Genomic DNA, 277,787 nt, shown 5'->3' with positions numbered 1-277,787 from the left:
AAATGGGTAAAAAATTTAAAAACCAATTGCAAAACTGTCAAAATTTCATATACTATGAAATTTTTTAAAACTGTTTTATAAACTGAGTCTCTAGAATTGATAACTCAATAAAATATATTATAAAAATCTATTCCAAATTAAAATTAAAGGCTTTTTTGTCTTAGTTTTAATCAATTTTTCATATAATTAAATGATATAGGTTATTTTTCCTTCCTTTAAAATTAAAACTAATACAGCAAACAACAAATTAATGTATTTAAGTACAACCCTAAGCCAAAAATGGAAACCAAAAGGAAGATGTTTCCTTTTTTGGGGTATATCCTGGCATAGTCCTGCACGTTTGCCGCATAATTTATGCAAACTAAAATTTCCACTTAAGCAATTCATTCCATCTTGGAGGAATCTTTTCGTGACCCAGACCACATCGCCTCTTCCTCATCCATCCATCCAATTCAGGCAATCCCCTTTTCCGCCAGCAATTAAATGGAACACAAATTTCATGTCCGTCCTGGAGGCCAAGAAGGACATGCGGAGAGAGAAAGAGAGCAGACACAGTACTTGGCATTATTTATGGCTTTCCCTTTTCTTTTTTCTTTTGGCTCTTTGTTGCCTCGTTGTTCTCAAGGAGTTTTCCCGAATTACGATTTGGATTTTGGTCGGGTAAAGAAAAAGGGGTTTTGGGACCTGAAACAAGAATTAGAGGATTGCGGTTGGGATGCACAATTCAAATTGCAATTAATAAGGACCCTCAACCTACACAGAAGAAAATGTATGTCGCTTAATCAGAGATTAAATAAGTACATTGTTTCACATCTTGGAGTTAAAGAATTTAATTAATATTTTTCTTTGAGTGCTTTAGATCTGTGCACAAACAAAAACCAAAATCCATTGAGGCAAAGAAACCGCTTCGGTCAACAGGATTTCTTTTTTTTTTTTTTTGCTCCTTTAGTCTCGGTTCGATGGCTCTATTCGCTTTCTTTTTTTTTCCAATTCACCCTGCTTTCTCTAGCTTTCCCCCTTTACCCATTTTCCCCCACTTTCCCATTTTGCGTTTGGCAAACAAATTAAGCAAAGTTAATAACGAAATCTTGTTTTCAACATAAACAACAAATATGCAAATGACTTCATAACATTCAATGAGTGCACGGAGACCATCTCCGAAACATGCTGATGGAGCGAAACTTGCCTCTGTGTGTGTGTGTGTGTGTCGGGTGGTTGGATTTTCCCGGGGCTTTTCCTACCGCCTGCCTTCCACATGTACTGCCAGCAACAGGCAACGGTTGGTGGACACAAAAAAGGGGCTCTCCTGCCTTTAGATCAGTGCATAATTATCGAAATAAGAGCGAAAGGAAGCGCAATTTGCATAGATGCCAGACGATGGTGGGGTCATTCTCTCGAGAACTCTGGAAAATCCACTCAAAGGGTCCAAAACAAAGTCGGAAAGTTGTCTGGTAAATAGTGGGAAATGAAAATGAAATCGCATAATTTAGACGATTGTCCGGGGATTAAATCAACAAGAGCAAACAGAGCAAAAACAGATATCTGACATCGACATTATGGTGATTTTTACATGGCCACCATGAACCCTCTTATAAAGCTATTTTTGTATATAATTAAATTATATAGGAAAGGAAATATAATAAAGTTTTTGATTGACTATATAGAATTGGAAATTGTAAAGTTCCTGAACAATTTATATGATTTCTGACATCAACACTTCTCATAAATTTATTCTGTATATCTTAAAACTACTAAGGAAAGGGGAAATATAATTAGGTTTCTAATAAACTATATAGAAAAGAATATATAATAAAGTTGCTAAACGATTTGTATGATTTCTGACTTCAGTACCTTTTATAATCTCATTTTATATATCTTTAAACTACTTAGAAAAATAAGGAATAGGGAAAATATAATTAAGTTTCTGATAAACTATAAAGAACAGAAAAAATAATAAAGAAACTAAAAAATTTCTATGATTTTGAACATAGATATTTTATGGTGATTATTACAAGGCAACTTGCTATTATATATATCTTTAAAATACTAATAGATATTATACATTTTGTTAAACAATTTCTATGATTTTCTTAAAGCATAATTTATATTTACAATTTTCCATTCAAATTGCTTTCCTTTAGACCAACTTCACTTTCAATTTCAAAGCGTTGATTAAAGCAACTATTTTTTATAGAGCTGCCATTTGCGATAACTCCTTGATTCCATAGCCAATATTCGATTGATGGAAATGGTTTTATGCATTTCCCAATGTATGTTTTTTTTCTTATTTTTTTCCTTTTTTTTTGTTGCTAGTCATACCAAATATATGAAAAATATTTATATTTGAGCTGTTATTTATATGTATGCCACACCGCCCCGCCCCCTCGCTGGGGTGCATAATCTGATTTAATCCAGGGGCGTAGTGGTGGTGGTTGTGGGGCAGAAAACCCCTCCTTTGCCGGCGTCAGTCAGTCAAGTGTAAAATTAAAAAATGTCAGCAGGAAATTCCTTTGGCGGATGCTTCAATGTTGCGCATTTCGTGTCACACACAATTCCCCCGATATATATATATATATATATATATATCTATCTGTTGGAATCCTGAACGCTCCCCATTTTCCAAGTGTTTTTCTCTCTTTTTTTTGGGGGGGGGGGGCAAAAGTTGTGGCAATTAGCGGGCGGCTTTGGCAGGTGGCCAACACACAAAAGGAAACTCAGCAAATGTCCACTTCAATTTACGCATGAAGTGAGTCATTCTTTCGGTTCGTCTCCCGCCCTTAAATTCCCCCTCAAAACACAGCCAAAATCTCGGCCGGCCTGCCATGGCTGGCTGGTCAGGTAAAACCAGTAAAAATCTGTAAAAATAAAGAAGGCATAAACCCCTCACATAAAATCCTGGTAGCTAAAGCCAGGGCAAATCTTAGCTATTTGTCAGATTTCGTTGCGCCAGATATATGATATACATAGATTTCTATTCTCTCATATTTTCCTTTAGACCAGCGTGACGAATTTTCCAAGAGTTGAGGAGGGCTAGCTTGGAACTAATGTCAAAATTCAATTGAAATTGGCAACACAAATTTCTGTTCTGAGCAGGAAATGAAAACAAATAAAATTATGCAAATCGAGTTGAAAGTGAAAGCAGTCACTGAAAGAAATTGTTATAATTAGAATTTTGACTAAGGAATACCAAGGCTTAAGGTTGAATTAAAAATATTGCCTACTTTTTAGGGATGTTTATGCTAAAGGAAATTGAGAAAATCATTTCTTTGGCATTGGATTTCATTTTATATTTATTTATATGTGATGTTAAAAAAGAAGGATAAATACAAACAAATTTATATAAAATACTATTTAATAAGTTAAAATCTTTAAAATTTGTGTCAACAAGTAAAATTAAAATTTTTAAAGGTTACAAAATACATCAATATACATTTATTTCCACTCATATCATTCCACTCATTTTTTAAACTAAATAGTGATTGTAAAGTAAAATTTAAATAAATACCTTGAAATAAGTTACAATTAAATATAATATTGATTTTTCTGAGGTATATAAGTTAAAAAAAAAACCATTAATTCGACTTTTAAAAGTGATTTTTTAAAAATTTCGGGACTATGAAGAGTGCAAAGTATATATATATAAATATATAGAGAAACCCACATCCAGTCATGCATCCTTATAGACAGTATCCCGGCCAGAACATGACCCAAAAGGGGACCCTTTTGGGTATGGGGTTCGCATTCTTATCACATTACGTAACAGGCCGCAGACTTGGGTTCAAATAACAGGACAATACTAGGATGGGGTAAGAAATATTGGGATGAGTACACTGCATTTGGGGGTGGCACTGACATTTGGGGGATGGAATATCCCATACATGTACCATATACATCCCATATATATCCCATTTACATATATATGCGGTCTATTTGTCCACACAAACTCGGCTTACTAGAGATTCCGGCAAGCGATAGCTGCGGTCTGCGGCCTTCCCCTTTGTTTTGCCTTTTTTTTGTTTTTTAATTTCCGCAAGATTTTCCAAATGCAAATCATGTCAATCGATGGCTGCTACTGATGAGGGGGCAGCCACGCATTTTCCCTTATCCAAACGACCAAAAGAAAACACTTTAGATGCCAGCAAAAAAAAGCTTTTAAACAAATTATGTTTTATTGCCAAGAGATCACAGATCTGGGGCGTTTATTTAGATATATAAAATAGTATGTCCTGATGGGTAATCAATGATTGAGAGCTGTGAATATATATCCTATAATAACGATTAAGGTTGTTAAATATATAAGGTACTACTAGTTCACGTTTTTAAATTACAAATAAATTGTTTTCAAAATGAAGTATGAAAACCTTTTGAAAGTAAAGAAATGTTGGGCTTTATATAATTTATTGATTATTATAGGGTCGGGTTGTATATAATTCTTGTAAACTTAACATAGAAATTTCTTTATAAAATAAAGTCTATGTGTTGTTTTATATATCTCTTAAAGTCCCTTTAAACCTAAGCCTCTGTAAACCCAACCATTTTGTTTTATTAGGCTTGATAGCAATGCTCGGCCGGAAGTATGATTTATCGGGGCAAACTGGGAGAGTTATTTTGGGTAAATACAAGTAGCTGTTAGTATACATGCAACAAATCCACTCAGCACCGTCATAATTTTCAATTTCTATGCCCCCCTTAAACAAAAAAAAAAAATATATTAATATCGATTGCGGGCACAACAGCAGCATACAGCAAACCGACATAAACATAACGCTTAAAATGTAACAACAGCCGGCGCGAAAAAAAAAGTATAAAAGACATAACAATAAAAATTTTACGCCTCCTGGGGATGTTCTCCGAGGGGTTTTCTCTGGACTCTCTGTTATACCCCTATGTTACCCCTTTTTTTGTTTAGCATTTTTTTTTTTGGGTAGCAACCCCTTGTCATTTTAGACACAATTTAAGTAAGCGTAAAACTGCAAATTGCTCTTGGAGAGTTCCCAGCATCCAGAATGAGGGCGGGGCAGAGACTCTTCCGCAATAAATTCAACTAGCACGCGCTTAAGTCGCCTCCCGGTTAATGCACTTGCGGATGCGGATGTGGGTAAGGATGTGGAATGGACGACATCGCTGACGACATTGTCTCATTGTCACGCTTTGCCAGACTCTGCATAATAAGATGACAAGAAGGCACAAGAGCAGGCCCGGCAAGATGCCGACATACAAGAAGGCCAAGGCACCCAAAACCAAGCCAAGCAACCCCCAAATAAAAGTCACCTCCCAGCAGAGAAAAAAAAAATATATTATATGAACTTTGTTGAGTACAAAAAATATATATACTGAAAATAATACCAGTAATTAATTGTACTTCCATTAATATAATATCTGAGTATTTCTTAAAGGAAACTTTGATAATTATATCTCTGTCATTAGATTGTATTTCAATGTATATTTTGTGCTGGAAAGTATTCAAAAATAATAATAGATATATACCAAAAGGGTTAGCCATTTAATAATTTATTTATTTAAGATTTAAAGACTATTCTCTTTATAAAACTTGTAATTAAATTACACATTTTGTATACCCTTCCAGGGTATTATAATTTCATTCAAAAGCTTAAAAAGTAGTGAAGGAGTCATTTCCGACCCTATAAATCATATATATTCTTGATCAGCATCAACCGCCGAATCGATCTAGACACCTCCGGAAGAAAAAATATTTTTGAAATTTTTTCAAAGTTTACAAGGGGTTAAACTTTGCAAAAAAAAAATCACAAAAAATTTTTTTTTTTTTAATTTAAGTTGAGTATGCAGATTTGTTAATCTCATAAAAACTAACACAGTGCAGCTTTCCGAATTGAAATGTATGAATTTTTGACTTAGTTATGATCAATTTTCACTACAAGGTCCCCGAAATTAGCTTCTTTTCTTGTATAAGTTAAAACTATGGTACAAATTTATATAAAACCATATTTGAGTTATTTTTCTCGTTAAAAAGTAGAAGGAATTTTTAAAAGATATATTTAAAAACTAATTCCCATTTATCTATTTAATTATTATTATTTAAAAATAACACTACAAGCATAAAACTTATATTTTTATACATGTAATGAGTTACAATCTATTTAATAGACTTCTTAAAGTATTTAAAAAGTTTTTAAATCTTAAAAAACATACAAATTTCCATATTTTTGTCCCCTATTTGCCTTTCATACTTTCTCCCAGTGATTGTCTTGAACTTTGAGCCAAAAGTTGCGCCAGCATTGATGTTGCCAAGTCAACTTCCTTTAGCCGAAAGTCAATTTATCATAATTTAAAATATATTTGACTAAGCTTAGCACCACCACCCCCCAGGACTCTTCCCCCTCCTGGGGCTTTCACCCCCCAATTGGGGACACCCTCGATTTTTAGCTGCCTGCCTGGCTGCCACATTAAAGCTGCAACTCACGGACTCCACACAGACTCCACTCGTCTCGTCTCGTCTCGCCTGGTAATCGTATTAGTTGCACATTTTATAGCCCTGACAGGGCGCCAGTCTGCGGGGAATCCCCCTCCAGTTGCTGGAATTCCCTCCGTTTGTGCTGACATGGCCCAAAACTCGAATATCGAATGGGAGGCAGGACCAAAACCAATTGAAATCCATGCTTAACATGTTGTAATTGCAGTCGTCAAGTGTCGCCTGACGTTCTGGGATTATGTATAAAACTGGTTGGGAATTTTAAGCAGCAATCAAGAAATATATATGAAAGAGAAAGGGTATAGCAAAGCTAGCTATAATTTGTCTTAAGAAAAGAAATTGAAAAAGAAGAAACTGAAGGCCACGTAAACTTTCAAGTTTTTGTCGATGGGCGCGGATAGTGACCTTACGAATAAACTTTCGAAGAAACGAAGGGAAAGCATCATTAATCTTCCACAAAAAAGGCAGTGAAAGGAGTAAACAAACTGAGCGAAAGATACCGAAATGCGAAAGCATGAAATAAGAACAAATAAATAAATAAGAAACAACAAGTTGGTGGAGATGTGCAGGGAGCAAAGCACAACTGTTTTTTCCGGGCGGGTCCAACAAAAACGAAATAAATTTAAATCTTCTTTACAAGCAAAATCTAATAAAAATCCATTTCATTTGAGGGGAAACAGCAGCAGATCCCGGGAGAGAGATGGGGGAGACGGCTCTGCTCTGCACTCCAGCAGCAGCTGATGCGCCCGGAAAATGGATTACAGCAATTTGCTTTGTTGCACAAACAGCCGCCTTTAGCAGTAGCAGTAGCCTTCGTCCTTGCTCCATCCTAGCGATCCTTGTCCCGCAGGGATAAATATAAATGCTGACACCAAAAGTCCCCGCTTAGCTGCATTTTTATACAACTGTCACAGCTCACAGTATGCTCTTTTCAAAGGGTATTTCAAACATGCTACAGATACCCTAGAAAAAATTTAAAATATCTACAAATATGTGAACTTATTAATTTAGAAATAAGCACTTATTCTGGGTTATTATGTATACTTAAACTTTAAGTATATCAAATGTAATTAGTTGTAGAAGTTCTAAAAGAAGTTCTAGGCCATATTTTAAGAGTTCAATTTTTTTACTTTAAAATCTCAAAGAGCAACCCCAAAAGGATGTGTTTAAATTTCCTTAAAATATTTCTAATTAATATCTCTTAAAAACTACAACTCCCCTATAGTCTTTTGTTAAGTTTTCTGCTTACTTAAACCCACTGAATTTTGTCAGACTCTTGAGAATCCTGAAGTGCCCGGCTCACACGCCTTCTGTCCTTCAGTGGAGAGCGAATTCTTGGGGATAAGCAACTATCAATAGAGTCCTGAATTTACATAATCAACAAATAATTATGGCACAGCTGCAGCGGGAGCAGGAGCTGAGAGGCAATGGCAAGGAGTCTGCCCCAAGTGGCGTGTCAAAAGTTGTGCATGCCACACATGCTGCCCAAGATGCTACCTCCTACTCCCACTACCCAAACTCGCCCAAGGACATAAACACACACACACTAATGGACAATTGACCCTCATCAGGAGCAGCAGCAGCGGCAGCAGCAGCATGTGGTTACATCTCCTGGTGGTGCTCTTCAACCCACAAACGATGCCATTGTACATGACAATATGTGGCTGACCTCGTCCTGGGGGGGGATCCCCAACTTGTCCAGACCCCAAAACGCAACCCCACTCAAAGGTTTGGCTTTTAAAGTGATTGCTGTGTTGTGGGGAATGGAGATGGAGTCCTCCTGCCTCCTCTCATCACACGCACACACACACAAAAATTGCAGGCGATGCTCAAGTGAAAAGGCAGCCATAAACATGCAAACTCAATTAAAACGATTTCTCATTAAGGGCATTCAACGTCGCTGTCTCACTCATCGATACACTTGACTGGAGGGCTAGAGAGGAGGGGAGGAGACCCTTTTTAACCCAAACTCCACACAGAAACACGCAGAAAATATTTCAAGGACTTGGCTACAAGTAGTTTAAAATTTGCATATTCAAGAAATTAACTAAAAAGTGCGTTGTTTTTCTTTGGCTAGGTTACACTGGACAGAATCCTTCTTATGAAAAGTACAGGGTCACACTATTTATTTAAAAATATGTAAATATTTTGTATGTATCCTATTTAATCAAATTTTTGCCAGTGCACTTACCCTTGTCCATCGTATATGGCCCCCCATTGAAACCCATCTAGTAAGGGAGCAACCATTACCTCAGCCGATGTCAGATTTCATTAATTATCGTTTGTAGAAGTCACCACCGAAATGGCTAGAAGAGCAAGGGATAGGGATTGAAGGACTTGACCAGGAGCCGAAAACATTAAGAATGAGTGTTGGTGGGCAAATAAAATGGATAATTTACCTGACAGATTGCTTGACTCAATTGCTAGCTATCTTTTTGTGACACGCGCTCTCCATGTTGTTGGGATTTAAGTGAGCCCTAAAGTTCATAGAACACGTAAATCGTATTTAAAATTAACATGCGTTTTTAAGACATTTGTTTTAAATTTTAAAGTACTAAAATCCCTAACAAATATCAATGATAATTTGTCCTACGCGAAACACTCTGGACATCTTTTGGGATCAACTTGCAGCTAATCTATTTGATATCGTATTTACTTATTCATTCTGTCTGTATCGCATTTGTTTTATATAGATATACTATATTTTATTTACAGCTAACAATAGTTGCTGCTGTTGCAGATATCCATCTCGAAAAGATAATCGCCAACATTTTCGCGTTTCCTCTGCGAGTTTTTTTTTTTTTTTGAGTTTCAATGCTTTGGTGTTGCAGCAAACTTGGCAATTTTATGCTTCAATTTCCGTTTCCGGTTTCGAGGGCGGGATGGGGCCCAAGGAACTGACTTGGCTGACTGGCAATTGAGTTGCCAGACAGACGTAGAAAGTGGCGTTGTTGTTTTACTTTTTCTTTTACTTTATTTTTTCGGTATGAGGGGGAAATGGAATAAAATGGAATTGAAGGAAGGTTCGTGGGGGGGCTGGGGGCTTTTGCTAACAAAGCGATATCCGCCACATAAGCTGCATGCTCTAGCATTCTCCTCATTTCCTTTTATTTTCCGCTTGTTTTTCTTTTATTGCCCAATGGCAAATGGGAGATACTCATACCTCGTACCTCGTACCTGAACCGCACCATAAAGCCATCCGCAATGGGTTTTGTTTAGTTTTTACAACAGACATTGCCGTCGACTTTAGTGACATTTGACATTTGATATGCCTTAATCAACTATAAAAGCCTGTCGTCTCAGACGAAAGCCACAAAGGGGGTGGCTACGGTGTTCGGTGTTTGGAGTTCGGAGTTTGGGGTTTATTGGCGGGGGGCGCTAAAAGTTACTAAAGTCTCCCTCATAAAACTGATGCAACATGCAGCAACACGTGGCCATAAAACGTCTGGCGGTAACAGGGAAATTATATCAACTATTCACGGGGACAAGTTTCTATCCAAAGTCAAGCGTCAAACGTATATTCCTGGAATGACAGAGAAGAGTAACTCTCATCAAAGGGCAATTAATTAATGCAAATTTATACATGCATACATACATCAAAAATCAACAATAAAGTTTACACATGTTCAAATGCAAATGCTTAGTTGGCTCTGAGAATAACTTTCCACCAGGCAGGCAGGAAGGAAGGGTAAAGCACCCATCCCAGTCCAGTCTGATTTCTCCATTAGCTCAGATTAGTTTGTAAAATCAAATTCAATTCGATAAGTAACAAAATTTTACAAACAGAAAACAACCTAATTTAGGGGATCGTTAAAAGTCACCTGCAAGATGTCCCTCGAAGGTGATGCAGCAGCAGCGGTAAACACTACACAATCTGTACCTTCAGACAATCCTTCACGCAATGTAAAACTCCTTGGATACTGCCTGCTGACCGACAGGCAGCTGGAGCATTACTACAAGCTCCATCTCATCTCGGACGAGGAGCTGGCCACCGCTGGCGTGGATCGTTCCTCCCTGATCGATGACTATCGTCGCATGCACGAGATATCGCAAAAGCGTCCTGCTTCCGAGGACATTGCCAAGCAGGTCAAGGAGCTGCAGCTCCAACTGGGAATACGTCCACACAAGCCGTACAAGTTCCAGTTGCTCAATCAGCTGGTGAGGCTGATGGATAGCCAGCCTGACCCGAAGGTTATATTCCCGGAAACTCCATTTGATTTTAATGCCACCTACTGGGAGAGCGAGGCAATTTGTCGTCTGACGCCTGAGGAACGCGATCGCCGCCGATTCGATGCCTTGTATGATTATTTGGACAACGAATTTGTTCGTGGCGATCGCAACAAGGCCTTCGAGGTGGTTGTGAACGGCCTTATCCGTTTGACAAAGCTACGCCTGAAGGCCAAAAAGGGATCAGTGTTCGGTGGCAATATATCGCCACGCAGCTTCGATCTGATTCCTCCACAGCGACGAAGTTGGCTCAACTTACTCATTCCAACTAGGCACAAGGATCAATGAAGATCTCGGACTCGGACATAAACGCAAAAATCGTATTCGATCGTTATTTTGTCACTTTTTAAATCGAATTTTGATGTACCAATCACTAAACTTTCTAAATTATTATAATGAATAAATGTAATCATTTATAGTAATATATATTTCATTACGATTATTCAATTAGAAACAAAAAACCAAAAAGGAGCAGCCTCTAACTTTTTGCAATTTATCTATTTTATTCTCACCATTTCATTCATCTTCTATATTTTCTTTGTACTTTCGTTTCATTTTAAGCAACTTCTTTTTTTATAGGTAATTAAATATGTCTCAAATATGGGACACAATATTTCTTAAATTAAATGTGAATTTTCGTATATTTAGAAAGATTTTCCATCAACTAAATGCCTTTAATCATTAAAAACAAAGATAATTTGTTTCTAAATGTAAGGGTAGTTTTACTTGAATTATAACCAACATTTAGTTAACTTTAAGATAAGTACATACTTATGTACAATAGTGACTTTTTACTTTTGGAATTGCACACACACACACACACATCACATATCAAAGAGTTGGCCGGCAGCTACCAGCCGTCGCTTCATTCCGGGGATGTTAGAACCAGTTGGGAATCATATGTGCACAAGTGCGATATTTAGATTCAGAAGCTTATAACTCTGTCGAAAGTAATTTCCGACCCTATAACCCATATATATTCTTGATCAGCATCAAAAGCAGAATCGATCTGGCTACCCCAGACAGAACATTTTTTTTTTTAATTTTTTTCAACATTTTTTTAAGGGGTTACATCATAAAAATTAAAAAAAAAAAAATTGATAAAAATTTTATATTTTTTAATTTTAAACTGAGTATACAGATTTATTAACCTGACAAAAACTAACATAGGACAGCTTTCCGAATTAAAATTAATGCTTTTTTGACTTAGATATGAGTTTTTTAAGGTTGGATTTTTTGAAAAACATGTTATATAAACATATCTATAAATATCGATTCTGTAATTCAAACTGCAGTATCTAAACTACGGCTTTCCGAAGTTAGTTTCTTCCTTGTTTCAATTAAAAATGCACTTGTATGGTGCAAATGACACAATTAAAACATTCCCCAAACCTCTAGACAAGTTTTAAATAAATGAAAACCATTTACTCCACATCCACTTCCGTTTCATTTACTCAACTTCACTTCCGTTCCATTTGCACACTCATTCCATCCATTCCGCTGGCCCTCTGACAATTCCAATTAAATTGTTAAGTCGCCGGCTAAGCTTCAATTAGCTAAACCGAAAGATGACAGGCGCTAAAAATAATTTTCCAAAAAGGCAAACACAAGTTACGCGAGTGAGTTGGAAATTTTAATTATATTTGCAATTGCAATGCCATAAATTTTCCCCGAGCCCAAAACCACCGCCTCCACCGCCCACTGAGGCGGAGAAAACGGGAAAGCCCGGAAAGCCTGAAAACCTTAAAAACCGGAGAACGTGGCGACACCGAAATATGTGGCAAGTTATTTTAATATGCCACGAAAAAGTGTCGCAACTCCACCGACTCTGCTGACTCCTTCGCTTTCCCCGCCTCCTCCTTTTGTGGGTGTGGGATTGAGGCTAAGGAAAACCTTAAATTAAATTGCAATTTGTGGCTTAATTTATTTTTATCGCCAGCCAGACTTAGAGGCTCCTTTCTGGCACAGAGCGATATATATGTGGGTTGGTCTGGGGATTGTAGCCTGTATCTATAGCTAAGCACCTGGGCTCGTGCCGTTAGGAGCGATGCTATTATTGGAATTTTAATTTCCCCATTTTAAAGCGCGTCAGTGGAGCTCTTCAGGCCCCCACCATGGAATGCCCAGCCAAGCGTAGCCGTCCTACACAAATAAAGTGCCTAGCACACACACACACACACACAGGAGAGATACAGTCAGAGACATATAGAATGTGTGTGTATTTGCGGCATAAGGTGTGTGTTTGTGTGCTTATGATACACTGGAAAATATTCTTTATAATTTATTTAAAAGTTAAATTGCATCTAGCATGCATAGTGGGTTTTTATATTTAATAAATTAAACAGTTTTACGCATTTTTGATCATTTTAATGATGGTAATCCTTAAAAATTCAATTAAATATTTTTTCGAATTTGTTTGTCAAATGTTTTCTTTTTTATTGTTTAGGATTTTAACTGCAAATCGTAATTATATGACTTTTGGGTGGCATTGGCTTTTTGGCCTTGATATACCTTCAAGAAAACCTTAAATTTATGTATTAGGTATATAAAATCTAAATTTTTTATGTGCTAATTTTTTGGGTAAATCAACGTTTTTCTAAATATCATAACTAAGCCAAAAATGCATTAATTTTAATTCGGTAAGTTGTCCTATGTTAGTTTTTATAAGGTTAATAAATCTGTATACTCAATTTAAATTTTGAAGACATTTAAATTTTTGCCAATTTTTTTGACAAATTTTAACGATGAAACCCCTTAAAAAAAATTTGGAAAAAATTAAAAATAATTTTTTTTCTACCAAAGATACCTAGATCGTTTCAGCTTTTAATGCTGATCAAGAATATATATGATTTATAGGGTCGGAAATGACTCCTTCACTGTTTTAAAAGCTTCTAACTGAAATTAGAATACCCTGCAATAGATTTAGTATAATTTACATTATTGCTTCCACCTAAGAGATATTTGTAGTATTGTTTTCAGTGCATGTTGCGTACAGTGAGTGCTTCCTTCCGCTTTGTTTTTGCCGCAGTGCTTTCCGTTTTCCTGCTGGTTTTTTTCTTTTTTTACCACCACTGCCGTTTCTGGTTTTTGGTGTTTTCGGTGTGCAATTTCACGCGAAGTTTCCAGCGCATCAATCAAAGCTGACAGCGCCGCTTCTCTTTCACATATCTGGCGTAGCCCCTCCACCCCAAAACACACACATACCACTCACACTACACCACAACACACCCACACCCAACCCACCTTGTCTAGTCTCAAAAACTGGAGGATGCCCCCCGGAAAAGCCGAAAAACGAAACTGACGCTCAGTTAAGCGCCGTGAAAGGCCTTGACTTTGCTTTGTATCGGATGTATCTCATTTCCCATTTTCACATTTTCCCTTTCGCCAGGATTCAGGAAGCCAGAAATATACCTATAATCGATATATATTTTATGCCACTTTGGTGTTATGAGTTAATGGTTGAGCAGGCTCAAAAGAAAATTATGCAGGCAACCAGTTGGGCAAAAGGGTGAAAAACTCTTCACGAAATATGAGATTTTTTGGATAACCAATTTAAACAGATTTAAGCCAATTTCCAAAGGGTTAATAACTTTATGGGTTGTTTTGTTTAAAATTTGGAGAAAACTTTGATTTGAACCAATACAAACTTAGAAGAACTTGAAGTAAATACATACTTGATAAAATAATAAATATATTTTTGGAGCATAAAATATGCTACCTTTGTAATAATAAAATTTAGATTCAGGTTATAGAATATAAAATACGAAAATTCTCTTTATACATTCCCTTAAAAATATGATTCAAGTTGGGGAAATTTCCTTTATATTCCCTTTTTAGATATTATCCTTTTCGTTGGCAATATCTCCCACACATTCTCTAATCCTAATCCTGGCATATGGGACCAACGTAATCGGCGGCTTCCGCTTACATGCAACATCGCCCAATGGAAGGACATCCTCTGGCGTTGCCCCAAAGGACGTCCTCGCCCGGGATTCCGCCGGGATCTCCTGCTCTTGCTCCTGCTCCTTCTGCTCCTCCTCCATGGGTGACACCTTTGTGGCGTATCAAACGGAACTATGCGGAACGAACACGTGAAAATGCGTGGCACAAAGGACTCCAAAAGGGGGGAACAGAAAGGAAGTGAAGAAGAAAAAAAGAAATAAGTAACAACACAATGTCAGAGACAATAACTTCATCCAGGATGAAAAAGGTGAAAGGAGCTGCCAGACAGCAGCAAGAGGCAGACGTTGGAGGTTGTATTTTGTAATTTGATGCCGGGGGTTGTATCTCTGTGTGTGTTTCTCTGTAGGTGTGTGTGTGTGTGTAAAGGCGGGTGGCGTAATAGGCGTAAACCGGAAGTTAAGTGTAAAAATAATAATAAAGGTGTGCTGGTGAGCCGCTTCCTTCCGTCTTCCACCTTTTTTTTCAGCCATTGTATCGAGCCGGTTGCCAGACTTCTCCCCCACAAAAAAATAAAGGACTCTCCCTCTTCCTGCCTGGCTTTTCCATTTCTGACTTTTCGCTTTCGTGGGGAGCAGAACTTAAATATATAAAAAAAAACTGAAATAATGCTTGCTACCACGATTGGATTCTATTTTATTACGTTTTCGAGCATAAATTTGTTCCAACGGCGATTGATAAAAAAAAAGAATTGGTATAAGGATGCAATTTTGGGGAGTTTAATGAGACAAAGAAACTGTAAACTCCAGCACCTATATAAGGGAAACTTTGTTTAATAAATAAATATCATTATGTTAGGTATAATTTATATAAATACATATATCATTCATTTTGATATTATTTATATACAAAGAAAAATATTTAAAGTTTATATTATCTAATCTTCTATACACTTCCTTAAATTTATTTGTTATAAATAATTCAAAGCTCCTAATTAGTATTTTTTGTTCAGATTTTAATTACAAGAGTCAAACAAGTCACAAAAAAAAACTCTAATTTTCCACCAGCTGTAAATTGTTTCCAAAATATGTATCTTTCATTCACATGAAAAGGCAATAATTTCACATTGCTTTTCACCTGCTGACGACACTGGTGGGGAAGTCAAACTGGAAACTCTTCCGCCTCTCAAGGAGGGGTGGGGGAAAGAAGAAAAACCCGTAAGGAAACCCCAAGAAAAAAAAAAGAAGGAAAGCAATTTCTGTTTACGCTTTTTAATTTTTGCTTTATCGTGCGCAATTTATGCTCCTTTCCCAAGTGGGAGTGTGCGAAAAGCAGGGAAAAAGGCAAGGGGCGCCAGTTTATGAAACATACGTCAGCCTTCACCTTTCACCTCTCACCTTAGACCTCTCACCGTTCACCCCACACAACCCTTGAAAAGTATTTTACAATTGTGGCATATTTTCATTTCACTCGCAACAGTTTTTGCTGTTTCCTCCAGATATTTACACATTGGGGATAAGTCAAAAGACTTAATTATGTTTCTGTTGTTGATTTTTATACACTTTAGCAGGATATTCTAATTTTAGGCAAAAGTAAAGAAGTCCTTTTCGACATGGTGTATGAAATACAGAAATTCATGAAATTGTAGTGAAAATGTTAATAAGCCTGCCTTTTTTCTTCAACAACAACAAAATTTTTACAACAACAATCGTAGTCCCCTAAAGCAATTTATTTAATATTTACGGGGCATTTTAGCGGAATACTTTTGTTGTTGTGAATATTATTGTTGTACAAATTTTGTTATGTTAAAATGTTTTGTTATTGTAGAAAATGTTTTTTCGGGAAATCAAAAAGACAAAACGTTGTTCTAAAAAATGGTGTTGTAATAATGTTGTTGTTGTAAAAACAAAGCTTTCAAGAGCATTTTCATATCAAAAACGTATTTATTGTTTCAACAAAAATTATGATTATTTGTATTATCTTTTCTGAATTCCCAATATTGTATATGATCCCCTTGGCTTATCAACCCCCCAAAAAAGTGGGGGCAATAACCGCGCCCATGCCCCAACTCCTCTGCCTGTGTGACTCATCAAAGACACATGTGGTCCAGAAAAAAAGGAAGAACATAGAAGAGATATAGAAAGAGAGGGATAGAACATAGAAACACAAATTACGACCTATTTTTCGTCTTTCTCCACCCCCCAGTCAGCACACAAAGGGGGGAAAGTCTATAAAAATCCACAAATAAAATGTCATTTGCCTGGAACGTGCCTGGCATCTACTTATAAACTAAATTAAGGATAACATTTGAAAAATTTGCACAAAATAAAATCCAGCCGAAGGATCGGCGGCAGAAGAATGGGAACAGGACACGATGCGAGTCGCGGCCACGATGTCCTTTGAATGCTTAAGTTGAAAATGTTTCTTACCCCCCAAAAAAAAGTGCCCTTACACACACTCAGAGTGAGGGAAGGGAATAGAAATAGTAGCTGAGCGAAATAGAAATATATACACACAATAATTTAAATTGCTTTACAATGAAACCCTAAAATGTCAATAGAGCGTCGCTCTATTTGCTTTTCCTATTTATTCCTTTATTTCCCATCCCCCTCAAAAGAAACACACTTCTTAGTATGCAAAGTGCCGTCTCCGAATGCCACTTTGTTGGCTTTTTCATTTCATTTGAACGCATCGAACAGAAGTGGATAATACTTGTCGTGGCAGTAGCATAACCCCCCTCATGGAAATATATATATGTATATATTCATTCATGGTGGACATGAATTTAACTCGAAAAAAAAATTATCCCATTTGGGATACTCGAAATATTGTGGCTTTCGAAAGATGTCAGTCATTTCTTTTTACATTTTTTGATTAATTTATTTAATTACGTTTAAAATAATATAGAAAACTAAGTAATTCTTAAAAGAATTGAAAAACTTATTTATTAATCTGCATTGTATTTATTATTTTCTCCAACAGGAAGATCTCCCGAAATATACAACCTAAAAATGGATGTTTCTGGCTGTCTAAAGCATATATCATCAGGCCTTGGGTAAGTAAATGAAACGAAAAATGTAAATTTAATACATTTAAGTGCAAAGTATTTTCTTTTATTTGCTGGACATTTGGCAATTCAACTATTATTATGAATCTGTATCTGTAAATGGCGAATTTGCACTTACTTTCCACTAGCTTGAATGCAAGCGTTTATTTTCTTTTTTGTGGTGGAAAATGGGTTGTGGAAATTGGGTCTTGACACACTTTTATTTTGGAATTTTTCGACGCTGTTTGTACAAATATATATAAAATCCAATCCGGAGCAAAGAGAGAGAGACCGGCAACAATGTCGGCACGTACGCGCCGTGCTAAATATTTCAACACGATCCAACAAACTACTCACTTAGTCGCTCTCAACTTCAAAAGAAGCTAAAAAAAATAACACACATACAGTCTATATAGTATATATAGCAAAAGCATCGAGCATGACCCGCAAGCATTTGCACTGCATTTAAAAAACATTTGCGGTTTTTACGCTTAATCATCGTCAGAGGTCCTGGGGCTTCAGGGGGAACCCGGTGGTCCATATCCTGGCCCCGACATCATTTCCCAGCTTGAAATTCCCAGCACGCTTGTATATATTAATAAAAATGCATTAGTTCACATTTATTTTTCGACATAAAACGTGTAAAAGTAAGCAAGCCAGTCAGACAGAAAGACAGACAGACAGATACACGGAGGCGGTGGCGGAGACAGACAGTCGAAAGGGGCCCCGGGGGGCAGGTTGTGGAAGATTTCACTCACCTAGAGACAACAAAATAGAAAGGGGGCAGGGAGGCAGTACCCAATGGACTGTGGTTGCACTTGGAAAAAAATCAGCTCTGATAATTACGAGTACATTTTGTGATTTTTGTGATAGCAGTGTGGCCAGGTACTGCTCAGAGCATCAATGGCAGCTCAATGTGACCATTATCTGTAAAAAAGGATAACAAATAGGCTATTTTTGAAAGGAATATAAAGAAGATGTGTTTTGCCTAGTAATTAGGGTTATTTTTTGAACTGATTCGGATTAGTCATTATATTATTTAATTATTTTTATTATGAGTTATAATGATTGATGAGAAGTAATGGTAAATAATCCATAAATCACTAACATATCATATATATAATCACTTTTTCTAAGGCTGTGACATCCTGAAATCTTTTTTAAATAGAGATCCAGGTTGAATAAAGATGGATTTCCGATTTCGATACGTATAATTTATGCTTTGTAACATTATCCATTTTAAGTGATATTATTTTACAAAAGTACATAATTTCATCATGAAATAGATACTCTCCCTTTAGAGATTTGTATTTTCTCCATGTGTCGTTCTTACTCATTTAAAGCTTGGCGACTTTTCCTTTTATTTCAACGCTTGAAAGCAAAATAATGTACACGAGGACAACATCCACCTACCCCTGAAAACCCTGGAAAACCCAACCCCCCGCAGACAGGACAGGACAGCCAACCGGTGCACTTTCGCTCTCGGTTTTTGTGTCTATGCTGGTCGTAAATTTTAGATATTCGCAGCACGTGCAAATTATGTACAATAATAAAAGCGGCAGCGGCAAAGAAGAATAATCCAGAGGAGTAGCGAAAGTAAAGTCGACGACAGTGTGGGAGATGTACAACACTGCGGAACTTGTAGTCATGTTCCGGACTGTAGTCTCGGGGCTCTGTCTGCTGACGACTGACAAGTACATAAAACATGTCTGCGCCTAAAAGTCTGTTGCATTTTCAATGCCCAATGCCCAAAATATCGATTGGCAAATAAGGTTAAGTAAAAGGGGGAAGGAGAGTTTTTGGCCAACATCACGAAACCAAAACTGGCAACAAGTGATGGAAAGTCTCACCAAGTTTCAGTAAATTCAGTTAAAGTAAGGGTAGGGTAGAAAGCTTATTGCATTGCGGAAGATGTTGAAATATTGTCAAGATATAAGATATATATATATGTACATACATAAGAATTTATACAAAAATATTTTAAACATAGGCAGCTTAGTAAGTATTTAATAAATATAGTAGAATATATACTAGAATATGTGTTTTAATTAATTTTATAGACAGCTTAAAAAGTAAATACTTAATAAATAAAGTAAACCATATATTTATTATGTATTATATATTAATAGAATATATATTCAAATTTATCCTTAACCAAGTCTTTCATAAACAGCTCAACAAGTAAATATTTTAAAAGTATAGCAGTATATATAATAATTTATCTAAAAATAAATTGATCATAGACAGTTAAGTTCAAAAAATTAAAAGAATACATATTTAAATATATCCTTAAATAAAATGTTTATAAAAAGCTCAGCAACTAAATATTTATTTAAAATTGAGACTAAAACCTTTAATTTAAATAAAATATTTAAAATATTGAGTCAGCAGTCCTGAATATAATTGTAATCATTATATGATTATTATATTCCTTTTATCCTATATTTATATTATATATTAAAAATAATCCTCTTAATCTCTTTTAACTTTTTCTAAACCTTAAGCTTCTCCCCTTAAATAAAGGCTTAAAAGCAAAATACTCTTTCAAAAATGTAAACAAATTACTTTAGGTAATTTTCAACTTACAATTACCCCTAATCAGACAACTAAAGTAAGTTAAAAATAATCAAAAAACTGCTCTCTGTTGAATTTTAATGGAATTTTATGAAAGTTCTCTTGGATTTATGACCGCATTCCTCTCTCGCTTCTCTACCTTTTTTTCGAGGTGTTAAAAGTTTGTGGCATTTAATGGAAACACTTTACCGTGAACTAGATTATCCACCGGAACGACCTTTGGGGTACCAAATAATCATTGAGAGGTCCCTCTGGGTGCCAACACCTCCCTAAAAAGGTGTTGCATAATATATATATTTATTTAACACCCCGGCGGACTGATGGCCATCATTAGCAGGCCCACAAAAAAGTTTGTGTCACTTTTTGTTTGCTGTTCTTGTTGTTGTCGCATTTGTCATTCCCGGTAGGCATCTTGGTGGGGTTTTTGCGTTTTCATATTTTTTTTAATGAAAATTTTATAATTGCTTCCATATTTTGGTCTTCCGCAGTTGTTGTCGTGCTGTTTGTGTTTGCCACACGTTCCAGAGAGCCATAACAAATTACTTAGGTCATCAATTATGAGGTGAGACTCGGTTCAGGTCAAGTCGAGTCTCTTGGATGGCTCTGTTTTTCTGGAGCTCTTTCTGGGAGGTGTTTCTTCTTCTGTTTTTTTTTCGTTGATGCTTTTATTGCTTTCATTATGATTTCATGCCGAGCACCGGGGGCACGTTCCGGAGCGCTTTTCTCTGTGCCACCCCCTGGGGGGTAGCATTTCCCGATTTCCGTCCGTTGACGACCATTTGTCTAACTTCAGGTATTTGATGTTAATAATGTTATCTTTTATTTATAAAGCGTAACTTTTTTTTTTGGTTTTTCTCGTTTTAAACTTTGTTGTTTGCGGGCGTGAGTTCTTTCCGGGGAATGTAATTGCATTTGCTGTATCTGGCATAAATTAAATGGTTTATAAAAAAAACTTTCCAGGACGGGAGGTTTCTATTTGCATAATTTCTGGGTGAGCTAAGAGTTTATAATTATATGAGGGTAAGATATTTACAAAAAATTGGTATTATAATAGACGGAAGACATTACTTTGAAAGTTAAAGCTAATAAATCATTTATAATTCAGCAAATAATATTTATAAGCTTAACAAAAATTTTAAATTTTATTTTAGATGAACAGTTTTACTTAATATCTATAAAAATCTATATTTAATAATAATAAAATACATAATAATTAATCAAGTTGCATTTTGTAATTGAATTATAGGATCGAATCCGGAAATCAATCATAACTAAAATTAAAATATTCGCATTTTGAATCGATATTTAAATATATTTTAATATAACAATTTTTGTCCACAAATTAAAGTTTAAAAATGTCATAACTAAGCCAAAAAAACATTAATTTTAATTCGGAAAGCTGCTCTATGTTAGTTTTTGACAGGATAATAAATCTGCATACTTTACTTACAATTTAAAAAAAATTTAATTTTTAAACATTTTTTTCTGATAATTTTAACGAGTAACCCTTAAAAAATCTTGAAAAATTAAAAAAAAAATGTTTACTCTCTAAGATGCCTAGATCGATTCGGCTTTTGATGCTGATCAAGAATATATATGATTTATAGGGTCGGAAATGATTCCTTCACTGATTAAAACTATAAAAGCCTCTGCTAGATTCTAAAAATCGATTTTCTTATATAAAACATTTATTTTGACAAATAAAAATTTAAAAAGTTCATAACTCAATCGAAAACGCATTAATTTTAATTCGGAAAGTATTTCCATGTTAGTTTTGATGAGCTTAATAAATCTGCATACTCAATTTAATATTTTTAAAAATTCAAATTTTTATTAATTTTTTTTTAATTTTTAAAAACTGTTGGAAAAATTAAAAAGAAAATTTCTGCCTGGGGTAGCAAGATCGATTCTGCTTTTGATGCTGATCATGAATATATATGGATTATAGGATCGGAAATGACTCCCGACAGAGTTACAAGCTTCTGAATCTGTATCTCGCTGGTGTGCACATATGATTCCCAACTTGTTCTAACATCCCCGGAACGAAGCGACGGCCGCTAGCTGCCGACCAACTCTTTGATATGTGTTGTGTGTGTGTGTGTGCAATTCCAGAAGTAGCAAGTCACTACTGTACATAGTTACTAACCCTAAACTGAACTTAATTCAAGAAAACTAATTCAAGAAAAATTACAATTATATTTAGAAAAACATTTTCTTTGTTTTAAATGATCAAAAAGCCTTAAAGGTATTCAGTAAAAAAAAATCTTTCCAAATATTTAATCCAAAATTTAAGAAATCTTGTGTCCCATATTCAAGTCATATTTAATTATGGGTTCGAATCGGAAATTGTTATCATTTATAGGGTCGGAAATGACTCCCTCACTGCTTTAAAAGTTTTGGACTAAAAAGGGTACACAAACAAAGTCATAATAAATATAAAAATAAAGTAAAAATACCTCCAATTAATGCTTCAATTACTATTTTATATTTTTTGGTAAATAAATTAAACAATTTTCACTTAGCAAGTAAACAAAATAAATAAATGCCCAATGGCAGAGTGGCCGACAGGGCCACGCTTAACAAGATGAAGTGACTGACGAGAAGTTGCTTTTTCCTCTGCTGATTCCTTCGTCGGTGATGATCCTTAACCTGATCGTGATCCTTGCTCAGCCTAGGGCTTGTAGGTGAAGTTACCGCCGCAATTCTTGTAGCAAAGATAGCTGGGTCGAGTCCTCCATTTGCGGCAGTAACGCCGATAGCAATTGTTGGGATTCGGCGATGGCGGACGGACGGTGGGTGGCCGAATGGTGGGAGGCCCCACGGTGGGTGGCTGTACGGTGGGAGGCTGATTGGTTGGTGGATAAGGAGTCGGTGGCGAAGGTGTAGGTGGCGATGGAGTTGGTGGTGAAGGTGTTGGCGGAGACGGAGTTGGTGGGGATGGAGTTGGTGGCTGTGGTGTCGGAGGCTGAGTTGTTGTGGTGGTGGTGGTGGCACTGCAATCATTAGCCACCGAGCCAATCAATTGACTCAGCACAGCCACATCTAGGAGCAGGTTCAAATCTATGTCGACCAGCTCAAAGACGGTATTACAATCGCCTACAATTTCATTTTCGGGTTCCACTAAAAACCAGAGAAATGAAAAGGAAGTTAGTACAAAGAATAACCAAAAGGATCACCATTTTACACTCACCATTAATCTGGTTGCAGACACCGCCGCTGCCTCGAATAATGCTGCCCACACTGAGGAAAAGCAGGGCCACAATATCCAAATTTACCAGCTTTACAATCTTATTATTATTGCCCACAATGATGTGCTTGGGACCCACTGCCAATAGAAAACCAAAATGATTAAATAATGAATTTCTCAATTAATGAAGTCCAAACTTACCGTTGGCCGAATTACCAATGAAACCCGTTCCCAGGATGCTGTCTAGAAGGAAAAGCGAGCACAAAACGGTACCATCTACGCTCACCAGCTTAACGACAGTGTTTTCATTGCCAAGGATGGTGACATCGGCACTCTTGTTCAGCGAATTGCCAATGCCAGTGGAGCTAGAGGTGCCACCAGCACCAGATAAGTTGCTCGCAGCGGTTGAATTGGTTGAATTACTACTGGGGATACAGGTGCCACCAGAGGTGATTCCAGTGCCGCCAGCCAAAAGACTTATCAGATGAACCAGCAGCTGTTCCACAGTGCTGATAACAGGGGGCAAAACACCGCCCAGAACAGCGGAGAGGAGACTGCCAAGGCCAGTGCCAAGGACACCGCCAAGGAGAGTGCTTAGAAGACCCTCAACTGTGGTAACCACACCACCCAGGAGACCTCCAAGGCCTGATCCTCCCAGCAGACCTCCTAGACCATTTCCAAGCAAGCCACCAGAACTGGATCCTCCACCTAGACCTCCCAGCAAGCCACCGGAACTGGAACTGGATCCTCCACTTAGCAAACCTCCTCCTAGTAAGCCACCAGAACCTCCCAGCAGACCGCCTAGCAAACCTGTTTAACAAAGAAGTTAATAAGTTATATAGTAATACTCCAATATAGGGTCTATATAATCTATATATAGAAATATATCTTACCTGCATTGGTGTGATTAACACCGCCAGGATTCACAGTGGACAGTACAGAGACAATAAGGCTAATTGTAGGAGTAACTGACACTCCTTTAATAACGCTATTGCCAGTTCCATTCATGATAGCACCCTCACGAACTAAACGGGGAAATATAATAAGTAAATATCAAATCGAATATATATATTAGAAGTTCAATAGAGACTCACTGTTCATATTGTTACCAAAACCACCTCCTAGGATAGTGCTCAACAGAGATATCACAATAGCAATGGGTGCATTGAGGCTAATCAACTCGGTCAAGGTGTTTTTGTTGCCACCAAGCAAATCTCCAGATCCTACAGTTAGGGTAAAATGAAAGTAATTAGATTATAAAGGTTAAAGGTTATAAAGAAATATTAATGAGATTATACAGTTTTGTAATAGTAAGGAAAATAACATCCAAAACAGTTGAGAGTTGTAAGGGAAAGTGTATCTTACCAGTAGAGCCAGAGCCAGTGGAACCACTAGAACCTGAGGAAGATGGTGTACCCGATGAAGTGCCAGATGAACCAGAAGATCCTGTAGATCCTGAAGATCCCGAAGATCCTGTCGAACCCGTAGAAGTAGTTCTATCCACATTTGACAAGGCATCAGCTGTGGCTTGGACAGGTAGCAAAACACCCACTAACTCTGATCTGGTATTCTTATTTCCCTTGATAAATGTTCCAGATTGTACTGTCAAATAAGAAGCATAATAATACCCATTAAATAAAAAGTTTATATAATAGTTAATAGTATACTTACCATTCTGAGTGTTAATGCCAACATCTTTAAGTCCAGTTAATACGTTAGCATCAGCATTGGCCGGAATGAGAGCTCTGACCAAGTCAGAGGATTGATTGCCATCGCCAATTATGGTTGTGGGATCTTGAACTAATGGGTAATACATTAAGAGTTATAATTTAAATATTCATTAAAGTAAATTTAGTTAAATTACCATTCTGATTGGTGCCAGTGCCATCACCATTAACTGTGTCAAGAGCATCCACATCAGCATTGACGGGTACCAAAGCCCTAACTAGTCCATTGGCAGTATTGCCACTACCAACCAGATTTGAGCCAGCTTGTACTAAAAGTATACAATTATAGTTAATATTTAGATTCAATTAAATATAATTAAGATATATTATATACGAACCATTCTGAGTGCTGCCACTGCCTCCTGTACCAACAGTCAAGGCATCAACATCAGCATTAACCGGCACCAAAGCCTGCACCGCATTCGTTGCAGTATTTTCCACACCTTTCACATTTGTTCCAGCAACAACTATTAAGAAAAGTCATAATTAATATTTAAAAATAGGGTATAATATTCAAAATACTAACTGTTCTGAGTGTTGGTACCACTGGTAGCATCACTTAAAGCATCCACATCAGCATTGACGGGTACCACAGCCTTAGCCAGACCAAAAGATTTGTTCAGAGTTCCCTCTATATTAGTGCCAGTTGCCACTGTAAAGATTAATCTAAATTAAATCTTTTCTTTTCATGAAAATGCATCAATAACTCACCATTTTGAACATTTCCCAAAGAATTGGAACTTACTGTAAAATATATATAAAGAAAATGCTTAGTAAATAGTTAGAAAAGTAACTCTTTCGTAGAACTTACATAGATCCACGGGACTGCTACTGGCACGCTTTGCCGTAATGGATGCCTTTGAGCCGAGGGGAGTTTTAAAATCGGTAATATCACCGCCATTAACACTATTCAAGGCCATCGCATTGGCCGTTTCTGTGGGCGTGGGACTAACCAGAGTATTATCGAGGGCAGTCATTAGGCCAAGAAGCACCACCTTGCCCACTTTCATGGCCAAAAGGCGAACAATCCAGGTAGCAGGACTGGCAGAGCACAAGCCACTCGTATTGCCATCAGCGATCGAGGAAAGACTATCCAGCATGGAGACAGAAAGCATGCTGAAGGCATTCACTTGCAGGGTTGTAGTACTCTCGGGACCCACTGAAAATAAGGGATAATAAAATATTAAATAAATAAATAAATTAGTGAATTATGTGAGAAATATAAACTCTACTAAATAAACTAGTTTTGCAACTTATGACTCTGACTAAGCAATTGTTACTTTAGTATTATTTGTAATATTTTAACTTTAACACTTCAACTTAACACTTCCTACAAAAGATATCCTTAAAATAGCTTTAAGTTACTCACTCTCTCTCAGATTCCTGATGATTTTGTGGGCCTCTCCGGCAGAAGCTCCACACACCTGCAGCAGGGTGTTAAGGATGGTACTATGTTCGTCCAGGCTGCGCGCCTGCAAGAATTGCAAAACCGAATCGCGATCGTCCTTGACAGTTGAATCTACTTTCCTGGCAGATCGTATACCCGATCCTTCGGTCTCCTGTTGCTCACTATCAATAGCCTTAATGGTCGGTTGCTGTCGCTGCCTTAGCAGAGAACTCTTAATAGCCTGGCTCACCTCATCCTGGGAGCACTCGATGCCATTGAAGGACAACAAGGCCAGGAAGGATCTAAGCGTTAGGGTGAGGCTATTCCGATCCTGTGACTGCTCAATATCACGAATAATGTGACTGCAGGTGGCCTCATTACGAGCACCAATCAGTATATCAATGATCACATCCATGCCCAGCTGTAGGAACATATTGTTCCCCTTGACCTCCTTGGACACCTCTGTGCGTAGCATCTTCATGGTGGACTCCTGGAAGGACGAGAGCTTAGCCCCACGAGCCTGCATGCTGGCCAAAAGCAAATCGGCCAAATCCTTTGCAGCCAAACGTCCAATATGGGTGAAACGCGATGATGTCCTGGGCGAAGTGCTTGGCCCCTCCGTGGTGGATTCCGTTTCCAAGAGCAGCGAAGCCAAAGTCGTCGTCGGTGGTAATCCATTGGTTGTTGTCTTCGTCCTGGTCATAGGCTTGGCATCGTGCGGTATAAGGAAGCACGTGGAGAGCAGTAGAAACAAATGCAGACGCCACATCTTGATCTCGTTGTCGCTGCTAGTCACTTGCTGTGATTGATAGATCTCACCGGTGTCTCACCTCTTTTATACGATCTCTGGTGGTGCTTATCGAGCCCCCTCAGCGATAGTCATAACCCGCTCTGGCATGCTGTAAAACGTGCCTCCCCCAGCTTATGTATCGCAGTGCATCATCATTATTATGGAATTCTTTTTGCATGTTCCGGCCGTAATCTTTGCTTATCTCGCGTGGGCTTTGTGGTCTCTTGAGAGATGTTGAGGAAATCGCGTTTAAAACCACTGAGAAGTTGAGATCATTATTGATTTTCATCTAGAGCTTTGAGGGTGTTAAAGTGTTAAAGTCTTATTGATATTTTGATTTATTGTTAGGCGACATGTGAATGGCAAAAGCAGCTGATCCAGTTTATGTTTACTTTGTGTTTTCCCACATGGCGGCATCGAAGGCGTCCATTTTGGAATTTCTTTTGCAACACTTGAACTTCATCCACCCCTTCTCCTTAATAATAAATTTACCTTTTTTATAAAATATTAATATACAAGTTTAAAATGATGAAAACCCTGAATTTGAAAGAAAAATAGACTGTGTTTCTACCTCAACTTTAAAGCAGAAACCAAGAATCAAGATCAAGGAGCCTTGCTTTATTTATTGGCAGCCTCGAAATGCTCGTTTTCATACATTTTTAAAGAAAAATAATTTATATTGTCAAAAATAATAAGAAATTAGAGAAGAGTTAGATCAGAGACTTGCTGAATTGCATTATTAATCGATATTTTGTGGTATTTTTTGTCCAAAAAATATACAAAAACTTCGCGGCGAATGGCAAATGTTTACTTTGTAGAACAAAGTTACACAAAACCATATCACTACCAATAATTATTTCTTAAATCTAAAGTTTTCTGTGACATATCTTCACCTTCAAAAAAGGTCAGTCCTCCTCTCTAAGTCTTTAATATAATTATATTTAAACTCTTCCCTTTAATAGCTTAAATAATCCCAGACATGGCTTTCATTCACCAAAATGAAAGCTGATGATTAAGCCATAAAATCATCTGTTGTGGAATTTTGCAGCCCAACTGAGTTTGTTAGATTGACCAACTTGACTCACCATCTGGCCAAAACTCTGAAGCGTTGACTATCTTGGCTCTGCTTTGTGGCTCATTTTTTTGGTGGTAAAGCACGTGGGTCAACAGCTGGGCCCAAAAGATTTCCGCATAGAGATACAACATTTTACACCGAGAGGTATAAGTACAATATATAAATGCTAAACTGTGTGCAGTTAACCAAGAAGTTAGAACAAGATGACAGCCTTTAATCAGGATCAGCATTTCGCTTTGCTTTTCATCTTTTCCCTGATGGGAGGAACCTGCCTTTTTGATATTACCCAAGCTCAGACCTTGACGGCAGAGGATCGTCTCTCTGTGCTTAAGTTTGTGGGTGCTTTTATGAATTTTTTGGATTTGGAATTGGAGAACTCTACGATGGCAACCCCTGGAAGTACAAGTACCACTTCTTCAGTTGAAACCACCTCCATACCATCAAGTTCTGACTCTACTGAAGTGACCACAGAGGCTACGGAGAGTAGTAACTCCACCACAACAATTGTGGAGAGCAGCAGCAGCAGTTCGTCCTCGGAATCCTCCACAGATCCTGGCACAACCACAGAAGCAACCACAACTACAGTGAGGCGTCGCATGTGCTTCAAGCGTTTTTGTTACAAATTTAGCAGCGATAAAGGTTATATAGTTTAAAGAGAATAAATTCTAGGAAATATATTCAGCAATTATTTATTTTCTAAAAAAAATACCTTAAAAGGATAAACTTACAGCTGCAACTAAGCAAAAACCAATGAATAATATCTACTTCAACTTTAAAATCCACTTTAAACTTGAGGCCATTGATGAGAATCAATATTTACCCAATCAATTAGTAATGAAGTATTCCGAAAAATCCCCTCAAACCTTGAAATGTGTGTAATTGAAAATCATTTGTTGAGCCGCAAAAGAGACCATTATTGTTGCAGCTGTAAGTCAATTGAGGGAATATATACATAAACATTTATATATGTATATAAGACAGGGATATTTCAATAAAGTTGTAAAGACACGAGTCTCGTCTCGTCTCTCGTCTCTCTATCTATCCCGGAGGCCTTAACAAATTATTTCAATTAAAAGTTTTCGGGGCAAAGCACTTAATGCCAAAACACACACACACAAGTTGGGCGTTTATATGCGCAAATCCTAATTGTGCCAAAAATACAAGCTATAAATTTATGTATTTGTATATTCAGCGAGGGTGGTGCTATGTGCCATGTTTGTGGGAAATCACAGGGAAATGGGGTGGAGTTCAGACTTTTGGGAAAAGACCAACTCAAAACTGACAGCGAAAGCCCATTGGCAGTAGTAGGCTTTGTGGCTTTTCATTGAGTCGTAAACAAATGAAATTTAATTCGTGCCAAAGATTTATTTGAATTTATTTTGCAAAATTGTTAAATGTCAACGTCCCGACTCAACTGGGATTTCCTTCCTGATTCACTGATTTTAACCATTTGTAGAACAATTTGTATATGCCTGTGTATCTGCTCTTAATTGCCAAATGAAACGAAGTTGCACATATGCCTGAGTCTTGGAGTTCTTTACGTGTTTGAGTACTCTATAAATATAGTCCGACTCTTTTAAAGATGTGAAGGAGTCATTTCCGGAATCAGTCTAGCCAACTCTGGCAGGAAAAAAAATTTTGATTTTTTTTTTTTAATTTAAGAAAAAAAATTGAAAAAAATTTTAGTTTTCTTACATGTTAAATTGAGTACGCAGACTTATTACCGTGACAAAAAATAATATGGTACAGCTTTCCGATTTATAATTAATGCTTCTTTGGCTTAGTTATGCAATTTTTTAATTTTGAATTGTCAACATAAATGTTTTATAACCAAAAAAATCAATTTTAAGAACCTAGCAAAGGGTTTTATAATTTTAGTCAGTGAAGGAATCATTTCCGACCCTATAAAATTCTTGATCAGCATCAACAGCAGAATCGATCTAGCTAATTCCGGCAAGAAAAATTTTTTTTCCAAATTTGTTCAACATTTTGTATCGTTAAAACAAAAAAAAAATTGGTAAAAATTTAATTTAATAATTTTTGTAAATTTGAGTATGCAGATTTGTTAAAGTAATAAAAACTAATATAGAACAGCTTTCCGATTAATAATTAATGCTTTTTTGGCTTAGTTATGCGTTTTCTAATGTATACCGTAAAAATTGCAATAAATATTGATTCAAAAAGTTCAAAATATTTGAAGCTTAGTTATGATCAATTTCCGATTGGATCCTATTCTTCATTTAAAAATACAACACTCAACAAATGAAATATTATTATTATTGTTATAACTATAATATTTAATTAAAAAAACCTTTTGAATAGAACTCAAATATTTTCAAAATATCAACTTTCAATTGTCTGGAATTCCTGGGGCTTCCATGCCATAAGTTATATAACTTTGTGGCCTCAAAATAGTGCGATGACAAAATAATTGATTTGTCCATAGCCTGGGGTGTGCGTGTTTCAAAATGTGTGTGTGTGTATGTTCAGCGTGTGTTTGTTGTGCTTGTGTGTGTGTGTGGTGTGTCCTTTGGCCATCCTGTGAACTTTTTGGGCTTCGTTGCGACACGTGCCAGTGTCATTTAATTACTGACTATATTGTTATTATTATTTACCCCATATGCGCGATATGCGTGTCAACAACTTAACAAAGTTATCACACACACACACATACAGAGAGAGAAAAAAGGGGGTGTAGGACATGAACACACACACACACACACACACACCATGGCAGCGGATTAAGGCAACCGCCGCGTGAAGCACTTTAAATTAGTTTTGTTGCATAAACAAGGAGCTGGCACAGCAAACAGTCTCTACTTAGTGATAGTCAGAGGTGTTTATTTAGCCTCTTTATGGCTAAAAATAGTTAGTTTTTAGAGCAATATATTCATCTGGTTTTTAATAATTTGTACAAATTGTTGGAGAGATAAGAAACATGATTTATAAGGCCTTTCAGCCTGAAAGTTTAGAAATTTTTTATAGGTATTTTGATAGTCTTTTTGTATTTATATTTAATTTAGTAAAAGCTTATAAATTAACATTTTATTTAAGCATACAATATATACTTTTTAACAGTACTTAAAATAAATAAATTGCCACAAATACTTTTTCCCAAGCAAACATATAAACAAAGGGCTTTCTTAATAAGTCTAAGTCTTTTAAATATTTAGAGTACTTTTAAATTGGAGAGACATATAAATCATATAATATAGATTTGCTTTAATGTGTTTGTTTATTAATTTTAAATAATTTTAATACACTTTATAAATTTCATAGTATTTTTCTTTTATATTTTTAACAGCACTGTCAAAGATTGGGTTAAGGGGCTGTTAAGAAGGGGCCTGATGATGGGTTGATGGTCTGATGGCTTGAACGGATAAAGACGCCTGTCCGCAGCTTTAAAGAGAATCCAAGCCGATGGGCTTATCAACCGTCAGCCATCAAACCACCACAACCCTCATTACACCCCCCTTCCATCGGATTTGTTTGTTTAAAAAAAAACATATTCAATTACAATTTAATTAAGCTGATTTGAATGCGGCAAAGACAAACAAAAGGAGGCCTCGATAGGGAAACTGAAAGGAAACCAGCAGGAACTGCAAACTATAACTACAAATAAAGTCTTGTTAATGTTCTTTAACCTTTTCAATTATTTCATATATATGTACATACATATGTATTTATATTAAATCAACTTTTCTTACTGAATTTGGCTTTTAGAGAATTAAAAATTTTTTTTAAGAACTTATGAATATAACATCCAAAATAGTTTTTATCAAGCTGAGATATACAAAAATGTACAATCTGTTGCCTGCTTTTGTGCTTCGATGGCCACACGTGCAATAATAATGCCTAGACCATATACACACATATGTACATACATATGTATTTACATATATTCTATATTATATATAAAACCAAAAAATATCCCCTTTAAAACCCATTTATGACGTCACAAGATGATGGTGGTCATTTTGGTGACAATTTATTGGAAAATGGCTTGGTAAACAAACAGTAGAACATCGCCATATGCAGAAGGATGTAAATCCTCCTCATTCTCATCCTCATCCTCAATTAAGTCATTCCCGTCGCCATCTACATCGTCATTATCACCATCGACATTCGCTTCATCGTCATTATTATCGTCAAAGCCTTCGAACACGTGAGCCTCCTCAATGGGACCCATAATATTAATGGACTCCGGTACCTCATCGGCCTCCAACATTTCGGGGCTTGTCTCGGGAATCATTTTCACTTATTTCTTTATACTTCTAACCAATTATGACAGAACTAAAGAAACCCCTATAGTGTTCAGGCTTTTTTTGTGTTTTGATTTTCTTACTTACTTTTCAAGTTGGATTTCCCTTTCTTTTTTGGGTTGTGCTTAGAAAATTAGGAGAGTTTTCCAGTTGAACCTGCTTCGCCTCAATTAAAAATTGCATTGACCGATTAAAGAAAGAAGAACATTTCTATAAAAAGTTCAAGGCCTTCTTGAGAAATCAACTTCCAGAGTTTACACAGGTTGCAAAGTTGTGCAATTTTATAGAGTTGTCATCCTTTTAAAATTTACTAAATGTAGTCATTATAAGAAATGATTAGCATTAAAAGTATAAACATGAATTTATTAATTTGTCTTTAAATAATGTATTTAGTTATTTATCTATATCCATATTTATATTTTATTTATAACATTGAAAATACTTGGTACCAGGCAAAGACAAAATACATATGTACATACAGTTTGTCAAGTAATTCTTTGCAAAACGAAAAATCCCTCACAATTTTGGGTTTAAGCTGAAAATTTATTGACAAATACAAGAATTTTTAAAATTTGCTTTTATAATATTATTAGGATAACTTTAATCTATAAATATAAAAAACAAAACTTAAATATTTTAACTTAAAACATAGTAAAAAATAACAAAAAACAAAAACATTGCAATTCGTATGCTGTCAATTATTTCTTTGCAAAATGCAAACAGGAGTTGAAGAGGTTCCTAGAATTAAGCAACGTAAAGCAAATTCTGAGGAAAATTAACGCTTGCCACTTCTTAGTGGTCTTTACTTTTATATTCTTGAAAAATTTCGTTGGAAAAAGTTCGTGTTTGATCGAGTCCAGAATTTTAATCATGTCCGGCAAACGAATTGACGATAATAACATAGAATTGGTTTACTTTAACCATTATAAAGGGTAATCGGCGTCGGAACATTCATTTTTGATATTTAGTTAGGAACAATGTATAAAATAATTAAACGGTCTAAAAACAAAAATAGACTTGACCTGTACAATTCTACAGGCAGATTACCAAAAGCTCTCCAAACGCGACCATTATAAAATTTCGAAACAAATTGATAAAAACCCGCCAACAACCCTCAGAAAGTTGGCTTTGGACTTATAAAATTATTGCAGAAAAACAGGTTGCCATGAGACTGTGAGGAAAGTCCTGAATCTCCACAAATACTCCTCACACATTGCCAGGAAGAAACCAATGCTTTCAGCTATAAATATTGAAAGGCGGTTTAATTTCTCTATCGGCCACGTTAACCAGCCTCCTGAGTATGGGGATGAAGATTTTTTTTTTGTGACGAGACTAAAATAATGCTATACACTCATGGCTGACCCAATAAAGTTTGGAGGAAACCAAACACAGGTGTCCAGCCGAAGAATATCATACCAACATTGAAATTTGGCAAGTTTTCTGTGATGATAAGGGGGGGCATATCATCAAAAGGAGTTGGTGAGCTGCGGATTTTTAATGATATAATGACGAAGGAGTTTTAATTGTTCTTTAAAAAGGAATTGACCAGAAGCGCGGAGAAATTTGGTCTGCATGACGTAACTTGTCCAAAAAGAAATAAATATTAACTGCACCAGGAAAACGAACTCCAGCTCAAATCGCAGCTGTGCAGGACCTGGCTCCTGTTAATTGCAAAAAAAGTCATTGACACTTCTACGGAAAGCCCAGATATAAATATATATAGAACATGTTTGGGATTTTTTGGAAAAGAAAGTGACTAAACGGACTCCAAAAAATAAACAGGGTTTAATTAAAGTAATACAGGAGAAATGGGAGAAAATTCCAGAATATTACGACTTGAACGGGCTAATAATGCCAATGTCGCGACGCCTCCATGCTGTAATAGATGCAAATGTACTCCACATAAAATATTAACGCCGCAGCTATTATAGTTTTTAAGTTATCCTTGGTAAACTATAACGTCTTTGCAAATTGCAAAGAATTAATTGACAGCATACGAATTGCAATGTTTTTGTTTTTGTTATTTTTTACTATGTTTTAAGTTAAAATATTTAAGTTTTGTTTTTTACATTTATAGATTAAAGTTATCCTAATAATATTATAAAAGAACATTTTTAAAAATTCTTGTATTTGTCAATAAATTTTCAGTTTAAACCCAAAATTGTGAGGGATTTTTCGTTTTGCAAAGAATTACTTGACAAACTGTATGTATACATATAGCTTACTCGTGGTAGACATTGGAAGCTATACATTGGAAACTATACATCTATGTATACATATGTATATATGTATATACTATAAACAAGACCAAAAAAATCCCATTTAAAACCCATTTATGAAGTCACAGGATGATGGTAGTCATTTTGGTCACAATTTATTGGAAAAATGCTTGATAAACAAACAGCAGAAGATCGCTATATGCAAAAGGATAAAAATCCTCATCATCCTCATCCTCATCCTCATCATCAACGACAAATCGAACTATGAAGTCATTCCCGTCGTCAACTCCATCGTCATTATCATCATCTTCATTAGCTTCATCGTCATTAATATGGTCAAAGCCTTCGAACACGTGAGCCTCCTCAATGGGACCCATAATATTGATAGACTCTGGTACCTCATCGGCCTCCAACACTTCGGGGTTTGTCTCGGGAATCATTTTCGCTTATTTCTTGATATTTCTAACCAAATATGAAAGAACTAAAAGAAGAGCCTATAGTTTTCCGGTTTTTTTTTGCGCTTTGATTTTCTTACTTACTTTTCAAGTTTGATTTGCTTTTCTTTTTTGGGTTGTGCGTAGAAAATTAGGAGAGTTTTCCAGTTGAACCTGCTTCGTCTCAATTAAAAATTGCATTGACCGGCCGGATTAAAGGAAGATAATTTCTATAAAAAGTTCAAGGCCTTCTTGAGAAATCAACATCTAGAGTTTACACCGATTGCAAAGTTGTGCAATATTATAGAGTTGTCATCCTTTTAAAATATACTAAATTGAATCTTTATAAGACATTTTTAGTATTATTACCAGTATTAAAATAAATTTATTAATTTGTTTTTTAAATTATTTAATTTGTTATTTATATACATAGCATATGTATAAATATTATATATATATAACATTAAAAATACTTGTTACCAAGCTAAGACAAAATATACAATCTGTTGTCTGTTTTTGTGCTCCGCTGGCTGCTCTTTAAATAATACTATTTCTTAGCATACTCACAGGTGTAAAAGATATATGTATATAGATATATTTATATATGAACACACAGAACACCAATATAAAACCAATAAAATACATCTTTTCTAATATTTTTATACCCGTGAGGTATATTTATATGAGAATACAAGTTTGTATCAGATTTTTTAAATAATTGTAAAGAGTCACATCATTAATATTGTCACAAAGTAACCTCAAAAGGCAGATTTGTTAAACTAAAAAAAACTATAACAGATAAGCTTATCAAATTTTAATTAATGCATTTTTGGCTTTCAAATTTAATCCTCTGATTTAATAGCAAACTGTAAGATATATATACATATATTAAATATGTACGCGAGTATATATGTATATATATTTTTTTGACACGCGCTATAGTGACACTTGACCCACCGATTTAACCCCTCGTTGTGATTATCGATGAAAGTGTTATTTCCCTTCTTGCAATTTCACAGGCAGAGCACGCTCCACTTTGGCCATGTCCTTTGTAATTGCAGCAGGGGGGAGGGTGGAGTGGGATGAGCATCAGGGGTCAGGGGTTGGACAGCAGCAGGAGCAGCTGTGTCGTCCATCCATCCATCCGGTGGTGACTGTACTTTTTGCCTGGCCTCAAGTCGCTCTCGAGACGGTTTGCTTTTCTGGTCTGCGGCACTGACAATGGGCCACTTGAGCGGAATGCGAAGACTCCCCCAAAAAAAAAATTGGGCATAATGAGCAATCAAAAATTATACATACATACATATGTATAGGGAAATATTCATCATTTGCTACATTTTATTTCAAAATATATTAGTACATAAAGAAAAGATTTCTAGTACGATTGCATAGGACAATAACATAATCATATGTAATCACATTATCTAATGGGTTATACATATATTTTTTTGTATATAAAACAAGAAAATGTAAACAAAAGACACTCAAGATTGCCATTCGCCCTGAAGAAATATATTTTATTTGAACAAAAATACCATAAAATATCGAATTATAATGCAATTAAGCAAGTGTCTGCTCTAACTCTTTTTTAATTTTTTATTGTTTTTAAAGATACTAATTATTTTTGCTTAAAAATGTATGAAAACAATCTGAAACACAGCATTCGGGGGCTGCCAATGCATAAATCAAGGCTCCTTGATCTTGATTCTTGATTTCTACTTTAAAGTGGAATTTGATATAATTATCCTCATTATTTTAAACTTGTATATTAATGCCTATTATTATTAAGCATTCCAAATGAACGCTTTCAATGTCGCCATTTTGGAACTATTCTCAAAGTAAACAAAGCTGCATCAGCTGTTTGTGCCATTCACGTTCACGCCTAAGAAGTGAAATCAATTGCATTAAATATGTGTATAATCTGTAGCAATAAAATTAGGAATGATGCCTCCAATGAGGCACAATTAAGACTGCAGTGCTAATCGCTTTGGGACAATAAGGCGATGATGCAATAACCGTGTAGCAAGTGCGTTTTTTTCTGGAACGGATTACAAGCTGGCAATCCACTTGCCACATGATGCGGCACTATTGTTCATGCTTCCTCCCCTTTTTTGTACTTCTTTCTTTTTTTTTTTTTTGTTGTGTTCTGTGAAGTCCTTTGTCCCGGACACGATTCTGGTGTAACCTAATCCGCTTAGCGAGGACACTAAGGGAGGGCACTCCAACCAGGACTCCAGGACTTCAGTAAGCGAGATCCCAAAAAGAAAATGATCGGAAGAAGTTTGCAAGTTTAGAGTTTTTGAGTTTTGGCAAAAGTTTTATTAATTCTGGGATTTTGTCGTGATAATCCCAAAGAAAGTGATCAGATGAGTTTGGAATTTGGAGTTTCCTGTTACAGGCGACTGCACACTGGACACATATCGGAGCCACAGCCGAATGGGGACACTGGGTCTTGGGATTCCGTATCGATAAAACCCTGCGGCTGGGGGACGGGACAATATTCATCTTCTTCGGCATTTTCATCGGAGGACATTTCATTTTCGTCACCACCATCAGCGTTCGCCTCAACATCGTGTGCATAATTTAATGCATTCAAAAAATCTAATTGCCCATTAACTTCCTCAAACTCTTCAGGATCCTCCTCGTCATTCACAACACCATTCTCTTCGATGGCCCGATGAGCCTCCTTGAACAGGTCATTCTCTTCGGCTGGGATTTTGCATGGCTCCTTTAGCTTCATTTTTGTTTTCAGTTTGTTTTGTTTTTGATATTTGTTTTGCTTTCAATTTCGTTGTGCCTCTTACCAGAAAATTCTAGAAACTGACCAACATTTTCACAGGCTACATGATACGTATGTAGTTTGTAACTTACTTTTCTTGGTTTCTGGTTAATTTGAATCGTTTTATTTTAATATTGAAACTCGGCCAATTAGGGTTTATCACACAAAAGGAAATTTTTTAGTGAAAATTGCTGCTTGATGGAGAAAATTTTCCAAAACAAAAAGAAGAAATTTTCGCGAACCAGGGCAGCCAAAGTTTTCTGATATATATATATATTTTTTTTTTTTCAGTATTAAAGCTAGTTTTTTGGTATATTTAGTGTGACCCAATTTTGTTATCTGTTTGTTGAAAAGGATGAAGTTAAGTTTAAAACAAAAGCCGAGCTTCCCGGTTTTGCTTCTGATTCTGGTTTCCTTGGTTTCTCCTGGATATCCCCAATTTCCGTTCGGGAAATGCAACCAGACTGTTTGTTGTTGGCAAATACGATCCGTTGATGTGCAACTGCGTCTTACATAATCACACACACGGCGGAACAGGCCTTTGTTTTTGCCTTTTGTTTGGTTTTATGGCCCCGTGGACATAATTCCTTTTTGTGCTGCCGACCAAGTCGCAAATGCCACGAAACCTAAACCCTCGGAAATCCTAAAAACCGATAACTGAAAACTGAAAAGAACCCGTAGACAAAAGCGGTGAAGAAATTCGCTAGAAAATGCCACGCGGTAACAAACAAATATTGACATTAACAGAGTTGTCATTATGTTAAAAATACAGAGAGAATTTGTAAATGATGTATGAGAAATATGTATGAGAAATATATATGGCATTCTTATTAAAATTATAACTTTAATATATTTTTTACATTATATAAATATACATATGTGTTCAATATATGAACCGTATATTTTATTTATTTAAGAATTTAAGTGGGCTGCTAGTAGGAACGTTTAAAAAATCATATCTCCCTTAGTTTTGCTTGGAATTATCTAGAATTTTTAGACAATACTCCTTAAATGTTTTAATAAATAAAAAAAAATATATATTTATTTTACATACATTATTATTATTTATAAAATGGTGAACATTTTTGACTGGTAATTAAAACTAGATACACACACATTTTGTATTAATAAATAAAACTCAACTAATAATAAACTAAACTAAACAATATATATAAATCTATAATTGAATTTAATAAAAAATACATTTTCATAAAGTAAAAATTATACTTAGACACAGTTCCTTAATTTTTTGCAAAAGAAAATCGTATAAAACCGAATATTTTGGTATATAAAAAATCGCCAAAATGGATTTTTCTTGATATTTTTTTCATGTGTACCCGGATCTATAAAGGTTGCAAGGTAACCCAAAACCCAAACGAAATAATGCCACGCTCTCTCGTCTCAATAAATAGTGTGCGGCGAGTGTAGATTAGCGACAGGCGAGGGAGTGAGGGACTGACATCCAGTTTTCGGGGGGAAGGGGGCAGGTTCCTAAGGCATCAAAAACTATCGGATTACCTTCTCACGGTTCTGCTTTCCAAGCTCTAATTTCGTATCTTGAATTTTCTCAATTTCCCAATTCCCAAATTTCTCAATTTTTCCCTTGCATTTGGTCATTTTGGTCAGTTTGATAATGCCACAAAAATATATGCTGGTACTTTTCAAATAAAAACCAAGCAATTAGTGTTTATCTAATCAAAATGATTGAATTTATTGGGAAATTAAATTGTTATAAAAGAAATTATAGGGAAGAGTGAGAGAATCCTGGGAATTAAAAATATTGGAAATATAAGATTTTCTTGAGCTGCTCCTTTTACCTATTTAAGCTTTAACTAAAAAATTCATTGAAAATAAAGCTATAAATTTTGATGAAGTAAATTCCACACTCCTCCGCTTTATTCAACTTCGTCCTGCTGAAGATGTTGTGCCATTGTCCTGCCACTAAAGTGGCCAAGGAGCTGGGTGAGTAGCGGTAGAATAATGACCACAACAAAGCATCCTTTCGAGGCAACAGCCAGACGACCAGGCGACGCCTTATCTAACCAAAAAGCTAATAATTATGGTTTACACAAAATACAAAAAAATTATAAAAAAGGGCAAGACGCAGACTCTTGTTTTTATACCCTGTAGGTAGGGTATATTAGAAGGGGGATTTTGAAAAATGCAGATAATTAAAACCCTTTTATATATTTGCTTGAATGCTGAGCTCACAGAAAGTTTCTAAAAAGGAGAAAAGTTTCGTAAATATTAATAAACTTTTGCTGTTTTTATTGGTTTAATGTAAAATTTTATACATATAAATGCCTAAATATTATAAATAAATATTTGAAAATATTATACTAATATTCTTTGGGAATTATATTATATATTTTTGTTTAAAATATTTAAATAAATAACATAAAACAAGTACTTGCACAAAATCTATTATTCTGACTTTAATGCCCCTTCAAATATGATTTTAAAGGGTATTCTGTGGTTCTTACTTGGCTTGTAATTGGTATGGAATTTTTTCCTGCCACCAGCAGGACTCACAGGACGCACAGGATGCGCACAGGAGTCGGTGGACCCAGTAATGCGTTAAATGGCAACGCATTATCCACACATTCCTCTCTGGCAGGCACGGGTGAGAAGCCCTAAAATTTGCACAGCTCCAGGATATGTTCGGCATGGGAATTTTGTAACCATTTTTTTTTACTTCCTCTTTTCTATATATAGGAATATATATATATATATAAAATATATATATCTTCAAAGAAACATTGTTGGTTCGCACCACATGCAGACATACTTTGTGTTTGACCACATGGCATAATGAGTGTGCGGCACAAAGGAGTCCAAGGACTCCATGCCAACACACTCAGGTGAGTGTCCTGGTGTGTGTGCTCGCCAGCAGGATGTCTGTGGTCAGACAGCAGGCAGCGATTGCCTACCCAAAGTTCGCTTGAGTAGGTGTAAAATTCGATAGGACCAGGGACAAGGACAAGGACAAGGACTCTTTTCACCCAACATACTGAAAGAAAATAATTGTGCAATTGGGAATTAATACCGAGAAGATAATTATAATTATATATATTTTTTTATTTTTTCTAATGATTGATAACCTTTTTTGGGATTTTAAAATATCTTCTGTGGGTTTTATAATCTTCAGAACTGTAAGATAAAATAAAAGAAATTTGTATACAGTTCCTAGTAAGAATCCAAAATAACTATATAAAAAGAAAAATTAAGAAATATATATTATAATAATACAAATAATAATATAGTAAAATTGTACATTTATTTCTGTTCTTTAAATATATTTTTTTTTAGAAATCAAACCATTCTCTATGAAGAAAACTCTTCAAAATATTATATAATTATGTATAATGTTAGTTAAATACTGTTAAAACCTTAAAACTGCTTAACTATCTAATGATATATTCTTAAAATATATTTAGAAACCCCCTCTAACTTACTGGACCTCCATATCCTGGTGGATTTTCGGTTTGTAAAAAGAAACCTATATTTAATTTTCTTTTGAGCACGCGACATGGCAACGAATATGAGCCCGTTTGTCCTGGTCTTTGTTTTGGTTTTTAGTTTTGTTTTGGTCCTTTTGGCTCTTGCGTCTCGGATATCCTGATCGCATTGCAACAAAACCAAACAAAACAAAACAAAAAAAGGAAAACAAAAGCCGTGTGCCTTGACAATGGCCAGATGATTTTGGCCAACAAAGTTAATTAAGGGTTTCGCCGGCGAAAACTGAAATACGGTCTCTGTGCCATTGAACCGCAAATGTGAGCCGATGTCCTGCCAGCCTCCTGGACACAAACACACACATATACCACCCGCGGCGACAGGATCATAATTAGCTGCGACCGTCGCTAATTGTCCTTTTGCCACCCTTAATCCTTGCTCTACTCCGGTCGCCTCTCGAAATGGACCAAAATTTGTAAAGGGGGCGTCACTTTGGGATCAGATTGACTGACACTGTCGTCGCCAGGTGATTTACAGAAGCTATTTATGCATTTCCACTCAAATGATACAATGTCCTGGCGTCCTGGGGAATAAATTCTCGAATTGCAGAAAAAGTGAGAGAATAGTTTAAAAAATTATAGTATTAATTACATCAAAAGCATGGAACTCTCAATAAATGAGTTATAGATATTATCAGAATCAAAGATTATAGTAGAGGTTTGCATTTTTAAAGGTGCTTTTTAGCATCTCTACCTAGATTTTGAGGTATAATTAAAGTCCAGTTAATTTCTCTATAAAATATGAGTAAACTAACGTTTAAGAGCCATTATATTATTATTTTTTGTCTCACCTTTGATATTATAAAAACCGATGCCCAAGTCTAAAAGAAAATTACATAATTCTCATTTACAAATTCTTTTACTTATTTTAAACAATTATTTTATATACTTTTATTTACACAACAAATAAATGTATTTCTATATTCACCTACTTATGTATTTTCCAGGGTTCATTTATATTGAATTCTTCAATTCAATTGTCTAATTTTATTGACAATTTTGTTTAGAATTTTATGCACTGGCCACACCCTCCCTCCCCCGTTTTAAACACCAAATGTCAAAGCAGTGACTATTTTCAGTGCCATTCCCTTTTAATTTTGCAACCAGGAAACATTAAACACGCAACCCAGGATTCGTTCAATTAAATCAAATCGTTAAGGACGCAACAGGAAATGGAACTGGTTGGAAACATTTGCCGTTACCTAATAGGGATGACCCCTGGTCTAGGAAAATTTTATTATCTACCCACAACACCCCCTGAATATGTTGCTCAAAACAGTGATAACTTGTTAGGGTGAACTAAGAAAATACAGTAAGATATTTAATTATATAAATTATTAAGGACAAATTTATTTAAGTATTATAGAAGGTGGTCAGCCAAAGAAACATTTCAACTTTTAGTATTAGTATTATGATAACATTATTTAAAGACATTAGCCACTTTAAGAATGTTGAAAATATAGACTGTATGATATAGGGTATGTGCTACAATCATGATAAATATGTACACAGAGTTCTAATAAATGTTTAAATACCTATTCATTCATTTTTCTTTGAACCAAAATAATAAATATTCAAATTTTAAAATTAATAATTTTTATATATTTTTCAAGATAAATACTAAAAATGTTTATACTTAAGCTTTTTAAAGAATGTAACAACATTTTGCACTACAATTCCATACAGTTTGGGAAGTTAAATACAGTTTAATTTTCATCAAAACTTAAACATTTATTAATCAATTTTATGCAACCAAAAATATTCCATTCCTTGAGACCTTACTGTAGTGAAACACACACCAGAGGCAATAGTTATTGGCAATTTAATTGAAAACCGAAAATGTCCAAAGTTACCCTGTGTTTTTAAAACAAAACGAGCAGTTCCAAGGGATATTGACGTTAAAATCTAGGCACGCGTGCGCAACAAAAGCGGACAAATGGTCACAGTCACGCGTCACAGTCACTAAGAGCTAAAAGGTCAACAAACAAATAATAAACAATCCCATAGTCCGAGCTAAATAGAAAATGAAACTGGGTAGTTATAAGGGTCGTCTGTGAAATCCAAATGAATCGATTGCTTGGCATAGTTTTTGCGAATTTTGCGGTTCCCACAGCGGAAGTGGAAAATAGTGAAATCGTGGGGCGGGGTTGAGCTCATTAAGGGTCAACTTTGAAAATATTTCATGTCCATTTACTGTCCTGATGGTTGAAATGGTATCATTTTCCCCCCAAAGAGGAGAGGGGGAAGGGAAAGGGTCATCAACTTGTTTTTCGGTCAAAGGTTACAACGGGAGAAAGGGGATAATGGAACCTTTTGAATAACAACAGAAGGGTTCCCGGCAAAATGAGGGTTTTCCATGACTAGACCACTCATTAGCTTAGTTACAGGAAACTCTGGAATAAATCTTGATGAAAGGATATTAAAATATAATACATCTAGTCAGGGATATAAGTATAAAAAATTTTTGATTAATAATCATATCTATCCAGGAACTAAGTACATAAAAATGCTTGAGAAATAATGATCAGAATCCACATTATATATAATTTGTTTAACCTATAAGAGCAATTTCAAGACAAATTAATTAAAATATCATTTAAACAGTGTTTAACTTGCTTTAAACACTCCAAAAGGCAAGAAATCTGTGAATGCATCTCTTAAATAAATGAATGTTCAATGAAAATTGAACAATAAACCAAAAGGAAGTGCCTCCTGCATGCCACATTTAACATTTCCTTTCATATCTGCCGTCATTGTCCTGGCCAAAAGGCAATCCGTGGAATGCTTAAATATCAATTAATTATGGAGCATCCGACGTTGGCACCTACGGCTTTTGTGTGTGTTATTGTATCTGCCAGTGCATCAGTATCTGTATCTGCATCTGCATCGCTTTGTGTTAGTTTGCTCGATTTGAAAACAATAATTCATCATATGTGGTAGCATCATTAGTCTCAGTTCAAAGTCCAGAAATTGTGATTGGGTTTTGAGAGAAATGCCTGTCAGAAAAGAGAAGATGCTCTGCTCTTGGCTCTAATTGCTTATATAGTATATAGAGTTATTAACCATTTCTTTAATGATTCCCTCGGTTACCGTCATTTGAGAACATACATATCTTCTTTTTATTCCTTCGACTTGATGCAGGTGCTTAGAACTCGATCCGGGCTACACATTTTTTTGGTACAAAATTGCCCGAGATTGCTGGAAAAGATTGATTCGTAGACCACCCATTTGAAATCTGAATAGATGTCTTCATTTGTTCAACTATCCAATGGAATCAGGTAGCAGATCAGATTGGGATTGGGATTAGGATCGAAAATGTGGTTAAAAGGTCAGGTTAAACCACTCAAGTTGTAGCCATTGTTCGTTCTTTCCCATAATTGTTAAATAATTGTCGGACTCAGAGAGGAAGTAGTGGCTTCAAATTGCATTGAGAGTTTAAGTTTAATGTTTTTTAAGTTGATATAAATGTTGATAAGTTTATGAGTTATTTAAGAAGTTGCTTAGATTGTGAAAAGGCTTTTTAAATAATTATTAAAAGGTTACCTTACTCACAGCTATTTTTATACTTCTGCAGCTTGAAAATCAGTGAAGGAGTCATTTCCGACCCTATAAATCATATATATTCTTGATCAGCATCTTCAGGCAAATCGATCTAAACATCTTCTAAAGAAAAAAAAATTTCAAAATTTTTCAAACATTTTTAAGGGATTACGTCGTTAAAATTTTGGAAAAATGTTGAAAAAAATTATAAATTTTTAGATTTCTAAATTGAGTATGCAGATTTATAAATATAATAAAAACTAATATAGGACAGCTTTCCGAAGTGAAATTAAACAATTTTTGACGTAGTTATGAGATTTTTACATTTGGATTTGTGGGCAAAAATTGTCATATTAAAATATCTTTCAATATCGATTAAAATAATGCGAATAATTTAAACGTAGTTAGGATACAGTTACCGATTCGGACCTATAAATAATTTAAAAACTGAAAGAGTATATCAACTTTAGTTTTCTTTCATGTTTAAGCCTTATTTACATCTTAAATAAATCTTAAGGATTGAAATATTCCAAGTTTAAGTATATATTTCCTGAAAGAAATCTAATATCTTGTTTCCCTTCAACTTATTATTTTCACACGGCTGTTTTTCATGGGGTAAATAGTTCACAGGCATTAGGGAAATTAGGCTTGCAGCAGGATTGTGAGATAAACAAGGACATTTGCCACACACATAACACCAATAAATTCAATATCCATCTGTGGAAAATTCGGGGAAATAAAATTAACACACTTGAAGCCAGGCGGCAATAAATGCAATAAATAAAGCGCAGCGAAAGTGCGACATCAACGACAAAATAACAATCCCATAAATCACTTATCTGCAGCAATAAGGGGGGAGTGAGGGTGGTATATTTATATATATATATATCTATATATCCTCCTGTATAGGGTGATAAATTGCTTCGTCACACAGGCAGCGGCGAGACAAAACAACAATGATAACTGCAGATACATTGCCATCGGCATCTATGCATCTGTCAGATACGCAATTTCATTTAGTAAATTGCATGGAACGCATTCAAACGTAACTGCGATTTTTCCGTCGTTGTTGCTTTTGTTTTGAGAGGGGGTGATTTTGGTGGCAAAAAGTGGGTGGTGGGTGGGTTAATTGACAGCGGCAATTAAACACGGAAAATCCAAAAGGAAAAACGTAGCTGCATTCCAAATGAGAGCGAGAATGTTGCGAGGGCAACAAGTGGTCGAAGCAGTTTGCTTTTACCGAAATGTTGCAAAGCGCTTTTCCCTCTTCCATTTTCCCTCGAATTTTGATCGTAAAATTCCGAAAAAATAAGACATAAAAGTAACTGTCAACAGCATGAGGAAGGAGATGTTGCAGGAGGCTCTGGCCATATGTTGCGGAGTAAGAAGGATGTTGCTGTGGGGTCAGAGTGTGGCGAAAGCCATATTAGAAGTTATTTTGTATTTAATTGATTTATTAAATAACAAATATACATCAATTACTGCATATTATTAAATTTAGAAGTTACCAGAATATACAATTTATTGCACAGGTTTATTTAATTAAATTAAATAACAAAGTTAGAAGTATTACATTTACACAATTTGTTTTAAAAATTTATAAAATTAATTCTTTTGCATATTTTTATAAATTTTTTTAAATAAATTAATAACCCAATTTGTAAGTCTAAGTATCAGCTCATTGATGGTTATAATTGCGTAATTTATGTATAACACTTAAATACCATAATGTGTAGTGTAGTTACCTTTTTTAATGAGCAGTTCTAAAAGTCTGCGAACAAAACGGAAAATATTAAGCAATGAGAAAAGAGAGAAAAAAAATAAACATGTCAAAAACTCGACACCAATGAAAAAACTCATAAAAGTGACGAAATGCGGCTTAAGTGCCGGCCGCCCAGTTTCTCCGCCCATCGTCAGTTGACCTTGCTGACATGCCACAAAAAAAAAGAAAATAAAATATAAAATGAAAAACAAGAAGAGCAAGTTAAGTTCTTGGCCGATGCCTAACGGTTAACTAGCTTTTCAGTGGAACCAAATTAAAAGAGCGTAATTTTAATTTGAATACTTCATTTTATTTAAATAAATTCATAATATATAATTCCTTAAATATTAATATTTATGTTTTGTTAATAAAACAATTAAAAACTCCAAAGTAACAGGAGAAACACAAATTTAAGTTTCCCCACACACCTTTTTCGAACTATGCAACATTCTTAGCAACAGAGCAACACAGCAACAGCAACACGCTCTACCTGCAACATTCGAACTCGAACAACGTCGCCGTCGACGTCACTGGCTTCGGCCTGCGAACGCTTCGCCTTCCCACCAGTGCTGACATGTTTATAAGCTAAAAGCTAAAATAACGCTAGATTTACTTCGAAACCAACACAATTTGGTAACTGAGAGACGCTAAAGAGAGTGGGGGGCAAGAGCTAATTTGGGGCCGCGGCGTCGTTGCTGTTGGTGCTCGCTCTCTTGCTCGATCTCTCTCAAGAGATCTCTCCTACGAACCAAAGAGAGTGCATAGATATGCTATCTAAACACTCTCCTCTCTGGGTGTGAGCATTTGTATAAACTCCGTTTACTTGACAATTGGGAGTTCTGGCCCACTAATTGGGATTATATTAAACTATTAAAATAAACTAAAAAAATGTTTTAAAAAAATAAGGATTTATAAAATATTAAAAGGTTGACTTAAAAATTAATAATTTTATTATTCGTATTAATTATTTTGTTATGTGTATATACATATTTACAGACATATAGAAAATAATATTTATTATATTAATAATAATAATAATATTAATTATTTAAATAAATATAATATAATTATAAAATAAATATAAATGTAAAATAATATATATTATATGCAGTTATTCCCTTTGCAACATGTTTGCCCCGCTCTCTTGCCCGAAATAAGTTAAGCTGGCAACACTGCCGCAGGGGTTGCTTGGGCATTGTCGTCCGCTGAAACTGGAACTGATAATTCAGTTGAAAAATAAAACTCGTGGTGTGCGGTTGTGACCGGACGGTAACGGTTTGCTCTTCTAACACACAATTTTACGTCTTAAACAACGCTCAAGTTAGGAAAGTGTTAACCAACAAATAGCTGATTCAAATCGTAAGTAAACGAAAAGGAACCTACAAAAAAAAAAACACACAGTTAAAGAGGAGTTGGAGATATTAACTCTGAACAAAAAGATCTATAAGTAATGCTAGATCTTGACTGGAAATAAGCCAAAGAACAGAACCTACTACCACACGCTCACTCTCTTCACTTCAGTTAACGGTTTGTCGGAGCGCGTTACGTGTGAGTGTGCGTGCGTGCGTTCGCGTGTGTTTGTGTGCCAGTTAAACAATGAGAAATTGTTGATAAAAATATTAATAAATAATAATAACACGATTTTTTAGTCAACACCAAAAACCCGGAGACAAAATTACCAAAAATAAACTGGCGGCATTCTTGCCTTTTTTTTAGCGTGTGACAAAAAAAAACAACAAATATAAAATATAGTGTCTGCCTCGCTCTCGCTCCCTCTCACTCCCGCTACCGCCAATTCTTTTTGTTCATGTGTTTCTTGCTGTTGTTGGCCCTTTCCAATGGAAAATGAGTCACGTGCAGACAAAAGTTAAACAATTTTTTGGCCACTAATAAACTTTGGGAGGAAAAGCACCCAGAAAACTGCAAGAAAACAACTCTCCAGCCAGACGCCAAGTGCATACGTATGAAAATAATAATAGAAATACTACAAAAAAAAAACGTTAACAGAGAGCAAGAAAAATATATAAAAAAATGGAAACAGGTTTCTGGGCTTGCTCTGCTCGTTGATATTGTTTTTGCTCTTAGCCACAGTGAGCGCTGGAAATTGACTCACAACTGCAGCTGCATTTGGGAAAAGTTGAGAAATAAAAAGTTATAAATATATAATTATATAAATATAAACAAAACTTGCACCGCAAAACTAAGCCAAAATGTTAACAGAAAAAAGAGCCAAGTTAATAATGGAAAATAACAGGGGGGAAAACTCCCAAACATCCCGGAAAAGCTACCAGGGGATCTTTAAAATTCAACCGTTACCAATTTTTAAATTCCATTTCGCAATTATTACTTCAACCAACTGGCGACTTTGTGTCCCTCTTCAAACAAAAGTTATTTCCATTTGCTGTGGTTTCGGTCCACAAAAAATAAAAAACTTTATTTTTAATATCATCAAAGGCTCTGACTCAAACTTTTGGCTTAAAGTCAACTTTTGTAGTTCCGAAAATTAATATTTCCAGAGAATATTTTGGGGATTTTAAAGCTGTAACAGTTTAAAGAGTTGATTCAAGGGAATTTTTATATAAATACTTCCTGCAAAATTTATTTGTTGTACCTAGAATAATTTTTAAAATATAAATATGGTTTATTTTTAAAGGGAAACTCTTTAAGGTATCTTTAAATATATTTTACAGATGTTAAAGATTTTTTTTAAATATATGTATATTTAAACAATTAGTTGAGTTTAAAACACAAAAATGAAGGAAATATATTTTTTTTTTCAATTAAGTATTATAAAGAATTATTTATATTTATATTTATTTTAAATTTTAATTTGAACTTAATACGATGTTCCGTAAAAATGTTATAGCCATATTTTCTACCTAAAATAAATTACTCTCATTTATTTCCTTCATGTTTTTTACAAGCAAAACTCCTAAAAAGTGAATTTGAATAGTATGTTTTAGTAGTTCAACATTTCACAAACATTAAGTTGTTGAAAAACTTTTAAAAAGTAATTGAAAACTCTCAGTAAATGCCTCATATTTAAGCGCCTTATTAACCAATCAAATGAAAAACGGGGAAAGCCCACCCCCTCGCGCAAAAAAAATGTAATTAAAATTTGTTCCTACGTCAGTCCGTCCAAAGTCCGGGAAGTCAAGTCAAAATCAAATCATTTGACATCAGCATTAATAATTCAGTGAATATCAAGTGGAAAACTTCTAAACTTTTATGCAACTTGAACAGATTTCCAAATTTCCTGCACCTCTGCCACCGCTGCCGCCGCCGCTTCTGCCTGTTTGAAAGTTTGCCATTATAATTAGCGTTTTTGAAACTTTATGAATATTTTGGGTACTTGGTCTTTTGCTTCTCGCTTTCAAAGTATTTTGTCTTGAGGAATATATAGTGGGCCCCATATGCATGTGCTAAAACAAGTTCCCACACCCATTAGCTGGTTCTAGGAAAAGTCAAGGCCTGCCCCAAATATCGATTATACGGTAACTGTAACTGTAATAGCCGTAAGCCAAGGGAAATCCCCGCTAAGGGGGCCCAGGGATTAGTGGCAAAAAGACAGGCTCGCCTCTAGAGGCAAGCGCCTACAACAGTACGGTACAGTGGGGATACGCGAAAGAGGTCTTTATTTATCCGTTTGAAATTTAATTTCAAATTTAATTTTAAAGATTACTTCTCAGAAATATGGTTAGGTTTCTTTGAACTGATTTATAATTTATTTTAATTATTAAAGTACATAAATATTGAGTCACTTTGATTGTTGTCGTGTTGTTTTTTACTGTATGAACGGCACGTTTTGTGGGTGATTAATAAATTTGTCATTTAAAAAAACACTTGGAAAGGTACACCCTTGCGTATACTTAATATACGTGCAAGTTTTTTGACAAAGAAATTTGTTGTTTTTAACATATTTTAAATGGATAAATATTAAACAAATTTGATGTTCTCTAAATTTTGTTATATAAATATTATACGAATTTTTGGTTTATTATGCAGATCTTTTTAAAAGATAAACACTAAACAAATGGGCTGTTTTTTACACTTTTCAAATGGATAAATATTAAACATATTTTTTAAATGTCTCCTCACTTGTCTAGTGCTTACTGTACCTGGCTTGAGCTTGCTGCATTCCAAGGACATTCGGCCTAGGTGCAACTCCCAAGCGCGACAGAGACAGATAGATAGATAGTCGGTGCTTCTTGAGTCACGACTTATCGTTGGAATGACAAAAACAAATTGCTAATCCAAGGTGGCTCTCGCTCGCTATCTCACTCTCTGTCTCTCCATGGTAGATGTGTAAGATAGTAAGGCCTCTCTCTGTAGCTGGTTCTCTTTTCCTTGCTAAGATTACGATCAACGAGAGCGAGAGAGAGCAGGTCCTACCGCTCTGCTCTCTTTCATCTTTCCTTATTGCACCCTACGTGTGTCTCAATTGCGCACGAGAGAGAGAGAGAGCGGGCCCAATTTCCGTTACAAAACTGGCCGACACATGTGTGCAAAGCTGGCAGCGCAGTCGGCAGAACTAGCAGGTAACCATTTTTCTTTTTTTCCTCTTATGGCCGCCGCCGTCAACTTTAGAATGGAAGCTACGAAGAGACACCAGAGTCGCACACATACGCACGCACACATTTAGCACTCTGTTTGGCCATCACTCCTTCTCCCTCTCGCTGCCATTACTCTCGCCGCCAAAATCGTTCGTGTGTGACGCGACTTTTGTGCTTTTTTGCTTGCTCTTTTGCTACGTTTGTTTCTACTTCTGCTTATTCTTCTCCTGCTGCTACTACTGCTTCTTCTTCACCTGGTTCTTGCTAATAAATGCCAACATTTGCCATTTGAATTCGAAGGAAAATGTTAAAGTTATGAGAAATAATCAAAATATCAAATGCAAATGAACTTCCTGCCAACTCAGTAAGACATTAAAGTGCAAAGGAGCATGAAAAGGAGTCTTTAAAACCGAATTCTTTCAAAGAATTAACCATTTTGAGTCAGAAAATACCAAATAACACTCACTTAAAACCCAAAACTAATTAATTTTGTCTTTAATTTCTTATTCTTTTGCAGATTCTCAACAAGATTCGAAGAAAAGGAGGAAGCTAAAGCAACTCCAATTTTTTCAAAAATTTTTTTCAAGTGCAAACATAAACAAACCAAAGAAGTTTAACAAATACAAAAAAAAAAAAACTAAAAAGACAGCTTAAAAAGAAACACAAAGAAAAGCTATAAAAAATGGGAGAACTGCGAAAAGCGCTGCTGCCGCAGCATCTCATTCTGGCGCTCCTGCTCTGCTGCAGTTCATTAATCGGTGAGTGATAAATTTAACAAAAAAAACATTAATTTTTTTAGGGTGTTTTATAATTAGAAACATAGAGAAATAGAAGCAGGGTACAAATGAGGCAGCAAATTGAAAATTAAAGGGTGATAATGGGAAGAAAGCTTAAGATAAATCTTTATAGGAATATATTAGACTTAAAAAGTATGTTAAATCAAATTTAAAGATCTATGTATATCGATATTATTATACGACAATTTTTACGAAAAATCAAAATTTAAAAATCTCATAACTAGGCCAAAAAAACATTAATTTTAATTCGGAAAGCTGTCCCGTGTTAGTTCTTATTAGGTTAATAAATCTGCATACTCAGTTTAAAATATAAAAAATTAAAATTTTTATCAATTTTTCTAGCTTAATTTTATCGATGAAACCCCTTAAAAAATTTCGAAAAAATTTAAAAAAATGTTTTTGTGCTTGGGGTAGCCAGATCGATTCTGCTTTTGATGCTGATCAAGAATATATAAGGTTTATAGGGTCGGAAATGACTCTTGACAGAGTTACAAGCTTCTTAACGAAAATCACACACGTGTGCACATATAATTCCCAACTGGTTCTAACATCCCTGAAACGAAGTGTCGGCTGCTAGCTGCCGGCCAACTCTTTGATATGTTATGTGTGTGTGGAATTTTAAAAGTAGCAAGTAACTATTTTTCATAGTTACTTATCCTAAACTTAACTAATTGTATTTTATAATTTAAAAAAAATTACTCTTAAACTTAGTTACAAATTGTCTTTATTTTTAATTATTAAATGGTCATGATTAGAGGCATTTAGTTGATGAAAAATTGTTCTAAGTATACGAAAAATTCACATTTAATTTAAGAAATATTGTGTCCCATATTTAAGACATATTTTATTATAGGTTTATAGTATACATATATAATATATATATGCTATATAAACTAAATGTATAAGATATGTACTATGATATAAACAGATAATTTTATATATTCTTCTCAGACCAATTTTTAGGCAAATTACTTACTTTTATCACCTGTCTTAAGGCCTAAAACCATCTTAATTTCCTAATTTCAAAGAAATACTTCCTAAATCCACTCATTTTTTATGATTCAAACTCAAGTAAAGTCTTAAAAAATTGACAAATCATTAGCTAACACCCTTTGTATAGCATTATAACTGAACCACTCTTATGGCTGCTATTTAGCACCTTAACTAAGGGCTGACTTAGCTAAAAAATCAGCTTATCTTTCGCCTACAGATAGAGATATAAGAGATCTACCTGAGCACTTGGTAATAGTACTTACCTGCAGTCTCGACCCTGAAACGCACGCTAAGCAAATAAAAGACCAAAAAAATAAGGAAAACAACAGAATACAGAAATAATTATCAACATTCCCGACGAGTGGAAAACTCAAAATCTTCATGTTTCTTATCGCAACTACCCGAAATTCTAGAACTAATATTTGTTTTACCTCATAACACTCGCTATATACGAATCGTTGCTGGTCAAATATCATAAATTTGTTGTGTGAACATGACATTGGGAGAGTCTGGAGAATTAAATACACCAAATACAGATTTAGTTTTTTTATTTTGTGCTTGAGCCAAGAGTCTGTACAGCACCTGACTTTGGTGCCGTAAAAGTTGGACAAATAACGCAAAAGATAGATATATTATGCAAGGCGATATGGGTTGCCAGGAGAAGGTTCTCTATATGAGGTTCACTTTGTTTGGTGAACTTTTTCCCTATGAAATTGAATTCTAAATCTTTAAAATCTTCAGATATACTAACAATAAATACCAAATCTTTTATAAGATCATTAAGCTAAATCATTTTTGTAGGTTCTTTGAAGATTTAATCAGCTCATTAAGGCTTTAATGGAAACTGAAAACAAAACAAAAAAAAAGAAGTTAGAAAAATATATAAAACAGAAAGATATATACATGCTTATAAAACAGAAACAACAAATTAGCAAAAACATATAGTTAATGAATAAATAATAGGCCTACAAAATTACTAAAACAACAAAGTAGCAGTGCCACAAGCAGTTAAATTATTTAATAGCTTAAAAGCTAAACCGGACTTTAACCAATCGTACAAGCAAATGTTATATCTTCATCTTTAAACCATAATTCAATCAGTTTTATAAAAGGTCGCAAACTTCTGGAAAGAACTGTATTCCTAAAGTCGAGATGAAGAGAGATTCTCAAGAAAATGAAGATGACTCTCTGGTCTGACTTCCCAGCAATTACCGCATCCGGTTTGGACCACAAAAGCTGGAAGACCTTTAAAAAAACATTCTAATACAGCACAAAGTCAAATTTAATTAACGCTCAAAGTCTCCCCATATATATACTCCCTATATATATTTCTACTTCTCCAATTTCCCAGAGAAGGCATAAAAATTTGTAGCTTCAATGCAAAAGCTGAGTCATCTCAAGATGATCACTGCATTTTTTACAGGGCCCTGAAAATCATGAAAATCTTTGGAAAAACAACAGTTTTGTGTGTGGAAAGTGAGAAAACACTCAGCTAGCTTTTGTGGTGGTCAGTTTGTTGCTCTAATTTTATTTTTTTTTGTGCTGTAAACTTAAAAGTTTTTCGTGTTTTTTATGTTTTTCGCTCTAAACGGGAGCCCCGTGTTCCATATTCTTGTGAGAAAATAGAAAAAGAATGAAGAAAAATACTAAAGAAAAGCCGGTAGAGTGAAGAGTGATGATGGTGGTGGACAGTCCTAATTAGCTAAGCCCGAAACTGGCTTAATTGGGTGCCGCTTTCACTCTGGCCATCGTGGCCTGGGAAAACTGTCAGTTAGGACAGTTAGTCATACTACCATTAATGGACGAGAGATGAGGGCCAACGCGAGATGAATGAAGGAAAAAGTCGTCCAAGGAAGTTAGAGAAGCTGCGGGAAAAATTCAGCACAATCTTGAGTGGGTTTTTCTTATTTTACATAGTTGATTTTTTATAAGACCAGCACTTCAATGCTTTTCATAGAGAGAAATGCAAACAAAAAGGTAAAGTTGCAACAGGATTTATTGCAAAATTTATTACCAACTTATTTAAAGAACATGAGTATGTGGCCATCTTTGGCTTTCAAGTTAAACCTGCTTTTTAAAACAAATGGAACAAGTTACTCATGGGTTTGGTATGCCCAAAATACAACATGTTTTATTAGCAAGATTATAAAATAGATAGTAAAAAGTATAATTAACATAATTATACTCTAGCAAGGGTATAATAATTTTAGTCAGAAGGAGTCATTTCCGACCCTATAAATCATATATATTCACAAACCGAATCGATCAACACATTTATGGGAGTAAAATTTTTTTTTTTTTCAAAATTTTGTAAGGGGTTACATCGTTAAATTTTTTTTTTAAATTTATAAAAATTGTATTTTTTGTACAAACTGAGTATGCAGATTTATTAACCTAATAAAAAATAACAAATGTCAGTTTTCCGAATTCAAATTAAAGCTCTTTTTACTTAGTTATGAGATTTTTCAATTTTGATTTGTGGACAAAAATTTGCATATGCTAAAATCGATAAATATCGATTCAAAAAAAGTGAATAACTTTAACTTTGTTATGATCGCAAACTGCAAGATTATATCATCTTTGGCTTTTCTTTCTTGTTTTTAGACGAATTTTTAACAAGGTAATAATATAACTTTAAGAAAATGCTTACCAGAGACAAGTACCTAGTGTAACTGGCAAGAATTTCTGCTGTTCATTTACTGTCTTAAAGCACTGTGGCTTTTGCAGAGGAAGCTGGAAATTGTGAGTTGTGTTGGGTCTTGGAGGTCTGAAGTTTATAGCCCAAGCTGGGACTGGGACCAAGTCTCAGGCCCATGAACTCAACTCTTCGAGGACATTCTCAGAATACTCCTCTGACTCATGCCATATCTTCTTGACTTCTTCTGAGGAAGGTTTGAGGAACGGAGGAACGAACATCAGGTTGCTGCCGCTCAAGTTGTTGCCTGAATGGGACAGCTTATGGTCAAGCGGGCAGCTCTCTGAAGCTTCTCCTTTCTTTTATTTTCCTTTCTTTTCTTGTCTTTTGTGCCACTTGACAAGAAGAGGAGAAGGAGGAGGAGGCTGAGAGCTGAGAGCGGCAGCAGGAAAAAGGAAATTCCAATTATGTTGCAAAGAGTAGAGTCTGGCCGTGCGTAGAAAAGAATTGTTGCCAGTCTGCCTCGGCTGCCTATCCATCTCTCACTCTCCCTTAATGCGCGATTTTCCCTTGTTTTTAATTTTAATCCGGTCCCAGGCCCCGTCGCATTTCGCTTTAATTAATAAAACAAAACATTTTCGGATGGGACAGCAAAACAAAAGGCGGATTCAAGTGGATTGCAGAAATGATAATGAGCCGTGTCGGTAGATAGAGATACTGTTCTGCATACTACAATATATACTATATACTATATATATGTAAGTGCTCATCTTTAATCCCAGCTTTTTGTTTTCGATGCCGAAAAACTTTTGCATAATTAGGGCACAATGTAGTAAGCAGCAACAATTTAAATTAACTGCAAATAAACCTGGAATAAAATTAAGGGAAAGAAAAATCAGCTTTCCTTGTTTAAAGATTTAATTTATAACCCAAAGGGTGCTGAATTTTATTAAGATTATATTTTAAAGTATTTTATTTGGTTTGTGGGGAAAGTTTCTGATCATACTTACGATATATATTCGATATTAACTCTATTAATCGCATAAGAAAGGCTTCTTTTGATTTTAGAGTTATTTTATTTATTTTAAAATGTGTCTTTCTTTACAATAGGAATCTGAATATAATATCTCTATTTAGTTTATTCGCTTTGTAGGGAATGTTATCGAATTTATTTCGATATGTAATCATTATTTTCCTAATAAATCGCATAAGGCTTCTTATGCAAAGTACTTAAAACAAGTGAAAATGTGACTAAAGAAAGCGTTAATTTCATTACCCACAATAATGCTTATAAATACACCAAAAATAGTTGTTATTACAAACCTAATTATCTAGGAAAAATAATGGGAAAAAATCCAGAAAAAAAGAAAGAAAAAGTTTGTAAAGAAAAAAGAAAGATTTGAATTGAATTAGTGTGAAAGATATGGCAAGACCTCAAGTTGCTTTCTGTTTATTTTGCTGTATATATTTTTTGTATATATATTTTTCCCTGTTGTGGAATGCAGCGAGAGTTATGCAGCAGAGGGGTTAAACCCGCATAATCCCAATGAAGCTTAAACAATGAGTCGCGGGGCAAGACAAGATACATAAATGAGACAAAACAAAATACAACAAAAAATGCCTAAAGAATGCACAGAAAATACAAATGAAGGATTGTTAAGACCCTCGCTTTTCCCGCCTTGGGTTTAACGTTTTTCCTTCCTTCAAGTATGATGAATGAATTTTAAATTAAAATTCAGATGAAATTCAGGCAACTGATTAAACCCAAGCAGGCAGACAGACACATGTGTGTGTCTCCCAAAATGAAGCCAGGTCTGGACAGCCCGCATGGGGCACAATTTTTGGGCTGTACTAACCCAAGTACTAAGCATTATTTTAGTATATATTTTAAGCTTAAAACGCAAACTTAAACCTTAATTTTTAAAGAACTTATAATCTCTTTAAATATTTCATATTTATTCTTAGTAAACCGCCCCTGTATTTCCTTTCATCAGATCTCAAAAGATCTTCAGACACAGGAAACTCTCCCACCTGTGGTCCCTGAACGTGCCAGGCCTAACAATCAGCCAAAAATTGAGTTATAACCAATTGGTAGGCATTCGATTTGGGACTCATTCTTGGCACATACCTCGGACTGTCTCTATCTACCTGCCTGCCTGCCTAAAACCATTCGATACCATCTGTGAAGTTGGGCTATAGTGGCTCAGGTAACCCGATGACGCCCGATGGCATACACAACTAATTGCTAATTGGATTATGTCTTTGGTCGAGTGGGAGATAGACAAGGCTCGAGGCTATATGGAGAGTAGAAAAGAAAAAGAATTCTAGGTGGTTAGGTCATTGATATCCGCCTTTCGGCCGTAATCCAAACGGTCATTGCAAACACAGACCGTTGCTATTGAGGGTTGCAACGAACCATGTTGGTGTAATTCGTTGGTGTTGTTGTTGTGATTGTAATTGTTGTTGTTGTTATTGTTGTTTGGAATGTTTTTAATTGACTTGCCCCATTGCAATTGCATAACAATGAGAGGCAACACCCATATCCCATACCTTTCCTGTCTGTCTCCATATATATATGTATATATGTACATATGTGTGTTATTTGCCTGCCTGGCTGCCGGCTGCCTGATTGCGGCGTCAATTGTCAATTTTTGTTACCTTCTGTCGGTGCTCTTCTTGGTTCTTTCTAATTGGTAATGCAAAGTGCATGGTCCCAGGTTGAGTCTCAGTCCCGCAATCCCAAACCCAAACCCAACTTTGGTCTCCTGTCCGCCAGCTGTCCGTCGGCTGTCCGTCAGTCAGGTTTGGGTTGTCCTTTCCCTTATTTCCTTTGCCTTCGAAAAGCCGCAAATTTCTTTGTCCCCTTTTTGACTTTTGTTCTGTTTTGCCTTACAGTTTAATCAATTCGTTTCTATTTTGCGTTCTGTTATTCAAGTACATTTATATAATATATATAGTAAAACCCTGATTACTGTCTGTTAAAGAGAGAGAGAGGTTTAAATAGTTTTAAACCAGAGAAATGTGGTAAATCACATTTACTAGATGTTATTAAAAGACTTCTTTTCTGAAATCATATTTTTATATATTTATTTTAAATTTTGTATAATACATTTAAATATCTTGACTTTAATCACTATATTTCTTAGTTTAATAAATAACTTCCTTGATATTCTTGATGATTTCTAAAACTCTTTTCCCAACCTTAATTTATTTTCTTAATTTGCAAAGTGATCACTGTACTTGAATTAGTTCTGGTTGGAAAGGAGTGGAAAGGGATTGTTAGGTGAGACCTGATCCTGGTTCAAATTGTTATTTGGAGGAGTCGTGCTCCATTTTGCATACCTCCGCCCCCCACCTGTAATTCTGAGCCAGAGTCCCCCTTCTGGCCCCCGCTCATTAAATTTCCCACACACTGCAAATTGAGTGACTCTTCCTCTCCCTTTGGCACTCCACCTGCCCGAGCCCTTGGTTAGCAGCCTCTTACCTTGGCTCCCACATTGTTTTTTGTAGTATTTTTTATATTTTTGTTGTATTTTTTTGTGTTTTTCCCACCATTAAGCCTCAACTATCAGCGGCAGCTCATCAAGATGTGTGCAACAAAAAAAAACGAGAGGCGGTAAAAAGTGCAAGCATAAGGCAGTTTTCCTCCCCTCTCCCTGGCAATTCACCCACCGCTTTCCGCTGCTTTTGGCAATTTTCAACATTTAACCAAATAAACCTTAGCCCTAACTTGCACTGAACAAAAATACATACACATATGAGAACATGATTAAGTTTTATTGCTCCTCGGAAGTTTTTAAAATAATTATATTGGAAATCTTGGTAGGATATATTTTTAAATACTTTTAAATACTTAAAAACAAAATATTTTTAATTGGTAGAAAATAAATATTATTCTGTATTTCAACTTCGAAATACAATATTTTCACAGGAGAACCTTTAAACATATTAATAAATATTATTTTAGTAGGAGAAAGTAAGGTCAAAATTCAATTATTCTTTAATTTTTTTCTGTCATAGAAATGTAGTTAAAAATATGATTATTTTTTCCTGTGCACTTTTGAAAGCTCCTCTTCTCCATTTGCCCCTCTCTCCCGCCGAATCATTATCACCGTTTACCCCTTCCGCATTTTCCCATGTTCCGCTGTCTGTTTCGCCGGTTTCCTTTTCGGCTGCCATCGAGAAGGAGATGAGTGGAAATGGACGGCAATGAAACAGAAATGGGATTGGGATTGCCAATGGTACTCTCAGGCACTCACCTGGACACCAAATTGTTTTATTTTTTCTCCTCTTTTTTTTTTGGCCACACTGCATATTTGTGCTCTTCCTCATATTGCACTTTGCCAGGTATTAACCAAATTTCGGTGAACTTGTTCACTGAGAAAAAGTAGGTGTTAGCAAAAAAAATAAATAAACCAAAAAAGTGTTGCTTAAAAAATATTTGAAAATAAAATATTTTTCTGCAAGGAAACAGTAAAGAAAACCTGTTGTTCTGGAAAACTATCAGACTTTACATTATGAAACGTGAGAAAACCTTGACGCTTTTCATCGAAATATATAGAAATTTCGCCGCTTTTGGTTCTAGATCAACTTTTTTTTTATTTTTCTAAATTTCCAAAATTTTACTGAAACAAAAAACAGTGAATATTTGTATCTATATTCCAATGTGGGGGTAAAAGTTCTCAAAGAGTTTTGTTGATGAACTAGTTCCGCGACTTGAAAATAACTAGTTCGGGTAACTTAATGGAGGGAATCCCCCCTCTCTATATCCAGGCAGCCAGCAAAAAACCCTTGACTGAGACTGGGCTTTTCATGGCTTCATTCTCATCATTATCCCATTCCCAAAGTTGAGGGAAACTTTTTAGCCGACGCCACGTTGGCTGGCCGAGAAGAGGAGCAAAGAGGCCTGAGAATTCCTCTCCTCTGTAAACCTCCCGCGCCCCCTTTTCTGGGCATAGTTTAGCGTAAAATTTTCATAATTTTATGGCAATTTTTCACATGCGCATTCGCAATGCAACAAGACGTAAAGAAAATACAAAAAAAATAAAAGAAAATAATAACAACAAAAGTCAAGCTCTTGAAAATATTCCCCCCCTTTTTGTGTTCTTTGTGTTGGCATTTTAGTCATGAACTTTTAAGCATTTGTCATGCATAATTTGAGCAGCAAATGTATTGGAAAGAATTTGAAATTGATTGTTATGTCCGTAAGGATAATGCACTGCTCTCTTCTCTTTCTCGTTGGACATTAGTCAGAAAAGGAATCCAAAATCGGAGGTAGAGCAATCCCGCCTGGAGGGGCAAAACCGCTTTGTCAATAATTAGCTTAACCCATTAATAACCCACAGAATGTGGCAGCATTACGGGGGGAAAAACTGAGTCAGCATACCACCGAGATGCGATATGGCTAACGGATTATGTCTGGAAAAGTTAAGGGAGATCCATGAAACCAGTGGACAGACAAGATTAATGATGGCCTTTACCTTTATCCCAACAGAGAGTGAGAAAGAGAATGGGAGACAGAGGGGGAAAATTGTAGGGAGTGTGGAGAAAGCTTGCGCTGGGCGAGAGATTTTTGATGTCTGCGAAAAGTAAAAGTTCATTCACACTGCTTTGTTGCATTCACCAGAAGGTGGAGGTGGTAGCCTCGATATACCCTTTAACTTGGGGTATTATCACCATAAAAAATGGGGGAAAAAGTAGTGGTTATTGCTAGTGATTCACCTTAGTTCTTTGTCTTCATTGAAAATGTACATATCGTTGGTTCATTCTTGCTTTTATTAAGATTTTAAAAGGTTTATTTGGTACATAAATGTCTTATATTTATCTAGATTTTTAGATAAACAAAAAAACATAAGTTGTAAGAAAATTAAATAAATTAATTAATATTATTATAAGAACTTTATTGGTTATTGTGGTTAAAATATTTCAAAACAAATTATTTGTGAATATTGTAGAAATTATTTCTTAAAATCCACAAATTATTTCCCAAATTCTACAACATTTCTTCTAAAAATTCTACAAATTATTTCTAAAAGTCTACAAATAATTTCTAAAATTCTACAAGGTATCTGGTGTTAATATTTTTCCAAGAAATTCTTCTTAAAAAAAATAAAGACCAAGGGTCATCCGCTGCCACCTTCTCCGAAGTATCTTAACCTCGGCAATGGACACTTACTCACTCATTCACATAACTTAGGGAGACTTTATCTTTGGGTCTGCACGAGGCGCAGCAGCGACGGATTTGCCAGTTTTTTGGGACTTTATGTTTTTAAGCTCTGTCGCTTTGCAGCAAAATTCCGAGTAAAGCGCATAAAGCACTCTTACACTTCTTACACAAGCACACACACATTTGGGCCAAAAACTGACTGATGATTAAATTCCAGTGATTCAGTTGAGGCCCAGGGCACAGACCAGGCCCAGACCCAGGCCAAAGTCAGGCTTTTATGTATTTGGTGCCCTGTTACCAAGCTATTAAAACCTATGGAATATAGGAGTATGAGTTAGGAGTATGACTAAGAGCATGAGTATAGGTATGAGTATGTGTATGTGCAGGAGCAGGAGCAGTAGAAAAGCCTCCTTTTTCAATTGGGAAACCTGAATCTGAACCAAATCGAGTTGAGTTTGTTTCCGATTGGTTTGATTAATCCCCAAAAACAAAAAAAGGCAACATCCCTCGTTTGTTATGGAGTTTTTCCTTGATTTTTCTTTGCCTTTTCTTTTTGGCTTTTCTCTAATTCGAAATTCAATGCCTGGCTAGTGAAGCGATCTAACTTAAGCTCTGTGCCAAAGGCATGAAAACATGTCTGATTAAAAAGAAATGGCAATAGATACACCAGTTGTCCAGTCTGTCCCCACATTTAATAGTGTTTTGTGACTTCTGCTGTCTTGTCTTTGTTTGGGGTTTCACTTATGCTTCGATCACTTTTGTAACTTGAAACCTTACTTTTAGATGGGTTTATTAATGTTTGTCTATAGTTTCTATATCTTTATAGCTGTGCATCTGTTGAATTTCACACTGTATCTGTAGTATTCTTTTAATTAAGCGGAATGTAAGCAGATACAGCCTGCTGGTTAAAGATAGAAACAGCTGAAGGAGACAGTTGTATCTATGTTTTACTAGTAAATGTCTATATAATAGTAATTTAATATTTAATTTTCAAAAATTTAGAGGTTCTTTACTAACAAGTTTAAAAGTATCCTTAAAAGTATTTTTTAAATATTTTTCAAAGTATCTTTAAAGGAAATTCCCTGTATTTCCAGGGTATTATATTTTAAGTCAGAAGCTATAAACTCTGTGAAGGAATTATTTTCGCCCCTATAAATCATATATTTTCTTGATCAGCATTAAAAGCTGAATCGATCTAGCCATCTCCGACAGAAAAATAAATTTTTGAAATTTTTTCGAAATTTTTTAGGGGGTTACATCGTTAAAAAAATTGATAAAAATTTTCAAATTTTTCAATTATAAATTGAGTATGCAGATTTATTAACTTAATAAAAACTTACATGGGAAAGTTTTCCGAATTGAAATTAATCCATTTTTGGCTTAGTTATGATATTTTAAAAACTTTAAATTTACCCAAAAATTAACACATAAAATATTTAAAGGAAGTCTCCCTGTATTGATTACTTCATTTTAACATTTTAATTTCTATGTCGAACCCGTATAGTTCTTATTCATATTTAACCCACATATTCCCTATAACGAAAGTATCTTTTTACCTTTGAAAGGTGCCTCTGCCTAAAGGTTCTCCTTTGGCTTATTAGTAAGTTTTCCCTTGCATTCGCGTGACATTCTTGACAGTTGTTGGTTGCCAGTTGTGTCTCCTCAATTGCTAATAAATGTAATTGCCGCTGCACAATGCCAAAGCAATGGAAATATAACGTTGACTTCGATTCCAAACCAATCCAATTGAATCGAAACGAATCGAATAAATTTTCTTCAAGCTCATAGGCGCTGGTTAAAAGGTGCCTTAGGGGGAATGTATTGTATTGTATTGTCCTCTGTGTCTCTGTGAAAGGTCCTGGCGTCCCCTTATTTTGTGTCCTCTCTAGCTTGACATTTGATTTCTGACACGTGCCGTTTTAACGACAGCAAAATATAGGAGGGTTAATGCAATAGAGGGGAAGAGGAGTGTGCCGCTGGTATATTTTTGTTTTTACGATTGTTTTAATTTCTGTTTGTTGCAAACAAATAGGCGGAAAATTTTAACGCAATGCATGCAACATTTGGCATGCGCCCGGGCCATTTACCACACACCGCCCACCCTCTGAAGACCCCTGAAAAAAATAATATTAGATGCGTTGCGCGTGTTGCGGCCTCATTAATTTGTTGCTAGATTTATTAATTATTCAGTTTTTCCGCCATCGAGAAAAACTAGGGAACAAGACGAACGAACCATTCCGGGATTCCGGTATGCGAGTCACGCGTGCCGAGTGTTTACTGTTCAGTGCCGCTCTCCCCGATGGATCGTTTTTCTGGGAAAAAGTGTGTGTGTGTATGGGTCCAATTAGGACCGTCTAGAGGGTCCTTAGATCCAGGTCCCAGAGCGGGTACATTATGACCAACTGTTGGCCAGCGAAAACTATATAGAAACCAGAAAGAAAGCTAACTTCGGCACACCAAAGTTTGTATACCCTTGCAGATTGAAATTCAATCACTAGGAATTTATACAATACAAATTATATGTATTTATGTTAAAAAATAAAAAGGTAATGCCTGCTATTATTTCATTAACTGTTTTTTCCTTATTTTTAACGATCTTTCCTATGGCAGCTATATATATGTATATGTATATATATATACATATACATACATATATATATAGTCCACCGATTCGCCATGCTCCGACTTATATACTAGTAAAATTATATAGAAGAATAACTCCATAGTTTCAATCAAATAGTTTGCTCTTAAATTTGTTCCATCTCATGATCATATGATTCCCAACTAGTTCTAACATCCCCGGAACGAAGTGACTTCTGCCGGCCAAGTTTCAGAAATGTGTTGTGTTACAAAAAGTGCAAGTCATTGTTTATTAGTGTTCAAAGTTAATTACTTTTTAGAGTTACTTACTGATCATAGTTATCCACTGATCATAGTTACTTTATGTTCATTGATACTTACTGATCATAGTTACTTAATGTTCATTGATACTTACTGAACATAGTTACTTACTGGTCATAGATACTTACTGCTGTAAGTTACGTATATTGTAATTTATATATTAAATATACAAGTATTAGTGGCATTTTCTAAAAACTAAACAAAGTTGCATATCTTATCCAAAGTTATGATCTTTTTGCCTTTATTCCAACCCAAAGTTACCCCAAGTTGTTTATTTTTTTAGATCATCCCTTTTAGCATTCCTTACTTAATGGCTTCTAGTAAATATATAGTTATATAGTTCCATCCCTTTTTGTACTTTTCCACCCCATTGGGTTTTGTTCATTTGCTAAAAATATTTCAAATAGAAAAGCATAAAACATAGACCAAAAATAAATGTATGCTGACATTTCTATGGGTTTATGCCTCATATGACACCATGTAATATGATGTTGAACCATTAGTTGGACATTAAATTTTATATATATTTGCTACTATATCAGACCTTTCACTGGAAATAAACTCTCACTTAGTGCTGAGGCACTCCACACTCGTTTCCTTTCAGTTGCAGAGTAAATTCGAGGGGTTTTGCTCTCTAATGATGACTTGAAATGACTTCCTTTGCCTGTTTTTGTCAATTTGTCAACACAATACAAGGAGGAAGACAAGCCCCTTGATGGTCATTTTCTATATATATATTTAGCATACATATATATTTATTTTATCTAGTTGTATTTTTTATTTGAAGTTCCAACGGAAGTCGTACAACTGCGCACGACATTTTGCACTCAATGAATCATAAATGCTTGTTGTTTTTTCATGTTTGTTTGGCTTTTCCTCTCTCTCACCATCTCTCTTTTTTTAAAGCAAACTTGAATGTTTTTTAATTCCAGTTTCTTTTTTTAATATTGTGTTTAATTCAATTCTGTCGCTCTTAGTGCAGCCAGCGATGCATGCAATGTTTAAAGTCGGAACCCAACAGGTGTTTGACTTTATTTTTTTTTCGGTGTCAATCGAAGCGTAAAAACATTCGATAGGTAGACGATATTGGTATGGATATAGTTAGGGTACAGACTCTGTAAACAGTTGATCCAGGTATAAGGTTACAACAGGAAGTTCAAACTGTCAAAGGGAAGCGCAGGTGAGGGTATCAAAAACTATATATATATACTTGAGCATAAATTCTTGTAAAAAATTCTATGGGAAATATAAGACAAGTTAGGTAGTTCAAATGTACTCAAATTACTTGTGAAAAGTATAAACAAGTAGTTAAAATATGTATAAGTAAAGTGTTATAAAGTTTTGTCTCTAAAAAATATATATAAAATATTTCCCAGATTATATATCACTTTTTAGCTTGATCTTGATTTCTATTTGTTTACAAGTTTGCTTAAAACATTAATCAAAACACATAGCAAGTCATAAATCAATAAATATAACCATAAGGATCTTATTAAGGCCTCTGTTCCCTCCGATCCTCTACTCCTCCAATATCTAATTGATTATAACAACGCCCCATGGAGCATTTAAGAGAATTCAAAGCAAACATAGAATCGTCCAAGGATCACATCATTAAAACTGCTTTAAAAAGTGCCAAACAAAAACAAATAGATTTAAGATATTATGTGGGGATTTCCATCTGGAGTCTATGGAGTTTCCCACACACTCCTCACTCCTCCCTGCTCCTCCTCAAGAGCCTTGAGTTTTGAGTTTCCTCGGGAGCCAAGCCATGATATATGGACCGCAAGTGGCTTTTGTTTCTGGGGTTGCCAATTATGCTATGCCGGCATAAGGCTTTTCCAAGGGAAAACAAGCTGACGGCTGCTCGCTCCCCAGACGGCATTTAAAGCGACTGTCGCTAGATACAAATGTATCTCATGGTTATGCGCCACGACAATTAGTGTTTAAAAATAAACCAAAACAGTGGCAGACATGGACCCCCCTTCTATATGCACATATTCCCTATATCATCACCCCTCTCTACATATTCCTATATCTTTTAGGGAGTTTTGTGTTTGCCTATTTAAGATTTTTATAGTGTAAGTTTCGAGTTTGTTTTGTTTGGTTTAATTATTCAAGCAGATAGCAACGAGCATCTAAATGAATTTCAACTTCAGATACAGCTGGAGATATAGCTCTAGATACAGCTCCAGGATGGATCCAACTTTAACTCCAACTCCATTTCCATCTTCAAACTGCAGCTGCAGTTTATCAAACGCTTCAATCGGTTCCGTAGACGACAGCCAACTGACAAAACATTCTCCAAAAACTTAATTACACACGAGTGAAAAGAAAAAAGAAGAGAAAAGCTAGAGGAAAAGCCAGCAGTTTCCTTCTTTGCGTTTTTCTTTGACTCTTTTTCCAAGCATTTAGTACCAGCAAGACAACAAAAAATAAAACAGAAGGAAAGAGACCTCCAACCTCAATCAACAAAATTGAATTGCCTCAGCCAGAGCTCACAGAAAACATATTTATCCAATTAGAACAGACTCTGACGGCACAGGAGAGATGTCATCACTCCAAAAGATCCAAAATAACAAACAAAAAGAACTTTTAATGTCACCAATTTGAACAGGAATATCTCGGAAAATTTAAATAAAATATACATCTTTAAATATCTTTATTATAAAATTTAAAAGAAATCAAAACTAAAGTACTATCTTTTTCTTAAACAGAGCTTTAACACAAACCCAGAAATCATACTTTTTATGAAACTTAAAAAAAATCTATTTTAATATACAAGGCATTATTATGAGCTTCATTACAATCCTAAAAATCATATTTATTATAAAATCTAAAGAAATCCCAACATGTTTAAAAATTTCAAGTACTATTTTGTGTATTTCCGTAAGAACAGCTTCCTCTCAAGCCCCAAAATCAAGTGAATTAAGGCGTCTAAAGTACTTATTTCGATGATGGAATATCCTCCCCTCAATTTTTCCGTGTCACAGCTGCTGAAATGAGCAGCGTTGTTAACTATCCTGTTTACATAATATGTCAATTAAAGGCGCTGTACATTTTTCAGAGATTTTCCTGCCATTCTTTAAGGGAGGGAAAGAAAAAAGCTTTTATCCAAAGCATTGAAATTTATTTATGTCCCGCTGCGAATTTTGGCATTAGTTTCTGGCAAATAATGTCTTTATCTACAAAGAGAGGAGTTAGCCAACATATTAATTTGATTTTCCCCCGTTGCCTTTTGCTTTTATTATTATTGTCTTGAACATAAATCAGAGTGCGAGGGTTGGTCGCCAAAAATCAAAATTCAAGTTTTTGTCTTTCTTATATATATATATTTTTTTTGTTTTGAGAAACGACGGAAATTGCACTTTGCCAAATTGCGTATGTGATTTATGTTAAGGCCAAGGCATTTCTTGGCAGCCTGTTAACACTTCATTTAAGCTGAAAAATATCTTTTGGATACAAAGGGAGCAATCCATGCTCCAAGCTTAAGTATTTCAATTAGATGTTGTTTTTTTGTTTTTCAGGGGTTGAATATAAACAACAAAAGACAGAAATTCCCATAATTGTTGTTTACAATTCCATTTTCCAGTTTTCCCCCCTTTAAGAGTGCGGAAGTGAAGTGAGGATTAGGTAAAGGAGATTACAAATGGCATCAAGTGGTCGTTGTCACGTGTCTAAAGATTATTCTGAGGGATTTTCAAATTGGTTTCCCTCAAAATCCCCCTTTTCCAAAAAACATGATCTGTAAATAATAAACAATTCAATTAAGAGGTATTTAAACTGAAGGATTTTACCACAAAAATTAAATGCCAAGAATGGGAATTAAAAACTGAGTAAGGTATTAAGAACTTGTAGAAAATCAAAAATTTAATTGGATTTAAGAGGATTAAATATATATTTTATTAACAATGAGAGAATTTTAGTAATTGAATATTAGAATTTTATTGAAATAATATAGTATTTAAATACATATCAATCATTTTATTACCTTACTTATATATGTAGATACATTCCTTTTGTAATTTACCCATAAAAACATCTTACTAATTATGTTCTTTCCCACCATTTTCTCTTTCCAGGTAAGTGTCAATGTCAATGGCCATCAAACAACAAAATGTGAAAGAAAACAACACGCACAACAAAAGAACACACAACACACATGAAAAGCGCGCTTGTAAGTCATGATTGATGATTTCACACCTCCAAGTTGGGCTTGCCTTTGCTTTTTCCCCCTGTATTTATTTGGGGAAAATGTAGGAAAAATGTCGCGTTTTTATTGCCTGTTTATGCTTGCGGCAACTCATTAAAGGTGACAATGCAATGTGGCGACATCTCAGCAGCTGCCACGCCCCCTAATTGCTTGTCATACATGAATGGAAATATATATGTGAATATATATATATGGAAATCATGTAAGGGAAATCTGTAGAGGAGGCTCACAGGAATAAATACGAATAATAATACATTCTGAGGTGTGAACAACTAAGAGAGGCAATTAATTTGACACGTTATATTGTATGTATATATCTGTAGATATATCTTTATATATATTCCTTTTGCTGTTCCCTGGCTTGTTTTTGAGTCAATGGCAAACAGCTGCATTGACATTGAATGTGATTTTTCGGGGTAGGGGAAAACGAGTGAAAATAAGGGAAACTCCAGCGAAAGATATGGGCATGTGTAAAGTATCTGTCGGATACATTTGGCTGTCGGTCTTCGCTGTCGCTGTTATTGATGTGAAAGGTCATTTCTGGCTAAACACAAATAGATACAATACAAACATTAAAAAGGAAATGGTTGCATGGGATAAATAACTCAATGTCTATGAATTCATGTTTTTGAAGGTTTTAATATATGTGTTAATATGCTTAATATATTTCAGAATATATTAAAATATACTTAATATATTTATTATTAATATTGTTTCATGAGACCCTTAAAAACTAAAATTTTATAGGGGTTAGCTATTTGTTAGCTATTTCTTGTAGCTATTTTGATGGATTGTAATATTTACAAAAACAGGTCCATATTAAATATGCAATTTCTCTGCCTAATTTAGGACTTGTAATAATCACAAAAATAAATACTGACAGCTTATATATTCCATATAAAATATATAGTTTAATAACCTATTTTCAAGGCTTGCAATAATTATAAAAAATAAATTAAAGACTATGAAGCAAACGCAACAATATTACATAAAATGAAGTAAATGCTTACTGGCCCCGTGGCTTTCGGTTTCTAATTGATTTTATTTGATAGCTTTCTTTAATTGAAACCAGACCTCCCCCCTAGGGTTTATAGATATTTTCTATATATTTCATTTTGCTGCTCAGTGACACGCAACAAATGCAATTAGGCGCCGACAGCATTTAAGGCAATCTGGGCATGAGCTAGGCCCCCAAGCTATAGCTCCCTTTGCATTCTTTTATAAATAAATCGGGTCAGTTGCCTGCCTGCTGCCTCCCCTAAGTAAAAAAGGGGGTCATTTTTGTGGCGCCTTGGCAAAACCAAAACAGAACTTTTATAGTTTTGTTTATGCCCCAAAAACAGGCAGGTTTGGCAGAGAGAAAAAGAGAGAGGGGAGGCAGCATTTAAATCGGCTTCAGAGTCCGATTTTGGATATGAATTAAGGCGACACGGAGCGATACTCCTCTCACAATCCGTTAGACTTCAAAGTGCCAGGGAAAAAGCATCTCTTTTTTTTGGAATTGATTTTTCTTTTTGGGAGGTCTAAAAATATTTCCACTTTTCCCCCACATACTATGTGCGTGGTGCTGCTGCTGTGTCGCCAAATATAAATATTGCGTATCTATAGCCACTTGAGTTCGATTCTGGCCAAAGTATCTACGCATAGCTGGCCATATTTATACAGTTTATATATATTTATATATGTATATAAATTATATAGATATTTAGCTACGGGTTAGGGGGATTTTGTGGGTCAAGCCCCAGCGAAAAGTTGTTGACTTTTCTTCTCTCTCTCTTAACTTGGCTTGGTGCGACTCAACTCGTCTCGGTTTCCTTGTGTTTGTCTTATTGATTGGTATTTTTTTGGGGGAAAGGTTAGGCGCCAATCTTTCTCCTACTCCCTCTTTCTTTTCCCTTTCTTCTCTTTTTCTTCTCTCCTTTTTGTTCTTTTCTTTTCCTTTAATTCTTTCTCTGATGGAATCCATCTCTAATCAAGGTTGGGCAGCTGCTTCATTAACTGTTTAACTGCCAAACTGAGAAAGATGTATGCCCCGTTTGCTACTTAAGATACATTTGTATCTTTCAGATAAGTCTAGTCAAAACGTTTGCTACTTAAGATACATTTGTATCTTTCAGATAAGTCTAGTCAAAACGATTGATCTTAATCGTAATCAAGAAAAACAAAGAGGGAAAGAACGATAGAGGGAGAGAAAGGGGGAGGGGAGATTGAGAGAAATTATCAGAGAAATGGTGAGAGAAAGAGTAAGAGAAAGGGAAAGAGAAAGGGGGTGAGTAAGGGGTTGAGTAAGGAAGAGAGAAAGGGAGAGAGACAGAGGGTGAGAGAAAGAGTAAGCGAGATTGAGAGTTGCTTAGTTAATTAATGTCAATAAAAAAGGTAATTAGGTTGGTTCAATGTTATCTATAAGCACCTAAAACCCTTAAAAGCTTACATAATATTGTAATTTCCTGATTTTTATTTCAAAAAATATACCCAAATAATTAAATCTTCTTAAATTATAATACGTAGTAGTTTTTAGTGTTCCTAGACTTCCTATTCAAATAAGTTAACCCTTCTGCACGTTGGCTTAACTTCACAACTTGCCAAGTATCCAAGTTTCTGTGTAAAAACAATAAATGGATCGACAATTCAAGCGTAAAGTGCTACCGGGGGGCTAGGTTTTGCGATTTTTACTGACCAAAAAATAGAAAAAAAGTACAAAAATACAACAAAAAACTTTGCAAAATATCTAAATGCTATCGACGCAATGTCGGCGGCGCATCCAATGGATTGCCAAACTATGCGAAAAGCAGCGAGGGGATTTTGAAGTTCTTTTTTTTTTGTTTTGTTTTTTGCTCTGGTTTTTTGTTTTTTTTGACTGGAAAAAGTGAACGCTTGAAAAGTTTGACCAGAATTCGAAGTATACACGTGTGTGTGTCTCCATGTGTATGGGGGTGTATCTGTGTATCTGCAGTTGGTGGGGTTTTTTTATAATTGCCAGGAGGAAAGAAAAAAACAAAACCAGAAAACACAAAAAATTGCAAGTAAAACAGGAGAAATAGAATTAGTCGACTGCACCGACTTTTGCGATTTTTGATATGCTTTTACAAAAAAAAAAAAAGGAGTTTGAAACTGAAACGAGTTCTTTAACAATGTTTCAATGTTTCCCTTAAAAATAATCAAACGACAACTAAGGGAAATATAACAAAAATTTAGCAAAATTTATAGAAGCTTATACATACTTGCTAAACTTATTTTAATGTCAAAAACAGATTTCTTTAACAATATTTCCCTTGAAAATGTTTAATAGAAAACTAGAAAGAATGTACCCTTGCAGTTGTTAATTGAATTAACATTAAATTTAAATATTCTATTATATTATTAAAATATTCCTATTCTCTGAATCAATATTTATTCATATTTTGATATGAATTTTTTTTCGATAGATCAAAGTTTAAAAATCTCATAACTCAGCCAAAACAGCCTTAATTTTAATTCAGAAAGTTTTCCCATGTTAGTTTTTATTATGTTAATAAATCTGCATACTCAATTTAAAATTTACAAAAAATAAAATTTTTGACATTTTTTTAAACAAAAATTTAACGATGTTAAAAATGTTGAAAAAATTAAATATTTTTTTTTTGTTGCCGGAGATGGCTAGATCGATTAAGCTTTTAATGCTGATCAAGAATATATACGATTTATTGGGTCGGAAATCACTCCTTCACTAAGTTTTATGTTTCTGACTGTAATTATAATACCTTGCAAAGAACATAACTAGGAAAGAATTTTTGAAAATTAAGCAAAATTTAGGACAGATTTAATACCTATTAAATTAAAATTATAAAGCATTATCTCGTCTAAAAATTTGCTAATTTACGCCTTTAGTAATGTATCAAGCCTTAGCTTTCAAGCAAAACTTTGATGGAAAAAAATATAAAACACAAGACGCTGATTCCAAATCAATCAGACCACATTAGTCAAAACTCATCAAATATTTTGGTTCATCATCATCATCGTCATCGTCATCATCAGGGAACGATCCAATTGAAACGCTCTGTCCAAACAAAACAACTCAAAACATTGGCAAAAGCAAAGAACAAGAACAACAAGCAAATGGAAAAGCAAAAAAGGTTATTAAAACTGTCGATGGATGGACTGAATGGATCTCCTCCAGAAATCCCGACGCCAAGTTTTTGGGGCAGGAGATGATGTGTGGATGAGGATGTGATGTGGATGAGGATGGCAAATTGCGAATTGAGATGCCCAATTGGGGGCAGCCAAATAAACGGAAGGATTGGATAGATGAATGGATATGGAGGATATGTCTTGCTTGGCAATATTATTATTGTTTTTTTTTGCTTTTTTGTTTTCTGTTCTGCAGTTCTTCTCTTGGGGCTGAAAAGTTTTCCCGCTTACCGTCTCTCTCGTCTACAATTGACACATCAACTGCATTGTTTAGAGACGATGAAATTTATTTGCGCCAAGAGTAGAAACTCGGTTTGTTTGTTTATTTGTTTGCTTTTTTTTTGTTTTGTTTTTGTCCCTATTGTTTTTTTGGCAACCACTTTTCGCCTTTGTTTATGATGGCGATTTGGTACTGCCAATGGGATTTGAGTTTTTCGCTGGATTATGGGGATTTTGGGACAGGATTTTCATCGAGGAAGGAGTTGTAGAGATTCTTATAAACAAAATTATGGTCAAGTTGCAACAATTCACAAAAAATTGATATTGAAATTTGTTTCTCACAGTTGAATTTTGATTTTGTTTGCACTTCTTAATTGAATTTCTTGGTAAAGGAAAAGGAGAGAGAGTCCTTTGTTCAATTTTATTTACGCTTTGTTTTGCCTTTTTGGTGAGCTAAAATTAATTTAGAGAAACTAAGTCAAGAGAGAAAATTATTTAAAAATTTGCTTAACAAGTTAAGCTCTTATTAATATGAGATTCTATCCTCTTCTTTAATCTTTAAACGTATCTCAATCTTAATTATGGGGTCATGTTTAATGGTTTTTTGTTTTAATAAATGCTATAATTCATCTTTCTTTATACAAAAGATACATTTTGTGGCACATCTGCTGTGTGACAAAAGCTTTTCTTTTGGTAAGCTGATCTTGACTTAAGTTCTGGTTTTCGTTGCATCTTTTTCTCAGCTGCTCTTTTACGCTTCAATGGAAAACAAGTGAAGCTGCACATTTGCCACATCGATCAGTTAGTTGTCTTGGTTGTTCCCCCAATAATAATAATCCTCCTCTATCCCCTCAATGGCTCCATTAAATTCGATTCTCACAACAGACATGGTTGGACATGGACATGGACATGGAGATGGCCATGACTTGGATATAACTCATAATGACTTCCCCCTCACCCGACATTTCTGCGTGTATGCTTTGTTTTCATTTCGGTTTGGCGTTTTGTTTATATGCATATTAAATGGTATAAAAGATGCAAACGCCAGCAGCTATATCAGCATTATAATTGTTCTGGTTTGGAAGCTGATGCTGATGCTCTCTTTTTTTCTTGCTGATGAAGCTGAAAGTTTTTGGAGTGAAAGGCAGAGAGTGGTACAAATGGTACAAATGGTACAAATGGTACATGCTGTACTGGTTTTTGGAGAGTCTGTGCTGGAATTGTGTGTGAAATCAATTTGTCGAAATATGAGCTGCAAGAGTGCCAAGTGCCAACAGATATATGCTTCTGTGTATATATATATGAGCCATCCCATCGTTTAATGCCACCCAACAAACGACACAGACATAACTCATTTCATTCAAGATTTCTACGCATCATCGTTTCGAATATATATTCTCTGGGCATAGCAAATCATTCACATCAATCCTACAGAAATGCGTTGCCTTTTTGATAAATCAATTGGGATTCATATGTTATTATACGAAATTCTCACATTAACACAATGAAATTACAGGAAAAGTCGGGGTTAAATATACAGAATATAATTAATAGTAACTTTTATATACTTTAAAGCAATTGACTTTATCTCTAAATAGTTTTAATTTGTTATATTTAAGCTGTATGGTCTGAAAACATTTTTTAAATAGTTCAAATAAAGATATAAAGAGATTTTTCTCTTAATGTCTTCATTTTCAATACTCATTAATTCTTGTACATAAAATACCTTGAAATTATACTCGAAAAACTTAACTAAGTACTAAATATTCTAATCACTCAAATGGTTAATGAAGCAATTTGCCAATTTGCATCTCTCAAATTAGTCCCTTTCAGTCCTGTTAATTAAAAGATCATCAAGTGGTTCGCCTCATCTCAATACAATTTGATTTGATTCTCTCAGGTTGATTTTTCTGTGAGCTTAGAGTGCAGAGTAAAGAGTACAGAGTGCAAATGTTTTTTACCAAAAGAGAAGCTCATGCATTTTGCATCTGACAGATAGCAATTCCCGACTAATTGCCTTTTAATTGCAAGGAAGAGACGGCCATCATCATCATCATCTCCTCGACGTTTTAGTTATTTTCCTATGGATTTCCATCGATTTTGTCATTAGGTACATTTCGGTACTATCCACATCTTCATTGCATTTGAAACGATCAAAGGTCAGAGGCTATCGCCTGTCGGACTATCTTGGCTTGCCAAAATGCCAAATTGTATGCAGATGGCATTCAAAGGCAAAGCCAAGTGGAATTTCAGTTGACATCTCTCTCTCCTTCTCATTGGTTATTGGTGACACATTTCGGTTTTGGCTTTTAACCGCTGGCAAAATGTCACATTATGCCACAAATTGATGCAGTTTCTCTCAACCCAACGATCTCTGATGATTCAGTTTCGGTTTTTTTTTTTTTTGGGGGTGAGGGCCTTTTCCCTCCGGTTACAGTTTTCTCCTCTTATCCGGCACGAGTTCAATTTGTGATAATAATTCTTGGTCTCTGCGGACGGACGGACGGGGGAAAAATAATGAAAACGGTTACAAATTCGAACAAAAGAAATGGGCACAGCTCACAGCAATTGCCAGTCATTGTTGCATGTTCCTGCTTGCAACCTGCAACATACAACATCGATTGCTCACCGTCGGTGTAGTTGTCGTTGTCGTCGGCGAGTCACGCAACTGACATCAGCAAAATGCCACACACAAGCTCACAAAAAACAGCACGCGAGTGCATTCTACACTGAAAGGAATTTGGAGCTTATAGTAATTTTAATACAATAAAAATATGCTAGAGAAATCTATAAAGAAAACTTAAATGAAACTTGTAAAGTCTTCTTTATTTACTTGTTAAACAACACTTAACATTTAAATAATTTCGCTTATGTAGCTCGACAACCCTGTCTTAAAAGTTGTTTATAGGTACCCCAGTGGCAACTCTTGTAAAACTTCCCTATAAATCTGTTTTTTTAATATCCTTTAATGAAATCCTGAACCATAATTTCACGTAATAAAAAGGGCGCACAACTGTACTTGACAACAATGGCGGCAAACGGGGGCCTTGAAAAAATCAAAATCAAAAGCAGCTAAAGTGAAAGGGCCGCGAAAAAGCGGCAACATTGTGTCTAGGGCGGTGGGGCATGGTTGCAACAGTGTTGCCCAACCGCATTGTGAAATCCTGTTCTCTGTTTTTGCTCACTTTTTTTTTTTTTTTTTTTTGTTGATGTCCCATTTGGAGCTCATTTTGTTAATTTCCTTTGCCAGCGCCGAAATGTTTATTGCTCTCTGGTGCTGATGATATTGTTGCCCAGAGTTGCCACCGAATGCGGTCAGCGGGTAGTGTTTTTATGGACGCACTGCAAGTGGTGAAGCCACAATTTTAAAAGGCTGTCATAAATAGTTTAATCGTTGACTTTGTATGCGAGCAAAGATGAAAACTAGCTCGCCACTGTGCATCATAGTAAGATGTGGCAACTCTGTCAGTTGCAGCTTCCGGCTTCCGCCATCAGACAGCGCTAGCGCTGACAGTTTTCGAACTGTCTGGGCCATTATTAAAATAATATGATTCCCCATTCGAGAATTGGACAAAACTTTGCCTTGGAATGGTTGAGACTGTGAGGCGTGATAGATGCCTGGAGGATGAGGGGGTAAGCACGTAGGAAAATGGGGAAAATATGTACGTCCAATGGCGATTAGGCGGCACAAAAGCGTTCGCTTTCCACAAAAGTTGCAAACTGAATGGCAACCGAAATCCCCTTTCGGGTAATTCTAAACTCAATTAGATCTGCTCATGTTGTCGCTGTGGACATGACTAATTTGCGACCCAACTTTTTGCATAATTAATTCACAAAATATTTCGTTTCTCTCTGCGTTTTAGCAATTTTTTGTTTTTGGTCACGAATCTAGCAAACTGAACCCGATCCTCGGTCCATTTTCCGCAAATCCAGTAATCACTCGTAGTTTTTTGTTTTTGTTTTTGGGGATTCTAATTAGCTGAATTTAATATACATTTTGGTTGAAGCCATTTAATTGGTTTAGCTTGAAAGCTTAGATGTTGTTAAAATATATATTCATTTATAACTTTTGATTTTGAGACTTGTCTAAATGTAAATTTTAGGCTTTTAATACATTATTTATTTTGTTTATCCAAGGGTTTTTTAGTTTCTAAAATGCTAATTTGTGTTTTGACATATTTATGCTTATTGTGAAGGAATTTAAAAATATTTCTATAAATTCTGAACAAAGAGAAATTTTATATTTATCTAATAGGGAGAACTCTAGCAAAGTTATCTTCCGTTCCTAAAATAATAAAATATTGTAATGGCAGAGAATAGCTCGCTCAATCTCAGACTCTCCTTCTCTCGCTCCCGCTTTCTCTCGGTATGCCTATCCCTGCCTCAGTACCTCTAGAGCGATCTCTTGCTCTCTATCACTCTCTGGCCATCTCAAGCGGGATCTCTTTCTCTCCCGCTCTCACTTTCTCTATTCTCTTCGCTCGTGGACTATAAATACAGGCACAGCCATTGCGCCTGCCTCATTCTGTTCGCTGCCTCCGCCCTGTTTACATCTATGGTGAAAGTGATAGTGATTGCCCTTCGACCCGAAAAATATGACGTGGCCAATGAAATGCAACTCCATACCAACTTGGGCTTCTCGAAGATAGCTTGCTTACTTGTTATGTTTATATTTCTATTGAACATTCCAAATTAGTTTTTATTTATTTGTATATATTTGGCTTTCTGTTTTTAGTTTTAAATAAAAGCAATTTGATTTTTAGTTTCAGCATTTGCTGGTTACATGAACTTTCCCCTTCTCGATTCAGTTTTTCCTCCTAATTAAACTTCTTTCACCCACTTGAGGCAGTTGGGAAATGTGAGGGGAAAAAATGCAAGCTTCAAAGTCGCCGACAAAATGACATCTGAGGAGTATTTCTTCTGCTTTTTTGTATTATTTGTTCAGCCTCTGTGTCCCCCAGCTTTGCAACCTCATCAATTGACTTCAATTCTGTGATGATGACAAGCAGCTGCCTCAAGAAGAACTTCCTGCTCATACATATAGTTTATATATCTATTTTCTATATAACCATACGGCTTTCAATTCAATTTCCATCGACTTACCTGAGTACAGTTGTGCCCAGAGTTTTCCTCATTAGTTAAACCCTCTCCTTTTGATGGATTTCTTTTGTGGTCTCTGTCTTATTAAATTTTAATCTCTCTCCAGCTCTAGTTTGAGTTCGAGTTCCAATTGCATTTCTTTTCTTTTTTTTTGCATAGTCAAAGTTGATTAGCACATCGAAGGCTTCTTCCGCTAATTAAAAGCTCATTTGGCTTCTTTTCTGCAAAAAAGGAAAAACAGAAGAATAAAAAGACAAACAGGAGCAATGGCAGAGTGAAAAATGGAAAATACAACTTGGAAAACTTTTTCCGCTGATTATTTAAGTTTAATTTGGAATGGAATTGGTATACATGGGAATCCCCGAAAAATAATTGAGTCTCTCTCTTTCTGAATGTCAAGGCCTTCTGTTGTCCCTATCACTGACTCCTTGTCCCCAGTTCTTGTCCCCCATCTTTGTCCCTGTCTACTTTTCCGTATCCTTTATCCATTTCCCAGGCTACAACTTGATTGCTCCGCTTAAAAACGCGCTGCGGAATTTTCCCCCAACTGGTGATAAAAAGGAGGGGAAAATCAAGTGAAAATCAAGCCTCAGCTGCTGCTGCTTCTGCTGCAGTCAGTTGACATGCAAAGTCAGCAGAAAGAAAGGAACTATCTAAACGAGCTTTCTATATATGTATTTGTACAGAAACACTTTAGTACTAGAGAAAAAAAGAACAATACAATTAAAAATAGTAATATTTTAGTAGTTGAAAAACCATTATTTTAAAACTAAAACAAAGTGCAACTAGTTAAAGCAACTTATAGTATATTTTTCTTACAAAAATTGATTTTTCGAAGCTGTCACTATAAGTTTTCCCCAGTGCATTTGCCTGAGGAAAGAACAGAGTAAAGAAAGCCTTGCAAAGTGGACTTCCAAGTAGCTTCTGGTCTCTGTGTGCCTCCTCCCTGTGACTCCAAGCCAAGCATCTGAGAAGCATCTCGTATCGAAAAGTGTATCCTTCGATGTGCTTCCAGAAATGCAGTGACAATTGGCCGTTTTGTAGACAAGTTGACCCATTTAGTGTGTAAAATAGAAGAAGCAAAACGTTGAGGCGTGGCAAGTGGCAAGTTCCGCAACGGAATCTCAAATCATTGAGACTATCAGCAATACTTTGAACTGTCTGGAATTCATAAGTACATTCCAGGGGATCACAAATTTTTCTTATTCTGAGAATGAAATTTAAACATTAAAGTTTAAGTTTCCATAACTAAATTAAACTATTGCTAAGTGAATAATAAACCCATCATTAAGCTTACAAAAGAGAGAGTAGAAACTTTGCCTTTATACAATTTAATTTCATTTACATTATGGCGAAAATGACATCAGTTAGCTTCCACTTTTCTTGCTTGTTTTTTTGGCTATAAATTTTCAATTTTCATAAGGAACATTGTTTGGGGAAAACTAGGGAAAAGTGACAAACACACACACACACACAGGGTGCTTTTTGGGGGATGGTTGTTCTTGACTGTCCTTTTTGGGTGACTTTATGTCTTGATTGTTTTCCTTGGGATGCGCGCAAAAGTTTTTATCTCGCGGATGCATCTGAATCACGACTGTCAATTACTGTATGTGTGTGTGTGTGTGTTGGGGGGAAAAGGGAGGAAAATGCTCAAACCAAAAACGAAAGGGAGAGTGGGCTGAAATCATAGCATACATTAGGGGGTCCCCCAGTGGGGAGCCATGAAAATGGAAAATGAAAAGCGAAAGTTTGTCCTTGCCACTGGCGATGACATCAGCTTTTGCGTTTTCTGTGTGTGTGTGTGTGTGTGTGTGTGTGCAAGTATTTTTTCCTGAATTTTCCCTTAGATTAATCATAACTAACCAATAATTTTCTTTTTTTTTCTTGCAGGTAAGTGCTGGAAAATGCCTTGAGAAAATCCAACAAAAAACCAGAGGAAAATGTTTTTGTAGAGTTGGTATAATTAATTGATTTTAAAGTTTATGTTTCGTAAACACACACACTCACTCACTTGGCGCTCACTTGAGTGCAAAATTGTTGCCAGCTGCAGAAGTTTCCATGAAAGGCACCTACTTAGGACCACCACCACCCCCCCTTTAGATTTTCCAATCACATGATCTTCCCAACGAGTTTCCACTTCAGACTCCCGCCAGGGTCTAAATGGACTGCGAAAATGTTTTGCTGGAAGGGAGAATTGGTTAATGTCTTTGTCTGATAGAGAGAGAGAAGCCCCAAGCACCAAACCCCATTATTCATGTGCAATCCTGTTCGATAACCGATAAATTCCGGCATGCAACCATGCAGCCATGCAACATGAGGCAAATCGCTTCAAACTATGTATATATTTTTGCTTATGAAATATAAATTTCGCACCCCCCCCCATTTAACCGCAAAATGAAATGATTTTTACGCTCAGAAACCGCAAAAACAATATTTTCCCATCAAATTTAATTTTCTTTTGCCATTTTTTTTGTTATATCCCTATATATATAAAAATATGTTTGATTTGTATTATTTTTTGGGTGGCGCTACAACAAAATCCTAAAAATATACAAAATCATCAACAGAAATCGGGGAAAAGCACTGCAGAAGAAGAAGAAAAAATACTAATAAAAAAAGAAGTGGGTGAATCTGTGGTGCAAAGTGTTGCTGGGGGCGGTTGGTGCCTGCCACTGACAGTGGCACTGCCACAGTTGCAATTGCAACGTAAATAGACTTTTTCAATGCACTTGACACATGCTATTAAATGGCAGCCGGTGGCGATGGGGGGGAAAACTCCACCCCCACTACCTCCTCTACCCCTAACTCAAGCAGACAGATATACGAGGCATATGTTTTTCATACACACATTGTTTTCCTTCTATTTTTTCTCCCCCCTTTCTGGCTCTATCAGACTCTCCCTCGCTTTTCCTTTTTCAATATATCCAATATTTATATGCTGTTAGATTCAACTGGGAAGAAGTGTTGGGAAAAAACTCGGGTCCCTTTCACAGACACCTTTGATATATTTATTTTACTCTTTTTTGTATTTCGCACTCTTGTATTAATGCATAAGGTTGGGAGATTTACGCGAAAAGTGCGAAATTCCCTTGGTAAAATATTCTGTAAAAGAATACACAAATGAGTTCGATATTTGAGCGATAAATAGGAAAAATCTTCAGTATGTAATCGATGTACTACAAAATAGTGTTCTAAAATGAATCGAAAGAAAATTTCTAAGGTGATGGGATTATCTCATAACGATAACTTTTTAATCTATATGAAAACAATCATCAATAACTAATCAACAGAAAGTACAACATTCCTAAAAAGAACACTCAAAAGTGTTAAATTATTAAACAAAACCTTAGAAATAAATCTATAGGTGGTAGATTTATTAAAACAAATCGAAAAAGTATTATATAATATCGATAATGTATAGAATTTTCCGCTTATAAATATAAACTATATAATTCCGCATTAACTACTTAAATGCAAAATAATTCCCCAAAAAACATCAAATTTTCCTCATTAAAAACTTGCAGGAAAAATTACTTTCCTACAAAAAACTAATTTTAGGGAACAAACACCAAAGCGATAGGTCGAAAGTTATGCTGCAGACATATAGAAAAAAAATGGGAGGAAAGAAAAAATAAATCTGTAAAATAGGGTAAATTGTTATCCAGAAAGAGACGAGCCAGGCACTCTGGCATTTTGGCATTGGCGAGGAAAAGCGGCAGCACGGAAACCTTTTTAGTGACATGAAAAATGTGCAATACCGGGAAATAAAAGGAGCAGGAGTCCGGCAGGAGAGCCAGAGATATGAGGAAAAATGCAGGAGAGGAGCGTCAGTCTAAATAATAAAATCAAAAATGAAATGAATCGTTTTGGGTGAAAGAGAACCTATTGAAAATATTGTTGGCATCATCAGACAACTCTTCCTCCATTCTGAATCGAAATCAAAATAAAAATCATTTGACCGCAAAAAATAAAAAGAAAATGGCGGTGATGCATATAATAATAAAATTCCAAATAGCTTCAGGCTTTACACTGCAAATAATAAATCTCCTCTTGATTTTGTTGTGATAAATATATATTTTTGATACTGTTTCTCTCTGTGCACATACATATATATATAAAAAATATTCCCCAATTGGAAACGTGGTTATGAATTGAAAACGACAAACGCAAACCATTAAATAACTGCGGAATGTTGAGGTGGTTTTTCCATTTTTTTTTTTGTTCTTACTTTTTGTCCTCGACTCAAAGTGAAATCTGATTTGATTGCATCGAATTGTTGGGGGCCTGTGATTTTTCATGGCTCTCTGACTGTGGGTTTACTTTTAATTGCCACTGTCGTTTTGAATTTTCATGCAATTGATAAGCCGAAAATGGATGTGCGCGGTAAAAAAAGAGAGAAAAAACAAAAAAATAATTGAGCAAATCCTTTGTGCAAACAGACTTGCAGCGTTATGCAAAATTGTGGATACAAAAACGGTTTTAAATTGGGGTCAGTAGCGGAAAATAGAGAGCTAGAACGACTATATAGCAATTTTCTGCAAAAAAGGAAATCACTGAACGACTATTTGGGAATTAATTTGGAGAGGTTATAATAAAAGAAAAATTATTATTATCAATAGCTTGAGAAAATATATATATATATATATATATATATTTATTTATATTTATATATATTATATAAGTAAAAAAAATTATTAACTAACTGCCGGCCAACTCTTCGATATGTGATGTGTGTAGGTGTGTGTGCAACTCCAAAAGTAGGAAGTCACTACTGTACATCGTTACTTACCCAAAACTTAACTAAATGTTGTTTATAATTCAAGTAAAATTACCCTAACATAAAGGAAAAATGTGTCTCTGGTTTTAATGATCGAATAATTAATTAATTAATTTTGAAAAAATTGAAAAATTTCTATTCTCCGGAGATAGCTAGAAAGATTCGCCTGTTGATGCTGATCAAGAATATATGTAGCTTATAGGGTCGGAAATGAGTTCTTACATAATTACAAGCTTCTGACTAAATTATATATGTTATATATAATTCTTGAGAATTAAAGCACTTCTCATAAAGTTAACCTTTTCTTGAGTTAACTTTTCTGTCTCCCTTTTCTCTCTGTGCATCTTTGACACTTTACACTTTAAGCTGCCGCAAAACCACTTACACAGGACAAGCGAGATCAAGGATCGTTGGGCTTTCAATCAAAGAATTACTCCTTGCCGCAGTCATACCCGTTATAATCCATTTGCCATTTCGGTGGTAATGCAATAAGGAATTATCGAAAGCGAATGAACGTAGGGGGATGTACTGCCACTGCCTTCGGGACTCAATCAGGATGCAGAGCTGTCCTCGCCTGCCTGTCCTCGCCCATATTACCCCGAATGTAACACAGTTAAATGCCAAAAAAAGAGGAAAATACTACAAAAAGTAAAAAATTGGTGCAGAAAAACCTGAGGGGGGAAAAAAAAACGAAATCCAAGAAAAAGTTTGTCATAAATGGCCAGTCAGAGGAGGAGTCGGCAGCGACCTCCCTTTGGCTGGCAATGGAAATTGAAGTTTATCGACATCGTTAAAATTATCTTTACGGGCATCAATGGCAAGGATACCCCCATGGCAGGCTCCTGTCGATTGCCTCCTCGCTTTTCCATTGCCTACAAAAAAAAAAAAAAAGAAAACTCCCCCTGCTGCTTTTATTACTTATGCCGCCGTTCCTGCTGTTCACATATAAATTCACATTTTCCACATCATTGGGCCTCGGCGACAATCTCCTGCCCACTTTGCATGCCAGTGTGTATGCCAGTGGGTGTGCCAGTGTGTGTGTGTGTGCCAGTGTGTGTGTGTGTGCCAGTGTGTGTGCCAGTGTGTGTTCTGGACTCAAAGGAGAGGAGCCTTGGTGGTCCATGCGGAATCGATGGAGTAAATTGACACACAATTTCGCTGCATAAATCTTAAGCGCAGATAATTCTGCACGTAAAAAAGTCAAAAATGAATTACAATATGGTGGCATTGTCGGCTGGGGGATTCCCAAAGAAGCACTGAGCGAAAAATAACTACTATATATACATATATACGTTTATATAAATTTTTAGCACCAGTCTGAAATATATTATAAAGTATATTCCTGCTTGAGGAAGGTAACCCCTTACTTTCTTCCCACTGTTTCTTTCAGTGGAGAAGAATCATAGGTAAAACCAGAGTGAGACCCCATAGGAGCGAAGAGCCCAGAGAGGGAGACAGATATATATAGAGAGAAAGAGACGCCATGCATATGAATTATCGATTGTGCGTGAACGGTTCCCTTTCTGCTCTTTGGGGGTCTTAAGTCCGATGGCCGTGCCCAGAATCCGATTACATATGAAATTAAGTGGGCAGCACCATCAGTTTGGGGAGCTCCTCCGGTTTGCCGGAAGAATGCTGCCACAATCGATAAATAATTCATTTGGCTCACTCTCACTCATTTTCTCGGCTCTGCATATTGCGGAAGCGGTCATTTGTATGTATATATCGGATATATCGATACGCATTTGCATATTGCATATATCGAAAACAGCAGCAGCAAGCGTTGCACATGCAAATTTTGAATGCATTTTCTCTTGGTTTCCTTGAGGCAATGATTTGCATATGTTATCGATAACAAATTGAATTTTATATTCTGTGTAGATTTAATTGTTCTTTAAACATGTTTAAGAAATGTATTTATAATATATTTTATAAGTAATATTGAACTAATAAAACCAATAAACTATGTTGGTATTTCTGTTTCAGTAAACATATATTTTAAATATGAGATATGATATTTATATTCTTTTATGCTAAACTGTTTAGAAATTTAATTTAGCTTGCTCGATATATTCAATAACTTAATGGAATTCCCCTTTAGGAGCCACAAGGAAGGCTACCCTTACAACCGGAAATGATCGAATCCTCAAAATCCCTGTCAGCTTCAGCATTTTACCTCCTCGAATCCTGCAAAGTAACCCAAATTCTTCATTGGACACAACCCGTATCTATGTTACCCTTCCTCTCCCTGTCCCCATAAGCTCCCTTAGTCCCTTTGAAAAGTATCTCTATGCGCTACTTCCGTTGGGATGGCAGCACTTGTACACGTCATGTCACATTCCATGGCCATTGTGAGGCAGTGCAGCAACCCTAATCAGCGGACAGGAGTACAGGAGGGCAGGAGGACCTCCCAGGAACTCTTCCCCCTCCTTTACCGGAGCAGTGTGCTCCAAATTCCGAGTGACACTTCAACTCGCTTACACTTGAATACGCATGCCACGTCCAGAGAGAAGCACATGAATGCCAAAATGGGTTGAGGATGGACCCCAAAATGGGGTGGGTGTGGGTTCTCTGGGCACCGCCAGCATTTATATCGAATGGCTTCATCATCAACCGGGAGGACCGTCGACGACAAACGGAAGTTGAGACTTCCGTTTTCCGTAAGGGAGCTCATGCTCCTGTTCCTGCTGCTGCTCCTGCTGCTGCTCCTGCTCCTGGTCCTGCTGCTGCTGCTCCTCCTCCTCTCACCTGCGTAATACTAACCAGCGTAAACGTAAAGTTAAATGAGGAATGAACTCCCTTCAGAGTGCAGCAGATGCTGAAGCTCCTGGAACTGAAGCTGAAGCTGAAGCTACAGCTGCAGCCCATTGCCCGATAATGACAAAAGTGTTAATAGCGCCACACGCTGCATGGGGCACACTCTTGCACTCCCGCACACATCCTTATCCGATGGGGGGAAAATCTGGAAGTGTGTGGAAAGCGGAGTGTCGGGTAAAAGCGGAATGAATGCAGTGCGAAATTATGCAGGCACTGTTGATGAAATACAAGCAGAGGGAGCTGAAAGAAAAGATTGGAAAGAAGCGAGTGTGTGAGAAAAAAAAATGAAAGGAAAAAGAGTGCAGAAAAGAAAAAGGGAGAAACGTAAGAGTAGCGATGCATGAGCTGGATAAGCACTGGCCATGCACTTGGCGAAAATTCTAGTAAAAAAGCAAACAAATTTCTGACAAGCTTTAAAAATCTGAACTAGTTTTTTGGTCCCCTTCTTGATCAAGTTTAAAAGCTTAAATATGGGATATATATTTTCTAAAAAGAATATTAAATGTTCGAATGAACTAAACAACAATTAAAAGCTAGCAATTTCTTAAATAACTAATTACTAAATTTAAAATAAATGAAAGAACTCATTTATAATTCAAATAGGTTCCATTTTAGAATTATAAATAAGTTCTTTCATTTAATTTAAACTTTGTATTCATTATTATTGAAATTCTTCTTCAAAAATGCCTTCAAGGTAGATTCTTCTTGCAGTACCTTGGCCAGGATGCCAGGAACACACACGTGGCAGCAGGTTCGTTCGGGTTAAGAAAGGCAACTTCCTCGGGTCTACCTCTCTATCACTTTGTTTCCCCAATTGACGCCGGTACATGTCGAAGTCAGAGGAGTCACAGGAGTTGTTGTCGCCTCACGATGCCAAATCCTTTTCACTCAATGCCCGGATTGCCCAGAAAAGCTGGAACAGAAGCTAAAGCTAAAGCAGGAGCGTTATCTATGCATCTAGAGGGGATTGCAGGATTCGAGGATTGGAGGATTGAAGGATTGAGAATAGGGGATTGGGTATCGGGGAACCGGGATCCGGGGCGTCTTAAGTAGCACTTTGGTGGCTGCGCTTATGCCATTAAGGCATGCATCTTCTGCATTCAGATGGAAGCTTTTGTGTGAGACATTTTCCCCCTCAGAATTACCACCGCGCGTATGCTCCTCTGTGCGCCTCTGTGTGTGTGTGGCCCAATTAATGGACTCTCCGAGTGCGGAGATTTTCCTGCAACGATAAGAGGTGAGGCAAGTAGCTGCTATAATGACAGGAGTAGCGGGTGCCAGTGTCTGTCCCTGTGTGTTCCTTCCATGGCTTCGCTTCTATCTCTGCCATTCAATCGGCCATTTGAAAGGGATTCATTCACTCGAAAGCTGGAGGAGAACATTGAAGAACCAAGTCCGGAATCAATGGAAAGACAATCGATGATGATGATGAAGATGATGGTGATGTGATGATGGTGATGATATGGAGGTAAGCCTGTGAAAGGCAACTCCTAATTATTTCAGGCATCAGTCATAATCCGATTAGCAAAATTAACCAACATTTAATCAGTTTTAGTTATGTCTCAATGAACTCAATTAAAGCACCACGCAACACTGAATACGTTTATATTAAGTCTGGGATTTGTGCATTTGTTTAAAAATTTTCAAAAAATAAAAAAAAATCCCCTACCAATGTTTAGCCTGCGCACATATTGTCCCCAATTGAGAGCAATTAAATGCATTGTATAGACGAAATATATTTGGTTACTCTTTCCCATAATCCATTTCCCATGAAAAACTCATCGCTCATCGCTGGCTTCAATTATGAGTGGCTTGCCATCAAGTTGGAAGCCTCAATTGCTCATCATTTCAAACCCGCGCACTCGACAAATGCATTCCGACAGCCAAAATGTGCCATAAAACTGTCTTGTCTTGTCTGCTTTCAGTTTTTTAGTTCTTCAGCTTTATACGCTGGGTTCTGGTTTTGGGGAACCCTTCTCCTTCAAAAAAAGGGGGCGGCAACAAGTGTCTGTTGTCTGTTTAGCATTTCATTACTTTTTCGAGGAGGTGAAATAACAAAAACACAACAGAGGACACAACAAACTCCCTACCGACGCAAGTATGTGGCAAATTTATTACAATTAAAGTATTGCCGGAGGAGGAGCAGGAGTAGTGTGGTGTCAGGAGTTGCCGCATTTAAATGAGCCATGACCGTTTGGTAGGAGGAGATGGTGGAGCTCGCTCCTCCTTGTTTGCACCATCGCCACGCTCCAGCGGAATTAGCTGCCAGGATCCAGGGAATGGAGCTGCTTGGCAGATGGAACTGCGCCCGAGACCGAGACTGAATCCGTGTGTAGCCGGGAGACCAGACACAGCACATTTTCTGCCCCCAAAGTGATTTATGAGCCTTGGAGCGGGGCAACGTTTAAAAGTGGGCAAAATATATACATTTAACATTGCACTGTAATTAAAAATTAATTCATTTGGAATAGAAAAAGGTCTTTAAATGAAAGTTTAGTACTGAAATTATTTTTTCTTTAACATAACCTTGCACCTTCTTTGGGCTTTAGCTTTTTGCCTTCTGTAGGCCTTCTTCCTTCTACTTTGGGTACCTTTTACTTTAGGTTTAGTTGTGTCTCAGCACCCCTTTTTGTTCTCAGTGTCATTATGCTTCTTGGACAGCAGGCAGTGCCCCAAACTTTGACACATGTCTGTTGGGGGCTCCTGTCAGAGTAAGAGAGCGAATGAGATATTTGCAATAAAAGCATAAACAGCATGAAAATATTTTGCGTAGACGCTCCCCCCTTTTTTTTTTTTGTCCGGCGGCTGTCGTTCCCACACAACCCGCAGCAACATCAGACGCTACATTAGTGCCCAGCAGCAGCAGCAGCAACAGCAGCAACAGCAACAGCAGCAACAGCAACAGCAACAGCAACAGCAACAGCAGTAGCAGCAGCAGCAACAATGTGTACATAAATTTTTGCTATAAATTTCCTTTGGTTGTCAGTGGCACTTTCAAGTGCTCTGCCAGAGGTCGGGGTCGAATGTCGGGGGTCTCCATCTGCAGCTTCATCTCCATTTCCATATCCATTGCCATTTAGCATCTGCATCCTTTTGGGGTCTCCCGGCAACTGCAGCAAAGTTGCCAAGTCGTCTCGCCTCTTGGCGAATGAGAACCGTTCATTTCATTTCAATGGCAGCCGCAAAAGGCATTTCATTTGGTTACTTTCTTAGACTGTTGCTGCGGCTTTTTGGCCGAATTTAATTAAATATTTAATGCGCCCACACAGAAAAAGCAGAGCAAGCCACAAAACACAACAGTTACACACACACAGTCTCAGTTCAAGCCTAAAGAATCCTTCTTCAATTTATTTATTTTAAATTCTCAGCTTGAAAAATGTCTGGAATTTCCCTAAAATTTAATGAAATCAAATGCATAATTAAAGCAAATATGCATGAATACAATTTACTAAACCTCTGACTTCATTTCACTGGTGTTGCCTTGAGTATTTTTCCTACCAATCTAATAATTCTTGACAATTTTACTTTACTTACTACAATATTCTTGCCATTACTCAATCAATTTCAATTTGCCTTTTCAATTAAGTGAACTATTTTCCCTTACAAATAGAATTCATTTGTTGCTCGTTTTGAATAAATCCAAATCGATATAGAAATTGAAATCGAAATAGAAATAGAAATCGAAACTGAAATTTAATAAATAAAATTAGCAACTTCAACAAATTCTCCGATTTCCCCTGTCATTTCCATTTCCAATGTTCAATTTTCATTAACTTTCCAATTTCCGTTTCCTAACCAATGGCCAAGTTGAGAAAGAAAACCACATGAAATTGTTAATTATAATGGACAATTGAAATCGAGTTGATTTCCCACAACCTCGGGCATTTATCTCCCTTAGATCCAGATGGTTAGCACATATTGTTCACATTTTACATGATTTGTGTATTGGGTTGCATTTTGCATTTTACATTTTACATTTTGCATTTTGCATTTGCATATCTGTATGTATGTATGTTTTGTATATATTAATTTACGCCACCAAAATTAAATGAATTCCAAATGAATGAATGAATGGAGCCCAGCAATTGTTTCCCCATCTCGCTTTGCACACTTTCCATATCTCCAACGATCTATATTTCTGCGTTCTATTGTTCAATAAACGATTAAAGGGGAGCAAATGGCAGGAAAAGTTTTTGTTTACATGTTTGAATTTTTATGAGCTCGAAACAAAAAGCTAAAAGAGTTGAATAGGTTTGGTAAGGATAGACTATGAAGGTACCATGTGATTTTTGTAAATGTTCTGTGTAAATACGGCAGAATTAAATTAGTTATAAAATTGGGGAATTGTTAATGTGTTATATTTATTTCTCTTTGTAGAAATTCACATGATATTTTTATTTATAAAGTTAAAAGATTGCCCGAATTGAAGGCATTGTCAGATGCTTTAAAATAAAGGCATAGCCATAAATGAATTTGCAAGTATCTAACAGTATTGGCTATAATTTATAATAATTAGTTTATTTTGAGAAGTTTTTCAATTCAAACAATTGTTTTTTTTTTTGTACATTTTCAAATGCAATTTACTTAGATATACCCTTTACATAATCGTTTCCAGGGTATGCATAAATAGAACAGAAATATTTACTTGGTTCGGCTCGGATTCCATTGAACATCTAGCATTGAACGTTGAGCATTCAACTATTGCAGTCTGCACTGGCATTATTTGTTTTAATTGAAGTCAATTAGTTTGTGTGATGGTGTTAATTTAGCTCCATGGAACCCGAGACCAAATGTATATCTATCTATGGAATATGTACACAATATATTTCAAGCAATTGAAATAGAGAGAGAGAGTGAGGAAAAGACAAGCGGCAGGCAGTAAGAAATTCGTTTTTATTGCACTTCTTTAATTTTGTTTTTTTCTCCAGTTTTTCACTGGGACACTTAACCCCATTCATTCACTTCATTTTTCCAACTGCAAACGCAACTTTGTGTCAATGCAAATGAAAAGACATTAATGTTAATGCTCACAATGTCTCGTCGTCGTCGTTCCATTCAACTCTTGCTCATTGTTTTGGCCATTTGGCCCGCCAGATAGTCGTTGTCGTTGATTTCATTTTTATTGGCCATCATCCAGAGCGAGTTGATAAGCAAATAAAATGGATGCCAGGGGAATACCACCTCGGTTGAATCAATCAAACGAATCGGCAACATTAATCTGAATTTAACCCAGGCAATTGCCTGTTTTTTTTTATGAACTTTACGTTCTATTCAATAGAGAAATGGCTTTATTGTGAATCGTTATTCATTACTTTTAAATATTCATGATGGCCAGAAATTTGTTTGGAGTAAAGTAGAAAATAGTAAATTTAAATAATAAATAAGATAACTATGATTTGGAAGTTATGGAAATGTGTTTAAATTGTGTACAAACTTTACTTGTAATTAATACTAAGGTAAGATTTGCATTATTCAACCTTAACTTCCCTCGCAAGTTTTTTTTTTATTTGTAGCTGAGATTTTTATCACCGTATTATCCCTTCATAATCCTTCAGTTTATCTGCTCTTTATTCTGGTGTCCTGAATATTACATTTTCCCCTGACCGCTCTTCTTTAAGTCAATTTGAATTTCCAATTGAATGCAAATTGACACCGAAATCAGTTGGCCCACCAGGCACATCCCACCTCATCTGTTATATTTAGCCGACTTATGGCCTCTACCTCTACCTCTCTTTTATATATATATATACCCAAGATATATATATATATACAGTGGCTCACAGCTTATTTCGTGCAAAGGTTAACCTAAAATTCAAACTCGTATATTTAACGAACGGTAAGAGGTATCAACAAAATTTAAATGCAGTTTTGTTAAGTAGGATTTAGGCATTTATGAGGACACTTCATTATTTTTAAATACCATTAGATAAGGCTTAAAACTAAAATACAAAAAAATACTGACTTTTTTTATGTCACAGCTTATTTCGTGCAAACAACTTGATCTTAAATTATAATTATAATAATAAACTTAATGTTTTGTGTGGCCTCCATATTGCTTAATTACATCCATAAAACGAGTTTCCATTGAAAAAACAAATTTTTCCGTTGGTTTCTTTGGAATCTTGGGCCATTCTTCGAAGAGGCCTGTTTTGAGCTCTTATTGGTTGGGTATCGACCTCTTGCGGATACCAGGATACAAAATTTGCTACAAATTCTTAATGACGTTAAGGTCAGGAGACTAGGCAGGTGTATCCATTAAGTGAGGGCAGTTCCATTGCATCCAGGTCTGCAGAAAATCTGATTTTTGCTTTGGGTCATTATCCTGGTAAAATTGGTAGCTCCTCTATGTTCAATTTCTTGGCGTCCTGGTCAAAATTATCCTTCAACTGTTGAAGGTACTAATGTTTGTCCATAGTTCCATCGATTAACGCCAAAATTCCAACTCCGGATACCGCCATGCATCCCCAAGCCATGATTCTATCGCCACCATGCTTGACCGTAGGTATTAGATTTTTAGTGTGCAGCTCTGTATTTAGTTGATGTCAAGAATACTGCATTCCACCCTTCCTAATTTTGGCCCAAAATGTTGATCTTGGATTTGTCTATGAAAATAACATCATTCCAGATCGATAACGGATGAGTTACATGGTCGTTGGAAAATTTAAGCCTGCGCTTCTGATTATTCGGCCTAATAAAAGGCCTTTTGCGGGCTACTCGGTCATTAAAGTTGTGTTTCCGCAAGTCGCGGCGGACGAAACCTTTTCCCATTTCATGTTCAATATCTACTTCATGTTTTGGTGCCCAATTTTAGCGATTAATTAATTTATTTAATTAATTTTTTAGTATAATTCGCCTTTTCTCCATACCTGAAAAAGTTTCATTCTGAGCATTTTGGCCTTTATCTGCTAATAGATTTTCTCGGTTGAAGCATTGGATGATATATTGGACAAGAATATAGCTCACGTTTACTATTTCAGCAAAATTAAGTTTAGTTTTTTCATTTTTAATGTGATTTAGGACCAGTTTGCTTTGCTCCATGGGTGTACGCGTGCTCATTTTGGTAAATCAAAGAAAACTTTTTTTTTCAGTGTAACCAAACGTTAAAAAGTTATAAATATATAAGTTGATATCTTCTCTAATGGATTGCAACAAGAAAAAGTTATTTAAGATTAACGAATTACAAATTTAGTGTACTTAAAGTTCTTGCACGAAATAAGCTGTGACATGAAAAAATTCGTTATTTTTTGTTTGTTTTAGATTTTAGAGTTAACTAATAGTATTTAAAAATAATAAAGTGTCTTAATAAATGCCTAACTCCTACTTAACAAAACTGCATTTAAATTTTGTTGATATCTCTTACCGTTTGTTAGCTATAAGAATTTGAATTTCAAGCTTACCTCTGCACGAAATAAGCTGTGAGCCACTGTATATATATATGTATATTATCCATCTGGCCATCGAAATCCGCCCCCTTTTTTGCCACCGCCCATCCATCAAATGGACTCAATTGAGCCACTGCTGCCGAGGCCTAAATCCCAAATGCAAACGTTGCAGCCAAGAATTAAAACCAACCAAAATAATACAGAAAAAAAGAAAAGGAAGAGAGTTATAGTGAAAAAAGGGAAAATAGAAAAAATCAAGAGGGGAAAAAGGAAACAAAATGCAAGCGAAAAGCGAGGCAAATCAAAGACCAAATTGATGACTGCAAAAAATATGAGCCACAGATAGGAATCCTGGCCAGCTGCTGCTGCTCCTGCTCGTCCTGCATAAGGATTTTTGATCGATGGCCCCGTCGGGCTGCATAATTTGCAGCCAGAAGTCGGAGAGACGGCCAGCCGCCATTTCCCCTTCCTTTGGGAAAACTTTGGGGGTGTGATTGTGTGTGTGTGTGTGTGTGGAAAAGGTAGCCTAGAAATCGTCTAACACAAATCGATCATTGACATCGGAGCGGGCGGGAGGCGTGGCGGTTGAGGGAAAAATTTGATTGATAACCTGATTGATGGCTCGCTTCATCTCTCGGACGCGCTCGCCAGTGCAAAGTGTTGACTGCCTTTTGGCCGGCTTACTGCCTTACAAAATAAACACTGAGAGTGATAATTTATGAAGTTATAATATAATAAATTAAATACTATGTAGAGGAAAATAAGAAAAAATACAATATATTTATCTATATTTATATCCTAAGACCTAAAGAACTTTGTGAGCAATTTAAAATAGGTTGTTGCTCTTAAGGATGAAGTTGAAACTTAATATTCATTCCATTTTTATATGACAATTTTTCGATAATCAAAATTTAAAAAAAAATACAAAATTTTGAAAAAATTATTGTTTTTGTTTGAGGTGGCTAAATCGATTCAGCTTATAATGCAGATCAAGAATATATACGATTTATATGGTCGGAAATGACTCCTTCACTAAGTTTTATGCTTCTAATTGAAATTATAATATGTTACTAAGGTTGTTTTTTTTTTTTTTTGTAACCGCCTTCAGAACGTTAATTGATTAAATAAATCTTAAACGAAATATGAATTTATGGCATATTTAGAGCAACGTTAAACTAGCGATTTATATATTGATCTCTGCTTTAAATATGGATACAACCCCTTTGGAATTTATATATCTTTTTAAAGTACTTCAGATTTTTCTTTCTATAAATTTGTTAAGCTAAAACTAAAACACATTTTTGTGGCAGTGCACTTTGACAAGACTCAATTGAGCGGAAAGTTGCTCGGCTAATTGGAATTGTTCATGTCGGCGCCCCTTATGTCCGGGGAAATACATAAATATATATAGAAGGCAACGGGATTGGGGCTTAACTCAAGATAAGTGTTAAGGGTACCATAGAGGAACCATAACAGGGTTAACAGTAATATATATATATATATGTATATACTGATTCAGCTAAATCACGATCCAAAAAAAGAGCAACTACACAGGGGGCAGAAAAGATGAACTTGATTGAATAACCACACCGCCTATTTGATGATGAATATATAGGGTGATGATAGCCTCCACCGATGATGTGAGGGGATTGGGAATGATATCCAGCGTTGATGAAAACTATAATGATGATAAAGATGCTAATGATGATGGTGATGATGCTAATGAAGATAATAATAACGCTGCAGTTGCAGTTACAGTTACAGTTCCAGTTCCAGTTGTTTGCATTGTTTAATGAGTGGACAACTTGGGAGCCAGGGAATGAATCAATCGACCACTGGCCACCCCTTAAAATCCCCTAGATACCCAGTTCGCGCCCCCTTCTTTCGGCCCTCCTCCTACACCCATGGCACCCCCAATAACAATTAGAGGAGAGCGTTGAATTATAGCATTTGGTTGGCTTCGCTGCCGTCGTCGTCGTCGTCGTCGTTGCTGCGATGATTAATTAAATGGCATTTTAATGAGTTCACTGGCGAGCTCTGCACTGGCTATGCTATTCCCCCCAATACCAGATACATATATCCCCCGTTTGATACCCCTTTTTGAGGCCCCTCTCCGCAAATTGTCATTGAATGCATCAATAATGGAGAAGAAGCAAATGCTGCGGCCATGGCAGAATGTGGAATGTGGAAGTATATACTTACATATATCTCTATCTATATACATATATAGTATAGGATAGTATTGTGTATGTCTGCTTTTGGTTAATTTATGCAATTGAACTTTTGTTCGATGCCAAAGAGGAAGAGTAATAGCGCAAAAATCAAGGGGGTTTGGGGTTGGAAAAAAAGGCAGGGAGAGGATGCAAAAACCTAGAAGAGTACTTCTTGGTCAAGGGTCATCGGTAATGAATGTCCGATTCTCTTCATATTGGACTTTAATTATTCACTTAACGTGGGTATTGATTTCATTTACAAAACAAGAAAGGAAGCTAACTTCAGAACCCCGAAGTTTGTATATTCTTGCAGATTGAAATTGGATCAATAGGAATTAAGCAATATAAATTATTTATACTTACATTAAAAAACGATAAAGTAATGACTGCTTTCATTTCATTCCCCTATACATTTTATATTTACAATTTTGCATTGCTCTCCATTTGTTTATATGGTAGCTATATAATACATAAGTCCGATTTTCAGAAAATATAACAAAATTCTAGATTAATATGACATTAATTAATTAGTTTAATATATAAACAGTTTGCACTTTTTCTTAAAATTTTACGATCGTTCCTATGGCAGCTATATATATGTATATATAGTCCACCGACTCGCCATGCTCCGAATTATATACTAGTAAAATTATATAGAAAAATAACTCCATAGTTTCACTCAAATACCTTGCTTTTAATTTGGTTTTAAAACAAATCTCGCACATGCATATGATTCCCAACTGGTTCTCACATCCCCGGAACGAAGTGACTTCTGCCGACCAAGTCTCAGAAATGTGTTGTGTTACAAAAAGTGCAAGTCATTGTTTATTAGTGTTCAAAGATAAATACTTATCATAGTGCAAGTCATTGTTTATTAGTTTTCAAAGGTAATTACTTATCGTAGATACTTACTGGTCAACGTTACTTACTGGTCATAGATACTTGCTGTTCAGACTTACTTACTGCTCCTAATTAATTACTGATCATATGATTCCCAACTGGTTCTCACATCCCCGGAACGAAGTAACTTCTGCCGACCAAGTCTCAGAAATGTGTTGTGTTACAAAAGTTGCAAGTCATTGTTTATTAGTGTTCAAAGTTAAATACTTATCATAGTGCAAGTCATTGTTTATTAGTTTTCAAAGGTAATTACTTATCGTAGATACTTACTGGTCAACGTTACTTTCTGGTCATAGATACTTGCTGTTTAGAGTTACTGATCATAGTTATCCACTGATCATAGTTACTTAATTTTCATTGATACTTACTGGTCATAGATACTTGCTGATCATAGTTACTTACTCGTCATAGACACTTACTGTTCAGACTTACTTACTGCTCCTAATTAATTACTGATCATATGATTCCCAACTGGTTCTCACATCCCCGGAACGAAGTGACTTCTGCCGGCCAAGTCTCAGAAATGTGTTGTGTTACAAAAAGTGCAAGTCATTGTTTATTAGTGTTCAAAGATAAATACTTATCATAGTGCAAGTCATTGTTTATTAGTTTTCAAAGGTAATTACTTATCGTAGATACTTACTGGTCAACGTTACTTACTGGTCATAGATACTTGCTGTTTAGAGTTACTGATCATAGTTATCCACTGATCATAGTTACCTAATTTTCATTGATACTGATCATAGTTACTTACTGGTCATAGATACTTGCTGTTTAGAGTTACTTACTGATCATAGTTACTTAATGTTCGTTGACTTCGTTAACTTATTTTGTTTTATTAGTCTGATGATTTTCAAATACCCCATTTAATCTTTAATTTTTAACAATATACCATAAAAAACGTTTCGATTTTTAGTCGCTTATGTCCTTATTTTAATCTTTGAGCCTTGACTGCACATATTCCTTTACCTGTCTGGGATTACTTTTTGATTTAAAGCCTTTTTCTAAATCCCTGCCAATATGGAACCAGTTAACCACTTGCTCTTACCATTTCGAACTTATCGAAAGTCAGCCTTGCCGGTTTTTCTTTTTCCAGTTCTTTTTTCCCCTTCCCTTCCCCCCTTTCAACTAATCCCGTAGATTCTGGGGAAAACTCTTAGGCTTACTTATGTCAGGGAATGCGGCCTCATCTCTCTCGTTACGTTGCTGGATCCGCTTTCCTTTCTTAACTACATACACATAACTTCCCCTCCGCCACCCGCAGGTTTTCCTTAACCAAGCTGACTTTTTGGGTTTGTTTAAAGTTTCTAGCGCCGCAAATGAAAAAAAAAAAAAAAAAATGAAAGAACAGCACAACCAGAAAGGGGCCAACCAAGAAAATAAAAATAAATAAAAGGCAACAAAACTTTTGACTTCAAATAGTAAAAAACAAAAAAGAGATGCCAAAGAAAGCGAGGAGCGAAAAAATGGAGAGTGAACGTTGTAACTTTTGGCTTGCAGGCGGTGCTGAAGCTCAAACTTGCTGGCCAGGAAAATTCGTAGGCCTTCGGGGGAGCTAGTGGTAAAGTCTAGGGAAAGCAGGGCATGGAAACACTTTGCGAAACATTTTGTGGACTTGAGGGGGCTTACGGAAAGGGGCCGATGGCACAAGGGCAGGGACAACATGAGCGCCCAAAAAACTAACTGCTTACTTAACAAGACATATTCAAGCACTTAAAAGCAAAATAAAACGCCAGAGGAGCAAAGAAAAAGCGCAACAACAAAAAATTGTGAAATACAAACGGGGGAAAAAGACAAGGAGCAGAGTTTTTCCATAGCACAAAATGTTGACGCCTTTGCACAGAAGCATAATTCCATTTTAATATGACTAAGAAGTGGCATTAGTACCACAAATTGGGCTTTTTTGTAATTAAATTATATATAATCTACAGCATTTTACAAATACTGGTAGAAAAACAAGGCAGGAATTACAGCAGGACCACACTATGCCTTCGCTCAAGTAAGTTTGCTTTTAAAGCAAGCTTGGTCACACTGTTTTAGATTCAGAAACGTTAATAAAAGGTTAGAATTAAAGAAAATTTGATTAGGAGTGGGTGTAATATTTTATTTATTTATTTTATGTGAGGTAAAGAATTTCCAATAATGAATTTTTCCCTCTGCACTGTCACTACTGAGGTGACTTGAAGTAAGCCAGCAGTTCCTTAGAGGTTACACACATTGCGCGATTCTCTGCTCGGTTCTTTTTTATCTTGGGATTTTTCGTTCTTATTTTTTCTCATTTTTTGAGTCCCCATCCTGGTCGGAACTTTATCAGCCAAGTTTACTTAATACGCAAAGTAAGTTAAAAGCAAGCGGCGATGACGGAGACGGCCAAAAGTTTTACGCGCATAATAAGCTCAACTTCTATATGCAATTTTTGATGTTTTTCTTCGTGTATTTTTTTCTTCTCTTTCTCTGCATCTCTTTTTCTCTTTCTTTTTGGTGGAAAAACTTTCAGTTTCGAGCGCTTAATATCCCGAGCATTTTGCGGCAATGCATTTTATTGTTGACGTTTTTCAGTTTTCGGTGGAAAGTTCCTATATATAATTTTTTTTTTATTTTAATATGAAACGTTTGTCCACCGCAGAGAATTCGCCGTCACTTATTTTTAGTTTTCTCGTCCTTTTCCGCTTGATACCTGATTCATTCTTTGCTGTGATTGAAAAACTTTCGCGGTGGCAGCGTTGTGCAGTCATGAGTTTTTGATCCTGCCACTTATAGGGGATTTTCTTGGGGAGAAGTCACCGGGAAGTAAGGAATATTTTAAGTGTAAACGAGAGAATTTGCTATTATGAAAATCTCGTACTTAATTTATAAGATATATTGTAAATAAACAACTTTATTATGTATATGTATTACCATTACCATTTAACTACTGATTACATTCAAAAAGAAAAACAAAAACTGGGATAAACCTTTTGTTATTGCTTCATGCTCATTGTCCTTTATCCTGTACAGCCCTTTATCCTTTTGGCAAGCGTGTGCATCCAAGTGCCAAGTACTCACTTTGCAGTTTGCCACTCGAGTTGCTCAACAGTTTGCGGCAGTTGCAATGCTTGTTGCAGTTGCACTTGCACTTGCACTCAAAGTTCTCTCCATCGCCGCCTTGTTCAATGCTCATCAACTTTTCATTTGCCATTTTATATATATATATATAGTAGATATACATATATAGTTTTTCTTCTTTTTTTATTTGGTTCTTTATTGCAAAGGAAAAGAGATAAAAACTTTAACTACTTTGTCGCCACTTGGCTGATGCTGCTGCTGCTTCTGCCATTATTCGCTGGCTCTCACTCTGTCGCTCTCATAATGACCTCATTTGTTTAAGCATTGCCAATTGAAAAGGGGGAAGAGTGAGGGGTAGGGGGCTGGAAAATGGTGTGAGGGGGAAATCTGGCCGAGACGAGACTTTACTTTTTTTTTTTGTGGGTTTCTGGGTCGCTGACTTTTTCAAGTGCAAACCGAACGAAAATAAAATTGAACACAAACATTTTGTGCCAATTAGAAGGCAATAAATAGCGCTCCTCCCTCATTCGCATTCTCATTCCCATTCTTCAATTTAAAATGAAATGATGCTGCTGGGGATCATGATCTTTACAGCTCATTCAGTTCAAATCCACTTGAAGGTCAGTTTTCTTAATGAATTATGTTCATTTGTCTGGCATTTACATTTGGAAATTCCTCTTAGGAAAGTACAATCAGTCTTTATATTTGTATATATTTATATAACTTTAATTAATCACTCAAAACAGGATAGTATTCACAGAAAAAACAAGACTGCCTCGGTTAATAGATGTCTGCATTCAAGATCGAGTTCCCTATGGCATATATGTTTTATATATCTGAAGCGTGCAAATGGCAGCAATTACCGCTCAGACACAGACGGCGACAATCATAAAAAAATATAGAAAAAAAGGAAATTTCGCCTCGTTCCTCCTCGTCAAAGCCCCACTTGAGAGCTTTGAAGAGCATTGCCTTGAAGTGCTCGCAAAAAAGATTTCAAGTCAAATCACAAAAAACCGAGCAACAAGGCGACAAGGCAGCAAACTAACTAAAATTAAGGGCAGTCCTAAATATACCCTAGGAAATATAAGGGTTTGAACTTTGAAATATTTTAGTCAAAAAAGGGTATTCTAACTTCAATCAAAAGCCTAAAACGCTATGAAGGAGTCATTTCCGACCCTACAAATCATATATATTCTTGATCAGCATCAGCAGGAGAATCGATCTGGCTATCTCAGGCAGAAAAATTTTTTTTTTCAATTTTTCCAAAATTTTATAAGGGGTCACATCGATAAAACTTCAAAAAATTGGCCAAAATTTTAATTTTTATATTGAGTGTGCAGAATTATTAACCTATCAAAAACTAAAAGGTGACAGCTTTCCGAATTGAAATTAATTCTTTTTTGCCTGAGTTATGAGTTTTTAAACTTTGATAAGTCAAAAAAATTGTCATATAAAATTATAGAAATGCATATTCTTATTATATATAGGTCATTGCTAACAAACCCTTTTAAAATATATATATATATTTATATATATTAAAATTCTTACGAGTTAAGTACAATTTCCTAACACCACCGCCTGTCTGGCATACCCCTTGTCAAACCGTTGTCCTTGAAGGGGTATCAAAAACGAAGCTCAACTGTCAATGCCGCTGTCTCGCGTTCCATCTATCTCTGTCGCGCTCTGTCTCCCCCGTGGCCTATTTAAAAATTCAAAAGGCATACACGCCGAAAAAAAAAGCAGGAAGGGGGGATGGGGATGGGTATGGGCATGAGGTCCTTGTTTAAGGGGTAGCCATAGCCATAGCCTCATCGACATCCACTTGAGGCGGCTGCTCCAGTTTCCTGTCGCCAGCGCGCACAAAAGTATGCAACATGTCTGAACGCAACAAAAAAATTGCAAAAAATAAAAAATAAAATAAAAATACAGACAAAAAAAATGAGTGAGAGCGAGAAGAAAAGAAAATAGCAAGAACGGAACGCAAACATAACGTGGAAATATTATAACGAGTGCAAATAAAACACACTGGTGGCGGCAGGAAAATGCGGGCGGGCAGGCAGGTGGTTTGGGTGGTGCTTTTCCCCCATACCCCTGGCTTTTCCAGGATGTCTGCAATCGTTTGGTGGCACGCATGCATGCCTAAAGGAAATGCCATCAAATATGCCAAACATGTTTGCAGCCAAAAAGAGGGAGTGTGTGTAGTGTGTGTTTCGGCTACGCTTTTCTTTTACTTTTTCGAGGGCTCCCTTTAATGTTTATTGTGCAAATAAATTTGGCCTTGAATTGCCCAAAACGGCGCCAGCACATGTACAGTACTCTCACGCTAATTAGTATTTACAATCAAAGGGAAAACCCCGCAATAAAAACAAACAACAATAAAAGGAAATATACAAAAATAAACATTTAAGATCACTTTGCAAAATGCAAAAATATACATTTCTTTAATTTAAATTAAATGTGTGTCATAAAAGCAAAAAAAAATTGCATTTTGTTTGGTGATTGTAAAACGTTGCAAAAGCCCTTTATGTTTATTATTCTTTTTACTTGGGGAAAATATTCAGTTCGAGTAATGATAATGATTAATTTAAACTGTATTTATTATTTAAATCAATAAGTGTTTCATAAAAGAAAACAAAGTAATCATAAAATTTTCTTTGATGATTTAAAAACATTGCAAAAGCCACCAATTATTTCTTGTATGTTTGAAACTTGAGGTAAATATTCTATTTGAGTAAAAAATAGAGAGAAAGCAAGAAAGTCTGACCTCTCACCTTTTATATTTAATACTTTCCAAATGGATTCTTTTGTTTTATGTAAATTAAATTGCATTTGAGGTTTTCTTTCGTTTCTTCTCACCATTTTAATTTAAAATAAATACAACCTATTGTCTTCTATATATATTTTGCGCAAAAATACAAATGAAGGAAAACTTTTGCTTTCACTGATTTCCCGCAATGCCATTAACAGACATTCTTCGATGCCATCTCGTCCAAATAAATCCCCCCCCCCCAAAGATTTCCCAGCGACATTTCCTTTGATCTCACTCGTTGGTTTCCTTCTTTTTTTTCGAGTGGTTTTTATGTAAATTTAGGCTGCTCTCTCGATAAGCGATAGATGCTATTTTTGGACACAGGTGCTTGAGCACGCCTCAGCCTCAGGCAAGGTGAAGAGGAGGATGAGGAGGAGGTGGAGGTGGAAAATGGGGGCGTGGCTGGACAATATTTGCGCCACTATTTTGCAGCTATAATTCACAAAACTAACTTTCCTGGTAAGGGAGGATTACATAAATCAACATTTTGCTGCTGGCCGAAAAAAGCGGCGAAAAACTTTCGAGCAAACAAATATTAATTTTAACTTTTGCGCGGCCAAAAAGCAATAACAAAAACAACTACAACAACAATAAAAACAACAACAAAACGAAGCCAAGCGAAACGAAGGAATAAAAACACAAAAAAATTAAATAAAATACAAAGAGAGCCAAGAGAAAGAGCAATAAAATAGCATTCAAGACTTAAAGCTTTAAAGGACGATGCAAATATATGTACGTACATATATATTTAAATGTTACACTAAAAAAAAGAATTAACTTTCTAGCAGTATAGATTAAATAAATTTAATAACTTAACCACTGGCTTAATAGATTTCTTTCAGTAATTTTAAGCTCTGAGAAGCTGAAAAGTTAGAAAGTTAACATTTTAACGACTTTAAAGGGACCCCATTTTTCTGTGCCTGTTGCCTTTGTTAATTTGCCCCGTTTGCCCATTTGAATGTGCAGTTTTTAATTGTTTTTCAACAATATTTTCTGGCCAGGCGCAATGTGAATTAATTGCGCGCGACTCTGCAAGGAAAATGCGAATGTCCAGTGGTTCTAGCCCCCTGCCACACCCACACCCACGCCCATGAGTTTTCCCAGGCCCATCATCATATCTGGCCGTCTCTTTCCTGCCACTTTCCCCGAGAGCCTCGCGATAATTCTTAACCGCTTGTTTATTTATGCGGCGCCGGAAAAGCTGGGTACGCCTGGGAAAATGGGGGAAAAGTGGGAGCAGAGTGGGGGAGGTTCAAAGAGGTAGAAAGATAATGTGCTCACATGTGTGTGTGTGTGTCTCTGTGCGAGTTGGCGCCTTTATTTATGCAGCATGCATTTAAAATAAAATAAATATAAATTAAGCATAGCCAGAGTCCCCAAAGGGAAGGAGAAGGGATTCCCTTTTGAATGCAATGGATCACCTCTGGCAGTTTTCCTCCTTCTCTGGTTGAAAAAACCCTACAATTAAGGACTCTCTCTCGCTTGGGTCAATTGGAAAATAAATATTTAATATCGCTTAATTTAACATGTTTTCTATTCATCAAAAATAATTAATCTAGAATTTTTTATAAAAACAAATCAAATATATGTTATACATGGTCATTGAGTGAGTAATCCACTATTGGTGGCTAAATAAACGTTAGCAATTTAAGCCATTAAGCAATGACAAAACAATTAACAAAATGGGCAAGAAAAAAATAGTTACATACACAGCGGAAAACGTATATTAACTGAATATTATTTATTATAAAATCTGGTCTTGAAAATATATATTAACAAGTATATTCTCTACAACTTTCTCTATTCTTGGACTTGATGGAAATTTTTATATATTTTAAAGCTAATCTTTGCTCTGATTTTTCTCTGTAAAACATTAGCATTATCAAAATTAAAATTACACATTTCCGTAATTAACTGTGGCATTATATTTTTTTTACTCTTCGGATCAATAATATTTATTTGCTTAATGAAAAACTAATGTGTTTGTTTTTTGTTCTAACAAGTTAGGGCATTTAACCATAACTATCTCTTTGGGCTTTGAGTTTTTCCACCTCCCACCGCAGAACTTTTCATTATTATTCAGTTTTTATTTTTTTTGTGCAGCGCTTTTCTTTATTGCCGGGATAGTTGTGCGGCGCCATTTTGTTGGCTTGCATTAATTGCAATGCAAAAAGGCAACGTCGCATAAATTTCTCATATTTAATTTCGCCTGAGCTGCAGATGGAACCGCGGGCCGCGGCCTTCTGGAATACCCCTTTACCAAGGTGGGGGCGGGGCTGAGGCCGGGGGCCAGTTTAATGCACTCTGTTGCATGTGGCACCCCCACACACACTCAGCTGTGAGAGGATTCGTTTACATTAAATTATTTATGCACTCGACTGTGTGGGTGTGTGCTGCGGCTTGACAAAAAGATAAAGTCCAACCAAGAATGGAATTATAAGATTAAAGGATATCCTGGAAATTACAAAATATATATTTTATTAGAAGAAATAATAAGGAAGAGGGTACCATATGGTTAAAGGATACCCTAAAACTCTGTATATTTCACAGAAAATAGATTTTGTTAAAATAAATAATAATACTGAAGTGAGAAAAGCTACAATAACTTAATAATATATTTAAGAAATCAAATTTTAGGTAAAGTTGGTCTTATTTTCTAAAAATTTATATAATTATTATTATTATTAATTTATTTTTACACTGTATGCTTAAATATATTCTAAGCTACAGGATAAATATTAGCCATAGCTCAATGATTTATTTATCTTATACCTTTATAGACAGGAAAAAAACAGCTACTGACATTTTATAGCATACATTTGAGCAACATTTGTAAAGGATTACAAAGCCACAGTAATTTCTGTAGTAACCCTGGATAAATGCTTAATTCAGACATATTCATATTTTAAAATATATAATCTTTAGCTTTTCTAGAACAAATATTTACAAAATCCTTGCTTTCCAAACCAAAAATACCCCTCAAAAAATCCCAAAGGGTACACATTAAAAAAGGAGAGGCAGATCCCAGCTGCCGGTGTAAGGATCTCCCTGAAGCGCTCCCGAAAATGCCGTCCTTGGGCGTCACTTTAATCTGCAGCCAAATGTTGACCACATAAAATTGGTGAACAAATGTGCAGACATTGGCCATTAAGCAGTGTGCTCAACTTGAACTTGGCCAAAAGGAGCAAGGACTAAGCAGGCAAGATCCTTGACTTTAGCCCCAGTCCCTTCAACTTGGCAACTGACTGTCCAATAAAATGTCAAAGAAAATGGCCAGAAAGGCTTTTAATTGTAATGGGAATGGGAATGGGATGGAGGGAAAATGTTGAAACTTCTTGCGAGTCCTGCTCCTAGGCTGGTCTTTTGTAGGACCTCGTAACAAAGGGTTTCATGAGCGTTTAATTGTCGGTAATTAGCTAGATGAACAATGGCCAACTTTTAGTCGCCATGGAGCAAGTTTCAAAGGCACAGAATAGAGAGAGTAAAAGGATAGCAGATGGCCCGGTTTATACATCTATATATATATAGTAAGTAAGAAATGTCTGGTCTATAGAGTGGGTGCAAATTGCAATTTAGTTTCCATTTCTTTTTTTCAACCAATTTAAAACACCTCCATAAACCGCAATCAGCCAAAAGAGAATTGTCATTAAAAATAACCAAGTAACAATAAACCCAACTTGTTAAGAGCGAGTGCCATTATAATTTACATAAGCTTTAATGGCAATAAAACTGTGGACCACTCGCCATAAAATTTTCAATTAATGTCAGTAGAAATATTTAATTGGTCACTCATTTGGTGCATTTACATCAGTTTTTGCGACAAGTTTAACAGCACTTAGCACTTTTGATATATATATGTATATATTTTTCAATTCCCCTTCATTGACTGCTATGTGTCTATATAAAATTTTCCAATTTTCAATAATAAACTCACCCGCTGTTTCTCTAATGAGCGTTGCCATGAAATATTTATATTAAATTCCTAATGAAAGAACTCAACTAATTTTCAATTAAATGCATTGCGATGGCTACATAAATTATCTGTGATATTCGATTGAATTTTCACTTGGAATTTTCGTTGGAATAATTTCATTTAATTGAGACACACACACACACACTCGCGGATTTCTGTGCATAATGAGCGGAGGCGAAAATTACAAAGGTCGTCCCTCCATCATCAGTCCGTCCTTTGCTCACAAAGCCTTACTGGCAAAGGCAATTAAAATTAATTTAAATTTACTCGCCTGTGCAAATGAGTCACTCGGAAAATGGCGAGGCTGCGAATAAAGCGAAAGAAAACAAAGGCCGATGGATGACAAGAGTTCAATTGAGGATGGATCGTGTAGAGTCTGTATTTAGTTTTATATTTCAATTTATTTTACGTAATAATCCATTGGGTTTGAGGATAATTTCTCTCTGTGTATCCTTTGCTAATTGCCACTCCTTTCGCTTTATATTTTATTTGCAGAACTGAGCCAAGCGGAGCTGAAACCCATCCTGGAGATATACCCCAAACAGGAGGTCCAACGCAAGCCCGTGGGCAAGTCCTTGATCCTTACCTGCCGCCCCACAGTACCCGACACGGCTCTGGTCGCCGATCTGCAATGGAAGGATAATCTGAACAATACCATCCTGCCGAAACCGTAAGTTTTTAACTCAAACATTCATTCGGTGATTGGTGAATTTATTTTCTATTATTTATCAATGTAAAAAATATACACAACACAAAAAACACCACAAAACACACCACAAAATGAAACACATCACCAACAACACGAAAACACTCACAAACACACAAATTATATCGAATATCGTATTGTAGGAATTACGATCCAATGTTTGATGCCAATGGCAATAGAAAGAAAGAGTAAGTGTGCCAATGATCAGCTACCTACGAATTCCAGTAAATCAGTAAACCATCAGTAACAGCAACCAGTATCTTTAACTGCAACTGCAACAGTAATCAGTAAATTGCAACTGTAACTGCAACTGCAACCGCAAATAGCTTCAAATAAAAACAAACAAAAAAAAACATCAATAAATAGCAAAAACAATAGTACTAGTGACTGACGGATACTTTACAAGGAACTGCTAACTTTTACTTTAATTAGAACCTTACAAAAATACTTAACTTAACAGCAACTTGGATTTTCAAACATTAAATTGACTTTTTCCAACAAAAAATGTCAGTTTAATTTTATGACAACTTAATGCCTTCTTGCAAGAAATACAACATGACTTTGACAGTTACTGAAATATTTATAAATCAATATTCAAGACGTTGCTAAAGTTTAACAGCAACACTAAAAAATAAACCTGACTTTGACGGTTATTAAAAAATATATATATGCATATTTTCTTATTGAGAAAATTTAATGCTAGACTCGTAGCTTTTGTTCGCCCCGCTCCTCGTCCTTTTTATGTCGTTGTTTTTTGGCATGATTAATTGTTTGACTTTTTGTTCTTGTTTTGTTGTTAACTCATCTTGATGTATTGAGAAAATTGCATTTTGACAGGCCCAAAAAACTTACCACCAGTAGTAGCATTTTAATAGGCATTTGACATTCTCCATATACCATTTTGACATCCAAAACAAATGCACACACACGCACACAAAACACACACATCTCCCTCATGCAACATACACATACATACATATCCCTCTCTATTAGTTGTTTTACTAACAATGAAATAGTTTTTTGAGTGCTCAAGAAATTGTTATTTATATTTATTTATAAATGATAAGAATAAAAAGGGGGCTCTGATTTTGGTAATAGAACTTGCAGCAAGAGGCGGAGTTGCAGTAGGTTTTTATTCCTCTTTTAGAAATTAATAAACTATTCACAACTACATATATATTTAAAAATTTAATTTCATAAGAAAAACCTCAATAAAAACCACAACAACAAAAAATAGCAAAGAAAATGCTGTAGAGAAACGTGCACAAGGGGAATGCAAATGGAAAAAAAAGGAAAAATGTGAATGCGAATTCCTAGGTTAAATATTCAGATCGAAATCTTTACCTACACCACCACCTGACTTTTCAGTATGTGCGTGTGTGTGTGTGTGTACAGGTGTGTGCGTTTGCGTGTGAAAAGCGAAATCGTGTTAATTAATTTGCCTCTGCAGACTGACCGGGTCTGGGGAAAATTCAAGAAATTTGCGGGCAGCCTTAACCCCCTGGAGAGTGCTTCACACCTGAGCGAGGGAGATGGGGGTTCCCTGGCCGTTTACCACCCCGCACCCCCCTGGAATGGAATGGAATGGAAAAGGGTTCCTCCTCCTGGAAGGGGCGACACTTTCCGCCCAACCATTGCGTGCCAATTAACCTTGTTTCCTCTTCAAACTTAAGCGAGTGGAAATTTGTGTGTTTTTAGGGAATTTCTTTTATTTTCTTTTTAAAAATAAATATATATATATATATATATATATAAATATATTTATATAAATACATTTATTTATATAAATATATTTATATAAATAATATTTAATAATTGTTTCTGTAGTTGAAGTCACCTTCAAAAAACCGCTACCAGACTTTCTTAAGTTTCATTTAATGTTTTCCTATTTTTCTATCTTCTATTGCAAAGTTAGCAATCCTGTAAATAAAATATGACCGTATTTCATTTATCATTTTCAGTCCGTTTTAATTATGATTGCGGTGGCGTTGGCAACCCTGTCCAGGGAAATGCAAAAGCAAACTGCAATTTCTCATTTTCTAAAACGCTGGCAACTCTTGGTTAGTTTCTCTCTCTAGCCGGAAATTTCCCTGCTTTCTGCCTACTCTTGATTGTTTTGTGTTGGTTCGGTTTTTGGTTTTTCCGTTGGGGGAAAACCCTACTCCTACTGCTTTTCCCTCCCGTTGCTCTGGGGCATTGTTCCCGCCGCCCCTTTTGTCCTGCGTCCAGTAACGCACTGCATTGCATACTTGCAGGCGCGAAATGTAATTAAGCTGCCAAAAACCAACCGACAGCAGCAGCACCATCAGCATCCCCTCCATTTTCCCCACCATTTTCCAAAGAGAGGGGGAGGGTGAGAATAGGGGGTGGAGAGAGAGAGGGAACTGGAGCTGCAGCATCCATGGTTCCGTTTATTCCTGGCCCCCAAGTTAATTAAAACGATTAAGTTCGGCATAGTTCTGCGGCCGGGCATTGCTCGCATTTTTGGCCACGGCTTTTGGCCTCTCCGGATTTTGGTTTCATTTTTTTGTTTTCGTTCAGTTTTTCACTTGACTCTTTTCCATATTTTTTTTCTCGTTCCTTTTTTTTCCTCTCTTGAGCAACATATTTTCAGGGCTATTAGCCTGAGGGATAACTTCAATGCCAGTCGTCGATCCTTTGATGCTCAATGGGGTAGCTTTTTGAAGGGGTCAAGAGTTTGAGGAAAATGTAAAGAAAAGAGGGAAATAGAGAGCAGGGAATTACAAAGGAGTTGAATTAAACCAATTTTTAAGATTTATAAAACATTTTAATTAGAGGAGAAATTATAAAAAGTGATGAAGAACTTGAAATTATCTACGAATTATATTAAATTGCATTTGAATTAATAGTTTAAAAAACTCATAACTCCGCCAAAACAGCCTCAATTTCAATTCGGAAAGTTTTTCCGCGTTAGTTTTTGACAGGTTAATAAATCTGCATACTCAATTTAAAATGTAAAAAAAATTCAAATTATTAAAAATTTAAACGATGTAACCCCCTAAAATTTTTTTTTTTTAATTTTTGAAAAATTTATTTTCCCGCCTGTGATATCTAGAAAGATTCGCCTGTTGATGCTGATCAAGAATATATATGATTTATAGGGTCGGAAATGATCGCATCACATGGTTACAACTTCCAACTGAAATTAGAATACCCTTTCAAGGGTATAAAAATACCCCATTGCATATTAATTTATATAAAAATAATTGCAAAAAACCTTTATTAATAACTGAAATTCTCATCTTTTGTGGATAACAAATAAAATTGAGTTATAATAAAGGCAAGTGATCAATATAGCGTGAACACAAACAGAAAGAACTCTGCTTGCAGTTTTCCCTCGACTTTTCATTCCGTATTCAATAACAGCGAAAATGGCAACGAGGACATCTTTGTTCGCAACTAAAAGCCCAGAAGAAATGCAATAAAAACGTAGAAATTGCTATGAACCCGATGAAAACCCAAGGCGGCTCCAAGCCATGATGGTCCCTCTTATTTCTTTTCCTCCAAAAGAGACAATCAACAAAAACAGGGAAAAGAAAAAAAGAAAAGCCACCCAAAAAGAGCTGCGAAAAATGGCAGGGAAATAGGGAAAATTTTGATTTTTTACGTATGCGTAACAGTTTGCCACCCGCCTCGCTTTTCTTTTATTTTCCCAAACCAATGCTGGCTTTTCCTTTCTATTCTTTTTTTTCTTCCTGTATTTGTGTGTGTGTTTGTGCAGTTCTTTGGCGTAATATTAAAAATCCAACGCAAATATGCAGCGAAATTTTTGCACAATGTCTTCAGCCCGTCAAGCTCTCGGGGCTCCCTACGAATTTCCCATTTCCATCCTTGTATTTTCTTCGTTTTTTTTTTAATTTTTCTGCGTCGACAACTTTTGTTAGCATAATTTTGGGCGCGCAGAAATTACGATATTCTATGCACAATTGAGGTGAAAACTATATAATCAATAGGAGTATTTCAAATAGAAATAATTTGAGGAAAATTAATATATATGGAGGAATATACAAAGGTAGTTAAGGCTTTTAAAATCTTCAAACTGGATTACCAAATTATGATTAAAAATGTTACACTTAATTGAGTGCTAAAAAAATTAAATTAAATTAAATATATCTTTGCAATTTTTATACACATTTTTAAGGTTTTAAGAAAATTGTAGGGATTGATAGAGCATTCTCTCATTTGTTTAAGTTTGTTTAAAAATCGACTCTCATTATATTATATATTTAATAATTCATTTTATTCATTCACTTTAATTCAAACTGTTTTCTTGTATCAAATAAAGTCTTTTAATTAATACTACATTTAAAAAATTACTCGTTAGTGCTCTATTATTGTGGACGCTGTTAAACCGCACCGGCATTCTTCGCTTTCCAGGATATGGTTATTTTTTCAGTTTTTGCATTTTTGCGAACAATTGCGAATTGCGAATTGCAAATCGAACGCAGGTTGTGCCTGTCCTCTCACAAAAACAAGGAAAAACGAAAACAAACACCCCACACAGACACACACCTACGTGTGCAATATATAAAACCAATTACAGTCGTAAAAACAAAAGTAGAAAAATAAAAATAAAAACAAAAAAGAGACGAGGAGCCAGTGACGACTGTCAAAAATTGAAATCCACAGCCGCAAAAAAACCAAGGAGAGGCTTTTCATTGACTTTGCCGCTTTTCCAAATATTGCAATTTCCTGTACTGAAAATCAAATCAAAGGAAAAAACAAAAAGTTCATCTTGTTCTTTGTAAAGCTTCTGTTTTTCTGTCGAGTATCCTTCTTGTTTTTGCTGTGTATATATATTGGTCTTTGTATTTGTTTTTCCTTCACTTTTTGCCTGGCAAAAGTCGTAATAATAATAATAACCAACCCGCCTCTATGCATATTTAGTTTGTGGACCAAGGAAACTTTTTTAATTAATTAGCACGTGGTGGTGGTTGGTGGGTGGTTGGGTGGGTGTCCTAGCAGTTCGAAAACTGTGAAATAGCCACCGGCAGGATTTGAAAAGGAGTTTTGTATTAACAACTACCACTTTATTTTTTTTTTTTTGTGTTGAAAGTACATTAATTTGGCCGTCTTAGGCAGTGTAATGCTTTTAATTCGCAAAATACACAAAACAGTGCGACTTAAGACGTATTTATTTATGGTAACATAAACATATAGTAGCTGGAAATAGTTGAGAAAATGCAAAAGGGAAAATGAGCAAGGAAATGGGAACGTGTGTTTAGTTGGCATAAAGGATAAACACGCACAAGTAGATCCTTTTTGCCGAATTAATTTGTAATTATTCGTGAAACTTTAGAAAGAGCTTGAATTTGTTTTTTCTGCGGGCAAGAAATTTGATAAGGAAATTTTTAAATAAAAGGAAGAATTAACATTCTTTGAATCAACATTTATGGATATTTTGGCATTTATATTTATATGTATATATATATATATATATATATGGCGATTTCAGTCCACAAATCAAAGTTTAAAAAATATCATAACTTAGCCAAAACAGCCCTTAATTTCAATTCGGACAGTTCTCCGATGTTAGTTTTTATTAGGTTAATAAATCTTCATACTCACTTTCAAATGTAAAAAATTACGATTTTTATCAATTTTTAAAAATTTTTACGACGTAACCTAACCCTTTATAAAAATTAAAAAAAAAAAAAAATTTTAATTTGTTCCTGCCGGAGATGGCAAGAAAGATTCGCCTGTTGATATATATGGGTTATGGGGTCGGAAATGACTCCCGAGAGAATTACATGCTTCTGAATCTAAATCTCGTACGTCTGCGCATATGATTCCCAACTGGTTCTAACATCCCCAGAATGAAGCTACGGCTGCTAACTGCCGGCCAACTCTTTGATATGTGATGTGTGTAAGTGTGTGTGCAATTCCAAAAGTAGCAAGTCACTACTGTACATAGTTACCAAACTTAAACTGGACTAAATGATGTTTATAATTCAAGAAGAATTACCCTTATATTTAGAAACTAATTGACTTTGTTTTAAATGATCGAATAGCCTTAAAGACATTTAGTAAATGAAAAATCTTCCTAAACATACGAAAAACGTACCTTTAATTTATGAAATCATGTGCCCCATTTTTAAACATACTTAATTATAGGTTCGAATCGTAATCGAATCATAGATAAGCTTAAACTATGATATATGAATCGATATATCATTATTTTTATGTTACAATTTTTTCGAGTTTAAAAAACTCAAAACTCAGCCAAAAATGCATTAATTTTAATTCGGAAAGTTTTCCCGGTGTAGTTTTTGATAGGTTAATTAATCTGCATACTCAGTTACAAAATGTAAAAAAGTTAAAATTTTTGAACATTTTAACGATGTAATCCCTTATCTTTTTCTTGAAAAACTCAAAAAAAAAAAATTTTTAATTTTTTTTACATTAAAATTTAAAAAAATTAAAAAAAAAATTTTTACATTAAAATTAAAAAAAAAAAATTCTGCCGGAGCTAGCTAGAAAGATTCAGATTTAGTGCTGATCAGGAATATATATAATTTATTGGGTCGGAAATGATTCCTTCACTAAGTTTTATGCTTCTGACTGAAATTAATGTAGTAAATAATTTAAAGTAAGAAATTCACGGTAGATTTTCTTGATTTTCCATTAAAAATGTTGTTAAATAATTATCAACACTGTTATAAGCAGTTTTAAGAACCCCTCTGACTTTTGTGACACCTTGGATTAAATACCTATATTTTTACATTAAAGATTACAATTAATATTTGTGTTTCTTGGCATTTTTTAATCCCTTCAAAGTCTCTTTAAGGTTCTAAAATATTTTTCTGTTTTCTCTTTCAACACAAAATACAAAAACTAAATCACCAGAAATCCACAAATTGTTGTTAGATTTACCTGGTTTAATTGAATTCAAAGGCCGTCGTACAATAAATGGAAATCAATTACGCATAAAATGTGAAATATTTTCAAAGAGAATTTAAGTTTCGATTTAGTTTTTTTGTTTGGATTGCGAAAAGCCACTCGGGGTTAACAAAAAAAAGGAAGCTAGAACGAGACCCAAGGAATTTCCTCATTCAAAGTTGCCGTGCCAAATTTGCTGGAAATGCGAAAAATATTTGTAAACGAGCTGAGGGAAAAGCGGAAAAATGCGTAGCAGCAAACACACAGCGAGATTTGAGGGGGAAAATGGCATGCAAATGAGAAGAGCTAAGTGCAGGGAAACTTTACTAACAGCAACAGCAATTGTTATAATCATCAACATAAACATAAACATAAACATAATAATAATAATAATAATTATAAGGAGAATACACACTCCTTTATATACATCTCTCTCTATATACATATATATATACTGACACCCGTACAATTGAAATGCATATTATTTCGTTACTAATACACATTCAACCATCATTGCCTTCCCTCCATTTCTCTCTACGCTTTTCCCGGAATTTTCCACACCGCATCCACACCCACACACACACAGGACGGGACGGAACCAGCCGCCAATGTACACGGAAACGCTGCCCGGCGAGAGTTTGGCTTTGATGATTCCCTCGCTGTCGGTGGAGATGGGCGGCAGATACTATTGCACCGCGTCCTATGCCAACACCGAGATCCTCGAAAAGGGAGTTACAATTAAAACTTACGGTGAGTAGCGGTTTTTGGTAACCATCCTTTCATCCTTTACCCCCCAAAAATATATGTATAACTTACATAATTTCCCCAACTGAAAATGCAAATGCAAAAGTCCCGCAGAAAATGATTATTATCATTATTATAGTCAGCGTCCATTACTTTGTTTTTGTGTTGGTCTTAATGAAATACAGAGCACTTGAGCTTTGGAATCTGGATAAAGTAGATAACTATAGAACTTGGAAAAAATAAATAATATCTAACGAGTGTATAATAAAATATAATAGGCTTACAGAAGAAAGCAATTTAGGCATAGGAAGGATTTCATTTAGATGTCAAAAAATTAATTTTTTTTCTAATTTCTATAAAAATTATTTAAAGTGTGTTGTGCTGTAGGAAAGCAATATATTCCCAATTACTTGATAGTTATCATTAATTTTCAATGTTTTCTTAAGCCATCCATAACCTCAATTTCTCTTCGGATTGGCCACATTAATTTCCCAAAAGTACAGTTGCGATGTGCATTGGTTGGCCCAAAATTTGTCATTACATGTCCGTGCATGCTTGACTTGTCGTTGTCGCCATCGATTAGGGACCGCTCAACTCCCCCAGCGTCCGTGATCGGGACATATGGGGGGAGGCGAGGATCCTGTGAGTAATCGCAATTTGAAAGCGGAAAAGCGGAGCGCAACTCAACGTGATTCCTCTGCTGCTGCTGCTGCTGCATGATTCATTTATCTTGTTAGCAATTTGTGTCCCCTGCACATTGCTCTCCGCTCAAGTGGGAAAAACTGGTGGCGGCGAGGCAGTGCGGAATTACAGTTTGCCGGGATTTCATTACATGCGCAGCATTGTGAGCGAATCTAAAACAAAATGGATGCGTCCAGTGCCAAAGGACACGACCCTAGCGGACAAAGCTGAAAAAAAACTACATACAATACAAAGCAGAACACGTTCCTCAATAAGCAGAAGGCACACACTCCCTCGAACACACCCACCTCACCAGAACCTGCACACATTTTCGTTGGCTCGTTGACTCTCTACCGACCGACCGACCAGGACTCTCTGCCTCCTCGAGTGCACATAAGTGACGCTGGAGCTCAAAACTTTTACGAGATTGATTTTTCTAAGCAATTTAAAGTTCGTACTCATTGCACACATTGCACAGAGCAAAAACCACTGGTAGCTGCGAGCTACCCAACCCACCATCAACTACTGTCCCTATCTACTCACCTACACCTGTCTCTACCTGGTGCCCTTTCAGGTGCAAGAAGAGAGCGGATGACTGTCCGACTGTAAAGAAATAGTGAGCCAGTGCTCGTTTTCGTGAAATGTGAGAAATCCTGGACTGTTTCAGACAATTGCAGAGAAAGAAAATACTTTAAACTGCAATCTCAGTTTACTATCTTTAATAATTTAATTAAATTCAAAGGCTAAACTGTTTATGATTGCTTTTCACAAGCTCTTCTTAATTAATTCCATTTATATCTCTTGTAAATCCTGCTGTCTGAGTAGGTTTATAAAATGAAATCCAAGTTTTCTTCGGTGCAACATGCATTGCCTTCGCTTTCATGGTACTACTAGATACATAGAGGGCGTGAGCAAACCTGTATTGAGAGGCCCAGGACCTCGGGTTGGTGCGTTTGAAATGAAATCAAATATTTTGCCGGGCAACAACTTGTGCCCGTTGATATGGGCACCTGGAATCGGAGGAGCTTACTACAACAACTACTAGACTGTGGCAGGAATAGTGGCAACACTCCACTTTGGATCGATGTCAGGCAAACTGTTTGACTTGGAGTTGACTGCCTAGTTCTCTATGGTCTTCTCCATCGCGTTCCATCTGAAACGAAGGAGGGAGAGAAGGGATCAAGTGCGCGTATGGCAGGACTATAAAATGTATACAATCAGTATTGACAAATGCCAGGAAAATTCCACTTGTCATCAGTGTTGGTCAGCGCGAGCAAATGTCCTTTCTGCAATGAGTACAACTTAAAGGCTTCCACAAGCGCACTCTTTTTTTCTGCCTGAAACTTTTAAAAATCTTTAATCCTTGATGAGATTCTTCGTTTTTTTTTTACCTAGTTATTGCTAAGCAAGTTGCAGATCCTAATTGGCAGTTAGTGTTGTTTAGCGTCAGTGTTGTTAAATGACAGGCCAGGCACTGCTTAGTTTTAAGATCCTTCACAACTTTGCGGCCTGGTCTGCTTGTAGCTCAAGCCGCTTTTCCTCGAGGAAAACCAAGCTGACCAACATTCAAATACAAAGGCCTAACAACAAGTTAGTTATCAACACCGACAAGGAGCTAAACTCAAGGAACGCGCACAAGGATGTGGCACCAGGCAACAGGATCCCCAGGATCTGGGGGAAGCCAATGGTGAAGTAACTGGCATTGTGTTGACAACTCACAAGTTGCATTTAGTTAAGCAAATAAGCAGCAGACACACTGCGACAGAGATAGACAGAGATATGAAGGCAAATTGCAGGATTTACTTTGGATGCACTGAGAGAAATGTAATTCAAATGCAAGCTAGCTAATTGTAAAATGTATAATATAGTTTTGTAAATAATACCTTGCATTAGAGGTAGATTTATTATGGGGGAGTGAGTCTTTGGTGAATCTTTATAACTTTTATGAATACTAATCTCTCAGTGTACTAAGGCACACACATGAGCAGTGGGTGGTTAGGTGCCTGGCGGTTGGTACATATTTACATACCGTTGTTTGTGCCAGTCACAGCTTAATATTTCAATATTTATGCTTTTAATAAATGCATATGCTCGAAACAAACTTCCGCCAGAAAAGCAAGAGCAACAGAAACCGAATCACAGGAGTCACTGCAGAACCTATATGTATATATCCTTATTTATATATATACATATATAGTAGAAGCAACTTCCGCTTTAAGTTACTAAGTCGCAAGTGCTGAAAGTTCATGCAGTAGCAAGTGTGGTGTCTTTAAAGCCTTTTGTGCATTAATTCAATATTTATTCGCCACTCTTCAGTACATTTACAGTATGTATCATACTACATACATACATATATGTATATATGTATATTAGTGGCACTCAATCCTGGTGGCTGATAATTGCCAACATCCTTTTGCTTTTGGTGGTGTTCGCCATGTAATTGCCACTAATAATGTTGATTGGTGTCATTAGAGAGTTCGAGTTTGCTGCCTTGCACTTTCCTCGATTTAACTAACTTGGCCAACACAACTACTCAACTGAGCAATTAGCCATACTTCCGGCTTGGATTTCGGACTTTGAATTAGCCAAAACTCTGGCCGCAGTATTGGGTTTTGTGTTAGTTTTGTTTGTTATTTATACAAGTACATATGCGTGTGTGTTTCGGTCAAAAGCAAACTGTGATTTATTATAGCATACTTTTCAGCTCCAGTGCTGGCCTAATTGCAAAATGATTAATTGCCAATATTTATTGATTAAGATAATATGCAGGTAAACATTGCCAAATGCATTAGGTTAAGTAGTTAAAGATTTGAGTACGAAGCTCTGTGCTGAAATATTGTTAAAGCATTTCCCTTAGAATATACTGCAAATCTATTTTAAAATGTATCTAATGTACCAGAAATTGCAACAATCTGTTCGATTTTATCAGCACTTTCGAAATTCCAAAATCCGGAATCCGGTTTCAACCTGGGCAGCGGTAATTTGAAGCCATTGCCGGCGCTCATCCTTCCCAAAATCAAACTGCAGTCTCTGCTCCTGTTGCTTCTATTCTCGCCTAGTCCTTTTCCTAGTCCTTGTTGAGCTATTTTTTTTTGTTTGTATATATTTCTATTTTTATTTTTAATAAGTTGCTGCAGCAACTTTTTCAATAAGTTGTGTGAGTCATGTTATTGGTGGTATGGCGTCTTCGCCGCTTACCAGTTCCGGGAGTCCTGGTCTTCTGGTCTCCTGGGTGCCTGGACTCGCTGCCTTCTTGTCCCTGCTCAAACTAATAATGAAATCGTAAACTAGTTCATCTTTTTTCCCCGGAGACTCTATGTGTGTGTGTTTGCTGCCCATCAGACGTCAGAAACGAACGCAGCCAGCGAAAAGTGTTTGAACAACAAAATCTCACACGCTACGACAATGCAGTAGCGCAACTGGAAACTGAAAAGCGCAAGACGACAAGGGGGGAAAACTGAGGGGGAGGGGGAAAAGACGAGGGCACCCAGGCGAAAGTAAGGGGGAAAATCCAGGGTACAAGGAAGGGAAATGACAGGAGCAGCAGCAGCTCTGGCACAGGCAAGTTTTTATTTATTTTATATGTTGTGCTGCTGCTGCTGCTTCACCCACAGTAAGAGAGAAATCTATACAAAAAAATGAAAGAAAACAGGAGAGAGGGGAGAAGAGGAGCTAGCCAGGATGCAGGAGCAACTAGAGCCCAGACACTGCCAATAAAAAACTGCAAATAGAAAATGTTTTGAACACAACTTTCCGTTATTTTGGCATTGGCTTTGGATTCTTCTTTTTTTTTTTTTTGCTCTTGCCAGAAACCGAATATATCCCCGGACATGGCAGCTTTCGGTTACGAGTATATGTAATATATATATATATATAGAAAGATATGTACAGATAGATGGCTTGTTATTACACTGATTTATAAATAAAGTGTAAATATTTGAGCCACACAAACATATTTTGGAATTGAAAGTCTGCCAATGATGGATAACAGCCGAGAAGGATTTGTTGAGATTGCCTTTTCGAATGCAAAAATATAATGCCATATGATTTTTAAATCCATTCACGCAGTCAGTCAGACAATCAATCAGTCAGTCATCCACTCTATCAGTCAGTTAGTCATTCAGTCATTTTTACACCTGCCAGCAGAGGGATCCTCTTGGTCCATTGGAGAATTCCAAGCCAGATTTACTTTCTGGACTCTGGAAATAAAATATTACACAAGTTTAAATAATGTTTTATATGCTATTCAAACATATACTAAGCTCTGCATTATTACAGAAGTATCTGTATATTTTTAGAAATAAATATTAAAGATGGAAAAAGGGGAAAAATATACAGAACCAGAAACAGAATTAACTTTGAGAAGCAGCTTTATACCTTAGCAGTTTTTCATTTAATTATAGGATCAAATCGGAAATCATAACTAAGCTTAAAATATTCACATTCTAGTAATAAATATTTATAATTTTATATGGTAATTTTTGCCCACTAATCAAAGTCTAAAAATGTCATAACTAAGTCAAAAATTATTCAATTTTAATTCGGAAAGCGTTCCTTTGTTAGTTTTTACCAGGTTAATAAGTCTACAGAATTAAAAAAAAAAAAAAAATTTATAAATTTTTTTTGAAAATTTTAACGATTTAACCGCTTAATTTTTTATTGAAAAAATTGAACTATTTATGTTTCTTTAAAATATAGATATATTGAATCGACTTTTAATGCTGATCAAGAATATATATGATTTATGGGATCGGAAATGACTGCTTCACTGCATTATAATCTTCTGACTGAAATTATAATATTATTCTTTAAGCCGACATTTATCAATATTTTTTTCGACAAATCAAAGTTTAAAAATCTCATAACTCAGCCAAAACTGCCGTAATTTTAATTCGGAAAGTTTTCCCTTGATAGTTTTTGATAGGTTAATAAATCTGCATACTCAGTTTAAAATTAAAAAAAAAATCAAATTTAACAATTTTAACAATGCAACCCCTTATTATTTTTTTTTTTTTGTAAAATTCGAAAAGAAAATTAAAAATTTTTTTTCGACTGGAGATAGCTAGAAAGGTCCAGCTTTTAATGCTGATCAAGAATGACTCCTTCACTCAGTTTCTGACTGAAATTAAAATACCCTGTAAGAGAAATGTAGGAAACACTATTTAAACCTCGTGTCCCCTATAAAAATGACAATGATAATAACTACATCTCATTTATTTTACATGAATAACATTCCTAAAATGTATCCTTGACTAAGCTTCAATAAATTAAAGACTTGTTGAATGGCTTTTCTCTGAGTGAGCACACAACTGTACCTGCCATATTTCCCTGACTTTATATTTTAGTTTCGCTTTGAGGCCTCCTTTTGATTATTTTTCCTTCATTTAAAGTAGACAAGTCCGACGTACAAGACGACCTTCCGCTTCACGCCTTGACTTTCAGCCTTTCAGCTTTGTATAGATTTATATATATCTATATATATATATATCTTTTTTTTGTATTTCTTACAGTCCCTAAGGGACGACGCCCCCTGTTTATCTGTGTGCAAGTATTTGATTTAGGAATTTCACTTTCGCAATGCACTATTCTTGGTCTCTGCTCCCTGGACTCACTTGGCTCTTACCCATTTTCAATTTCCAAGTCATCTCTGCAGTGGAGATTTATTGGCAGGCAGTCCTGGCTCCTGCGTCCTTCGTCCTGCGCTCGTTAGTGTGACCCTTAAGAGGGGAGAGTTGGAGTATTGTCGCGCACATGTCTTGGACTTTGCGCCTGATGCTTGAATTGCTTTTATGTGCCCGACAGTTTGTTTAAAATTATATTACGTATACGCCACGTAGCACCAGCTCAGCTTGGATTGTCAACAAAGAGATAGAGAGAGAGAGAGAGAGAGAGAGAGAGGGAGATGGAGAAAAAGGAAAAATGGTTTCAGGAAAAGCACTGTCCTCACGGCGCTTGCCTTGCATTTTTTTTCCTAGTTTTTCCCCGCCCGCTTCTGCTGTGCAAATGAATGCGAAAAAGCAAAATCAAACAATTTGCGGACACCTTTAGTCCAGCAATTGTGCTGTCCAAACAAGCACTTGAAAAATATATATATTTTTCAGTTTTTAAATTGTCATAAATGTGAATATACGTATTTTTATTAAATGGAACTATGGAAAATCAAGGCATATTCTTTTAATTTAATCACTTAAAATGCCCAAAAGTGTGATAAAGGTTTCTTTAGGTTTTCTAAAATAAAAATAATAGAGAAAATAAAAATCTTCTTGTTTTCCAATAATTTAAGAATTCCACAACCATTTTCATTCAAAATTAATGTTATTTGTTTCTTATTGCTCCCTACAGTGGCCATTACCTGGACAAATGCCCCCGAGAACCAATATCCTACCCTGGGTCAAGACTATGTGGTTATGTGTGAGGTCAAAGCCGATCCTAATCCCACAATCGACTGGCTGCGCAATGGAGATCCGGTGAGTAGGAAAATCTTGTCCTTCAAAATGCCACAAGCTAACACATTCCCTTCTAGATCCGCACTGGCGACAAATATGTTGTTCAGACCCATGGCCTGCTCATCCGTGATGTTCAGGAGGACGATGAGGGCATCTACACCTGCCGGGCGGCTGTGATTGAGACAGGTGAACTCCTGGAACGTACCATTCGCGTGGAGGTCTTCATTCAGCCGGTGATTGTGTCGCTGCCCAGTGAGCTGGAGGCCACCGAGGGACAACCCTACGCTGCTAATTGCACGGCAACTGGTAAACCAGTGCCAGAGATAAGCTGGATCCGTGATGCCACCCAATTGAACGTGGCCACTGCCGATCGCTTCCAGGTTAATCCCCAAACTGGTCTGGTCACCATCAGTTCGGTAATGCAGGAGGATCATGGCACCTACACGTGTTTGGCCAAGAACAAGGCCGGTGTGGTGGATCAAAAGACCAAGCTGAATGTCCTGGTGCGTCCGCAGATTTATGAGTTGTACAATGTGACTGGAGCAAGGACCAAGGAGATTGCCATCACCTGTCGGGCCAAGGGTCGTCCAGCACCGGCCATTACTTTCCGACGATGGGGCACCCAGGAGGAGTACTCGAATGGCAACCAGGTGGATGATAACAGGATCACATTGGAGCGTTATTTCGATGAGGAGCGCGGCGAGAGTACCGGCACCCTGCGCATCAACAATGCTCAGCGCAGTGACGATGGACTGTACCAGTGCATTGCCAGGAATAAGGGATCCGATGCCTATAAGACTGGACATATCACCGTTGAATTTGCTCCAGACTTTAGCCACATGAAGGATCTGCCGCCGGTATTCTCGTGGGAACAGCGCAAGGCGAACCTCAGCTGCCTGGCCATGGGTATTCCCAATGCCACCATCGAATGGCAATGGAATGGTCGCAAGATCAAGGAATTGTATGATACCAACCTGAAGATTGTCGGCACCGGACCCCGCAGTGATCTCATCGTTCATCCCATAACGAGGCAATATTACTCCGCTTACAAATGCATTGCCACCAATATCCACGGCACCGCTGAGCACGATATGCAGCTGAAGGAGGCCCGCGTTCCAGACTTTGTATCCGAGGCCAAGCCTAGCCAGTTGACAGCCACCACAATGACCTTCGATATCCGCGGCCCGCCCACCGAACTGGGCCTGCCCATTCTGGCCTTTAGTGTACAGTACAAGGAGGCCATCAATCCGGACTGGTCGTCGGCATATAATCGCAGCTGGTCACCGGACTCACCGTACATTGTGGAGGGACTGCGGCCGCAGACAGAGTATAGCTTCCGGTTTGCCGCTCGCAACCAGGTGGGACTTGGCAATTGGGGTGTCAATCAGCAACAGTCAACGCCACGCCGCTCGGCCCCGGAGGAGCCCAAGCCCCTGCATCATCCCGAACAGCATGACCAAGAGGAGCCAGTTGTCGTCTCCCCGTACTCAGATCACTTTGAGCTGCGCTGGGGTGTGCCCGCTGACAACGGGGAGCCGATCGACAAGTATCAAATCAAGTACTGCCCGGTAAGTGTGCAGATCAAACTTCCACATTCATCAAATAAAAATAATTAAATAAATTATGTATCTATCTATTCAAGGGTCTAAAGATGACCGGCACTTGGACGGAGCTGGAGAACTCTTGCAACACCGTTGAGGTCGTAGAGACCACATCCTTTGAGATGACACAACTGAATGGGAATACGTATTATCGCATCGAGCTGAAGGCACATAATGCCATCGGTTATTCATCACCAGCATCCATTATCATGAAGACGACACGAGGTGAGTCCGATTCTGCTAATAATAATCTCGGCACGTTGCTCTATTCGGCCGGGTTCAACTCCGGCGTCGGTGCGCTACACAAACGACTGTTCACACCTACCACATTTACATCGACAACAACAACCACAGCCACATCGATAACAACAGCAACAACAGCAATCATTACGCTGGCCACCACAATAAGCATAACATTACTTAGTGTTCTAGCCTCAATGTTAGTCTAAAAATCAAAAGAAAAAAAGCACATTATTAAGGAGGCAAATCGAGGGATCGATGGGTCGGAAATAGTGTGTACACTTTGTAATGTCTGCATCCGGTGTGTGACAATTTCTGTCGATAGCAACGGATGCAGAACATTGCCTGGACATCACTGTTTATCGGTCAATCGACCCTTCGACTTGAAGAAATTCCAAAAATGATCAAAACGAATCTTATCCCAGCAAGAACATGAAACATATATATATTTAACTAAAAGAAATCTCTATATACACTCACTCTCACACACTCTGAGACCCATCTACATTGAATATATATATATATATATATATAGATAAAGACATAATTTTTACTGCTCTATACTTATATATATGAATATATAGTATGAATATGATATATATCCCAGATATAATCAATCAATATTGCATACATTTTTGTAGTGTTCATTTCAATTGCGTTTCAATCCTTTTGTTTTTTGTTGTTCACACTCAGTGTATCGTCCCCCGCTCCCCCATCCCGTAATGCGTATCCTGTCCCCATGTGTATCGTAATTGATACATTTGTGTTACTTTAAATTGCTCAACGTTTATACTTTATTTAATTTGTCCTATGTTCTGAAGCATTCTGTTTGGTTTTGCATGTTTTTGTGCGTTCTGATCTGTCTAGAGCATCTATTCCCTAATGCCAATTAATCAGTAAGCGTCCGTAAACCCTAAAATTTTTATCAATAACTTATGATAATGCGTACATTCCAACCGACATGACCGACACACACCCACACTGAGCCCAAAATACAGCAAAAGGAGAAAAGAAAAGCAGCAAAATGCTTTAGTGTTTGCAACGCATTTGATTTCGAGCATTATATATTTGATTTGAGCCCCAAAACTTCATATTCACACTTCGCAGTCAAATGCAAAGTTCACACCAGAGGGCGCGCACGCACTAGCAGTGGCCAAGCAGTGCGCATGCGTGCGTGCCTCAGTCAGCCGTTGTATAGAAGAAATGTGAGAGATGCGCATCACGAATTCAACCTTAGCTTACCTTAATTACGCTCCATTTTTTTTATTACCATTCTTAAGCATTTACTTAATTATAATTACCAACACTATACATAACATTACAAGAAATCTTTGTGACGCGAAATTTACATATATAATTTTATATTTTTGTGTGTGTGCATATTCATCACAGTTTTTTTTATTGTAATATTATTAATGAAACAACAAGAACTCTGTTAAATGTAAAACCTAGTACATAAACGAAAAGCGATGACAAAATTATCAAACAAAAATTACAATTATTTTCTTTTCTGGTTTAAAAATTTGGCTATTACCACTAGAGTTTTTCATTATTATAATTATTATGACTATAATTATTTTTAACACATCGCGTATGATTTTGAATTAATTTGATTTTGTGTGTATACTGCGTCTACTACTACTTCTTTAGTTAAATTCTTCAATTATAAGCAAAATGAAAAGTTTCTCAAATAAAACATTTATATATATAAAAAAAAAGAAAACCAAACGAAACAGACTGTAATTTACTCATCTCTTTTTTATTATCAGTTATCTGCCTGCGTCGTCTCTCTCTCTCTCTCTCTCTCTCTCTCTTTCTATCTCTGTCCTTGTCTATCTGTTGCTGTCTCTGCCTTTCACTCACACTGTTTTCTGTTCGCTCTCGCCGTCGATTTATTGTCTTCTTTTGTTGCTAACTTTAAGTAAATGTTGTGCGTAGTTTGTGATTGTTTTGTGTGTGCCATATATTTCTCTGTCTCGTTCCAATCTCAAGTTTCCACTCACCATTCTCCACTTTTCCCCCGTTATCCTGACAGATCCTGTCGCCATTCCCATTACCATTTACTCCCGCTTTTACCTAGACATAACCTCAACTTTAATAAGTAAACTCTTGATCTTTGGCTAACCAGTGGACTTAGTGTGTGCATCTAATTAGGCATTTAGTCATAGTTTATTATACGTATTACCTACCAACAAGAACAAGCAAAAACTCAACTAACACATTTTGGTCGAGCAACAAGTTCCCCCTTTGTTAGAATAACAAAACACACACCCACCACACTTGAGACAAACAAAAGAAACAAATAAATAAACAAAAACTAACAAACAAACTAACCATAACACACACTCTCGTACACACACACACTACATGCACATTGTGTTTCGATTCGTCGCCGTCGTCGTCTCAGTAACCAAAATAATAAAAAAATTTAAACTAAAACCCACAAAAAAAAAACCACCAACAATTTAATGTGCAATGAAGACCAACCAAAAACAACAACAAAAAATTGTTCTTTTGTGTGTTTCCTTTTCTTCCTTTTTCTTCTACCACTTTTTCTTCCTTGTTTTTTTTTCTCTCTTTTATGATGTGTGTGTGTGTGTCTAAACCACAACAACAACAAAATCTCCCACTAAAAAATTAATGAAAAATAATTGTAAAAAATACCGCAAACCAAAATGCGCCAAACAAAACAAAAAAATCAATTCGGATTATCTCCAAAAAATACGAAAACAAAAATCAAAATCGGAACAGATAATCCGCATCCCCAAAAATCGAGTGGCGCCCCATCCTTGGCCCGACTGCTTGCTCTCTGCGCTGCCTTGCCGATAATGCTGATCCTGCTGCCGCCAAGGACGCCGCACACTGCTTAAAGGACTCCTTGCCCCCAACGCCCCCCCCCCACCCTTAGAGATTCTGCCACACACACACACGCGAGCGAAAGCAGTGCACTTGGAGGATCCATCCGCTGGCCGTGTCTATCAAGGTTTTCCTTTCTCTCGTTTTCCCCCTGTGTTTTTTTTTTTGGGTGTGTTAATGTGTAAATAATAAGGACAACCAAAAAGAGATACAAAGAAAAAAGTAAACAAAAAATACGACAAAAAAAGAAAAGCAAAACAAAATAAATAATTAAATAAGAAAGAGCGAAACTAAATGATACATTTAAATGGCATGAAATGAAGCGGAAATTTAGAGTTATGTTAACTGTACTCAAATAGAGAATATGATCAATAGGAATATCACTTGGGGCGGGTAATGATTCCATTAACTGTACAAAATAAAAGAAAACCCAATAATAATAATAATAATAATAATAATAATAATAATAATAATAATAATAATAATAATAATAATAATAATACAAAAGAAAACATTGATGAATTGATGGGAAATGAAACGGATTGCCAAAGCCGAGTCACAATGCTTACACAATGATGATAATGATTGTACTTACGTATTCCCCATAATCCTATGTCTAACCGCTAGAGACCATGTTTAACTACCACTAAGCCGATGTTAAGTTGTTATTTAGTTGTATACCTATATGTATATGTATGTGTATAGCGAGAGCATTTATTATAATTATTATTATTATTATTCAACTCCGAAGCAGTCCGGTTCCGCTTAGTTCAATGTGAATTTTACAACACTGCCAAGCGAATAACTTAAACCAAATTTATACATACAATATATAAATATATATATATATTTATATATATATATATGAGAAATTTTAGCAAAATTCTACACCCAAACGTAAAAGAAAAAGAAGAACAAATTAATATCAAGTGCATACGAGTACAACAATTAAATTTACACACGTTTACTGACATCTACGATTAGCCAAAAAGCTTCTTCCCAAACTGTTTTTTACGAAAGAAGGTTTGTTCTGTTTTATTTTTCTTTCGAAAGCGCGCAAGTGTATGAACACGTTAAGAGAGGGGACAATAAGTAACTCAAACTAAGTTTAAAGTGCGACTATGGCTAATTACGAATTTTTGCTCACGAACACAAAACACTACACTACGATTTGAACTTTCGTTGATAGCGTTTAGTGAATGCCAACTAGAGAATGCAAACTCGACTTAGACGAACCGATGATATTCCTGTATACACGCGATTTTTTTATAGCAAGCGAAATCGATTTTTCTAGCCAAATATATATATATTATAAATATTATCGTAAATCCAACAAAAAGAAAAAAAAAGCAATTTATACCTTTACAATATCTAGTTATACATACGTATACACCATATAGTTAGTGAATAATTCAGCCCGCCTAACGTTGCTGATATGGGGATAGTGTTTGTCTTTTTTTTTTTCTATATATATATATATTCTTAGTTCCTCGATCCTGTCGAGGACAAGCACACACTGGAATACATACATATAAAAGCAAATGAAAATTGAGGTGTCATGATAAATGTTGTAAGCAAAACGAAGAGAAAATCGATCACGAAAGCCTACCACTTAAGCAGTTCATTTTTTGGGTAATAAAGAACAAAATTTGAACAGAAAGCAGTTCGTGCGTGTGTGTGCCTTTGGGGTTTGCCAGGGTTGCCACCATCAACTTGGATGCAATTTCCGCTGCCGCCGCCAGGTAACATCAGGATGCGTAACGTAACACCCCCGTTTAACCATGTTATTCTATAGTTACTCGTTTATATTTTTTTCTTGCTGCACTGCACACAAGACACTAACAGCCCAAAATTGTATTTTCTCCACGAAAAAAAGTAATATATATAAACAAAACCAAACAAAGAGAGAAAACTGTTAATAAAACATTCCTTATTGTTGATTGTTCATTGTTGATTATGTTTATAGTTTAAACCAAAAGAAAAAGAAAAGAAAACAAACCAAACCAAACCAATTACCTTGCAGCACTCTAGCCAAACGATCCCCCATATGTCCCATATATTCCTATATCCCTTATCTATATATCTCACAATATACATAATCTTTACACCTAATGTACAAAAAAATTGAATAATAAAAGAAAAACAGTTGCTGCTAAGTTGAACTGCCTAACACTGCTTGTATACTTTGCATATTGGCCTAATTCTGTATTTTTCTGTATTTTGAATATTTCCAATTGTAAAAAACCTAAAAAAAAAAATAACACAAAAGCGTTTGATAAATCCTTTTTATTTCTGCTTTTTACACTCTTAAACTCTATCTCTCTCTCTCCCTCTCTCTCTCTCTAAAGGACACATTCTCCTTGCCTTTTCCACGCCATTTTCCCCCAAAAACTTTCCACATTCTTCCCCCCTTTGGCTGCATGCTTTATTTGTATCCTGTTAACCTGTTATCCTGAAAGCAACCTGTATATCAGTTCCGTTTGCTTTGTTTGAAACAGCTTTTCGTGTTATGTGAAATTGGTGCCATTTATTATTTGTTATTTATTATTATTTATTTATGATTTATTTATTATGATTGCCACTTAATACTATGTATTGCTCTTATCACTTTGATTTCGTTTGATCTTGGCTATTGTTACTGTTACCGGTTAAGTTTCTAATAATTTCGAAACCACCAAATAATACACACACAAAAATGTAAAATATTAACCAGCATTTAAGATCAAACAAAAAATGAAAAGACAAACTTAAGCGAGTGTTTTTTTAAGTGTGTAAGATTAGCATTTAAATGGAGTTAAGGAGAGAAGAGGAGAGGAGTCTCCTAGGCTAGTGGCTTGTACCACCTAGAGATAAACGCCCCTTGTCCCGAATATCTTTCTTTCTGAGTATGATAATCTTATTAATCAAGTACCCTTTGTTCCCTCCCCCAATTCCAACCATAACCTTGACGAATCCTCCTGTAATTTGTAAAACAAAAAAAAACAAAAAACAGGAATCGATGTCATCCAGGTGGCAGAGCGACAGGTCTTCTCCTCGGCAGCCATCGTTGGCATCGCACTCGGCGGCGTCCTGCTGCTCCTCTTCGTGGTGGATCTCCTTTGTTGCGTCACCGTTCACATGGGCGTCATGGCCACCATGTGCCGCAAGGCCAAGAGATCGCCATCGGAAATCGACGACGAGGCCAAGTTGGGCAGGTAAGCTAAAAGCAAATTTTTAATTATTACTATTATTGTTATTGAAATATTTACACAAAAAGGAAAAAATTAGAGCTTAGAACAAGTGGGGGGTTAATTCGGTTGCAATATTTGTGGATTTTTAATAGGATTTGATCCGAAGGTATCATCTTTACCAAAAAACTTTTTTAAACGAAGTGGAAGTTCTAAATTGTCTTCTAAAAACATAATCGAATCATACGAATTAAACTTAATTAAATATCTCAAAACATCAATTTAAAAATTCACTAATAAAAGAAACTGTGAAGTTTAAATTTAAGTAATAGAAAATCATAGTTAACAATACAAAATAACATCGAATTTGGTTCCATTTTTAACTAATAATAATCGATATAGCCCCCTCAAAAACATCTCGTTTATTAACTAGACTTATCCTATTTTTTTCTGTGTATTGATGTAATTGAAAAGTGTTACAAATATTGCACTAAAAATCCGAATCGGAAATCGAATTTAACAAATTTGCTTATTGCCTTCCGTTGTGTTTTTTTCCCGCTCCCTCACACGCTCCGTATTGCGATCGAAAATCGATAATCGACAGGCGCCAGGACTTCGAGTACAATTGGGTCTATGCGCGGCCCAAGTCCTTGTTGTTCAATCGCAATTCCCTGATATCCGTCTGAGAGATTTGGACAAAAATCAGTGCATTGTTCAAAATTTTAAAATTAACTAAGCTTAACTTAAAATCTTTCGTTTGCCCTCCAATTTTTAGTGCAATATTAAATGTTATTCATAAAAATTAAATAAGAACAACACACAATAACAAATCACAAGTTAAATTTTTCAATTTGTAGAGACAATACACAGACTTTGGCTTAGTAAATGATTTCCTTAGTTTGTTGCCTAATTGTACAAGATTGTTGCATTGTTATTAAATTAGTGTGTGTAAAATTAAGAAATTAAAAAAAAAAAAAACAAATCTATAGAGTTAAGAGTTCCAATTGAGTATACATAGAGAAGATAGGCTCTTTCTATGTTTTTAAACAAAAGAAATTAATAAAATGTATTTTATGAACTTAAAGTATTATATTTACTCAACTGAAGCTCTTTTAAACATATCTAAAATGTTAAAAAATTACATTTTAAACACATTTGACACACACACGCATTGTTTCATCATACACATTCAACACCAAGCTATATCTATGTGTTCTTCTCTCTCTGCTAAATACTAAATCAAACCTCATCATGTATTATTCCCACCACACACATCCATCATATATCAAAATCAAAACCAAAAAAATCAAAAACCGATCAAACCAATACCAAAACCAACCAAAAAACCTCAACCATCTAACCTAGCAGTCTTTATGGTTGGCGTTTTCCGCTACCTTATTGCAGTGGCCAGCTGGTAAAGGAGCCGCCACCGTCGCCGTTGCCACTGCCGCCGCCGGTCAAGTTGGGCGGTTCGCCCATGACATCGCCATTGTACGTACCCCCCTTACAGCCATTTCCTTATCCGTTTTTCGTTTGCCATTTCCATTTCCGTTTCCGTTTTCGTTACTCTCTGATTTTGACTGCCCGCCCTGGGGTCTCTCGCTTTCTGCCGCTTCCTGCATCCTTTGCCTCTCTGTTGTGCTCCTTATCATACGCTATCGCCTCGATCATCGTCATATATATATATATAGTATAAACCTCATAGGTCATATCCTCATTTGCAAGCACTGCATGCCGCCATTTTAAGCTAATATGAGTCCTTAGACGACACTTCCAGGGAGCCTGGTTTTAGTTATTTATTTAATTGAAAAGTTCTTTCTAACGCAACAAGTATAACAACTTTTAGTTATTAGAAATTGATATAAAATGTATAATTTCTTCACTATGTTGATTAATTGTTTAATTTGTATCTTAAGTAAATATTTTTCGTTATTATGATCTTGTAAAGTAATTGAAAGCCAAACAGTTGCATTTATTAATATGTTTAAAAGTGAAAATAGGAGAAAAATGCTTAATTTTAACTTTTAAAAGAAGAATAAAGAAATAAATTCTACCTATTTGGCAGTGCCTTATTAGTAGTTTCTTTAATTAAATTTTAATTAATTAATTTAACAATTTCTTAGCTTTTTAATATGTTGCTAGCATATATGTTATATGCTATATGCCGTACTACTTTTACATGCAAAATATAAATAGTTAAAAAAGAATTAAAGGAAACTAATTTCGGGCAACCGAAGTTTATATGCCCTTGCAGTTTTTAATTTATTTGTAGGATAAAATCGGAAATCGATTATAACTAAGCTTAAAATATTCGCTTTTTGAATCAATATTTGTAAATATTTTTATATGTAATTTTTTATGGAAAAATAAAAGTTTAAAAATCGCATATCTTAGCCAAAACAGCCTTAATTTTAATTCCAATGTTAGTTTTTAGTAGGTTTATAAATCTGCATACTCAGTTTAAATTATAAAATAAATTCAAATTTTGGCAAATTTTTGGAAATTTTAACGATGTAACCCCTTATAAAATTTTGAAAAATTAAAAAAAAAATACATTTCTGACGGAAATGGCTAGATCGATTCAGCTTTTAGTGCTGATCAAGAATATATATGATTTATAGGAAATGACTCATTCACTAAGTTACTTACTTTAGTTACTGTTTATAACTAAATGATATTGTCCTTGCAAGGGTATAAAAAAAACAGCAACAGGTAAGTGTCCTGCCGCAAAGCAGTGTGCACTGCTTGGCATGTGTAGAGCAGGCAGCTTTGCATGGCTGCAAGCAGTTCTTAGCTTGGAATGACCGTTGAGCTTCAAAATTCAAAAAGGAAATAAATCAATTTACTAATTTATTTCATATATTTATTCACAGAGATGAAAAGGAGCCGCTGCGCACACCCACCGGCAGCATCAAGCAAAACTCAACCATTGAGTTCGATGGACGCTTTGTGCACTCGCGCAGTGGCGAGATCATTGGCAAGAATTCAGCGGTGTAAATCCAAGGATTCGGAGTTGGAGCTGAAATCCCAGGATCCCAGGATGGATGTTAACGTGCACAAAGACGGACCGAAAAGTGAATGCTGGAATGAAAGATACAAAGATACAGATACAGATACGATCAAAAGCCAAAGAACACTTGAATATCGCATCGATTGGCACTCTGAGTTGGTTTTTCATTTACTTTCGTACACGGCATAAATCTAAACTAAATGTCTCTACTATAAATGCATACGATATCTAAAGCATCTAACATCAAACACACACGTAGCACACTAAGACCGAACAAACACAAGGATGGCAGATTAAGTAATAACTCCATGTCGCTTCGTTTATCTAGTTTAAAAACGTTTGAGAGCCTATTCTTTGCATTTGCTTTGCCTTTCTTATCAAAACCCTCACACACATACACACACTCACACGGACACAATAAATTAACAAAATAAAGATTAAATATATAGAGGAGTAGGATGAGACGAGAACCTAGCCTAAGTAATACATATATATATATATGCAAAAAGGAAATCTTAAATTAATGCCTTACAAAAGAAACAAACAAATTATTACATTTATTTAGCAGTTAAACGTGACAAAAAAAGAGGAGGAGGAACGGGTGGGATTTATGCATGTAAGCCGCAAGGAATGATAAAGATTTCTTTAGTATAACTAACTTAAACATGCCATAAATAAGTTTAAACATTAAGTTTGCATTGATTGTCATCATCTCCCCCACCACCCACCAATTCGTAGTATGTACTTAAAAAAAACACGCTGAACAAAAGACTTGCGAGCATTTCATTCTCACTCTATTGAAGAGAAATGAAAATAAATAATATACAAACAAAACACAAAAAGGACTTGAATATTTTAGTTTTTTTTTATATAAAAATATAAAGAAATCCTTCGTTCCCTATTCGTTAACTCGTATACTTAATCGCCAGAAAATACGGCACTTAATGAAGAATGCTCAATGTATATTAAATTGATGTTTTAAATTGTCCAAATCGAAAATGTTGACAAGCTGCTTAACGATTCCGTTGCCGCTTCCGTTTCCTGTTCATCCCTCGCAAACCCACTACACAAAAATTACAGTTAAAAATGCTTAAAAACTAAACTAAAATTAATTAATTAATTAAAATCTAAGTTAGTAGAGAGCAAAACGAGAAGGATAACTAGAAAGTAACGAGTAGAAAAAGGAGAACGGAACGATAACGAGAGATTGCCAAACATCCACTTATCATTTATAATTCATCCTTTCATCGATGCTCAGTTTTGTGTTACAAGTATTTTCTTATATGTATGTAAAAATTAAACAAATTATATGTTAAGCGATCTAATGAATATATAAATCTATAAATATATGTATGTACATGTATTTAAAAGTTACTTGTAAGCCTTTTTTTTTACACACAAAACGGAATAATTCAAGAATAAAAATCAAAAAAAAAGGGAAAAGAAAGTAAAATACCTATTATATATATCTGTATGTGTACAAGCCGATCTGAATGTATGTATATGTATGTATAATCCCATAAAGAAAGCGCAGTTTATTTGAAAATCTCAACACCCATCCATCCCATCGTAGAGATCAGATCCCTGTTTTTCTGGTTTTCCCGCCCACGAGCTTTTGTAGCTTCTGTTGCCTTGCCAGAGCTTTTTACCTTAAATATATTATAATATATTATATATACAATCCAGTCGGATTATACGGATCGAGGATAATGGAAATGGAGGCTACACACCCCACACACAGATCTGTAATTAATGTGTAAATTCTCTGCTCCTTGCCAATCGAGCGAGCGTGTGTGTGTTTGCTGCATATGAAATATGCATTGCTTGCAGGAACAGGAACAGGAATCTATATGCTATATCATATATAGTTCCGTTCCAGCGGGCAGCAGCAGAGTGTAGCTTTTTATAATGAAAACTAAACTATAAATTGAAAGAAAAATTATACATACAAAAGGGGGAAAAATAAATCGTATTTACTGTACCATAATAATTCCAAAAACAATGTTTTATTCCTTCTTAAAAACAAACTGAAAGTAAGTACTTTTCTATTCATTTTATTTGATATATTAAGCATTTCTTATTGACATTGAACAGGAGGCACAGATGGAGGCTAGCTTTCAGGATGCATTTTGGGAGGCACTTTCATGGGACGACTTACAACTTTGATTTGATTTTGAGCATTATACTAGAGTAATCTCTTTCGCTAATACGTCTAGCACAGCAATATATTCTCTTATTCTATAAACTATTGTGCTTTGGGCTGATCAATCGATCACACTTGATAATAAAATCATTTTTAGCAGTAATATTTACAAACAAAATGCTCTTTGTGCCTCATTTTGCTTAAAGTTGAAGAATCAAACAAGAAAACAGACAAAAACCTCTGTACTTAAGTCAAGGTATTGCTTTTGATTTGAATTTTACAAAAAGTAAGCAAAAATTAAATAAAATTAAACGTTTGACTTACAAATCTGATCAATTATTTCTTTAATACTAAGGTGATGCTTTAAGTAGGTAATTGCACTTAGACTAGGCGGAAGTATACATCTGTTTCAATTGAGTCTGCGAGAAAATCAAAGATTTCTGGCGGATATTAAATAAATTCACTAAGAGAAGAGGATGGGGACACTGCCTAAGTATGTACACCCGGCTGGCTGTAACAGCGGTCTTTTTCGATCTGCTTACACCTCCATGCCGCCGTCGGAACGCTTGCCCTGCTTCAGCAGCGCCTCCTCGGCGGTGAGCTTGGTCTTCTCGGTGCGCGTGTGCCACACGAGCACCTCACGGCAGCCATTGGCCAGCGGCTGCAGCTTTTCCCGGGTGGTCAGGTGTCGCAATATCTCGCTCTCTTGATAGCCGCGCTGCACTTCGTATGAGAAGAGGGCTTGTGGATTGCGTATAAACAGATCCATGCTAATGGCAAAGGCGGCCATATCAATGGGAAAGGGTCGTTCCGGCCGCCAGGCGGCATTGAAGCCAATAACCTGCTTCTGATCTTCACTGAGATACGGTCGCTCCACCATCAGACCGCCAACGAGGCCCACTGGCCAGACGCCGACGCGTCCCCGTTGTATTTTCGACATTTCGGTAAACAGCTCCGTGGAATATGAGTTGTCGTCATCCATAAAGAACACTATCGAGTGCTGGTCCGTGTTGACGTTGTTGCGCAGCCAGGTGAGCGCCAAGTTGCGCTGCTCGACGCCGCGTGGCTTGATCCAGTTGGGATCTTTGCCCTGCAGCTTGAACTCGGGCGGTGTCTTGATGTTCAGCTGCGTGGAGCGCTTCCCCAGGCCGGCGCGCTGTAGCAGCCCAGTGACCAGGGGACTAGTGGCATTTGCGTCTTCCACAATGATCCAGTGCAGATGCGGCAGCAGCATGAATAGGTGCGACAACCTAAGGGAGAAAATGCGGATCTTAAAAGGAACTTTGGGAGCACGTACTGGCCAACCTGGTCAGTTCCGCCTTCTGAGCGGGTCGCGTATACGTCGGCGTCACAGCGTAGATGGTCGGCAACGTATCCGCCTGTGCGTACATTGTCTGCAGGTAGTCCGGACCCTGGCAGGTGCGCTTCCCATTCCGGTGCACCATCATTAGAATCACCAAGAAGACTATGATTAGCACCAGCACCTGGCGCGGCCGAATGCGGACTTCCGACATCTCTCTGCTGCTTTGCCTCTGCACTTTTCTAAGTCCCTAAAGCCCTAAAATGGTTAAAATTGTTTGTTTACTTTATAAGCTAAGAAAAGGTTAGGTGCAGTGTGCCCGCCCGATTTCCCGGCTAAAATCCTTAATTACGTCAGGCAATGAGCGTTTTTTTTCCTCAACGGCATTGCTGGTTAGACTTAAATGTACCGCACGAATTTGAATTATTTATGTTTCTCGGATGGCTACTGAGATAACAACATCTCTTTTACAGCAACTACAATTTACAATTTACTACAACAAGAGACAACAGTTCCATGTGAGCTGATCAAAGCTCTCTAAAGCTGCATGTCAGAAGCCGATAGTCAAAGCTGCACATGGTTGCAAGCTACCAGCGGAAAGTCAAAGCGGTCAAACTTTGGTAAAAAGTAGTGAAAAAGGAGTTGGTTACACTGCAAAACGCTTGTGGTAATGCTTATGTGTGCATTTCCGGTTGTGTTTGTATATGTTTACACCTGCCATTAATAACGCGCATTAAATCCGAATCGGAATAATTTCAGGTGCTATTAATTTGAAAAAACACCCTTAATTATTGACATATATAATGTCAGCACTGAACAAGGAGCCAGCGACGGCGGCCAACTGAAAATCGGTGAATATGCATATATGTAGCTTTATTCATTATTAGCAAAACATGGTGTTCAGTGATGAGATCACCATGGCTTCAGATAGCTGCTGACCGTCACAGTTGCACATAGCTGCACGCCATCACCTGTTCGTCACAGTGGCATATAGCTGCACGTCATTAGCTACACGTCATTAGCTGAATGTCGCTGCTGCGCATGGCTCAATAATGTTGGTTGATCGTCGCTGCTGCACATGGCTGCAGGCAACCAGCTGAAAGTCAAGGCGGTCACACTCCGAAAAGGTAGTGAAGAATGAGTTGGTCACATTTCAAAAAGCTTGTGATAATGGATATGTGTACATTTCCGCTGATGTCACGCACATTGCGCCGGAGTCGGAATAATTGTAGTTGCTATTAATTTAAAAAAACACCCTTAATTATTGGCATAAATAATGTAAGCACTGAACAGGGATCCGGCGACGGCGGCCAACTGATAATCGGTGAATATGCATACAGCTTTATTCATTATTTGCCAAACATGATGTTCAGTGATTAGATCACCATGGTTTCAGATAGCTGCCGACCGTCACAGTGGTACATAGCTGCACGGCATCACCTGAACGTCACAGTGGCATGTAGCTGCACGCCATTAGCTGCACGTCATTAGCTGAATGTCGCTGCTGCACATGGCTCCATGTTGGTTGATCGTCGCTGCTGCACATGGCTGCAGGCAACCAGCTGAAAGTCAAGGCGGTCACACTCCGAAAAAGGTAGTGAAGAATGAGTTTGTCACATTTCAAAAAGCTTGGTATAATGGATATGTGTACATTTCCGCTTATGTTTGTCACGCATATTGCACCGGAGTCGGAATAATTGTAGTTGCTATTAATTTAAAAAAAAAATCCTTAATAATTGACATAAATAATGTAAGCACTGAACACGGAGCCGGCGACGGCGGCCACTAAAAATCTGTGGAAATGCATTCAGCTTTACTATTTGCTAAACATGATGTTCGGTGATGAGATCACCATGGTTTCAGATAGCTGCATGTCATCAGCCGATCGTCACAGTGGCATATAGCTGCACTTCATTAGCTGAACGTCGCTGCTGCACATGGCTCCATGTCAGTTGATCGTCGCTGTTGTACATGGCTGCAAGCAATCAGCGGAAAGTCAAAGCGGCCACACTTCGATCTAAAAGTAGCGAAAAATGAGTTGGTTACACTACAAAAAGTTCATTTCATAGGGTTGACAAAGTAGCTATTTTCTAGCTGAAAGCTTTAAGCTCTGAGCTTTAAGCTCTGCTACAATATAGCTAAACTGACATCTCTAATTTGCACCTCTTGCACTAAAATTAATCAGCTTTCTGCTGATTCTGTTCGCCTGGTATTTCAGGTCGAAAATTAAATGGACTCGGACCGATTTTTGACGAGATCGAAGACTTGGTTTTTGCCTACAACAACAACAGTGCTTAAACAGACCAAATTGAATGCTGGGTTTTTTCTGCAACAACAATAAACAACGCTTTTACGACAATTTTAAATTAAAACAACATCAAAAATAGACTATATTAAATATGTTTATTTCACGTTTTTGAGTGGTTTACATTTATTCGTTGATAAGCAGCTTCTGCTACCCTTTGCCGTTCGCCCTCTTTGTTGACCGCCTCACGTTTTCGGCATTCTTGTTGATCAGGCTTTCCCACTGGGCAATGAGGCCTCGCAATGTGCCTCCATGTGCGTCAGATCACAGAGCTGGCCCATCGCTGGCTCCATTGGCTGTGTAGGCGGCTGCATTCCGGCTGCGATTGCCATCGGGCTTGTGTACGATCTCCGGTTCGTTGCATTGCGCAGTTTTTCAGGTCCATAGCAGTGCTCCACCTCAGAGTCCTCATCGTCAACCGAGTCCTCATCGTCAACCTCGTCCGCATCGGCCTCGTCTGTGCTGAGCTGGCTGGAAACGAAAAAACGTATGATAAGAGGGATTCTTGAAAGCCTAGACGTGTACTCACAGCTTGCCCAGCGAAGCCTTCAGTGTGTTCTGCCTGTTAATCTTGCGCAGGCGCTTCAGGGCTTGAGGTCCTGCAGCTCCTGCTGGATCTTCTGCTCAACGCAACGGGCCGCCCTCTGGGTCCCGCTCGATGGCTGCCGGTAATAGGGTGACCGTGGTAATGTCCGTTGGCGAGTTTCCGTGCTCCAGATTGCTCCCAGAGCTGGTAATGTTGCCCAATGGCAAGACGTGCGGCAGCGGACTATTGATTGTCACCAGCTTGCCATGGGAGGCATAAACCGCTGCATCACGCCCTTGGTAGGGCAGGCCGGTCAGCTGCGGCACGGAAATGGTCCTGGTGATGGGCTTCTGCTGCGGCGGCTCCGTTGTCAAGTAGCAGTCCAATGACCAATGTAACGCTGCTCCTGGCGGGTGATCACGGTCAGCTTGAGCGGCTGCTGCTGTTGCTTGGCCTGAAGGTTGTTCTTGCTCTGTGGGGAGGCCGAGATGCCCGAGTCATCCGAATGCTGGTCATCGAGGCTCTTCTCCTTGGCGCTGTTCACCATAGAGGTCACTGCCGCCGGCTGGGCTGTGACCAGCACGCCCTGGTCTTGGTCCAGCTCATCCTGGTCCTAATGCTGCTCTTTGGTGCATTCACCATAACCCAAGCCGTAGGATGTCAAAGCTGCACGTGGTTGTCTGGCAGCAGTTGATCGACGCTGCTCCACATGGTTGCATGCCGACAGTCAAAGTTGAACTTGGTTGCGTGCCAGAAGCTGATAGTGAAAAATGAGCTTGTTACACTACAAAAATGTAAAAAAGATGATATACATACAGGACGTATATGAGGCAGGTCACTCAGCTGCAGCATGGAAATGGTCCTGGTGTTGAGTTTCTGCTGCGGCGGCTCCGGTGTCACGTTGTAGCAGTTGGTCCAATGTAACGCTGCTCCTGGCGGGTGACCACGGTCAGCTTGTGCGGCTGCCGCTTGTCCTGGAGGTTGTTGTTGCTCTGCGAGGAGGCCGAGATGCCAGAGTCAGCAGAATGCGATTCTTGTTGGCGCTGTTTGCGCTAGTGGCCAGCGAGGGGGTGTTGGTTAGCTCATCAATGGGCAGCAGAAGTAAAGTGGTCTGCACTGCCGCCGGTCGGGCTGTGGCCAGCACGCCCTGGACATGATCCAGCTCATCCTGATCCTGTGGCTGCTCCTGAGTGCATTCACCATAACCAAAAAACGTAGGATGTCAAAGCTGCACATGGTTCCATGCCAGCAATCGATAGTCAAAGCTGCGTTTGGATGGATTCCAGCAATCGATAGTCAATGCTGCATATCGTCACTGATCGACGCTGTTGCACATGGCTGCAGGCAACCAGCTGAAAGTAAAAGCGGTCACACTTCGATGTAAAAGTAGCGAAACATTACTTGGTCACACTGCAAAATGCTTGTGATAGTGGATATGATCTCACCTTTTTTAAAAGAAGTGATGGCCGCCTCAATAACCGTCCCGTTCCCGGCATTCTTGATCAGGCTTTCCCACTGGCAAAGAGGCCTCGCGATAAGGGCTCCTCCTTGGGCGTATATAGCAGTGCTCCACCTCAGAGTCCTCATCGGCCTCGTCTGTTCTGAGCTGGCTGGAAACAAAAAAACGTAAGATTATAAAAGGATTCTTAAAAGGCTTGGCGTGTACTCACAGCTTGTCCAGCGAAGCCTTCAGTGTATTCTGCCTGATATTCTAGCGCAGGCGCTTCAGCTCCGTCTCGCGCTACTTGAGGTCCTGCAGCTCCTGCTGGTTCTTCTGCTCGACGCAAAGGCCTGCCCTCTGAGTCCCGCTCGATGGCTGCCGGTGGTAGTTGCCGTTCTCCAGGAAGGCCAACGCAGCGCACGGTTTAGCTTGAGGGTGTTGCTGTTGGTGTTGTTGCTGCTGACTTCCATTCTGATTGCTCCCTAGGCTGCTTATGTTGCCCAATGGCGAGACGGGTGGTAGCGGACTATTGGGTGTTACCAGTTTGCCACGGGAGGCATAAACCGCTGCATCACGCCCCTGGTAGAGGCAACACCGAAGGCCAGAAGGCACCACTGACGCTTCTGGGGCAGGCCGCTTAGCTGCGGAGTGGAAATGGTCCTGGTAATGAGCTCCTACTGCGGCGGCTTCGGTGTCATGTTGAGGCAGTTGGGTCCAATGTAACCCTGCTCCTGGCGGGTGACCATAGTCAGCTAGAGCAGCTGTTCCTACTGTTGCTTGGACTGAAGGTGCTTGTTGCTCTGCGAGAAGGCCGCGATGCCAGAGTCATCAGAATCTGTGCTGAGCTGGCTGGAAACACAAAACGTAAGATGATAAGAGGGATTCTTGAAAGCCTTGACGCGTACTCACAGCTTTTCCAGCGAAACCTTCAGTGTTTTCTGCCTGTTAATCTTGCGCAAGCGCTCCAGGGCTTGAGGTCCTGCAGCTCCTGCTGGATCTTCTGCTCGACGCAACGGGCCGCCCTCTGGGTCCCGCTCGATGGCTGCCGGTAATAGGGTGACCGTGGTAATGTCCGTTGGCGAGTTTCCGTGCTCCAGATTGCTCCCAGAGCTGGTAATGTTGCCCAATGGCAAGACGTGCGGCAGCGGACTATTGGTTGTCACCAGCTTGCCATGGGAGGCATAAACCGCTGCATCACGCCCTTGGTAGGGCAGGCCGGTCAGCTGCGGCACGGAAATGGTCCTGGTGATGAGCCTCTGCTGCGGCGGCTCCGGTGTCACGTTGTAGCAGTTGGTCCAATGTAATGCTGCTCCTGGCGGGTGACCACGGTCAGCTTGAGCGAGAGCTGCTGCAGCTGCTTGTCCTGGATGTTGTTGTTGCTCTGCGAGGAGGTCGAGATGCCCGAGTCAGCAGAATGCGGGTCTTGTTGGCGCTGTTCGCGCTAGTGGCCAGCGAGAGGGTGTTGGTTAGCTCATCAATGGGCAGCAGAAGTAAAGTGGTCTGCACTGCCGCCGGTCGGGCTGTGGCCAGCACGCCCTGGACATGATCCAGCTCATCCTGATCCTATGGCTGCTCCTGAGTGCATTCACCATAACCAAAAAACGTAGGATGTCAAAGCTGCACATGGTTCCATGCCAGCAATCGATAGTCAAAGCTGCGTTTGGATGGATTCCAGCAATCGATAGTCAATGCTACATATCGTCACTGATCGACGCTGTTGCACATTTTCGATGTAAAAATAGCGAAACATTACTTGGTCACACTGCAAAAAGCTTGTGATAGTGGATATGGTCCTACCTTTTTTTAAAGTAATGATGGCCGCCTAAATAACCGTCCCGTTTTCGCCATTCTTCTTGATCAGGCTTTGCCACTGGGCAAAGAGGCCTCACGATGAGGGGCCTCCTTGGGCGTCGGATCACAGATCTGGGCCAGCGATATGGCCGGACGCATCCCATTAATGCTGCCATTGCTGGCTCCATTGGATATGTAGGCGGATGCATTCGGGCTGCGATTGCCAGCGGGCTTGTGCACGATCTCCGGTTCGTTGCTGTCGATATAAGAATGAAAATTCAATGACAAACGAACTCCTTTAAGTAGGTTATCTAACACTTGCCCATTTCTATCCAACTCCTGGGTGGACTGGGCATTGCGCAGTTTTCCGGGGCCATAGCAGTGCTCCACCTCAGAGTCCCAATCGTCAACCTAGTCCGCATCGGCCTCGTCTGTGCTGAGCTGGCTGGAAACGAAAAAACGTAAGATGATAAGAGGGATTCTTGAAAGCCTTGACGTGTACTCACAGCTTGCCCAGCGAAGCCTTCAGTGTATTCTGCCTGTTAATCTAGCGCAGGCACTTCAGCTCCGTCCCGCTCGACTTGAGGTCCTGCAGCTCCTGCTGGATCTTCTGCTCGACGGGCACATAGCCTCGACGCAACGGCCTGCCCTCCGAGTCTGACTCAATGGCTGCCGGTGATAGGGTGACCGTGGTAATGCCCGTTGGCGAATTGCCGTTCTCCAGGAAGGCCAACGCCGCGCGCGTGTTCAGCTTGAGGGTGTTGTTGTTGCTGCTGACTTCCATTCTGATTGCTGCCTGGGCTGCTTCTGTTGCCCCATGGCGAGACGGGTGGTAGCGGACTATTGGGTGTTACCAGTTTGCCACGGGAGGCATAAACCGCTGCATCACGCCCCTGGTAGAGGCAACACCGAAGGCCAGAAGGCACCACTGACGCTTCTGGGGCAGGCCGCTTAGCTGCGGAGTGGAAATGGTCCTGGTAATGAGCTCCTACTGCGGCGGCTTCGGTGTCATGTTGAGGCAGTTGGGTCCAATGTAACCCTGCTCCTGGCGGGTGACCATAGTCAGCTAGAGCAGCTGTTCCTACTGTTGCTTGGACTGAAGGTGCTTGTTGCTCTGCGAGAAGGCCGCGATGCCAGAGTCATCAGAATCTGTGCTGAGCTAGCTGGAAACACAAAACGTAAGATGATAAGAGGGATTCTTGAAAGCCTTGACGTGTACTCACAGCTTGCCCAGCGAAGCCTTCAGTGTATTCTGCCTGTTAATCTAGCGCAGGCACTTCAGCTCCGTCCCGCTCGACTTGAGGTCCTGCAGCTCCTGCTGGATCTTCTGCTCGACGGGCACATAGCCTCGACGCAACGGCCTGCCCTCCGAGTCTGACTCAATGGCTGCCGGTGATAGGGTGACCGTGGTAATGCCCGTTGGCGAATTGCCGTTCTCCAGGAAGGCCAACGCCGCGCGCGTGTTCAGCTTGAGGGTGTTGTTGTTGCTGCTGACTTCCATTCTGATTGCTGCCTGGGCTGCTTCTGTTGCCCCATGGCGAGACGGGTGGTAGCGGACTATTGGGTGTTACCAGTTTGCCACGGGAGGCATAAACCGCTGCATCACGCCCCTGGTAGAGGCAACACCGAAGGCCAGAAGGCACCACTGACGCTTCTGGGGCAGGCCGCTTAGCTGCGGAGTGGAAATGGTCCTGGTAATGAGCTCCTACTGCGGCGGCTTCGGTGTCATGTTGAGGCAGTTGGGTCCAATGTAACCCTGCTCCTGGCGGGTGACCATAGTCAGCTAGAGCAGCTGTTCCTACTGTTGCTTGGACTGAAGGTGCTTGTTGCTCTGCGAGAAGGCCGCGATGCCAGAGTCATCAGAATCTGTGCTGAGCTGGCTGGAAACACAAAACGTAAGATGATAAGAGGGATTCTTGAAAGCCTTGACGCGTACTCACAGCTTTTCCAGCGAAACCTTCAGTGTTTTCTGCCTGTTAATCTTGCGCAAGCGCTCCAGGGCTTGAGGTCCTGCAGCTCCTGCTGGATCTTCTGCTCGACGCAACGGGCCGCCCTCTGGGTCCCGCTCGATGGCTGCCGGTAATAGGGTGACCGTGGTAATGTCCGTTGGCGAGTTTCCGTGCTCCAGATTGCTCCCAGAGCTGGTAATGTTGCCCAATGGCAAGACGTGCGGCAGCGGACTATTGGTTGTCACCAGCTTGCCATGGGAGGCATAAACCGCTGCATCACGCCCTTGGTAGGGCAGGCCGGTCAGCTGCGGCACGGAAATGGTCCTGGTGATGAGCCTCTGCTGCGGCGGCTCCGGTGTCACGTTGTAGCAGTTGGTCCAATGTAATGCTGCTCCTGGCGGGTGACCACGGTCAGCTTGAGCGAGAGCTGCTGCAGCTGCTTGTCCTGGATGTTGTTGTTGCTCTGCGAGGAGGTCGAGATGCCCGAGTCAGCAGAATGCGGGTCTTGTTGGCGCTGTTCGCGCTAGTGGCCAGCGAGAGGGTGTTGGTTAGCTCATCAATGGGCAGCAGAAGTAAAGTGGTCTGCACTGCCGCCGGTCGGGCTGTGGCCAGCACGCCCTGGACATGATCCAGCTCATCCTGATCCTATGGCTGCTCCTGAGTGCATTCACCATAACCAAAAAACGTAGGATGTCAAAGCTGCACATGGTTCCATGCCAGCAATCGATAGTCAAAGCTGCGTTTGGATGGATTCCAGCAATCGATAGTCAATGCTACATATCGTCACTGATCGACGCTGTTGCACATTTTCGATGTAAAAATAGCGAAACATTACTTGGTCACACTGCAAAAAGCTTGTGATAGTGGATATGGTCCTACCTTTTTTTAAAGTAATGATGGCCGCCTAAATAACCGTCCCGTTTTCGCCATTCTTCTTGATCAGGCTTTGCCACTGGGCAAAGAGGCCTCACGATGAGGGGCCTCCTTGGGCGTCGGATCACAGATCTGGGCCAGCGATATGGCCGGACGCATCCCATTAATGCTGCCATTGCTGGCTCCATTGGATATGTAGGCGGATGCATTCGGGCTGCGATTGCCAGCGGGCTTGTGCACGATCTCCGGTTCGTTGCTGTCGATATAAGAATGAAAATTCAATGACAAACGAACTCCTTTAAGTAGGTTATCTAACACTTGCCCATTTCTATCCAACTCCTGGGTGGACTGGGCATTGCGCAGTTTTCCGGGGCCATAGCAGTGCTCCACCTCAGAGTCCCAATCGTCAACCTAGTCCGCATCGGCCTCGTCTGTGCTGAGCTGGCTGGAAACGAAAAAACGTAAGATGATAAGAGGGATTCTTGAAAGCCTTGACGTGTACTCACAGCTTGCCCAGCGAAGCCTTCAGTGTATTCTGCCTGTTAATCTAGCGCAGGCACTTCAGCTCCGTCCCGCTCGACTTGAGGTCCTGCAGCTCCTGCTGGATCTTCTGCTCGACGGGCACATAGCCTCGACGCAACGGCCTGCCCTCCGAGTCTGACTCAATGGCTGCCGGTGATAGGGTGACCGTGGTAATGCCCGTTGGCGAATTGCCGTTCTCCAGGAAGGCCAACGCCGCGCGCGTGTTCAGCTTGAGGGTGTTGTTGTTGCTGCTGACTTCCATTCTGATTGCTGCCTGGGCTGCTTCTGTTGCCCCATGGCGAGACGGGTGGTAGCGGACTATTGGGTGTTACCAGTTTGCCACGGGAGGCATAAACCGCTGCATCACGCCCCTGGTAGAGGCAACACCGAAGGCCAGAAGGCACCACTGACGCTTCTGGGGCAGGCCGCTTAGCTGCGGAGTGGAAATGGTCCTGGTAATGAGCTCCTACTGCGGCGGCTTCGGTGTCATGTTGAGGCAGTTGGGTCCAATGTAACCCTGCTCCTGGCGGGTGACCATAGTCAGCTAGAGCAGCTGTTCCTACTGTTGCTTGGACTGAAGGTGCTTGTTGCTCTGCGAGAAGGCCGCGATGCCAGAGTCATCAGAATCTGTGCTGAGCTAGCTGGAAACACAAAACGTAAGATGATAAGAGGGATTCTTGAAAGCCTTGACGTGTACTCACAGCTTGCCCAGCGAAGCCTTCAGTGTATTCTGCCTGTTAATCTAGCGCAGGCACTTCAGCTCCGTCCCGCTCGACTTGAGGTCCTGCAGCTCCTGCTGGATCTTCTGCTCGACGGGCACATAGCCTCGACGCAACGGCCTGCCCTCCGAGTCTGACTCAATGGCTGCCGGTGATAGGGTGACCGTGGTAATGCCCGTTGGCGAATTGCCGTTCTCCAGGAAGGCCAACGCCGCGCGCGTGTTCAGCTTGAGGGTGTTGTTGTTGCTGCTGACTTCCATTCTGATTGCTGCCTGGGCTGCTTCTGTTGCCCCATGGCGAGACGGGTGGTAGCGGACTATTGGGTGTTACCAGTTTGCCACGGGAGGCATAAACCGCTGCATCACGCCCCTGGTAGAGGCAACACCGAAGGCCAGAAGGCACCACTGACGCTTCTGGGGCAGGCCGCTTAGCTGCGGAGTGGAAATGGTCCTGGTAATGAGCTCCTACTGCGGCGGCTTCGGTGTCATGTTGAGGCAGTTGGGTCCAATGTAACCCTGCTCCTGGCGGGTGACCATAGTCAGCTAGAGCAGCTGTTCCTACTGTTGCTTGGACTGAAGGTGCTTGTTGCTCTGCGAGAAGGCCGCGATGCCAGAGTCATCAGAATCTGTGCTGAGCTGGCTGGAAACACAAAACGTAAGATGATAAGAGGGATTCTTGAAAGCCTTGACGCGTACTCACAGCTTTTCCAGCGAAACCTTCAGTGTTTTCTGCCTGTTAATCTTGCGCAAGCGCTCCAGGGCTTGAGGTCCTGCAGCTCCTGCTGGATCTTCTGCTCGACGCAACGGGCCGCCCTCTGGGTCCCGCTCGATGGCTGCCGGTAATAGGGTGACCGTGGTAATGTCCGTTGGCGAGTTTCCGTGCTCCAGATTGCTCCCAGAGCTGGTGATGTTGCCCAATGGCAAGACGTGCGGCAGCGGACTATTGGTTGTCACCAGCTTGCCATGGGAGGCATAAACCGCTGCATCACGCCCTTGGTAGGGCAGGCCGGTCAGCTGCGGCACGGAAATGGTCCTGGTGATGAGCCTCTGCTGCGGCGGCTCCGGTGTCACGTTGTAGCAGTTGGTCCAATGTAATGCTGCTCCTGGCGGGTGACCACGGTCAGCTTGAGCGAGAGCTGCTGCAGCTGCTTGTCCTGGATGTTGTTGTTGCTCTGCGAGGAGGTCGAGATGCCCGAGTCAGCAGAATGCGGGTCTTGTTGGCGCTGTTCGCGCTAGTGGCCAGCGAGAGGGTGTTGGTTAGCTCATCAATGGGCAGCAGAAGTAAAGTGGTCTGCACTGCCGCCGGTCGGGCTGTGGCCAGCACGCCCTGGACATGATCCAGCTCATCCTGATCCTATGGCTGCTCCTGAGTGCATTCACCATAACCAAAAAACGTAGGATGTCAAAGCTGCACATGGTTCCATGCCAGCAATCGATAGTCAAAGCTGCGTTTGGATGGATTCCAGCAATCGATAGTCAATGCTACATATCGTCACTGATCGACGCTGTTGCACATTTTCGATGTAAAAATAGCGAAACATTACTTGGTCACACTGCAAAAAGCTTGTGATAGTGGATATGGTCCTACCTTTTTTAAAAGTAATGATGGCCGCCTAAATAACCGTCCCGTTTTCGCCATTCTTCTTGATCAGGCTTTGCCACTGGGCAAAGAGGCCTCACGATGAGGGGCCTCCTTGGGCGTCGGATCACAGATCTGGGCCAGCGATATGGCCGGACGCATCCCATTAATGCTGCCATTGCTGGCTCCATTGGATATGTAGGCGGATGCATTCGGGCTGCGATTGCCAGCGGGCTTGTGCACGATCTCCGGTTCGTTGCTGTCGATATAAGAATGAAAATTCAATGACAAACGAACTCCTTTAAGTAGGTTATCTAACACTTGCCCATTTCTATCCAACTCCTGGGTGGACTGGGCATTGCGCAGTTTTCCGGGGCCATAGCAGTGCTCCACCTCAGAGTCCCAATCATCAACCTAGTCCGCATCGGCCTCGTCTGTGCTGAGCTGGCTGGAAACGAAAAAACGTAAGATGATAAGAGGGATTCTTGAAAGCCTTGACGTGTACTCACAGCTTGCCCAGCGAAGCCTTCAGTGTATTCTGCCTGTTAATCTAGCGCAGGCACTTCAGCTACGTCCCGCTCGACTTGAGGTCCTGCAGCTCCTGCTGGATCTTCTGCTCGACGGGCACATAGCCTCGACGCAACGGCCTGCCCTCCGAGTCTGACTCAATGGCTGCCGGTGATAGGGTGACCGTGGTAATGCCCGTTGGCGAATTGCCGTTCTCCAGGAAGGCCAACGCCGCGCGCGTGTTCAGCTTGAGGGTGTTGTTGTTGCTGCTGACTTCCATTCTGATTGCTGCCTGGGCTGCTTCTGTTGCCCCATGGCGAGACGGGTGGTAGCGGACTATTGGGTGTTACCAGTTTGCCACGGGAGGCATAAACCGCTGCATCACGCCCCTGGTAGAGGCAACACCGAAGGCCAGAAGGCACCACTGACGCTTCTGGGGCAGGCCGCTTAGCTGCGGAGTGGAAATGGTCCTGGTAATGAGCTCCTACTGCGGCGGCTTCGGTGTCATGTTGAGGCAGTTGGGTCCAATGTAACCCTGCTCCTGGCGGGTGACCATAGTCAGCTAGAGCAGCTGTTCCTACTGTTGCTTGGACTGAAGGTGCTTGTTGCTCTGCGAGAAGGCCGCGATGCCAGAGTCATCAGAATCTGTGCTGAGCTAGCTGGAAACACAAAACGTAAGATGATAAGAGGGATTCTTGAAAGCCTTGACGTGTACTCACAGCTTGCCCAGCGAAGCCTTCAGTGTATTCTGCCTGTTAATCTAGCGCAGGGACTTCAGCTCCGTCCCGCTCGACTTGAGGTCCTGCAGCTCCTGCTGGATCTTCTGCTCGACGGGCACATAGCCTCGACGCAACGACCTGCCCTCCGAGTCTGACTCAATGGCTGCCGGTGATAGGGTGACCGTGGTAATGCCCGTTGGCGAATTGCCGTTCTCCAGGAAGGCCAACGCCGCGCGCGTCTTCAGCTTGAGGGTGTTGTTGTTGCTGCTGACTTCCATTCTGGTTGCTGCCTGGGCTGCTTCTGTTGCCCCATGGCGAGACGGGTGGTAGCGGACTATTGGGTGTTACCAGTTTGCCACGGGAGGCATAAACCGCTGCATCACGCCCCTGGTAGAGGCAACACCGAAGGCCAGAAGGCACCACTGACGCTTCTGGGGCAGGCCGCTTAGCTGCGGAGTGGAAATGGTCCTGGTAATGAGCTCCTACTGCGGCGGCTTCGGTGTCATGTTGAGGCAGTTGGGTCCAATGTAACCCTGCTCCTGGCGGGTGACCATAGTCAGCTAGAGCAGCTGTTCCTACTGTTGCTTGGACTGAAGGTGCTTGTTGCTCTGCGAGAAGGCCGCGATGCCAGAGTCATCAGAATCTGTGCTGAGCTGGCTGGAAACACAAAACGTAAGATGATAAAAGGGATTCTTGAAAGCCTTGACGCGTACTCACAGCTTTTCCAGCGAAACCTTCAGTGTTTTCTGCCTGTTAATCTTGCGCAAGCGCTCCAGGGCTTGAGGTCCTGCAGCTCCTGCTGGATCTTCTGCTCGACGCAACGGGCCGCCCTCTGGGTCCCGCTCGATGGCTGCCGGTAATAGGGTGACCGTGGTAATGTCCGTTGGCGAGTTTCCGTGCTCCAGATTGCTCCCAGAGCTGGTAATGTTGCCCAATGGCAAGACGTGCGGCAGCGGACTATTGGTTGTCACCAGCTTGCCATGGGAGGCATAAACCGCTGCATCACGCCCTTGGTAGGGCAGGCCGGTCAGCTGCGGCACGGAAATGGTCCTGGTGATGAGCCTCTGCTGCGGCGGCTCCGGTGTCACGTTGTAGCAGTTGGTCCAATGTAATGCTGCTCCTGGCGGGTGACCACGGTCAGCTTGAGCGAGAGCTGCTGCAGCTGCTTGTCCTGGATGTTGTTGTTGCTCTGCGAGGAGGTCGAGATGCCCGAGTCAGCAGAATGCGGGTCTTGTTGGCGCTGTTCGCGCTAGTGGCCAGCGAGAGGGTGTTGGTTAGCTCATCAATGGGCAGCAGAAGTAAAGTGGTCTGCACTGCCGCCGGTCGGGCTGTGGCCAGCACGCCCTGGACATGATCCAGCTCATCCTGATCCTATGGCTGCTCCTGAGTGCATTCACCATAACCAAAAAACGTAGGATGTCAAAGCTGCACATGGTTCCATGCCAGCAATCGATAGTCAAAGCTGCGTTTGGATGGATTCCAGCAATCGATAGTCAATGCTACATATCGTCACTGATCGACGCTGTTGCACATTTTCGATGTAAAAATAGCGAAACATTACTTGGTCACACTGCAAAAAGCTTGTGATAGTGGATATGGTCCTACCTTTTTTAAAAGTAATGATGGCCGCCTAAATAACCGTCCCGTTTTCGCCATTCTTCTTGATCAGGCTTTGCCACTGGGCAAAGAGGCCTCACGATGAGGGGCCTCCTTGGGCGTCGGATCACAGATCTGGGCCAGCGATATGGCCGGACGCATCCCATTAATGCTGCCATTGCTGGCTCCATTGGATATGTAGGCGGATGCATTCGGGCTGCGATTGCCAGCGGGCTTGTGCACGATCTCCGGTTCGTTGCTGTCGATATAAGAATGAAAATTCAATGACAAACGAACTCCTTTAAGTAGGTTATCTAACACTTGCCCATTTCTATCCAACTCCTGGGTGGACTGGGCATTGCGCAGTTTTCCGGGGCCATAGCAGTGCTCCACCTCAGAGTCCCAATCGTCAACCTAGTCCGCATCGGCCTCGTCTGTGCTGAGCTGGCTGGAAACGAAAAAACGTAAGATGATAAGAGGGATTCTTGAAAGCCTTGACGTGTACTCACAGCTTGCCCAGCGAAGCCTTCAGTGTATTCTGCCTGTTAATCTAGCGCAGGCACTTCAGCTCCGTCCCGCTCGACTTGAGGTCCTGCAGCTCCTGCTGGATCTTCTGCTCTACGGGCACATAGCCTCGACGCAACGGCCTGCCCTCCGAGTCTGACTCAATGGCTGCCGGTGATAGGGTGACCGTGGTAATGCCCGTTGGCGAATTGCCGTTCTCCAGGAAGGCCAACGCCGCGCGCGTGTTCAGCTTGAGGGTGTTGTTGTTGCTGCTGACTTCCATTCTGATTGCTGCCTGGGCTGCTTCTGTTGCCCCATGGCGAGACGGGTGGTAGCGGACTATTGGGTGTTACCAGTTTGCCACGGGAGGCATAAACCGCTGCATCACGCCCCTGGTAGAGGCAACACCGAAGGCCAGAAGGCACCACTGACGCTTCTGGGGCAGGCCGCTTAGCTGCGGAGTGGAAATGGTCCTGGTAATGAGCTCCTACTGCGGCGGCTTCGGTGTCATGTTGAGGCAGTTGGGTCCAATGTAACCCTGCTCCTGGCGGGTGACCATAGTCAGCTAGAGCAGCTGTTCCTACTGTTGCTTGGACTGAAGGTGCTTGTTGCTCTGCGAGAAGGCCGCGATGCCAGAGTCATCAGAATCTGTGCTGAGCTGGCTGGAAACACAAAACGTAAGATGATAAGAGGGATTCTTGAAAGCCTTGACGCGTACTCACAGCTTTTCCAGCGAAACCTTCAGTGTTTTCTGCCTGTTAATCTTGCGCAAGCGCTCCAGGGCTTGAGGTCCTGCAGCTCCTGCTGGATCTTCTGCTCGACGCAACGGGCCGCCCTCTGGGTCCCGCTCGATGGCTGCCGGTAATAGGGTGACCGTGGTAATGTCCGTTGGCGAGTTTCCGTGCTCCAGATTGCTCCCAGAGCTGGTAATGTTGCCCAATGGCAAGACGTGCGGCAGCGGACTATTGGTTGTCACCAGCTTGCCATGGGAGGCATAAACCGCTGCATCACGCCCTTGGTAGGGCAGGCCGGTCAGCTGCGGCACGGAAATGGTCCTGGTGATGAGCCTCTGCTGCGGCGGCTCCGGTGTCACGTTGTAGCAGTTGGTCCAATGTAATGCTGCTCCTGGCGGGTGACCACGGTCAGCTTGAGCGAGAGCTGCTGCAGCTGCTTGTCCTGGATGTTGTTGTTGCTCTGCGAGGAGGTCGAGATGCCCGAGTCAGCAGAATGCGGGTCTTGTTGGCGCTGTTCGCGCTAGTGGCCAGCGAGAGGGTGTTGGTTAGCTCATCAATGGGCAGCAGAAGTAAAGTGGTCTGCACTGCCGCCGGTCGGGCTGTGGCCAGCACGCCCTGGACATGATCCAGCTCATCCTGATCCTATGGCTGCTCCTGAGTGCATTCACCATAACCAAAAAACGTAGGATGTAAAAGCTGCACATGGTTCCATGCCAGCAATCGATAGTCAAAGCTGCGTTTGGATGGATTCCAGCAATCGATAGTCAACGCTACATATCGTCACTGATCGACGCTGTTGCACATTTTCGATGTAAAAATAGCGAAACATTACTTGGTCACACTGCAAAAAGCTTGTGATAGTGGATATGGTCCCACCTTTTTTAAAAGTAATGATGGCCGCCTAAATAACCGTCCCGTTTTCGCCATTCTTCTTGATCAGGCTTTGCCACTGGGCAAAGAGGCCTCACGATGAGGGGCCTCCTTGGGCGTCGGATCACAGATCTGGGCCAGCGATATGGACGGACGCATCCCATTAATGCTGCCATTGCTGGCTCTATTGGATATGTAGGCGGATGCATTCGGGCTGCGATTGCCAGCGGGCTTGTGCACGATCTCCGGTTCGTTGCTATCGATATAAGAATGAAAATTCAATGACAAACGAACTCCTTTAAGTAGGTTATCTAACACTTGCCCATTTCTATCCAACTCCTGGGTGGACTGGGCATTGCGCAGTTTTCCGGGGCCATAGCGGTGCTCCACCTCAGAGTCCCAATCGTCAACCTAGTCCGCATCGGCCTCGTCTGTGCTGAGCTGGCTGGAAACGAAAAAACGTAAGATGATAAGAGGGATTCTTGAAAGCCTTGACGTGTACTCACAGCTTGCCCAGCGAAGCCTTCAGTGTATTCTGCCTGTTAATCTAGCGCAGGCACTTCAGCTCCGTCCCGCTCGACTTGAGGTCCTGCAGCTCCTGCTGGATCTTCTGCTCGACGGGCACATAGCCTCGACGCAACGGCCTGCCCTCCGAGTCTGACTCAATGGCTGCCGGTGATAGGGTGACCGTGGTAATGCCCGTTGGCGAATTGCCGTTCTCCAGGAAGGCCAACGCCGCGCGCGTGTTCAGCTTGAGGGTGTTGTTGTTGCTGCTGACTTCCATTCTGATTGCTGCCTGGGCTGCTTCTGTTGCCCCATGGCGAGACGGGTGGTAGCGGACTATTGGGTGTTACCAGTTTGCCACGGGAGGCATAAACCGCTGCATCACGCCCCTGGTAGAGGCAACACCGAAGGCCAGAAGGCACCACTGACGCTTCTGGGGCAGGCCGCTTAGCTGCGGAGTGGAAATGGTCCTGGTAATGAGCTCCTACTGCGGCGGCTTCGGTGTCATGTTAAGGCAGTTGGGTCCAATGTAACCCTGCTCCTGGCGGGTGACCATAGTCAGCTAGAGCAGCTGTTCCTACTGTTGCTTGGACTGAAGGTGCTTGTTGCTCTGCGAGAAGGCCGCGATGCCAGAGTCATCAGAATCTGTGCTGAGCTGGCTGGAAACACAAAACGTAAGATGATAAAAGGGATTCTTGAAAGCCTTGACGCGTACTCACAGCTTTTCCAGCGAAACCTTCAGTGTTTTCTGCCTGTTAATCTTGCGCAAGCGCTCCAGGGCTTGAGGTCCTGCAGCTCCTGCTGGATCTTCTGCTCGACGCAACGGGCCGCCCTCTGGGTCCCGCTCGATGGCTGCCGGTAATAGGGTGACCGTGGTAATGTCCGTTGGCGAGTTTCCGTGCTCCAGATTGCTCCCAGAGCTGGTAATGTTGCCCAATGGCAAGACGTGCGGCAGCGGACTATTGGTTGTCACCAGCTTGCCATGGGAGGCATAAACCGCTGCATCACGCCCTTGGTAGGGCAGGCCGGTCAGCTGCGGCACGGAAATGGTCCTGGTGATGAGCCTCTGCTGCGGCGGCTCCGGTGTCACGTTGTAGCAGTTGGTCCAATGTAATGCTGCTCCTGGCGGGTGACCACGGTCAGCTTGAGCGAGAGCTGCTGCAGCTGCTTGTCCTGGATGTTGTTGTTGCTCTGCGAGGAGGTCGAGATGCCCGAGTCAGCAGAATGCGGGTCTTGTTGGCGCTGTTCGCGCTAGTGGCCAGCGAGAGGGTGTTGGTTAGCTCATCAATGGGCAGCAGAAGTAAAGTGGTCTGCACTGCCGCCGGTCGGGCTGTGGCCAGCACGCCCTGGACATGATCCAGCTCATCCTGATCCTATGGCTGCTCCTGAGTGCATTCACCATAACCAAAAAACGTAGGATGTCAAAGCTGCACATGGTTCCATGCCAGCAATCGATAGTCAAAGCTGCGTTTGGATGGATTCCAGCAATCGATAGTCAATGCTGCATATCGTCACTGATCGACGCTGTTGCACATGGCTGCAGGCAACCAGCTGAAAGTAAAAGCGGTCACACTTCGATGTAAAAGTAGCGAAACATTACTTGGTCACACTGCAAAATGGTTGTGATAGTGGATATGATCTCACCTTTTTTAAAAGAAGTGATGGCCGCCTCAATAACCGTCCCGTTCCCGGCATTCTTGATCAGGCTTTCCCACTGGCAAAGAGGCCTCGCGATAAGGGCTCCTCCTTGGGCGTATATAGAAGTGCTCCACCTCAGAGTCCTCATCGGCCTCGTCTGTTCTGAGCTGGCTGGAAACAAAAAAACGTAAGATTATAAAAGGATTCTTAAAAGGCTTGGCGTGTACTCACAGCTTGCCCAGCGAAGCCTTCAGAGTGTTCTGCCTGTTAATCTTGCGCAGGCGCTTCAGGGCTTGAGGTCCTGCAGCTCCTGCTGGATCTTCTGCTCAACGCAACGCTCGATGGCTGCCGGTAATAGGGTGACCGTGGTAATGTCCGTTGGCGAGTTTCCGTGCTCCAGATTGCTCCCAGAGCTGGTAATGTTGTCCAATGGCGAGACGGGTGGCAGGGAAATATTGGGTGTCACCAGCTAGCAATGGGAGGCCATAAGCCGCTGCATCACGCCCCTGGTAGAGGCACCACCGAAGGCCAGAAGGCACCACTGACGCTTCTGGGGCAGGCCGCTTAGCTGCGGAGTGGTAATGGTCCTGGTAATGAGCTCCTGCTGCGGCGGCTTGGGTGTCATGTTTAGGCAGTTGGGTCCAATGTAACCCTGCTCCTGGCGGGTGACCATAGTCAGCTAGAGCAGCTGTTCCTACTGTTGCTTGGACTGAAGGTGCTTGTTGCTCTGCGAGAAGGCCGCGATGCCAGAGTCATCAGAATCTGTGCTGAGCTGGCTGGAAACACAAAACGTAAGATGATAAGAGGGATTCTTGAAAGCCTTGACGCGTACTCACAGCTTTTCCAGCGAAACCTTCAGTGTTTTCTGCCTGTTAATCTTGCGCAAGCGCTCCAGGGCTTGAGGTCCTGCAGCTCCTGCTGGATCTTCTGCTCGACGCAACGGGCCGCCCTCTGGGTCCCGCTCGATGGCTGCCGGTAATAGGGTGACCGTGGTAATGTCCGTTGGCGAGTTTCCGTGCTCCAGATTGCTCCCAGAGCTGGTGATGTTGCCCAATGGCAAGACGTGCGGCAGCGGACTATTGGTTGTCACCAGCTTGCCATGGGAGGCATAAACCGCTGCATCACGCCCTTGGTAGGGCAGGCCGGTCAGCTGCGGCACGGAAATGGTCCTGGTGATGAGCCTCTGCTGCGGCGGCTCCGGTGTCACGTTGTAGCAGTTGGTCCAATGTAATGCTGCTCCTGGCGGGTGACCACGGTCAGCTTGAGCGAGAGCTGCTGCAGCTGCTTGTCCTGGATGTTGTTGTTGCTCTGCGAGGAGGTCGAGATGCCCGAGTCAGCAGAATGCGGGTCTTGTTGGCGCTGTTCGCGCTAGTGGCCAGCGAGAGGGTGTTGGTTAGCTCATCAATGGGCAGCAGAAGTAAAGTGGTCTGCACTGCCGCCGGTCGGGCTGTGGCCAGCACGCCCTGGACATGATCCAGCTCATCCTGATCCTATGGCTGCTCCTGAGTGCATTCACCATAACCAAAAAACGTAGGATGTCAAAGCTGCACATGGTTCCATGCCAGCAATCGATAGTCAAAGCTGCGTTTGGATGGATTCCAGCAATCGATAGTCAATGCTACATATCGTCACTGATCGACGCTGTTGCACATTTTCGATGTAAAAATAGCGAAACATTACTTGGTCACACTGCAAAAAGCTTGTGATAGTGGATATGGTCCCACCTTTTTTAAAAGTAATGATGGCCGCCTAAATAACCGTCCCGTTTTCGCCATTCTTCTTGATCAGGCTTTGCCACTGGGCAAAGAGGCCTCACGATGAGGGGCCTCCTTGGGCGTCGGATCACAGATCTGGGCCAGCGATATGGCCGGACGCATCCCATTAATGCTGCCATTGCTGGCTCCATTGGATATGTAGGCGGATGCATTCGGGCTGCGATTGCCAGCGGGCTTGTGCACGATCTCCGGTTCGTTGCTGTCGATATAAGAATGAAAATTCAATGACAAACGAACTCCTTTAAGTAGGTTATCTAACACTTGCCCATTTCTATCCAACTCCTGGGTGGACTGGGCATTGCGCAGTTTTCCGGGGCCATAGCAGTGCTCCACCTCAGAGTCCCAATCGTCAACCTAGTCCGCATCGGCCTCGTCTGTGCTGAGCTGGCTGGAAACGAAAAAACGTAAGATGATAAGAGGGATTCTTGAAAGCCTTGACGTGTACTCACAGCTTGCCCAGCGAAGCCTTCAGTGTATTCTGCCTGTTAATCTAGCGCAGGCACTTCAGCTCCGTCACGCTCGACTTGAGGTCCTGCAGCTCCTGCTGGATCTTCTGCTCTACGGGCACATAGCCTCGACGCAACGGCCTGCCCTCCGAGTCTGACTCAATGGCTGCCGGTGATAGGGTGACCGTGGTAATGCCCGTTGGCGAATTGCCGTTCTCCAGGAAGGCCAACGCCGCGCGCGTGTTCAGCTTGAGGGTGTTGTTGTTGCTGCTGACTTCCATTCTGATTGCTGCCTGGGCTGCTTCTGTTGCCCCATGGCGAGACGGGTGGTAGCGGACTATTGGGTGTTACCAGTTTGCCACGGGAGGCATAAACCGCTGCATCACGCCCCTGGTAGAGGCAACACCGAAGGCCAGAAGGCACCACTGACGCTTCTGGGGCAGGCCGCTCAGCTGCGGAGTGGAAATGGTCCTGGTAATGAGCTCCTACTGCGGCGGCTTCGGTGTCATGTTGAGGCAGTTGGGTCCAATGTAACCCTGCTCCTGGCGGGTGACCATAGTCAGCTAGAGCAGCTGTTCCTACTGTTGCTTGGACTGAAGGTGCTTGTTGCTCTGCGAGAAGGCCGCGATGCCAGAGTCATCAGAATCTGTGCTGAGCTGGCTGGAAACACAAAACGTAAGATGATAAGAGGGATTCTTGAAAGCCTTGACGCGTACTCACAGCTTTTCCAGCGAAACCTTCAGTGTTTTCTGCCTGTTAATCTTGCGCAAGCGCTCCAGGGCTTGAGGTCCTGCAGCTCCTGCTGGATCTTCTGCTCGACGCAACGGGCCGCCCTCTGGGTCCCGCTCGATGGCTGCCGGTAATAGGGTGACCGTGGTAATGTCCGTTGGCGAGTTTCCGTGCTCCAGATTGCTCCCAGAGCTGGTGATGTTGCCCAATGGCAAGACGTGCGGCAGCGGACTATTGGTTGTCACCAGCTTGCCATGGGAGGCATAAACCGCTGCATCACGCCCTTGGTAGGGCAGGCCGGTCAGCTGCGGCACGGAAATGGTCCTGGTGATGAGCCTCTGCTGCGGCGGCTCCGGTGTCACGTTGTAGCAGTTGGTCCAATGTAATGCTGCTCCTGGCGGGTGACCACGGTCAGCTTGAGCGAGAGCTGCTGCAGCTGCTTGTCCTGGATGTTGTTGTTGCTCTGCGAGGAGGTCGAGATGCCCGAGTCAGCAGAATGCGGGTCTTGTTGGCGCTGTTCGCGCTAGTGGCCAGCGAGAGGGTGTTGGTTAGCTCATCAATGGGCAGCAGAAGTAAAGTGGTCTGCACTGCCGCCGGTCGGGCTGTGGCCAGCACGCCCTGGACATGATCCAGCTCATCCTGATCCTATGGCTGCTCCTGAGTGCATTCACCATAACCAAAAAACGTAGGATGTCAAAGCTGCACATGGTTCCATGCCAGCAATCGATAGTCAAAGCTGCGTTTGGATGGATTCCAGCAATCGATAGTCAATGCTACATATCGTCACTGATCGACGCTGTTGCACATTTTCGATGTAAAAATAGCGAAACATTACTTGGTCACACTGCAAAAAGCTTGTGATAGTGGATATGGTCCCACCTTTTTTAAAAGTAATGATGGCCGCCTAAATAACCGTCCCGTTTTCGCCATTCTTCTTGATCAGGCTTTGCCACTGGGCAAAGAGGCCTCACGATGAGGGGCCTCCTTGGGCGTCGGATCACAGATCTGGGCCAGCGATATGGACGGACGCATCCCATTAATGCTGCCATTGCTGGCTCTATTGGATATGTAGGCGGATGCATTCGGGCTGCGATTGCCAGCGGGCTTGTGCACGATCTCCGGTTCGTTGCTGTCGATATAAGAATGAAAATTCAATGAGAAACGAACTCCTTTAAGTAGGTTATCTAACACTTGCCCATTTCTATCCAACTCCTGGGTGGACTGGGCATTGCGCAGTTTTCCGGGGCCATAGCAGTGCTCCACCTCAGAGTCCCAATCGTCAACCTAGTCCGCATCGGCCTCGTCTGTGCTGAGCTGGCTGGAAACGAAAAAACGTAAGATGATAAGAGGGATTCTTGAAAGCCTTGACGTGTACTCACAGCTTGTCCAGCGAAGCCTTCAGTGTATTCTACCTGTTAATCTAGCGCAGGCGCTTCAGCTCCCTCCCGCTCGACTTGAGGTCCTGCAGCTCCTGCTGGATCTTCTGCTCGACGCAACAGGCCGCCCTCTGGGTTCCGCTCGATGGCTGCCGGTAATAGGGTGACCGTGGTAATGTCCGTTGGTGAGTTTCCGTGCTCCAGATTGCTCCCAGAGTTGCTTATGTTGCCCAATGGCGAGACGGGTGGCAGGGAAATATTGGGTGTCACCAGCTAGCAATGGGAGGCCATAAGCCGCTGCATCACGCCCCTGGTAGAGGCACCACCGAAGGCCAGAAGGCACCACTGACGCTTTTGGGGCAGGTCGCTTAGCTGCGGAGTGGTAATGGTCCTGGTAATGAGCTCCTGCTGCGGCGGCTTGGGTGTCATGTTTAGGCAGTTGGGTCCAATGTAACCCTGCTCCTGGCGGGTGACCACAGTCAGCTAGAGCAGCTGTTGCTGGTGCTATTTGGACTGGAGGTTGTTGTTCTTCTGCGAGGAGGCCGCGATGCCAGAGTCATCAGAATGCGGGCCATCGAGGTTCTTCTCCTTGGCGCTGTTCACGCCAGGGGCCAGCGAGGGTGTGTTGAATAGCTCATCAATGGGCAGCAGGAGTTAAGTGGTCTGCACTGCCGCCTGCCGGGATGTGACCAGCATGTGGTCTTGATCCAGCTCATCCTGATCCTGTGGCTGCTGCTGAGTGCATTCACTGTAACCCAAAGCTGCATATGGTTGCATCGGTAGTCAATGCTTCACATGACTCCGTGGCAGTTGATCGTCGACCTTAATTATGAACTTAATGAATTCGGAGGCATTGCCACGTGCTCCGCGGTTGATTTAGTTGCCTGTGGTATTTAAGAATGCACTTAAATAGTGAAAATAAATGAAAGAGTGAATGAATAGATTACCCAAAGCCAGAACCAGCTCAAGGAACTTGCGCAGACGTCGGGAACTGGCCACTTCGCGATACGCCTGCATCACACTGGTGTTGCTTGTCTGGCTTGGCGACAGTTGCTCGCATCGGTGGCCTATGAAAATAGATCTTTTATTGGAAGATCTTTTATTGGAATCTCTTCTAGACCCTCACCAATACCCCATTCTTTTGGTAAGGATAAAAGAGCTTGTCTATCGACTCTAACTCCATGTTGTTATACAGCTTGCTCTCGTCAAGCTCACTCCAGACAGCGCCCTGGAGCTTGGCATCCGGCAGTTTGGACCAGTTGAAGCACATCAGGAATTCGTGGGCTGCAGCACGTTCTACTTTTGCAGCTCCACCTTGGGTGGCACAGAAGCTGCAGGCAATGGATCGGAATTAATATAAGTGAGTCGCCTTGGCTTGGCTTAACTCTGAACTCACCCATTGCTGGCGCCATGCACGGTGGCGGAGGCGGTGCACCCGGCCAGGGCGCCGTCGACGGCGGCGGTATGGCCGAGGGCGGCGGCGGTGGAAACAGCATCATTGCAGCCGGTCAGACAAGCCACCTTCTGGTCATCGGGTATGCTGCCCCCTGTAATAAGACACTGGAGACGGGCCAGACCCCTGCTGCTTACTTAGCGAGCGATGCTACAGATCTGCAAAAGTATTGTGAAAAATAACTGTCACTTTCGATAATAGTATTGAAAAATTGGAGCTGGTCACACTTCAAAAATTAGGGAAAAATTACAATCACTGTTCGATATTAAAGTAATGAACATTAGCTGGTCCCACTACAAAAAAGTTGTGGTAAATAATATGGTCACACCTCCATGCTCCAAATGACTCCATGTCAGCTGATCGTCGCTGCTACACATGGCTCCATGTCAGCTGATCAAAGCTCTGTACAGCTGCATGTCAGAAGCCAATAGTCAAAGCTGCACATGGTTGCATTTCAGCAGTTAATCGAAAGCTCTTGCACTAAGAGCTTGCTGCAGTTTCTGTTCTTCTGGTACTCCAGATCCAGAAATGGACAATTTTGTAGTGGAAACGACCAAAGTGAATGCTCGTTTTCGCCGACAACTACAACAACAACAATAAACAACTCTTTTACAACAACTTTGAACTTACAACAACAAAAGAAATAAAATATATATTAATTTAACTGCCAAATTTGAATAAACTATTAGTAACCGCCATATAGGAATGACTAACTAATTACATTTATTCATTGCCTAATTAACAAACCAAGCCAGTTTTTTTATCATTCACAATATCGTTTATTATAATTTTTTAATTAGTTAGTTAATAGAAGCCTTATTTTCGTCATGCGACCTATGATGCGCGATTGAAGCGGGTCTTCATGTCCTAAAACTTGTCCTCCAGCTCCGCAAAGTGGAACAAGCCCGAAGCGTAGAACTCCCGCATGACGGGCAGAAAGCAATCGCCCAGCTGGGCCCGGGCCAGAGATTCGTTGGAACTCAATTTCCCGTGCCACATCCGCCAGGCTGGTGCGCAGCATCTGGATATCCTTGTCCATCTCGCCCAGCTACACCTTGGAAGCCTCACGGATATGCCGTATGTCATCCTCTAGCTTCAGTGGATCCTTGAATTAACACCCGATTGCCTGGACGAGATATTGCAAGGTCACCACCCTACATTGGCGGCACTAGACTTGGTGTCGGCCAGGCGATTAAGTGAGGGCAGTCGGTATTCGGAGCCGTTGCCACGTGCTCCGCGGTTGATTTAGTTGCCTGTGGTATTTAAGAATGCACTTAAATAGTGTAAATAAATGAAAGAGTGAATGAATAGATTACCCAAAGCCAGAACCAGCTCAAGGAACTTGCGCAGACGTCGGGAACTGGCCACTTCGCGGTACGCCTGCTTCACACTGGTGATGCTTGGCTGGCTTGCCGCCAGTTGCTCGCAAATCCTCATAGGAGCCATAGATGGTCTGTGAAAAGAGAGAAGAGCATTAAATAAGGGAAGATTTATCAGTGGAATCTCTTCTAGACACTCATCGATACCCCATTTTGGTAAGGCGAAAAGAGCTTGTCTATCGACTCTACTTCCATGTTGTTATACAGCTTGCTCTCGTCAAGCTCACTCCAGACGGCGCCCTGTAGCTTGGCATCCTGTAGTTTGGACCAGTTGAAGCTCATCAAGGGATTTGTGGGCTGCAACCCGTTCTTCTTTGACACGTTCTCCTTGACTTGACTTAACTTTGTACTCACCCATTGCTGGCGCCATGCACGGTGGCATAGCAGGTGCACCCGCACCGGTGGTGGTGGCGGTGGCGACGGTATAGCTTTGAGCCTGGCCGAGGGCGGCGGTGTCGACACAGCTCTATTGCAGCCACTCAGACCGGCCACCTTCTGGTCATCGGGTAAGCTGCCCTCGGTGAAGCTCGAGACGGGCCTGCTCCTGCCGCTTACTAAGCAAGCGATGCTAGTAGCACCATGCTACAGATCTACAAAAAATTACTGCCGCTTTTCGATTATATTAGTGAATAATAAGCTGGTCACACTACAAAAGAGTTGTAAATCGATCAATTTAGATGACAATAAATTCCCTCCATTAAGATTGCATACTTGGTATAATATTAAATTTGCTTGCTGCTGCCTCTGTTCGTCTGGCACTTCAGGTCGACCAAATCTTGGACTTGTTTTTGCCTACAACAACAATTTACAGATTACAAGAAGTAAAGATAATAATTATATTAACTACTAAATTTGAATTTAAAGTTAAATAGGCTTTCAGTACTCACCATATGAGTAAACCGCCCAATTTGAATTTGAATTTAAATAGACTATCAAAATAAATAAGTTTTATTTAGAAGAAAGTACGAATTTCAAACATATTCAAATGTTGATTTTTAGCAGGCGCTGAGAATCACTTTTCTTCAGGCAGACAGGAGAAGTAACTGCCCGGTCCAGTCGAGCTACTCAATCAGCCCAGAGCAGGTTCAGTTAGTTTAACAGTCACAAAATTTGAGCATAGGAGACGTCCCAGTTTGGAGACAGTTTAACAGTTAGCATAGGAAAATGGCCAATAGCATCGATAAGGCGATGTCCATCTTCGATGCAGCAGCAGAAGCAGAAGGAGAACTCACTCCAAGGCCGTCACAGCCACAGCCGGCAGCTTTAGGCCCACAGTCTCGCAAGCTGAAACTAATCGGATGCTGCCCTATGACCGACAAGCAGATGGAAGAGCACTACAAGCTCCATCACATCTCGGACGATGAGCTGGCCACCGTGGGCATCCAGCGCAGTTCGCTGATCGACGATTATCGTCTCATGCACGAGATTTCGCAGAAGCGCCAGCTGAAACTGAAGCAGGAGAAGAAACCGAATATCAATGATCCGGCAGAGGACCGTGAGCAGCGAATCAAGGAGCTGCAGCTCCGTCTGGGAATACGCCCGCACAAGGCGTACAAGTTTCAGCTGCTTAACCAATTGGTAAGGGTGATGGACACCGAGCCAGACCCGAAGATCATATTTCCGGAGACACAGTTTAATTTCTTTTCCATCTACTGCGAAAACGATGAGGTTCGCTTACTTTCGCCCAAGGAGCGCGAGCGCCGCCGGTTCGATGCCTTCTACGATCATCTGGACAACATGTTCGTCAATGGCGATCGCAACAAGGCCATCGATCTGGTGGTGGACGCCTTCGTCCGTTTGAAGAAGCGACGCATGCAGGTTAGCCAGGTGCCAATACCCCGTGGCTATATGTCGCCGCGCAGCTTTGATCTCATTCCTCGGTACTAAAATGGGATTTAATGGAGCGCATACCTGGGATGAAGACGCCTCCAACTCCTCCTCGTCAAAATTTTGACTGATGGTTGTTTGTTTTTTTTTTGTTAATTTTATTTCGATTCTCCACAGAAATACACTTCGATCCTCTTCAGTATATTATATTTTAAACAAATTTTAAATTAAATTTCGATCTCCCATAGAAATAAGTTTTCTTTGCTGCTGCCTGCTGTATAGTCGTAATTGGTAATCGGTAATCGGACCTTCTTCGTTCTAACTCGTCCTTCGCTTCTTTTCCATTTCGCATATACAAATATTGGTATGTATAAGTTATGTATAGGGGGAAGGATGTGGAGGATGACAGGTTGGAGGTAATTCAAGGAGGATTCTAGGATTTAGTAGTAGGCTCCATCGTTCAGTAGTAGTAGTAGTAGTCGAGTACATATATTTATGTATGTGTATATAGATGTATGTATACATTTATATAAATTAAGGCTGGCATTCACACGCTTATAAAGACCTCGATCCATTCACACAAACAAACACGCTTAAACAGGTGTCCCATAGAATTCCAATTCTCAGCTTTAGCTATTCCATAGACTTATGATGTATATATATCTATGATTATAGTTTCCTTTTTGCGCTCTCTTAAACCACTTTCCACTCCACGATTATTATTGTATTCCAAACTCAACAAGTGCACTCAAGACTCCGGGAAGTAAGTTTATGAACTGTACGAAAGTCGATAATCGTTTGATAATCCGATTGTTTCTATAACCCATTAACGCAACATCCGATAAATTGAACAATACGCTAGCTACGCAAAATAAAAGGCGGAACTAAAACAATTCAGTTTTGGTCTGTTAGCCAAACTCCAAGCTCGAGGCGAATATTATCCAACTATACTCTATATATTTATGTATGTATTAGCGCGGTCAATAAATGAAATAATCACTTAATGCCAACTGATTCCTGATACTTTTCTCTCTGGATTCTCCTTTTGTAATTTTATAAATTTTTTTTTTTTTTGCTTTTTTTGTTTTTAAGTCACATATTTTACTATTTATATACACATACACGCACACACAACTACAATACATATATTTTACATAAATACATACACATAAGAAACGTATTTTTTTGTGTTTTGTTGTTGTTTTTTAAGTAATTTATAATATTTTAGAGTTACGATTACGAATTACTGGCCTAACTTTAATTTATATTTTATATCATTTAATTTTTTAATTTCAATTCAACTTTTTCGCTTCCAAGTTTTGGACTTGGTACATATTGTTGCTTGTTTCATGCTAGTTCTTAACTTGTCTCTAAAAATTGTTGCAGTGTACATTGGCTTAGTTTGACTTAGTGACTTGTATGTATATATATATATATATCCCCTCGTGCCTCCTTCATATCAATCATATTTCTTGAATTTCTCTGGCTTTATTTTGATTTTGTTCCGCTTCCTTTCTCGAGGGACCGTTCCTTTGACATGGTTTAGAGGAGCGGGACAACACAACAGCAAAAGGAGGAAGAAGGAGGGACATGGCTGTGGGCTTACTTAATGATTTATTTACTATTCTGTTGTTTGTTGTCCCTATTCATAACTTTATATGCGTTTATTCTCAAAATGTACAGCACATTGTGTTTTTTTGTTTGTTTGTTTTATTATCATTAGCTCTGTATTTATAGGACGCTATCCCTATCTCGCTCTTTTCTAAATAATTTCCTTTTTCTTTTTCGATTTTGTATTATTCTTTCAACTTTCATCTGGTCCTCGTCCTTCTTTAAACGATTAACGTCTCTTGCATTATCAAAAAAAAGTTACGTTTAGAAATACGCGTATGTATATATGCATATATATGTAGTATATATATTCTAGATATAGCAATTTACTTGCGCTTTCTATATGCTACGAGTTCACTTAACAATTATTTTGTTTTGCATCTCTCTGACTTGTAATTCATTTGATTTCCCTTCCTCTATTTGTCTGTTCTTAAGCCTTGAAGGAGAGAGGCCCTGCTAAACGGCGGCATTTTCGTAAGTGCATTGAAATAGTTATTTCTCTTTTGTTTTTTTTTTTTTTTCAGTTTCCTTGTCTTGTCTGCTGTCTGCTTTGCTTACATTCCTCGTGAGGCTTGATTATGGCTAGCCGTAGGCTACATAGTTGACTTTACTTTTCTATTCTTAATTACTTATCATGCACACGCTCACACCACACAAACACACTCTCATGCACGCGCACAACAAATATATTAATATATATTTATGTTGGGCTCTGCTTCTCCAATATTTTCCCTGGTCGTATCTACAGTCATTGTCAGCTAATTGGAAAAATCTACATAATGATTACATTTGTATGGAGAAAAGGATAAATATAAGATTTTATAGATCAGTAATATACCTAATATAAAAATTCAATCATAAAAATTATAGGGATTTACAAAATATCCTCCCATTTAATTGTATTTTGTACAGAGGGGGAAATTTAAAGAAAATAAAAAACTTGCTTTCAGAGGGAAGATGTGGAATTAATAGAAGCCTTAGTTACAAGACCCATTTAATGTTATTAAGGACACAACAAAAGGAGATTTTAATTATACACATAATCTGATGACTTTCAAAACTTTATATTGCAGCCATTTAAATTAAATATCCGCCAACATGCGTTTGACTTCTTGTTTATCTTTACAAAGTTTGTTTACAAACAATGCAAGCAATACAAGTGTAGGTGATTATTTTTATTTAATGGCAAGTTATTTATCAAATCCTATGAGGCATATTACTGGTACACCAAATTTATCTTTTTATATTTTTAATCGATACAAATGCATCCATCATAAACATCTCTGTAAGTAACTGGCAAAAACTGCATGTACACTAGATGCGACGCGAACCCTGGACACTGATTCTTCTTAAGAACTAGCATTAGTTGTAGTTACTATTTTTTTTTTTGTTAAAAAACAAATACTAATTAAATAAAAATAAAAAAAAAACACTTCGCTTTATAGCTGAATAATTAATGATTAAAGTAGAGCGTAATCGTAATAGTAAGGTTGCCCGAAGAAGGTAAAGGTTATAAATAAACAACAAAAGCGGATACAAATGCATCTCATCACACTCACGCGCGCACTCATCCGACTTGATCGCGAAAAAGAACGGTTTGCTGATGCTATTACTTGCTTAAAATAAATATTCTTATGCTCTGTGTTCATACCTGCCTCGTCGTTACTCCATTGTTTCTCCTGCTTTTTTTATACACAGCTCTATGACCTGATCTGACCTCTTATGCTCCTTCACACCTCCTCCTGGACATGAGCTTCTCTAGCGCGGATCCCTCAATTAAACGATAGTTCGTTAGATTACATTAATTAGCATAAAAGCGTATTGTTATAGCAGTTATTTATAATGTAGGCATGGTATCGGTATCTGTATCTGATGTATAAAAGTATATCAACTCGGACATTTGTGTATGCAATTTCTCTGTGCCGCCCTCCTGTGATCCTGTCGGAACTTGCCTGGATGCGGTGCTGTTGCTCTTGATGTGGTTGCTGATGTTGCTATTTCTGATTACATTTTTTGCTGGCTTCCCTTTTGGCTTCCTCCAAGGGCCTAGGTTTCCTGCTCCTGCTCGTTATAGTAGGTAACATACTTGCTATTGACAATGGCATTCCATGCTGCGGGGTGGTGGATAACGAAATGGGTTAAAAATACACACAAAAAATCCATAAATATAGATACGATAATAGATTCAAATCATATATATATATGTATATATATATATATTTAATCGATTTCCCCAAAGTACTCACTGTTGGCTATATAGTCGACAATCAATTCCGTGTTGGACATAACCCCTGGACGCGAGGACGGCTGCGATGGCAGCACAGTCACCTCCGGGGCGGCGCCATCCGCCTTGAGGTCTGCCATAAAGCTCAACTCCTGCAGGCTCTCGTCATCGGCATCGTCATCGTCGGCGTTATTGTAGGCCATAAACACGGGCAGCGGCACCTTGGCACCTACATTGGTGGTATGATGATGGTGCGCCGCCTTGGTCCTGGTCTCGTGGCCAGCATCAAGGGAGTTGCTGCGGCTGCAGCTGGTGCTCCGGGCGGCGGCTGCAGCCCGGGCAGCGGCTATAATGGCCGCCTCAATATCGTTGCATGTCTCCAGCTGCGTCATGGCAATGGTGTTATTCGGCAGTGCCTCCTCGCCACTGCTGCTGCTGGCCTTGCTCAGGAAATTGTTGACGTGCTCCTTCACGGACGTATTAGCAGCGGCATAGATTCCGCTATCGCCCGACTGATTCGCCACGCCTCCGAGGATTCCCGAAATGGATGCCAAGCAGGCGGCACCATTTCCATTGCCGCCATTGCCGCCGGACGAGGATGATATTGAGACGGAGGACGATGAGTTGGAGGTGCTGGCCGAGGCTGATGATGAGGCCGAGGGTGTGGACGAATTAATGAGACTGGCGGCGCTCGATGAGGTGGCGGTGGCTGCCGCACTGGGCGACGACTGTGCCGCCTCTGCGGAGATAGAAAGCATATCGAGGCTGGCGGAGCTGTTGACCGCATCTGAAGCGGTTCCCGAATCGTTTAGCTGCTGATCGCTGCTGGCGCTGACATCCTGCTCCTGCTGACTCAGCTTCTCCTCCGACTCTTGCTGATCCAGATCGTGGTCCATGTGCTCCGTATCTCCCTCCAGTTCCGTTTCCGTTTGCTGCTCCTTGGTCTTTGCGGCCGATCTTCCTCGCTTTGGCTGGGCAACACCCACCTCCTGCTGCTCCTCCTCCTCCTCGTTGTCATCGAAGAGCTTTAACTCGTCTTCGTTAAAGTCGCCAAAGATAAACTCGTTGTTGCTCCTGCTGGCATTTCCATCATCGTTAAGTATGATCACCGCACGTCTGCCAGCAGTGGTTTCCAGCACAGCTCCCGCTCCCTTGGCAATGCAACTGCTGCTGACCTTGTGCTGGCCGCCGATCAGCTTCTTAGCTCCCTCGGTCTGTGTGGCAGCCGTAATCTTCTGGGTGGTAGTAGTGGTGACTGCCTTGGGCGTCGGTTCCTCCTGACTAGGCTTTGCTGGTTTCTTGCTGATGGTGATGGTGTTGCTGCTGCTGTTGGGAGATGGCTCCTTTGGCTTGGTCTTGGACTTGGCTAAAGCTAAGGCTGGAGCGGTTACTGCGGACAAAGGTGTGCCACTGGCTGTTCCGACAGGAGGTGAAGCTTGAGCCGAGGACGGTGCAGGAGATACAGCCGATGAGGAGGATGAGCCCGAAAATGCCGTTGCGACGGTAGCTGCAGCCACATTGGCCGCGACAATGGCTGAGGTAGTTGTTCCAGCTACTGCTGCTCCAACTGCTGTCGGCGGGGAGGTGGAGACGGAAGTGGCCGCCTTGTCCGCCAGCTGTTGTTTGGCCGCTGCAGCAAAGTTGTACAGCTGCGTGGCCGAATTCGAAGAGGAGGTGGCGTACAGAGACACGTTGTTGGTACTATGCCGCTTGACCGTCTTCTCCAGCGCCGGATACTGCTGGTCCAGGTTGCTGCTATTGCAGCTGTAACTGGCATCATGCTCCACGCTCTTCGACTTCATCAGAGCCGGCGGCGAGGAGGAGGAGGATGTTGTGGACGTTGTGGAAGATGAGCTGATGACGGAAGCGGTTGTCGAGCTGCTTGCACTGTTCGTGCTGCTCGTGGTTGTGGCTATGCCTTGGCCCGGGCCTGCACCTGTGCCGCCGGCCGGAAGTGTAGGCGTGGCGGTCAGGTTGCTGCTGCTGCTGCTAGGCAGCACCTGCAGCAACTCCGGCGAGTTTGTGGTCTCCGCATCGCTGATGCTGTTGCTGGGTGGCGTGGCATTCAGGCTTTGCGAGTAGGACGGCGCCGTGTTCTGGTGGTTGTTGCCTGTGGTTACCACCACTGCTTGTTGTTGGGCGGAGGCACCGCCACCTGGCAGCTCAGGGAAATCGGGTCGCGACTTGGACTTACCACCCTTGAAATGGTGCTGCATCTGCTTGTCGCCCAATGCCGATCCGAAGCCCAGGTCCAGCTCCGTGTCGCTGGCATTTGCATTGTTCATTGCCTCCTGTTTGTTCCTGGCTATATCCGCATAGGAAATGGGTGCTGGGGAGCTGTAGTTGTTGTTGCTGCTGCTGTTCTGCTTGGACTGACGCTGACTGGCGGCCTGCGCCGCGCGCTGCTTGTTGTTGCCACCTCCGCCGCCGAGGCTCTTCTTCTTGCCCGTCTGAATGGGCAGCGAGTGAACGGAGTCGAGATCACTAGAGTCTGACTTTTCCGATGGCGGCATCGACGACGTGGACTTGCGCCGCGAGCTATCCACCTGATTGGCCACCGCCGATCCGCTCCCATGATGATGATGGTGGTGGTGATGATGGTGGTGGTGATGGTGGTGCTGCTGCTGGGGCTGGTAGTGCTGCTCCTGGTACTGTGACTGTGCCTGTGACGCCTGCTGTTGCGGCTTGTAGGTGCCGCTAGTGCCTCCATTTCCATTGTTATTGTTGTTGTACGGTGTGTAATAGTGCATCCGCTGTGACATCATGTTGGACGAGGCCGACTTTGTGATTTGCTGCATGCGCTGCAAATTGCCGCCTGCATTTGCGGCCGCCGCCACCGCTGCATCATCCATGGTGACGGCGCGCTGCTTCTTTGGTTTCTTCTTCTTGGTCACCACATGGAACTCGGCGGTCTCGGACAGCACCGTATTGAGCGCGTCCAGCTCGGACATGCGCGCCAAGGCGGGCAGGGTCAGTGCCATCTTTTGACCAAGATTCTCCGGCTCTGACCAGGCGGCGGCCATCTCCTCCTGATGATCTCCCAGATACTGCAGCTCCTCGGTGCCCCACGAACGGCGTTCGCCTTTGCGTTGCTGCTGCTGCTGCGATCCTCCAGAACTGTTACTAATTCGCACTTGCACAGCCGCTGTCGCTGCGGCTGTCGACTGTTGCTGATCCTTGTTGCAGTTCTTATTAATGTCCGCCACTGAGGCCGACTTGTGCTTGCCACTGCCGGAAGAAGAGGAAGCCGAAGCAGAGGCAGAGGTAGAGGACGACGAGGAGGCCGAGGCCACGTGGTTTGAGCCATTTTTCTTCTGGCGCATCATCTCTGTGGTGGCCGACTGACGTTTCAGATCGTCCACCTCCATTTTGGAACAGCTGCGCAACTCCTCCAGCGAGTTACTCTTCTTCAGCTTGTTCTGCTTCTTGCGCTCCTTTTTGCGCTGACCGGCCGCATTGCTACCGCCGCCAGCATTGTTGCCGCCATCGTTTTCAATATACTTGACCAGCTGCTCGACCGGATCCTTGCCGCGATACCCGGCCACTGCCACATCCACGGTCCATGTGGTGGTGTTGCGCTCTTGCTGTGACTTTTTCTTTGCCTTCAGCTTGGTGGGCTGCTGTTGTTGCTGCTGCTGGGGCACTCCAATTCCGGATCCTATGCCCATTCCAGCTCCCGCCGATATTCCGACAGGTGCCTGCTGCAGCTGGCTGTTGATGGACGCCGACACAGCGGCCACTGCCATGGCCGTGGTAGTCGTGCCAGTGGAATGCAGCGTAGACACACTAGTCTGGCGATGGGCTGCCGTAGAAGAAGTGGTTGCGCTGCCGCCCATTGTGGTGGTAATCAAGGCTGTGAACTGGTTGCCATTGTTCCCATTACTGCTGCTGCTGCTGCTGCTGCTGGTGGCTCCGTTGCCCCCATAGCTATCGCCCAGGGCGTTACCGTTCTCGTCCAGCTGGCGCTGCAATGTAACAAGCTAAATTTTATTCGTAAACTAATGATCAAGGCAGGGAACTCACCGTCGTGGCCTTGCCACCTACAGTAGACGCCGTTGCCGCTGTGGCCGTGGCGGTAACCATACGACCGATCTTAGCCGGACGCAAATCTCCAGAAAGCGCCTCCGATCCGGCCGAGTTGCTGCCCCCGGAAAGGGCCGAGGTTGAGCCCGAAGTAGAGGCCTTACCGGCCTCCATGGCAGCTGGCGAGCCAGCACCGCCGCCGTAAACTGATGAGCAGGCCGTATAATTGTCATTTAGCGAAACATAACCGGCCTCCACCTTGCGCATCTGCTCCTCGAGACCGATATCAAATGGTCCGATAATGGCGGCAAGGTATTGGGCCTGCAGCTGCAGCTTCCTCCTGGCCTCTTCCAGGACGGAGAAGTGCAGCGGGTCGTCGATTAGGAACTCTCTGGTACCGCCACCGGTTACTTTGGCCACAGCTTGTTGCTGTTGCTGCTGTAGCTGTTGGTGTTGCTGTTGCTGCTGCTGCTGCTGCTGCTGATGCTGCTGTTGCTGCTGCTGTTGCTGCTGTTGCTGCTGCTGTTGCTGCTGCTGCTGTTGCTGCTGTTGCTGCTGCTGCTGTTGCTGCTGCTGCATTTGAGGGCCACAAAGGCTGTCAAGCAAACTCTTCATCGAGGGATTGGCAGGCTGTGCATTCTGTGACGTCTTCATTTGCTAATCATGTTCAGATGGGGAAAAAGCAGGGGAATTAGTTGTGATTTTATGACATTTCTCGAGAAACCATTAAACACTTCTCCCCATACAAATGTGTACACACATAATAGACAAAACACAACTGGGAAATAAATAAAGTAAACAATTGTGAAATTCTTGGGGTTCCTATAACTTGGCAAAAGCACTGCAATATGACATTAATTCCTCCTATTTGAATTACAATTCGATTGAAACTTAAGTCTTCAGGTACATGTTTTCATATAATTATAACGTTAAATAGCTAATTTGTTGAAAAGTTAATTAAATTTAATCTTCCAAAAGTAAGTAATATATTAATTTGATGGGAAAAGGCTTCTCCATTGCCAACTGACTCTATTAAGTATACATTTAATGGAATGTTGGCAAAGGTTGATTTTAAGGCGAATGAACAAGGTTGGAAATAAATAAATACCAAATATTTTAAATTCTAGTTTTCTTTTTCATGCATATTGAATTGCTTTAGCTAGCTTAGTTTATTTCTTTAAAAAAGTGCTTTTTATCCATCGATGCTGTCCAATAATCTGTAAAAATTAACACTCGGCTTGGACTTATTATGAACGCTACAATTTAGTAATACATAATTGAATTAGTCACTAGAGTGGGAAATTATTGATTATAAATTAGCTGGGATTAGGGACTAGGCATTAGAGAATAGGAACAACTGACTACCGTCCAGAACAGTGAGCCAACTGCCTCAATTTGATCTGTCTCCTCTTACCACCTGATCCGACTGCACTGATCCGTCCGTTACTTGGAGGGACCTGGCTATCTCCCACAGTGTGCCATCCATATGTACGTCCCACTCTCCTAACGTATCATTGCTTACCTCCAAGAGGTAGTCGTTTGGGACGCCTCTACAACGGACGCTCGTGGCAGTGCCAGTGCCGGTGCCCGTCTCATCCTCGTCCATGTCAAACTGAATGCCCGCCTCCGGATCGCGCTCGCCCAAATGGCTGGGCAGGCTGCTGCAGCTGCCAGTGCTACTGCGATGATGGTGCTTGGTGCTAGCTACCGATGAACCGGATGATCCGGACGCACCTACCGCCTCCAACAGCTGAGCCTGCTGCTTATGCTGCTTGGCATCCATTGCAGTCGGCTCAAAGTTAACGCTACTGGGCAGGCTGCCTCCTTCCCGCTGACGCCCCGAGACAGTTGGGTTCTTGATCTTCTTGGAGACGGTGGAGAAGGAGGAGGTGGCGTTTTGGTTGTGCTGCTGCTGCTGTTGGCGGCGATTGGAGCGGCCACTTAGCTGGTAATCACAGTTGAAACGTTGTGTTGCTGCCGTTGCCGCCGCCGCTGCTGCTGCTGCCGCCGCCGAGGTGGTGGCTAGCTCGCTGCGGTGGGCTGCCTCGACGAGATCCTGCAGGGAGCCCCCCTGCTTGTGCCGCTGGGCGGTATCGGAAGAGCGGTGATTGCCGTGGTGGTGCCCCGCACTACTGCTGCTGCTACCTCCGCCGCCGCCGCAGAGACCGGCTGGATTGAGTGTGATGCAGGTTTTGATGGCACGATAAGAGATCTCCTCGTCGTACTCAGCCTTTTTTAGCATTTGCTGTGAGTGTGACACAGAGGTGGAGATGAACATACATATGTAAATGTTAGAAATGGCCAGACAATTCCCGAAAATATGTTTGGGGGGAAATGAAATCGGGATAATATGGGATTATCCAACCTTCACAGTATCGAGGGGGTGTTCTGCGCAAGTGTGTGTGTATGTGAACTGACACCGCTGCAAGCCTGAAAAGTGGATGGAAAAGAGGGACTGCGAAACTCACCAGAAAACGCTCGCTCTTGTTTTTCCTGTCGCCAGGATTCCGATACCAATAGGCCTCCTCGAGAAGTTTCTTCAATGATGCGTCGTCGAGATCATTAAAATCGCTATCTTCCCAAGTATCGTACTTTGTCTGCAAAACGACACAAAATACATAAATTAGTTTTATTGCAAATTTTCTGCATTGACACACACACACTCATGTACACATTTGCGCATCCACAAAACACGGAATAGAATCGAACTTAACCTCAACAATGCCGCCAATAACTGCGCAAACAGCTTACTTATAAAAAAAAAAACCAACAGAAAAAAGAACACTTGCACTGCCCAAAGGCTCTTTTCCAACTGGTCGAACAATCCACGTTCGGTTAGAGGCGGAGAGTTAAATAAATAAACTATGTTGTATCACACAGAAAAAAAAGGGGGGAAAAAGAATAACAAGGAGGAAAGAAGAAAAAACGGGAATAAGTGCGGTTTAAGCGGCGGCTTGTTCTGCTACTGTGTTTTGTTTAGATAAAACTGATTTGCGGTTTAATGTGCGTTTCTTGTGACACCAGATACGAAATCGGAAAAGTTGTTCGGTTGTCAAATCCAGAACTTTCAACAAAACTCATATTGTGCTCTTCTTCTTCCTTATTACTGTTTGGCGACTGAGCACATTCCAATACCTAACGGTAAAATTCCGAAAATGAGCATTTCCGTTGAAACTGCCCAAGTGCGACCGAGATAGTTAGTGTGCTAACATCATTGCAGCACAAGCTCTATTATTGTAAGCGTATTGGTGTCTTGGATTTCAGAAAACATTAGGGTGATTCAATAAATTAGAGTAAAGGAGTTTTATAAATAAAAAAGAAAAAGTGCTACAAATGCATTTTTTTTAATAAAATTAGAAGTAGTACAAATTTATATATGTATACTTCATAAATTCAGTTAAACTTTAAATTTGTAAGCTATTTAATTTTGATTTATATATCGATAGAAAAATTATTAATCGGACAAGACTGAAATTTAAACCCAATGATAATATACCAAAAAATTCATAGTTATTAGTAAATTTGTTTAATTTAATAAGTAATAGGACAAGAGTAGTAGTGATTATATTTTTAAACTAGAAAAACATCAATGTAAAATTGATTTTTACGTGTAAAGAAAAGTATTAAGAGACTGCATTTAAACTAAGAAAAAACGGACAGACCGGATATGGCTACATTGACTCGACTATTGATAAATCTACATAATACCAAAGAAACTCTCTCTCTCTTAATTGTGCTGAAAAATTAAAAAAAATACCCTTTTGCGAGGATACTTTGCTCCACAATGGTAATAATAGAAAATATGGGTTTTATTTGTTTTATACACTTACCTTTTTCTTCTTCTGTCGTTTGCCCACATTCTGATCGTCCTGGGTTTTGCCCTTGGCAGTGTCCCCGTACTTTGGCCGCGACAGTTCCGACCTTAAGACCTGAGAGAAGGCTGATTCTTCGGCTCCGGCCTCAACTTCCGATGCCGCATCATTGGCGGCGTGGTTAGTACTATGGCTATTACTAGGAGAGGAGGACTTCTTGGGATCCCGGCCGACAATATGATTTGTAGCTGAAGGGGCAGCTGCTGTTAAGGCTCCCTGACCCTCGTCTGCTGTCGACTTGGCTAGTTTGGTCGCCTCCTGCCTGTCGTTAGACACTGTCTCCTTCTTCTTTAGGTTCTCAATTTCCTTGTCCCTGTCCTGTTCCACGTCCGCCTCGTTCTCAGGCTTGGCCCCATGATGAGACGACATCATGGTCTTGAGCTGATCCTGTGAGAACGGTGTTGGCGTTGTCTTCGTGGCGGTGGTGGTAGTAGTACTCTCGCTCATCGTTCCAGCGGCAATCGAGACGATGGGGGTGTCCGGTATGATCGTGGGCAGCTTATTAGCTGCTCCAGATCCCAAACGCTCCGCCGATATGTCCGTTGATGACGGCGTTTGTTCATTGTTCATCTTTTTTCTGGTTTTTGTGGTATGCAACGAAGCAACAAGCTAGCAAAACAACCAAATGCCATTCGAAGTCCTCGAATCTAAGATAAAATTATATTTTGTTAATTAAGCTGATGGATAGGCTTATCTGAATTAGTTAATACTCACAAACAGTTGCCGTAGCTGTATCCGGTACTGCTGATGCTCTGAATCCTTCGCTGTTGACTAGATTTCCTAGGAAACGCAGCTGTAAAGCCGCCGTGCGGTCGCCACCGCGGCTGCAAGTGCTCTGGCGCTGTTGCTTCTGCTGTCGTCGCTAGTGGTTCTCACGCGGATGCAAAGATGCCGAAAGGCCAGGAGGCCAGCAGGCCAAGACGCCGCGAGGCCGCGGCGCAGCGAAAGGGGGGGAAAGGACAAGCAGCGGAACGGCAGCGGCAACGAGACCTCCTATTGCGTATCAGTGTCTGCTCCTGCTGCACTTGACAGGCCACTTGTCGTCAGTCGTCGCTCCTTCCCTTCTCCTTCCACTTTTTTCACTCTGTCCGTGGCATTTACGTACGTCCACGTTCGATCCGAACACGAGGATTGGACTGCTTGCCTGCCGGAGCACGGAGCACGGTATTCAAATCCGAAGCGGTGTACAGGAGTCGTTGCAGGTGCGGAATACGGAAATGTGTGCGCACGGAGTAGCTGCCTACAAACAAAGCGGAGGAGGGCAAGGGTGAGACACAGTGGCACACAAACGAAACGAAACGAAACATATATTCTGCACGGCTGCCTTGCCTTGCCTTGTTGCTGTTGTTGTGGTTATGCGGATGGCGGATGGCGTATGACGAATGGCGGATGGGGGGTGGTGTCGGTAGCGTTGGTGGTATTCATAGGGATGATGGTTGTGGCGGTGACTGGAGGGACGGAAGGATGTGTGGATGCCTGTTCACTATCTGAAGCAGTCCTACTTATGCGCTGCGACTGCTTATTTCGCCAAAGAGCTTTTTCTCTCCATTTCTAATCCTTTTTCTGTTTTCTTATTTTTTGTTCGCTTCTTTTCCCAAGCCGCGCAGTGTTGCCAACGGTGGTGCTTGATGTGCCCCGTTTGAAGCACAGAGTTGTCTATTGCCCGCAAAGTGCTGCAGCGGCGGTCGGAGGTACCTGGCCCTTTAGCCCCAGAAATACCTGGTAATCTTCGATCGCCACGTTAGAGCAATGGGACACAGTTTACAGGTTTATTATCTTGCCTAGGGCGCACAAGCACTCAAAGCCGACGCGGACACTCTCTTGTAGATGCACACTCAAGTTGGCAACTCTGCCGTGTTGTCAGTGGCAACACTAGTGCAAAACACGTCATTTCACTCAGTTTTTTTCTGATTCTAAACCTCTGGAACCCCCTCCCTATAAAGAGAACACTTTTTGGGACGGGTCTATGTATGCAAATGCTTAATTGATTTGTAATCGCGAGCCTGCACTTTACCGTTTGACTCAATTGTTATTTACCGATACATACGCCAGGAGGTGACAGCTGTATAACTTTCTGCGCACTCACACACACTCACGCACTCGCCTCGACACACGCACACACTCTCACTCACACACGGGCACAGGTATGCGGACTGTGTACATTTTTCTGACCTCGGTTCGACTTAAATTAACTCAGACGCACATCGATAAGCTGCATTCATTTGTGGCTGCGAAAACGCGCAATTGTGCGTTCTGCAAACATTTGTCTATTGGCGGACGCAATAAATTGTTTAATTGCACAGGCAGATGAAAAACTCCGACAGAACACTTTGGAATTGTTGTTGTGTTTCACATAGAGATGTGAAAAATATACGATATATCGATAGTTTATATCGTTACATTTTTATTGCCGAAATATATAAATATCTATCTGATTTTATGCATTTTCATATATATTTAACTATTTCTTTCTTTTGCCAGTTTCTCTCCTTCATTTTGGGGAGACGGTAGCTTTGTTTACGGTTATAGCTAAATATCGATATGCTTGCCAAAAATATCATTGTGTAACCAGCTCTAATTCAGCATAAAAAAGAGGAATGCTGAGAGGCGATAGGCAAGCGTGCGCCTGTTCACTATATCTGGTCACACTGTGCGTCATTGCTCATCGAAATTTTCAAACCGCTGATGTCAGCGGACTTTTTTTTAGTATGACAGCACTGAAATTCGAAAATCAGCTGGAACTTATTGGAAAGGTTACTCGATAACACTGCTTACGGATAAATAACCCAAATCAAAACAAATTAGGGCAAACAAATGTAAATCAACCACAAATCGTAGTTCGATGGAGACGTCTTCATTAGGTGTTTAATTGGAGAAAAATGTTAAGCCTGCAAAGTTATTTATTGTGCGCTGGCACCAGTTCGCCCACCATTTGGTCCAACGCCCGCATTGTGTTAAGCTCGAATCCGTTTTCCAGTCCGTCCACCGCCTTTCCCAGGTCCTGCAGCGCCTTCTGGATCTCGGCAAACTCCTGCTTCTGTCTGCTAAGATGTGCGCGCGGGTTGTGGACGGTGTCCAACTGCTGCTGGCACTTATCCACAACGCTGGCGTTCAGTCTAGCTGGATGCACATCGCTGCCAACCCCTGTTCGCAACTTGTTCAAAACCTTGATGGTCTGGACGGATTTTTCCTTATCTACGTTATCGAAGGTTTTGTCTATAGCCACACACATGCCGACGCACTTAACTAAGCGAATCAGACGCGTATACTCCTGCTGGTACTGGTACTTGGTGCCGATCCATTCAAGCGCCTTGTCCTGGACCTTATTGTGCACACTTTCGGTCTCTGCCTGAAACCGGCACATGGCCTCCAGGTTTAGCAGATGCTGAATGTCATCCATGTCGGTGACTATGTAGGACGCCTTTGTCGGCAGATCCATTTTGGAAATTTCGCCCCAGGATTCGGGACCCGAATCCGAATTTCGGGTTTGATTTGCTTGGCGGTGGCTGCTATCGATTACTAGGAGTTATGGCGTGGATAACTTTTTTTATCCGGATTGTCCGTACCTGTGATTGGCAAAATAAAATATCGATGTTGTCGATGGTTATTAATAATCGGTAGTTGGATTTTGCAGCTCTACTCCTCGGGCCACACTAAGCAACACGTGTTGCCGGCTGTTTCGATTTCGTTGCGCTTGGAAAATAAATAAACGTATCGTTTTCCGAAACTTATCCCCACAGGAATTTGCCAAATGCCTCGCGTCAAGAAACAGAATCCCTTTGCTGCTCGCAAGCGCCAAAAGCGCGAGAATGTGAGTAGATTCAAACTTGAAAAAGGAAAACGCACATTCATTCTGTCGGATATTTTTTACAGGGTCCGCCGCAACCAGACCGCCGCGCTTTGCCGTACGAGGAGATCAAGCGCGACAACGCCTTCTTCATTAAGTACTATGATCTGCAGAAGATCTGCTCCACTGAGGATGAGTGGGTGCAGTTTCTCACATCCATACGCGATAACTTGCCAACCACGTTCCGGGTGACGGGCTTCAAGGACGAGGCCAAGGCGTTGCTGGCAATCATCGAGTCGCAGCTATTCACCGAGTATGTGCGCGCGGTAGCCGAGCTGCACCAGAAGCCGCCAGAGGAGGTGGAGCGACCGCTCTGCCTGCCCTGGTATCCCAACGGCCTGGCCTACCAGCTGCATCTCACACGAAAGGATATCCGCCGTTCGGAACCGCTCTATCGGCTGCACAACTTCCTTATAGTCGAGACGACGGCGGGTGGCATTAGCCGTCAGGAGGCGGTCTCCATGATTCCTCCTATCGTACTGGACGTGAAGCCAACGGACAAGGTGCTAGACATGTGCGCAGCTCCCGGATCCAAGACGGCGCAGCTGATTGAGGCGCTGCACGCGTCACCCGAGGAGCACAAGATACCGCCGGGCTTCGTTCTGGCCAACGATGTGGATAACAATCGCTGCTATATGCTGGTCCATCAAGCCAAGCGCCTCAACTCGCCGTGCCTGCTGGTGACTAACCACGACAGCAGCGCCTTTCCCAATCTGCTGACCACTCAGCCGGATGGGTCCCAGGCGATCCTTAAATTCGACAAGATCCTGTGCGACGTACCCTGCTCGGGCGACGGAACGCTGCGCAAGAATCCGGACATCTGGCTGAAGTGGAACCTGGCGCAGGCCTATAATCTGCATGGAATTCAGTACCGGATCGTGCGGCGCGGCGCCGAGATGCTGGAGGTTGGCGGACGTCTGGTTTACTCCACCTGTTCGCTTAATCCTATCGAGAACGAGGCGGTACTGCAGCGCATACTCAAGGATGCTGATGGTGCCCTGGAGCTGGTCGATGCTGGCCATCTGGTGCCGGGCCTGAAGTACAAGCCGGGCATGACTGACTGGAAGCTGGCCACAAAAGAGGTGGATCAGGTGTTCGCCAATTTCGATGAGGTGCCAGAGAGCCTGCACACCATTATACGGCCGGGCATGTTCCCACTGCCCGCTGAGGAGATGGACAAGATTGGCCTGGAGAAGTGTATACGTGTTCTGCCGCATCTGCAGGACAGCGGTGGCTTCTTTGTAGCCGTTCTGGAGAAGCGGCGTCAGCTTGCCTTTGAGAAGAATGACGTTAAGGAGCTGGTGGCCCAGACTCAAAAGGCCAATGAAGCCGACACGACTGCCAAGGAGCCGCAGTTGGACGAAGAAGGCAAGCCCATTGAGGAGAAGTCCGTGCCCTGGGGACCGCAACGCAAGCGCCGGCGCCTGCACGGCTACAAGGAGGATCCTTATGTGTTCTTTGGTGAAAACGATGCCGATTATTTGGCGATTAAGGAGTTCTACCAGCTGGACGGCTCCCTTAACCAGCGCTGCCTGCTCACCCGTTGCCTGACCGATAAGAAGAAAAATATCTACTATTGCTCCGATGTTATCCGGGATTTGGTGTTAAACAACGAACACAACATTAAGATCATTAATACGGGCGTCAAGACATTTGTGCGCTGCGAAAACCGGCACACTGTACATCCGTATCGCCTGGCCCAGGAGGGCCTTCAGACATCTAACGCCTTCATGGGCGCCAACAGGCGCATCGAGGTGGAGCGCGACGATCTGGTTCTGCTGCTGAACTGCACCGATCCCACAAAGCCGCCATCAACGCACGAGCTCAAGCAGGAAACCCAACAGCGCTGCAAAGAACTGGGTGAGTGAATGAACACACCGTCATGTGATATAATACTTAATCCCTTCTACTATTTCAGGTGTGGGCAGCTGCATCCTCAAGTATGTGGACGAGCGTTTCACACTGTTCGTGGTGGGATGGCGCGGAACCTCCAGCCTGCGCGCCTATGTCCACAAGGACGAGACAATCCACATTCTCCGCCTGCTGGGCGCGGACCTCACCAAGTTCGAGACCAACAAGTACGAGGAGGCTAGAGCTGCCGCGGCTGCTGCAGTTTTGGCTGCCACAGACGCCGCCAAGGAAGCCGACGAATCTTCCGAGTCTGGTGAGGGTGCTGCGGCCGCTGCATTCGCCGGTGGATTAGAAACCGAAACCGAGGTGACTGCCGAGAGCTAGTGCTTCGTGGGAAAGGGCGGAGAAAGTAGCATTTAAGAGGACCAATATTCACGTGTATAATAAGTAAGGAAACATATGCATATGTGTCTAAAAAATTAAATATTGCTTTGTAATATTACAATGGTTATCAATTATTTTTATACCCTTGCAGGGTATTATAATTTCAGTCAGAAGTTTGCAACGCAGTGAAGGAGGCACCTCCGACTATATAAAGTATATATATTCTTGATCAGGATCAACAGCCGATTCGATCTAGCCATGTCCGTCTGTCCGTTTCTACGCAAACTAGTCTCTCAGTTTTGAAGCTATCTGAATGAAACTTTGTAGTTACTCTCACTCGTATATACATATGTCGGAACGGGACGGATCGGACGACTATATCATATAGCTCCCATAGGAATGATAGGAAAATGTTTACAAAAACAAATTTTACTTTTTCAGTTTTCAATAGAATTGGATCAAATTTGAGATATAGCCATTTCACTCTACAATTTTATGAAAATCGGACTACTATATCATATAGATCCCATAGGAACGAACGAGAAATTAATACAATTAAAAATTATAACTTTTTCGGTTTTCAACAGATTTTCACCAAATTTGAGGTATAGCCATTTTATATTAGTCTTACATTTTGTTTAAAATTTCATGAAAATCGGACGCCTATATAATATAGGTGTAGAGGAAAAATGCAAATCTGTGAATGTAAAACTGCAAATATAATATGTATAGGTGAATGAAATGAATGCAGGTATTACTTCATTGTTTTTTTTAACACAAATATATATAATTTATATTGTATGGATTCCTATTCATAGAAGTTCTATCTGCAAGGGTATATAAACTTCGGCGTGTCGAAGTTAGCTTCCTTTCTCGTTCAATTATGTTATAAAAACAAGTTGAGGTTTAAAATGAAAGAAATGGGCACATTGACATCAAGATCGAGTTATCGATAAGATCCGGCTGAGGCAAACAACGGCTAAATATTTAAATATTACTTATAGATATCAGATTTTCTAAACATTCAAAATTTTACGCATCCATTAAAAGTCATTGAATTTATTCTTTACTAGTTTTTTTGTTATAAAATGTTACATTTATGTTTTTATTTTAAATTTTTCCCAGTATAAATATATCGTATGTAAAGTATATAAAAAAAAGTTTATTAAAAAATTACACATGCTCTTTATATAGATGTTTTTTTTGTTTTCTTCTCCTTTCTAGTCGTATTTTTTCTTTTTCAGTTTTATACGCTTTATACGTTGTTTTTGTGTCTTTTTAAAAAGTTTTTGTTTGTGTTTGCCCATACATTATATCTTTATTTGCTTTTTATCCAGTTGCGGACGACGTAGAATCCAAATATTCAGAGTGAAGCGACTTTTTGGCTGTCGCATTGCTTTTGTCGTTGCTGATGTGTGTTTTCCATGCAAAAAAATCAAATACAAATATATATATATATATATATATATGCATGTATGTGATAGACGAATGTTTATTTTATGTTAATTACGTAGGAATGAGACTGGCTCTCTCGCAGTTGTTAATAATACAGAAATAAAAATATCAAATAAAATAAAAAAAAAAAAACAAATCGAATGTGATAATAATAATAAAATACTTAAGCAACGTCGAGCAGTTGCTGTTGCAGCGCAATCACGATTCTCTGGCTAATTATAACGCATGCGCAGCTCAGTTGCAGTTTTTCTTCTCCTCGAATCGAATCGCATTACACATTTCACATTGGAGGGAAGGCGGTGAAACGAAGGTTTATATAGGCATACAGATATACGTATTAAAAAAAAGGAGAGATGTCGGGAAGTGTCGGCGCTGAACGCTGGAGAGGGGATGTGATCGGTGTTGTTTGTGTGTTTACGTGTTGTTTGGAACGCTTAAGCCTTCTTCTCGGCCTCGATCACCTCCTTGGTGGGCAGCACGTTCTTCTCGTTGGTCTCGGTGTGCTTCAACTTTTTCGCATCAAAGTTCTCAATGCCGGAAATAAACTGATTCTTTTCCTTCTCCTGCTCGATGGCTGCAATTGAGAGGAATAGTTCAAATGATAGAAATGTATTACGAGTTGCAGTTGCAATAGGCCTAGTTGCTCGGCTAGTCGGCTGGTTGACTATCTGACTGGCATTGGTCATTGTTGCCATCTAAGGCAGCCTGCTCCGACTGCGCCAAAAACGGTCAACGAGGCCGGTTGCCCCGCTTTTATGGCCAGATGTTTGGCCTATACAATACGCACCCTCCTTATCGGGCAACGGGTTCTTCTCGTTGGTCTCGGTATGCTTCAAATTGTTCTGATTGAAAGCAGTGATGCCCTCGAAGATCGACTGTTGGGTCTTCTCAGCAGCCACATCTGTTGTTGGTTCAAGGATATTAGAATTTATGCTTTTCTTTTGGAGCAACTACTTACCCTCGGCGGTGGGCAAGACGATCTTCTCCTGGGTGCTGGCATTCTTCAGCTTATCCTGATTGAAGCCCTCCAACTGGCTCTTCAGATTCTCGGCCACCTTGGGCAGATCCTTGAGTGCTGGTGCTGGGGCGGCCATCTGAAAGATATATACATATATTTTTACAATCTCTTGTGCCATGAATTTTGCACATTAAAAGAACAAATAACACTTTAGGTCACCTAAATATATAAGCATGTTTGCGCACATGTGTCTCAAGAACAAATAAAAACTTTACAAAAAGAGATAAATAAAGTTTTCCAAGAATTTGTTGTGTATTTAAAAAGAAACTAAGTCACTGTTTCTTTTAACTGATTGAAAGAATTAAATAGAAAATTGATAGCATATATCGGCAGTGTACCGAATGTTTATTTATCGTTTACTGATATAATTGAAGGCTTCCAACTATTACAAAGAAAATTAAATGAAAAACACAAATTAGTTAGTTTTCTCTGCTAATTATTTGCATGATTATTATTACCATTATAAAGATTTTACCCTTAAGCGCTAATTATCAGCAATACTATTTCCCTCTACCAAATTCCCAAAGTTCCTAACACTTGTTTGTATATTTTCTTTTCAAAGCGGAAGGGGATATCGGATGTTATCGGTGAGTAAGAGGAGGAAGCTAGTCTAGATAGCCGATCTGTTACTGTTGTGTTGTTACTACGTTTCATATTGATAGCTATTTCGTCTTAATAAATAATTCATTTTCGCTGGAAAACAAAAACGCCTCTTTGTTGACCGTTGTGTTCGATTTCTCAAGCGATTGCTAAATCAACAAGAAGTTAATCACACCAATGTCGGGGCCGATAACGATGACTCAATAAGCAAGGACGATGACGTGTGTCTCCTATCTGCAGCCAGCATAAAGGAAGAAATGAAAAAAATAGCGTGAGGGACAAAGAGAAAGACAGAGCGAGCGCTGCAAAGAAAGAGTTCAGCGAACCTTTCCAACTGGAAAGAGATTACGAGTGGAATTGGACGGTTCTCTCCGCTGTTCTTTTTCTTTTTCTCCTTCTGTTTTAGTTATTTTTTTCTCCTCTTTCCTTGTGCGCTTGTTTGTGGCCTTTGTTTTATTCTTTTAAACGCTTATCAGCTGGAATGTACTTGGGGAGCGGTTAAGCTGCATTTTATCACGTTTATTTTTAGTTGCAAAATTCGTGTGTGCGTGACCCATTCCTCTTTTGAGAGCTCCAATCGAAGTCACAAAGAATTGGCTTTGTTTCAATATCGGGGGAATCAAGTCATCAAGTGATCAATTCTCAAGCTTGGATTGAACAGCTGCAAGCATTACAAGGGCAGCGACCGCGCCAAAAACAACAAAAAGCGCATATGTACATACAAACAGCACACAGAAAGAAACGGAGAATAAATACAACTCGACGAATCTATATTTATTTGCACATTTATGGCCATAAATGGTCGTAAAGCTGCGCCTCGAGCGGCTGGCCAATCACGTTAATTGTTGATTGACTAACGGCAGCCGGCAGCCGGACACCTCCCTCTACCATCCATCCTTCTCTTCAGTCTCTGCACACTCCACTGCACTGCCGAAGCTGCACTCTTCTCGCAAAATCAAGTTTATGCGGAGCCCTGACCTCGAAGAATCAATAGAGCCAGGCTTTAAAAATTGAATATTAACATCAACTAAGTGCAAAGCCTTGATTAAGAAATTCAAAATAACGATAGTAATTTTAAGAAAGATATAAATCAACTATTTCGAACTCAAAATCAAACTCTCCTGTTAGCAATCAAGTTATTTTTAAGAATTACGAATCAATTGATCATCAGTTAAGCCTGTTCACTGCTCATGCATCCCAATTATTTATCGCAACTAGCAAAACAGTGCTAGCTAATCTTTACTTTTCGATAATGCTGATGAATTGCTCATTATTTATTATCGCTACAATTAAGAAACAAAAACAAAAACACATGTGGACTAAAATAACTAACTACGAAGAAATGATTCAAATTCGGTGTCTTTTAATTTGTTAAAATTTATATTATATGATCCCTTCCTTTTAAAGTTCGGCTAATAATTTTACTTACTAATGGCGCATTCAAAGTTTGAATTAATTTTTGAGTTTCATAAACAATGCTCGCAAATTGTAAGTGATATTTAACCCCACGTACAAACAAACGGGTTTATGCATGTCAACAATCACGAACAAACAGTAAGCTGAGCTTAACCGATTAAAATAAGCCACCTCTCGGTGGCTAGTACCATTTGCATTCCGATTAATTGGGAATCGTGTAAGTCGAGTGTCGCATTAGTCAGCTCCTTGCAGCAAACAAAGGAGAAACCAACACATGCACACTGCAACTTTGCAAGCACACATACATAAATTGTACGAACTGAGCAGAGGCAGGGGGGACACATGGAGTTTGCCGTGAATCAACTTCCAACTTCGAAATATGGTCGCCCCGGTTAAAAGCAACCATTGGATGAATCATACCGGGTATGTCGCTATATAATTCTCCTGTTACCCTGCCCACACAGCTGTGCTTCTTCTTCTTGCTCTTGACTTTCGTAAGCTTTCCACAGCTCAACGCTCTTTTCTTTTCTTTTTGCCCTTTCTTTCTCCTCGGACTTTTTCCTGTTTTTGGTTAATTTTATATCGTGTAGCTTATGAGAGGGATGAGAGCGGTGCCGGGTGTGAGTGAGACGGCGCCAAACGGCCGTTAGCAAAAGAAACAACAAAATAAATATAAAAAAGACGCCGAATTTGTTTTGCCCACTCTTCAAGTTATAATAATAAAATGAAATGAGTCAAAGCTGCTGATGCGTGGCAACCGACAGACGAATGGAGTTGAAAAAGAAAAGTTAAGGGGTGGGGAGATGGAAGGAGAAATGAGAAATGACAGACACGTCCGCTTTACACCCTCAACTCCTGCATAAATCTGCATACCAGCATGTGTGTGTGGGTGTGCGTAAGCTAAACTGATGGGGGCGAGCGAGATGGCAACCCGCAATGAATTTTAAGCATTCACATATACACACTCATATGCATACAGACAGAATATGCAGGCTGCTGAATTAAGCCATATTTTGTGCATATATTTAATTTCAAAATCCCTGGATATCGGATACTGAACAGTGGATACTGGATACATGAACATGTGTATGCTGGTGACAATGAAGCGAGGTCGCCACGCCCAGCAAAATTCGCAACATGCTGGCACACATACGTATGCACATACAGTGGTGGTTAAAATAGTGGCACTGAATTAAAAACTGCCTTAAAATGTTAATTACTTTGATTCTTAGAAAACACAAATGAGCAAGTAATTTAATTTAATTTTTTAATGCGAATACCGTTTTTTCATCTTACTTCTTGTTGATTTAAGAACCTTTCAGCAGTTTTGTATAATAGTTGCATTATCAAAATTAAAGTTAATTGCAAATCGATTAAATTCTTAAATGAAAACAACAGACACTTCTAATGCTCTGAATTTGAAGTCTGTTTTTTGGTTATCATTTTGTGGCCGGCACTGTGTGCAAGTGCATGACTTGCGCGCAGTTTCGTGGGGAGGATATTAAGCAGCAGCAACCAAATGCGCCCCGCCCAAGTATCACTCACACATACACCCATATACAAGCAGCAGCAGACGGTGAAAAAAGAAGTGAAAAATGCCGGCCGGCACTGTCACACACACACACACAGCAGCTTAAGCCACACACACAACAATAAAAAATAGTCAACAAAAGCAGACAATGGCTTTTTAACAGCTGCCAAAAAAAAAAAAAAAAACCAATTACAAAGAAGTGGAGAGGGACGCCTAACGGACCTTCAGCCACAATAAATATTTATTACAAATCCGCTGATGGCCTGGCCCGCTGCCATTTTTGCAATCAATGAAGAAGCGCAGTCAACAAAAACCAGTTAACTGCTTTCAGTTCTTCATCTCTTTTTCTCTCCATCCATCCTCCCCTTCCCCCTTGCTGAACGGTCGGAGAAGAGTGAAATTGCCGGCAGTCCCCTTCCCATAGTTAAAAAAAAAAATTAACAATGAAGCTTACCTTAAGTTTGGTTTTTGGCGTTGGTTGCTTTTAGACTTGGCGACAAGGATTTAAGATTGGGATGCGGCGGGGTAGACTCCGAGCTCTAAGTTAAGGACCGTGCACTAAATAGGCTTGCAAAACACCGATTTCTTATTTCTAGCCGAAGCTGTGATTTAATACTGCCGAAGCTCTGGACGTTTGAAAACTTAATGTACGGCGGTGTTCGGAAGTACTCGGCGGAGTCGCAGAGCAGTGTGGCTGCACCAGCTTAACACTAAAAGGAACAGAAAAATGGCCGTTTTCCCCCTCCAATGCAGCTGGTCATACTTGCTTAGCAGAGAACGCAATCAAACTACGTAACGCGATCCAAAACGGTATATTTTGGCTGAAAATCAACAAAAATTTATCTTTTGTTGCTCCGGTATGACCTTTGAATTTATGCTAATGCTGTCGCTAGACGATTGGTTTTGGCGCAGGCGGTAATCAAACTACGTAAAGTTTTAAAACGTAACTTAATGTAAAACACTGACTGTGATAAACTGTTATAAGTTGGTATAAAATGTTTGAAAAAACTGGCAGGGGAAGAAATAAACTGTTAGACGGTGGGATAAAGTTGGTAGCAGCACTGCGGTCACACCGCTCGCCTTCAGTTGTCAAAAAGTAACGGAGCTTTCCCGCCCAGTCCAATTTCGTCAAGTGTTTTTTTCGTTTTTTACAATAACTATTATTGTTTTGTCTTACAATGAGCTTGCAGGACGAGAGTTTTCCGTCCGACGAATTGTTTGAGCAGCTTAACAGCCGAGTCCCGCGGACCAAGTTCTCTGAGCTCCATCAGCCAGCCGCCTTCGAAAGGCATCCGGCGCCATTTTGCGACTCCTACACAGATGTGGCCGACAAGAGCGGCAACACGTGCGTCAGCGATCCCGTGGGTCGCCACGAGGCAGAGGATGAGGACGAGGAGAAGATCGAAAATGATGGTAGGTAAAACTCGATATCATGTGCGCCCCACGATCATCCTGTCTCCATGCGTTCCGCAGTGTACGAGTTACGCGGTGGCCGCGGCGGGCGTGGCAGCATGGCGGCGTCTTGCCAGGATGTCCACTCAGCGTACACCAAGCGAAAGTACCAGCATGTGACCAGCAAGGTGGCCAAGTACATCAGTGACCTCAACGACCAGAAGAAGCGACGCAGCACAGCGGGCTCCATTCAGCGTCACAGCTCCATGCCGGAGTACCTCACACCCAAGTCGCGGGCTCGCCACGGTGGTGGTCACTTCAGCGTCGATGAGTTGCATCAAATGGAAGAGGAAGAGTCACCTAAGGCCTCCAAGGACAGCAGCTGCGTCGATTACGAGATGCTGCAGAACGAGCATGAGATGCTGCGGAACGAGAACGAAGCCATAAGAGAAGAGAAGGAACGACTCCAGTCCTATAGCGACTACCTTCAGGAACGGCTAGACGCCAAGCAAAGCCAGTTCGTGCAATTGAAGCGCAACTTCGAGACGCTGCGCACCGAGTTGAGCGATAAGGATGAGAAGCTGAAGCGCCATCAGAGAAACTCACTGCGCGCCCTTAATAACTGGCCACCGCCGGTCATAGCCAAGGCCACGCAGACGGATATGATCGAGTTAAAGTCTATTCTCAAGAGCAATAACCTTGTGAGGCCGCCTCCAAGCTTCGATCTGTCGTACAACACCAGCGAGGGCTCCATCGAGATGGCCCTGCCCACCGGGGAGTCTCTAGTTAGCCCGCTGAATCCTGGCAACGAATCGGAGGTCAGGACAACAGCAGCGCCCAACAGCTCGGAATCAAGCCAACCCAGTAGCAACGACTCGGCCATCGATGTGGAGAACCACGGCCTCCGTATGGGCCTATACTATGTCGACGAGCGCCGCAACCGGTTCATGCAGATACAGGGCGTAAGCATGGACAACCAAGGATATGCTTGGTTACGTCCCAAGCGGATATCGCTTGGCAGCCGCATGCTGCGCATTTTTGGGCCCTGCGTTTCGTGCAGTGACAACGGTCAGGGCCAGGCGCTGAATGTCACCTACGCTTCAGAACAACCGCTGCTGGAGGAGGGGATGGTCAGCCAAAGGATCCAACGCTGATCGCTGGTTCAATGCATCTTTGCATTAAGTTATTTGTATTTTTTATTATTTTTATGTTCATATGTACTCAGTATTCCTCATTTCGTTCAGTTAGAAGGTATTTGGTTAACCAATATGTATATTCATGTAGAAGCTATTTATTAAACGCTTGTCGCATTTTATATTGTTCTTTCCATCATGAAGGGTTCGAAAATGTACCTGAAAAGTTTATTTATAAGAAAATGCCACCTGGTAGTGGAAACCGTTTTTTTTCCTTGTTTTTGTAACTTCGCTGGTGCTTCGTTGGGCTTTCTCCTTGCCGGCAAATGTTCCATTTCTTTTGTGATAATTAAAATTTAGTTAATTTCCAAAATAATTATTAAGAAGTTTTTTTAATATACTTTTTATTAATTGGGAGTTTTTAATGGGAAACCTAAACGTAGTTATATTATTTTGGGAAATCAAATTAAGCTATTTGCATTTACTAAGACCTGTAATATTCCCGTTCTTTAATTCGATATTTTTAGATGGTATTTAAAATTTTTTTTTTTAATTAAATTATAAGAAAAAAAGGCCTAATTTCAATTTACATTTTCTGTGATACTTTTTATATGTTTAATCAATATGTATACTAAATTTAAAATATATTTGAATTAAATATTTACCAATTTCAATAATTTTAATCATATAGCCACTTTTAAATTTTAATCAAATTGTTAAATATGTAAACTAAACATAAAAATAAACATCGGAAAGCCCAATTATAGGATCGAATCGAAATTAGATGTTAACTAAGCCTTAAATATTCAAATATATACTTAACAATATTTTTATATGAGCGTTTTTCCCCAAATCAAAGATTAATAAAAAAAATCATTATTTTAAATTTGTTAATTTTTATCAGAATAATAAATCTGCATACTTAATTTAAAATTTAAAAATATAAAATTGTTTTCGATATTATATATATATATATCTTGTATAAATGATCTTAGTATTTTATTAGTAATCATTATTAATGATAATTTTACTGACGAATCGAAATATATATATGTTATTTTTGCGAATTACTGGCTTTTTGGCATATTATGCTTTCAAGAAGAACTGAAATATTCCCACTCATTAAATAGATATTAAAAAACAATTTTTAATACAATATATTTATATTATTATTACAATTTTATGTTTTTAATTTTAGCGATAAGGGAAGGCTTTAAATTAAAAAATTATAATTTGTCCCGTCCCATGTCGGAATATTTATATATCTCGTCAACAGAAAATCTTACGCTATCTACTTAATTATAACTTAATAATATATATTTTATTAATAATCCTTATTAATAATAATTTTAATGACGAATCGAAATATATATATGTTATTTTTAGGAATCACTGGCTTTTTGGCACATTATGCTTTCATAAAGAACTGAATTGTTCCCACTCATTTAATAGATATTAAAACAAATTTTTAATGCAATATATTTAAGTTATTACTTAAATTTTTTGTTTTTAATTTTAACGATTAGGGAAGGCTTTAAATTAAAAAATTATAATTTGTCCCGTCCCATGCCGGAATATTTATATATCTCGCCAACAGAAAATCTTAAGCTGGCTAGTTAATTATACTTTATAATATATATTTAATTTATAATCATTATTAATAATAATTTTAATGACGAATCGAAATATATATATGTTATTTTTGCGAATCACTGGCTTTTTGGCATATTATGCTTTCAAAAAGAACTGAAATATTCCCACTCATTAAATAGATATTAAAACAAATTTTGAATATAATATATATATATTATTATTTATATTTTTTGTGTTTAATTTTATCGATAAGGGAAGGCTTTAAATTAAAAAATTAAAATTGTCCCGTCCCATGCCGGAATATTTATATATCTCGCCAACATTAAAATCCTAAGCTGGCTACTTAATTATAACTTAACATGTGAGAAAATGTTATTTTTCAGTAAGAAATGTATAATAAATAGTGAAAACGTCATATCGCCTTTTTAAAAGCATCAATAGTGACGTTGAAGTATTTTCTCTATAAAAATATCGCTATATTGGACATCGATATCGATACAGATAGAGACGGCAAGGAAACATCGATTGGTAAAAAGAAACATTGAACTTCAAGCAAATTAAATCTACATTTCCAGTCGAACCGAACGTGAACGTTAAGCAAATAATTAAAAATAAAAAGATGAAGCGAGGTCGTCGTCAAAATATTAACAAGAATTTTGTCGCTGGAGGAGTCTACGTAAGCATACCTTCATTAGTACCATTCTTTGCTTCCTTTTTCATCCTACAAAAACGCCGCAATTTGATTTTCTCTTTTTTATTTGCACCGCCGATATGAGTGGGTGTGTGCGAGCGAGCGAGTGTTGTGTATGTATGCAAAAGAAAGAAAGAGAAAAAACTCCATTTTGTTTGTATCATATGCGTATGAATATTTAATTTGTGTAATAACAGAGATTCTGTTTTCGTTTCTATATAATTTACAGCGCACAATATGAAAATGTGTGTATTCCTTCACCCCAATTGTGAATCCATTTGCAATAGCTACTAAAAGCGGGTTAATCGAAAGTGCAGACACAGTTGTCCGAATTTCACCAGGCATGACATCCCCCTCCCCGCTCCATCAACACCGTTCCAGTCACCCATTGGACTCACACTCACACTTCCATATATTCCATATTCCATTTCGATTTGCTCGGTGGCTTCGAACAACTAGAGATGGCCAGCATTGTGATAGATTCCAGCTGGACTTGCGGTTTTCGCTAACTTTTATGGCTACTGAAAATGCATTCACCCGAAATTGTAACTAAAATTATTAGTTTTGCGTCAGATAGCAATGCCCATTCACTCCACCGAAAGTGCCCGAAACGAGAAGCGCCGGCAGTTAAAATACACAGGCCATGGACCAGGGGATACGGAGTAACTAGTCACAATCTGTAGCACTATGTTGCAGGCTATCAACCTGGTTATATCGCATTTGAATCCGCTTTCTGATGCCCTTTTACGGTTCTTAAGTACCTTAGGTACTCAGAAAGAGGCCTTTGTATGCCGCATAAATAGATCCGCTTGTCGGCATAGTGCATTAAACATTGAGCCCCGATCCCCTGGTCCTTGACCGGGATGTGACAGATCCACAGTGGGCTGGGCACGTGGCTCCGTTGGCGCAGAGCTTCGTATCGGGTCACTCGGGTCGCAGGAATGGCCATGGCTAGGTTCCTGAACTATGGTTTTTAGTAGACCAGCTGACCGCCCGGCCGCGAGCCTGATGACTTGATGGTTTCCCCTTGAGCCAAGCGAGTCTCTTTATTTTGGTTAAACCACTGGATTTAGGCCGCTGCGAGATTTTCTTTCCAGCGGAGCCTTGAACGACTAGCAACGCCTACGGAGTTTCTTCCTAAAAAACTAATGAAACTCTTTTGCAAACCACGCAGAATCCCAATGCTACTCCCAAACCATTGATCCAGTCGGCGCTGGGCCCTAGTGGCCAAGAGCAGCAGCAGCTGCAGGAGCCGGAACTGCCGAAGCAGAAGCAGCAGCCGGAAGAGCCGCAGAAGGGGCAGGAGCCGGAGCAGCCGCAGCTGCTTCCGTCGCCGGTTTCAAGTCCATCACCGGTTCCAAGTTCTGTCCCAGTTTCTGTCTCAGCTTCTGTATCAGCTTCGGTTCCAGTTGCATCGGTAGAGCTCGAGCCCAAGCTGCCCATGCCGATAATTGTCAAGATGGAGCCAGTAGATGAACCTGATGAGGTGACTCCCATTGTTGTGCCCGAGGACAATGGCACTACTGGCGGCAAGATACCCTTTAAGAAGATCTTTCAGAAGCGCAAGAAGTCTTCCGGTAAGGCGATGTGAATTCATTTACAGCAGGAAATAGAGAGAGAAAGCAACGTTCCATTGCAGAGCGCACTCGTGACAAGAAGCAGCGCCAGAACCGGCAGCTGCGCAAATCAATGCTACCGAAGAACGCCTTGATGGCTCTTAACGAGGTGAAAGGCGTCACTATTAGTGACTTTACCATCGACAGCAATCCCGATGGTGGCTTTACGGCCGTGGTTACCGTCAATTCGAATCAGTATGAGGGCAAGGGCCTCTCTAAGATGTCCGCAAAGAATGCAGCCTGTGAGAAGGCCTGGCGTGACTTTATAATTGCCAAGATGACGCCCAAAAAGCCCAAACTGCCGGCAATGAATAGCAGTGATGACAATGGTGTCGACTTAATGGACGTGGCCGATGATGAGTCGGAGTCCCCGGAGGATGATTTGCCCATGTTGAATCTGGCTTCTTTTGCCATTTACAAGTTGTTTGCAGAATGGGAGCGCGATGGTTATATCGTTCCCGAGATGCATCCGTCGGCAGCAAATGCATCTGTGCCAGCTTCTGGCGGCGATGCAGCCGCACCACCGGCACCCATGCCGCCCAAGGAGAAGAAGCCACCAGTGCGCGCCGAGTTGCCCACCGGCTGGGAGAGTCTGCATCCAGCCACTATTCTATGCATTGTATGTTTATACCAGTCCGAACATCATAGAGATAACTAATTCCATTAACTTACAGATGCGTCCTGGCGTCACTTACGTGGACTATGGAACTTCCGGCGACAAGCCGAACGTTATGCAGCATCTGGGCATTGTGGTGGACGGTCAGGAGTTCACCGCCAGCGGCCGTTCGAAGAAGATTGCTCGCCGCAACGTGGCCGTTAGCGTTTGCAATACGCTCTTTGGCACCAACTTTTTATTTGAGAACCCAACTGCTTAGGCCCTTCGATGGCCTCCCGAATTAAACTAAACCCAGCTTAACGGGTTGTTCTTAAAAGGCTGCAAAACGCGCAATACAACATACTTAATTATACAATTATATACTTAATTATACACATATATTTTAATCATGTCAGAATCTAATTTTAGTCTTATGACAATATCTGATGTACACATTATTATACTTTTTCACCAATTTTACAAAAACAAGCCGTTAAGCTGAGGTCTAGTATTTATTATAAAAATTAATAAAAGGTATTTCAATTATATATCAAAATGCAAGTGTTTTTTCTTATTTTACATTTCGGAATTGGAATTGTCTTAGGTTTAAAAAGTATAAGTTTCCAAAATCCGATATTTTAATCATATTTAAGTTTAATTACAAATATTTATATTCAAATACTCCATTGAAATATTTAAATATATTTTGTTGAAATTAAATCCTATCAACGGTTATAAGGTTATAATTTATTTAATTTTACTTTTCAAACCTGCAATCGGAAAATTATTATTGTTCTCCCAATTATAAGATTAAATACACTAACCAAAATATATTTGTATGCAAATACTCCAATATTTAAATATATAAATATATTTTGTTGAAAACAATCATTTAATTTAACGTTTTTTTAAATCGCATCAATAGGTTTCTGCAATCGGAAAAGTACATTTCCAGTGGCAGTTATCGATAACTTGAACTTAGCCATTTTCTCTGCATATGGCCACACTTGAACAGCCGACAGCTGATTTTTCGTTAGTTTTTCATAATCAAAACGCAAAATGTCGAAATTACTAACCGAAATGGCAATGAACACGCTGCGGAACACTCGCCTCGGCGCCCGTCAGCTGTAAGTAGTTCTCGGATGTCATAGTGACCACTATGCGAATTCAATTTATTTATATTTCAAGAGTTCGCAATTTTGCGGGCATTGCATCCACGCGTAACAATCCCGAACCGGCGCATCTGAAGTCCGGCTATGGCTATGCACATGAACAAGGGCTCCTGCAGCAGCATCAGCAAATGCAGATGCCGTTGGCAGGCAGGCGCAGCATGTTCATCCAGACACAGGACACACCCAATCCGGAGAGTCTCAAGTTTCTACCCGGCGTGGAAGTGCTCGGCAAGGGCAACACCTATGACTTTCCCAATGGGACGACCGCCCATGGCAGTCCACTGGGTAAGTGTGACGGTTTCTTGGAGTTTCTAGAAATCGCCACGTTTACATATGTGCAATTTCTATCTTTCGTTTATTACACCTTAGCCAAACTGCTGTTCCGCGTGGAGGGAGTGCGTGCCGTATTTTTTGGCGCCGACTTTATCACCATCTCAAAGCAGGAGGGCGCCGAATGGAGCCTAATCAAACCAGAGGTATTTGCCGTCATCATGGACTTCTTTGCCAGCGGACTGCCCGTTCTGCATGAGGCTCAGCCCAATGCCGATACCGAGATTCTCGAGGATGATGACGAAACGGTCATGATGATAAAGGAGCTGCTGGACACACGTATCCGACCCACTGTCCAGGAGGATGGCGGCGACATTGTCTTTATGGGTTACGAGGAGGGTGTCGTCAAGCTAAAAATGCAGGGCTCCTGCTCCTCGTGTCCCAGCTCGATTGTGACGTTAAAGAACGGCGTACAGAACATGCTGCAGTTCTACATACCAGAAGTGGAGTCGGTGGAGCAGGTCTTCGACGATGCGGACAGGATGAATGACAGTGAGTTCGAGCGCTTTGAGCGCAACCTGAAGACCTTGAGGCAGCAGGAGCCAACAGCGGCTGGAGCGGGAACGCCAACTGGTGGCACCGGCGGCGGTGGCTCTAATTAGTTTTTCGGGAAAATCTTAATCTTCTATTTATTTGCGTTGCTAATTTTTTAGTCAAAACCCATACATACATAAATGTAGTTGATTGTTTAAATAAATCTATTGCTTTAAGCTTGAGTGGAGTCGCGCACAGCCGTTCAGTTATTTATAAATAAGGTTTTTTTTTCACTTTTCTACATATTTTTAGGGGGTGGTTTTATTTGAACTCTGTATACTCTATGTGGTCCGGAAATGGCTACCTTGTAAGTTTTACCTAAAATATTGTTAGTACCAGTTCTTACTAAACATTTTAAGCTTAATTAATTCCAGACTAATCAAGGTCAATAATTCGGGAATGCATTCCGAGAGCTGCCACGACCCAGTTTAACCCCCAAGTGGGTCAATAAACCCGTGCCATTGCCATTGATTTCACAAGTCGAGCGTTTGGATGCCAACCATTGCCAGGCTACACCAAGTTAAATCAATAAATTTGGAATCGCACCCCACCACTCCTCCGGAAAGCAGCTTTGGGATTCCATAAAAACACCTTCAGAAGAGATTGAAGAGCCACCAGGAAAAGAACACGCCAAACGAGTGGAATTTTTGTGGGGAGTATCGACCTGATAATATCTACATTACCTTCCATACCGCACTTCCATGCTCTGCTGGGCCAACGAGGATCATTATTTGAGCCAACGCTATCCAAATCCCCAGCAGAAGGCTCCCGAAACCCTCAAGAACGTGCTCCTTCGCTCCAGTGTGCCGATAGTGAGTGCACCTGAATCCGATATCGAGAATCGACACAACGCCGGCACCATCAACATGGCACCGCTCAAAGGGCAGGAAGTTCTCAAGTTTCACAAGCACTCCTATCTCGAAAATCGCATCTTCGATCACCGCCTGGTGAAGGATAATCTGCTGGACAAGTGGCCCACCGCCGACATGAATGAGTACAACGAACGCAAGGACCACCGCAACTTAATGGAGTCCTATGTACCGGCCCCAGTTCATAACACCCATTACTGCAAAAACCGTAACCACAAGCATATCATCGCATATAGCAAACTATCTTATATTTAAGTTTATTTTATGAACCATTGATTATATTATTTTGGTAACTAAAACCATTAATACTCCTTACATGTTAAACAAGATTATTTAAAGGTTTTTATAACTTTATTATCAGACTATATAAATTTAAGTAATACTTATCATTTCCTTTATTTTCTGTATTAGTTTATAACAAACCCATTTCATTTTGTAATATATAATCAAGATTTTCAAGGTTTATCCTTAATTGATTTTAGTTGCTAACTTGGATTATCCTGCATTGAATTAGCGACATTTTCGAAACAAGCCACAGACTGGCATTAATTATTTTTCTTTTCAAATATTTGTTAAGGTAGGCATTGCCTTCCAACTTGGAGACCTGTCACCTGCCCCGGTCCAGATCTCACACTTAAGTAGTCAGTCGTCTATCGCTTCGCACACGAGCTCGCATATCAGTATCAGTTTTTTTTAGAATCACTTAAATAGTTCAAAGCTATAGTCAAAATTCCAAGTGGCACAAATTATTAGTTATCAGTTATCCACGTTCACTGCAATCCTCGTTGATCCGTCACCACAATGGCACACAATGAGGCGGCTGGCGAGGAGTCCGGCGTTCCACAGGACACGGTCATGTATTCTCAATTGCAGCCATGGAGCCAGGCGGGCGCTCCGCCGTGCATGGAGCCCGTCACCGGGCCCTCGATACCGCCGCGCGTCGGTGCCGCCTACGAGACAAACTTGAAGCATCCATGGCGCCCGGCAATGTCCTATGAGCTCATCCAGGTGAAGCATCTGCCCGAGCAGCCGGTGACCAATCAGTTGACGAAGCAATGCTTTCTGCCCAAGGGCATGAAAACGGATGGGATGATATTCCCCAATTTGGTCATTGGATTCGATCGGAATCCCCAGCACGCTGCCCGGGCAGCTCTCTATACGCGATATACCAGCAACGAGTGGTACAACAACAACATGACCAAGTATGCTGAATCAAACATGAATCGGTGAGTATATACTTGTATTTCTTATATTTGCATTAACCCATTAAATATAGACTTATTATTTAATGAAAAATAGAATTTTGAATTAAAATTCAAGCTCTAGCTCCTTTTTTTAGACACTTCTAAGCCTAAATCAATGCAACTATCATAACTTTCCATCTGTTTCCATCTTGTAACCAGTAACCTATCAGAGCGCATGCGCAACGATGCAGTGCGTCTGATGCGTGAGACAGACGAGAAGGCGACCACCGGCCAGCGAGATGCCGGACGACGGCTAGGCGAGCGTATCACAGATCTGACCTTTTGGCGGAATGAGCTGAATGCTGAGCTGGAGAAGCTCATTGCTGAGATGTCCGACATCAATGAGCTGCAACGGCAGTGCGGCAAGGCGCTGCTTGATCTTGAGATCCCGCTGCATATCGCCCAGGAGTGCCTGTTCCATCGCGAGTCCCGGCAGGGTGCTGAGAAGGTGCACGACATCGTCGAGAAGGCCTTGCTGGTGGAGATCAACAACCTGCGCAATTCCCGCGAGCGCTTGGGTGGACTGCACGATAAGATCTCGAAGCAGGCGCTCGATTGTCGCGGTGCCCAGCATCTGCTTGAGGACGATGTGTCGCACAAAGAGTCCTCCTTGGGCATTGACTCTATGTGCCATCAGCTAAACAACCATAGTCGGGGCATCACCTACTACGGCGGCATCGAAAAGTTTGATCCATCGGTGAGCACCCAGGAGTCCTGGGCAATGGCCAGCAGCGAGCATGTTCGTCGGTGAGTTTGCATAGAAATTTCATTAGTTAATTTATCCATTTCCGAACCATTTTTTAATGCAATCTCTTGCAGCTCCCAGGCGGAGCGGAAGAAGCTTTCGATGCTACGCAGCGACTCCCAGAGTGTGGTCAATTCGGTGGCCTCCACCGTCTGGGACTTCTGGAGCAACACAAACAACGCCTTCGATCGGCGCTCGCAGGAGATGGCCGAGGCAAAGAATAGGGTGCAACTGCATCTGCAAAAGGTGCAGCAGGAGCTTTTCGACATGGAGAAGCACCTGTTCTTGCTACAGAAGGCCATCCAGGACAAGTCCGGTCCGTTGAAGGTGGCCCAAACCCGACTGGAGGCTCGCTCGCATCGCGAAGGCGTGGAATTGTGCAAGGATCATGCACAGGACCGTCTCGTTCAGGAGGTCCAAGACATCCAGAGCACTGTGGAGACGCTCCACCATAAGCTTCAGGAGGCGGAGGCCGCTCACCAGTGTCTGTTGAAGACCCGCTGTTCACTGGAGGTAGATCTGCGCAATAAGGTCAACGCGCTGTTTATCGATCGCGAGAAGTGCATGAGTCTGCGGCGCTCCTTCCCGGTCAACAATCTAATCAAGTATTGATCTGGACCTGGCTCCGACTTCCAGGATTCCGATGCCCAATGTAGTCCCGTTGCACCATCGCAGCACGCGCTTCTGTCTAACGCACTGCATGTCACCAGATATTAATTAATAAATCGGAGTTTAATGGTTTTATAAATGAAAACATGCTTTATGAGAATTTATATTGGGTCCTGTAGTTAGTGGTGATGGTTTTAGGCCCAATGGAGAATAATAAAATGGCGGTAGAACAATTGAAACTATCGATAGGAATTTACCGAAAAATAAATTATAATATACCTTTAATATTATGGCAGTGTCCATAACAAACGTACATAAAAAAGTAAATGTTATAAAAAATAATAATTAAAATAATGTTATGTTTAAATCGCATTTGCGATGAAAAACATGCCAGGTCGATTGGCACATCGATAGTCGGACTGTCGTATGTAGGCCATCTCTTAAAGCAGCTGCCTTTCCTTCGTTTGTCAGTACTACAAATTTATAAGTAAAATTGTAAAAGAAAAAAAATTGTTGTAAAAGTGCTGTTTTAAGGTAAGATCATTGTCAATTACATTTATTCAACAGATTGGGATTTGTATCCACGAACAGCTTGAAAGTGTAGATTCAACGTAAATTACAATAATAGCCGGCTGTATAGGTGTTTATTGACATAAAGAACATTTCTGGCTGAAACACAAAGTGTTTACTATATAACGATACATGGTATATATAGAACGCTGCAATCGAGGGTTAACTAAAGGGTAAATCAGATGGTGATTTGCAATAATTTTGCATATTTTGCTCCAATTTGTGTCACCTATTTTTTTCTGCCCCATGTCTGACGTGTACATTCCAGCGAACTATACAGTTAAAACGGTTTCGCCATTGACAGCAATAAAAAAACGAACATAGAAAGTCTGTAAATAATTAACCAAAATTTCTTCTATTCTTTTCCCGTTATTAGGTAGCCAAAATGCGTGTAGCTCTTGGCCTTTTGGCCATAATCTGCGCCCTATTTGTCCTGACCGATGGCGTTGATCCCGGCAACTTCAAGACCTGCGAGCAGAGCAGTTTTTGTCGGTGAGTAATATCTTTCCATTATCACTCCCAGTTGGTACCTAACTGCATTTCTAGGTACTTATTTGTGGAATACCTTTTACAGTTTTACGTACCTCGAGTACAATCATTTAAGAAATGTTGATTTTAAATAACGGACTTTAATTACTTTTTTGACAGACGCTCCCGAAGGGTACAGAGCACGGGCAGCAAGTACGCCCTAATTCCGGGCACCCTGAACACCTACGCCGACTCACTGACCGCCGATTTGGTGAACAAGGAGAATCACCACCAGTTCGCCTTCAAGCTGGAGGCTTTAGTGGGCAGCACTTTCCGCCTGCAGATCGATGAGAAGCAACCGCTACGCCCTCGATATCGCGTAGAGCACGCCTTGAAAGGTCAACCCCAGGCCGGACGCATTCGTGTCGAGCAGGAGACCGACGGTGAAATTGTGATAAGGTCCGAAAAAAATAAGGCTGTGATCCATGGCGATCCTTTCCGCATTGATTTCTATGAGAACGATGTGCTAGTAGTTTCCGTGAACGCCAAAAACTGGCTGTACTTTGAACATCTGCGCCAGAAGGCTCAGGAGCCGTCACCGGATCCATCGGAAAATGATAATCAGCAAGAGCAGGATGCCGCTGTGGAGACACCCAAGGTGGCGGATGCTATCGATGATCCCGGTGCATGGGAGGAGAACTTCAAGTCGCATCATGACTCCAAGCCCTACGGACCCGAGGCGGTGGCTCTGGATTTCACCTTCCCCGCCGCCGAGATTCTCTTTGGCATTCCGGAGCACGCCGATAGCTTTGTTTTGAAGTCTACCTCGGGCACGGATCCCTATCGCTTGTATAATCTGGATGTTTTCGAGTATATTCTTGACAGCAAGATGGCTCTGTATGGCGCCGTGCCGTTAATCTATGGTCATGGGTAAGTGTTATGTCTTTGATTGCATTCCAAATTAATATTAAGGCAAAACTCCTTGAAAAAACCTCCAGGCAGCAGCACACTGCCGGTGTTTACTGGCAGAATGCCGCCGAAACCTGGGTAGACATCCAGACAGCCGAGACGAATGTGGTCTCGTCGCTTGTAAACTTTGTGTCAGGCTCCCGCAAGACCCCACCGCCGGCCGCACATTTCATGTCTGAATCAGGTATCGTGGACGTTTTCATTATGCTGGGACCAAAGCCCATGGATACGTTTAAGCAATATGCAGCCCTTACGGGAACCCACGAGTTGCCGCAGATGTTTTCGCTGGCTTACCACCAGAGCAGATGGAATTATAACGATGAGCGGGATGTGACCTCCGTTTCGGCAAAGTTTGACGAGTTTAACATACCCATGGACACCATGTGGCTGGATATTGAGCACACCGATGGCAAGCGGTACTTTACCTGGGACAAATTCAAGTTCCCCCATCCTCTGACGATGATTAAGAACCTGACAGAGCTGGGCCGCCATTTGGTGGTGATTATTGATCCGCACATCAAGCGAGACAATGGTTACTTCTTCCATCAGGACTGCACGGAACGCGGATATTACATTAAGACGCGTGAGGGTAACGACTATGAGGGCTGGTGCTGGCCAGGATCGGCCAGTTATCCGGACTTCTTTAATCCCGTGGTCAGGGATTATTATGCTAGCCAGTATGCCTTGAACAAGTATCAAACGGTCACGGCTGACGTGATGGTGTGGAATGACATGAACGAGCCGTCGGTGTTCAATGGCCCAGAGATAACAGCACCCAAGGATCTGGTGCACTATGGCAATTGGGAGCATCGCGACGTCCATAATTTGTACGGTCACATGCATCTGATGGGCACGTTTGCCGGACTTCAGCAGCGCGATCCCAACCAGCGACCCTTCATCCTCACCCGTTCCCACTTTGCTGGCTCCCAGCGTTACGCGGCCATTTGGACCGGTGACAATACCGCAGATTGGTCCCATCTGCAGCACTCGGTCAAGATGTGCCTGACGGAGGCGGTGGCCGGATTCTCCTTCTGCGGAGCCGATGTCGGCGGCTTCTTTGGCAATCCAGACTCTGAGCTCTTGGAGCGTTGGTATCAAACGGGTATTTTCCTACCCTTCTTCCGCGCCCACGCCCACATCGATACCAAGCGAAGGGAGCCTTGGCTATTCTCCGAGCGTACACGCGAAGTCATCCGAAATGCGGTGATCAAGCGGTACTCTTATCTGCCGCTGTGGTACACTGCCTTCTACGAGCTGGAGCTGACTGGTGAGCCTGTGATCCGGCCTCTGTTGGCCCACTATCCCCAGGACAAGGAGGCATTTGGCGTAGATTCCCAACTGCTGGTGCAGGATCGTCTGCTCGTTCGCCCGGTCATGCAGCAGGGCGTTAGCAAAGTTGATGTTTATTTCCCGGCCATTGATGACAAGAAGAACGGCGACTGGTGGTATGATGTGGATACTTATCAGCGCCAGGAACGATCTGGTTATGTCTCGGTGCCAGTGGATGACAACAAGGTGAGAAAGTCAAGTGGCTTTTAGATTTCCTTTTATTGATTTCTTCAACTTTATTTCGACAGATCCCCGTGTATCAGCGCGGCGGCAGCATTGTGCCCAAGAAGGAGCGCCTGCGTCGCGCCTCCACCTTGATGTTGCACGACCCGTACACTCTGATCATCTGCTTGGACCGACAAGGCAAGGCATCCGGCTCTCTTTACCTGGACGACGAGAAATCGTACGAGTACCGTCAGGGCAAGCGCATCCATACCATCTATGATTTCTCTAATGGACAGCTGACCAATCGCTTTGAGGGCAAGCCCAAATATAAGACTGATGCCTGGATCGAGCGCATTATCATTGTTGGCTTGGACAAGGTGCCGAGCAGTGCGAGCATCACGGTTAACGGTGTCAGCCAGCAGCTGGAGGTGTTGCCCCAGGAGCGATCTGTTGTTGTGCGCAAGCCGGGCGTCAAGATGGACGTCGACTTTGCCCTTAAACTCAACTATCAGTAGTGTGTATCAGTTCCCGTCACCACGTATTAATGTGTGTTTGTACTTTTTTCTTTCCAACTACAAAAATGTTTAAGCACCACTTAAAAAAAATGCTTTAAAGGACCGAACTCATTCGGAATGAGGCCCAGAGGTGTGTTCACTTTCATGTAAATTCAAATTATAGAAATTTATTATATAGCTGCCTCTGAATAATACATAGTTAAGCTCCTGTCAGCGTCCCAACATTCTAAGAAAACTGATTGTTTCAATAAATATAAACGATCTTTTAAGATAAACTATGTTCGTTCGTTTTTTGTGGGAAATGCTTATAAATTGTATATTACACAACAAAATACGCTTAGAATAATTACCTTTAAAGGAAGAATTAATTATAAAACGCTATTATTAAGAGATGAGCTAAAGTCGGGCTGTTATTGTTTCCTCGCTTTGGTACGCGAATTTACAATGCAACAAGAGAAGATTGATTAATAAGATCGAATCGAAAATCGATCCAATCGTAAAATACTGGCGTTTTTTCAATCAATAGTTAGTTTTTAGTAGGATAATAAATCTGCATACTCAGTTTAAATTATAAAAAAATTCAAATTTTTTGACAATTTTTGAAAATTTTAACGATGTAGCCCCTTATCTTTTTTCGAAAAAATTAAAAATTTTTCTTTTCTTCCGGAGATGGCTTGATCGATTCAGCTTTTAATGCCGATAAAGAATATACATATATGATTTATAGGGTCGGAACTGTCTCCTTCAGTGCGTTTTAAGCTTTTTACTAAAATTATAATACCTTACAAGGGGATGACAATTAACTATGTGAAGAGTATATATATTATATTTTTATATTATTATATTAATATATTAATATATTATTATATTATTATATTATTATATTATTATATTATTATATTATTATATTATTATATTATTATATTATTATATTATTATATTATTATATTATTATATTATTATATTATTATATTATTATATTATTATATTATTATATTATTATATTATTATATTATTATATTATTATATTATTATATTATTATATTATTATATTATTATATTATTATATTATTATATTATTATATTATTATATTATTATATTATTATATTATTATATTATTATATTATTATATTTTTATATAATAAAAGTTAAAATTGCACTATGACTTAGTAGAATTGCTTGCTGTTTGCTTTGAGGAGTACTTGAAAGGCCACTTCAGTAATATTTTACAACCATTCTTAGAAAAGAAATAGCGATTAATAATACCAATTAAAATTATTAATAAAATTAAATTAAATTGAATGCAGATAGTTTAAAAAAGGAAGACACAAGAAAGTCAAGAAAAATAAAATAAATTTATGGAATTTCGATTGTTTAAGATAAAATTAAAGCTTAAGGCATTTACTACCAAATACTTGAACTAGAACTTACATATATAAGAAATATAATAATTTAATCAACTATTTACTTAATATTACTATATATTTTCACTATTTCTTTTTTCATGTTCATTTCGTATTGCTGTTTTTTTTACATATAAGTATTTAGTTTCTGGTTGTTTCGCTGTTGGCAACATTATCAAAGTTATTTCAATTAAAACGTGGCCACATAAACCCAAAGGCGGGGATGGGGTTGAGAAAAAAAGAAAAGGGCCTGCATGCCGCACTGACCTCTGACCCCTTGGCCCGGGGACCGGCCGGCCTTAGATGAATTTTCATAATATTTTTCATAACTTTTCGTTTCGGTTGAGCTTAAGAATGTTGTAAAAATATTTCTGCAGCTTGACTCTTCGCCGCTCGCTTCGCTATCCTTTCGCACTTTCTCCAGCCTGCTGTAGCTGTTTTCCTCTGCGGTCAAATATACGTACACATATACATATATATGTAGGCGATTCTCCCCTTTTTGGGGCCATATGAGCACTCGCATGTAAGTCAGCAAATTTTCCAGCAGTATAAGCATAATTATTTTTAATGCGCTCTGTACAAAATTTGAGTCAGAAAACCCGAAAAAGGGGTTTCCTTGGTATTTCTCCGGCATCCTTGGCTTCTTCATGTCCTTTTTTCCGCCCGAAATATCCCCGCAAACCCGGAACACACAGCTTCCGCCAAAAAACCAAGCACATTACATTGCGAAATTAGAAAATTAGCTGAGCTTTTAGTTGCCTTTTTGCCCAAAACCGATTATATCCTTAAACTCGAAAGGAAAATTCAAAAATAGAGCTTCGCAGGACTGTGTTATTAAAATGTTTTCCATAAAAAGAAAATAATAACAATAAAAACGAAAACAAGATGCTGGATATTTCTAATTGCTTTCTTACAGGAGCAGACGGATTTCTAATTTACTTAAATTAATAAATTTAATTTGAACTATGCTGGAAATTAAAATACGTTTTAAATAGCATATATATTTTTTTAAATATAAGTTTTACTTTACTTTATCTAAATTTTATAGGAATGTGCGTTTCATATGCAAAATTATTTGTTTTATTTTGTTTTATATTTCCTTGTTTTATTTTCGCGTGTTTGTTCTTTAAATTATATTTGGCTTAGAGTTTATTTAGCACTGTTGCTGCTGCCATATTGCGGTGTTTAAAACTGTCACAAACTAACCAATCCCCTGAAAAGTTCTTTCCGGATCCTTCCCTATATGGACATCTATGGCTTAAATGTGTTTCAATGGGTCTGTGTGTGTGTGTCTGCAACATTGCAACATTGAATGCAATGTCAGCAATAGAACAAATGTCAGCAGCAATGTCTCGTCACCCATTATTTCAGGGCCCACATCCCGTTTAGAACCTCCAATCCCCAATCTCCGATTACCAACCAGAATGGCGACTGTTCTCTCTGCCTGTGCACAGGAAAAAATAAGCTATGAACAAGAAACATAAATAGTGACAAAATTCAGAAGGTTATTATTTAAAAATTATAGGATTATTATAAGAAAAAGAATATATATATTGACAGTTTCAACTTTTAAATTTAATAAAGAATGAAACTGACTTCCGGAAGCGGAAGTTTATGCACACTTGCAGTTTTCCGTAGGATGACGGGTTCGAATGTGATTGCGACAATAACTATGCCATGATATATGTATGAGTATTCTACGTATATTAAATATTTTTTTATATACAATTTTGTTGGGTAAATCAAAGTTTTTTAAATATCATAACTAAGCCTAAAATGCATTAATTTTAATACGGATAGCTTTTCTGTGCTAGTTTTTATGGGGTTATCAAATCTGCATATTCGATACAAAAATTTTAAAAAATTAAAAAATTAAAATTTTTGTCCATTTTTGAAAATTTTAACGAGTAACCCCTTATGAAGTGATGAAAAAAATAGTACAATTTTTTTTCTGCCTGAGATAGCCAGGTTGATTTGATTTTTGAGGCTGATCAAGAATAAATATGATTTATACGGTCGGAAACGACTTCTTCATTGCGTTTTAACTTTCGACTGGAGTTATAATACTCTGAAAGGGTTTAATAATAAGAATTAATAATAAGAAATCAAAATTTATGAGTCATTTATTATTAAGATGGGCTTTTCACTTTGAGTATACGTTTGTAGATATCTTTAATACAAATTACTGTATGACTTCAAATAAAAATAATGTAATGGAGTCCAAAGCAATAAGGGAATTGATTGAAAAATTAATGCACAGCACAGCACAGCTTATTCTAGACTTAGCACAATATAGACTTAAAGATAGTATAATTGTAATGGTCAAGACTTACCGCAGTATACGACACACGATTAACCTGTTTCGTCATTCCTTAATTCCAGCCAGTGTAAAGTTATAATCCCGGTGACTCCAAGTCAAGCTTCCTCCTGGTCAAGCAGATTATGTGTATTGGCCACGTCATATTTTTCGGGTCGAAGGGAGATCACTATCACTTCCACTATAGATGTACACAGGGGGGCGGCCGCGAACTGAATGAGGCCCGCAAGGCGGCCGTGCCCGGTATTTATAGTCTCCGAGTAAAGAGAGCAGAGAAAGTGAGAGCGAGAGTGAAATGGATCGCGCTTGAGGTAGGCTGAGAGTGATAGAGAGCAAGAGGTGGCTCTAGAGGTACGCATAGGAAAGAGAAAGCGGGAGAGCCTTGCAAGAGAGAGGGAGAGAGAGGAAGCTATTCACTGCCATTGCAATATTTAACTATTATAAGAACGAAAGCTAACTTCGGCACTTCGAAGTTTGTATATAAGATCATTAAAAACTAATACAATATACATTATGTATATTTACGTTTATAAAAAAAAAATTACTTTCACCTATACATATTAAATTAAAAATTTTGCCTTTTCCTCCACATTTAACGCTCCTTCCCATTGCAGCTATATGATATAGTCGCTCGATTCGGCCCGTTCGACTTATACATATATTGTATAATGGTATAAGAAGACTAAGTAAAAAAAATGTATTTACCCTTTTAGGGCATTTTTAGATTTATTTAGCGAAGGAGTCATTTTCGACTTCATAGATCATATTTATTCTTGATCAGCATGAACAGCCAAGTCGAACTAGCCATCTCCGGAGCAAAAAAAAATTTTATTAAATTTTTCAACATTTTATAAGGGGTTACATCGTTAAATTTGTATAATTAAAAATTATTTTTTATTTTAATTGGTAATTAGGGCATTTTTGACTGAGTTATGATATTTTTAAATTTTATTTTGATGAACAAATTATTATATTTAAATATCAAATATAAAGTCTGTATAATGCACGATTTATTTTAATTGCCTATGTCTACAAACATTGACTTCTCGAAGATAATTTTCCTTCTTTATTTTAAATTTAAAATATAACTAGCTATAAATTGTTTTCAAATAACCATATTAAATTAATAGATTTCGATAGGCTTGTGGTAGGTATTTTCTCTTCGTGTATTGAGTTCATAGTGTGTCCTGATGGGTCGGAATAGCTGGACGTGGTGCGTCTGCGGCTTAGGAATTATGTGCGTCATGCTCAGGCTGTTGTGCAGCTTGTGTCACCGGCAAACATGTGCACAGTGGCTGCAAAAACTAAGTTGATTGAAGTAATCATTACTTTTTTATGTTTATAATATATTTTTAACGATAAATAAAATCTATTTGAATATATAAGAATATTAACATGTTAAAAGACCATGAGTATTCATATAAATACTGTTTAAAATTAGTATTTATTATTAAAAGATAATTCAAATTATTTAAAAAATTCCCCTTGACCCAAAATATTTGTATTTCTTACTTTTGGCATTTCATTATCATTACCACTGTGATATTTCGGCTAAGAGTGTGAGACAAAAAGAGAAAGCAAGATGCTGAGCAACAGAGAGGGTGACAGTGAGGGAAGGGGAGAAAGAGAGAGAGAGGTCAGAGGGAGTCCTATAGGGAAAGAGCTAAGAGAAAGAGAAAGAGAGATACAGAGACACAATGACTGGCGGAATGGCGACAGCACTTGGCTGACTTGCTGACTGTCAAGTTAAGTGCGGATGCACACACGTAGTGGCCAGCCCCCCAGTTTGCCTGCCTCCTATTACTTTCTCCTATTTGGGAGGCAAAATCGGTGGAAAGGGACACTAGTTTCGGGAGGATATCTCTCTGCCCGCAAAACACAGTAAAACGCGCGCATATTTATAACGAAATGCTCAATTTAAATTCCCATCAATCTTGGATGCCACACACTCACACTCTCTCACACAGACAGATGCGTACACGTACAGGATTTGGATTTTGGGATTCCCCGTTTCTACTCCGCACCATTTGCTTAAGCAGTGAGAGAAATTAATTATGGGTTAGGAACAAAATTATTGATAAATTGTAATTTTTAGTAGAAACTTTAAATAATTATAAAACTGAACAACTGAACTGAAACATTTGAAACTAAGTTAAATCTATCAAAATATATGTTTATAAAAACATATGCTTGAATAAAAAATATAAACGTTTTAAAAAATATACTTTGCTTTCTAAAAATATATATTTTTAAGTTCTTAAAATTTAAAAATAAGACCTATACTTTAGTAAATCTTATTTTCTCCAGTGTAAGCCGCTTTCAAAAATATGTAGTTGAGGTCCTCTCACTCCCCCTTTTTGCCGCCTTGTAAGACTGCATTTTAAGTCAGCAAAAAGAAGCAAATTTTTTTACGCGCACCAAAATCACAATAAAAGAAGAAAAAACAAAAAACGAGAATGGAAAACCAAAACGAAGCGCGGCAAAAGCTTATTGAGCGTTAAATTAAAAAATTCTTATGGCAAAATAGCACGAATGAAAAAATAACAAAACGTAGACAGAGCGCGTAGAGACAGCTTAAAAAAATAGGAAAGAAAACATTAAAAAATTGGAATAAAATGAGAATAAAGTAAAGTAAAATGGCCACAAAATGCATAACAAGAAAAATTGTTAGAAGGCATAGGGATATGGCCATCATCTGTTGGAGAATTCTGCATAAATGCAGTATAAAGTTTTAGAGGGGAAAAAGAAACAATTTAAAAAAAGGGAAATGTAGGTTGGAAATGAGATTATTTTATATTTATTTTTTATTTTATTATTCATGTATTTAAAACATTTTTTCCGTTTGTCTTTAGTTTAAAAATCATATATTTCCATCTTACTATGTATTTGAACGTAAGTCAAAAAGTCTTGCCTACTTATTTGGGCTTAAAGGAATAGTACTCCAAAAAACCGATTGAGTTTTGGTGAAACTTAAAAAACTCGGTATTTTGATGATTTTCTGATTAATGAATAATAATTAAAATTTTATTTAAAATATATACACACAATTTCAATTAATCCCACTTGCTGTAAATTAAATAGAAAATGCATGTACGCGAGATAAGTCGCTATCTTTGCCCCACTCTTATTTTTTAAATAAATACTATATATTAAACAAAGCCAGCAAATTGCCTCGGAATTGGTGCCCAGCAAAGTGGGTTGGGCTTTGGGATGACACTTGGTCATCGCTTGGCGAGATGCAATACAAATATTATACATGTTGACCAGGAGGAGCGGCAGCAGGACTTGGCAATTGAAATTGAAAATGAAATTGTGGCAACAAAAAGGGGGAAATAAAGGAACCTGCAAGCACTCACTGCTCCACTATCTTTCTCTCTTTTTTTGTTTAACTTTTTTTAGACACACATTTAACCCCTTTTTTGTATCCCCCGTCTCTTTATATCCCCCCCCCCCCCTTGAAGCACACACGTCGCGCTTTTTCATTACGGTTCCACGACGCATACAAGTGCAGAGCACTTGACCAAGGGGGCGGGGACAGTGGCCAGGGGACGTCACTTTGATCTGTGATGCAGGTGCAAATAGACACAGTGAGCGGGGGGATGGGAAGGAGGTATATATATGTATATGTGCACACGGGACATATGGAGCAGGAGAGACAGGAGTCAGGAGCCAGGAGACGGGAGACAACTTCCCGCAAATGCCACCGTCAGCAAGTCAAAGTTTATTGTTTCATCGTTTTTTTTCTTTTATTTCTTTTCCATTTCTGTTTTGGATTTTTTTTTATATATTTTTTATTTTAACCCCTAGCCCCTCTCCCTCTCCCTCTTCCTCTTATTTTATTCCTAGTTTTGCGTTATTTTTTTCCTCTTCTTTTTTACGCTTGTGTTGCATTTATTTTAATTGAAGCTCTCTCTCTTTGGCTTTATGTTGTTATATCCAGGTACTAACTCAAGTTAATTTGCAGCAACTGTGATCAGTGATCACTTGGGGAAAAAAGCCCTTGTCCTAACAAACCTGGGGAAAAGCCATCAAAGAATTAGACCAGCGAACTGTGAGAGAGTGTGTGGCACCAGAAATCAATTAACAAGATTTAAATTTAGTTTAATATTTGTATAAGTTATTGATGCTATTATAATCACACCTGGACTTAGGTTCACCCTCGATTTGCTGCACTTGCACACCACGGGTGGAGGAAGTGGAGGGGTGCAATGGGATTGGAGATGGATTCGAGTTTAGTTCGAGTTTGATTCGAGAGCATATCCATTCCCTTGGCTTTGAGTGGCAGCGTGTTTATGCAGCATTTGACCTTTGTTTGGCTTGCACTCCGGTGTCCACAGTCCATAGTCCTGGATGATCAAAGGTAAAGTCGTATGCCGTTTGCTGCAATAATACAAGTACGTATTGATACCTACCTTTGGTCGATGCCTGATTAATTGCATGGCATTCTGTCCCCATAGGGGATTCTATTGCATTTCAAATGGTTACGAATTGAATATTGGTAGGAACTGCACACCTAAGAAGGAAGCCTGGACTGTCTGTGCCGTTTAATTAAATGGATCAGCAGGAAGAAAGTTATTAATATTGATACACCAAAAAATTGACTTAAATGAAATACCATTAACTGCTTAATGTAATTTTTTTTTAAATTAAAACTGAAATTAACTAAATTTTAAGCCTGTATTAAATGTAGTCAAGACTGGCCCAGTGGAAGTCCCAAAAGGAAGTCTCCAAATTTCCTTTTTTTGTAGCCATGCCTGACGCTTTCCTTATCTCCTTTTCAGTTGCGTCAGTAAAAAGAACATAATGTATAAATAAAACTAAAATAAAAATTGAAAGCCAAACAACGGGGCGACATGCAATAAACTGGCTACTCGCGACTTCAAGATGCTGTTCCTCCTCCTCCTCCTCCTGGTCGTGGCTCTCAGTTTCGAGTTACCCCCCCCCAAAAGTAGAAGAAGAAAAAAAACATGCCGATGTGGACGAGGATGAGGATGACGATGCCTGGGCCATGGATGATAACTTGGTCGCCAGCTCGAGTGGCAAGCTTTCCACGCTCGTCGCCGCCTGACAGCGTTTTATGCATAAGCAAACATGTCAACTCGATGCCGGGACACCACCAGCAGGTACACTCGGAAAAAAATCTATAGTATTGCTTATATAATTATAAGAAATAAGATGTGACTAAAAAATAAGTTTAAATTTTAAATATGAAAGAGGCGTTTCAGTAGTCTTTTTAATTCCTCAAAGAAAACAAGGAACTTGACAGGTTATTTTGTTTACATTTAAAACCAAAAAGGATGCATAAATATTATTATTATTATTATTATAGGTTAGGTTTGAAAGAATATATTTATTATATATTTAAGTTCCGAATTTTCTCTTAGTGTCCGCTCCCTTACCACCAAAATGTTCGCCCATGAAGCATAATGTTTATCCAGTCGGCTAAGTCAGGCAAAAGATGTTTCGCGTGATTTGGAGATGGGTTGGGATCCAGGCTATGGTGGAGTTCATTTCGGGTTAATGTTAATGCCCAAGCAGTGCGCTGCAGGATGCGTGTGTCCTTACAGATTTCATGTGAGTTATGGCACCACTCCTCCCTTAACTTGGGGAGCTTGAGGAGCGTGGAGCTGAGACACCGAACTTGGAGCTTTGTTTGACTTTCCGCTGTGGCATTAAAGTCTGCCTTCGCCGTCTGTGCACCTCTTCTGGCAACAAAATTGACAGAAAATTGAATTTGCACATTTTACTGCACTTTGTCAGGAGTAAGGTAAGAAAAAGGGTGGAGTAAGGTGCCGGCTTTAAGACGACAGGCAACACGACGTATGCGTAATATATATAAAAAACGATTTTGCAGAGTTCATTTCTAAAAGAACTATCTTTATGATTTGCTTTTATTTTTTACTATGGCTTTAGAATTTTATAAATTTAACTATAAAACTTTTCACAAATTAAACCTCAACCTACAGGGCGTATGAGTAATGATACTTAAATTTAATTTCCTTCAAGTTTAAGACTTTTAAAGAGTGTATTTATGCATTCCAAGTGCCTCTGTTTGGTGAATAAATGCAACAGTTTGGTTGGTCCTTTGGTCCTTGGTCCTTTTCACCCACATTAACCCATTCATTTTACCTGTCTGACTCTCTTTCTCTGGGCAATTGTTTGTTTATTGTTGCTGTAAAGTCCTGTGGAAAAACCAGAGAAACACCTGAGTGGCAGACGGTCTTTCCTTCATTCATTCATTCATTCATTCATTCATTCATTCATTCATTCATTCGTTCATTCATTTAATATGAAAAAACGCGAAACGATTCCAGGCTTTTGAATTTTCAATTGGCTTGAAGTTTGATTATGGCGCTGAGAGTGGATTTTTATGCCTTTGTCACGCAACTTTTATGGCCGAGACGAGATGCAAACATGGCCAAGACAGTTGTGAACAAAATGATAGTAAAAAAATTATAAAAAATATATATATATATTTTATAAAATTAAAAGGTAGAAATGAAAATTAATTATAACATATTATAAATGTATATATAATTTAAAAGGCAACCGTGGATAAAATACATTATTTACCTGTTTATCATAAATATAAATATCAAGTTCTAATTAAATGTATTTTACAAAATATTTAACAGGTAGAATTATTGTTTTTTTATATATTTTTTATATGGCTACTATAAATCTAAGTGCATTTGTACAAATGAAATCATACATATTCTGTGGGGCAAGAACAATTTAATTGATTCATTGTGCAACGATGAAGGTTGTAAAGTGCACTTAAAAGATTATCCTTTGCTTTTCGTCCTGGAAACGAAGGATTTTGAAGGGGAAAGCATTGACGTATATTAATGAAAACGTTATCATATGCAGCGTAGCGAATTTACAAAGCCATATTAAAAGGTTATTTGATAGATGTTTACATGTGTTGATAAGCTAATAAAGCTTAAATGTTTAATATATATATTTAAATAGTAAATACAATAATAAGCTTTAAAAATAGAACTAAATAAACAACAAGTCTTTGAGAATGTTTGATTTTTCATGTCAATGGGAAAAATATTAAAAGGAAACTTTCTTTTCATTTAAAAGTTTTACAAAAAGTTGTAGAAAGTTTTTTGCAACCTGAAAAAGGTCTTTCAACAGTATGTTCATGATATAAAATCTGTATAGCTTCATACTATATTATATTTATTATTTATTTTTTATATATATGCAGCAAAAAGCCAGTTGAGAGAATATTTTTCCACTAATTGAAAGGAAATACCGAACTGGCCAGGCTCTTTTTTTCTGGACACCTTTTTTAACGACATGAAAGTCATGGCTCTTAAAAATCTTACTTTAAATTTTGGTATTTAAATATACAATTTTTTTCAAATCAATCTGTTTTTATTTATATTTTTATAAATGTTTTATTCACCAACAACATTTATTTACTATTTACTAATTGCTAAATTTAGTCAGGTTTCTTGGTGTATATTTTACCTTAAATGTCTAGTGTTTTCATATTTCCTTTTTTATTTTTTTAAGCTTGTGGCTTAGCTTTTCAGCATTAATTTTTAATTTAGATTTTAGGCCTTGGAAAAATCGCTTTTTCTCTCATCAGATAGTGACAGCTTTTCCAACCAATTAAGCGCACAAAAAGGCTCACAAATGGCTCACTTGGAATTCAAAGAAAAAGGCATCGTTGTTGGCTTTTATTTTTAATTTTCTCTTCACCTAACCAAGGCAACGCAACACATCACCAAACAAACAAACACACACGGAAAATGTGAAAGTGCCAGGAGGGTGAGTGGGTTGAAGGGGGCGAGAGGGGCCTTGTCAGAAGTCAGTTTTGTTTATTTTAAAATTCAGCTCCTCGAATCATTTTGTTGGAAAATGTTGCACATAATTCTTGTTTAAGTATCTTGTAAATTGCTTAATAACGCCAAAGGGACTCCACCTCCGCACTCCCTTTCCACTTGCTTCCCCCCGGCAGAAAAGGGGTAATTGCCACTGTGTGTGTGTGTGTGTGCTGGTGTGTGTGTGTGTGCTGGTGTGTGTGTGTGTTCGTAAAGGATATAGAGGGGTTTCGGGGGGTTATGGCAACTTTGTATTCAAGTGCGAAATGTAACGAAACGAGCTGGAACACAATTTAAGACAAAAACTTTTGCAGCCAAGATGGCAACAAGGCAACTGCAAATTAATAACAGACTTGCTATGTGTTAAACATTGAACGAAAAATATATATACAATATATATATTTTAAAATGATTTTAAGAAGAATTTCTTAAAATAATAATGATAACTGTTTTGTTAATAAAAAATCATTAAATGTTTCGGAAAGCCAAGGTTTAAATTATAGAATTAAAACTAAAATCGATCTTGGAGAAAGCTTAAAGAATTCGCGTTCTTTGATTCGATATTTATTGATATTTTATATGAACATGTTTTGTAAAAAAATCAAAATGTAATACACTCATAACTTAACCAAAATATGCTATAATTTCACTTCGGAAAGCTGTTTTGTGCTAGTTTTTATTACATTAACAAATCTGCATACTCAATTTAAAAATTAAAAAAATTAAAATTTTTTCTAATTTTTGGCAAATTTAACGAACCCCTTATAAAATTTTGAAAAATATCGAAAAAATTGGGGTTCTTTAAAATATAGCCAGTTCGACTCGGCTATTAATGCTGATCAAGAATATATATGATTTATAGGGTTGGAAATGACTCCTTTAGTGATTAAAATGGTATTTTCCTCTGCAAGATTCTTAAAATTGAAATTTTTATTTTATAATTTTTTTATAAATATTTTTTGGGACAATCAAAGTATAAAAAACGTATAACTTAACCAAAAAAGGATTTATTTTGATTTGGTAAGCGTTTCTGTTTTAATTTTTCTGGTGGTTAATAAAGCCGCATACCATATTTAATATTTTCCTGTGTTAATTTTTTAAATGTTACTATTTTTTATTTGATAATTTTTGTTTAAATTTATTTTTTAATATGATATTTTTTGGGACAATAAAAGTTTAAAAAACGAATAACTATGTCAAAAATGCATTAATTTTAATTCGGAAAGCGTTTCTGTGTTATTTTTTTAATTGTTAACAAAGCTGCATACATTATTTATTTTTTTAAAAAAGTTAAAATTTTTGTCAATTTTAGAAAATTTTAACCCCTTAAAAAAATTTGGAAAAAATTGGTAACATTTTTTTTCTATCTGAGATTGCCAGATCGATTTGTCTGTTGATGCTGATCAAGAATATATATGATTCGTAGGGTCGGAAATGACTCCTTCACTAAGTTTTATGCATCTGACTTAATTTATAATACCCTTGCAAGGATATAAATATTAGCTTATTAAAATACATAATCCTTAAAACCATGAAATATTCTTAATATATTTTGCAATAGATTATTTTTCACTGTGTATTTGAGGGGTAGAAAAACGTAAGACTCATTTAGGGGTGTTTATAGGGGAGGGGAAGGCGTTTCTGTGCCGGCACTTGTTAAATTTAATAACAAAATAAATGTTCACGCGCACGCTAATTTATGAGTGGAAAATGTTCTCGCATTGCACACACATTAACACGTAAGGCCACCACGCCCCTTGATTTGGCCACCTTCTCTCCCTCCCCTTTCTCTCTCCTCTTCCCCGCTCCCCCCTGGCCACATATTTGAGGCATAACTCTTTTTTTCGGGTGGCAGGGGGAGACGAAGGAAAATCAACGTTTTCCTCAAGGATTTTGCTGGGATTGACGACAAAGGCAGGCAAGAGAGAAAATTACTTGGAAGATCTTGAGATGTTAATGTTAAATTTAATTGTTCAAACAACTTCATGTTGCGTTTGAGGAATTTTTTCAATTGTTCTTAATTTCAACGGAACGGAATTGAGTGTATGAAAACCTCAGCCAGAAATATGTACAAATGAAAATGGCTGTATAAGAAAATTTGTCAGAAGAATAATCGGAAATACAATCCACTTAAGGATTGGTCAGGCGTAGAAAGCATAACAAAATGATCAAAATTATTACTTTATTAGTAAATATTTCCTAAAAAAACGTAGAATAATTTTTAAATGAAATTTTAAACTCCTGGAATTTGTTTAATAACTTGGGTATATTTCGTTTGTTTATATGAAATCGAATTCATTTTTTGTGTACTTTAATTTTTAGTAATAAATATATTTTTATATATTTATAATAAGTTTTTTAAATGAAACCCCAGCTTAAAGCTATAAAGTGACTATGCTTAAGGTAAATTGCTGGCAAAGTGTTAAAGAGGTGTCCGGATATGGTTTGAAGTCAGCTGCAAAACTGCGCTGTGGGAATTATTAATTAACAAACACAAGACGCGCTATGTTTCCAGCGAAATCCTCCCAGGATGTCGGTGCTGTCGGGCTCCTTCCGCCACATCGTTATCCTGGCCAGGGAAAAGGCGGCAGGCAGGCAGGCGGCCAAATTATGCAAAGTGTTTGACAAATTAGCTAAAGAAACTTGTTAAAAGCGAAAAAGCGCATGCATAGCAACGAGTTCCAAACGGCCAAATCCTGCATCCAGCCCGCCGCCATCAGTTGAAAATTGTTTTCATAATTAACATTTTAAGCGGGCACCGAGTTCAAGCCAATTTTTCCCACTATCAGGCTTAATTTTTTGCGCCTTTATACCAAGACCACCAGGGGCGTGGCAAGTGCAGATCGAAGGTGAAATTCTATCACAAGATTGCCCAATTCGACCTTTAAAGAAAATAAGCTTTAGAACCTAAATGCACTGACTAGAAATTGGTTAAATAATATAACTCTTATGGTATAAACTTTGTAAATATAATCTTATAATTCCGCTTTTCACCATGTACTTATTTACACATATGCTTAATATAAATTCGCTCTTATTCAGGTGTATCCTGCAAAAAAAAAGAAAGGATATGCGAACTGCGTGGCTAGGAAAAAGACAGCTCCGGTGGCAAACTCCCCGAGCGCTTATTTGAAAAACGTTTTATTTTTATTGCAAGACTCCCATGCGACGAGTGCTCAGTGTCAGTGGATGTCATTTTAGCTCCAACGGAGTCGCAGACGGATCCATATCCGTGGATGCTCGAAATCCAAGGAGAGAGACACCACATCCCCAAAGTCCTGGCCTGTCCTTCCTCCCTTCTCTGATCATCTGGCTTTAACCAGTCTTCTTATAGCCTAAAATCGATTGCAAAATGCTCTTTGTTCATTTCAAGGTGTTTTTTTTTCAATGATAAGCTTTATTTTGTTATAAATCATTAAATTGTATTTCTTTAAAATTGTTTAAAAGTAATCTAAAGAAACTATATCAAATTAATGAGAAACATCCTATTAAATTAAATATAAACCAAATGACAGACTAAAAATTTTATTATAAATTTAACTATTTAATATTCTTTACTATATATTTTGTATATTATTCTTTTCGTCATACCTCTCTTCCAATTAATTATCTCAAAAAATAACCATAGCTTAAATGCTTTTAATGTTTAATAGTGAAATAATTAAATTCCTTGTAAATTAATTTAGTTTCATTGAATTTTTCCCAACTCTTTCTTATGTGTAATATGGTTAGCTTAAGTATAAGGGCATCAAGAACTCACATATGATTCTGAGCCGCTTAACCTTCTGTCTGCTACAAGTGTCATTGCTCGTGAGGCCAATGTGGGGAACCCTTTTTTTATTCTTGCTTTAACTTGTGTGCCAACAGAGAAAGAAAAATTGTAAAAGAAATCACAAATAATATAAATAACAGAAATATAATAATTTAATATATAATATATATATAAAAGTATAATTATAGCTATAATATTATTATTGCTAAAATCAGGATAAGCCCTTTGACTAAATCATTTTCTTAGGCAAAGAAAATGTATTATGAAACTTAATTTTACAAGAATATACAATTTCATTTTATATCTGATTAACTATTAAAAACATATAATAAAAAAAAATGTGTTTTTTATTAAACAAACTTCAACTAAAAGTTAAGTATAGATACCTTTAATGGTTTCAGTTTTTATCAAAGGTTTTAGGAAGAGAATTCGTTTTCCAAAAAAAACAAGCTCATATTTATATTTATTCCCCAAATTAAGCACAATAATTAAATCAAACTAAGCTTAAATATTTTTCGCCAAGTGTTGCTATATTTTTGTGTTATTTTTTCTTCTGCTCCCTTTTGCATAGCAAAAGTCTCCTGATGTCTGGGGGCATTTGACAAATCAAATGCGGATCAAGTGATGGCGGGTGGAAAGCGGGTTGGAATTGAATTCCTGTCACTGAAAATGTTCAAAATGAAAACGTTGAAGGTTAATACGATGCGATTTGGCTGAGCGGATTTTAAGACACCCCCGTTTCGTTTCCGGAGCGGCCATAAAATGTTTCAGGAGGTCATGACATGACATGCCAACTGACACGATATACTCGTGTCCTTTTTGGCATTCGCAGAAAACTTTTACGACTTTCAGCGGGTGGTACTTTTATCCCTCAAAAAAATTGGTTGGGTCTCAGTTTCTTTTTTTTAAGGTCAGGGAAGTTGCCTTTTATAGGCCACTAAATCACTGCGCTACCCGCTGTTCATTCAACAGATACCCTGCTCGTCCTTTGCTCTTCATTTGTGTTTTTTTTTTGTTGTTTCTGTTTTCCCAGGATACCAGGACAGGGTGTGACACTCAGTCGGCTGTGAAATCCACTTAATTCCATTTACTTAAGCTAATTTCACGCCATATTCAATTTACCACATCATGGCCATTCATTATTTATTCACAGCATGTAAAATCAATGGACAGCGCGCGGCCAGGACCACTCGAGTGGGTGTAAAAAATCAAATTGTTGAATGTCCGGGGGGCCCAAACAAGCACACACACACACACGCGCATACATACAGAAAGCGTAAAAAACAACAACAAAAGAACTCAAAAATACAAGGAAATGAAAATAAAAAATAATATACAGAATACGACCATGGAATACTTCGTTGTAGTTAGCAAATAATCGTTGCATACTTTGTAACGAAAATCAAATAAAAAACACCGGAAACGGGTTGAACAACTAAATAACAATATAAATGAGTTTTTTTTATAGGGATTTTGATAAAAGTATAGAAATATTATATTCTCAAATGATTTAATTTTAGATATATCTTTAAAAAAAAAATCCATCGTTAAATATGTATACCCTTGAGTGCTATTGATTACGGGGTATAAAAACAACAAGGAGATGATCAAAAGGCGATGACGTACGCTTAATTTTGAGCGTTGAAATAATTTATGGAGAATTGGGGAAACGAAGCGAAACTCTGAGCATATCTACGCTTGCTGGTAACTAGTGAAATTGGAACTGGGGGGAAAACGCGTGCTGAAAAACCGCATATCGCATTTCCCTCTCCAAAAAAGGAGAATCGTTCAAAGGTCGGTGAAAAGTCAGACACAGCCAAGGGAAAATTTGAAAAGCGCATTTCGAGGGGCACCTGGCGAGACATATAATTCAATTACAATTATAAGGCAAATCAAATGAATTTTGAACTAGAAACTAATTTTGAATGACAAAAATATTAAATGAAGAAATTATATGAACTAAACTTCCAAAGTGAGCTAAGTAAACATTTTTCTAATATGAATAGTATGTAAATAATAAATTACAACCGTAGCTAAATAATATGTTCCTGTGAATGCATTTGAAGTTCAAAAGCAGTCTGGCAAAGTGAATTAGAACCACCTCTTTCAACAACATGTGGTTGTTATATGATTTGTATCAAAAGAAACCTCATACTCCTGCAGCAGTAGATGCATTTCAGTTTATATATACTGTCTATATAACGGATTACAAGTGACAATCGGGCATTGTTCGTCCTTTTTTTGTGTGGCAAAAAACAAAAGAATAGGACTTTGCTGGGGAATTTATTCAAAAGCGAGCGTGGACACACTGTGTAAACAAGTGACATAGGCGTAGCCACACTGCCCCCACCGCCCCCGATTCCATTTCCGTTTCCGTTCCCCTATTTCCATTCGTTCCCTGGCCAGGTAACGGTAAAAGCGACAGATGTTTGCACGGCCGTCGCCGTGGGAACTGGAACAATATTTGCGTAACGTGTTTGACAAAGAAATGAAAACTGAAAGCGCCAGCTTGGAAAATCAAATGAAAGCACACAGACACACACCATCTTAACAAAAAAAAAAAGAAGAAAAACACACGAAAACACACACAACCGAACACAGAGGAAAAGCCATAACCGAAATTCAAATGAAACAAACCATGAATAAATAAATGCATAATAAATAAATAGATAAATGAACGAATGGAATGAACAGTGAGGCGAGATTACTATTAATCTGGTTTGTGTACATAAACATTATACTGATGATATACAGATGCGTATTCATATAAACTTTTGATGTGGACTTATCAAGAGGATTAGATAAAATGTTATAGATTCCATTAGAATATGAATATATGTAGAACAACAATCAAAACTTATATTATTTCGTTGATTATTCCTGCACATTGGATATGCTTGAAAATATTCAGTGTGAAATGATTTCTTTGGGAATTCTGGCCTAAAAAATGACAATCACTTTGGCAATTCCATTTCCGTTTTTCATTCAGCTTCACACACTTGCACACACATATCCTTTTATGTTGGGTATATTCTTCCCCCATCTCCATTCCCATTCCCACCTTCTTCATCTTCATCTTAGGTTCGGTTTTTTCAATTATTTTATGGGGCGGGACTGGCAGCGGGGGATTGGTAACAACAAACAGATTTCAATTTGATTGATAAATACGACAGAGCGTGTAAATGATGTTGCAATCGAAGAAAAGGACACCAAAAATTACAACCCAACGGAATCATCATCATGGTGAGTGTGTGTGTGTTTGTATGTGTGTGGGTTTTTCCGGGGAAAACTCTACCATCTGATACGCTTGACACTCCATCTCTTTTTCCCCGCACACAATCACAATAAGTGGCTGTTACATTTCACACCAAAACATTGATGAAGCGACCAAAAAGCAGATGAAGAGGCGAACAAAAAGAGACGGAAGTGGGGTATAAGAAGCAGAGGGGAACAAGCCACAGAATGGACAAGACGATTGAAACGGCTACAAACCTCTATCTTTAAAAAAAGAGTATAAAGAACTATGTCAGCTGCTGGTACACAAAAAAAAAAGAATCAAAATGCAAAACTATAAGAAGTTTTACATACCCCAAAATACTCGATTTTAATCAAAAATTATTAAAGCAGAGCAATTATATGGCATTTATACCAATATTGATAAATAAACAATAATTTTCTATTGATTTCTTTTATATTTTTGTTATAATTTGATATTTTTTTAAAGTCTTAAAACTAGATATGGTATAAATTTAATTAATAATATATATAAATAGTAATATTACTCAAAATTTATTTTATCGGCATATGTCAATATATTTCGATTTATAAACATCCAATTTTGATTTTAAAGTATTTACTTTTTTATATTTAATATTTTTCCATTATGAAATAGAAATGTATCAATATTAATTGGTAGATTACAATACCATTAACACCCTCTGAAAGCGTATTAAAAAATCACTGGCAAGAAGGAAACGAAAAATCACAGAATTTTCACAAAGATGTTTATCATTTTCACTCCAAAAGTTTTTCCCAACACAGAAAGAAAGAGAGGGGAAGAGAAAGAGAGAGAGAGAGGAGAAGAGAGAGAGAGAGAGAAAGAGACAGAGAGAGAGAGCGATAGAGAGGGAAAAGAGAAGGAGACGTCGTGGGTGATGGACAAAATATTTTCTGCATACAGATTTGGCCAGTAGATAAAGTGGTAAAAGCAGAAATAAAGTAACAAAAAAAGAAGAAAAAAAAAAACGGGAAATAATAAAAAAATGTGAACAAAAAAAAGAGAAATAAGCAACACTGCCAAAGTGGAAAATGCGGGCAGGGTTTTCCCTACTCTATTTCTTTTTTTTCCTTTGGGAATAATGGCAAAAGGCACCCAAAGGACATAATCGGCCATTGGGCCAAAAACTGTGCGGACGTTGTAAACTGCCAAGGCGGGTTTTGCTGTTCGGGCAGTCAAGGAGATGAGGCAGGATCCTGGAAGGATGAGGGCCAAGAATAGGAAATCGGAAATAGCGGCGAACAGCGAGCAGTGCCAAAGTGGCAGTTAAAATTGTGCTGGGAATAAATCTATCATCTAATGCAATATTACATCGTAATGCCATTCAGCACGGACTCACCCTTCGTCCTTGCCCCAAGGATCTGTGGCTCAGCTGCGGTTCAGTGTTTTTCAGTTAAATGAAGTCGATTATTCGAGGCGCCTCTGGGATAGTCAAGAAATATGATTGAACAAATGATTGAAGGCCAGCATAATCCTGTACATATGGGGGGAGAAAAGGAGGTCAAGGAGCGACGGAGTGGCGCATAAAATATGTATTATAATGTTGAGAAAAAAATATATATCAATGTATGTTCTACTCAGAGTTTAGAGTTTGTTTACAATAATTTATCTGCATTAAAACTAACCTAAATATACATTTAATCTAAAGTCTATATAATACATTTCTTATTCATAAAATTCACCTTTTGAATCATTGCATAAATTCTTAATTTTTTTATTCAAAATACCTGACAGTTAATGTGACAGAGGCCTGCGGCCATTCAGGATGTTTTTATGGACACAGGACAAAAGGACCTCGTAGCTAGCCGTGATTGGGGTTAGACATTACTTAAACGACGCTAACACAAACAGAAAATACACACATACTCAGGACATGGAGAAGGGAGAGAAGTCGGTGGTGGGGGAGGAGCTGCAGGTGGAGGATACCAGGGCACAGCGTGCATATCCTGGAGCACAATTGAATTAGGTTAGTCATGCTTTAATGCATATCAACATACGTGCAGCCAGGCAGGACATTCAGCCTTCCCTCCCCGCCTTTACCTATGCCGCCAGGATATACAGGCGAGTTTGAAATAATAGAAGTTCTTGGGAAATCAAAAGGATTTTTTGAATAGAATTTATATAACTTAAAGAAATTTATATAGAATTTATAGAACTTATAATATTGGTAGTTTTTATAGAATTTGATGGAATTTGTTTCCCCTTTTTATTGACTCCTTTTTCATTGCTAATATTTTGACCTTAGCTGCATGTTGTATGTTTTGTTGTGTTTCACGTGTGTGTGTTTATGTGTGTGTGTGTGCCACAGTTCTCTCATAAATCTCATTGTCAGTGTTTAACTTTCTTGTTGGCTTAACTTCACTTGGGGCAAACAACAATAACAACGAGGGAAGCCAAAGGAAAAGCAAAAGTCATTTGTCATTTTAGTTGGCAACACACACACACGCAAGCAGCGTAACGCATACATGTCTATCACATTTGTTTATTTGTATTTGTATTTGCATTTCCATGCAATTTTGTTACTTTTAAGATTTTACAGAGTTTTTTTTTTCTATATTATGGAATTTATATAAATATTTATTTAAATTTATTATAATTTTTTATTATACATACTACTTTTTACCATATTTTTTTTTGTAAATATGACTTGTTACTTGTTGTTTAATAAATATATATTAACAGTTGTCATTAAAGACGATTGAGAATTTTATTTTTGTTTTAAATTTCATTTTAAATATCTTATATTTAATTCCAGTTTGATATTAGTACCTGGTTTCAATGTTCCCTTAAACCCTTTATGAATCCTTTTTACAATATAACCCAGATTACCCTAATAAAGTCTGTACAATCTCCCGTTTGGCCTATTTTTTTGTGTGCAATATGCAGTCAACTGCAATAAATATGAAGCCAAAGGATGTTCCAAATTTTTTTCCCAACTCAAATATATATAAATATGTAAATGTATATGTCCTTGTGGGTCAGGACCCATTTTCACCTTTCCAATCAGTGTGATTGCGTTTGGCCAAAACTATTGCATTGTGAGAAACTAACCAGGCATTTGGCTAGCAGCTAATTAATATTTAAATACTTATCAACATATAATATATATTTATTATTACTTGATCAACTTGGATCTGTCCAATACTTACTTGCCCATTCGGTGCGAATGTCAATGTTTAACATTCTTTTACTTACTTTTTTTTTGATATATACAAATATATATATATTTTTTTACCGGAAATTTCTACCCCGCAAAAAGACCGAAGAAACTTTTTCGATTATATGCTTGTGAAAGTTTTTCGGTGTTTGTGCAGCAAACACAATCCACCCACTGCCTTTGCCATCGCCTTTGCCTTTGCCTTTGCCAACTCCCAACTCTTTCTGGCCATGGCCAATTCAGTGGGCCAAAAGCGGACCGCAATTTTACCGCAACAACAAAGCTAAAACCTCACATCTTGTTGGTGTTGTTGTTGTTGGGGATATTGGAGTGATAAAGTAAACCGAAGCTGACGCAAAAAAAACAAGAGAAAACAAATAAAACGAGAAGCGAGGGGAACCCCAAAGTAAAGTAAAACCGAAAAGCAGCTCGTAAACAAGCAATAAAATTGTAAAAAGGACAACGCCAGAGTTGCCACCAATTGGCATTGTTAAAGAAGAACGCTGCTGGTTCACATGTATAGCTATATTCACAAAAATAATGCTATTAATGGTATGAATTAATTAATTAAAGTTGTGGAATATAAAATTAAGTTTAGAAAATAGTTACCATTTTGTATATGATATTATAGGATGTTGGTAAATCAACACTTTATATTAAATTTAAATTCACTGTGAAGAGTTCATTATGAAACATGAAAGGAAGTTAACTTCGCATTCGTTGTTATTTTTATATGAAAATTTTATCGATAACTAAGAAGTTAAAAATCTCATAGCTTTGCCAAAACAGCCTTAATTCGGAAAGCTTTTCCATGTTAGTTTTTTACGGGTTAATTAATCTGCATACTCAGTTTAAATGATAAAAAAAACAAATTTTAATCAATTTTTGACAAATAAACTCCTAATAAAATTTTGAAAAAATTTGAAATTATTTTTTTTTCCTAAGATGGATATATCGATTCGGCTGTTTATTTTTTTTTCCTAAGATGGATATATCGATTCGGCTGTTTATGCTGATCAAGAATATATATGATTTATGGGGTCAGAAATGATTCCTTCACGACTTTGCAAGCTTCTAACTAAAATTAAAATACCTTGTAAGGGTGTACAAAATTAATTCGAAATCTAAAAAAAAGCTTAATTTTTATATATATTTATTTAACTTAAAATATAAATTAAATAGTTTTAATAATTGCTATTCCCATGAACCCTGCTGTTTGTGTGTAAGTGTAAGGGCCAAAGGACACAGGACACACAACCGATTTGGGGAAACCCATTCGCATTTCAATAGTTTTCGCTTTCACATTGCTTGGGAAATTGTGTGGGCATAAATGGTGTGCGTGCGTGAGTGTGTGTGTGTGTGGAGCAAGAAGGGTGTGGAAAAACGAACTTGAGCTGGAAAATCCGGGCATGGGAATATTATATTTTCCACATACTTGTGCCATGACAGATGCGGTCAAGTTTGGGAAAATCATTTAATTAAGGTGCATTAACAACCTTCAATTATGTTTAGGTGCAAATTTATATAAAGGGTAACTAAAACTTGTCCAAATTGTAATTTGAGTTATGAATTTAACTAAGCCATAGGATTTTGATTGTAATTTTTTATATTTTTCAGGTAATTAGGATTCTTAAAATCTATTAAATGGCAAAGAATTCAGGTTGCAAATTCCGATTTCCTTGAGTATTTTATTTTAAAAAGAAATGATTTGTAGGCAGCAAATAAAATACCTTATGAATTCAGAGGAATTTCTACAATAAATATATGAATTAATCTAAAAACTTAGCCAAGGGAAAGAAGTTTTATAAAGCATTAGTTTTGCTTAAATTTAAGAATTTAAAATACTTGAGAGAAAATGTATTTAATTTCCTCCCCTCCTTCTTGAGTTTCCTTTGCTTTTATAAATTTTGTTTCCATATTCTTTCGGGCATCATTTATATATTTTCCACCTATAGTTGTTTTATTTTCGTGCGCAATTCGCTAATTGATTAACACCTGGCTGTGGGATCCATCATCCTTGGTGCGAACTTGTTTGCCACTTACAGATATTAGAGCAAGTCCCGGAGCCCCAAGTCCTGGAATCTTCATTCCGGGAATCCTTCCACCCCTGTGTCCATCGTCCTGCTGTGGAAATCTGTGGCTGTGGCTGCCTCAGGCTCGCCCGACGACTCCCCTCTAAATGTGTCATTAAAAAATTAAAAGCAAATTCCCGCACAGCGAGGACCAAGATGCCGACAACATTGTTGATGGCCAAGATGGGGACACAGAGGGGAAAATCGAGGAAAGCAAGGAACAAACCAGAGGACAGGCGGCCGGCGGCAGGAGCATGTCCTTCGAAGACGTCGAAAGCCAGATGCCACATTAATGTCTGCCAGTGTCTGCAAGTCGCAGGAATAGAAGGCAACGCGGCACGTGGATAATTCCGGGTGAAACTGCCTTCGAAGGCAAGGAAACCAAACGAGATGAGACAATGTGGCATAGAGCAAGGAACCTAGGAGAGGACAAGGGGCATGCAACTGGATTATGCCACAACTTGTGTTTTAAAAAGTCTATTTACTACACAAAATAGCATATACTTTTAAGTACGTATTACGTATACGCAATATTACGTATACGCATCACAGTTAGTAATGAAGACACTTAAAAAGCAAGGCTTGGTATATTTTTGTATGTCAAGGAAAGCCGGTAAATTAGTTAATATTTTTATTACTTAATTCTTTTTTTCGTGTCTTTTTTTTAGAAAACTACAAATATTACGTATACGCAATACACTCGATATATTCTATACTTATATGTACATATTTTTTTTATGAAAAGGAAAGCCTAGACTTGAAGTTTATATTAATATTACTTTGATTTTTGTCGTATGTTTTTTCCTGAATTTTTTAAAAGAAAACAACAAATATTACGTATACGCATCCCTGACAGTGTTGAACACTTGATATATTTTATAGTTGAATATTTTTATATGAAAAAGAAAGCCTAAATATTAGTTAAACATTTATATTACTTTGATTTTTCCCGTATGTTTTAATTTGTATTTCTTTTATTAGAAAACTACAAATATTACGTATACGCAATACACACGATTTATTTATACTTATATGTATATTTTTTTTATGAAAAAGGAAGACTAATCTTAAAGGAATTATTAAGATTACTTTCATTCTTTACGAAACTTTCTTCTTGTATTTTTTTTATAAGCAAACTTCAAGTATTACGTATACGCAATATTACGTATACGCCCCCTCACCCCTCGCTGTCAGTGTTTAAAAACACACTCAAAAAAAAAAGCAAACGCTCGATAATAGACATTAAGAGTCCAACTCCTGCGGTCCATAAATGAGTGGCGACCAAAATCGAATTACATGCTGCTGTCACTCAGTCACGGACTCCGTTCCCTGGGACCGGGAGGTATCCTGGTCTCCGTATCCTGGTGTGTCCTCCCGCAGACTGACATTGATTGCTTTTAGTCGATGAGCGATTGCGGTGGTGGTTCGAGGGAAGCGTAAAAGTTCGGTGGGTTGCGTCAGCTTTTATGATTTTAAAATATTTCATTAATTCAATTAATTATATACATTTTGTGTGGTCAGGTGTTGCATGGAAAAACTGCAAAAAGGTAGTCATCAATGGTTTATGGTTAAACAATTTCAAAATCAGCAAAAGAGCTCCGAGCTCTGTTTTTTATTTATTTAATATTTGATAATTGTAAAAATATCTGTTAAATAAATGTGGTGCTTTTGTCAAGATTCATTTAAAAAGTCGTCCTTTTAGTTTGGTCCTTTGAGACGGAAATCAGCTTGTGAATTAATAAGTCTAAAGGTTGCTTTTAGTTTAACTTCCTTTTATCGAGTTCTTTTTTATATTTGTTTATGAAACATTAAATAGTTTTAAAATATCCATACCGTGAAACATTTACTACTTCTAATTTCCTTTTATATATTTAATTTTTTATTTAGTTTTCATATATATATATTAATTTAATCCTTCTAAAACCATTTTCTTTAGAGTTTTCTATCTTAATTATCCCCAGATACTCAGTTAATTTGCACTTAAGCGTTTGCCAATTGAAGGATTTGTCTGAAAGTTTCATTGCCTGCATTAATTTAATTGAATTTAATTCACTTACACCACGGCGGTCAAAGACAAAATCACGGAAAAGTGTCAGAAAAGTGCCAGAAAATATAGTGGGGGGGGGGTTCATGGAAAAACGGATGGCAGACTTCTTGCAGTTGACAAAGTGTCGCCGGAAGTTTCGATTTATAATTAGCATGACACACACTCCAAGTGAAAAACTGCAAAGAAGTCGTGTCTCGGCGAAAAATGCAAACTTTGGCCTTTCAACTCCTTCGGCGCCAAAGTCCTGCCGTCTTCCCGTCCTCCTCCTTCTCCACCTCCACCTCCGGCGGCAAAGTTCCGGACGAGAATCAATATTTCCGCCGGGCGAGGCAACTGACTTGGAATCCCCCTCCAGCAGCTCCTTGGATGCGGATTCGGATCCTGATGATGGTGATGATGGGGACAAAAGCTGGCTCCCCGCATTTCCGCCATAGACAAAGTTGGCAATTTTCGTACCTCAATTGGTTTTCTGCTGGCGACTTGCTTTGCTTTGTTTTTTGTATTGTAATGGCACTTTGGATGTCCTTTGAAAAATATAGAAATTTAATTTAAGAGTTCTTTCTTATAGGTAAAAATATATAATATATATTGAAGGGTGTAATGATAATGTTTAAATAAACAAATTCTTTAAATGCACTTAACTTTTCAAACGAATATGAACATAACATGATTTCTTAACATGGATTACATTTAATTTATTTATTTAAGAGTTTATTATGTATAAATCAAATCTTTAAATGTCTTTTATATGATAAAGGTAAAGTCTTTGGACTATATTTAATCAAGAAGAGTTCTCAATAAAATGAAACCATTTACATTTTATAAATTCTAATACAAGATTACCCTACTTTATATTTTATTTACAATTCAGTTAGCTTTAAATTCAAGGTGTTAATTAATTTTTTTATTTAAAAATATTTTCTTCATGCCAACCAGAATGGATCTACCTTAAGGATCTCCTCATCTAGGGAGCTCTGTTTCGGCCCAGAACTTGTTGGCTCTGTCGCGACTTTGGCTTCAAGGTTTTAATTACAACTTTCGACGCGTTCTCGCCTTGAGACAGTTTTGAGCATTTCCCTTTTTCCTTCCCTCCTCCCCTTGGTAATTCCCCCTCCTCTCGGCAAACTCAGGTTCAGAAATCAATGTGAATCAAGTGGTGGAAATATGCTTACTCCGTTTTTACCGCACTTTTCCACCCACAGTTTTTCCCAAGGAAAAATCGGGCGTAAACTTTATCTGGCTTGGCGTCTTCAAGTGCTGCAAGATTTTGGCATTTTATGTTAGTTTTAAGTTCTTGCCGCCAAGGGGAGGTTCTTTACCCCCACGCCCCCTTTTGGACTAAGCTTTTTATTCGGACGCCTCTGTGTGTTTCTGTTTCTTTTCGGGCTGGAGCGGCATTTAAAACTTTATCTTGCCGAAGGGGGGGAAATCGGAACAGAGGGGGTAGGGTTGCCTGGAGCTTTATGGCCTTTCTTTACTTTTTAGCGGGAAATAATTTTATTACCCCTTTTCGAGTGACTTCGTTTCGTTACGGGTTGTCTTCCCTTTTTTTTATACCCTTCCAAGGGTATTACAATTTCAGTTAGAAGCTGAAAACTTAGTGAAGGATTCATTTCCGACCCCATTAATTATATATATTCTTGATCAGCATCAACAGCCGAATCGATCTAGCTTTCTCAGACAAGTTTTTTCAAAATCGTTAAAATTTTCAAAAATTGATAACATTTTTTTTGTTTAGTATTATTAAATGTTTGCAGCTTTGTTAACAATCAAAAGAACGCTTTCCGAATTTAAATTAATGCATTTTTGACATAGTTATTCGTTTATTAAACTTTGATTGTTGCAAAAAATACTGCAAAAAATTATAAAATAAAAAATTCGATTTCAAGAATCTTGCAGAGGAAAATATCATTTTAGTCAGTGAAAGAGTCATTTCCGACCCCAAGCCATATATATTCTTGATCAGCATCAACAGCCGAATTGCTCTGGCTGTATCAGGAAGAAAAAAAAATGTTACCAATTTTTGAAAAATTTTATAAGGAGTTACATCGTCAAAATGATCAAAAATAGACAAAAATAATTAGGTCTTTATATTTTAAAGCTCAGTACACAGATTTGTTAGCCCTATAAAAACTAGCTTAGAACAGCTTTCCGAATTAAAATTAATTGATTTTAAGCTTAGTTATGATATTTAAAAAACTTGGATTTATCCCAAAAAAATAAATATTATATATTAGTAGAATAGAATACACATACTTAAGGTTTTCTGGTAGGCCAAAAAGCCAATATTTGCCAAAAGTAGGTATATAAGATATTTGCATTTGAAATTTTAATCAATAATGCATAACCAGATAAAAAAAAAAATACACACAAAATTATATGTCAAGTAAAAAAACATCCTCTTTCCCCTTTCAATGATCATAAAATAATGTTATAGAGATTATTGTAACTTTAATAAGAATAATAATATATATATATTATTTGTAAAATAAATATATTTATAAATTCATATAAGAACACCCCACATTTCCCTGTTCCCCTTGCCATGCTAAAACCATTCATAATGATCCCTTGGCAATAGTCATCAAGTACTTAGTGTTAAATAATCAATTTCTGTGGTAATTAGCTGCCGGACACTTTTCACCATCTACCTAACCCCCCCCCCCTCCCTCACGATTTTCCAACACCTCCCCCCCTGTCTCTCTGCTCCTCATTTGCTGGTCAATTTTCTATAGAAGCCTGGCATATCAGCAGGGGAAAATCAACAAATCAACGAAGGCAGCGGAAAATTTTATGCTGGACTAAGGGGGGAGGGAATGAAAAAAGGCATTAAACTTGGTCAGAAAGTGGGGAGGGGATACCGTGTTTATCCGCCGGAGGGGGCCACATCAATTTTGTGCAAACAAAAACAAAAGCGTGAAGAAATCTATTATGACATTTGTGTGCTGACAAGTTGACGGCAGGCAAGTCATTAATGATTAAGCCTCCGTTCTCGCACTTGGTGGGTTGTCGGTAATTATTGTATTACCAAATTAGGTGATTCCCCCTCAGTAAAACCACCCACATCAACACCACCCACCTACCTCAAGGCGACAGAGTCATAAAAATGCCAACACGAACATCAAACAAGCGAGGCTCGAAATCCAACCAAAAAAAAAAGAAAACAAAAGGAAAAACATACAAGCGAAAACAGGAAAAATTCTTGGGAAAAATGTGGACAGTTTGGGTTTAAGGGAAAAAGGTGGACAATGTTATGCCCTAGGCAGGGAAAATGAAGAAAATTCCGGAATCGTTTTATTTAACTTTTACGTTTAGTTTTATTTAAAATAATTGAATTACTTTCTCCATAAATTAATAATATTATATATTTAACACATAACAAGTGTATAAAAGCATTTTAATGATACATTTTATATTTTAATTATCTTTAAATTACTTTAATATTTATTGAGAACAAAAAGATTTTCAAGAAATTCTAGGGACTTATTTTAATTATTCTTCCTCTTAGTTACTTTATTCTTTATAGATTTCCAGCCTTTTTCTAACCCTATATCCTTGAGCTGAAATTAATTAAGTAATTAATTATAACTATTGATGTTATTATTAAATATTTTACTTAATAACCTGGTCACCCAACAAGCTCCTTTTAACCCATTATTTGCTGTCAAAAAAGTATTCCTTGACACATTTCCACTTGTCACTCATTGTGTCAGCAGGGGGAGGGGAGGAGTGTACTTAGGGGTGTATTCAGGGTGTGTGTGTGTGTGTGTGGTGACATGTCAACTATTTAGCAAGGTCGTGGCAAAGATTTTCCACGCCTCCTTTGGCACTTCAAAGGACTTTGATTTGCTGGTCGCGTGCTTTTTACTTGGAAAATTGAATCCTTTCGCTTTTCTTTTGTAAAAAAATATGGGGAAGGGAGAGAGAGCAGCCAGCAGAGATTGAAAACTGCGCAAGTTTTTTCTTGAACCATTTTCCTTGCCTTTCATACAGGCTTTTTTGTGTATTTTATTTTATTTTCATTTTCTTTTCTTTTTTTTTGATCTTTTTAAAACTCTTTGCACATGTGTGGCACAGGGAAAGAGAGAGGGGGTAAGGGGGAGGCGACTGTGAAAACTTAATCGGATTTGGCGTGCGTTTTCCGCCAAAAGAAAAGGGAAAATTTTAAAATTCAACCGGCATAAATCAAACACTGGGATGGCAATTTTCGTGAGCTGCCTCGGTAAAAAAGGATAAACAGTGCGAGCAGTGGAAAGCCCGGGGAAAAGTCAGGGGAAAACTCCCCCAAACCCACTCTGCCACGCAAAATATTTACGCCTCACAAAACTTTGGCCCAAACTCATATTTAAACTTTAGGTTTTTCTTTTTTTCTGTGGGTGGCGGTGGTTCTTCGCTAATGTCCTCGTTGTCGTTTTCGTCCTTCTTGTGTTTATTTTGAAAATCTAATTTTGACTTAAATTGATTTTTTACTTGAGCTTTCTTAGGCCAGAAAAAAACCACACATATTTATCTTAACATATGAGATAATTCAAGGGGCCCGCAAGAATTTCCATTTGGCCATTTATTAAATTGCAATCCTTTTGTTTGGCTTTCATCTGCGCTTCAGTGGCTGCCTTTGAATCGTTGAATCCTGGGGGGTCCTTAAACCATATCATCATCGTTGCGGCCACTTAGGCAAATGAAAAGGTCCTTGCGGTCAGGAACCCCGAACAGTGGGGGTTTTTTCCCCCTCCTCAAATGGAAATCATCCATTGTCCCCACATTTTCATTCCTTCATTTCCGGGCTGAAAGGGGTGCGGCATCTAAGGGATTTTATATACATTTAATTTATTAATTAATGTATTGAAATACAGATTTTAGAGGCTAAAATACACTATAATTTATATAGTAGTTAATAATTTAAATTTGCATCAAAGCCATAGAACCAATCGGAAAATAACTACAAAATAATTATAATTCATTCTTTTCAACATAGTTTCTTGTTCATTTAGTATTTAAATTTTATTAACTTATATCTTATATTTTTATTTAACTCAATTAATAAAAAAGGTACAAACTAGCGCGTACCTACAAATTGGATCGTGTTTCTAATCCAGATCAAAACTGGATGTTGTTTGCAAGTGGCCAGTGATATTGATGTCATCACCGTATCCTCTCTCTTACTCTCTTCCACTTCGCTCGCTTCCAATATCGTGGAGCGGTCTCTCCCGTCGGCAGTTGGAAATCATTTGCTGCAGCACCGCCGACCAGAGAGGAAGGAAAAGAGACAATGAAAACAAAAAACTAAAGGTCTCTCATACACGGAGATCGGCTAACTTATTAAAGTGAAATGCGGAAAGTTAAGTGGAAAATCAGTGAGCCCTGGCAGTGAAAAGTGTGTGTAAAGTGGGGGCAAGGCCTGAAACAGCCCCAAAGTGGAAGCCGGGTCGCTGTCGCGTTTTTTTTACATAGCCAAGATCAGTGCGTTTTTATTTCTTGGCTAGTTCATTTTGTTGTTTTTTTTATGTGCAAGTGTACAAAATTTAAAGAAATCTTAAATGACAAAACTCTAAATTCAAAAACTCTAAACTCTAACACTCTTAAATCATCTTTTTCTGTGTATGTTTCCATTATTTGGTCGTTGCGATCTGCAGCAGCAATCATTGCACAACAGTGAGTAAGACAACGCTATTTTCTATCTTCTTTAACCTCTACTTTCTTTGGCTTGGCGAGTGCATATTCTCCTTCACTTGCCCTTGAATATTTATTTCATAGAAATAAGGTAACGGCACTTTGCCGTTACTGACGTAGAGAGTGGAGCCTAAGAGCGGGAGAGCCACTTAAAGAATACGATCCACTCTTGTGGATGTCAATTTTAACATTGGGAAAGGGTCAGCTGCAGCTGCCTTTGTTTACCATTTTTTTCTGGGTTGATTGTCAATTTGAAAATTTATTATATAAAAAAGTGCAAGCCTTATTGTACAATATATTATAAAACTACTATAAAATACCTACAAATTATTAAAATTCATTTCTTATGCGATTTTAAAATATTTGTTTGAATTCGGTAAAAAATCGAATTATTTTATAATTTTTATAAATGTTTAATAAATCTCCTGTTAGTATTTATTTTCTATTGACCAAAACGAAGCGATTCTTAATAACCCAAATGCAGGGTAAACAAACTATGGCTTCCCGAAGCTTTCTTCTTTTCTTGGTTTCAATTAAGTTTTCTAATTAAAAATGTATGGCAAAATTATTGCCGAAATGAGGCATAAAAACCCAGATATATCAAGTATATAAAGAAAATAGAAACAATTCCAGCCTGAGACTTTAATTTGAAGCCCAAGCTCTCGGTGCTTGCTTTTATTTTTACAACAAGGCACTTGGCCAGGTTTTTTTTTTGTTTGGTTGAAATTAAAATAACTAAAAAATAAAACAGCACTTTTGTTGGGCCTAGGATGAATAATTTAAGAGGGTTTCATGTTCATGTTCTGCTTTAAAATTGCACACACACAATATAATGAAATTCTTGCTGCTGCTGCTGCTCGCCGAGAGCATTGAGGTAGGTGAGAAGGCGCGACCTGCGCTTTGAATACCAAATAAATAAATGAAATGAATACTTTGCACAAAAAAAAGAAGAAAAGCTAGTGAGAAAATAAGAAAAAATAAGAATAGGAGAAGGAGATGGGAAAACCCCAGTGGACAAAGCACGAGGTCACGTGGAAAACCAGCAGAATGAAGGTGGATGTTCAATTTTTAGCAGCCACAATTTGAAATATTTCTCTAGCATATTTGACAGACAGCTAAAGTTGCGGTCCAGGTGTGTGTGTATGTGTGTATGCTTGTGTTGTGTGTGTGTCCTGAGGGTGGCGAGTGCTGCTGTCCAGTGGGTGGTGCGACACATTGCAATGCAAAAGGTAACGCCTGGACAGCGACTGCTCATCTCCCAGTTGGGCCCCCGTTCCCTTTGTTTATGTGCCAAGTGTGAAAAGAGAATGTGAAGGACAACAAATGAAATGCTGTTGTCCTGTGGCCAAGAGTGTCCTGCCCCGACAATTCCCCCCGGCCCGCCCCACTCACCTGTCCCGGGCACGTTAGTTTTGCAGCAGCAAGAACAAAAACAAGTACACTGGGGGGAAAACAGGAGAGCTAAAGCATTCAATTAAATTATATAAACTGAAAATAAAATAATATATCATATAAGAAATATTTAAAATACTTTTCGATGATTTATATAACGATAAAAATATTACAAAATGCAAATTAAATATGTCTGAAATTTAAACTCAAGTTTCCTTAGCTTAAAATCGCTAAATAAAATAAATAAATATTTTTGAACTATGAAAAATAAAGCTCTTCATTGCTTTACTTTATATATATAATTTTTAATTGACTAAATTATTATTAATATAGGAAAATGAATTTTTCTGAATTTTTTATAAATTTTTTATAGTTAAGTTATAGTTTTCATATTAAAAAGAGTGTTTTAAATATATAATATAGATACCTTAACTTTATAGATATATTATATATACATTTCACAGATTATAAATATTTTTTGACACTTTTTCTCTCTGTGTAGGGGCCACACAGCACGTGCACAATCGAGCGCAATAATGAAGTACTTTTTGATGCCCGCCAAGAGGCAAAGAAGCAGGGGCTTATCAGGGGCGTACAGGGGCGCTTAAAAGGGGGTTTCAGTTCGGTTGACAATGGCCGGGAAACTAAACGAAATGGGACACTCACTCTGGCTCTGGCACTGTGTGTGCTTATGTGATTTTCGAGTTAAAAACCGAATTCTTACCGGAATGCTCACATAGCTAAGCTTCAGTTTAGTGGGAGTTTCACCGCCTTCACCCCGCCCCCGAAACCAATCCAGAGACTAGAAACCGATCTACCCCTTGTATTTTTTTGGTTTATTTTTGTGTTCTGGTTTTGTGTCTGTTTATTTGTTGGGACCCTGCCCAATCCACACACAAGCAAGCCAAAAACCTACAGAAAAACCATCTAAAAACCCCTAAAAACTCCCTGAAACCCTCCTCGGAAAACCCCTTGAAAAACCCCCTTGAAAGCCCCCCGAAAAACCACCAAAAACAGTCAGTCGAGTCAGTCACATGTGGAATGGCAAAGGTTGGTGAAAGAGTGAGGGGTTAGCTTTCGGAAATTCGCATTGTGTGAAATTCCTTTCTTCCACTTCATTTAGCATTTTGTTCGAAGTGAATAAGGACAAGCTTGGGCAAAGAAAAGAAAATAGGAAAGGAGAAAAAACAATGGCAGTAACTCGTAACTTGACTCGAAATGCAAGAATATTTGTTTTGCCAAAAAGCAGATTGTGTGATTTTGTCAGTTTATTTGCACAGTCCAGCCTTGTGTTTATCCAATTATATTGGCCATTCAGGTGACGAGACTGAGAGTTGGCACTTTCTTTCTAAGCATTATTCGTCCTTTTATTTGGAATTTATGTACTCTTGCTAGCTTTTTGTTATTTAAAGGTATGCAAAAATTAATCAGAACTAAATTACAGCTAAATCCTATGTACAATACAACCAAAAAAATGTTTTGTAATGCATTTTAGCTCTTTCATTGATTGATTGATTAGCCTGGCATATGTTCATGTTAATAAACAAAAATGCACAAATAATGCACTTGATTATTAGGTTTTAAAAAGACAAAAGCGATTTACTTACATAAAAGTAGCATTTTCATTAGGCGTATGAGAAATATTTGATGTGAAATTAGATGGTTAAATTATGTTATTACACGTTTTATGCATTTTAATTACAGATTTTTGGAGAACAAGTGTAATAAACAATGACAAATGCGTAAAGCTTACCTTTTGCACTTTATTTGCTTAATTATTTTGATTTTCAGCAAGTCCACGTGTCGTATGTGTGATATTCATACATGGCGTATGAGTGATATTTTTTGGTTAATATGCCTAAAATAAAATTGTTGACCACTTTTTAAATTTTTTTTTATATTCCTATCAAGTAAGTTTGGTAAAAAATGAACGTATACGCATAAAAGACCGCTTAAAGTCGATTTTAAAGTCGGATTTAAGTTTGAAAAAGACTCTCGGCTAGCATTTAAGCCATCCATCACTCTACAGCTCTTTTTTTTTCCTCATTTTTTTCAACGTATGCGGGTCAAAATACTTTTGCCAAAAAGGTCTCCAAACAGACAGATGAGTTTGAGGGGAATGAGGATAAGCGGCAGGAACGGCAGGATTGGTGCAAGGAATGCGCATGAAAATGTGGCAGCTGTTGAAGGTCAAAAAGAGCTGGCGGTTGCAGGTTGCTTCCAGTGTCGAGCTGAGTGGAAAACGAAAGCCGCCAAGATGAGCCGACATCACCTTTCATCATCATCATCATCATCATGATAGTCAGACATCGGTGCAGTGGGTACTCCCTTTTCCGGCTGTCTGTGTATGATGAGCAAATGAATTTTTAATAAAAGCTCCACATGTTGCCAATAGAAGTACAAACACAAATGGAATAGGGCCAGGCCCATATACATCCCCAGCTCATACTAGAGAGAAAAAGAGAAGAAAATAAACCTAAGGGGGTGCCCCTAGTTTTCCGCTTTTCCACTCCACTCACCCCCCTTTCCGTCTGCTGCAATGACGAGCCATTAGGCGAATGAATTTTTATGCCTGCCCTTCAGTGGCGTCACCTGAGAGGGTTTATCTTTATTTTTTCGTAATGCCAACTCAAAGCGTGTTCGGTGCTCCATTTATTTTGTATATATGACTGTATATTTTGTATATATATTAAGTTGCAAAAGGCAGCAGGATCAGCAGATTATTCTTTTTGCCATATATTACACTTGTTTTATATCAATTGATGGAAATAAATACCAGCAAGCACTTTTAATGACAGCTCAAAGGTTGTTTTTTACAAAGCTGCAAATTATTTTTTACATATTCCTTTCATAGAAATGTAGCAGGATTTTTTTAAGTCATACTTTAAACAGAGATATATTCCGTTTTAAGCATTTTTCGATTCTGTATATGATGTTTATGCATTTAAAGAAACTTTGAAAATACAAAATTCACTTCTTTAAGCATATCTTATGTCAAAAGGAAATTGCTTGACAAAAGAACAAGTAATTACAGTTTATAAATTATACATTTATATATAAGTAATCGAAATTTCAGAAATTCTTCTCAAAAATCTAAAAAATCCTTGGCAAGAGAGAGAGATAACTCTGATTTGAATTCGCTTGAAGGGACTCTGCAATTTTCCTGCGGCATTAAAGTTTTCCCGCAGACTTTTGCCAATGTTTGCTCAATTGCCGCCAAGTCATTTTTCCGCGTGAGAACGTTTTCGCTTCTGTTTAATCTAGGTTTTTCCCAAATGCCTTTCCCGATTGGCCGCAGTCTATGTTAGTTGAAGGGAAACACAGAAGAGCTAGATTTAAGAGTTCTAAGAGTTGTGTTCTAACTTTATTTTATTTCAAGAAGCTTTTTTAGGGAAATTAATTAAAATATATATAGCTTTAAATGGGAAAATATATATATTATCTTTGTACAAAAGGTCTTAAACTAATCAATTAATTAAGGTACATAAAACTTAAGCCAGTTATTCATTTTTTTTTTGTTGGAAACTCTAGCAATATAGATTAATTGCTATGTTGCCCAATTGGAATTTGTGTAGTTATTTTCAGGCTTTAATTGAAGCTTTTCTGCGGCCATTTTCCCATGGCCTGAATTTCCCCGCTCCCCTCTCACCCCAATGTCACTGTTTCGATTGTGTTTATTGTATTTAAATTAACTTATTTATTGTTATTGCCCAGCCGTGGTCGCATCAAATGCCCAGCGGCTTCTCTTTCTTTTTTTCTCTCTTCTTATTTTTGTATATATTTTTTTCTGGCTGCCGTGGAAAAGCTGGAAAAATCTGTCGGAAAATGGGGCGTGGATGGCGGATGATGAGGTGACCCAAAGAGCCGGCCGGCCGGCGGGCCGCTTCGAAAGGAAAGTTGACAATGAAAGTAATAAAAACAGAAATTTGTCGCCGCATGTAAATGGAATTGTTTAAAGGTGAAAGCGATGAGGAAAGGGACACCAGCAAAGGGCAACAAATAAACAAATTAAGAAGTTTCCCCGGGGGTGGGAAGGGAAGAGAAGGGAAGGGTAGGGAGGTAGGTCCTGGTCACGAGACAGGGCCAATTGTTGTTGTTGGAGCAGCGCGAAATCCGCAACGGATACGTATTATTTTTGCCAGGCCAGCGGACAGCGACCAAGCCAACTTAAAAGCTGGCCCAAAAGCACCGTGGAAAATAATAGCCAACTTAGAGAGAAAATATATACAAATATAGGAAAATATAAATATTAAATAAGCTATGTTCAGCGGCTTATATATATTTTGAGTTGAGTTGAGTTAAAAGTAGCCAGTACATAAATACATTTAAAATAATAACCGAGCCAGCTTCATAAGTTAATATTGTTTAAAATATAACGATATATATATAAAAGTTTATATGTTTGTGGTTATATAATACTAAATACTAAATATGATAGTACATATCATCGTAATTAATATACCTATAAAAAAAATATCGAATTACTCTTGGAGAAAAGATTCATGAAATGAGAAATAAAATTACAAAGTATAAGTGATCTTAATTCCTTCCTTAAACCATTGATTTTGTTGTGAAAAAGTCTTAGTAAATGTGTAGTAATAATTCTACAAATACTAAATATATTTTCACATCTTTTGCCACAGTGTACTGGCAACAATAAGCCAAACGAGCAGTTGCAATCGAGACGGTCCCCGAAAGGCGGTGTTGGTGTTGGTTTCGGAAACTCCGGTGGCAACTTGGGGGAAGTCCCGGAGTCGGGTTGCAAAGGAAGCCACCACCACCGGGGAAACGTCTGGGAATTGCAGACGACGTGGGCTCATGGCAATGGCGATTTAATCTTTGCAGACATTTTTATTCAAATTTATTTTAATATTTTTATTCTTTCTTTGCCGCTGTTTTTACCCTTTTTTTTGTACTGGCTGCTGCTGATGCTCTTATTGTTGCCAATATTGCTGCAAATATTGCTATTGTTATTGTTGCAACAAAGTTTTTTGTTTAATTTGTAGACCAAGTCGATAAAGTCGACTGTAAATGAAAGGTATATCTTATATTCTTGTATATACTCTTATCTGTATTCATCAGAGAAGATAAATAAGTATTTTAAGGGTGAAGGCTTTCCTGTAGATATAAAAGATCTCTTTAGTAATTATATATAACCTGTTAAAACAGATTATCTGAAAAAGAAGAGACGAAGTCTGATATTATTCCCAGATAAGTTTACTTCCATTTCTTCGGTTATTTTCACTCTTTTTGCCATCGATTTCCCTTTAATTTCTGGCTGATATTGTTGCTGCTGTTGCTCCTGCGGCGGATGTGGACGCGTCGCGCAGACAATGCACGGAAATTATGGCCAGGATGCAGGGTGAAAAACAAAAAATAAAAAACAAGAACACAAAAAGGACACACACACACACAATATATGCGTATGTCCCTTCCTTTCAGCGGCATTGTGTGTGTGGCGAGAGCGACACTTTGTCATGGAAACCCAAGCAATTGCAGAAACTCACCAGGCGATTTACAATTAAATTGTCAGTTTCACAAGGAAATAAGAAAAGGAACTTAACTTGGCTCAATATTGCATCGAGGGTTTAATTATTGGAATTATTAAAAGTCAGTTGTAATTATAAAGTTCTGAAATATTCTAGGCAGCTTATAAATTATTAAAATAACTTTAAAATGAACTTAATGAAGAAGGTATCTCTTTAATGCTATATATCAAGTTTTGTAAAGATATTAGGACTTTATATCTAAAAAATAATCCGTTAATCTTTCTTTATTTTTATTTGAAAAAATAAACCCCACTTAATTGTTAAAAATTCAGCAGACTAAGCCGAAAAGTGAGCCCTTGCTGACTGCGAATGGCAAATTAAGCCGCGCACTAATGGGCCAGAACTCTAAGCCAACTTAAGGGGACGCACTGCGCCGACATGTGGGCAAGACGCACATATGATGCTGCTCGAGAGCTGAAGAGTTGGGAAGCTGGAGTCAGCTGGACATCTGGACAGCCGGACGGACATGTTGTCAACTTTTGCAAAAGGCGGAAGTTAGAAATTTAGCAGTGTGCCTGCTGCTGCTCCTACTCCTGCTGCTGCTGCTGTTACGTTGAATTCATTACGGCGGAAAATGTAAAAGGCATAAACAGCATCGCACAACATCCGCTTGTCCACCATACACACACTGGTCACACACACACACCCATATCCGGCAGTGCACGGCAGCGAGACGGCTTTAGCACAGACTCGGAATCGGAGCAGGAGCAGGAGCAGGAGCAGGAGCAGGACCAGGAGTCAGAGAGGAGTATACAGACTCCGTCCGGAGACTGTCCAGTCTGTTACGGCTACGTAAACGTGGCCCGTGTCCGCTTAATATGCTAAATGTTGAAATTCGTACGAATTTAATGCGAGTTAGCCAAAGGTCCAGACAGGGCCAGACAGATGGGATTGGGGTTGGCAACAAGGGGATTTAGATGGTTGTAGTCCTTAGGATAGGATGCATTGAAAGAAAATAAACAAATTGAAAAGAAAACAATGGGATATACTTAATAAATACAAGCGTAAAACCAAATGGATTTATTAAGATTTTAAATAAAAATATGCTTTAAACAATTGTCTTCTTTTCAGTAGAGAAAGTCTTAACAAACAAAAAGCATTGCCTACTTTTTCGGGTATTTAGTTTCACTCAGAAGCTCCAAACTCAGTGAAGAAGTCATTTCCGACCCCATAAATCATATATATTCTTGATCAGCATCAACAGCCGAATCAATTTAGCCATATCCGGAGTAAAACAACATTTTACAAAATTTTTTTCAAAATTTTATAAGGGGTAACCCTTCAAAAATTTATAAAAATATTGCTTTTTTTAAATATTAAATAATGTGTGTAGATTTATTAACCATAAAAAATCTTACATAGGAACGATTTCTGAATTGAAAATAATGCATTTTTGACATAGTTATGCGTTTTTTTAAATTTGATTGTCCCATAAAATATTCAGAAAAAAATTATCAAATAAAAATGTATATTTCAAGAATCCTGCAGAGAAAAATATAATTTTAATCAGTGAAGAAGTAATTTCCAACCCCATAAGCCATATATATTCTACATCAGCATTAAAAGCCGAATTTTTCTAGCTATCTCGGGAAGAAAAATAAATTTTTCAAAAATCTAAAATTTTTTCAACACTTTATCATTACATTTTTCAAAAATTGATAAAGAATTGAATTTTTAAATTGAGCATGCAGATTTGTAAACGTAATAAAAACCAGCATAGAACAGCTTTCTAAATTGAATTTGAGGTATTTTTGGCCAAGTTATGATCGATTTCAAATAAGGCTACTTGAAGGCTATACAAACTTCCGCTTTCCAAAGTTTCCTTTCCTGTTGAGGGTTTTAAGCACTCTATTCATTTCTGTAGCACCCTGACCTTCAATGCAATCATTTTATTAATAATTTTCTCTGGTAAAGAGAATATTTTTTGCAAGTGCATGAACACACTTCCTTATATGCCGTCAGTAGTTATTTCTCTTTTGCATTCAGTAGTTGTTTAAACAGGTTGCCCTCCTAGGAAAAGCATCAGTGGGTTAAAAAAAAAACCAAAACATATAAAAAAAATAAGACTCTTACATCAACGCACTATAAATCAATGAAGGCTACCAAGAAGCTGGGGCAATTAATACCCAACAACAAGCCGAAGTAATTAAATGCAGAAAAGGTTTCGGTGGGGCGAGAGCTGAATTACTGAATGGCTTGATGTTGATTTTATTAAATGCCAAACTGTTTATCGATTTCATTTGAGTGCATGTCGCGCACAGGCTTCCCAAGGCCCAAACCCCTCCCCCCTTATGCAAATGCCACGGCAATTTGTGGCCTGAAGGAGCCAAGGAGCCAAGGAGCAAGGCGCTGCAGGCAAATCGAAATCGAAATGAAAATCTACAACTTGTCGAGGGTAAAGAAATCAGAAGGATTTCTTTATTTTTTTTCGTGAAAATCCAGCTCGCAAGCGGCTGTGCGCTCTGGCTTTAGATATTTTTTCCAAACTCCGCTTCCTGTGCTATCGCCATCGCCCATTGTCAGGCTAATTCATGTGTCGACTGCAGGATCCGTTGACTCCTAAATCGATTAAAAAGTCAACGGATATGGATGGCGGAAACGGATACGGATACGGCTGTCGATTGTAAGCCATAAGGTCGGTTGTCGTCTCTTGTATGCAGCTCTAGATTAGGCCAAAAATATAATTGGTTGCAGACCAAGAAATGTAGAAAATATATGTGCATTTAAAGGAATTAATTAGATTTATATATTGAATGCAATAGATATATTTAAATCTTATTAATTAACAGATATTGAACACACAAAATCTATTTATTTTACTTTGATAGAGTTATATATTTTTCGTTTTGTGTGTAACTCTAAGCGTGTTCCATCTATTTGCGCTAAATAAATTCACAAATGTTGAAAATTAATTTCAATTACAGTAAGCAAAGCCACAACAATGGGCAGGGGGATGGAAATATGGATGGAAGCCAGAATGTGGCCCCGTGTGACATTTGTAAATTTCATAATTAAATGAATGGCTGACGCGTCTCTTTCATTGTCGCTTAATGTTTTTGTAATTGTAATGCCATTAATGCCTCCGTGTGAGTGTAACTTGTGTGTGTGTGAGAGTGTGTGGAACCCAAATGTCAACACAATCGTGGTTACGAATTTTGATTCAAATAGAACTTCATTAGCACAATACTTTAATGAAGCTTTGTGTTAAGCCAACAAAATGAAGGAACATTATCATTTAAACAGCAAAAAGTTTGATGTAAAGGCTTCGGGAGGGTTTACATTGGATAATATTATGAATAATATATTATTAAAAAGATTTATAAGTTAGTAAACTTCAGAACTCTGAAAACTATCTTCTGGAGGATTCTCTTGGGACTTGAAACTAACAATAGCTCGAACAGCAAACGGAGCAAAACGGATATTTATTAATAATTCAATCAATGGGTTAAAATTATTTTTAAATAATTATTAACAAGTCTTAAAATATATTTATTTAAAACTAAAAAACTCGTTTAACCAAGAACTAAGCATTGCTTCTACAGTCTGATATATATTTATATTTCCAATGTCTGTCATTAGTATCTAAACTCGGTTGAGAATTCTAAAGCAAAGCAAATGATAAATGAAATTATTTTTTATATATCTTTTCATACTTTTTTTTCATTATTTTTGTATATTTTTTGTTTCCTGCTTAGCCTTTGTAAATTAAAAACAAGGACACCGTCAGAGTGCAGCACTTGAAGGAAAAAGCAGCCATGGCACACTCACATTCCACACACACACACAAACACACACACACCCCCGCAGACACACTTTAAAATTTTGCATGCTCTTGTGGCAGGCAACATTTTTACCATACTAATTAGTCTTTTGCAAGATTCATTATCATAATTGTAATTAACAAAACGCGACCGGCGAGCAACGCCGTGTCACCTTTAAGTATAGAAAAAGGGGTTTTTAGAAAAGCGGCAGGGAAAGGGGGGAAAAGCCGGTGGGAAAATGCAGAACGACAACATTGACTGTCTCTCTCGCTCTCTCCAATCCCGTCAAGCTTTTCCTGTCACAAGGAGGCTTCACTTGCAAATTTTTTTGCTGCTAACATAGGGAAAACTTTACTGAGTTTTTTTTTTTAAATATTTGAAATAGACATTTTTATGATAATATATTTATTTACTTAATAAGGAGTTACCTCTATGCAAATTAATAATAAATGGATTTATTTTCATAATATTTCATACAGAAAAATTTTTATGCAATCTCTTAGTTAGAAATTAAAAAAAATACATTACTGAGGCTTTCCGTTTATATCAATGTCTCTTCTTGTGACTCTAAATGAATTTTATTTAAATATAAATAAAAATCAGTGAATCACAAATAATTAAACGAGACAAGCAAAAAAAGTGAATTAATAAATCGAACAAAGTCAGACATAATTTGATATGAACATAAATGGAAAATCGCATTGATTCACGTTGAAATCTTATGACCAACACTGTTGTCATCAATTAATGTTGCATTTATTTCATAATTTCATCGAATCGAATTAAATGCAAATCACACGGCAGTGCCATGGATATATTTTGGGCATATGTTTTTGCATTTGACATTTGGAAACCGCAGCCTAAGCCTCCAAGGGTTGGGGGGCTTTTGGCCAGACACACACACACAGTGCACACAGTTCATTCGCTCATTGGTAATAATTTATTATGTAATCATTTTAATGAACTCTAATTGAATTACACCGAACACTGGGATTCGTGATATGATTATAGAGATATCACATCTGCAGAGAGGTGGGAAAATCCACCTTTCCTTCCACCTCATTTGTTTGCCATTAGTCAGTTGTGATTTTCACCAAATATGGAAACTTGAAACTTCTATTTGTGTAATTAGAATTCTAGTTGCAAACTTTAAAGGAAGGCAAACACAAATTTTGTGACAAAAGCTATTTGCTAAACTAATTATTAGTGAAGTATTCACATTATTGATATCTGAATATTATTAGAATTATATAATGCCAAGCGACATTTTAAAATATACGTCAATATCAGTGAACTTATGATTATTATTGTTTTGAATTAATAAAATCTATTTAAAAAATGCCTTCATTCAAAGAGATTTTCTGATATCCTTAAAACCAAGATTCTAATTTCCTTAATTCTGACTAAATCGATTCGGCAGTTGATTTAGATTCTTCTCTTTCGTATTAAATACTTAAACTTGCGATTTTTCCTTTCTTAAGTTCCATTTTTTTTGCCATAAAAAACAGCAAAAAGTTCGCTGTGAAAAGTCGCCGAAAATGTTCTGCGAAAGTTGCAACTGTTGTGACCCTTAAACGTTCGGCACACATGGAGCTTAATGAAATGTTGTCGAAGGAATGCCACGCCCACCCAGCGAACACCCGCCCCCTTTTTGGCATTGTGTATGTGTGTGTGTGTGCGAACACAGACAAGGAAACACAAAAGCCATAAAATTTCAATTAGGCAAACCATTCAAGAAATTAATTGACAAACCTTCTCCTTGAGTTTTCTCCCCCAGTTTTTTGGCAGGCAGGAGTCAGTGCCGCCACCTTGCTATATCTCTTACTTGCTGCCCCTCCTACAGCATCCCTTGCCCCGTCCCCCCTCTTGCCTGCAATTTGCAGCTTTTCAACATGAAAATTAATTTTCGACAATTTACTGCGCAATCTTACGCAAAAGTTCAACAAAAGCGGCGCGCACTTTGGCCCCGCCACATGACCCGCCGAAGACAGAGGCCACCTGCACCCATCCTCGAAGCACCCTTTTCCGGAAAAGCTGGGGAAAAGCAAGTGGGGAGCTGGGAAAATTTTGCGGGACGCTGTTAAACCAAACAATCTGCCAGAGCTGCTGTGAGAGTGAGTGAGCGTTGAAATTCCTTTACACTTGGAGCAAAAATGTTGTGTGTGTGTGTGGGTAAGACTCGATGAAAAATTACTAGGCGCCGCGGAAAAGCTGCCTGAAAAAAACACCGGAAAACGTAGCACCAACTCCACATATATATATATTTATACATATATCTATATGTGTGTGTGGAGATGGCGGCGTTATCTGCCGCCACTTCCGCCAAAATCATCCGCATCTATCTCCGGTTACAACAAACTTGACTGTGCGCCAGCCAGCGGGGTCTTTGTGCCTTTTTGCCAACTACATTGTCATTTAATTTTTGGCAATAAATGTGAAAACCTCCTCCTACGGGTATCCTGGGTTAGCCTGAGGGTATTCCAGCCAGTGCCGTGCTCCAGGACGACATTGTGTGCAAACTGTCTGATAATCGTCTTCCGCCTATTTTAACGTGCTCCACTCATCCAGGAGCAGGAGCAGGAACAGGAGCTATATTTTGGCCTTAAAAACCAACCCCAGAGTGTGCACATGTGCGGCGCTTAAATTATTCAACGGAAGAAGCTGCTCACCCACTCCTGATCCGGCCAAAGCTTCAGCCTGGCCTCCTTTTCGTCCTTGCCCCAGTGTGAAATATGATATTATGGTGCTCAAATAAATTACGCGGAAAATTATTATGGGAACCTGCTGCCCATTTCCCGTCTCCCTGCTCCTCTCTCCTGCGATAATAGTAATGTAAAATTAATGCAGCTTCTCAGTAGATGCTGCTAACTCCCCCTAAATCCTCCTCATTCCCCCTAAGGATGTAGTATATCTTATTGAAATGGCCATTCGATTGACTCCGTAGGTGTCGCATAATTAATAGTTGAACAATAAAGGTAGTAACTTTATGAACCCGAAGTGTTTTCTATTGTTAGATCGATCCTAACTAAGCCAAAGATGCATTAATTTCAATTTAAAAATGTGCAATGTGTTGGCTTTTATTAAGATACTATCATATGGGGATGTATAATTATCAAAATTAAATAATGTATGAAAATGTTACTCATATTAAATCCATATTTTAATATAATAATTTTTGGGCAAATCCCAGTATTTCAAATATCATAACTAAGCCAAAAATGCATTAATTTCAATTCGGACAGCTGTTCTGTGCTAATTTTTATAGGGCTAACAAATGGGCATACTGGGGTTTCAAATTTAAAAATTTTATTTTTTTGACAAATTTTTTGAAAATTTTAAAGATGTAATCTCTATAAAATTTGATCAAAAATTTCAAAAAAATGTTTTCCCACCGGTCATGGCTAGATCGACTCGGCTGATCATGCTGATCAAGAATATATATAATTTACAGGGCCGGAAGTGACTCCTTCACATCGTTGCATGCTTCTGAGTGAAATTATAATGCCCTAAATACATATATCAAAAGATAGAAGACTTGCCGAAGTGGAGGACACACAGTTACCCTTTTTCATCATTGCTTAGTTCCTTCCAGTGTTAAGTTATATATTCTATTTGTTGACTTCAATAAGGCATGTCATGGTATCATCGAATTCAGCCACTTCCTGATCATCCAGATGATGTGCATTGGCCACGTCATATTTCTAAGTCGAAGTGCACTCACTATCACTTTTACAATAGATGTAAACAGGCCGCGGACAGAATGAGGCCGGCAAGGCGGAAGTGCCTGGTATTCATAGTATCCGAAAAGAGAGAACAACAGAGAAAGCTAGAGCGAGAGAAAGAACTATCTCTGGATATTAACAGCGAGGGATAGACATACCGAAGAGAAAGAGCGAGAGAGAGAGAGAGAGTGCTGCATTTGCCTATTTTGTTTGTGCCTCTACTCTTCTCTAGGGAGGGATGCGGATCCGCCTCTCGCTCTCACTTTCTCTGCTCTCTTTACTTGGAGACTATAAATACCGGGCTCTGCCGCCTTGCCGGCCTCATTCAGTCCGCGGCCGGCCCCCTGTAAACATCTCTGGTGGAAGTGATAGTGATAGTGATTCGATCCCAAAAGGATTACGTGGCCAAGGCAATATATCTGGATAGCAAAGAAGAAGAAGCTGCTTTCGATGACAACATGAGAAGCCTAATTAAAATCACCAAAAATTTAACTCAACACTGGAAGGAATTAAGCAATGACGAAAAATGGTAACTGTGTGTCCTCCAATTCGGTAAGTCTTAAGTTATTTCGATATATTCTGGGTATTATAATTTACTCAGGAGCATGCAAGGAAGTGAAGGAGTCATTTCCGACCCTATAAATCATATATATTCTTGATCAGCATGAACAGCCGATTCGATCTAGCCATATCGGGTGAAAACTTATTTTGTTTGAAATATTCTTAAAATTTTATAAGGAGTTACATCTTAAAAAATTGTTTAAATTTACCAAAAAAATTTAAATTTTTAAAATTTTAAAAGTCAGTATGCAGATTTTTTAACCTTACATAAACTAGCGCAGAAAAGGTATCCGGATTTAAAATAATGCATTTTTGGCTTAGTTATGATATTTGAAAAAACTTCATTTACGCAAAAAGTTAACATTTCTTGTTAGATATCAACATAAACTTGAAAATGTTAAAAAATAAAACCTTAAGTCTATGGAAAATTAAGGTGATAGCAGCCTAAATTCAAGCCTAGTAATCATCGCCCAATTGCTATTGCTAATCGGGAAATTGGATATGGCCAGGCCTTGCCTTTTGACACAAAATCAATCTGCCAAGGATTAGGGGCAGGATGCTATTGCCGATATGTGACTGGTTAATAAAGGAATTATTCTGAAAGGACTTAATTCGGAGTATCACACTTCTTCACACCTCGGTCTCTGCCTCAGTCTCAGTCTCCGTTTCTACTTCCCCTTTTGGTTTCTAGACTTCAAACGTTAATTACACACAAATTGATGCTTAATGTAGGCCGAAATGCAGTCTGATCCAATCCAGAAAGGACTGTGGACAAGAGTTCCAGGTTGCAGACTTGCCTTGCCCTCAGATAAATACTGCCGGCAGGACAAGACTATGTACACTTGAAAAATACAACAAGGAACTTATTTTTCTTCTATAAAAATGAATATCAATAAAGGTATACATTATATCGGGCAATTATACTTTTAATTAAGCTTAAAATATTTGAATATATCTATAAGTTTTTCTTTTTAAAACCCCTCTCTTTAGGTGCAGTGTATTTTGTCCAGTGTTTGTCTTTGGAAAATGTGGAAACAGATCCGCATTCGCATTCGGGGGCGTTTGGGTTTGAAAATTTGTGTTACCCATTGACCCGACAACACAATCAAATATTAGCACTCGGGGTTAGCAGGGGTGCCCATGAAATGAGCTGCAAATCCTTTTGACAACAGCCCAGGACCCACCCAACCTCCAAACCTCCCAACTCAGCCCCATCGAAGGTCAGAGAAGCGGCTCTGCCTCGAAAAGTGTACTTTGCTGAGCCCCTGTAATCTCGGTGCTTATGCTCGCTTCGGCTGCTTTTTAGGAAGGTAAAGGGGGGTTGGCAGAAAAACCTAAGCCCCAACCCCAACCCCATTGCCCCTCATCCTGTCTTATTTCCGTCCAAACTGAAAAAGCCCAAAAATGACCCGCCTAAGCCCTTAACGAAACTGCCGTCAGCAGTAAATATTTATGCTTGTGTTTTATTTATTTACATTGTCAAAACCAATTTTGCCCAAGGGTTCAATTGTTTTTCACTTTTATGCTCCGGAACCCTCTGAGTCCCTGCCCCTGTCCCTGCCCCTGACCCCTCTTTTCTCTGTTGGTCCCCCCTTTAAAACTAAGCCACCTTTTCGGAACTTGAATGTGGAGTGCGCAGTTCGCATTTCACTTTCGATGGCCACTTTGGGCTACCCGCAAACACTCGATGGCTTCTCGGAATATCAGGAGCTGCTCCCTCACCTAGCTCCCTGCTTCTCTGAATTTTGGCCAATCGAAAACCTACACTTGACAAACAAAAGTTCACTTTTATATAAAGGTAATCAAATTTATAATTATTTAGACCTAATATTGTTAAAATAATGTGGAAATCTCCGTTGATTTATGAATTTCAAGGTATCTATTTAAATAATAATTTATTGATCTATTAAAAAATATACATCAAATTTATTTATTCATTTAAATATATTTTTCTTGGTTTTTGTAAGTCATTTCTTTATAAATAAAACCCACACAAAAGAACGTATATAAATAATGAACAATAGCCATTCTTTTCACAACATTAAAAATAACGAAAATTTATAGAAAATCATTAATGAACTCTATTTTTAATAAGGTAACAGGTGGTTTTTTTTTAGTTTACAAATATATTAAATTTCGTGAAGTGTAAATTCAGGAGGCTTCCTCCTCCTCCCCTCAAGTGTCAACGTCAGCGACACGCATGCAAACAACCAGGCCAGCGTAGAAGAGGTGGCTGTGCGGGTCAAAAAAAAATTAATAATAATAATAAGAAGAGAGATCCAAAGTTGGCTTAAGCCCTGTTTGCTTTCAATTAAAAACCTTTACCAGGAAACCGCCCACAACTGGCTCCTAAATCCCAGCCCCTCCTACCTTCTCCTACCAAACCCCTAAATCTCAGCTCCTCGGGAGGGAGTCGAGTCCTTGTTCGCTCTGGCGAATTCTTTATTCACTTTTTATGGCAAATGTTAAAATCAGAGAAAGCAAAAGATTGCTCCCCGGCCGGCAGTCAATGTGAATTGCATTGCGTCGCCAGGTCCTACAGCTTCAGGTCCTTTTCCAGATCCGTATCCAGTTTCAGATCCAGATCCCCGCCAGATGCGATCCCATCTGGCCTTGACATATGACTCAATTAGCGGACGAGTCATCGGGGAGAGATTCATTTCGGGGTGAAAAATTGTTTATTATTTCCTGAAATTGCTTTTTGTTTGCTGAAATGGATAGGCTTTCTTAGTTTTATTTATTACGTACAAGTAAATGTCTTGAAAGTTTTATCAACTACAGATTGATTAACTGCTATATGTATTATTATATAATCTGATATTTAACTTCAAGCTAAAAGCTAGAGGAAATTAAAGATTTGGTTTTTATCTTTAAAAAATGCTTGTTTTATTTCCCATTGTAATTTCCGTGCTTAACTTATTATAGCAAATTTGAATAGTTCCATAACCTACTCCCTACTTAATGCTACTTACTCATCCCTCAAAAATTAAACAATGTTCAAATTGTATTTGGTTTATTTTCATACAATATTTTCTTTAGGTTTTTTCCACTGATAATTCGATGCAAATAGTTACCCGGCGGTCCCCTTGACTCCTTTTTGTCCTTGCACAATGGGAAAACGAGGGTATTTGGAATCCAATTTACTTAGTCATCTCCCTTGCTCAAAAGGGTGGATATTCGAAAGGGCGAAAGGAAAATGGGGAAATGTGGAAAGTTGTGGGTCAGTTCAATGGCCATTTGTATTTGTATCGGTCCCAGTGCATTAAGCAGTTTATCACGCTAAAAAGATTGAATAGAGAGCCAGGCACAAAGGATAACTTGACCCGGTACAATGGGGGAAGGACCCTGAATCCCGAAATCCTTGGGAATCGAGGAATCCCTTTGTCCCTTGTGTTACTGATTTCTGGAAAAAGCTAAGTGATTCCTTTACAATAATAGGTAAAAATGTAACTGAATTACAGGAGATATAGGATATCACGTGTTTATATTTAAATCTATTAAAGAATATAAAAATATATGATGTTTCTTTTTGGTTATATTTTATATATATATTGCAGAAATATTTTCTTAAATTAAAAAAAAATTGGTTGTAGTTTTTGTCGCCATCCTTGCATCCTTGTCTCATTGCAGTTTCGCTTAATTATGCGTCTGGCATTATGCAAGCAACTTTAATCCTTGCAACAGTTAGACGGATCTCAAGGATTGAGGAGCGGCAAAGGCAGGGTAATAAAAAGCAGGGATTTTATCCCCAACGCCTCCTTTTGCTTTCGCACTTATCTTCGCCACTTTATGCATTAATGGTGCGACTTTGTAGTTGACATCCAGCTCCTCCTCCGACTCCATCTTTTGGCTTAAAGAAAGGAGAAAGGAGGAGGAGGAGGCGTGTCGGGCTTAAATCAAGTGCAGCCAGAAATCTGCATTCGCTAATCAGGAAAATAACAATACAAAAAGGGAATCCAATTAATCCTAAATCTTAAATTGTATTTCAGAAATTTAAAAAATTAGTTAGAATCATTCCCTTAAACTTTGTTTGGGTTCGTCCCCAAGAGGAAACACAAGAAACACTTTCTACAATTTAAAGTACAATTTTAATTTATTTTTAAAGCAGCAAGGAATTTTTCTTTCTGGATTTCATATTCGTATATATATTTTTTGTTTCTGGGATTTTCTGGGCTCCACAAGGCACATCCATCGATGGCTTGACCAAAATGCAATTAGTGGCCACAATATGGGGACAGAGCAGATTTTATTCACGTCCCTTTGGCTCACGACCATGGCCAAAATGTAAATTGTATATGGAAAATGGTAAATGGTAAATGAAACCGAAAACGCGAATCAAAATGAAAATGAAAGATGTGGCCAACAACGACCACAAGTTTCAAAAATCACTAATGGATTTTTAATATAATAAATAATATGGGCTAACATAAAATGTCCGTAAAATGCTTTTGTCATCCATTAGGACACACACACCAACACACGCAGGGCATTGGGAATGGGTTAGGTTTTTGGGGTTTGAGGTGTGGAAATACTCCAAATATAAATATATACATAGAGAGAGAGAGAAAGTGGATGGGCAAAGTAAGGGCTACGGCTTCGGCTTCGACTTCGATATAATTGAATAGATATACCCATTATTTCCGTTAATGGTAGGTAACCTTTTTGGTAGTCCAACAAAGTGCTATTTTGGGCCACAAAAACCACACAAAAGTCTCACCCAAACACTGAGAGAATTATGTGGTAGATGGAAATACAAATATTTGTGTTTTTATTAACACCCTTCAATAGTTCCATCTTGTTTTATTTAGGAAAAATTTGGGAAGACATGACATTTCTAGGCTTTCCATTTTCATTTTCAGTGTACACAAAATGCACAAAGGAAATAAAAGCAGAATGACAGAGAATAGAAGGCAAAAGGCAGTTAGTAGTTATCAATCCCTAAGATACTCACTTGCTCAATGCCAAAAATGGATTGAATGGAAATAAAGCATTATAAATTACCTATCCTTTCAAAGGATATCCATAGTTACACTTAGAAATATATATATATATATATATAAGACTTGTATAATAGATAAATACAATCTTGACAAAGTATCCTCATTTTAAAGATAGATAAATTGATAGAGCGCTGAGCTCAGATTGTAATTTATATATAAATTCAAGTTATATTATAATTATTAATGCCTCTTTGGTAAAGGAAAGCGCATTCGTGGTTCGTTGAATCAAAGAGAAAAGCAGGATCAACTCAGGGCACAGAGCGAAATCAATAATTCATTAAAATAATGTATGCATAAAGGATGCATGTTGTATGGTCAACGCCAGGCCAGCCAAAGGTCCTGTGCGCACCCGCACACGCACTCGCAGGATAATCCATGCAAATCAGGCAGCTATATACAGATATCGGTACGCAGGTATACATATATGGGCCGCAATCATGGGCATGCATATATTTATTGACTCGCCAATATTGATGGCCAAATTGCTGCCAAAAGCCCCCACCGGAAACAGGAAACAATGTTGTTAACAAGTGGTGACATGCCCTTGCTTCCTCTCCCTTTCCTTTTGGTATCTGTTTCACCTTTAGATCTTTAGTTTGGATCTTTGGTTTATGTCTAGGAGGATCTTACGGGTAGCTTCTTTTAATTTTGTAATGCTTTAAGCGGGCATATTTCCGCCAACAATGTTAACCAGCGGCCCCTGATGGAGTTTCAGTCGAAAGCCTGCAATAAACTGAACATTTTCCAGTCCCGAAATTACCAAGAAAAGCGGGAAAACCCGATGGGGGCTGAGGGAGGGCTTGAAAAGTAAAAGAAAGGAAGGCGTGCGGGCGCGGGCAAAACAATCAAGGAAGCACTTAACCGAATGAAACACAAGTAAACAAATGAAAGTAAGCAAACACAAGACAAGCCATAGAGCAAAGATAAAGATACAGATGCAGATACAGGCACCAGGACCCCGGGATCCTGGGACCCCGAAAACCCCGGTGCCCCTGTGCCCCTGTACCCCTGTACCCCGTATCCCATCCAAGTTCAAGGAGATGCAGCACTGCTCCTCCTCGTCCTCCTCCACCGGCGTGGTCAGAACTAAAGCAATGAAATAAAATGAAAATGCATTAAGTATGCAGATGGAGTGCAGAGTCCTTGCCACTCAACTCCATCCACACCAGGACAAGTGCACTGTTCAAAAAAATGTGGATACTTGTCCGAGGCTACAAAAGAATTCAAGGCAATAAAAATGGGCTAAAAAAACAACGAAGATTTCAGATAATTAAGCTTCAAGTTTGCTTTTTTTCTTGAATGAGTATAAAATATTTATATTTAATCTATAAATTAATATAAAGTGCAGTGTATAATGGAGTGTGCTAGGATATGCTGGCATCTCGGACTCTGGCAAATGGAGTTGCTAACGGTCATAACGAAGTTGCCACCACTGTTTGCCGCCGGGCGGCCATCAACTTGATACATGGCCCCGAGCAAGGAACTTGTCACTCAACGAGTGCTCAGTCGGAAAAAGTGTAGTAGAGTGGATGTCCTTCGTCCTGCATGCCACTAGCCGGTAGCCAGTTGCCAGTTGCCAGTAAGCCCATAATGCACCACGCCGCCTGCATTTAAATCATTTTTATGTTTCGGCCCCTAGAAGAAAGTGCAGCGGCAATTGAAACTCGAAACTCAAAAAACCCACTCCAACTGCAACTATTTAACTTTAATGCTGAGCCGAAAACAGAAAGCACAGCCCAGAGAGAGCAAGAGAGAGAGAACAGGAAATAGGAAATACTAACGCAAGACAGGACAGCGATACAAATTGAGGGAAAATCAGGGATAGGGTCCAGCACTTCGACCGGCTGCTGTCAGAACTTTTTCTATTAGTTTGCCGTTTTGATGAATTCTGATGTGTCTTTAATGTCAGTTGCCTTGTTTAGCGCCTGCCATCATCATCCAATGCCTTCGATTATCATCAGGACGAGGGCGAGGACAAGGACGAGAACAAGGACGAGAACGAGGCGGAAGCGGAAGCAGCAACAGAAACAGATGTTGTATCTGTAAACTATAAGTTGCCTTGCACCAAACACATCACATATCCCAGCACAGCAAAGCACAGCACATTTTCCTGATGGCTTTTCCGACGGCCTGTCCCAGACTTTTCCATTGGCATTCGCATTTCTGGATTCTGCTAAAAAAGAAGTCAGATATATTTCATAGAGAACTTCAAACAAAGCCACGAAATCTTCTTTCTTTTCTTAGCGGACAGCTCTTTGCTCTAGCCACGAAAATCTCCAGGGAATCAGGATGCACTTCTTCCAAGTTGATTTTTGTCCAAGTTTATTTGTTTATTTTAATAGATCACAAATCTGCTTGACTCTGGTTGGAATGCAGTTGTTTTGTTCTTGTATAAGTTTGCTTCTTTTAATTTAATTTAATTTGTTTTTGAAAGTCAATTAAGTGGATCTTTTTTCATAAACTAATCGATTGGGTGTTTTTTACCACTTCAAGAGAGTTTTTGTTCTGTACTTTTTCTTGTTTTTTTTATAAAGAATATAAATGAAATTAAATTAAATAACAAAAAAACTAAGAAATGTATGAATAATATGTACTTAAGGAACCCTTTTTCTATCGATTCTCATTGCCTTTAGGCCCTGGGCCGCTAATTTAGTAACGTTAATTAATGGCGATATCGAAAATGTTCGCTTTGAACTTTGCCGCTTGCCGCAATCGAAGTGGAAGTGGAAGTGGTAGTGGAAGAAGTGGAGTGTTAGTGGAATGGTAGTTGGAAGTGGAAGTTGGAAGTGGAAACCGCGGGAGCCACATTTAACCCCACGACAGCCCCTGTGAATTTTCCGGGCACAAAGGAAATGGAACACTTTACCCGGCAAGGAGGAAGTTCAAGCAAGCAGTAGCACCAAAAAAAAGAAAGGCGGAAAAGAGGCGGCTGGGAAAATCAGTGGTGAAAATTGCAAAGATGGAGAGAGGACTCAGGATGAGAGAGAGTGAGAGAGACTGACAGGAAAAGTTGCAAATTGACTTGGCCTGCGTGTGTCTCGAGCAATTGACGGCAGTGTGGAAAGCCTTTCTAGTTTGAAAAGGAAATCGAAGAATGGATCCTGCCACAGATCTCCTCTGTACATTTAGCACCGAACAAAAATTGACGCATTTTTCTTTAATTTATTGGAAAATATACAAATAAAAACAAAGATAAAACTGAATTTTCTAACTGGTCACATTGCAACTCTTATGTCAAATACAAATTGCTTAAATCAACATAGTTTTGCTCTGCATTTTATATAATTATTACTTGTTAATAGATTTAATTAATATCTCAATGCAACTTTAATTTATTCTATTTACTTAAAATCTAGTTGTAGTTAATTTTTCACCGTGAAAAATAGCCTAATTTGGTGTGAATCGAGAACTGGTCGCCGTGGGTTATCGATACGAAGAAAGCACGCACTGAATCGAAAGCGAGTGCCGGAAACGGAAATGGATATATGGTATAAGGTTCCCGGGGGGCTGCCGGGGCAGCGGAAGGTGTGGCCTCTCAAGGTCTCCCCGAGCATTTCATTTTCTAACGCCAGGCTAATTTTGCATGCAGCGCATGCAGAGGCATCGCAAAGAGGGGGGTGAAAGGAGGTATAAGGATCTGTGGGAGGGGGGTCACGCAGACGATTGATTTGGAAAAGGGGCCATTGTCACGACGTCGTCGCCATGAAATGGCCAGACGAACACTGGCACCATGCAAGAAAAAGGATTTGCTTAAAGTCCTGCCAATGACAAGGAGTCCAGCATCGAGTATATTTTGGATATTTGGTCATGGAATTAAGCAAAGTATCGAACTGCACGTACGCAGTGTGTATTGAAAAACACACACATTCACACACACACACACTCAATCGACCGGGAAAGTTTGTTAGTTTGGACACGAAATATTTTATTATTATATATAATTTGCCATTATGATGATTATACGTGGGCAGCAGAGTGAGTAGCCGCTCATTCGCCGCTTTCCCCCTTTTCGATTCACAACTATTCAGTTCGATTCACACCGGCTCCTTTGACTCCATTGTGGATTCAATGGGCATTGGCCTCGTCCTCGTCCTCGCTCCGAGTGTTGCATACTTTATGTCCTTGGCGCAATCACAGCCATGTCTGCACCTAGGGGGGATGGATGGTGGGTCTTGGGTGGCTTTGTGGCACTGGCACTGGCACTGGCAATCCAATTGAATCCACATTACCCGACAGATGATGATGGGCTAAAACCAGTCAGGCCAGGCTTTGGGTCCAATGCCCCTTGTCGCCATGATAATCTTAAAGGCAATCTTTAAGTTCCCAGGATCGGTAAAGGAGAAACTGAAAACAAAACAAGGACAAAAAATCCTCAAAGAAAATTATTTATAATCACGTTGACTAATTACAAAGAAACCAAGCATAGGATTTGTCCTTTGTAAACTTTAAAATTTATTTTTAGAAATATTTATTAAATATTTATGAAGGGTTTTTCGTTGTTTCATTCAAGGTTAATACATTTTCCCACAGGGATAGATTGGTTTGGACCACATGAGTCAGCAGTCTCCTTAGGATTATTCTCCTTATTTGAATTTTCCTTTATTTTATTCTCCTTCATCTTACTTTCCTTTAATTTATTTTCATTTCGCTTATTCTAATTTTCCGAAATTTAATTTGTCTTAATTACTTCGTATTATTCTTGTTTACCGGATTTTTCTTTAGTTTTATCTCTTTCTTATAATTCTCTTTTTATTATTCGTTTTATTCAACTTCGGTTTATTCTCGTAAGGTTTTCTTCGTTGTCCTATTATCCTTTGCCTTGTTCTCCTTTGCCTAATTCTTCTTTTTTAAAATCTCCTTTGGTTTATTCTCCTTTGTCTTATTCTTATTAGCCTTATTCTTCTTTGGAGAAACTTCCTTTGGTTTAATCTCTTTTTGCTTTTTCTCAATTATCATATTTTCCTTTTCCAGATTTTCCTTTCCCTTATTCTTCTTTTCAGCATTCTTCTTTGCCTTGTCTTCTTTTGGTTTATTCTCCTTTCCCTTATTCTCCTTTGCGTTTCTGTCCTTTAGCGGATTTTCCATAAGCTTGTTCTCCATTTTTGGATCCTCCTTTGGTTTATTCTCCTTTGCTGGATTTTCCTTTGGTTTATTCTCCTTTGCTGGATTTTCCTTTGGTTTAGTCTTCTTTCCTTTCTTCCCCTTCTTCTCCTTTCCCTTATTGTTCTCTGCATTCTGATCTTCCTTTGGATTAGCATTAGCTTTCTGTTTATCTTCAATGGACTTCTTTTTCACATCATTCTGCTTCTTCTTATCCTTTGGGCTTTCAATTTTTTTGTTCCCTTTATATTTCTTGTCCTCCAGGCATTTCTGCAAATACCAGAGACTGAGGAAATATGTCCTTTTCATCAAGGATATCCACTTACCGTGCACACGTAGATGGTGCTCGTTTTCTTTTTATTTTTAGAGCACACAGTACAATTATTAAAATAAGCCATTTCGGATTTTTGCTTCTTTACGATGATGAAAATTAAAAAAAATAATTCTGATTTTCTGCTCGACACTGATCTTGTTTTCTCTTTACTATTCCTATGACAAGGGACAAGTAATGCAAAAGCTAGGTGTGAATCTGAGATTTTCTTTTAATATCAAATACATTCACATTTGTCTTGACTTTCTAGAGTTATGTGAATGGTATATCTGATAATCCTCAATAAATAGTGCTATCCCATTGATTTTATATAGGTCTTAAATAACGGATAAACGGATAAAATATTTTTAGAAGTCGATTATTATTATGGATATTTATAAAATTCTCGAACCCTTCTGAAATTTATAAAGCCAAATGAGTTCTTTTTGTAGTTCTTTCCTTGCAGTGGTAAGCTGAAAATACATAGTTTTTTAAGCAAAAAACGAAGGCATTAATTAAGATACAGCTATATATTACGCTATATTTCCCAAACAACTTTCATGTTTTTATCCCCAATTTTTTCTTCAACGCTCAATCCGATTGCCGAGGACTTGAGTTCACTTAAATCGCTGAGATTTTTCGCGCTGCAGTTGATTATCATTGTTGGGATTGTCTGCTGATTGTCAGCACTTTGACATGCACAGCAACTGGCAAGGAAAGACGCTGCATAAATTAAAACTGTGAAAATACCGCCTCAGAGTTTGACTCCGACTCCGGGTCCCCTCGTTTTTTATTTTGCAATGACGGCAACTCAAGTTTCACTTAATTAACTGCAATAAGAAACTGAAATTAACCCCGATCCTGGGCCCGCGGAGTCCAGGACTTGAACTGGAGACAGTGACTGACGAAAGTTTGCCCACCAAGCCAATGATGATGATGATAATAATGATGATGAAGATGGAAAGTGTGGAAAAGAAGGCGAAACTTTTCCACACGCTGCACTCTCTCATAATTCCGTTAGCTAATTTGCATCGTTATAGTTGAATAGAGGGACGTGACCGGGTCCAGGAGTAGATATATCCCCATCCATTCATTTCATTCCGGCAATAATTGTGTTTTAATAATTAGTAATATCGGAGGCTAAACTTGAAAAAAACATGAGCGAATGGGATAAAAAGGGATAGTGATAGAATATTTAAAATAAAAAGAGTCAATATATAGATATTTAACTATATAACAAGCCACAAAAAGGGGTTCTTATTTTCTTATTATCGTTTAATTATTTATTACTTTTAAAGTCCCTTAACTTTTCCTGCCCATCCATGTTGACTGCTGCATGTTGCCTTGCAACATGTTGCAACTGAAACTGTTAACGCAACATTGTTGCTAGTCTTGGCCAGGGAAAACCTCGTCCAATTGGCTCGCTTGTGTGGCCCCCCTCCCTCCACCGAACGGGCTTCGTCGGCATCGTCGGGTGGTAAATCGGAAAATCAGAAAATCGGAAAAGCGTAAAAGCATTGGGCCGTCTTTTGTGGCACAGTGTTCGTGCGGCAACGAGGCGCATCGGTGGTTTGCAGGTAACAGGTAGCAGTTATCAGGTGGCAAGACTTTGGCTCATGTTGTTCTTATTGTTCTTGTTGTTGTTGTCATTGGTGGCAGTCGACTGGCCGAGTGGCAAGTTCCCAGATGCAGTCGGAGGAGCAATTGCACTTCAATTGAAGGCTCTAAGAATTTCAAGTATTTCCGGCAGCCGGTCGGGAAAACGGCAAACGGAAAAGGAGCCGGAAAAGCACACTCTGCCTTTTTGCATTCCGCGTGGGGGGCAAGTCTCAGCACAAGCACAAGAAGAATGCAAATCAGTGCTGTCAATGTCTATTCCCTTCTTTTTTTTATTAAATGTATATATTTTTATTTAGTTTCAGAATCTGGTTGGGAACACCTTCTCCTTTTAATGTTTTTAGCATCTATCATAGATCACAATTTGAATAATTTTAAATAGAAATTTAACTAAGTTTTAAAGTCTCAAAAATGTATAGTATCATTTTGGATGATTTGTGATTAATTTGGTCTTATTTTTCTTAACTTTCCAACAGAATACAATTAACTAATAAAACCTTCTGAAAGTAGTTTTTTAATTTAGTTTAATTTTCTTTTTATTTCCCCAATTTTCCCTATAGTATGTGCATTTTTCTTAAATCGTTCTTTGGGCAACACTGTTGGAAATGAAAAGCCCAGGAAAACCCAGAGCTCAGAACCACAACCGAAACGCAACGAAATGAAATGAAATGAAAAGGGGCGGGGGCCAGCGGTCTGGAGTTGAACTCAAACGGAGCTTAACTTAACCTTTGGCCCCAACCGCAATGCTCTGGGATGGGCAGCGGGTCCTTGACGCTGCAGTGCCCTTAAAGCTACTCACACACACACAACGATCATGGTGATGATGACGACTGGAGTGTGGACTGAGCTCACAAGGTGAGTCTGTGTCCTTATCTAAAAATTGCAATAAAAATTAGCATTTTATTTACGGAAATATCTTGAAATGTTGATTGCTTTTGGCACCTCTGTCTCTGTGGCACAAATGCAGGTCAATAATTTAGGCATCAGTCAACAGCAAAGTGCAATTAAAAAGGATTTTTTAATTATGGAATCCTGTCGGAAATGGAAACGGCCTTTAGCCACCTTTGTTGCGGGTCAATTGTTATCAACCATAAAATTGTACAAAAGATTCGTTTTTTATCGTTGTTCAAAGTTGTAGTGAAACCGATTTTAGTCATGTCAATTGCAATTGAAAGTTTAACTATTATCCTGCAGTAAATTCAATATTGATTAAATGCATTCAGCTGAAAGTGAAGTTGATTTCCATTTATAGTTATGTAAATGGCTAGATGAGGGGGCTAGATCAACTCGGCTTTTCATGCTGTTCAAGAATATATATGGGTTGTAGGGTCGGAAAGAATTCCCAACAGAGCTACAAGCTTCTGACTCGAAGTCTCTCACCTTTGCACATAATCTGAATATATTCGAATTATTTTAATCGTTATATAATTATTATCATTATTTTTATGAGAATATTTTTTCGACGAATCAAAGTTTAAAAATCTCATAACTCGGCCAAAAGAGCCTTAATTTAAATTCGGAAAGCGTTCCACCTCTTTAAATGATTTGGTTAGCTTAAATAGTTAAGGTTTGGAAATCTTTTAGCCGTTAATTTAAAGTATTTTTTCTTAACCAAAAGTAGTTATTTGTTTTGAAAGTTATTCTTTTCATTTTTACATGTTTAATCTCTCTCCTTATATATAAGAATTTAATAGCAATCCAAAGGAACTCAATTAAGCAAATAAAAGTACTCATTTTACCATTTTACTTTAAAGCAAAATCATTTAATGTTCCATCAAGGGAAAGGCAGCAAAAAGTGCCGCATGAACAAAAGCAGACACAATTTACCTGCAGCAACTTAAACTAAAAGTAATTCCACTAAAATGTTTATAACAAAATCCAAATACGAATGCGGAGAGGGGGTGGTGAGAGAGAAGGTTGGGAAAGGTGGTCTAAGCGGATCTGACAAGGATTACCTTGTGTTTGCCACCGTGTCTGAGCAAGCAGACGAATTTTAAAAGTGAAATCAAACAATGCGAAAATAACTTGGAAAACAATGTCAAGTGTTTGGCGAATGAATGTATATACTTGAATATATATATATAAGATTTTTAGGAAGGGGTTTTTTGGGGGAGTTAACCGGCGAAGCGGAAACGGAAATTGCACGACAAGAAACAAGAAATGAATTGGACGAGCACAACAAACTGAACAAACAAATAAGTTTGCCACGGAATCGTTACCTTTTCTTTTCCGTTCCATTCTTATTCTGTACCTCGTTTCCCCCATTCTCCTATCCCCTTTCCCTTTTGTCTTTTTGTTAAGTTCTCTTATTTGCATTGTTACAAATTTTATTGGGAAATCGGAAAAGTTTTAGGGAAATAGTAAGGCTTAGGTATCGGGTATTATTTAGCAGTAATCTTGTGTTATTGTTTTGAAAATTTATATTTTTTATTAAATATAAACCAGAACTTAAAGTTTTCTATAATCTCTTGCTTATGTGTACAATTAATCAGAACTACAAAAGTTCAACTTGATTTTAAAATTTTCATAGCATACTTTGCAGCACTGTGAGGAGTTATTTCAATTCCTTCGACACGTCCCGCTTAACCTGTTTAAAAGTAATTTTAATTAAACAATTAGTAAAATAGAAATATTACTTTTATTTTTTAAAGCACTTTCTAGTGCTTTAACCCTTTTGATTTCTTCAAGTGTAGCCCACGAATCGTCTTGACATGGCCAATGGATTTGCATGGCTTGCTGGCCATTGTTGTTGGCGGGCGGCCAGGACCTGTGTCGGTATGCTGCTTGTGTTTGTTCTTATATATGTGTGAGTGCGGTGTGTGTGTGTGTGTGTTAGCCAAGGAAATACTCGGCTTGTTGTAGATACAACCGCAACAGTTGCGGTGACACTTTTGTCGCTTTGAAGCAGTCGAGAAGGCCACTTGAGTCAAGTGCAGCCAGGGCAACAGGCGGTGTTTACAGGAGGGTTTAGGTTGGGGGGGGGGGGGCAGGAAGGTAGAGCAGGGGGAGGACTTTCGTTTTGGGGGACAAAGTTCAGCGGTGAAAAAGGTATGCCCCGACATCGACGACCTTCGTCCCTTTTCGCGCTCCTCCTTGGCCAATTCTTCTTGTTGCGTCAACATTGAAACACATTCATGGCTGTTCCATGGCGCTTCCCCTTTGGAAAACAGGCACCGCCCCTGGACCAGTCCTTAACGCTGACAAAGCCAAGTAAAAGTTAAGTTAAGCAGCTGCCAAGTGACTTGAAAGTACTTGAGCGCATCCTTAAGCAGGATATCAACTGGCAAAAGCGCTGAAAGGAGCAGCAGCAGCAGCCCGTCGTCTCGGGCCGTGGGTTTGTGTGTGTGTCTCTCTCAGCGAAACGCATGAAAATATTGTAAGACGAACGAAGGACAAAGGACGAGGGACGACGGACGAAGGACGAGAGACGACTGCAAGCCAGTGACAGGAAATCTCAGTCAAAAGTCCCACGACCCCGGTCGCACATTCCATCGTATTGGAGATGTTGCCGGTTGAGTCACTATATTTAAAATAAATAAATTTAATTGCATGAGATGTGATTTAGGGATATAGAATCCTAATAGTCATATAATAGTTTTATACAGGTTTATAGTTATAAATATTTGAATATTTCCATCACTACTTGGATATGAAATTTTCAAGAGCTACACAAGTTTCTTTTTCGATTTGAATGCTATATCTATATTTCTGTTACTGTTCCCGGAAGGATAAGGTATTGGTGAAGGATAACGGAGCATCTCCAATGGATGGGACAGTGCGGAACAGAGCATCCTAGTCACTAGTCCGCCTGTCGCGACCACGGCTATGGCATCACGTTGTGGCCTTTTATTAGATACGTGCTGTATCTCTGTTTACCAACTTTGATGGTGTTAATGCTGGTTTGTAGCTCGTAGAGCTGCTCCTTTTGCTCCTTTTGCTGCCTTTTGGCGCTCCTCCTTTTTTTGCGGGAGCGGGAGCTTTGTTCTCGCCGGTGATATATATATCTGTCTGATATATATATATATTTATATATATATATTCCTGTTCCTATCCCATGTGTGGAAAGGGGGCCATGAAAAGTGCAGCGTGTTTGGAAATTGTTCAACATTGGCTGCGAGACATGGATACGGGTTGTTGGGTTTGGGGCTTAGGGTTTTTCTTTTTATTTGGGTGCGGGAACCTTGACTCCTGGCTGGCTTTAAGCCGAGCCAAACAGCTGACACAGTTGCTCTTATTTTCTTTTATTTTTTTTCTCCTCCGAAACGACGCAGAACGAAACGAAACGAAACAGAAACTTGTATACAAATTTAATTAAAAGTGCAATTGCCCGATTTTTACAACGAACACTGGCTATGTATGCATGTTCTCGGAGGTCTGGTTGGTATACACGAAAATATTCGAGCGCCGCAGCCACACTCGGAGCGCATTAAAAATTCAACAGCAATTGTGTTTTTGGGTCCAATTGGAGGTCAGGACGAGGCTGTAGACAAGGCGGTTGCCATTGACGGGGTCCGAAAAGGGGGCTAAAAACCTGAACCACGAATAAAATGTTGAATAATCCTAATTAATGCATTTAAATAATTTTATGACCTACATCTTTGGTTCAGAACTTCGATTTTATATTCATTATTTGTAATGATTTCTTATTTTTTATATAAAAGGCGTAATTTTTGACCCCATAAATCATATATATTCTTGATCAGCATCAAAAGCTGAATAGATTGCGCCAAGTTTGGGAAGAAATAAAATTTTATCAAAATTTTCGAATTTTTACAAGGGGTTACATCGTTGAAATTCTCAAAAAAATTAAAAAAAAATTTCATTTGAAAAAATTTTAAATTGAATATTCAGATTTGTTAACATAAAAGAAACTAGCACAGAACAGTTGTTCGATTTGAATTTAAGTCATTTTTGGCTTAGTTATGGTATTTTTAAAATTTTATTTTTCCACCAAAATTATATAAAAAACAAGAACAAATTAGCTTAATGGTTCTATACCCTTGCAGTGATAATCCATCATAACTCTGTCAAAAATGCATTAATTTTCAATCGGAAAACTGTTCTATACCAGTTTTTACTAGAATAACAAATTTGCATCTTAAATATAAAAATTTTTTAATTTCAAAATTTTATTGTTTTTTTTTTGGTAATTTTAACGATGTAACCCCCTTTAAAGTGTAGAAAAAAATGGTAAATTTTTTTTTTCTTCCTGAGGGGGCTAGATCGATTCGGCTTTTGATGCTGATCAAGAATATATATGATTTATGGGGTCGGAAATGACTCCTTCACTGCTTTTTAAGCTTCTGACTGAAATTATAAGATCCTGTAAGGGTATAATTAACGATCCATTAATACAATTATTATTAATTATTTTTGTTAAATACAAAGCAAAAAAATATTAAAATTATTATGTAAAACTAAAACCTTAAATAATACCTTAGTTAATATATTTGTTTTGACTTAAATTAAGTCGCTAAGTAATTTTTAAATAATTAAACCGAAGTTATGGAAATGTTACACTTGTTTGGTAACCCTCCACGTTTGCAGTCGCACCCACTGGACGCCGTCTCTGTAAACCGGCTTCCGTGGTGGGCGACTCCAACTCCAACTCCAACTACTACTCCTGCTCCTAGTCCATCTCCATCTCTATCTCCATCTCCATGGCAAAAATGGGGAGCAACTGGAGTTGCTGCGTTTGTCCGTTGACTGCAGCAGCAGCGCCGGCAATCGCATGGACCGGAAATGCGCAAAACTAACGGATAATGGAAAATGGCGTTGGCAACTGGCAACTGGCGCAACCGAGTGTGGCCTTAAATGGCGCGACCCCGGGATTCGTGTGCCTCCATCTAAGGAGCAAGGGAAAAGGGTTTCAGGATGCAAAGGATGCCGACTGCCGGCTACGGAATGGAGGCGACTGTGCGGTCGCATAAACTCCCGAATAACGCTAAATGTCATGGTTATGTTTACATGCGGTGAAATTAAGCGGAAGTGGCTGTTAAAGTTTTCGCTCAGATGTCCTGCTCTCTCTCTCTTTCTTTCGCGCAATTAAAGCAAATTAATGCGGAATTAATTCATAGACGCAATGCCGCCTGGACATGACTAAAGCCGATGATCCAGTCCTTGCTCTGGCGATGATGTGTTTACTGCCTCCGTCTATGCCTCCAACTACGGACTACGATTCCGATACCAATTCTGGTTATGATGATGATGATGATGGCTGAGCATATGTGGATGTAGATGGTGGAGAGAGCAGCAGCAGGAGCTCTTGATGATTTACCCCGACGGTCGAGGTAACCATGTGGAGGCTTGTGCAATCAGCAAAGCTGTAAATTATCAAACGCATCATTCAATGAGCCAGTCCGAGCACTGTAAAAAAAATCCAATTAAAAACAGACTACTACCAAATAGTATTCATAAATATTTCTTATAAATATATATTTAAAGGAAAATGCTTAAAGATAATTAACATAGATTTAATGTATTGTAGAAACTTTCAAGTATTCTACAACTCTACTTTTGTTCTCTGTGCATTTTGGGGATTCCCAACAAGTGCTGGATGAACCGTGGGTAATGAAGCAAATGCCACTCCTCTTGGCCAGCCTGAATGGCCAAATGGTCGAATGGATGGACTGTCGGACTGAGCTGGGTTTTTGGCCTGGCAAACAACCAGCAAGCATCGATTATTCCGAATGTTGCATTTTCAATGGAGGCAGAAGCAGGAGTAGGAGCAGGAGCAGGAGCAGGCACATTTCCAGGGACCAGGACCAGGACACCTGAACAAATACCAGATGGTTATGGACATACATACGTACATTTTGGTGGGCGTGTTTCGGGGGCACAGGTACACCGCCTTTCCCCTATCGATCCACTGAGGCACAATCAAGCCCTACGCTTAATTTGGTTAATTGGAAAGGGGACTGGCTTTTTAATTTAGCAATAGCTTAATTATGGCTAATTAAGCAATGCAACAAAATTAAATAATATGTAATATATCTTAAATAGTTCATCGTGAATGCTTTTTCATTATATTTATAGTTTTAAATGCTTACCTTAAATATTTACCTACTCAATATTTTTGTTTGAGAAATTAGCCAACAATTTACCAAATTGTCGTGCTTTAAGGGGGCAGCTCCTGCAGTGAGTAGGTCAGAGGGCAAGGGCTTTCAAAAGTTGGCTCAGTGAAATCGAAATTGTGGCCACACACACACACACATTAATGGGGTATTCTGGGCGGGATTTCAGGTGGCACTGTGTGTGCTAGGTGGGGGTGGTCCACACTTCTCCAGGGCACAGATGCGTACACGCGTGGCTCAAAGTCAAATTCGGAGTGGGATTCTTGTTGCTAATCCCCTAGAATACCCTTTCGATGCCACCACACCCCAGCACTCCTATTTTGTGGCACGTGCATGAGGCACATTCGAAAGGAGGGCGACACCGCAGTGCTGTCGATTCAGACAATTTGAAGTACTTGTTAACCATACTATACTGAATGCATTTTTATAATATATAATAAGCAGAGGCCCTTAGTTCTTAATACTTCTTTATAAAATTGTGTGGGTTTCGCCTTTAAATCATATTATTTAATAATAGTAACAAGTTTCTTCATTTAAGACCACAAAAATATATATCCTTGAGTAAGAGGAATTCTTTTTCCTGACTCTGTTTGGACTTGTCCAATTTGGCTTAGTACTTGCTTGGCTTGGGTCTCGTTTCGGGCCTTAATTGCTATTCTAAACAGGCTGCACTCCATTGTCGTTGACGCAACAGGAGAATTCAAGTCTCGTCTTTGGCGTCGCCACCATCACCACCGATGCCGCCCCTCTTGAAATCCCAAATGCGGTAATTAAATCAGTCGGCGGCTTCCTTCAATCCAGCCAACTCCGGCAAATTGTGGTTAGCTTTTGGTAAATGTGTGTGTATGTGTGTCTGCTATGTGTGTGTGTGAGTGGACAAAATCTCAATGGGTTGAGTTTTTGGGAAATTCAAGGAAAGTGCCATGCTTAGGCAAAGTTCTTTCAGGAAACTAAGATCCTTTTGGATTAAAAACAATTACACTTTTATGCGATTTAATTGCTTTGGATAACAAGGAAAAATTGCAGAAAAATTACAGTTGTTTTTGTCAAAAATGTAGTTTTATGAATATATAGGTTTAGAGGGTCGGAAATGATTCCTTTACTAATTAAAATGTTAATTCCTTACAAGGATAGACAAGGTATTTGTAATCTTTGAACATAAATTAACTTAAGTGCATCAAGAGCCTATTTATGCGAAATATAATTTCCCATACAAATGTGCATTAATTTATCAGAAGGATTTATCTTAATAAAAACATAAATACCCTGAAGTCGGAATTAATCAAGGAAACAAAATGTAAATCAGAAGCTGCTGAACAAACGAATTAATTTCTGTTGTATATGTAAATGATTTGTTAAAACTCTGTTCCAGGCAGTCAGTGATGGAATTATGGGGAATTAATTCGGGTTCAAAAATGACTTTAATGTCTCGCATTAATTAAGCTGCAATTTATGGATTAATTAATAATTAATTGTAAAGGCCAAACAGGAAACGTAAGAGCCATGACGGCAGCTTCAGGAAGGCTTAAAACAGAAGCTGATTTACATTAATTTAAAACACTTGAAATTGTTTAAAGAACTTGGCAATAAATACATACGTAGGATAAAGACAAAATGTAATTTTGAAACCTATCAAAGGTCAATCGGAAACCAAAGATTCCTGGCGATTCATTTCTGGTAATGTCGAGAGAGTAGATTTCCGGCTTCACAAAAATATATATATATATATCAATCAGGCAAAAGGACACTCGAAGTTTTCCGGATTGTCCTTTTGCCATTTTCACTACGTGGCAATTCAACAACAATTGCACATACTTAATATTTATTTATTTGCCATTTTGGCATGTTTGCATTGTTCTAGGTGCTGCTCTTAGCTCCTTTGTGTCCAGAATCCAAGTGTTCTTCGGTGTCTTCGGTCTCTGGGTTGCATTCAAGTTTATTTAAGTTTGCTGTAGACATGTGTTGCAGTTTTCCCTTCGTCCGGTTTTCCATCTCAACAGTTTTCCGGCCTCTCCCCCAGTCTGCCTGTCTCTTCTCCCTTTTTGGTTTTTGCGTTTGACCAAAAGTTTTGCTCCTGCAGCCAGAAGGGAAGGGAAGGAAATCGCCTGCTATTTTAATTAGTTTGTTCAAAAGACCAACAACTTGGGCAAACAAATAAATACTCGAATACTCAAATACTCGAATGCCTTCAGCCTTGAGGTGGGAGGTGAGCTGCAGGGCAGGCGGAATTCAATTATGCCAGCTTAATTGCCAAAGGGCCACTCAAGATCTTTGGTGGAAAGGATCCAGGGATTTAGACTCACAACTATTATCGGATTACGGTGTGCGGTTTAAAAATTCTGAATACAAAAAGTTGGCCACTTGGAAAGAGTAGAAAACTAAGCGAATTTACTCCTACATTTTGCTGGAAACCAACCATAATTAGAAAGCATATTACGCTATAGACGGGCTTAAATTTATATACTTAATATATTATAAACTTAAACATTCGCCTTAATTATTCAAATTAAATAATTTTATTACTCTAACTACTTCAAACTCCCAAAAGGACTAACTGCCTTTGATTTGAAGATTTAATAGTTGGCCGCAGGCTTTTTTTTTTTTTTTCTTGTTTTATTACATTCCCAGCAAATTCAATATACTATATATTTCCCATAAATTTTTATACATTTTCTACGACGTATGGTGTCCCCGATTTTTCCATTTTTCTCCCACTGCTTTTACTATATAAGGGAGTCATCATCGTTGATGGTGCCCGCGGCGTTTTCTATAACGCGTCCTATTTTATTACATATTGTGTGTTTATTGTCAACGCACACACCCACACACCCACACACACACACTATTGCAATATTGTTAAAAAATATAAAAGAAGCATAGGAAAAAAAGAAAAAAACTAGAAGGGGAAGTCCAAAGCAGTAAGAAAATCGGAGGCGAAATGCCCTAGAGCACAATAAGGGATGATGGGAATTTTACTAAGAATTTTTCATTTCCTTTAACTTTGTATGAGTGGCGACCACACGGACACAGATACACACACACACACACACACACACACACACACACACACACACACATATGAGGGTCTTGTGCCTTCTTCGTGTGTGTGCACTGCAAGAAACTAGCAGAAAATAGAAAATATTCAATAATCCTAATAAATAAGTATGGGTCAGAAATACATTTGTTGCAGACTTAAGCCTTAAAAAGGAAAGCTTTTAATTTAAAAATTAGTTAAATGAATTAAAGTTTAAGATATTTTCAATGGTCTAATGTATTTAATTTGACAAATAGTTAATTATATTGACAATAAAAATATTATTTCCTCAGTATTTTTTATAAGCAAGTGAAAATGCATAAAATAGAATTAGATCAACCTTTTTTCGCTCAGTGCTTTTTGGGGTGGAGCGTAAGTCAGGCTGACGCGGATGCGGATGCGGATACGGATACGGATGGTGATGATACTCCGCTCCTGCCCACTGCCACTTCATCTATTTTCTTCAGACAAGGACAACCAACGAAGGCGAGGACTATTCAATATTTCCTTGGGCGTCCTGTTTTCGGACAAGCGAATTTTCTGGTTTATTTTTCCGAGGGGGTGGACACGGCCAATAGAGTGTGTCTCCTGGGCTTCCACGCCTCCCAATTGGACAGTGTCCTTGTCGCCGGATATTGGTCAGTTTTTGGTCGGTTCATCAATGGAGAAAATTGCACAACATTTTTCATTTGAATGGAGTAAGAGTTGGAGTAATTTGCAGAGTAATGCATGGATTTTGGAGCTTTAGAATTGATTAGTTGATTAGTGAACTCTTTAATTTCGAATTTAATCTTTTATACAAACCTTCTCTATATATATATTTGTTATCAAATACCAGCACATTCTTGATTTTATTTACTTTTTTGTAGGCCTTTCCCCTCAACCCTGCAAGTTGCTGTCAAGTACAATAAATGAAATCAAAATGGCAAAAACCGATTACGAAACTTGTCAAACTTTCGTTTCTGTGAGCTGACCAGCGACAATCCACTGATAATTACTATCTGGGGAGCACTAACTTATAGCAGACCCGTGACTCGGGCACTTTTCCACTTTTCCGATTTCCCGAACAGCAAGAAAACGAGAAGGGGAAGCGAAAAACGGGCGTGAGGTCAACTTGTCGACACTTTGCTGTAACTTTTGGCTTCTTTTTCGCATTTCTTTATTATTATTTTTTTCCGCTTTGCTGGGGATCTATGTTAGCAATCAAGGAATCGCAGCGGAAAATCCTCCTGCCTGCAAATTATTTAACTTTTCATAACTCAAACAAACTAATAATGCAATAGAGTGACAAATATTTGTTGACAAACATACACGCACACGCACTGACTACTATGTAATCAGGGAATAAATGCAACAACATTGTTGACATATTCCCAGAAAGTGCCGAAAATTACTTTATAACAGCTAACTTGGCTAGCTCACAAAGAAGTGGAAATGCTTCTAGGAAGGGGAGGGGAAAGGAGTCTAGGGTTCAGGATAAGTGAAAAACTTGGCGTGGAAATTGTTGCCAAGAGGTTGGAGTGGGGGAGAGAAGCATATTTTGTTGCACTGCACTCGGTTTACTAATTAAATATGATAAATATGAGACGATGAGGAAACTTTTGTGCAACGCTTGTCACCAAGCTGAGAAGCTTCTAGCTTTTTAGCCCTGCCCCCTGCTTTTCCCTCCACACCATTTTCCAGTTTGCTGTCACAGCTAATAAAGTTGCAGCTCGTGTTGCAGCTGTTGGATTTTGTTGCAATTTTGATACCCTGCCCGAAGTGTTTTGCAATTACTGGTGTCGTTGCTTCAAATTGCTGATGGCAAACGGGGAAATGTAGAATCTCAAAAAGGGAGTAAACTTTTAAATTAAACCATTATAGAACAATTTGTTTTTTTTTTATATATACAGTTAATAGCTGGGAAATTGTTGGTTAGGCAACACGGCGGATACGTTATTTATGGCTATTAAGATAAGCTAGTATACATTTTTTAATCTTAATTGGGAATTTTAAATAAATTTAACACTATTTCTACTGTAAAATAATTCAAATTTCGCTTTTGAATATAAAGACAAAAGTCTTGGCAACACGACGGATACGTAATTTATGGCTCTTAGGTTAAATAGTTACAGTTTTTACTGGAAAATAGATATGAAAAACCTTAAGCATTCTAAATGAATTATGCCTAATTTCTACTATAAAATAAATAAAATTTCGCTTTTAAATATAAAAATAACAGTTTTTGCCAACACGTCGTATACGTAATTTATGGCTAAAAGTCAAACTAGCTTAAAATGTTTTTTGTACCTATTAAATTGTAAATCACTTAAGAAAGATTTCTGTTAAAAAATAATTAAGATTCAGCTTTTAAATGGTAAATTGTTGTTCTGACAACACGTCGGTTACGTAATATGAGGCTTCGAAAATTAAAACAAGCTTAAAATTTTTGATGAAATATATATGAAAACCAAAATTGTAATTTGTTAATACCAAATCTTTCTATAAACGAACTGAATGAAATGAAAATATTTAGCTCTTAAATCTAAAATCGTATTGACAACACGACGTATGCGTAATTTTTTATTGGAGCTTAAAATTGTTGAATACAACCAGAATTATAAGAAAAATTTAAAGCAAAAAAATCGTTTAGGCATAGTTTCTGCTATAAAATAATTAAGATTAAACTCTTAAATGTGAAGTTGTTGCTTTGGCAACACGTCGTATACGTAATTTTTGACTGCAAAAAGTCGATGGCATTTTCATTTTTCATTTCATTTTTTAAAAAAGAAAATGGTGCTAATTTCTTTGGGAGGAGTACACCACTAAATTATTATAATTATTTTTATTAAATTATTATTATGTAGAGAAATACATCTATGTTATATTCTTGAAATTAAAGTCTTATTCATACCCTTAATTGCTCTGTATACTCACTTCTAGTCATGTTGTGATTGAAACTTGAGCTCTAATTACTAATTGGTTGCCTTTGCAGCATAATAATGCGTTCTGTTCATAAATGTTAGATGAAGTTATGCAATTTAATACAATATAGAGGTGGAAAATAGGCCAGTGGCTTGGCATTAATTAGTAACAAATAAATGGCAGAAGATACATGAATGTTAAAAGCAATTATTAAGCTCAGGTATTCTTACAAACTTTGTTTAATGTAAAACCTTCACGGGGGCCTTAAACAATGCCAAGGACCATCCACACACAGACACACACATGAAACCTCCCTTGGGAAGGGGAAACACACCCAACAATTAGTGAGACAAGAAAAGAAAAAAGGCAGACAAATGCGAAATCAAAAAGTCGCGCACACAATTAGCCAGACGGCAAACAGGGGTTAATAGGGGGTGTATATGTATGTAGGTAGAGTGTGTGTAGGGTGTTAAAGGACACCCAGGACAAAGGGACGAGACATTTGCTGGCCGCCGCCTGTTGTCAGACATCGAAATGGCCAACAATGAAAAAGTTGTCCAGCTCATTGTCGTTGTTTTTGGATTCAAAGCAGCTGTTTACAACGACCAGGAATTGGGACTTTTCCTGGGTGGGTGATGAAGAGGGGGAGGGATGGGGAGGCATGTATATTTCATACATAGAAAATGACTTTAGGCCTGAGTGGCGTCCTCATCTGTCAACCGCCGCCCCCAAAACAAAACAGGCCACATTTCCCACTTTAGCCGCTGGAAGGGAACTTTTTCGATTATGCGCTCGTAAAAGTTGCCTTGCTTTTGTTTTTATGAGTGCACTGCACAAAAAAAAGCGTACATTTTTATTTAATTAATTTAAATAATTTAAAAAGAAAGACAAGAAAGACAATACAATGATTTATAATAAAAAAGCTGCTTTGGGATGCTTCTTAACTTCTCATCTAGTAAAGACTTATTATTATTATTTAAGAGGGGATTTTTCTATCAATTTTTAATATGTTTTATATTATACTTATTTATTAATATGTTGTTAATTTAGAATTGTAGATTATTGATTTTTTTTTTACTATTCCTGTGTGGGTGTTGCCTAATCTAACCTTGCGCTTCTTCGCATCCCAAAACATGCAAAGCTAACAAATATCCTTTGTCCACACACTCAAACACATTCGAAACAAAAGAAAAGTCACATGGCAGAGGGGGCGGCGGAGGAAAATTCGTTGAGAGACAGACAGACAGAGAGAGGGAGAGAGAGAGAGAAAGAGAGGGAGAGAGAAAGGGGAGGAGGAGGGACTATGGGGGGTTGCAGTGGGCAACGACAATGTCATAAACAAGCAATAAAAAAGCATAAAAAGCCGAGGCCGGCGACAATGCGCGATGCGAGGAGCAGTGATTACCATGTGATCAACATCAACATAACCCAAGCTCAGACCTCCCCCCCTCCGTCGATGAATTAAGGACCCCCTCATCGAAGGACCTTCTTTTGGGGCTTGGGACTAAGCCAGTGTGAGATTTTCCCTTCGTTTCTTTCTGTTTCCTTTGCTTTATGCCTTTTCATTCTTTTAGTCGGGAATGCTATAAATAAATATGTTTTTCTTTCGATTCTGGGTAGAGTTACTTTTCTAAACTAGATGAATTCCATAAGTAAGATTACTTATAAATACTTATTTAGTTATTTTCTATATTATCGAGCTTCGTTTTCCATTAATTATTAAATGGAAACTTGAAAGCATTATCTTTTCAA

The 277,787-nt window shown here is 39.0% G+C and overlaps 18 protein-coding genes, 2 long non-coding RNA genes and 8 pseudogenes across 63 annotated transcripts; 10 read left to right on the top strand and 18 right to left on the bottom strand.

Annotated features, from left to right (window-relative positions):
- Window positions 1-10,110: 10,110 nt before the first annotated feature.
- LOC147643316 (uncharacterized) lies at window positions 10,111-11,102 on the top strand. Its single transcript, XM_086836138.1, has one exon. The coding sequence runs from the start codon at window positions 10,280-10,282 to the stop codon at window positions 10,964-10,966; it is 687 nt and encodes a 228-aa protein (XP_086692264.1). The 5' UTR covers window positions 10,111-10,279; the 3' UTR covers window positions 10,967-11,102.
- An 11,558-nt stretch (window positions 11,103-22,660) lies between these two features.
- On the bottom strand, window positions 22,661-27,652 carry LOC110181694 (uncharacterized). Its single transcript, XM_020949536.2, has 13 exons — window positions 26,482-27,652; window positions 25,924-26,271; window positions 25,824-25,856; window positions 25,639-25,764; window positions 25,451-25,579; window positions 25,250-25,381; window positions 25,057-25,185; window positions 24,751-24,987; window positions 24,480-24,608; window positions 24,279-24,410; window positions 23,587-24,195; window positions 23,389-23,523; window positions 22,661-23,318 (listed from the first exon to the last, which is right to left on the bottom strand). Exons 1-13 carry the CDS (start codon window positions 27,266-27,268, stop codon window positions 22,870-22,872), a joined length of 3,375 nt encoding a protein of 1,124 aa, XP_020805195.2. The 5' UTR covers window positions 27,269-27,652; the 3' UTR covers window positions 22,661-22,869.
- Window positions 27,653-28,036: 384 nt separating this feature from the next.
- On the top strand, window positions 28,037-29,049 carry LOC110181920 (uncharacterized). Its single transcript, XM_020949855.2, has 2 exons — window positions 28,037-28,193; window positions 28,252-29,049. The coding sequence occupies exon 2, from the start codon at window positions 28,568-28,570 to the stop codon at window positions 29,015-29,017; it is 450 nt and encodes a 149-aa protein (XP_020805514.1). The 5' UTR covers window positions 28,037-28,193; window positions 28,252-28,567; the 3' UTR covers window positions 29,018-29,049.
- A 3,289-nt stretch (window positions 29,050-32,338) lies between these two features.
- LOC110181995 (uncharacterized) lies at window positions 32,339-32,822 on the bottom strand. Its single transcript, XR_015272409.1, has 2 exons — window positions 32,714-32,822; window positions 32,339-32,657 (listed from the first exon to the last, which is right to left on the bottom strand). It is a non-coding gene; the product is annotated as an uncharacterized LOC110181995 (long non-coding RNA).
- Window positions 32,823-34,975: 2,153 nt separating this feature from the next.
- Window positions 34,976-35,525, bottom strand: LOC110182050 (uncharacterized). Its single transcript, XR_015272202.1, has 2 exons — window positions 35,385-35,525; window positions 34,976-35,326 (listed from the first exon to the last, which is right to left on the bottom strand). It is a non-coding gene; the product is annotated as an uncharacterized LOC110182050 (long non-coding RNA).
- A 2,043-nt stretch (window positions 35,526-37,568) lies between these two features.
- On the bottom strand, window positions 37,569-38,329 carry LOC110181952 (uncharacterized). Of its 2 annotated transcripts, none has more exons than XM_020949892.2 (2): window positions 38,151-38,329; window positions 37,569-38,092 (listed from the first exon to the last, which is right to left on the bottom strand). In XM_020949892.2, exon 2 carries the CDS (start codon window positions 38,017-38,019, stop codon window positions 37,672-37,674), a length of 348 nt encoding a protein of 115 aa, XP_020805551.1. In that variant the 5' UTR covers window positions 38,020-38,092; window positions 38,151-38,329; the 3' UTR covers window positions 37,569-37,671. The 2 variants fall into 2 exon arrangements, with proteins under 2 accessions (XP_020805551.1, XP_020805550.1); XM_020949891.2 differs by having other exon boundaries at window positions 37,569-38,099; window positions 38,151-38,327.
- A 9,701-nt stretch (window positions 38,330-48,030) lies between these two features.
- Window positions 48,031-134,882, top strand: Fas2 (neural cell adhesion molecule fasciclin 2). 7 transcript variants are annotated; one of them, XM_020949549.2, is made up of 11 exons: window positions 48,031-48,234; window positions 51,946-52,186; window positions 107,028-107,202; window positions 107,382-107,426; window positions 114,725-114,888; window positions 121,906-122,030; window positions 122,087-123,577; window positions 123,652-123,835; window positions 129,699-129,900; window positions 131,278-131,364; window positions 132,747-134,882. In XM_020949549.2, the coding sequence occupies exons 2-11, from the start codon at window positions 52,111-52,113 to the stop codon at window positions 132,868-132,870; spliced, it is 2,673 nt and encodes an 890-aa protein (XP_020805208.1). In that variant the 5' UTR covers window positions 48,031-48,234; window positions 51,946-52,110; the 3' UTR covers window positions 132,871-134,882. The 7 variants fall into 7 exon arrangements, with proteins under 7 accessions (XP_020805208.1, XP_020805209.1, XP_020805210.1 ...); XM_020949550.2 differs by lacking the exon at window positions 107,382-107,426; XM_020949551.2 differs by lacking the exon at window positions 131,278-131,364.
- Window positions 134,883-134,921: 39 nt separating this feature from the next.
- Window positions 134,922-136,813, bottom strand: GlcAT-I (Glucuronyltransferase I). The gene is made up of 2 exons (XM_020949688.2): window positions 136,332-136,813; window positions 134,922-136,276 (listed from the first exon to the last, which is right to left on the bottom strand). The coding sequence occupies exons 1-2, from the start codon at window positions 136,538-136,540 to the stop codon at window positions 135,565-135,567; spliced, it is 921 nt and encodes a 306-aa protein (XP_020805347.1). The 5' UTR covers window positions 136,541-136,813; the 3' UTR covers window positions 134,922-135,564.
- Window positions 136,814-136,990: 177 nt separating this feature from the next.
- On the top strand, window positions 136,991-182,017 carry Nsun2 (tRNA (cytosine(34)-C(5))-methyltransferase Nsun2). Of its 5 annotated transcripts, none has more exons than XM_086836127.1 (4): window positions 136,991-137,177; window positions 179,558-179,628; window positions 179,691-181,524; window positions 181,583-182,017. In XM_086836127.1, the coding sequence occupies exons 2-4, from the start codon at window positions 179,569-179,571 to the stop codon at window positions 181,897-181,899; spliced, it is 2,211 nt and encodes a 736-aa protein (XP_086692253.1). In that variant the 5' UTR covers window positions 136,991-137,177; window positions 179,558-179,568; the 3' UTR covers window positions 181,900-182,017. The 5 variants fall into 5 exon arrangements, with proteins under 5 accessions (XP_086692253.1, XP_086692255.1, XP_086692252.1 ...); XM_086836129.1 differs by lacking the exon at window positions 136,991-137,177 and adding an exon at window positions 178,450-178,570; XM_086836126.1 differs by lacking the exon at window positions 136,991-137,177 and adding an exon at window positions 178,472-178,570 and having other exon boundaries at window positions 179,452-179,628.
- On the bottom strand, window positions 142,397-145,170 carry LOC110181991 (uncharacterized; annotated as a pseudogene).
- LOC110181985 (uncharacterized) lies at window positions 145,219-147,992 on the bottom strand (annotated as a pseudogene).
- On the bottom strand, window positions 148,041-150,814 carry LOC110181984 (uncharacterized; annotated as a pseudogene).
- LOC110181988 (uncharacterized) lies at window positions 150,863-152,919 on the bottom strand (annotated as a pseudogene). Its single transcript, XR_015272214.1, has 5 exons — window positions 152,875-152,919; window positions 152,079-152,392; window positions 151,362-152,018; window positions 151,178-151,300; window positions 150,863-151,111 (listed from the first exon to the last, which is right to left on the bottom strand). The product of XR_015272214.1 is annotated as an uncharacterized LOC110181988 (transcript).
- Window positions 152,973-154,830, bottom strand: LOC147643315 (uncharacterized; annotated as a pseudogene).
- LOC110181989 (uncharacterized) lies at window positions 156,832-158,884 on the bottom strand (annotated as a pseudogene).
- LOC110181983 (uncharacterized) lies at window positions 158,936-160,325 on the bottom strand (annotated as a pseudogene).
- Window positions 160,308-161,258, bottom strand: LOC147643314 (uncharacterized). The gene is made up of 4 exons (XM_086835222.1): window positions 161,210-161,258; window positions 160,825-160,975; window positions 160,555-160,759; window positions 160,308-160,495 (listed from the first exon to the last, which is right to left on the bottom strand). Exons 1-4 carry the CDS (start codon window positions 161,256-161,258, stop codon window positions 160,445-160,447), a joined length of 456 nt encoding a protein of 151 aa, XP_086691348.1. The 3' UTR covers window positions 160,308-160,444.
- Window positions 161,637-162,868, bottom strand: LOC110181864 (disheveled-associated activator of morphogenesis 2-like). Of its 4 annotated transcripts, none has more exons than XM_086836133.1 (4): window positions 162,615-162,868; window positions 162,408-162,557; window positions 162,198-162,334; window positions 161,637-162,134 (listed from the first exon to the last, which is right to left on the bottom strand). In XM_086836133.1, the coding sequence occupies exons 2-3, from the start codon at window positions 162,540-162,542 to the stop codon at window positions 162,215-162,217; spliced, it is 255 nt and encodes an 84-aa protein (XP_086692259.1). In that variant the 5' UTR covers window positions 162,543-162,557; window positions 162,615-162,868; the 3' UTR covers window positions 161,637-162,134; window positions 162,198-162,214. The 4 variants fall into 4 exon arrangements, with proteins under 4 accessions (XP_086692259.1, XP_020805443.1, XP_086692262.1 ...); XM_086836135.1 differs by having other exon boundaries at window positions 162,048-162,113; XM_020949784.2 differs by lacking the exon at window positions 162,408-162,557 and having other exon boundaries at window positions 161,637-162,113; window positions 162,615-162,862.
- On the top strand, window positions 162,906-164,338 carry LOC110181823 (uncharacterized). The gene has a single exon (XM_020949721.2). It carries the CDS (start codon window positions 163,425-163,427, stop codon window positions 164,145-164,147), a length of 723 nt encoding a protein of 240 aa, XP_020805380.1. The 5' UTR covers window positions 162,906-163,424; the 3' UTR covers window positions 164,148-164,338.
- tyf (twenty-four) lies at window positions 165,863-178,371 on the bottom strand. 28 transcript variants are annotated; one of them, XM_086836096.1, is made up of 8 exons: window positions 178,021-178,371; window positions 176,532-177,057; window positions 175,776-176,464; window positions 174,414-174,542; window positions 173,360-174,190; window positions 171,946-172,602; window positions 167,945-171,902; window positions 165,863-167,809 (listed from the first exon to the last, which is right to left on the bottom strand). In XM_086836096.1, exons 3-8 carry the CDS (start codon window positions 176,385-176,387, stop codon window positions 167,745-167,747), a joined length of 6,252 nt encoding a protein of 2,083 aa, XP_086692222.1. In that variant the 5' UTR covers window positions 176,388-176,464; window positions 176,532-177,057; window positions 178,021-178,371; the 3' UTR covers window positions 165,863-167,744. The 28 variants fall into 28 exon arrangements, with proteins under 28 accessions (XP_086692222.1, XP_086692232.1, XP_086692239.1 ...); XM_086836106.1 differs by having other exon boundaries at window positions 173,468-174,190; XM_086836113.1 differs by having other exon boundaries at window positions 167,945-171,887; window positions 173,468-174,190.
- Window positions 178,656-179,405, bottom strand: LOC110181982 (augmin complex subunit dgt4 pseudogene; annotated as a pseudogene). The gene has a single exon (XR_015272402.1). The product of XR_015272402.1 is annotated as an augmin complex subunit dgt4 pseudogene (transcript).
- A 940-nt stretch (window positions 182,018-182,957) lies between the features above and the next one.
- On the bottom strand, window positions 182,958-188,845 carry cib (thymosin beta cib). The gene is made up of 4 exons (XM_020949681.2): window positions 188,374-188,845; window positions 184,313-184,448; window positions 184,142-184,255; window positions 182,958-183,928 (listed from the first exon to the last, which is right to left on the bottom strand). Exons 2-4 carry the CDS (start codon window positions 184,446-184,448, stop codon window positions 183,789-183,791), a joined length of 390 nt encoding a protein of 129 aa, XP_020805340.1. The 5' UTR covers window positions 188,374-188,845; the 3' UTR covers window positions 182,958-183,788.
- On the top strand, window positions 188,825-190,626 carry swa (swallow). Its single transcript, XM_020949680.2, has 2 exons — window positions 188,825-189,332; window positions 189,393-190,626. Exons 1-2 carry the CDS (start codon window positions 189,098-189,100, stop codon window positions 190,463-190,465), a joined length of 1,308 nt encoding a protein of 435 aa, XP_020805339.2. The 5' UTR covers window positions 188,825-189,097; the 3' UTR covers window positions 190,466-190,626.
- Window positions 190,627-192,534: 1,908 nt separating this feature from the next.
- Window positions 192,535-195,495, top strand: DIP1 (DISCO Interacting Protein 1). Its single transcript, XM_020949510.2, has 4 exons — window positions 192,535-192,713; window positions 193,903-194,305; window positions 194,368-194,963; window positions 195,019-195,495. Exons 1-4 carry the CDS (start codon window positions 192,657-192,659, stop codon window positions 195,217-195,219), a joined length of 1,257 nt encoding a protein of 418 aa, XP_020805169.1. The 5' UTR covers window positions 192,535-192,656; the 3' UTR covers window positions 195,220-195,495.
- A 369-nt stretch (window positions 195,496-195,864) lies between these two features.
- LOC110181866 (NFU1 iron-sulfur cluster scaffold homolog, mitochondrial) lies at window positions 195,865-197,157 on the top strand. The gene is made up of 3 exons (XM_020949788.2): window positions 195,865-196,066; window positions 196,128-196,396; window positions 196,481-197,157. The coding sequence occupies exons 1-3, from the start codon at window positions 195,999-196,001 to the stop codon at window positions 197,041-197,043; spliced, it is 900 nt and encodes a 299-aa protein (XP_020805447.2). The 5' UTR covers window positions 195,865-195,998; the 3' UTR covers window positions 197,044-197,157.
- Window positions 197,158-197,450: 293 nt separating this feature from the next.
- LOC110181720 (tektin-3) lies at window positions 197,451-200,587 on the top strand. The gene is made up of 3 exons (XM_020949576.2): window positions 197,451-199,070; window positions 199,248-199,835; window positions 199,908-200,587. Exons 1-3 carry the CDS (start codon window positions 198,646-198,648, stop codon window positions 200,443-200,445), a joined length of 1,551 nt encoding a protein of 516 aa, XP_020805235.1. The 5' UTR covers window positions 197,451-198,645; the 3' UTR covers window positions 200,446-200,587.
- Window positions 200,588-200,840: 253 nt separating this feature from the next.
- On the top strand, window positions 200,841-204,733 carry GCS2alpha (glucosidase 2 subunit alpha). The gene is made up of 5 exons (XM_020949800.2): window positions 200,841-200,976; window positions 201,389-201,504; window positions 201,661-202,410; window positions 202,479-203,964; window positions 204,027-204,733. Exons 2-5 carry the CDS (start codon window positions 201,398-201,400, stop codon window positions 204,456-204,458), a joined length of 2,775 nt encoding a protein of 924 aa, XP_020805459.2. The 5' UTR covers window positions 200,841-200,976; window positions 201,389-201,397; the 3' UTR covers window positions 204,459-204,733.
- A 55,692-nt stretch (window positions 204,734-260,425) lies between these two features.
- LOC110181898 (uncharacterized) lies at window positions 260,426-261,647 on the bottom strand. Its single transcript, XM_020949830.2, has 2 exons — window positions 261,424-261,647; window positions 260,426-261,367 (listed from the first exon to the last, which is right to left on the bottom strand). Exons 1-2 carry the CDS (start codon window positions 261,493-261,495, stop codon window positions 260,831-260,833), a joined length of 609 nt encoding a protein of 202 aa, XP_020805489.2. The 5' UTR covers window positions 261,496-261,647; the 3' UTR covers window positions 260,426-260,830.
- Window positions 261,648-277,787: the final 16,140 nt, after the last annotated feature.

The sequence above is a fragment of the Drosophila serrata genome, unplaced genomic scaffold (assembly GCF_035046125.1).
Source record: "Drosophila serrata isolate PLE 108 unplaced genomic scaffold, ASM3504612v1 contig_276, whole genome shotgun sequence".
NCBI classification, from domain to species: domain Eukaryota; kingdom Metazoa; phylum Arthropoda; class Insecta; order Diptera; family Drosophilidae; genus Drosophila; species Drosophila serrata.
Note: the sequence above shows the minus strand (reverse complement) of the source record. Positions and strands in the feature narration are given on the sequence as shown.

Coding starts and splice junctions, on each gene's coding strand:
- LOC147643316 (XM_086836138.1), top strand. CDS start 10,280: ATGTCCCTCGAAGGTGATGCAGCAGCAGCGGTAAACACTACACAATCT.
- LOC110181694 (XM_020949536.2), bottom strand. CDS start 27,268: ATGTGGCGTCTGCATTTGTTTCTACTGCTCTCCACGTGCTTCCTTATA. Junction 25,765..25,823: donor TTTGGGAAATGTTCAAAATG/GTGAGTTATTGA, acceptor TAATCTTTACAG/TGGCAACTGGCACTAATATA. Junction 25,382..25,450: donor CAGTGGCAGCACTCAGAATG/GTTCGTATATAA, acceptor GTATACTTTTAG/TACAAGCTGGCTCAAATCTG.
- LOC110181920 (XM_020949855.2), top strand. CDS start 28,568: ATGACAGCCTTTAATCAGGATCAGCATTTCGCTTTGCTTTTCATCTTT.
- LOC110181952 (XM_020949892.2), bottom strand. CDS start 38,019: ATGAAGCTAAAGGAGCCATGCAAAATCCCAGCCGAAGAGAATGACCTG.
- Fas2 (XM_020949549.2), top strand. CDS start 52,111: ATGGGAGAACTGCGAAAAGCGCTGCTGCCGCAGCATCTCATTCTGGCG. Junction 52,187..107,027: donor CTGCTGCAGTTCATTAATCG/GTGAGTGATAAA, acceptor TTTTATTTGCAG/AACTGAGCCAAGCGGAGCTG. Junction 122,031..122,086: donor GGCTGCGCAATGGAGATCCG/GTGAGTAGGAAA, acceptor ATTCCCTTCTAG/ATCCGCACTGGCGACAAATA.
- GlcAT-I (XM_020949688.2), bottom strand. CDS start 136,540: ATGTCGGAAGTCCGCATTCGGCCGCGCCAGGTGCTGGTGCTAATCATA. Junction 136,277..136,331: donor CAGAAGGCGGAACTGACCAG/GTTGGCCAGTAC, acceptor TTTCTCCCTTAG/GTTGTCGCACCTATTCATGC.
- LOC147643314 (XM_086835222.1), bottom strand. CDS start 161,258: ATGTGTAGCAGCGACGATCAGCTGACATGGAGTCATTTGGAGCATGGA. Junction 160,976..161,209: donor GAGTCATTTGGAGCATGGAG/GTGTGACCATAT, acceptor GTCTTATTACAG/GGGGCAGCATACCCGATGAC. Junction 160,496..160,554: donor ACCAAAAGAATGGGGTATTG/GTGAGGGTCTAG, acceptor CTATTTTCATAG/GCCACCGATGCGAGCAACTG.
- LOC110181864 (XM_086836133.1), bottom strand. CDS start 162,542: ATGAGCTTCAACTGGTCCAAACTACAGGATGCCAAGCTACAGGGCGCC. Junction 162,335..162,407: donor TTTCGCCTTACCAAAATGGG/GTATCGATGAGT, acceptor CTCTTTTCACAG/ACCATCTATGGCTCCTATGA.
- LOC110181823 (XM_020949721.2), top strand. CDS start 163,425: ATGGCCAATAGCATCGATAAGGCGATGTCCATCTTCGATGCAGCAGCA.
- tyf (XM_086836096.1), bottom strand. CDS start 176,387: ATGAACAATGAACAAACGCCGTCATCAACGGACATATCGGCGGAGCGT. Junction 174,543..175,775: donor AACGACAGAAGAAGAAAAAG/GTAAGTGTATAA, acceptor GTCGTTTTGCAG/ACAAAGTACGATACTTGGGA. Junction 174,191..174,413: donor ACAAGAGCGAGCGTTTTCTG/GTGAGTTTCGCA, acceptor TCACACTCACAG/CAAATGCTAAAAAAGGCTGA.
- Nsun2 (XM_086836127.1), top strand. CDS start 179,569: ATGCCTCGCGTCAAGAAACAGAATCCCTTTGCTGCTCGCAAGCGCCAA. Junction 179,629..179,690: donor AGCGCCAAAAGCGCGAGAAT/GTGAGTAGATTC, acceptor TATTTTTTACAG/GGTCCGCCGCAACCAGACCG. Junction 181,525..181,582: donor ACAGCGCTGCAAAGAACTGG/GTGAGTGAATGA, acceptor CTACTATTTCAG/GTGTGGGCAGCTGCATCCTC.
- cib (XM_020949681.2), bottom strand. CDS start 184,448: ATGGCCGCCCCAGCACCAGCACTCAAGGATCTGCCCAAGGTGGCCGAG. Junction 184,256..184,312: donor CGTCTTGCCCACCGCCGAGG/GTAAGTAGTTGC, acceptor AACCAACAACAG/ATGTGGCTGCTGAGAAGACC. Junction 183,929..184,141: donor CCCGTTGCCCGATAAGGAGG/GTGCGTATTGTA, acceptor TCTCAATTGCAG/CCATCGAGCAGGAGAAGGAA.
- swa (XM_020949680.2), top strand. CDS start 189,098: ATGAGCTTGCAGGACGAGAGTTTTCCGTCCGACGAATTGTTTGAGCAG. Junction 189,333..189,392: donor GGAGAAGATCGAAAATGATG/GTAGGTAAAACT, acceptor TGCGTTCCGCAG/TGTACGAGTTACGCGGTGGC.
- DIP1 (XM_020949510.2), top strand. CDS start 192,657: ATGAAGCGAGGTCGTCGTCAAAATATTAACAAGAATTTTGTCGCTGGA. Junction 192,714..193,902: donor TTGTCGCTGGAGGAGTCTAC/GTAAGCATACCT, acceptor CAAACCACGCAG/AATCCCAATGCTACTCCCAA. Junction 194,964..195,018: donor CAGCCACTATTCTATGCATT/GTATGTTTATAC, acceptor ATTAACTTACAG/ATGCGTCCTGGCGTCACTTA.
- LOC110181866 (XM_020949788.2), top strand. CDS start 195,999: ATGTCGAAATTACTAACCGAAATGGCAATGAACACGCTGCGGAACACT. Junction 196,067..196,127: donor CGCCTCGGCGCCCGTCAGCT/GTAAGTAGTTCT, acceptor TTATATTTCAAG/AGTTCGCAATTTTGCGGGCA. Junction 196,397..196,480: donor CGCCCATGGCAGTCCACTGG/GTAAGTGTGACG, acceptor ATTACACCTTAG/CCAAACTGCTGTTCCGCGTG.
- LOC110181720 (XM_020949576.2), top strand. CDS start 198,646: ATGGCACACAATGAGGCGGCTGGCGAGGAGTCCGGCGTTCCACAGGAC. Junction 199,071..199,247: donor GCTGAATCAAACATGAATCG/GTGAGTATATAC, acceptor TCTTGTAACCAG/TAACCTATCAGAGCGCATGC. Junction 199,836..199,907: donor AGCAGCGAGCATGTTCGTCG/GTGAGTTTGCAT, acceptor AATCTCTTGCAG/CTCCCAGGCGGAGCGGAAGA.
- GCS2alpha (XM_020949800.2), top strand. CDS start 201,398: ATGCGTGTAGCTCTTGGCCTTTTGGCCATAATCTGCGCCCTATTTGTC. Junction 202,411..202,478: donor CCGTTAATCTATGGTCATGG/GTAAGTGTTATG, acceptor AAAAACCTCCAG/GCAGCAGCACACTGCCGGTG. Junction 203,965..204,026: donor TGCCAGTGGATGACAACAAG/GTGAGAAAGTCA, acceptor TTATTTCGACAG/ATCCCCGTGTATCAGCGCGG.
- LOC110181898 (XM_020949830.2), bottom strand. CDS start 261,495: ATGGCTTATTTTAATAATTGTACTGTGTGCTCTAAAAATAAAAAGAAA. Junction 261,368..261,423: donor GCACCATCTACGTGTGCACG/GTAAGTGGATAT, acceptor TGGTATTTGCAG/AAATGCCTGGAGGACAAGAA.